The 288,358-nt window shown below is 40.2% G+C and overlaps 3 protein-coding genes, 2 non-coding genes and 2 pseudogenes across 7 annotated transcripts in view; 4 read left to right on the top strand and 3 right to left on the bottom strand.

The window, feature by feature from the left end:
- The first annotated feature begins 40,556 nt into the window (after positions 1-40,556).
- On the top strand, positions 40,557-183,725 carry LGR5 (leucine rich repeat containing G protein-coupled receptor 5). Its single transcript, XM_066368565.1, has 18 exons — positions 40,557-40,912; positions 100,068-100,139; positions 118,929-119,000; positions 128,833-128,904; positions 144,361-144,576; positions 147,062-147,133; positions 150,320-150,388; positions 151,780-151,851; positions 155,647-155,718; positions 156,279-156,347; positions 156,489-156,560; positions 161,659-161,724; positions 162,623-162,694; positions 176,319-176,390; positions 177,175-177,300; positions 178,451-178,596; positions 181,358-181,441; positions 182,623-183,725. The coding sequence occupies exons 1-18, from the start codon at positions 40,701-40,703 to the stop codon at positions 183,708-183,710; spliced, it is 2,724 nt and encodes a 907-aa protein (XP_066224662.1). The 5' UTR covers positions 40,557-40,700; the 3' UTR covers positions 183,711-183,725.
- LOC136393872 (PC4 and SFRS1-interacting protein pseudogene) lies at positions 81,512-82,762 on the top strand (annotated as a pseudogene).
- Positions 84,497-84,603, bottom strand: LOC136395974 (U6 spliceosomal RNA). The gene has a single exon (XR_010749419.1). It is a non-coding gene; the product is annotated as a U6 spliceosomal RNA (small nuclear RNA).
- On the top strand, positions 112,996-113,303 carry LOC136393087 (10 kDa heat shock protein, mitochondrial pseudogene; annotated as a pseudogene).
- Positions 183,726-205,647: 21,922 nt separating the features above from the next.
- On the bottom strand, positions 205,648-279,143 carry ZFC3H1 (zinc finger C3H1-type containing). Of its 3 annotated transcripts, none has more exons than XM_066368563.1 (35): positions 278,230-279,143; positions 272,580-272,996; positions 256,497-256,561; positions 253,157-253,352; positions 252,335-252,558; positions 250,632-250,755; positions 247,552-247,649; positions 245,932-246,141; positions 245,540-245,704; positions 244,471-244,608; positions 243,124-243,245; positions 242,584-242,733; positions 233,061-233,235; positions 232,717-232,848; positions 231,801-232,340; positions 231,607-231,716; positions 229,516-229,647; positions 229,289-229,410; positions 227,467-227,568; positions 227,156-227,275; positions 226,017-226,200; positions 224,262-224,448; positions 222,726-222,914; positions 221,861-222,098; positions 217,302-217,407; positions 217,020-217,218; positions 216,404-216,498; positions 211,585-211,695; positions 211,207-211,311; positions 210,911-211,076; positions 209,625-209,725; positions 207,622-207,723; positions 206,964-207,003; positions 206,654-206,716; positions 205,648-206,523 (listed from the first exon to the last, which is right to left on the bottom strand). In XM_066368563.1, the coding sequence occupies exons 1-35, from the start codon at positions 278,825-278,827 to the stop codon at positions 206,386-206,388; spliced, it is 5,964 nt and encodes a 1,987-aa protein (XP_066224660.1). In that variant the 5' UTR covers positions 278,828-279,143; the 3' UTR covers positions 205,648-206,385. The 3 variants fall into 3 exon arrangements, with proteins under 3 accessions (XP_066224660.1, XP_066224659.1, XP_066224661.1); XM_066368562.1 differs by having other exon boundaries at positions 253,157-253,355; XM_066368564.1 differs by lacking the exon at positions 211,207-211,311 and having other exon boundaries at positions 253,157-253,355.
- Positions 279,144-279,270: 127 nt separating this feature from the next.
- The window catches only part of THAP2 (THAP domain containing 2), a 15,879-nt gene continuing 6,791 nt past the window's right edge, over positions 279,271-288,358 (top strand). Inside the window, exon 1 of the mRNA XM_066368566.1 lies at positions 279,271-279,786. Coding sequence (XP_066224663.1) covers positions 279,716-279,786 — 71 coding nt within the window. The 5' untranslated portion in view covers positions 279,271-279,715. The remainder of the gene's footprint in view (positions 279,787-288,358) is intronic.
- The window catches only part of LOC136396158 (small nucleolar RNA SNORA40), a 127-nt gene continuing 70 nt past the window's right edge, over positions 288,302-288,358 (bottom strand). The window contains exon 1 of the small nucleolar RNA XR_010749565.1: positions 288,302-288,358. This exon is cut by the window's right edge and continues 70 nt beyond it. This is a non-coding gene — a small nucleolar RNA (small nucleolar RNA SNORA40).

Consider the following 288,358-nt stretch of genomic DNA (forward strand, 5'->3'; position numbering starts at 1 on the left):
CCAACCAGGAGCTGTAATGAGACCACAACTCCACGTGGTCAACCATCTGAAATGCTGTTGACAAATCTCCCATTAAAACAGGTTACAAAGCCATCATTAACAAGTCATCAGTCAATCTGCTGAGAGTCATTTCTATATAATTCCTCTCTGAAGGCATGAGGGTCATATAGCTCCATTGTGATGAACTGCTCTGAGAAATCTGAAAAATATTTAAGATGGAGAGTATGACATGGTGTATAATTCCCCACTTGCATTTTTATACTATCAGACTAGCACACATGGTATTCTCATCACTAGCATCAGAAGTTCCATAGATGTATCATAAGTAATATAAGGTTCTATGGTTGCAATTTGCTTAAAAGTCACATCAAAAAGAAATTTCATGGTAGCTGCCTAGTTCCAGGAGTCATTTTTTCTTATTAGAAAACCAAAGCCAGCAATGACATGAGCAGAGCTGACAATCACTGCTTGGAACAAACTCAGAACTAGGATATCACTTGGCTGACTGTTAGTTAATATTTGGGTAGAAATTAATCTAAACCTGACTTGTCCAAGGCATTTTTTAAATTTTTTTTCCAGCAAAAGCCTAATTTTTAAGCTGATATTTAAAGAGAAACTTCCTACTCTCTCTAAAAGTTGAAGAATGTCTAAACACATGGTTAGTTTATTTGTGTGAAATTATAAGACTTTTTAAAAACCGTTTTTTGATGTTGCATGGATTTGAGATAATTTTCTTGAGTCTCTAGTGCTATAATCTGTTTCCTGTGAAACTTAACATGGCCAATTGTCTTATGAGAAAAGCTCAGTTCCATGGATGAACAAAGGCCAAGAACCAAAATGAAATCCAAAGTAAGTACTCATCAGAAAAGAATATTGATTAATAGAGCCTTAATTATTTTAAAATCATCACTGATACAATCTGTTGACTACTTTTTTTTAATTTTTTTTATTTTTTTTTATTCATTTTAGAGAGGAGAGGGAGAGAGAGAGAGAGGAGAGACAGAGAGAGAGAAGAGGGGGAGGAGCTGGAAGCATCAACTCCCATATGTGCCTTGACCAGGCAAGCCCAGGGTTTCAAACCGGCGACCTCAGCATTTCCAGGTCAACGCTTTATCCACTGCGCCTCCACAGGTCAGGCCTGTTGACTACTTTTATAATAGCCACCTATTCACTATTGTATTCTGGGAAATATTGTTAATGCAATTATTCATAAAGTTTTTAAGAACCATAAAAATGACTTTTATGTCAAAATTAATTAAATACAAAGCAAATATTTAATATTGTCATATGTTACATAGGACTTCACGATGACTTTCAGGGTAGCAGTGCTACTGGTTTTCCTCTTATTTCACAGATGTTCTTTGTCGGTGTCCTTTGCTGCGTCCTCCTCAATTTTCTGGTCTCTTAACACTTTATTCAAGCATTGCAACACTCCATCTTCAGACTTCTCTATATACATTGATAACTTCAACTTTCAGGGCTTTAAAGACCATCAGAATGCTGAGAATGTTCAAGTTTGTATCACTAGTTCTAAACTCCAAACTCATATATACAACCACTTACTCAGCATCTCCATTTAGACATCTAATACACATCTCATGATTTACATGTCCAAAATTAAATGCTTGATATCCTAACTTCTCCACCTCCCCACCTATTCCCTTCACAGTCTTCCCTACCTCAGGTAATAGCAACTTGTGGTTGTTCAAGTCAAAAAACCTTAAGGTCATCTTTGAGTCTCCTCTTCCTCACATTCTGCATCCAATCCATCAGAAAATCTTGTTGGCTTCACCTTTAAAATTTAGCCAATGAACTACTACTTGGCAATGGAAAAAGGTATGCACATACACATGTACAAGAATGAGTTTCTAAATATTACTTTGAGCCAAAGAAGTCAGACACAAAAGAGTACTTACAATATAACTCCATTTATGTAAAGTTCAAGAACTGACTGACCTAATTTACAGTAATAGAGATTAGAATAATCATCACCTCTGTGGAGTTGCTAAGGGGATTGACTGAAATGGCACAAAGAAATGATAGGAGAATTAACTTTTCAGATAGAGCGTCAGCCTGGCCTATGGACATCCTGGATTTTATTCCTCATCAGGACACACAGGAGAAGCACCAATCTCCTTCTCCCCCCCCCCCCCAGCCCCTTCTCCCCTTTCTTTCCCTCTTCCCCTCCCACAGTCAATGGCACAATTGGTTCAAGCATGGCCTCAGGTGCTGAGGATAGCTCCATTGGTCCTAGTGCATCAGCTTTAGGTGCTAAAAATAGCTCAGTACTGTAGCATTGGCTCCAGACAGGGTTACGGATCCTGGTCCAGGTTCATGCTGGAGTCTGCCTCACTATCTCCCCTCCTCTCACCAAAAAACAATAATAATGAATAATAATAAAATAAAATCCACCAAACTGTATACTTAATATTTATTCATTTTATTTCATATAAATCATACCTCAAATAAGTATTTGTATGTGTGTAATATATATTGCTGGTGTCTTGAAAGAGTCAAACATTTGAAGTACTGTATTCATTCACAAAAAAACTCTTTGAAAAGGTTAAACATGTGATTCACAGCCCCTTCTCCTTGCTATCTCAATAAAAGCCAAAAACAGAGATGAGGTTATCTAAGAAGACTATGAATTTGACCAATCTATGTACCTTATGCAAGTAAAACCTTACAGTGTTTATTCTTTTTGTGACAATGTTTATTTCATTTAGTATAATGTCCTCAAGGTCCATCCATATTACAACTTGCTGCAGAATTTCCTTCGTTTTTAAGGCTGAATAATATTCTATTATGTGTATACACCATATTTGTTTCTCCATTCACCCATCAGTGGACACTTAGGTTGTTTCTACCTTTTGGCTATTGTGAATATTGCTGCTATGAACATGGGTGTACAAATATCTGTTCCAATCCATACCGTTATTTTTGGGGCATATATACCCAAAAATGGAATTGCTGGATCTTATGGTAATTCTATGTTTAATTTTTTGAGGAACTGTCATATTCTTTTGCAGGGCAGCTCTGCCATTTTACATTCCCATACTCAATGCACAATTTCTCCATATTTGGGTCAACGTATATTATTACTATTTGTTTGTTTGTTTTAGTAATAACCATCCCAATGTATAGTATCTCGTTGTGGTTTTGATTTGCCTTTCCCTAATGATTAATGATGTTGAGCATCTCTTCATGTGCTTTACTGGCCACTTGTATGTTTTATTTGGAGAAATGTCTACTCAGGTTCTTTCCCTTTTTTTTTTTTTTTTTTTTTTCCTGAAGCTGGAAACGGGGAGAGACAGACAGACTCCCGCATGCACCCGACCGGGATCCACCCATCTGCCCACCAGGGGGCAATGCTCTGCCCCTCCGGGGAGTCGCTCTGCCGCGACCAGAGCCACTCTAGCACCTGGGGCAGAGGCCAAGAAGCCATCCCCAGCGCCCCGGCCATCTTTGCTCCAATGGAGCCTCGCTGCGGGAGGGGAAGAGAGAGACAGAGAGGAAGGAGAGGGGGAGGGGTGGAGAGGCAGATGGGCGCCTTTCCTGTGTGCCCTGGCCAGGAATCGAACCCGGGACCTCTGCAAGCCAGGCCGACGCTCTACCACTGAGCCAACCAGCCAGGGCCTTTCCCATTTTTAATTGAGTTATTGGATTGTCAAGTTGTAGGAGTTCTTCAAATATTCTGGATTATCAGTCCCTTATCAGATATATGATTTGCCAATATTTTCTTCCATCTCATGAATTGCCTTTTGATAGTATCCTTTGATGCACAGTAATTTTTAATTTTAGTATAGTCCAACTTACTGGTTTTTTGTCTCCTATGCCTTTGATGTCATATCCAAGAGCTCATCACCAAATTCTACATCATGAGGCTTTTTGCCCTATGTTTTGTTCTAAGAATTTTAGATTTTTAGCAATTACATTTAGGTCTTTGATCCATTTCAAGTTAATTTTTTATATATGCTGCAAGATAAGGGTTTGACTTCATTGTTTTGCATGTGGATACCCAGTTTTCCCAATAGTATTTGTTGAAAAGACTATCCTTTTCCCATTGAATGGTCTTGGCACTCTACTTAAGAAATTTTAACTAACTCACTTTGTAATGAATTCTGATATAAGTATTATATAATAAAATTGTAATTTATTACATGGAATAATAATTCTTCCCTTGATTGGGGTAAATATAAGCAGTACACTTCTGTGAACAAAGCAGAAAATCACTTGCTGCTTCGTGCACTCACTTCTAAAATTATTGGATTCTTAAAGGTATAGCATACTTCATTATATATCAGCTATATCTAATAGATACAGAGAACTTTTGAAGAACATAATAAATTAGGACAAATACTTAAAGAAATATTCTTAAACTTAATACAGAAAAAATAAAATTGACCTGGACTAGGGAGAATAAAGAGTATTAAAAATCAATGGTCCACCCTGGCAGAGGCACAGTGGACAGAGCTTTCTACAGGGTTGCCGAGGTTACTGGTTCCATTCAGGGGTCACTGGTTTGAGCTTCAGTCGGGGCACATATGAGAAGTAATCAATGGGGGCACAACACAAGTGGAACAACAGGTTGATGCTTTTCTCTCGCTCTCCTTTTCCCTCTTTTTCTATCTCTCCCTTTTCCTCTCTGTCAAAAAAAAAAAAAAGTCAATGGTTCTGAATTCCTAGATTATTAGACTCTTAGTTTCTCAAGGTCAGCCCAAGAATTATACTAATTTTGTGTTTTCCTTCTTAAATTTCTCTCGCTTCATCATTCACTCTGTACGGCCAGTAGTCACAGCCATCACAGCCAGGCACATGCAGGTCCCCACTAGATTCAGAGAGATGATAAAGAAACTGCGGAGCCAAAAACTAGTGGGCCATCCCTTTAATTCTAGCCTCGCACCCAGCCGGTGAGTAAAAAACACACTGGGCACCAAAACCCAGTCACACATTCTCCGGTTCCATAACCAGGAGAATCTTCTTCAAGTTTTCCTAGAATCAAAGTCCCCCCCACCAGCCTCAGTCCCCTCTGGTTCACCATCTTCTTCTCTCTGCACAAACTCTGCAAAACATGGCATCCTTCCTCCTCCTCCTCCTCCTCCTTCTTCTTCTTAAAACTTTTTGGCACAAAAACCTCTCCTGGGTTCTCACTCAGGACCTGGACAATTACTAGCCATGCTGGTCCATGGCAGGTGACGCCCGAACAGGGATCTGGATATGAGAAAACTAAACTAAAGGCAGATGACAGAACTCCCCAACTGTGCACAGAGGAAGACAAGATGGCAATGGAGTAGGCAGACGTACCAACTTCCACCAACCAGAACCAAAAACCCCTCCTCCAGCAACATTAGCATAACAAAACCTCTTCCCAAGCAGGAAGGTAATTAACAGTTTCACCTGGCAGCACAATTTACCTAGGCAGTGGCCATTTTTAACAATAAAAGTGAGCAAAGTCAAATAACACAAATTTTACAAACTTATTTGCCCAACACACCACCATACTTTATCTTTATTATCCCCAAAGGTCTCATTAACTTAATCAATCAAAATTCAATACATTTTAGTTGTCAAATTATCTAAAGAGAAATAGCCTTATAGTGCTCATAAAAATAAAGCTATGGTGATGAATCTCAACCCTTATTGGTAATTTTAAATTTCTTCTCAATAGTTCTATGTAACTAGCCAAAAATACAGATAAAAGTAACAGTGACAATAAAAATGGGAGTAGAAGTAGAGGAAGCCACCATTCATTGAATGTTTACAATTGCTAAGAACTTAATATTAAATTTCATTTAGTCCTCAAGATAACATATGAGAAAGGTACTGTTATCATCCCATCCCATTTTAGAGCTGAGGAGATGGAGCTAGAGAGAATTTTATGTCTACTCCTCACAGAGACTAAACGGAAGAGATAGTCTGCCAATCTAAAAAAAACCTGTGCTCTTACCAATTACATCAGTATTTCACAAGCTTTAATCAGCCAGGTACAATATTAACATGGTAGAGAGATTTGTATACAATCTGTTCTTTTGTAAATCCATTACTTATATTTTCTTAAAGTCAACTCTTCTTTTAAAAAAGAGAATTTTCTTTTTAAAGGTACAAGAAAATAAGAAAAATGTCTTTAATGCTACATAAATACCTACCAAGACTCTGAGTAGGAGACCTATTCCCCTCTTTGAAATGATAGATTCAAAGTGTTAAAAAGATGTTATCAGTATAATTAATACCAAGCTAAGACTTTCTTTTAAACTAATCAGAAGATATGAAAGTCAACTCAGAAGCAGTGATTCACCAACATTCTGACTTAGTGCTCTTTAAAGCCTGTGATCGTGTCAACAGACTGAGGAATCGTTTACCGTTTCTTCGTGGTACCTGCCCCTCACCTAGGGAAACAACACATTACTCTCTATTGGGCCTGGGTGTGCTATTTTTTTTAATTAATTTTAATGGGGTGACATTGGTAAATCAGGGTACATATGTTCAGAGAAAACATCTCTAGGTTATTTTGACATTTGATTATGCTGCATTCCCAACGCCCAAAGTCCAATTGTCTTCCGTCACCTTCTGATTTTCTTTGTGCCCCTCCCCTCCTCCAGCCCCCTCCCTCTCCTCTCCCCCATGCTGTAACCCCCACACTCTTGTCCATGTCTCTGAGTCTCATTTTTATGTCCCACCTATGTATAGAATCATAGAGTTCTTAGTTATTTCTGATTTACTTATTTTGCTCAGTATAATGTTATCAAGGTCCATCCATGTTGTTGTAAATCATCCGATGTCATCATTTCTTATGGCTGAGTAGTATTCTATAGTATATATTAACCAAAGCTTTTTAATAGACTCGTCCACTGATGGGCACTTGGGCTGTTTTCAGATCTTCACTATTGTGAACAATGCTGCCATAAACATGGGAGTGCATTTCTTCTTTTCAAACAGTGCTATGGTGTTCTTGGGGTATATTTCTAACAGTGGTATAGCTGGGTCAAAAGGCAGTTCAATTTTTAATTTCTTGAGGAATCTCCATACTGTTTTCCACAGTGGCTGCACCAGTCTGCATTCCCACCAGCAGTGCAGGAGGGTTCCCTTTTCTCCACATCCTCGCCAGCACTTATTCTGTGTTGTTTTGTTGATGAGCGCCATTCTGACTGGTGTGAGGTGATAACTCATTGTGTTTTTAATTTGCATTTCTCTAATGATTAATGGTGTTGAGCATTTTTTCATATGCCTTTGGCCATCTGTATGTCCTCTTTGGAGAAGTGTCTATTCATTACTTTTGCCCATTTTTGGATTGAATTGTTGGTCTTCCTGGTATTAAATTTTACAAGTTCTTTATAAATTTTGGTTATTAATTCCTTATCAGAGGCATTGTCAAATATATTCTCCCATTGTGTAGTTTGTCCTTATATTCTGTTCTTATTCTCTTTAGCTGTGCAGAAGCTTTTTAGTTTGATAAAGTTCCATTTGTTTATCCTGTCTTTTATTTCACTTGCCTATGGAGACAAAGCGGCAAATATATTGCTGAGAGAGGTGTCAGAGAGCTTACTGCTTATGTTTTCTTCTAAGATGCTTATGGTTTCACGACTTACATTTAAGTCTTTTATCCATTTTGAGTTTATTTTTGTGAATGGTGTAAGTTGGTGGTCTAGTTTTATTTTTTTTTGCAGGAAGCTGTCCAATTTTCCCAACACCATTTGTTGAAGAGGCTGTCTTTACTCCAATGTATGCTCTTACCTCCTTTGTCTAATATCAGCTGTCCAATAAAAGTGTGGGTTTATTTCTGGGTTCTCAGTTCTGTTCCATTGATCTATGTGTCTGTTCTTATGCCAGTACCAGGCTGTTTTGAGTAAAATGGCCTTGTACTATAACTTGATATCTGAAAGTGTGATACCTCCCACTTTATTCTTTCTTTTCAAGATTGCTGAGGCTTTTCGTGTTCTCTTTTGGTTCCATATAAATTTTTGGAATATGTGTTCTATATCTTTGAAGTAAGTCATTGGTATTTTAATTGGTATTGCATTGAATTTATAAACTGCGTTAGGTAACATAGACATTTTAATGATGTTTATTCTTCCTAACCATGAGCATGGTATATGCTTACACTTGTTTGTATTGTCCCTGATTTCTTTTTTTTTTTTAATAATTTTATTTTTTTAATGGGGTGACATCAATAAATTAGGATACATATATTCAAAGATAACAAGTCCAGGTTATCTTGTCGTTCAATTATTTTGCATACTGGGTGTGCTATTACACCAATAGCAAGTGAAGCCTCCTACCAAACAAGTACATAAGTGAGGTGTCTGCAGCAAGAAGCTTCTCCTAATCCTGTTTACTATAAACAACAGTTAAGAAAAGATTCTGGTGGAGGGAAGAGATGAGATGACTTGCAAAATCAATTATAAGAGATGATAAATATAGGGGGTCCTCAGGTTATGACACAGTTCCGTTCCTATGACAGTGACATAACCCGAAATTTGGTGCAAGTTGAAACACACCCTAGCCTAAGTCACTTACCTATCCTACTACAGTTGTAAAATTATAATCCAGAACATAAAAATACAACTAATCCACAGAAAAAGGAAAAGGACATAAATATACTGTACTGCACACTGTACTGCATATTCTATGGCCGCACGCAACCAAACTAGTTTGCCCAGTAATCTGTTAAGTATGATGCTAAGGGCAGTGGCGGAAGCACTCACATCTCAATTTTTTTAAGTTTTTATGGGAGTGAGTATCATAAACTCAAAATGTCGTATGTCAAGACTGTTCTAACCCAAGGACCCCCTGTACAGGTAATAAAAGGCTCAGGCCCCTTTAAAAACAAATGGAGTTAAGAATAAAGGTATGATAATGTCTTATTTAATGGATGTATTTAAAAGAAAAATTATATATCTACTGCAGAGGCGGATTAAGGTCGGTTGAGGCCCCGGGCACAGAAGAAAATATTGGGTCCCTTGTCATTAGTAAACAGTGTAAAGTTGGGGTTTTGCAGGGTCCTTCATAAGTCGGGTCCCAAGGTGCACACCCCATGTGCCCACCGTTAAATCTGCGTCTGATCTACTGCAATGATTGTCTATAGGTTTTATAAATTATAAATATATAAAAAACTATACTTCCATCTTCACAAAGTGTCCCAATTATTAACTTCACAAACACCATAGCTTTAATCACTCTAAATATAAAACTGTGTCAAAATTTCGACAAAAAGAAGTTAATTTATTTTAAAAACTTACAGTAGAGCTGAGAATGTCTTTCCTCCAGTCTCACCCAGTTGCAAGACAGAAAAAAAAGTATTACTGCCCCCCATCCCGCCCTCGGGCACCTCACATCTCCACCCACTGAGGGGCACCCCAGTTCTATGGTCACTCTGCCTTTTCTACCTAATGAATATAGCAAGTATATTTCTGAACTTATAAATGAAATTAAGTCTGTTATCCAGAAAACTTTGTAATTCTTGTCTATAAATTGTGTTGTTGAATTTTAACTATGAATAGTAATCAATTTCATTATTAAGTGGCATTTTAAGCAGCCGTATGTGCTGGAGACTTTGTAAAAATAATTTTTTAACAATCTGTTTTTATCAATTTTACTAATATCACATGGACAAACCTAGACTTGTAGGAGGAAAAAGAACAACAAACACTAGCCAATCCTAGAACTTTTTTCTAATAATTAAATAATTGTGATATTCAAGAGCAGAATCAGAAGAATGAATGAAAATAATTCAATTTAACTAAATTTAGAACATGGACAGTTACCTGAAACAGATGAGCCCATGGGGAGTTGGGTACATTTAGCCTAATTAGAAAGTATATTTGGTGCATTACCTGCAGGATAAGTACTTTGGGTGGAAAGGGGAAGGTCGTAAGGGCCGAGGAAGCCCATTCATCCCGGAGACAAAGGTAGAACCTCAACATAGCTACTAGGAGCCTATGACACAGAGCTTTAGCTATAGTAAGAAGATCCTCTTTTCTAAGACCATAAAACATGGCCTAAAGACCTAAGCCTAGTGAAGGCGGTTGCTGTGTCTGGAAGGATGTAGTCTGTAAAGTGTCCTCTAGTGTCCAAAAGCTCTCACTGCATGTTAAAAACTGAAACCTTTCTCAGATCATAAGATCAAGGATCAGTTCTCTCTTACCACAACCTAATACTTGGTAGTCAACCTGATGATTTTTATTTTTTGGGTTTCCACATGGTTTTCCACTTAATCATTTTTATTGAGGTATAATTGACATATTATATTAGTTTCAGGTATAGAATGTAATGATTTTGATGTATGTATTGCAAATTGATCACCATAATTAAGTCTAGTTAACATCTGTTTTTCATTAATTTTTCTATCAGTAGACAAAACAAACAATGTTAATTGAAAGCATCCTGACTGAGCAGCCAAAGGAGACAATATGGCAACTAAGAGTCTGGGGTCTGATAACCTAAGAAAGTAAAACCTTGCATGTTGTTTACTGGCTTTGTGACCATGAATAAATGAATGAAACTTTCTGCTTCTTGGCTAACACATCTATAAAGTAGGGATAATAACTTTATTACCAAATAGGATAATCATAATCCTATGAGATAACAGATATTATTAACTAAATCTGGAGCCAGTCTAACTCAAAATCTTTTTTGTTATATTTTCCTCATTTTTAAAACCATTTTTCAAAAGATTTTATCAATTTTTAGAGAGAGAGAGAGAAAAGGAGAGAAGAGCTGGAAGCATCAATTTGCAATAATTGCATCTCATACATGCCTTGACCAAGCAAGCCCAGGGTTTTGAACCAGGACCTCAGCATTCTAAGTCTATGATTTATGATTTATCCACTGCGCCACCACAGGTCAGACTATAACCATTTTCAGTGTGCTCTTTCTACTCTTAGTTGGCAGAGTTAGGAATGTCTAGAGCTCAGTGTGCCTGACTTCTAGTCCAGGGCCCTTTTAACACATAATTAATCTCATTCTTGTTTTTAACCCATAAAAATCAACACAAATCACACTCCAAATCAGATGGAGCAGAGAAATAGCTGCTTCTCCAACACATTTCCCAGATGTGACTACAATACCACTTTTTGAAGACAATAGATTAACATGAGATTATAATGAAAAGATATCAGGAGAACCATTGAAAAAGCAAAAGATGAGTCCATTTCATACATATTTGAAACATCATTGATCAGATCTTGAGATACAGAAAAATATAGACAAATGGAGAAGCCATTTTAACATGCTCAGTCCCTAACCATTACTAGTCCCATGACCAGTTCTTTAGTTAGGACCTGGCTGTCACTCTGCCTTCTGTTCAATTTACATCCTACTATCTCCTCATCTGGAGTCTGGGGAGTGAGGCACAGAAACCACGTCCATGGTTCGTTCTCAGTCCCCAAGACTTTGTATAGACATTCAGCATAGTTGATTGACTACCCCCTTCTCCTTAAAACAGCTTCTTTTATTAGGCCTTCATAACTTCAATCTCCTGGTCCTCCTTTTACCTTACTGGTCTCCCCTGCTTGCCTCTCTTCCTCCTCCTGATCCCTAAGCACTGGGATGCCTCAGGACTCAGTCCTCAGACTGCTTCTCTAGGGGATCTTATCAAATATAACCTATATAAATTGATGACTTCCAAATTTGTCTCCAGCCCTGACTTCTCCCCTAAGCCAACTGCCTCCTTGATGTCAATATTTGCATATCTGAAGTAACAAGCATAAACCTGAACTCTCGATGACCCTCCCCAGAGAGCTGTCTCCGTGAACGACACCACCATTTACCCTATGACTCAGCCCCCAAATCTGGAGTCTCCTTCTCTTTCTTCCACACCCCATACCCAAACCACTAGCAAATTCTGTTGGATTTACTACCTTCAAAACCCATCCCAAATCCAGTCCCTTCTCACTAACTCTGCAGCTGCCACTCTGATCCCTTCCTTCATCGCCCGTCACCTAGCCAATAGCAGCACTGTAGCTGCCTTGTAACCGATACTCTGCTTACACACTTGTCCGTGAGAGCCAAAAACCATGCTAGAATAGATCATGTCTTTTCCATGGTTAAACCCACCAGTGGCTTTTTATCACATTCAAAATAAAATCCAACACCTTCCAAGCTCTTTGTATATCTGGGTTTACAAGCCCATCTTCTCTCTCTTCCCACACTGCACTGGTCCCCGTGCTGCCACCTGAAAATGCCATACTTGCTTCCAGCTGAGGGCTTTTCCTACACCGTTTCCTCTGCCCCTGCCAAGGGCTCCAACGGTGGCTCTCTCACTCACACAGCTCAAATGTCACCTGTCAGAGACACATTCCTTATTTAATTTCAAATAGAACCCCTATCATTCTGTCCCCTTATGCTGCCCTTTTTCTCAAAGCCTTTGTTATTACCTTCCCTTACATTACAAATGCATTTGTTAAGATTTTTTTTATCTTTTATCTCTTGCATGAGCATATAAGATGGTAAAAACTTTGTTTTGCTTGTTCGGGTTTCCTCAGCCCTTAGCACAGTGCATAACATATTATTAAGTACTCAATAAATATTAGTTCAAGAAATAACTTAGTGCCTCGATATTTTACATCTTAAGTTTTATGCAGTTCCCAGTGTTTTCCAGTTTGGAAACATATATTATACACCAATTAACTGTTCTTAGATATCTCATCACAATTTGAGGTTCTACCTCTTGTATTTTAAGAGCTGTAAGATATCATAGCTTGACCTGTAGTGGTGCAGTGGATATAGTGTCAGACCTTGAATGCTAAGGTTGCCGGTTCGAAACCCTGGGCTTGCCTGGTTAAGGCACATATGGGAATTGATGCTTCCTGCTCCTCCTCTCTCTCTTTCTTTCTATCTCTCTCTCCCCTGTCTCTAAAATAAATAAATTTTTAAAAAACATTTTCTTATTTTTAAAAAATGTTATCATAACTCAGTTGCTGGATGTTAAACTGGTCTGATGATGGAAATTCCCTCTCAGCCCTCTCCAATGTGCCACAATGCCTGAAATGCTATAGCAAGCCTTTATAAAACTGTTTCATTTCTGACAGCTTGCAGTCACCACACTTGAGATCATGTTATAGAGTGGGGATGGGGAGGACAACTGGAGGTCCTAGATAAAATCATTCACTTTCAATAAATATGATTACGATGCCAGAAGATGGGTGTCCCTCCAAGATATCAGCACTGATTGGCTGGTAAGTATGATGGACAGAAGACACCGAAAAAATAATTCTATTGCAGGCCCAAGCCTTAGAACCATTTAATAGAGTGACATAAACATCCCACTGTAATTTAAGATTAAGTCCTGTAGGCATAATAATATGGTCCAATTCAACCATCACATGCATGTTTCCAGATGAGAATATCCTTGAAGGTGCACAGAACAACTCACACTCCACATTATTGGGCTCCATCTTGTCGAATCTCTCATGCCACACTCATGGGTCCACTTACATTTCCTTGAAGAATCACTAACTCAACAGAACATCTCCTGGCTGTAAGCATATCCAACACAAACATGACACAGTCATGTTCAGAATCAGTTCTGTATAAAACACATGAAATACAAATGTCTTTTTAAACACTACATCTATTGAAGTCTGGAGTAATGAAAAATGTATAATTTATCCCTACCACTTCTTCTTTGGAACCATGTGTTTAAAATTGTTATTTGATATAGAAAAGGTAACTGGAAATTACTGAGCCTTTACACCAGATACTTCAAATAGGTTCCTTCATTTGATTTAATTCTTACAACAACAACCGAGTTAGACAGGTATTACCACTGACATTTTATATATGGGGAAACAGGCTTAGAGACATCAAGGGGCTGGCCCTCCAAGCCTTTATATCTCCCTGTAAATGTCAGTTGATCAAACAAAAAAAGAGCCCATGTATCATCTCTGATATTTACACGACTTTATCTTCACTACACCTACCAGTCAAAATAACCATCACTTCTTAGCTAGTCTACTGTTAGTGCCTTCTAACTTACTTCCCTGTTTCCACACTTACTCACTCTGTACTCCAAACCAGCCAAACTAATATTTGTAAAATATAACGATAAAACAAACTGGCTTAAGCACCTCAAAGATTCCTCATTATACTTAAAATATAATAAAAATTATCATACCCTATAGACAAGACTGCCAAGAACTTTACTTCAAGCTCTTCTCGCTTCTTTCTATATATCCATAAGGACCTATTTCTACTCCTGGAACACTCTAAGCTGTACCTACATTAGGGCTCTTCTCCGGAATTCTTCATGCAGAAAAACTTTCATAGAAAGTTCAACTGTCAGGCCCTGGCCGGTTGGCTCAGCGGTAGAACATCTGCCTGGTGTGTGGAAGTCCCAGGTTCAATTCCCAGCCAGGGCACACAGGAAAAGCTCCCATCTGCTTCTCCACCCCTCCCCCTCTCCTTCCTCTCTGTCTCTCTCTTCCTCTCCCACAGCCAAGGCTCCATTGGAGCAAAGTTGGCCTAGGCGCTGAGGATGTCTCCGTGGCCTCTGCCTCAGGTGCTAGAATGGCTCCGGTTGCAGTGGAGTGGGCATGCTGGGTGAATCCTGGTTGGGCACATGTGGGAGTCTGTCTGACTGCCTTCCCGCTTCTCACTTCAGAAAAATACAAAAAGAAAAAAAAGTTCACTGTCGTTCAGCTCTCGGCCGGAGGTTACCTCCTCCGATGGGTCTTTTCTCATGACATTGGGAAGCAGCCCACTCTCACCTCCTTATCACACTACAGTTTTATTTTATGACAGTACTAATTACAAGTTGCTATTTTCTTTTTTTCATTCATTTTTGTTTTTACTTCTTCTCATCTCCTCCCTCTAAAATGCTATTAGATGCCCTGATTGTTAAATTGAGCACTGTAACTCTAGCACCTAAAACAGGGCCTGAGACATTATAAGTACTCAGTAAATGTTAGTTGAGCACTACCTAAACTTAAACTGTGACTTCCAGAGTCAAGATTAAAATTTAGGTGTTCAGCCTCACATACTGTTTACTACATTCTGACTTCAACACGAATTAATCTTGAAATATAATAATTTTTATAATATACTTCTTATTTTATGTATATTGACCTGTATCTACCAAATCCTTTAAATTACAATTATATACTTATCTTTCAAGATCCATTTTACTTTCCCTATGGTGTTTTCATCCCTAATCAAATCTAGACCCTGGCTGGTTGGCTCAGCGGTAGAGCGTCGGCCTGGCGTGCGGGGGACCAGGGTTCGATTCCCGGCCAGGGCACATAGGAGAAGCGCCCATTTGCTTCTCCACCCCCCCTCCTTCCTCTCTGTCTCTCTCTTCCCCTCTCTCTCTTCCCCTCCCACAGCCAAGGCTCCATTGGAGCAAAGATGGCCTGGGCGCTGGGGATGGCTCCTTGACCTCTGCCCCAGGCACTAGAGTGGCACTGGTCGCGGCAGAGCGACGCCCGGAGGGGCAGAGCACCACCCCCTGGTGGGCAGAGCATCGCCCCCTGGTGGGCGTGCCGGGTGGATCCCGGTCGGGCTCATGCGGGAGTCTGACTGTCTCTCCCCATTTCCAGCTTCAGAAAAATACAAAAAAAAAAAAAAAATTAAAAAAAAATTTAATCACTCTTTTATCGGTATTAACATACATCTTTAGTATATTTCATTTTTGAAACTTAGCTTGCCTTGTTGTTTTGTGTAGGAGAGAGAGAGAGGAAGGGAGCAAGATGAGAAGCATCAGCTAGTAGTGTGTCACATTAGTTGTTCATTGATTGCTTCTCATATGTGCCTTGATTGGGGGGGCAGGTGCTCAAGCAGAGCCAGTGACCCCTTGCTCAAGCCAGTGACCTTGGGCTCAAGCTAGCAACCTTGGGATCAGGTCAATGATCCCGTGCTTAAGCTGGCAACACCGTGATCAAGCTGACAACCTCAGGGCTTCAAACCTTGGGACCTCAGTGTCCCAGGTCAATTTTCTATGTACTGTGCCACCAGCAGTCAGGTAGTTTACCTTGTTTTTTACCTGGATCTCTACCTAGACTATAAGTTGTTTGAAGGTAGAGATCATGTCTAATTTTTTATATTTCCCCAAATGCCTATCAGGTTGCTTTGAACTTAGAAGATTTTCAATGAATTTTGGCTGAATTAAGTTATCTTCTCTTCATACAAATATCTTGTTGAGTTTCAAAGATTTAGGGCAGTCATAATACAATAAAAATCGCTCAAGGAGGCAGAACAACCTGTTTATTGACAATAACAATACTTCCAAGAAATATATTGGAATGACCGAGGTTCAAGGCAATATTCCACCCAATCTAGAATGAATTCTATGGAGGAAAAAAATTGCATCTCACTGACTCAGAACCTATAAATATTTTTCAAGTAATATCTACACAGAATGTTGAATTCCAAACAACTTTTGAAAACCACTAATCATTCACATTCTTCCCCAAACGTCACACAGTGTAAAACTGATGGGTCTTTTGTGACCTGATGACATTTGTCTTCATTCCTGAAGACATTATAATGGAAATGTGGTGTTCTATCATCCTGCTACAGTTGGTATAAATCCACCAGATACTTTTTAAAAATATTTTGGGAACACACAGTCATGCAAACCAATATCTGCCTGTCCCAGCAGGGGATAGTAAAAGACTTTACAAACTCCAGATGGGATTTAACAGCTTTAGTAAAATATAAAATGCTCCAAGAGTGCTAAGTCACTTCAGGAACAACTCAAAGCAAATATATTTTATTTCCATTATACATATTTTTCTTTCTTAAAAAAAAAATTAATTTTTTCAATAAAAGTTTGATTGCAGTCCTTGGACATTTAATTTCTCTTAAAATTAAATTATAATTATTTACCCTGTGGATACTATGCATATTGGTATTTGTGGACATATCAAAAACTTTCTAATTTTCCCCAAAACATACGAAGTTCAAATAAGCATTCATTTGATTTCAATATGTTAAATGCCTGTTTCACCAGAAATCCAAACAGTCCAATGTTACCTCCTTTTTTGTTTTGTCATCTCTAACTTTAATCTGGCAACTATGCAGGTGCTGACATTCTGAAAAATATTTTATAAAACAGTAATTGCTAATCATTTCATAAAATATGACCTAGAAACGCATTATTATCTCATTTTATTTTAAACGATTATTTTCTTGGTCTCTGTGGGGAATATAAGATTGTGATCATAAAATAAAGTCGATTTTTCTATTCGAAGTGAGCAGAAGCACCAATAACTTTCCCCCCCTAAAAAAATATCACTTATGCAATTGGATTTCATGTAACAAGCAGTCAGGTTGGGAGTAAAAAGAGACAGGATGTCTACAAATGTTCTTTACTATTGTTTTACTTAGATTAACATTGGAACATGCTTTGCTTTGCTTAACCAAGTCTCAGTAAATGGCTGCAATCCAGTAAAAAAGCAGTTGAAAGTCAACCCAAGATTTAAAATCAGCTTCATTTAATATATTAAGAATATAATCCACAAACAATATGCAACTCAAGAAAAAAAAAAATACATGTTGGTGTGGCCCACACCATGGGTCACAGCCATGTCTGTGAGCAGAGGCTCCTTTCCACTTTCTGAACCACCCACTTTTCTCAGATATGAAACCAATTCAGAGCAATAAGACACTATAGCAAAAGTCAGAGCAGCAAAAGTCAGATACCTATTAATTCATTTGATGGCAATCCCCAAACCAAAGAGGTCAAGGTCATGGATTTGTGCAAATATGGGTTCAAGTAAGTCTCTTCTTGTTCACAGATAGTAGCTTTAATCTCAGAGAGTGACTGTCACAGAAAACAAATCTATCTATGTCCTTCTCCCACTTAAAACTCTTCAGTGGCTCCCCTCTGACCTTAGGAGAAAGTTCAGGCTTCCTCTAATACCATCCAGAGCCCCGTAGGACCCAGGCTTGCTTTCTTCTCCATGGCGTCTCTCAACATTCCTCCTCCCCACCCTCTCAGATGTACGATAACACAGTTCCCCAAGAACATGCTGATCCTTCCATCTGGCACGTTGTCCCCTTATTCTCTCCTGACTTGCTCCCATCCATAGCCCAGACCTCCACTTAGAGGCAGCTCCCCCAGGAAATCCTGTGTCCCCAAAGTCTTGGGAGAGCAGAACATCCTCCTGTGAGCTGCTCCCAGCGGACCTCACTGTATTCACACGGCAGGGTTGTTTGTCTCTGCTGCTGGCCTGTGTTACTTAACCCAAGACTCAGAGATAACTTGAGGTCAATAAATTAGTGGTGGGAGAAGAACTAAAACCCTGTACCTTCCCTTAACCAACACACTACGCGGCCATCCAGGGTGGAGGTGTTAATTCAAACATTATGAGCTTTTATTATGTGAAATGAGATCACTTAATATAGAAATGTATAGCCTAGGACCTGTACTGCATACTATGTGCTCAGTAAATATTAGCCATCATCATCATCATTAACATTAGCATTAGCAGTAACATTAGCATTGTTACTGTTTGTTTAGAGTTCATCTTTTTCAAGACAAAACTTTAGGGATCCTGCCAAATCCAGGATCCTTCCAAACAATGAGATCAACAGAAAGTGATAGTTTTTCAGACTACTTCCCCTCCTTTCTTTCCTCGGAAATCTCTAAGACCAACCTGAATTATGCCTCTGAAACAGTGAAAATGGGGTTGCTCTCAAGCACAATCCCTTTTCACATCCACCCTCCAGCAATTATACCTTGGTGACTGAAGTTCCATTAAAGAGTCTAAAAAAGGATGTGTCACACATCTTTGGTGGTGTTATTCTATCACTTTTAGCATGATATCCATCTTGATCCTTTTGGCTTGACTTAGGCCCATTAGATGTGAGGCCAAGGTAGAGTGAATTTTTACAAAACTCTTTATTTCTTTAGGGATGTGAAACTGAACCTTGGCCCAATGGCAGCAGCATCTATTTAAAAACAATCTGATTTTGTAGAAACGTAGAAGGAAAACAATGAAAACAGGAACTGTCTGCTATTAAATATGTTTCCTGTAACCCAAGCTCAGTAAATTGAGTCTCTTGGTTTTGCTGTTGTTCCACGTCTGGGAGCCCCATTTAAATCAGCAGGGTTTTGTAAGTTCAGATCAATGGCAGGATTTTTGGTTTCACAGAGGAACAAAGCTTTTCAGGAGAAAGAATCAGCCCATGCACAGCAAGTACAGTGTCTTAATTGCAGATATACTTCAGAGCTCTGAAGAATTGCGTTAGTTCATTGAATCTTAGACTCGTTCCTCCACACTGAAAACTAAGTGCACAATTTAACGTATTTGGCATTTTCTTTTTAAGGGTGATCCAAACTTTGAAATGCCTCTTGTATTACAGGTCCAAAGGGCCCTCATGAAAAAATAAAATAAAATCTTTGGTTATCATCTTATTCACAGTAGCAGATTACACTTGCAGTTTATAACTTTCCATTTCCTGAGAGGAAATTTAACATAGTTAGCCATAAAAAAAATGCCAATTTATAAATGACTATAAACGTTTTTAATCAGCTCCCATAATGGAGATTCAGCTTCTTGATTTAGAATTCACAGTTTTATTTTAAATTTATTTTTAAATTATAGGTAAATTTATTTAAAACGGACATCTAAAACTTGACCATTTATCTGGGAAGCAGCAGTAAGTAGACAGTGACTCCAACCAGAACTCCTGGGCATAAGAACAATAGGTCTCACATCATGCATGCATGACTGGGAATCTGGGGAGGCAGAAAGCAAGCAGAGAAGAATTAGACAGGTAATAGAATGGTAGTCAGAGAGAAGGAGAAACAGGATGGCGGTATCATCCTCATCTCCTCATCTATGAACATCTATGTAAAAATTAAAAAGTGCCTTACTTCCATATCTAATCTCAACATTATAGTGCAAGTTTTAGCAATAAAGTAGGAACTCCTCAGCCAACAAGGAATGAACCTCAAAGCATTAGGCACTCTCCACCTCCTCTGTCTTCATTGTCTTAGAAAATCTGTCAAAGCTCCAAGATCTGGGAGAAGACTTTGGACTATGCACAAATTCTGAAACTTGTAGAAACTTCAGAAGGGATCATAGTCTTTCCCTCGATGCTGCCTCTCGCATCCATTCTAGAATGAGGAAGAGGTTATCATGTTCTCCAGCCTACTCTCCTTGCCTCCATGTTCAAAATGCTCAAGGCTTTTACGAGCAGACTTAGCATCCTCATAGTTGAGCTCAGGAATCTACACACTTGGGAGCCATGCACTGTTTTCTGAGTATCATTTTCTTTTTGTCTCTGTTGTGCCAAGAACTTAAGACTCATACTATCTTTCCCTAAATTCCATGAGTATAATTTTGTTTTAACTGTGAGGGGAAAAAATGAATTGGCCATTTTAAATAGTTCAAGCACAGTGATTAACATGCATTTTTCTGAGTTTTCTGAGAATGAAAATAAAAATATTTTAAGTAAAAGAAAAAAATTTCAGAATGTCTAAGGGGGAATGCACAAATAAATAATCCTTCCTGTCTTATGCAGCACTTATTAACATAGACGTCTATAGCTTTCGATGCATCAGTACATAAGTATCCTGAAAGTTTATGCAAATTTTGGATATATACAATTAACATCTTATGTAGACAGGGCCTATGGCTTTTATGAAATTTTAAATGGATAAAAACCTTCACAAAAGTTTTAAGAGAGTTAAATTAACAAGAAGTTCAAAAATCTTTATTTTATTCCATTTTTCAACCATTTAATGCTAAAAAATTTTTGCCAAGTTCAAGCACTTTGCCTCTGAAAATAGAAACAGAGGTTGAAGATTCAGTGTATGTGGACAGCAGTACAATCTGTTCCTCTCCCTGCTTTATAAAGGAGCCCCTATTTAATGAAGTACCATCTTCTTCTAGGAGCTATCTCTATACCTACAGACCTATTTATAGTTCCATTGCCAGATAGACATATAATAATATCTGGTATTTATTGAGCTCCCTATGTACATACCCAGCCCTGTTTGAATCATTTTGTCTCATTTAGTCTTCATAATAATCCCATTAGATTACTACTGTTATTATTCACATTTTATACACGAGACTTAAAAAATTGAGTTCTTGTACAAGGTTATGCAATGAAAAGATGGTATACCATGAATCTAAATCCAGAGAGTCTGACTCCAGAGTCAGCACTCTAAACCAGGGGTCCCCAAACTACGGCCCAGCCCACGGGCCGCATGCGGCCCCCTGAGGCCATTTATCCGGCCCCCGCCGCACTTCCAGAAGGGGCACCTCTTTCATTGGTGGTCAGTGAGAGGAGCATAGTTCCCATTGAAATACTGGTCAGTTTGTTGATTTTAATTTACTTGTTCTTTATTTTAAATATTGTATTTGTTCCCTTTTTTTTTTTTTTTTACTTTAAAATAAGATATGTACAGTGTGCATAGAGATTTGTTCATAGTTTTTTTTATAGTCCGGCCCTCCAATGGTCTGAGGGACAGTGAACTGGCCCCCTGTGTAAAAAGTTTGGGGACCCCTGCCTAAACCATTGTGTATACTGCTCCAGAAGAAATTTTACAACAATGTCATTGAGGAAGCTAAAAATCAAGACAGTATCTGGGGTATTTTTTTTTTAATCCAATACTTTTGAGCTGAGTAGGAGCTTGGACATCATCTTGTCATCCATCTTTACATGAGCAAAGATTAGAGAGATTTCACAGTAGGACTGGAGGAGGAGTAATAGATTGAACAATAATAAAAAAAGGAAATGGAGACAATGTAAATTACTTAAGTAAAATAAAGGAATAAGTACAAGAATATTTATTTTTTTTAATTGTTTAAACTTATTTAGTGATATTTAGAGAGAGGGGAAGGAAGAAAAAGAGAAAGAGAGAAACATCAATCTGTTTCTGTGTGTGCCCTGACCAGGAATTGAACCCGTAACCTCTGCACATCAGGACAGTGCTCGAACCAACCAAGTTACCCAGCCAGGGCTAAAGACATTTATTAAATTTAAGTTCTTTTTCTTTTAAGTACTACTTTTTAAAATCTATCCAGCAGAACATGTGTGTGAGAATGTAAAATGGTACACCCACTCTGGAAAACAATTTGGCAGTTCCTCAAAATGTTAAACACAGATACGACCCAGCAATTCCACTTTTAAGTATAAACTCAAGATAACTGAAAACACATGTTCACATAAAAACTTATACACTAATGTTCATGGCAGCATTATTCATAATACCAACAAGTAGAAACAACAACTCAAATGTTCATCAATTAATAAATAAACAAGATGTGGTGTGTCTATTAAAAAGTGGAATATTATTCAGCAGTAAAAAGCCATGAAACATTAGTACATGTTACAAGATGGATGAAGTTCAAACACAGTATGTTGAGGGAAATAAGGCAGTCACATATTGACCACATATCATATGAGCCCAGTTATCCAAAATATCCAAAGAGGTAAATCTATAGAGACAAGAAAAGTAGTGGTTCCCAGGAGCTAGGGGCAAGGGAGAGTGAAATGAGGAATGAGGAGTGATGGCCAATGGATGGAAGGTTTATTCTGAGGAGAGGGTGATAAAAATATTGTAACATTAGATTATGTGCAATTCTATAAATATACTAAAAATTATTTAATTGTAAATTTTAAACAAGTGAACTTTATGGCATGTAAATTATGTTCCAAAATGACTGATAAAAACTGTTTACAAAAGAGCATGTGCTTCCTATCTTTTCTTTTACCACAAGGAGTGGGCAGAAATGGTAACCGCATTGGTTTCATGCCTGTCTTTCAGCAATACTTGCTCTCTCTTCATCTAAAAGCATTACTCACTGCCAGCAGAGGGAGCTCAAACGACAGCTTTACCCTCTCTTTGCACCCAGGCATGTATTTTGTGAGGACAAGAGGGAAAAAAAAAAAAAAAAAAAAAAAAAAAATATATATATATATATATATATATATTTCTTCAGAAAAGAATATTTTTAGAAAATATTTTCTCTCTAGAGAAAATAAAGGATAGTTGAATTTTAGCCTTACTTATTCTACCAAAAGGGTTGAAAAGTTGATATGAGTAGCTGTCTCTTTAAAACCAACCTACATCGACCACTTACATATCTCAGCTTCTCAGTTTTGTGACAATGACATACCTTCTGAGCCTGTTTCATGGCAGGCTTCAGAATGTGCGTCCATCCCAGTTCTCTACCAACAAGAATCCTAGCTATATCCTCAAAAGAGATCAACAACTATCAAAAGCATAACCAAGCCAATAGTAATGTCGCTTTCTCCCTCTCTGGGGTTATGTAGAGCCAGTCTTAACAGGGGGGGGGGAAAGATCAACTCTCTGACATGTTTCCCAGAGAAAACATGTCTAATTTAAAAAAATGTATACGTGCTTCCTAAAAGTGCAGGCCCCTGTTGCCCCAGCTGTTAGAGTTACAATGGTGCATCAAATGAGAGTAATCAATTTTACACAGATGAAGAAAGATATAATATTTCAAGCCGAGCTTTGGAATTAACTGAATTTATATGCATGTTGTAGTGGAAAGAGCATGGAATGTAATTTCAGAGGATGCAGGGTCAATCCTTACTCCACCACTTACAAGTTCTGTGACGTTGGGCAATTTAGTCAACTTCTCCAAATCTCCAGTTCCCCATATGTAAAATGTAAATGACAATAATATCCACTTCACAGAGAGGTTGTAAACATCAAGTGAGCATGGTCCATGTTCAGGGGCTTCTCCTATGGTTATTTTAAGAATGTACTTCCAAAAATGGAATCAAGTTCCTCAAAATAAACTTCTGTGAAAAAGATAGAAATCATTCTAGAAAATTACATTCTCTTTAATTACACTTTAACATGATTGACCATGTTAATCTATTGAATAAATTGAAATATTTTGGGTAATTGTCTACATCAAAAAAAATCAAATAATTATTAAAACAATTAGTTATAAAGTTTCAACATTGTAGAAGTGCCAAATATTGGTAAAATAGACATGTGACATAAATGGAATGAACAATGAGATCAAGAAATTTAGGAGACTATTAATTTCCAAAGCAAGGGCTATTCCTTGGAAGCAAAATCATTGTTCAATTTAAGAGTATTACAAAAGTACTTCCAACACCTCAGCTTTATCACTTGCCTGTTACATGATTTTAGAAAAGCCCCCTAAACTTTGTAAACTTGCATTTCCTTACTTATAAAATGAAGATAACTGACCCTGCATCCTCTGAAATTACATTCCATGCTCTTTCCATTACAACATGCATATAAATTCAGTTAATTCATAGGTTTATTTTGAAAGGTAAATTTGGCATGTAAACCGCCTTTGCACAGTGTTGGCACAAGCAAGGATTCAACACATGTCAGTTGCTTTTTGTCTCAATATCTAAAAGTATGTCTTAAGACTTTGCATAGAGAATATTTTTGAGTATTTATCTGAGATATTTTCCGATAGATTAGATTATGTCTATGTTTATTTCAAACAGATTAATTGAATTCACTTTGAGTATACTCTGTTCCCATCACTTCATCATAATCGTTCTCGTTAAGATTAGTAATGACCTGCGTGACGCTAGACTCAATAGAGAGTTCTCCCTCTACATCTTAAGTGTATCAGAAGCATGCTTTACTGTTGATCACTCTCCCTTGAAACGTTTTCTTCCCACAGCTGCCAGAACACCACTCTCCTGATGTTCTTCCCGCCTCGCTGGCCGCTCCTTCCTGATCTTTACTACAAATGTTCTCAAACACTGTCCTGTCCTGCAGCAGCCAAGACTTTTAAAAACATGCAATACCTGCCTATTTAGTCAGGGGCCTCTTTTCTCTCAGATTGTCACATAAAAAAATGACAACAGCCAACATAGCAATAGCCATCCAGTATGTGAGAATCAAAATTATACCTAATTTTTTGGTCAGATTGGCAATACATATAACATGTTTTTGGTGTGTTTCAGAATTTTAGTAATTAGTTTATGTGTCCCATGAGATGAAATGGTTGAAGATCACTAGTCTACAGTTGACCTTTAATAGGGCAGTCTTCTGAGTACTTCAGGCTCAGTCCTTGAGTCGCTTCTCTTCTCTGAACTAACTCTCTTAATGATTTCAAAAATTCTTACGGTTTTTAATACCTCCTATATTCTAACAGTTATCAAATTTAAATTTTCAGCCTGGAGTTTTCTTCTGAGCACCAGACATATACATTCAACTGCATCTTCAGTATTTCCATTCAGACACATCCTATGCTCTCAGAATTAATATGTCCAGCTCCAACCTTCTCTTTCCTCCCAAACCTTTTCTTCCCACAATCTTCCCTTCTCAGTTACTGGCAGTTTCAATCCGTACAGCTGCTCAGGTCAAAAACTTTAACTTCTTCCTTGATAGCTCTCTCCTTCTCACAAACTATATCATGGAACCCATCAGCAAATTCTGTCAGCTTTATTTTCAGAGCATATCCAGAATCCATCCCCTGATCCAGCCACTGGTTGTCCCTTCCACTACTACCCTGGCCAAACCATCGCCCGGATTACAATAGCCTTGTCCTCTCACTTAAACCTCTTCATAATCTCTCTCTTCCCCACCTAGCAGAGTCATCTTTTAGATGAAAATTAGACCAAGTTGCTCCTCTGCTCAAACCCTCCAGTGGCGCCCCATCTCACTCAGAGTAAAATCTGAAGTCTTTACAATGACCATCTTGAGGTCCTCCTTCCCTCCTCAGGGCACTCGAGCTGCTGTGGCAGCCTAGCTGTCCCTCCAACATGGCGGGCGGGCTCCTGCCCACTCAGGGCCTTTGCGTTTGCTGTTTCTTCTGCCTGGAAAGCTCCTCCCTGCAGATGCCTGTGTGACCACCATCCTGCTCCCTGCAGGTCTTCCCTCCTGTGTCACCTCTCAGTGAACCCTCCCCGGGACATTCTAATCAGAATTGCATTCATCCTCTCTGCCCTCACACTCCTTACTCCCCTCTCTGCTTCATTTTAGCTATTACCACATGACATTCTACATGTTTCCATTATCTGTTTGCTAATTGTCTGCTTCTCTAGAATGTAAACTCTCTCTGGAAGGTAGAGGGAAAGAATTCATGTGATCTGTTTACCTGCTGAGTCTCCAGGACCAAGACCAGCATCTTGCCCTAGCAGGCACTCAATAACCATTTGTTGAGTAAGTGAAAAGGATAAAGGGATAGTTTTCCTATGCCAAGAATACATGTTAATCAACCTCCTAAATATAATTAAAACCTTAAGGCTTTTGGCACATAAATAGATCAATTTTAAAATTTAAAAACGTGCTTGTGAAACAAAATCTATTATAGCTCACATGATAGTTGGTCCCTTAGAATCCAATACTCTGTGTGTATATATATGTATATATACATATATTTATAATAAATTTATCTATACATACATATACATAAATAAATAGATATAACACACTCGGCAAACACATTCCTTTTATTTCTTAGTGTCTCACTAAGTTTAGTTTATACATCAAACTAAAATTTAAACCACAGCAATATACTGCCCTTTTTCTTTCAAGGATTTCCATTCTTGCTTCTTTGGAGGGATATGTGTAATATGCATTATGCAAAGCAGTACTTTTTTGGAATTATAGTTAATACAGATTATAATTTAAATAAAAAAGTCAAGAAACAGCTCCCATTATTTCATAAGTTTTCAACAGAATGAAAACTATCTATTTCTTCATCCTTGAACCTTCAGCCTAGGTGAGATAGCCAATGGTGAAATAAATTATAAAACATGTGAAATGTCATCAAAATTTTTATTAGCCATATAATTTTGGGAAGAAGAGTTTAGTTTTGGGCTATTGTTTTTACTATCTTCTAGTACTGCAAGAAATTTGCTTCTTACAAAAAGTTATCCTACAGCTCTGGTCAATAAGGTGGCAGAAGAACTACATTCTAGCCAGAGATATTAACTAAAGATATTATCAGAAAAAATGTTTTCTTTTTCTATTCTATATTTGCCGCCTAATGAACCCCTCTTTCTGATACTATTCTGCCATGGACTTTTTTGACATTTATGGTTTCTTTTGTCTTACCCACATCATGTAACATAAACAAAAATTTTACATTTTAAATGTGTTTTAGTGAAAAAAGGTTGCCCATCTCAACAGTTTCTAAGGAAAAAAATTAATTTTAGAAATTATATATATTTTCCATTTACACCTCAGAATAAACTAACTTGTTTATTTTTCTTTGCAAAATGCTCACTTCTTTTAAATTTTTCTCTATTTCCAAAGTCTGTGATATTCACTCTTTCTTTCTATGTAACTAAATACACCTTTTCCTCTGAGAAAGTCTTGCCAGGATTTTACCACATGTTCCGTCCTGAGTTATGAGCACAGGTTCTCAGTGTGAAGGTTGAAAAGCATTTGGAAATGAAATAAAAAGCAAGTTGTCAAATGTTTTCAATTTAATGGGAAAATACGATGTCTTCTGATGTTTCATACATAGACAAACCCTCAGTACAAACCAATACTGGAAATCAACATTCATGTCGATTAACAATTTGACTGTCCACAGTGACTTGACACTGGAATGATCACTCAAGAAATTTGTTTTAACACTGATTTGATCTTACTCTTAAAAGAGTTCAACTAATAAGTATCTAAAAGAAGCTCCCATACTTTATATATCCACCTAACCCCAAGATGGAGATTGCACACATACCATTTATAACACTCAAATCAGCCTTAAACGGAGATGTTAAAACCTAATTTATTAATGCAATTTTAGTTGCTCTATTTACTTTCTCTGCTTGCCATTAGAATAAACCTGCAATCAACAAACTATATATTTGTGTATGTCTGTTTTTAATCAGTGTCTGTCACTACTGTCACTAGACCAGAAGCTCCAGGAGATCAGGGACCATTTTCATTTTACTCACCATTATTTCCTCAGCGCCAAACACAGTGCCAAGCCCATGGTAAGTTCTCAATAAATATTTATTCAACAAACAAATAAATGTCCCTTTTATAGCATTCTCTGTGCCTAGCACAGCTTCAATCTATAATAGTGGTCAATAAATTTATATTAAATTGCATTAAGAAGATAGTCTTGAGGGAAGTGGTTTTGAAATTACAAATTTATTTGTTAAACCACTGAAATAATTGTAAGACATCTGTAACTATTCTGTCAGGCATGTGCTTAATTTGACACAATTTTGTTAAACCCATTACAGTTTCAGTTTCCTTTTTTGTTTACACTCTAAATCTGTAAATATATGTCTTTTCAGCAAAATCTGTATGAGTCATTACAGATGACGTGTTCTAGAATTGTATACCAGTGTCACTCCAATATACTTAATAATAATAAACAAACAAAATTTTTAAAGCTTGTGAGTCAGACTTCTTTCCCTCAAATAAATTATTCCTCCAGCTTTTCCAGATCATTAGAGGGAATGCTTATGTCAAATTTCCACTGATTAGTGATTAGTCTTGGTGCTCAATAAATGTGAAATACTTTTCTACAATCTCTTTCTCCACAATTTTATCAATTTCCACGCTTACATCTACCACTTCTCAATATCAATATCGACTATGACCACCTCATCAACCAAATTCCTAACCAGAAGGACACTTATCCCTGCCCTCTCTCAGTAGCACATGCCTGAGAACCCAGCTGAGTCCTGACCCACTCATACTCAACACATTCAAATCCGGACTCTTCTTCCCCAAATCTGCTCGTATTTAGCATCACCTTTCTCCCAACCAGTCAGATTAGGAACTCCGTGGTAGTCTAGCTCAGTGGTCCCCAACCCCCAGGCCGCGGACTGGTACCGGTCAGTGGGCCATTTGGTACCGGTCCACAGAGAAAGAATAAATAACTTACATTATTTCCATTTTATTTATATTTAAGTCTGAACGATGTTTTATTTTTTTTAAATGACCAGATTCCTTCTGTTACATCCGTCTAAGACTCACTCTTGACGCTTGTCTCGGTCACGTGATACATTTATCCGTCCCACACTAAAGGCCGGTCCGTGAAAATATCTTCTGACATTAAACTGGTTCATGGCCCAAAAAAGGTTGGGGACCACTGGTCTAGCTAGTACATCCCGCACATCATAGTGCACTGAATCAGACCTTTCTGCCACCTTTTCCCTTCAATCAGTCCCCATCCTGCTTCCAGAATAGGCTTCCTAAGACTTTGCTTCTTTCCTACTCATCCATCTACAAAGCACCTGAACTTTAATTCTTCTTCTAACCTTCCATTTTATAGCTTTATCCTTTCACCAGAACTTCCTAAAGGCCCAAAAGTCAACCAAATTGAATTAATAACAATTTCCCAAATAGGTTTCCAGCTTTTCTGCCATCATCCTTTTCCTCAAGGTGTCCCCTGCTCGTAAATGTCTTTCTCCAATGTCAAATTACTACCCATCCTTTAAGACCCATCTCAGATACAACCTGCTCCTTAAAACCTTCCATGATTCCACCAAGATGTATTCCCTCCTGCCTGCAAACTCCTACAGCCTTTTGCATTTCTCCTAAAGAATTTACCAGCCCTGACCAGTTGGCTCAGTGATAGAGCATCCACCCAGCGTGTGGAAGTCCCAGGTTCAATTCCCAGTCAGGGCACACAGGAAAAGCGACTATCTGTTTCTACCTCCCTCTCCTTCCCTCTTCTCTTTTTTTCTCTCTTCCTTTCCACAGCCATGACTTGATTGTTTGAGTGCCTTGGCCCAGGCACTGAGGGTGGCTCAGTGGAGCCTCCACCTCAGGTGCTAAAAATAGCTTGGTTGTGAGCATAGCCCCATATGGGCAGAGCATCGGTCCCAGACAGGGGTTACCAGATGGATCCCGGTCAGGGTGCATGTGAGAGTCTATCTCTATCTCCCCTCCTCTCACTTAAAGAAATAAAATTTAAAATTAAATTAAAGAAAAAAGGAATTTCCCATATCCTATGCTACACTTTAGTATGGTTACTTATTTAAAATTTAAACCTTCCTTGCCTACTTGAGAGGTCACATAGTGTATAAGACATAGTCAAATTTGCTACATATTTAAGGAAGTTTTTCAAATTTTCTAAGCCTTAATTTCATCATTGGAGGATGGGGAAAATAAACTATCAGGAAGACATTAAAACTGGTGTTTACAAAGATGTTTAATGATGAGGAATATTATTTCTCATTATGAATGAAAAATTATCACAATTAGAAAAATACAGACACATTAAAAAGACTGGAAAGAAATAAAATTTTAACAGCTCTTATCTTCAAGTGGTGTGCATGATTTTCGTTGTGTTCTATCCTTTTTTATTTTCCAATGTTTCTACACCTGATTCATAAAACAAAACTTTCTAGAATCCTTCAAAAACTAAATTGTAAACTGATGACACAAAAAGTATTGAGAAAAAGCAGTTTATAATAGGAAATTTTTTTAATTACTAGGGTAATATACAAAGTTCACTACCATCAACAACAACAACAAAAATGTAGGAAGAGACATTTATGTCTTTAAAATGCATCAGATTTCAGCCATAATGGAAAGGATCAAGGAGAATAAGGAACTTCAGAAATTATTTCCCTCAAAATATTTGCTATCATAATTGATTACGACACTGGCACAGGTTCTGAGTTTGGGTTTTTGAGAGCACTGCATCCTGGTCTAACATCGGGAGAGAGCAACACAAACAAAAAAGCCATTGCATCGAGCCTGAGATCAAGAATTTATGTCTGGCTCAAATCAGAGAATCCGCATCAAGAAAGACTTGAAGCTACAAAGGTATATGTTATAGTCAGCACCCTTCATGATTTTGGATACCTCTCAATTACAAACTCAACATATCTAATGTTAAATTTACTATCTTCTTTTCAAAGCCTACTGCTTTTTCAGGGCTTAAGAGCGTGGCTTTGAAGTCCAGTAGACCACATATTCAACATCAGCTCTGCCAGTAATTGGAAAAGTGGACTTTGGAAATGTCATTTAATTGCTCTGAGCTTTATTTTCCTATTTGTAAAGAGAAAAAAAAACCCTACAGGTTGTTGATAGGAATAAATAGTTTTTAAATGTGTTTAAGTCACTTAAAACAGCACCTGGCACAAATAAGGACTTAAAAATGCTAACAATTTTTTGTAGTTAAATAATCACCATCTACCTATTATCCCATGCCAGAAGCAACAGAGACATTATAGCCATTCTGTCCCCAGGAGCTACCACAGTCACTAACTTCTGCCAATTTTGCCCCTGGAAATAACTTAGGAATCTAACACTTCCTTCATGTCTACTGCTACTTAGGATTGTAGTTTTTCTCACCTCTTGCTCAAATCTGCATACTCAAATTAGTGATGACTTCTGACTCCTGTTCTTACCAGTCATCTCTGACTTCTCTAACAGGGCCCCATGCTGACACTAAAGATCTCTTTCCCAAGAATAAAATATGACAATGTCATTCCCCTGCATTAAGATGTTCTGGGGCCTGACTTGTGGTGGCGCAGTGGATAAAGCGTTGACCTAGAAATGCTGAGGTAGCCGGTTCGAAACCCTGGGCTTGCCTGTTCAAGGCACATATGGGAGTTGATGCTTCCAGCTCCTCCCCCCCTTCTCTCTCTCTGTTTCTCCTCTCTCTCTCTGTCTCTCCCTCTCCTCTCTAAAATTAATAAATAAAAATTTTAAAAAACTAAGTAAGCCCTGGCCAGTTGGCTCAGTGGTAGAGCGTCAGCCTGGCGTGCAGAAGTCCCGGGTTCGATTCCCTGCCAGGGCACACAGGAGAAGCGCCCATCTGCTTCTCCACCCCTCCCCCTCTCCTTCCTCTCTGTCTCTCTCTTCCCCTCCCGCAGCCAAGGCTCCATTGGAGCAAAGATGGCCCAGGCGCTGGGGATGGCTCCTTGGCCTCTGCCCCAGGCAACAGAGTGACGCCCCGGAGGGGCAGAGCATCGCCCCCTGGTGGGCAAAGCGTCGCCCCTGGTGGGCGTGCCGGGCGGATCCCGGTCGGGCGCATGCGGGAGTCTGTCTGACTGTCTCTCCCCGTTTCCAGCTTCAGAAAAATACAAAAAAAAATAAAAATAAAAAAAGATGTTCTGGCCCCCTGTAGCACCCAGGATCAAGCAAGCCCAAGCTTAATAACATAGCATACAACACCATATACAATCCCTCTGCCTTAGTGATATCTCTACAGATTCACCCTACGCCAGTCTCCCAAGCCTCACACATGTTCACCCTAATCTAGAACCATGTTAATGATTGCCTTAAAACTGCGTTTTGTCCCCATCTAACTCCTAGGAATGTCCTTCCACTCTCTTTCACTTAACAAACTCCTGCTGAGTCTTCAAGAACTCGCTCTGCTCCAAAAAACATCCCCTCTCCTATGAAGCCTTTCTCTGAGGCAGTCAGTTGCGCCCTCCTTTTACCCTCACAGCACTGTCTCCACCCCTGTGTCCTCATTATCTGTTTTCCCTGTGCCTCTTCTCACCTCCACAGTGAATCACTTGAAAGCAGGTGCCATATTATAACCTAACCGATACATGTAGCTTAGCAAGTAATGTCGCACAGAGTAACCTTTGTGTAGAGTTTATAACTTTGTCTTGATTAACCTGTAACCCCACTTAGATCACTCTAAAATTTATATGGTTTGTTTAATACTATCTTGCAATTTGCTGAAACTATCACAGAAACACCAAGACCTAGTCAGATGTTTATCTATATCCACACGATCCCCGATGTTGATTGTTATAACTATTTTTCAGGCCCATGCACAGGATGTTTCTCAGGACCAGAAGGTGAGCCTGCTGGGGCTGCCTGACAGCTGAGACCTTTGGAGATGGGCTGGAGCATCCTGAAGGAGCCTCCAGTGACTTTCTCATGAACCTTCTCCATCATACCCTCCTTATAATATAAACCTCCACCCAGAGATTTTCTGTCAGTTTTGAACATGTGATATATGTATAACCATGTTTTCTGATGGCCTCTGATGAGCTGGAATATCCCCAGGTATATGTGCAGTATCTGTTTATGCATGGTCTCCCCTGATATACTAGATGTTTTGCTCAGGGACACATTATTCTGGGAACAATCCTTGGTGTGTCCTTGCTTGCTGGCTTACAATACAGGTCCTTTTCATGAACTTATCTCATAGTTGTCTTTGGTTAACAACTACTGAGCATCAGGCTGGTCTACTCTGGTAATAATTCATATTTATCACCATGTTCCCAGTGCTCTGCTTCTATTGCATGTGCAATGGGTGCCTTTGAATACATATATTTTAATTAAAACTGGAAACTGAGGCCTGCTCAATGTGACTCAGACTGTCACGCTAGCAAACGTTCCCAACCAAAGTGACCTCAGAATTTTACAACACATTCCACTTTCATGCAAAACCACAGTAAATGTTCAAAGTGCCCATGTCATTAGCAAACGAAAAAAAAGGGGGAAATGTTGCCTGTTCCAGTTTTCCTATCTCTAGAGAGTTGAATAGACTTTTTAAGAAAAAAAAAAAAACTCTTTAAAGAAGAATAGAAAGTCCTGTTATTGCTATAAAAAAAAAATGGTTAATGCAAGAATCCTGGAACATATTAGCTCTCCTTTAACAGTTTTATAAACTTGGTACAAGTATCTCACCTTGCAAATAAAGAAACTGGGTCTCAAAGATGAAGTTGCTCCAAGTCCTACAGCTTGTAAATGATGGAGCAGAGAGTTGAACCCTGGTCTGTGAGAACCCAGCACTGCACTGTACTGCTATGCCATGTTGCCTTTCTCATAGGTGACCAGGCATCCTCACACCATTCCACCAATTCCCAGAAATCCAGATGGGACGTTAGGGGAAATATGGCAGTGGGAAAACAGAGAGAATGTGAGAAAGAAAAGAAAGAAGAAGAGTGGAGCCTGATCTGTGGTGGTGCAGTGGGTAAAGCAGGAGTCCCCAAACTTTGTACACAGGGGCCAGTTCATTGTACCCTCAGACCATTGGAGGGCCAGACTATAAAAAAAAAAACTATGAACAAATCCCTATGCACACTGCACATATCTTATTTTAAAGTAAAAAAACAAAACGAGAACAATACAATATTTAAAATAAAGAACAAGTAAATTTAAAGCAACAAACTGAACAGTATTTCAATGGGAAATATGGGCCTGCTTTTGGCTGAGATGGTCAATGTACTCCTCTCACTGACCACCAATGAAAGAGGTGCCCCTTCTGGAAGTGCGGCAGGGGTCGGATAAATGGCCTCAGGGGGGCGCATGCAGCCCGTGGGGCCATAGTTTGGGGACCCCTGGGGTAAAGCATCGACCTGGAACGCTGAGGTTGCCGGTTCAAAACCCTGCCCTTGTCTGGTCAAGGCACATATGGGAGTTGATCCTTCCTGCTCCTCCCCCCCCCTTTCTCTCTCTTTCTCTCTCTCCTCTCTAAAATGAATAAATTAAAAAATAATTTTAAAAAAAGAAGAGTGAAGGTTTGTAAGAAGATGAAAGGAATTGTCATTTAGAAAATGTATTTAGAATGTATTTTTTGAAGCTGCAATGAGATTTCTTACTGCAAAGTAGCAATGTATGCAAAAGAAAAAAACTCTATGAAACTTCAAATCAAAATGTTAGTCCTTTTTAAAGAAAAATTAAAACAAACAGGCTCATTTTATTAATCCACAAACCTAACAACACTCAACAAAAGGTTTCTGTAAATTTTAATTGCGGCAATCTGGACAATGTTTTATTATGACTCATTGACTTGAACCACAATGTTTGTGCAATATATTTTGCCCTGCTTTATGAGATTGTAATTGCAGTGAAATGCTACTATGCATACTCAAGTAAAATACACTACAGTTATCAAAATAAAGCATTTTGGGAAATAGCATGCTCTCTATTTGTTTATTTTACTTTATAAATTCTGTATATCCAATACCTCTGGTTTTTCTTTTCTGAAAAATGTTTTTAATTGTTATTTATTATCTAGTGTTTGAGAGAGCTATCTCCTAACACATAGAATATTTTCTATTGGCATTTCACAACATGTGGCCAGAGTAAGAGTCAGGAAGCTCTGCCTTGTCCTCCCCGAAGGGGAACGTGTCCGATGACGGCCGTACACTCACCTGAGCCGACCACTGCTTTTCTCCTCTCTCTGGGTTTTGCTCTTGATGGTACTTTCACCCCTTCCTCACCCAATGAGTTTTAACACTTCTTTTATTTTTATTTTTTGGTCTTTTTTTTCTTCTGAATGTTGTTTATGAGATAAATATTCCAAGGTTTGTTGATGTTTATAGGTCATAATCCCTTTGCCAAAAACATTAGGGTCACAGATGTTGCAGAATGTAGACTTTTGGAGAATTTTAAAAGTACATATTGAGAATGCTATCCCGTCTACTATATAAAACCCCAGTGGAGTCAGGGGATTCACCCTACAATCAAATACATCAACACTTCTGCAGCCAATTGAGTGAATAGAAAAATATGAAATGAAAGATTAAATAAAATCCTATCTGTTTAGTTCTGATTGTATCACCAAATTTGTTTCAAGAAACCTTTCCCTTCTAGAACTCTTAAGATGTCTGAATTGCAGATGAGGGATTGTGGATCTGTACAAATTCTAGAGACAGGCCTGGGGGAAGCAGCTCTGCAAGCAGGAGCCTGGTAGCCGCTCACCGTTTTGGAGCAAGGCTCCTACTCTAAGCCCTGACATTTACATATGAGCGTGTAGATGTGGTAGATGGTTAAAAATTCTAAAAGTGTATTTCTAAAGGCAGCAGATAAAGATCCATCACATTGGACATATGGAAGAGTTTGGATACTAAGGCAATATTTGGCAGAATTAAATAAAGCATGTGAATAAGCAGAAAGATCATTTAATTTCAAGTATTATAATGTTTTTCTCATTAATTTTATATCTAGTTTGAAAAGAAAGCCTACCCATGGTTTACATGTAAGTTTGATTGAACACATGTTCTCAGGAAGCAAGCTTCATGCCAGTAGAACCATGTTCATTATCATACATGAAATAAGACAAGGGGATCAAAATGAGCTAAAGAACTGATAATATCATAAACCATTATCTTTTCTTTTAGCCTGTTTTGGACATATGTATATATATTTAAAGGTTTCTTTTATGTTGGATAATATCAAAGACAGATCCAATTGTTTTTATATAATAGGTTATTTCAAAGTAATGAATTAGTTGAACTATGGTTTCTTGCAAAATAAATAATTCTGAAAGAAAATATATCTTTATTTTTAAATCCTCCTTTCTTCTCAATTAATTAGACTTTGTTGGTAAAAGGAAGTTAAGAAATTCAGTATAAGTCTGATTATATCATGAATGTAAAATGAGCAGGGCAAATAATGGGCTCTATACTCCTTTAAACAAGTTAAATAAGTCTATAATAGCCCACCAGTTGTGTAAACACTATTTCACTATACTTGTAAAAAAAATATTGACTTACCTGTTAACTAAAATTATCCTGGCATGCTTCAACTAAGCTTATTAGTAATTCTTGTGGTGTACATGAATGTTTTTAGATTTGGACTTTTATCAAAGATTAAAGAATTAGGAAATCATCTATTTAGCAAGCCCAGAAAGTAGACATGTATCAGACTGCCCTTTACCAGAATCAATTTTAAGGACTTGTAAACTAAGAGTCTAAGAAGTAAAAAGTGATTTAAATCCTGGCATGAGATATTCCATTACACAACAGCTCATTAACACTGAGATACCTTCCAAAATCATAAATAAGAATATCTCAACACTAAATGAATCTACTTTAGCTTATTAACCTTACTATCACATGTAAGAGGTTCTTTTCCTCTGACATCTCAGTCTATATTGTTGTGAGTAGCTGAGAGAAACTAGAAATATATATAATTAGGGAGGGAAGGATTCAATCTATGCATACTTGTCCCTACTCACATTTTTAAAAGTCATCATTCTTTCTCCAACTGGTTCTACTGCAGTCCAAAAATATAATCATTTCTTTACAAAAATAAATGTGAATTTCTCAATATAATGATAGTAAACCCAAGATCCTATCCAGTTAAGTCTGTGCCAGAATTCCCAAGAGAATTGGAAAGGATACAGAGCTTAAAGTCAGAAGACTTAGGTTATAATATTGGTTTCATCACTGTCATGCTAGTCACTATTAGAAAAACCACTTGCATTTTTATTCTTAAACTTGGGGTAAGAATAATACCTACCTCTTAAGATTGTTATGAAGACCCACTGAGAGCATGTGAATGTGTAAATTGCTCAACCAACGTTGATGGTCATGATCACACAATTTGAGAAATTGATCTTTTAAATTAAATGGCATTTGCCACAAAACAAAGAGTTCACTACTCAGTGGCCTCACTAGAACTGGTGTGTGTGTGTGTGTGTGTGTGTGTGTGTGTGTGTGTGTGCACGCGCGCACGCAGGGAAAAAATCAGCTTCGCTGTGTTCATCTTTATCAGCTAAGGTAAAGTAATTAACATACATGTACTCAGGCAATGAAATCAACATTACTCATAAATGTTCATGCTTTCTGCGCTCGAAGGTGTTCACTGAGCATTCTTGACTGCAAGTGATCACAGCTAAATCTTTCAGATGTTTAAAAGATGACCTTAGGATTTTGCTTCTTTCATTCTAATGCTACTGTTCAGCATCTGGTGAGCTTTCTCCACAAGGCAAAATGGCAGGCACCCTGCGCCCCACATTTCCTTGTTTTTAGAATTCAGGTAACCAGAGGAGAAGGCCTTCTCACTCCAGAGTCCATGACAATCCCTCAAATAGATTCAGATTGTTCTACTTGGATCATATCTATACCTACCCAGGGCTAGGGAGGCAGGTCCAAAAAAGTAATAGCCCTACCAGAACCACCTAAGATTTGGGAAGTATACTGCTCACAAAAACTAGGGGATATTTCAAAATGAATATGAAGTGATAAAAAAGAAAAGAAGCATTTAACTTTTTTTGTATTAAACAAGAACATCATAAAAGCAAAGAAAGTTGTTCAATTATGCAAATGAGATGCAAAACCAACTTTTATTTCATTGGTGAAAATGCACTGTACAAAAGGCTGAAAGCACTGGAGTATCTGCACATATCCTGACCTCCTAATTTTTTTTTTTAAATAATTTTATTTTTTTAATGGGGTGACATCAATAAATCAGGATACATATATTCAAAGATAACAAGTCCAGGTTATCTTGTCGTTCAATTATGTTGCATACCCACCACCCAAAGTCAGATTGTCCTCTGTCACCTTCTATCTTGTTTTCTTTGTGCCCCTCCCCACCCCCTATCCCTCTCCCATTCCCCCCTCCCCCCCGTAACCACCACACTCTTATAAATCTGACCTCCTAATTTTTGTGAGCAGTGTAGTTACCCAAAGTAAAAGTGTACAGTGCTCTTACCAAACAGAGAAGTGTTAAGCATGTAAAAAAATAAAAAGCAATAGATGTTCATTTCATCTGGCTTCCCCCATTTAATTGAATCAGAAATCCCTCTGCTCTATATGAGTTTATTAACAAGCTTCAGTTCCTGAAGAGAAAGGCACCAACACAGGTTGAAAATCTACTCTGCAATATATATATTTAGAACCATGTAGGTGAATAACATCCCCCTTTTAGAGGGAATGAGACTTAGATAGGCTCATTCTGTGCCTCTAAGCAAACAGTCTGAAACTAGCAAAACCTAGATTCAAAACTAGTTTTGCCTGATTCATTTCACAACCAAAGTGCTATGCTCTTTTTTTGGCAACCCTGGAGTCAAAGAAACGGTGGCCAAAAGTCCTTAGATGGTAGACACAATCATATTTGGATGACTGTGTTGATTAATCGGCCAATAAATATTTGTTAATTCCCCACTAGCATGAGCTCATAATGTGAGGCCTGCGGTGAAAGACAACTGGCCTAGTCCCTGCCTCCAAAATCAGCAAGAAAGTTGGCAAAACGATACACATAGGCAATCAGGAACACTTTAGTGCTAAACTATGTGGCGTTTATAACATACCCTTCAGTGAGATTCATTCTATAAGTGTGGCAGGAATGGCTGGGAGAAGCAAAAATAATGTGAGAACAAGCAAAGGAATGGTAGCGGACGTGGGCTGCACAGAGACAGCAAAGGATCGGGCTAGCATCGGGCACTACACTGATATCCAGAAACCAGCGTTAACTCAAAGTTTTCAGCAGCGACTGTCAAATTTTCCCAAACCTCTGGGCCAGAGTTCTTTTATTTGCAAAATGAGGAGAATGGAATCTATAAATCTTAGCTACTCTTTCCCTCCATCTAATCCAGAGAATCACAAATTTACTAATTATGGGATTTGTCCAAGAAAAGAGCATGCTCAGAATACTAAGTTAGATCTAAGAATCTACATTTTTTTAAGTTCCACATGTGATCAACCAGGTTGCAGGATCACTTCTTTTATATGAATTTGGGTAAATATACTTCACACAAAGTGGGGGGAGGGTCTTCCCAACTGTAAAATTCACAAGTTCATATGAGAATGTGATTAGAACAAGCATATTGAAAAAAAATTAAGAGAGACCTTGAAAGCCAAAAGGGCTCTCTGCTTTTGTAAAGCAAGGAGGCATTGTGCCCTGGAGTGGAAATTGTGCATTTTTGGGAGTTGATGTGACAGGCTGGGGCCATCACCTCTTTCTCTCTGGCTTGGAGACCCTGGATTATTCCTCACGGAAGCCTTCTCTCCAAGAAAGTCTTGAGTTCTTCTCCTTTCTCCTGCAGTTTTCTGTAGGACACTGAAGTGTGTAAGAACACGCATTGCAGTGGCCCTCCGCAATGATTCTCGCAGCCAGTAATTCTCACCTGGGTGGAACTGCACTTCCTTAGAGAACCCTGGGAAACTGAGGATGAAAAGGCCTCCAACAAAAGCAAACAGCCATCTGTTCGTCTTTCCTGCATCGTTTTACTAAAGGTGACTTGCAAAGGATCCTAAACCGCTGAGAATACAATCACTTGGACTACTCACTGATGAGTTAGGAAGGCAGCCGCATTGGAGTGCTTGCTGCTCATAAGCTGCATTTATGTAGCCGTTACCCCAGCACTTTGATGTTAGGGCAAAAGCGATAAACACAGTGAGGCGCGAGGTAAGGATGAAAACGACCGCACATCGTCCGCCTGGGGACGCCTTCCTCCTTCTGGATTGGATTTTAGTCTTTTTTTTTTTTTAAGTGCTCCATGTATTTCATCCATTGTTTGAAGTGGGCTTGGAGGAAGCGTGCCGCACGCATCCTTTGGTCCCTGCGCGTCCAGCTGTGTCCCTCTGAAGCAGGTCTCTCGGCTCTCGGATCTGGGTCTCCGGGACGCGGGAAAGAGTGCGGTGGGAGTCCCCTGCGCCTCACGCGGCGCTACGCGCAGGAATCCGCCCCCCGGAGGCCAAGTCGGAGAGCTAAGAAGTCGCCCGCTCCTCGCGCCGCCAGAGCCTCCCAGCCCCGACGCGGGGAAGGAGGGAGGGGACCGGAGGAGGGAAAGTGGGGCCGGGCGGGGGGTGCCTGGGAAGCCGGTCTGCGCTGACGTCACTGGGCGCGCAATTCGGGCTGGAGCGCTTTAAAACACGAGCGTGCGAGCGGAGATGCTGCTCCACACCGAGCAGGCGGCCTGCAGCAGCAACGCTCACCGTCCCTGCAGCTGCTGCCGCCAGGGCCATCCCGGAGGGCCGCGTGGCGGCAGCGGGCACGGGCCGGCCCCGCCGCGGGCGAGAGCGCGGCACCCGGCGCTGCAGACGCCCGCTGGGCCGCACAAGCCCGCGGAGCCGCGCCCGCCGTGCCACGACCCGCGTGAACCCCCGCGCAGCCCGGCGACCGCGTCCCGCTAGCAGAGCCCTGCCCCTGCCCCGGCACCATGGACACCTCCTCGGTCCGCGCGCTCCTGTCCTTGCCCGTCCTGCTGCAGCTGGCGGCCGGGGGCGGCTCGCCCAGACCCGGGGCGCTGCTGCGGGGCTGCCCCGCGCACTGTCAGTGCGAGCTGGACGGCAGAATGCTGCTGCGGGTGGACTGCTCGGACCTGGGGCTCGCGGAGCTGCCCTCCAACCTCAGCGTCTTCACCTCCTACCTGTAAGTGCGTCCCCGCTTCCCTCCGAGACGGGGCCCCGGGGAAAGGGCGGCTACAGCCCGAGACCGGGCCGGGGCTCCGCGGCTCCCGCCTGCTCCGGGGGGGGGGCGGGCGAGTTTGTCCAGGGCGTCGTGGCCCGAAGTGTTCGGGCCCCAGGGAAATGCAGGTGTCTCCGCGGGTAGCACGGCTACATTTTCCGGGTCCACAGAGAAACGGCTCCGTTTCCCGGGAAAGCGCTGGTGCGCCGCAGCCTCCGGCCCGGCTCCGGGCGGGTCACCGGGCGAATCCCTCCGAGTGCGGGCATTTGCAGCAGGGTGGGCGTTTGTGCCCCTGAGCCGGGAACCCCCGGGCCGGCGGCGGTGTTCCCAGCCCAGCCTCACCGCCCCTCGGGTCCTGTCTTGTTCCATGAAGAGGTGGGCTGTAAAAAGTTTCCCCAAAAGAGAACCCCAATTTGCCCAACTCCAATAGAACTTACTCCGCATCCCTTGCACGGTCACGTAATGTAATAATTTTTTTTTTCTCTTTCATCTTTTTTTTTTTAATGATGTGATTAAAATGTGGCAACCACAAACTCCGATTAGAGCTGCCAGAACGTTATCTTTACCTTTGGCTGCCCGAGCCGCCCTTTGAAGTGCCGGCGGCCACGGTGTAATCTTTAACCATCTCCCCCTCCCGGGAGGAGAAGGGAAGTGGGCTGAAGGCGGCGGGGCGGGCGAACAGTGGCGCCGACACCCACGAGGAGACCTGAGGCTCCCTGTCATCCCCTCGAGATCCTCACACCCCTTCTTCCCCCCAACACAACCCCTAAAGCCCCAGCCGCGGAGAGGAGGCAGCGGTTCATTTCATCATTTTGTCTCTGGAAAACCCAGGCCCGGAGGGTAACAGGTGGTTGAGAGGATGAGGTGACTGCGGAGGAACCAAGGCGACTGCTCTCCCTCTCCCTAAGGAGAATCTGGGGCTCAGTTCCTTCGGGCAGGGAGACCAGGGCCGAGGTCACGCTGGAAAAGGAGCACTGTGACTACAAGGTGACGCGCTGAGGTTTTAGGTTGAGCCCACCCAAGCCCACGCAATCTTGATGTTGGCTTCTCTAATGTACTCTGGCAGGAGCTAGTTGGGATGTTTGTGAACTCGTTCTTCCCTCTGTTAGCTCTTTTCTGGAGGGAAGAAACATGAAAAGGCTTGCACAACGCCTTCCACTAAATAGTGACTCTTTCCAGAGACAGACTGAGGAAGAAAAAAGCTTTTTTTTTTTTTTTTTTTTACTACTTGTTTAATATGCATTTGAAGAGATGGACTGTCCTACTAGATTTTGCTGTCAGTAGACGGCAATCCTCTCCTCATCTACCATATTCTAAGTGCTTTTCTTTTCTTGAAAGGATTATAAAATTATCTATTTCCCCACCAGGTTTTCCTTCTATCACGCTCATTGCCTAAGGCAATGGTATTTTTACAATGATAGAAATCTGCTCTCATAAGTGATTATTCTCTAAGAATTCACATTTCCTCCACCTAAACAGCTGTTTGTACTACAGAGTGAAATCCTCATCCCTAATCACTCTGCTTTAACTGCTAAACTCATGTGCTCTCCTGTATAGGGAACTTCTGAGAGCAGTGTGGCAATTTCACTTAAGAGCCTAGAACTATTCTTCACCATTACCAGAAAGAAAAACTATATACAAGAGAAGTGTGCAATTCCCCATACACCTACCTATTAAAATCATTCACTCATTTAAAAACATTCAAGAATACAGAAAACAAATTTATGAATAGTGTCAGGATGCTTTTTTCCCCCACTTGAAAGAATGAACATTTGTTGGGCTTCTGTTACTAAAATTTGGCATGAAATGCTGCTTCAAATCATTTCCCACATACGGCAGAGGCATTTCACTGCATCCTCCATGTGCTCAGGAGACCTGACTGCCACTGTTCACTATCTAGCATTATAGTTAACTCCTGGGAGTGAAAACACCATTAGGAAATTGCCACCTTCTTTTCATCCTATTTGATGACAATCTGTACCCTGGCTTAAGGGGAAATTTTCTAAGTGCCCTATAAAGTATTGAACTCAAAGTATGTGAAAAGCGTCACAGTGAATGCTAAATACTTGCTTCTGATGGTTGACATTTCAGGCGGGCATGAGTGCAAAATGTAGAAATCCATCTGGAAGTAAATAACCAAACTGATGTTCTTCATAACATGTGATTTCAGAATTTGGTCCTCATAGAGGACAAAATGCCAGGGCCCCTGGGATGCCCTTTCCTCATGGGTTGAGGGGTTTGTCAGTTTTTCTGGAGTTTTTTTGTTTTTACAACCATGGGAGATCTGTGCAGACACATTAAGGGTAAATGGTGCCCTCTTTTGGTTACACCTAGATTATCTAACCATTTCTGCCTTCACTTGAGCACTCATAACTTAAAAGAAGAATTTTTATTTACACATATTCAAATAAATGAGCATGTATATTACTGGTTTTGTTATTTTAAGAAATAACTTTCCTTTGCTCTTGAAAGGGAACTTTCACTTACAGCCCCACACCACTGGGGCCCAGCAGTAATTAAGCTTGGATGAGAAAGTTGCAATGTGTAAAGACTCTTGGGTAAAAGGCCAGACTATTATCTTTTTCTGTTTGTAGTAGGTTATCACCATTTATTTGAGTCAAAATGTTATCTCTTAATCTTCCTCTCTTCCCCACAAAAGAACAAGTATTTCCTTTTCTTCAAACAGATTGAGTATGGCAAGTTCCAGCTGTACACATTTGGCAAATAGATTGTACCACAATCTGAGAGCTGACTAGTCAGACTCCTAGGTAAAGGAAGTTTCCTAACTCTCTTCATAGAAGGCTAGAGCTATTTATGTGCAGTTTTATAGTCTCTCTTCCCCCAGAAAAGCTAAATCTTAGGCCAACATTAATAGTAATTCTCCTTTCTTTTTGAACTGCATTGCCCAGTAGATCTGAAATTGGACCACAGAACATAGTGGAAACCCTGGAAAAATCTCAATCTTAATCCTCTCTCTCTCTCCCTCTTCTTCCTTCCCTCCCAGTGGTTATGGACTCTGATTTCACAAAAGGGGGCTAATAAAGCTCATTCAGCAGAAAATAAGGAAAACTCCAAGGTTGAGACATAAAAGCAGATGATAATTGTTGACAATGTTTAATACATCTCAATTTACCAGTAATGATTTATCAGAAATAAAGTAGCACTGATTTCTAATCTTATTGTAGGTAAATTATTTTATTGTACCAAATGTGAATGCTTTGAAAATGCATTCGAATAAGCTCCCCTGTGCTACTTTGATATCTTTCATCCAGTTAATGTGGCATCCAAATAGAAAACTGAGTTCTAATGAACATCTGATATTGTAAATATATGTTCCTTTATTGATCTAGAACAGCCATTTTATTTTTAAATGAGAACTTATTTGTTTATTTGTTTGTTTGTTTGTTTTTGCTGTTAAGGACATGAACATTTCATTCACAAGCAAATTTATGTCACATGAACCAAAAGAACTGAAGAAAGATTTGTGTTTTAGTTTAATGTGTGTAGTTTGGTTACTTTTCCATATGTAACTTTGGAAGAATATTTAATTTTACATGTAATTGGTAAAACTGGTATTAATAAGAATCTATCAAAAACTATAATTAATTACATGAAGTATGGTCCTGGTGTCATACATGCATTTTAAGCATTTAAAATGCAGCTTCAATGTTTAAAAACATTCTTTAGATCTTTGAAACTGGTTTTGTATAGTTCTGCTTCTCTTCAAGCAAAAAGGTATTTTAAATAAAGGAAAATGTTTGTATTTTAACAATGGTTACAAAAGCTTCAACTGTTATAACAGTCTTAAAGTTTATATCGATTTTAAAATTATAGTTTGCTCTATAACTTACTTTAAAAATCATTTTAAAATAAAATGATGCCAATGACTTTTCTCCATCTTAATCAAGTTCTTTCTTTTTCTCCAGGATCCCAGATTATTGTTGTTTTTTTTACTGGTGTTTTTATTACAGTGGCAATTAATGAAACTATTTGACTAAAGTAGTCTGAGTGATTATTTTATTAAGTAGTAACTCTGATTCAAACAATATTTTAGCACAGAATAAATAATTTACCAAATATATTCAAAATATGCATGGCAGAGTTTATGAGATAAGAATGAATTTTTACATACAATTAAACATGATCTTCAGTCTTTTTCCTTCTTATTCATTTTCTTCAAAGTAAAAAAAGTTCTGATAAGCAACAAAAAGTAGCAATCACAAATGAGTTAGAAGATTGGAATCAAAAAATAACCTTTGTAGTTAAATAAAACTATTTTTTGATAATGGAATCATCCCCATGTGGATATATTTAAAGAAGTTCAGAAACACAATACTGGTCTATGATTTGTCATAACTAAATTTTATTAATCTGAGCTATTGGACTGTTTTTAATTTCTAAAACATATAATTGTTAAAATCATAGGAATGATGACCAAGTAAGCAATTGACCCAAAAAAGCTATTGTTTAAAATTAAAGACATTGCAGAATATTTATGCTTTTATAATGGATACCTAGTATCTACTCACTTAATCAAGCATTTTTATGTTTCTTCTATTAAATTCATACATTTAAGTCATTTTAGCTATAAGTGTAAATTAGGTTTCCAATTAATCCAAATCACATGCCATAAGATAGACATGAAAAACAGCAGTGAGCTCTCTATTGAGCAATTCTGTGAAGTAACTTTTTGGGTTGCATTTGGTTATATAAATTTAGAATAATGCTAAATGATATTTTCACTTGCAAACTCCTTACAAGTGGATATTTCTGGTAAATTGAATTCTTCGTGAGAAGGCAAATTTCTCTGAGATTCAAGCTCCTCACTTCTGTAATAATGTTTTTCTTTATAGACTCTCCTAGTAGAGAAGTGCGTCAGACTGGCATTCCACAACTGATATATTACATACCAAAGAAAACAAGCTGATAATCTAGTCCTGTTGCTATTTTTGCTGTACCTTAGTAAAATTTTATTTGTTAAATCTGCTCATGAATTAAAACCCACTAGAACTCTTATTCTCAGATCTGTCAGTTTCCATCCACATTTTTATTCAGTCATTATAGAAACCAACCACATATACAATTTCACCTGTGGAATTCACTGTCTATGGGGAAAGGTGACATTCCACAGCCTATAAGATAGACTTTTTCATAAAACTTTTCATAGTTCAAAATATTTTGTTCTTTATAGGTTACAACCCCATTCCTGAAATCCCTGGCATTTTCTCCTACCTTTCTGGTTAATTTTGTTATTGTTGTTACATTGATTGAGCCCAATAGATATATGTTATTTGAAACGTGTAGGTAGAATATTAGTCATTTGACTTCAGGAAGTTATCTGGTGATAAAGCCAAAAGACTGTTAACAAGGCATTAGCATTAGTAGGGGAACTGTTTAAAAGATGCTTCATAGGCAGGAGTCCTCCTCATAGCCTCATCTATATACTGCTCACAAAAATTAGAGGATATTTCAAAATAAATATGAAGCTATAAAATATCCCCAGATTTTTGTGAGCAGTATATTACCCTTATTCTCAGTGCTTCAGTCTGGTATTAGAGAAGCTGGAATTTATTGTAAGAGCATACAATAGAGCAACCCATGTCCATGAAATCATCTTAAAGTCAGATGGAATAACACTCCAGGATGTGATGTTGGGCTATCTAAATTACCTTGTTATTTTAATAACAACAACAACAATAGGCCCTGGCCACTTGGCTCAATGGTAGAGTATCGGTCCAGAGTGTAGATGTTCCAGGTTTGATTCCCGGTCAGGGCACACAGGAAAAGCGCCCATCCACTTCTCCACCCCTCCTCCTCTCACTTCTCTCTCTCTCTCTCTCTCTCTCTTCTCCTCCCCTCTACTCCTCCCTTCCTGCAGCCAAGGCCCCATTGAAGCAAGTTGGCCCTGGGCACTGAGAATGGATCCATAGCCTCTGCCTCAGGCGCTAAAAAATGGCTCCAGTTGCAATGGAGCAAAGGCCTCAGATGGGCAGAGCATCGCCCTCTAGTGGGCTTGCCAGGTGGATCCTGGTCGGAGAGCATGCAGGAGTTTCTCTGCCTCCCCTCCTCTCACTAAAATTAAAAATAAATAAATAAAACAATAATAATAACAGCTGACATTTATGTTGTTCTTTCTGAGTTCCAGGCATTATGCTGAGTACTCAATCATACATCCCACACCTTATAACACAGGTACTATTTTCATTCCTAACTTAGGAGCCTGTAAACTTATTCCAAGAATATTTCCATTGCTCAAAATATTTTTAGACTTCTTTGAAGTTATCTTAAGGACCAGTTTACCAGAAACACAAGAAAACCAGTCTTTTAATTTATGGTTATGCCTCAAAGTAAATGTAATTGGTGCTGAAATATTTCAGCACATTTCTCTTTTCAGAAACAATTTATGAAGCTCTGGGAAATGTGGTTTTTAATTTTCAAAAAAAAATGAGAATTATATTATATAGCTTAAGGCCAAGATTTTAAGTTTAGTGAAATAACTTTTCACTTTTTCTTGTCTCCAAGTCAAAGATAAATGGTGGTGGTAGCTGCTAGGCATTATAAAGATTGACCAATTGACAGATAACTTCCTAGTCAAGAATAACGCTGTTTTGTTTTGTTTTGTTTTGTTTTTCTGTGACCAGATCTATGTGCCAGGTGAAGTAGTTGCATTCTTTCCAATTATTTTTTGGTTCAGAAAGACACAAACTTTCTTAACAGGTCAATGTTATTTGAGTTTGTATTCACTTTTGTAAGTGATCAGATTAAATGAATTGATGTCATGAAGATCTACATACTGTCATTTATTTGACTTGAAATGGAGAATTATTCCAAAGTTTTATATATAATATATTGTACATATTTCAAATATACACATATATATGCATATACATTCATGCATATAAACATACATATATTTTTTGTGATGGCTAACCTTACATGTATACTTCCTAAAGTCTTCACTAAAAAAAGAACCTGAGAATTTTTTTACTATAGTATATAGATTATGTATATTTAACACTTAAGGCAGTGATGCAAATTTCTTTGTAATTTAGAAATCCAGATAAGTCAGAAAAGGCGCTTTCCTTAACTATTCATTTAATTTTTTTCAGTCCTTCAGTTTTTTTGGTGCTGTAAACCTACATGTTTACAATTTATTATATTACAAACTTATCATGTAAAAGAAATAGGTGGCCAATTAATTATAAATTATATTCAGTATAAATAGCCCCTCATCAAGTAAATATTGATGTTTAAAAAATTTAGGAGACATTGAAACATAATCTCTAAAATTCCTTAAAACAGTACTCTCAAATCTTTTCTATTAACTGATCATTAATAATGTAAAATTGTTCAGCAATTCCTAATTTTCAAGTGTCTCATTTTTTTAATGCATGCATATTATTTTCATATTCATTTTATCCTTTTTGTCTTCAGAAGAAGTTTTGTTCCCTCTTCTAACAAGGACTCTGGTGATCAAGGGGGAAGACAGAGATCTCATGCACACACTAACACACACACCAACACTCCAATTAGAAACAATTTTTTTTGTGCCACTTGCTCCGAGAAAATAATACATAACATTGACATGGCTTGACAGTGGAGAGCCAATCCTTTTGAGGGGAGAGACTGAGCTGGCTGTGTGAAGGCACCTTCGGTTTGGTTGAGAAGCTGAAATGCAGAAGACAATTGTCCTGGCAAAGGGAGCCCAACTCCAGCTGAGAACGCGTGCACTGAGCTGACCTTCCTCGTCAGCCTGCCAGCTGAGATTAAGGTTTCCTCAAGCGGTCCCTTGTTAGCCCAGCCTTTTCCCCAGTGTTGCTCATCTTTCACAACTGGAAGCCAAATGTTTTAAACTGTTACTCAATTTTGCAGCCAAATTCCTTTATTTCCTCCTTCCACCTCCTTTTCTCCCTTACGCACACCCATATACACAGGCACACACTCTGTGATGGCTACCCTTAAATGCATACCTTCCTTCCCAAAGTCTATACTAAGGAGAGGATGTAAGAATTTTTATGGTTTATGAAGAAAAAAATAACTAGTAAATATCTTTGTGCTTTTTTTCTTGAAAACTTGATTAAGTAGAACAGGAACCTCTACAAAAGATATCTATTTGCAAAAATAACCTTCCTTTGATCAAAAAGCCACAAAAGTGTAGTTCTCAAGAAAGTAGAAAACCACACATGATCTCAAGTGGAAAAAATATAAAGAATTTGCTGAATTTTTAACCTTAGCACATAACAAAGATATTATTTTAAACTTGGTTGGTTAATGTGGGCTGTGTTAGAACTTTCATTGTGTTGTGTTTGGGTTTACCCAGTGTTATTTTAATGAGTTTATTGGTTCAACGCACAAAACACCACATGCCACTTGGAAGGTCTTAGGTTATAAATTTTCTTGTGAGGCACTTACTTGAAGGAACTCTGTTATATAATCAATTGGTCTTTAAATCTATCAGCACAAAAATAAGCTTTCACTTTTTGTATGCATATACAGTAAGAATTATTTGGTTATAAAAACCAAATAAAAATTTCCATGGAAAGAGTTACATTCCTTAATCATTTATTTTGAATATATATTGAGACTTTTTCAATAAACATTTTTTTTTATTTATTCATTTTTTATTAGAGAGAGAGGGGAGAGAGAAAGAGAGGGAGAGAGAGAGAGAGAGAACAGGGGGAGGAGCAGGAAACATCAACTCCCATATGTGCCTTGACCAGGCAAGCCCAGGGTTTTGAACCGGCGACCTCAGCATTCCAGATCGACGCTTTATCCACTGCGCCACCACAGGTCAGGCCAATAAACATTTTTTCACAATGAATCTATAGAATTAGTTTGGTGTCTTCTAGTAAAGACGGAGGTAAGAAGTCTATCTCTTTATTCTCTCTTCATCCTTCCAGTTCCTATGGGACCCTTTAGCAGACATGCCTGCATTTGGCGATAGGTATACTCTATTAATGTTATAGTGTCCACTTCCCAATAGAGTAAAGCCAAAAAAAAAAAAAATGGCAAGAGATTTGGCAAGGCTAATTCAGGGAATCTGCCACCCAAGAAACAGTGCAGGCAGAACTGAGAGGCTATGAGACCTCCTTTGGGCATCCTGTCCCCAGATGGTTCACTTCTCCTGTGGCTTTCTTAATCCTTTTCCATCCCTCACTTCTAGATAGCATCTGAGGAAGACTGGAAGGATGCATTTTTCTTATCTCAGACACTTTCTTCCCAGGGGTTCAAACGACAAAGTGAAGGGAAATTTAGAAAGAATAGTCTTTGGGATTAAAATATCAGCCCTGAGTGCACTGAAATTGGGTCTTTGATTTTAACTTGGGGAAGCCACATCACTATTCTTGTGGTGGGAGACCTTAACTCACCACAGCCCCCGTTCCCCGCCAGCTGTTGTTCTCTAGGGCTCAGGGCCACAGAGTGCAGGAGGAAGTTCAAGATCTTTTTTCATTGAGTCTTCAAGCTCGGGTAGCAAAAGGAAATCCTAGTTAAACCAGATTCTCCCAGGGTGTAAGCATATCTCATTTGAAGATCTCAAAAGTTTTAGCAACATGATTAACTGACAGCAAGTATCCACCTTCCACCTTCCAGCTGCCAGCCTTCCAGCTTAAAGTCTATTTCCCCAGGCTCTTATAATCATGAAAAGTGTTGAGTGGATATAGACTGGTCCCAAATGACTATTATGTAGTAATTTGAAGCTCCCTTTGCTTTAGCTGCAAAAACTCCTTGGAACATAGTTAATTGTATATTGGGAAGGAAAGGCAAATTTTGGTAGATTATATTAATTATTATCAAAGCAATTCAGAGTGAGCTAATAACTAACTACATTTAGAGTAAGTTCTACTGTAAAGAACTCAAAGGATAATCTTTTATCCACAAATTACCAGAATGACTAAGCTGTATACCTAAGGTCACATTACACAGTGCAAGACTGAAATTTAATCATAATTGCTAGAGCGTTGCCCTAATTGCCCGAATAAATGGAATTAAAATAACTTAGATGTGTTGTGGAGGTTTTTGATAAGTCAAACTCAATGTCTACCCATGCGTGGGATTTAGAATGGAAAGAACATTGGAAATCATCTAATCCAACATCTTCTTTCATAAATGATGAAAGTCATGCTCATAAGAGGTAAATGACGTTCTCAAAATCACATAGATGGCAAAAATGGAATTGGAACTCAGGTGTCCTAAAAACCCTAGTAGAATGCTCCTTCCTGTCAACTTTTTGCTTTAATGTCAGATACTCACATGAATTCTAAGACTCTATTATTTTCCTAGATGTTTCCAAATATCTTGTTGCTTTTGTATGTTACATATCCTCACATCTAGGTATGAGCCTAAACTTAACCTCAGCACCTTTTTTTGACCCGAACAATCAAACTTAGTTTAAGGAAATAATAATTTCCTAAATTTTTGTTCATAGTGAGTTAACATGCTCATTGTAATTTCAATTTTATTTGTTCCCTTAATTTGACTAAATTTAGGTCTCCTAAATTTCTCTTGTATCTGTTCCCTTTTTCCTCTAGCACTGAAATGCATTAGTTTATGTTCTCACTTCTCTCCCGTAACTGACAGTCTCCTGTCTCAGTTTGCATAGATGCCCAAGACCCACACAATGCTTACCACCCTACTAGTTTGTTTGTCCAAGATGCCAACTGTGGTCAATGTCTTTCTTAGAGTCAATCCTTCAATGGCTTCTTATGTCTTTCATGACACAATTTAACTCCTCAGTGTAACCTACAAAGCCAGCTTCTCTTGCCTCACCCCCAGCTGCAGACTGCTGCCGGTTCCCCCTCCCTAGCCTCTCATGCTCTCCTCTCTCCTGTCATATCAAACTACCTCCTACAATTTCAGTGTTTCATGCCTTCAGGTTCTCACATGTGTTGGTCTCTGCTGGAAATGCCTTTCTTCTTTCCCATCAGTCTTTCTATACTCAATTTGAAAATCACAGAACACTTTCTGTGACCCCTCCCATTTCAGGAAATTGTCTTTGATGCTTCTATGTCATGTGAACCCACTTGTCCCAGCATTTGCCACACTTGATAACCATATTTAATTGACTCCTCTGTTTCTATTACTAGACTACATATCCCTTGAATTATCCATTTTTTTTGGACTGAATCAGAAAGGAGTCTTCCTTGGATTTGGATCAGAACACAGAATCCCTGTGTATTAGTCAAGTTGTTCATTTTTTATATTTTATGTTGCTTTGCTCTCTTGGGGCTTACCTGAACTAAGAGAGACTGTCCCTCCCAGGGCTAGCTAATTCCCAGAGATAACAATGACTCCTTTGCAAGCCAAGCACTTTTCATGTGCAAACCAACCAACCAAAGTCTGCACCCTCGACCACCTTTGCTGGGCTCTTTAAGTGTTGTTACACTCTAGGTCAATATTCCTTGTCCTGATCACCCCAGGGCCAGATATCAAACAATTGGAGACAGCCCTGCACCACACAGTCTGCTGAAATGATTCAAACTAGGTGATTCTAAGCCCGCTTACTCTGTCCATTTCCTCCCACGGAGACCACAATAAAGACTCTTGCCCCTGCTTTTCTCTCCTTCCTTCTGCCGCCTGACAGACACAGGTGCTTCCCCGTGTGGCCCTGCAGACTGAGTTGCCCCTCCTCTTGGGAACTCTAAGTAACAAATCCTTTTCAATAGCCCTTGCCTCCTGATCTATCAGCCATACCATACCTGAATAATATGAAAAGCTACATTTTAAAACACTCTGTGTCCATACATGCCTGTGCCTGAGCAACTTCAAAAGAAGATATGGTCCAGGCACGTCTGAAGGAGAGTCGGCACCGTTTTCTCTCTGGGAGGAACTCGTATGTTTCCCTAAACTCTGTGTAAGACTTGTTCTTTGTCCACACCTAAGATGTAAGGTGTCATTTTTCCGGTCACCAAATATGTAACAGAGTAGACGAGCTGATATAATCTCTGGTATAATCTTATAATTGGTGATAAAGAGGTCATCCAATGTCAATCTGGCAGACTGCATTGTTTTGTTTGTAAACTCCCATGACAGAAAGAAATTTAAATAGTGCTTTTAACACTTTTACCACCAGTTTCTCATTTGCCCTTCATAACAAACAGCAAAATGGTTTATTATTATCCCCACTTTGGGGATAAGAACACTTCTGGACAAAGATTGCAGCCTTATTTTAAATGACCTCGGCAGGTACTCGACCTCAGTTTTCTCATCTGTAAAATGGCAATAATGGCATTTGCCTCACTGTGTTGTTGTGAAGATTGGAAGAACAATGCACATGAAGCACTTTGCGTAGGACCATGTGTCTGGAGCAGACATTTAACATTTGTTGTTATTGTGTTTTTTGATGATGATGTTACGGTTACTTTAACACTAAACCCACACTTTTCAAATACACAGTGTTGGCTCTTATTGTTATTTCCCAAAGTATTTTACAATTGTAAGCATAATTTTTCACTAAACAAGATTTTTTTAATGTTAAAAACAAGTTAGAGAACAACAGAAAGTTGATTTAAAAAAGAAAATAGAGGAAGCAAGAGGAGGCAGCTTCAGCTGAGTAGGGTGTCACCCAGAATCTGTTTAAGTAAAAATATTCTACCTTTCATCTCTGATCCTTGGTATCAAATAGATAAAAGATTCTGAGTATTGAATGAAGTTTTAGATTTTCATCTGGGTGTGTAACATTGTGTAGACACGGCACAAATCTCCAGGGTGGCTGACTACTGAGTAGATGCTTTGTCACAGACTGTGGGCTGGGAGCCCAATGTTAGGAGTCCATTCCTCAGACATGATGTAATGAATGGCCCGCGATTTGTGATCCTAAATTTAAATTGTTTTTGTTCTCTTATTTTTTCATCTCGCCCATCCTCATGATTTTTCCTAACTATATAGGAAAAATTTAGTTTGGTAACTGCTTGGGCTCTTAGATACTCCCATCTCAGCAGCTGTCTTGCTACACATAGCAGCAGGCGAGAGATGATGGATTTAGGGGGATTGAGAAAAAATTTGAGAATCCAGCCTTTTCTCAGAATTAAAGGGATACTCAGGGGAAAAAATGCAAGTTCTTAACACAAAAAAGTGTGTTTGGTTATATTTTTATATTAACTAAAAATAATAATAATTCTACTCTAAGGAACAAACTGACTTAATTAGAGAATAGGTTTGTCTATCTGAAAATACATTTCACAGAGTTGAATTTTCACGAGGAATTTCATTGTAGCTGTCTTTGATAAAGAAGCAGTTGATTCAACACAACAACAGGAAGAATCATGGCAGTCAGTGATGACAACAAGGCTAAAATTGTTGCCTGGAGAAATAATAAGGACCAGGGACTTAAATCTGTGAGGAGAGGGATTCAAAGTTATATAGGGGGTCACAATACTACTTGGACTTGCGTTTGAGCAGAAGGTCTCCAGAATTAGGCCCTGTGGTCCTCAGCAGAGAGGAGAGATGGATGGGTGGTCCTTGGACTTGACAGTATTTGAATCCGGCTGGGTGAGTCCTGTGTCACCATCTCAGCAGATTCTCACACCCCTTTACAGAAGAGGCCAGCTGCATTGGCCACTACCAATAAAAGCAAAAGAGCAGCTCTGAAAAGGGCAAGAGAAATCTCCCCTGTGGCAACACTTTTGTGTCTTACTACATGCGAAAATATGATTGAATTCTCAAGTGCCCACTGAATTATTAAAGTAGGAAGCTGATGTATTTTACCGCCTTAACACCAAAACTGAAGGACTTTCAGGGAGACATCTATTGTGTGTTATCCAGGAGCACAGACTGGAGAAGTGGGACCTATCCACTCAGCTTATATGAGGCAGTTAATAGTCACTAAACCAAAGAGGACCACAGGCAGCAAAAGTTGAATGATTTCAAATTAAGGGTCAGGAGGTCCTCTCTCAGATAAAGCAAATTCTTCAGGTGGAGAGGGAATAAAAGGAAAGTGACAGCCCAGGAGAGACTGTGGCAAATAACAAAAGGATTAGAAAGTGTCAAGAGGGACTCACAGGTGAAGTGAACTGCAGGACAAAGAAGGAGACAAGAGTACAAGCTGCCCAGCAAGACACAGGCCCTGGCTACTGTCTCTGCTTTGGGGTTGGCTCACCCCGTGGGCAGAATTCAGTCCTTCAAGGGGTTTCCACACACACTGACATATACTACACACACACACACACACACACACACACACACACACACACACAAGGGCACAGCGGCATTTACATGTGAAAGAAAAGGAAACTCATTTTAGAAACAACTTCAAAATCTCAAAATACATATATCTACCTACACGAACCATAGGTTAAGGCAACTCATGAGAACTGGGAAGAAATTAACACTATGGTGCAGGAAAACAGAACATTTAGAGGAGATGTGTGTGCTAGAAGATTCTCTATCTTGTCTGCACTTTAGCTCCAACTGGAATCTAATGTTAACCTTCTTGAGACCCTGCTCACACACCAAATGAACTAAATCAGTATCTCCAATGGAAGAATGGAGGCATCCGAATGATTCTTTTCACCCTTCAAGGCAAATGCAATGTGCCATCAAGGTTTGAGAACCTCTAAGCTAGATCTAGCTACCCCACCAACCAGCCATAGAATCTCCAGCAAGATGCCTACAGTTTTTGCATCTGTAGAATAAGAGGTGAGCACATGCTCTGAGATCTCTCCTAATTCTATTGTTCTATGAATCTAGGAGCTTGACGTTTGCAGGTATTGTAACAGGACAGGTGTAGCGAAACAGGAGGTTTCTACACACCCACTCCATTTTGTGCAGCCAGTCTGGAAGCATTGTTTACTCTCCTGCAGTAAGATTACTTAAAATGACTTTATTTGTTTTACAGTTTAGAGGGCCTCTGTAGGTAGCCTCAGGAGCCCATTCATTTCATTAACATTAAATCAACAAGCAGACCTTCTTTCTGCCTCTCTCGAGCAGGATTAATGGATTTTGGCATGATTTGTGCATCTAGCAGCAAAACCCCGTGCTGAGAAAGCTAGCAGGCTTGACTAATTCCCAGCAGTGCTAACTTCATAAACTTACTTTCAGCTTTTAACTCTGACTGAAGATTGAAGTAATGACTTCACGCTGTTACGTTTGAATTCATGATACTCAAGATGTATTAAAAAACCATACAAAAATGATACACTATTTGATAAATTGAATGTATGTGCTTGTGTGTGTGTGCACACGCACACGTGTGTGTATGTATATTTGTGGTTTTACACATTTGAAAATACTCAATTCTGTGTATCTAAAAAATATTCTCTAAAACATTGAGAGAGATCTATGTAATAAATAATGATTGCACTAAATAGAATATTGACAGTTGCATATGGAAAGTGTAAGCATGAGAACCTCTGGCTAGAATATCGTATATATGCTAATAGAGGCCCAGTTTTGTGTGAAGCTGTAACGTAATGAACTGTTGGATATGAATCATTTCCTAAGAAGCAAGATGAGTCTACTCTATGAGACCAGTTATCACCTATTAAGAATCCTACATAGGACTATGCTTGCACTTTTTCCTTCCAGTCTTAAATTCAGTTCAAAATTCAGAGAACTCTGCATGAAGAAGGGAGAGAAAAGGGATAAATACAATATTTCCAACCCATCTGACAAGACTACATAAAAGCTTTTGATCAAAGGGTCTTAAGTACACTTTACTGGTATGACAAACAACATTTTTATCCCTTTATTAGATTTATTTTTCTTCTGAAAACTGCAGTGACCAGGGTATGGTTTGTGAAAGAACGCTGGCAAGGTTGTGTTCTTTGATTCCTAATTAACACCTTCAGTCTCAAAAGAGAACCAACAGAAATACCATAAAATGTTGCAGCTGCATTGTGATTCCGCTTGGTTGGTTTGTTAAAAGTCGGCTGGGCATTGGCAGCTGCAATAAAGGGGCCGCTCAATGGGTGTTTTGTATTGTGCCCACTGAAGTGAAAGAAGGCAACCATTTTATTTTTCAAATGGGCAGCTGCAGAGGGAGATTTAAATGGAGCTAAATACAAGATTTACTGTTAATTTATAGTAAATATATAAAGAAAATATAACCTAACTCTTAGGTTTTTACAGTCACATAACAGACATTTTAGCTAGAAATTCCTAAGGACAATAATTTTGGAGCTTTTTAGCAACTGACTTGGGGAATTTGGCAACAAGGAATAGCATTCATTATTAAAATCAAAATAGCCTTTTTGAAAAAGCTGAGTAAGCCAAAGCTTTAGAAATAGACATTTCCACTTTGAAAGGTAAAGGTATATCTTTCCTGTCTTTGGTAATGGAACTCCCTCCTCCCTCTTTATTGAAACCCTAAAATTTGTTCAGATTGGAATTGAGTAAGATTCCATACACCCCCTACCTCACTTTTTTTTTTCTTTTTTTCTTTTTTTTTTTAAGAGCATGGAGTTGAATTTTGCCTTGGGTAAGGGAATAAAGGAGGCATTTAACTCTGGTCAGATAAATCTCACTCACATTCAAAAATGCAATTAAGGAAATATGTAAATCTAGATGTTTCATCAAATGCTAGCTAAGGGGTTACTAGTTCTTTTCTAACACAATGACTGAACTAAAGAACTTTAGTGTCTGTGTAAGAACCATTGTCCCAGCCGCGGTCCCTGTTGGAAACAGAGTCCGGGCTGGCTGTGGGAAATACCTACGTATTGACACAGGCCTCGTTTCTCAGAGAAAGGGGATGGAAAAGAAAGTATGGCGATTTTACTGTTGCATTCTAATCAGCCATGATCTGCCTAATTTGCTTTGATCAGGAAGATAAACCAATTTTTCTTTGGGCTGGATAAAAAGTAATTAGCAAGCCAAAGCTTTCATATTATTTCAAAAGAGCTAAAGTAAAGAGGATCAGAAATTGTAAGGGTGGGGGTTAAATGCATCTCTTCGGCTCATCTAAGAGCATTGTTAGTTCAGAATAGGACACTGACACAGAAGAGGAACTCCCGTTGGAGATAGTTTCATGGGCTGTGCAACCATTGTAAGTTCTGGGACCCATAATGCTGTGTAACTAAACAGAATCACCAAAAGGTAGTTTACAATCGGTGTCTGTGTCATGTAGCCCTGTTCTTTTGTGGGGACACCTTTACCTTCAGGTGAACAGGTATGATTATTGCCCAGTTTTAGGACATTGTTGGTTGTTAGTTTCAAGTTGTTGGGGTAGTTGGATGTGCTTACTTGAACCCTCAGCCTCTGCTCCCCTCAAGCACCGAGACATACCTGTTTGGGATTCTGCAGTCCTGGGTATACTGGGATAGGATCCGAGATCAAGCTGCAAAAGCTAATCAGGAACCTGACCCCAGAGATGCTTACATTTCACAGCCTGGTTCTCTGGCTTTCGTGCCAGTTGCCAATTTCAATAACGCCGCGTCCTCCGGTCTCGTTTTTTTCCCTAAGCACCCAAACACATGTAGTTATTAGATGAGAAAGGAAGATTTTGGAATATGGGGTTTTGTTTCTTCAAAAAAAGAAATCTATTTAGTGTTAACTTTTTTCTTGTTGATATGACCTTTGCATTACTTCCTTTTCCAAGCTGTTGTACTAGATATGGTATCTGTAACCCCACTGTAAACTTAATTGCTTTTTTGGCTACTAATCTCCTTTGCTGAGTTCTTAGATACCAAAGTGTGCATTTCATGTCAGACACAATGTGTCTTTAAAATAAGTGGATCTTTTCAAAGGATCTCTCTGTGAGGCTGGAGCTCACTAAGTATCAAGGTTATATAGAAACAGTTATTGTAGAATAATTCCAAAAGAAACTAGAAAATATGAGTTTAAGGTGGCTATTCTATCTTGTTTTTTTAATTATTTAAAATATTTTTATTTACCTGTTCTTATGTTTTTCTGCTCTCTTGAGGAAGCTGCAGTCAACAAACATTTAACTCTTTTATCATTGTTTGAAAAGTTCTCAGTAATACAGTGTTCAAGATTGCTAAGTCTGTTTTCATTTTGTTCTTAACTGTCAAAGGTCTAAAAAAGAGGGCAGCTATTAGGACTAAGAATTCAATCTGTGGCTGTGGAGGAGATCTTTAACAGTGTTAGCTTCTCAGTCCTGCATATTCATTCATTCACTCACTTAATTAATGTTTATTGATGGCCTACTCTGTGCTAGAGAACATATATATAGCAGTGCAAATATATATATAGAATATATATATAGAAGATGAACAAAATCCTCGTTTTTGCAGGGAAGACAGACCTTAAGCAAATGCTTATTTAAATTTATATTATTAAGATTATAAAAGGGCTCTGATGGAGAATGGGAGTGCATGGAAAGAGAACCTGCCTGGTCTTGGTGGTCAGGGAAGACTTCCTTTAGGAAGTGACATTTAATCTGAAACTTGGAGGATATTTGGAGCTGGCCAGAAAAGGGAGAGGGAAAGAGGATTTTAGACAGACTTTCCCACTTAAGTCTGTGCACTGTTTGAATTCTCCTCTACGCATTCTGCAGCTGTAATGTACAGGTTGATGCAGAGGACTCCCTGAACCTTGCACCTACTTGGGAGGTAGGTCTTGACACGGTTACCCCTAGGGGGCAGGATCCTCCTTTGAGATCTGACCTATCTGTACTAAGAACTCTCTGAAAGATCTGTATGAACTCTCTGAAAGATCTGTATGGCGAGTGGCCTACAGTTTCCAGTCTCATAAGTGTATCTTCTGCTTTACTAGCTTATAGTTTTACTGGGCATACCAAATTCACTTTCAGTCCTTCTGAAACATAATTATGAACTTATTTGCACCACTAACAATAACCTGAAAAGAAGAGATAGTAATTGTGTTACATGGACCTGTATGTTTTCTCTGGATTCAACAGGGAACCAAGAAGTACAAGGCAAGATTCTCCATTTGTCCTTCACTCACAGTAGACCCTTCCAATGTTTGTTCACAGGGGAAGTTGGTCAGAATTGAGGGTGCACACTTATTCGTTCTTTTAATTACATATAACATTTACTTGATACCAACTATCAGACAGGTTCTAGACTAGTCCCAAGAAACAAGGATGAAATCAAAAAATGGCCTGCGCTCTCTGATGTTCACAATTTAGTTGAGGAAGAGAGACAAGTGAACCAAAGCAGTGTGGCGATTAAGAGCCTCATTCGAGAGCCAGACCCTCTTTGTTGGAATGCTGGCACTGCCCCTTATTACCTTGGGCAAACAGTTTAACTCCTCTGTGGCTTCAGTTTCCTCATCTGTAAAAGAGAACAGTTCTCAGAGGGTTGTTCATAGGGTTGTCACGGGAAAGACTCAGAACATGCCTGGCAGGTAGTAAATCAAGGTGAGGTTAGCTGTTACTATTAATAGAGGTTGGCGTGAAGTTTTATGGAAACAGAGAAGAAAACCAACCAGTCATCCTGGCGTTGAAAGTACTTCTCAGAGAGGGTCGTATTTGTTCTTAAAAGTTGGGGAAGACTTCCCTGTGTGGATAGGGACGTCCTTCAGAATACAGGCCTCACCACGCCAGCAGAGGCACAGGAGTGTGAACGCACATGGAAGGAAATGTTCAGACTTGTGAGACAACGACTGGCCTGGCTGTGAGACAACCAGGAAGAAAGGGAATACGAAGAGCATCTGAACGGCCACAAGAACTCGTGAGAAGAAACTGACAATATGGTGAGGAGACAGTTGCTAAAGTACAACTCAACTCCTGACTGACACCTGCCAAATAAAGTCTCGGGGCCTTGGTCAGGTTTTCCTTCAGATGACTGGGCCCTCCACAGGAGACTAAGGCGCTGATGCCCAGGGTTTTACTCTTGCTCTGCAACTGCTTAATTATATGGCTCAGGGATATCATTTACCCTTTCTGATCTGTTTTGTCATCTGCTAAATGAAAGAATCCATCCAGTGTCTATTTTAGTGCAAATATCAACCTGGATTAACTTTATATACAGCAAGGAATGCTTAATATGCAAATTCCGTGTTGAATGCACAGGCACTGCATGTACACAAACCAGTGGAAAAGTGGAAGTAGAATCAGACTGTAGGCTTCCTCCATAATCAGCTTCTTTCCTCAGGAGTCAGCCAGCTCCAGTTCCTCCTCCTCCCTTACCTAGTGTCCTCCGTTCCGACCGGCCTTAGACTTCACTTCCATTTCTGATTGTAAAACAGGGATCATTTACTTCTTTCTCCACATTCTTTCCCGTCTTCTGAAATAAGAATAAATGAATGAATGCTTTCTTGGTGGCACTCTTAACTCTGCTGTATCTTGAAACTCAACCCCACTCACCTCTGAGCGCCTTCAGTGATCATTGTCTCTGCCGAAAACAGAACCATGACAGATCTACCCCAGGAACTGCGTCTTGTCCGTGCTCATTGCCCAAGTCTCTCCAATTTGGGGCTGTAATCTCAACTCTTGCACCTTTTCTCGTCATAAGCACTGCTGCTGGAATCCACAGGTTAGCTTTATCTAGACCACCAGGCTCCTGATGACCTATGAGTCCTTCTGACTCCACCTTCCCTTCCCTCTTTTTCAAAGTTATCCTCTGTCTGGGATTTCTCTTTTATCTCCTGGGACCTATGGTTTATTCATTCAGCAAGCTTTTACTCAGAGTGTACTATGCAAGGTACTCTGGAAAGACACAAAGATGAAGACAGTATCAGTTCATTTTCTTCTAAAAGTTTGATATCTAAAAGGTATCATTCCATACTGTATTGAATTTGGTACCTAATATGTTACCTGACAAAAAGATTTCTAGCCTGACCAGGCAGTGGCACAGTGGAGAGAGCATCAGAGTGGGATACAGAGAACCCAGGTTTGAAACTCTGAGGTCACCGGCTTGAGCACAGGCTCATCTAGCTTGAGTGCGGACTCACCAGCTTAAGCACAGGGTTTCTGGCTTGAGTGTGGGATCCTAGACGTGACCCATGGTTGCTGTCTTGAGCCCAAAGGTCACTGACTTGAAGCTCAAGGTTGCTAGCTTGAGCCCAAGGTCACAGACTTGAGCAAAGGGTCACTCGCTCTGCTGTAGCCCCCCAGTCAAGGCACATATGAGAAAGCAAACAATGAACAACTAAGGTGCTGCACTGAAGAATTGATGCTTCTTATCTCTCTCTTTTCCTATCTGTCTGTCCCTCTCTCTTTCTTTCTGTCTCTGTCACACACACACAAAAAAAAATTCTATTTAAAGATAGTTAATGTCATAGCATTCTCTATTTTTCCCTCTTTATTTATTTAGTCTATTTATAATCACATTCCCCACTACCTGGCATATATGATTAGTGCATAAGCGTTTGCTATGAATGGAGCAAGGATTCCTCCCACTGTTCCACAATTTCCTCAAACTCTTTCCCCTTCTTTTTCCTCCCTCTCTCTGCCAAAATTCTTGAAAGAGAAGTTATATTCACTGCCACAACTTTATTACCACCCACTCACTCTTTTATTCCTTTTGAAATCAGCCTGCCACCCCCACCATTCAACTAAAATCACTCTCTGTTAAACACCACCAGTGACCTCCTACTGCCAAATCCAAATGGTCTTTTCTCAGCTCTCGGTCTTCCCAGACCACTTTGCAGCGTGAGACTCTGCCAAACACCCCCTCCTTCCACCTTAAGCAGAATGAGTGCTCCACAGTTCCAGCCTCAAAGGCACATGTTTGAGAAGCTCCTAGACCTGATTTTGGCCACAGTCCAAAGCTCAGTTTCCTTATCTATGAAATGGGGCTAATAAAGCCTATTATCTATGTCTGGCACACACATGGTCAGCCTCCTAATTGCTCTCCTTACCTCAATCTCACCCTGCGTGTGAACCGCTGCCAAATTAATCTTTCCAGACTTCATAATGATCATGTCACTTCCCTGTTCAGAAAGCTTCAGCAACACCCGGGGACGGGAGAGCTCCAAATCTATTGCCCTGCACACGATGTCTCCACAGTCAGCTCAAGTCGTGCCTGCTATGGTCCAACAATAAGGAGTCCCACAGGACCGAGAATCTGTAGACAGCTCCCTAGTGTCCGCTTGGCCTCTGGCTAGTTGTCATTTAATATCTCCTTATCTCTAGTGTCTTCACTAGCAAAATCTCTTCAATAGTTTGTAACTGGAGCAAAAATCAGAATTACTCATGTGTTTGTTTTTTTTATTCCATATTCCAAGATATCATCCCAGAGATCCTGATTTGTCAGTTCTGGAAACGAACCTGGGAGTCTGTTTTTGAACAGTGCAACAGGTTATGGGGATCACTGGATCACACAACTGTAGGAATTGGCCAGTGCACAGCAACACAGCTTGCTCTAGGCAGCAAGCTAGAGCAAATTCTGATTACTTATTCTCTTTGCCCAGATTTTAGCAGCAGAAACATTTGGGTTAGAATCTTAGAAGTGTGGTTTTGAGCATCTGTAAAATGTGATAATGATGGCCCTAGCCAGTTGGCTCAGCAGTAGAGCATCAGCCCAGTGTGTGGAAGTACCAGGTTTGATTCCTGGGCAAGGCACACAGGGGAAGTGCCCTTCTACTCCTGCACCCTTCCCCTTCTCCTTTCTCTCTATCTCTCTCTTCCCCTCCCGCAGCCAAGGCTCCATTGGAGCAAAGTTGGCCTGGGTGCTGAGGATGGCTCCACAGCCTCAGCCTCAGGTGCTAGAATATCTCTGATTGCAGCGGAGCAATGCCCCCAATAGGCAGAGCATCGCCCCCTGGTGGGCAATCAGGTGGATCCTGGTCGAGCGCATGCAGAGTCTGTCTGCCTGCCTCCCCCCTGCTTCTCACTTCAGAAAAATACAATAAATAAATAAATAAATAAATAAATAAATAAATAAATAAATAAATAAATGGGACAATGATAATACTTGCTATAGAGGAAGATAAAATTAGACTGAGTCTAGGCCTGACCTGTGGTGGCGCAGTGGATAAAGCATCGACCTGGAAATGCTGAGGTCGCCGGTTCGAAACCCTGGGCTTGCCTGGTCAAGGCACATATGGGAGTTGATGCTTCCAGCTCCTCCCCCCCTTCTCTCTCTCTGTCTCTCCTCTCTCTCTGTCTCTCCCTCTCCAAAATGAATAAAAAAATTAAAAAATAAAAAAAAAAACCATATTAAAAAAAAAATTAGACTGAGTCTACAAAATATTCAGGACAGCATCGAACACATAATAAATGATCAATAAATGTCAACTGTGATGACAGTGATGATTATTTAAGTCCCTCTCTGCAAATCTCTACTTAGCTTCAAAACCAATTTTCATAGTACTAAAGGAAATATTAACATGTTAATCAGTCACTCTAGAGGTTAATATCTCTTGCATTTCTTATTATTTTTCTGTAGGTTTTTAAAATAAATTTTAACATATGAATTATAATGTTGTGTGTGTGTGTGTGTGTGTGTGATATCTCTTCAATACATCAAGTGATCATATAAAAGTTCTTTACAGTCCTTGGCTTTTAAGCCAAAAGAGGTCGGAGGATTTTTTTTTTTTACATAGGTAAGAACAAAGTAATGTTTCAAAGGTAACATTTTTATATAGTGGACTAATGCTAGTTTTAAAAAGACTATTTAAATTATATTTATTGTATCAAAATATGTTATTTTTTACAACATCTACAATTATAATTATTTGCATTATGATCAGTTTCAAGTATCTCAATGAAGACTCTAGAAAGACAGGAACTACCTCTATGTTGTTTACTGTGGAATCCCCTGAGCCTAGCACAGAGCCTGCCATATAGCAAGTGCCAAGGGAATATTTATTGAGTGAGAAGAAGAAAGAGATGGGAGAATGGGAGAACTGGAAACCAAGCATAGAATAAACTTTAAACTACATGTGAAGCATAAAGAAGACAACCTCAACCCACCAAAGCTGACAGTCTAGCGAGGTGTGTGTGACATACTCAGAAGAATGTACCATTCGGCATACTCATTGAGAGTCATAGGAAGATGATGACTGTCCAAAGAGGTTAGCATAAGTAGCAGAGAGGCAGGGCTCGAGACTGATCCAGAAGATGGAGTGAAAGAGAGAGAAAACTGAACATTTAACTTAAGAAAAATCAGGATTGTAGCATAAAAACTACTCAAGTAGAGAGAAGGGAAATAGTCCTGAGTCCTTATTAGAGTAAGTTTCAACAGACTAGATGGTATGAGGATATGTATGTTGTTTGAATAAGGACATTCCATATCTTAATTATTTTTATTCTAATAGTAACATTTAACTTGAAATACTTTGAACAGTAAATATTGGCTTGAGATTTTCATGTTCAGAAAACAGAGTGTAGGTTAGAAAATAAATGCTTTCCTGGGAGGAAGGCTCAGAGTTGGAGATTTGAGTACAGTAGCCCCCCTTATTCATGGACGATATGTTCCAAGATCTCAAACCAAATGCTGTACTTGAAACTACAGATAGTTCCTAACCCTATATAGTTTTCTTCCTATGCATACATATATGTGATAAAGTTGAATTTATAAAGTGGGCAATTCATGGATAGAAGATTTGTTTTTACCATAAATTGTAGCAAACTCAGCATACAATGTTTCTTCCCTTAAGTGGAGAACTGAGCTCATACATGGAGCCCAGTGGGCTGTAAGGGCATTGAATTTTTTAATATTAATTGTGTCATGGATTAGGATAATGCATTTAAAAATTAGTCTAAAGTCAGCAAATAAGCAAAAGTGTAATTTAAAAAATTTCAACTGTTATATATTACATATTACAAATTATATATTTTTATGTAAAATCTGATTATAGTATTAGGGTTGTAGCACATTTAGCCACTAAAAGAAACACCTTATGAGTTCTTGTTGGCATATTGAAACTGCCAACATCATTATTCTTGCGCTTTAAAGCCATTGTTAACTAAAATAAGGGTTACTTGAAGACAAGCACTGCAATACCATGACAGAGAATTGGATAAGCTAGATGGCTACTAAGTGACTAAAGTGACTAAAGGTTGGGAGTGTACTCAGTGTAGAGATATTGGACAAAGGGATATGCATGTTCCCAGCGCGATAGAATGGGACAGTGCGAGATTTCATCACACGTGTCAGAATGGTGCACAACTTAAAACATGAATTGTTAATTTTTAGAATTCCCCACATAATATTTTTGGACCCCGGTTTACTGTGAACTACTAAGACCACAGAAAGTGAAACTAAAGATAAGGGGGTACTTCTATAAAGAAAGTTTCTTGGGGCATGCCCTCAGGATCAAACCTGCAGGGAGAAGGGGAGTGAAGGAGGCAGGATTGACAGAGGGAGAAGTTGAACTGAGACGAGGTTGCAATCAAGTCCTCACATTGGGGTGGTTTTTCAGAATTGTCCCTTCATACCTCACACTGGCCAGTTATTGGATGTAGGTCTCCTCTTTGCAACCCGCTAGATTGTGACCTTGAGCAAGGAGACTCACTCTAATTGCTAAACAAGGTGACTGCACTGGAGCCCTAGCTAGCTGTGGGGATAAGCAGTCCGTCCTCCAGTGAGGCAGCATACTATAAGATCCCCTATACTTCAGTCTGCAAGGAGGGCAGGCAAGGCTGCTATGTTTCTTAGGAAAGTAGTCAAGGTTGAATCATCAAAACAAAGTAGTGCTACTCTAAGAATGGCCCATCCTCAACAAGATCCTGAAAATTACCTCAGGCTTGAGCCTTCCTTCTTCACCATTTCTTTCTCTTCTATTCCATAGGCTCTTTTAACTTTCTAGCCAGTTCCTTTTCATAACCATATAAATATATCTTACCTTATCTTAATCGTATGTATTCAATATATATGTTTGTGCATTTCTACTGTCTCAAAGACTGCTTACATTCTTTGGCTTTCCTCCCACCTGTCTTTTAAACAAAACTGTCTCCTAGGATTCCTCAGGGAGTTATAGAAGAGCCTCAGAATACCACTATACTAGCTCAACTTCATCTCCCAACCAGCTGCATAAACTTCTTCTCTTCCTACATTTGTATTCTCCTGGTCCATTGGGTAAGTCTCCCACCATTCAACACTTGTCAAAAATATATTTCTCAATTTCTCTGTTAGAAACTTAACTCAAAACTAACTTTTCAGGTAACATAAACTGGTTAACCAAAAATGAAAAAATAAGCAATCTCTGGTAATCCACAGCACAGAGGTTATCAAATGGCCACTTCCTAACCACTCAGAAAAATCTAAATAAATAATGTAGTGAAACAACTGCAGCAAAGATGTTTTGTTGGTCTTCCACTCTGAACTCTTGAAAGGCAGTAACTGCACCTGTTCTGTGCTCCTTTCCATTGCACAATGTCTAGCACACTGTTAGAACTCAATAGAATGAGATAATTTTTTATCCAGCCCTGCACCTGGGGAGACTGGCAGGCTGCCACCAACGAGATGGCTGGTGTACAGGAGTGATTCCTGTGCCTTTATTTAGAAGTAGAAAGTCATGAATTAAAGCATCTAGACAGACTGCTTTGAGGATTATCCATTGAATAGAACAGTGTTTTGTTTGTATTTTTTTAGTACAAAATATACAGGTATAATCCTTCCTTATGAATCAAGAAGAGAATTGAAGGAGCAAGACGGATTATGAAATTATGTTACTTCTGTACCATCAATCTTGAAGGGGCTTAACATTCCTTCATTTCATTTTAACAAATATTTTATTTTATGAAATAGAATTTAAATTTTTTTATTTTTTCTTACTAAACTTGCAGTAATTTAGGACTTCTTGCTTGGAAAAAAATTACATGGTATGAAAATGAGGGTATCATGCAGACAAAAATCATCTCGCATTGATTCCTTTAACTGGGAAGATTATGAAGAAATGCAAAGTAAATGTAGCAGATCAGATAAAAAATATCCATTTATTTGGGGAACAAAAAGAAAGTAATACAAGATGTTCTTCATCTATGATTCTTCATGATGATACTATTTTGCGTTTGGGTTACCAGCCAAAAAAACCCAAAATGGATGCTACATGTGATTAATAATTTCCTCTGTTTGCTCTGGCCTTTTATGAGTAGTATCTAAGGAAGATCTGGCAAATTATAAAGAATTGAAAAATTAAAAGGCTTTCTTGGGTATCTAAGTCATTCTCAGATTTTCCAAATTTAAAGAAACGGAAGAGACAGGAACACAACTATGGCTCTTTGGGGAGCTATTATTTAATAAATTAGCAACATGTTCTCCTTGAAAACAAGTGAATGCAACTGATTTGCACATTGCAGTGGATCTGGAGTGATAATGGGAGTTACTAAATAGTCATTTAAGGTAGGGTCTGAATACTTGGAGTATGAGGAAGGCAAAAAGGAAATAATGTAGGCCAGATTTTGTTGTCTTTTTTTTTTTTTAACAAAAATAGCCACCATTTATAATGTGCCAGACTTCCCATATGTGATCTTATTTACTTTTGATATCAAATCAGTGAGATTTGTTTATTCTATTCTAGAAATAACAAATATCATTGAAGTTAAAGAATTGTCCAAGGTCATAAATGTAATAAATTGCAGAGAGAGGGGATTTGAAAAGAAAGCTATTTAATTCCAAAGCTTATGCTTCCCCTAGAACTCCAAGAAGAACTTCCAAATGTGAATGTTGCCAGAGTATCAGCTGTGATGACTATTTTAACTTGCTTTCAGAAGGATGAAGTTTTAATTAATGAAAAGTTACTTTAAAAGGTGGTGAAAGTATTTGTACATTTGTGAGAGAATTATTCAAGATGTCAGTGGTTTGGAAGGTCCTTTGGAAGAATTGGGGACACAATACATGCCAGGGGATTCAATACTGAAGATAGTGGACAGTCCCTATTTGTCTTCATTTTTAACATCTGCATCAGGAATAACTGGCTGTCATTTCAATTGTGTCTCTGATTACCATGATCTCTCTTGGGGTAATCAAAGTGGTTTCATTTGTTTGATTGCTTGCCAGTTAATAGTGTTGCTTCCTAAGGAGAGAGTAATTTGCATGTAACTTCAGTGATAATTAGTAACAACAAAAAACATCTTGGAATGCTGGTAGAGATCAAAGCTGGTATTTTCTGTTGGACCCAAAAAACTAGACTAGCTGATGCCAATTTGACTGTTTGCATGAAAATGACATGGACAGTAATTGTAGTTGCCATCATTCTGAATATTGTGCCCAGTAACCACTTGCTCTGTTCATGGCATTTCCACAAAAATGAACTAGATAGAGATGACCCTCAGGTGAAATCCCTGAGTAGGTATATTTTAACCTCAAGAAAATCTAAGGAAGTATTTTATTGTTTAAGCTTGTATAGCATCACTACATCCAAAGATTTCTCAGAGAGCCTTATCTGAATTTTTTTTAATTTTTATTAATTTTAATTTATTTTAACATGGATTAAAGTGTCCCACTCAACAAAACACCTTCAGCCCCCACCGTGTCCCCCATTACATCCTTTTTGCCCCCCTCCCCCTTCCTCCCTCCCCCCTTCCCTCTGGGATTTGCTGTCCTGTTATCTATGTCTATGTGTTATGAATATATAATTTCACTAATCCTTTCACCTTCTCTGATCCTGTCCCCTTATGCCCCTTCCCTCTGACAGCTGTCCCTCTGCTCCCCGTGACCCTGCCTCTGCCTCTATTCCGATCCTTAGTTCACTTTGTTCATTAGGTTCCACATATAAGTAAGATCATATGATATTTGTCTTTCTCTGTCTGGCTTATTTCACTTACCATAATAATCTCCGGGTCCATCCATGCCATTGCAAAAAGAAAGATTTTCTTCTTTTTCACGACCACATAGTATTCCATTGTGTATATGTGCCACAGCTTTTTAATCTACTTGTCCACTGATGGACACTTGGGCTGTTTCCAGACCTTGGCTATTGTAAACAATACTGCAGTAAACATGGGGATGCATATCTTCTTTTGAAACAATGATTTGGTGTTCTTAGGATATATTCCTAAAAGTGGCTGGGTCAAAAGGCAGTTCCATTTTTAATTTTTTGAGGAAACGCCATACTGTTTTCCAGTGGCTACACAAGTCTGCATTCCCACCAGCAGTGCAGGAGAGTTCCCTTTTCTCCACACCCTTGCCAGCACTTATTGTGTGTTAATTTGTTAATGAGTGTCATTCTGACAGGTGTGAGGTAGTATCTCATTGTGGTTTTAATTTGCATTTCTCTGATGATTAGTGACAGTTGAACATATTTTCATATGCCTATTGGCCATCTGTATGTCCTCTCTGGAGAAGTGTCTATTCAGTTCTTCTGCCCATAATTTAATTTTTTAATTGGATTGTCTTATCTGAATTCTTATTAGTTCACACAGTATTTCTATAAAGTTGAGATAAATGCTTTTGAAAATATTACATAGACCAAAGAACATAATGGAATATTGATGTGAGATAAGCAGATTAATTTTGCTACACATTGTGAAAGTTAAAAATGGCAGTCAAATGTTTTTAATGCTTAGCCTTCATCTGTTTTAACTTGTTCCCATGCCTGAGCGCCAGAAGCTCTGTTGTCAATAATGCGCTAGTAAGTAACGACAGGACTCAAGGCAGGTTCATGCAGTTTGAGCAGGACTACTGGTCCACTTGGAAAAATAAAATAAAATCTCTGTCTTAAACAGGAACAATTGTAAAGTTGTCAGTTGAAGGCTATTATTTGAACTGATTACACTGATAAAAAAATAACAAGTTGTGACAAACAGAAGGGCAAGATTTCAGTAATTCACTAAAGAATGTCTCTACTCAAAGCTTTGTGGCAAAAAAAAAAAAAAATGTCTTGTTTGGGTCACAATTGCCGAGTTGAAATAACAGCCCATGAATACCCTGGAGAAATGACTATGTACCCAAGGTGAATGCTAAAGCCTTCCCCCGTGAATGAGCCTTTTAATCAAGGCATTCTCTCGGCTCTGAAAAAAGTCTTCAGTGGTCCTACCTAAAGATTAATGGGAAAAGCCGAAACTGAGTTGGCCTATTTGCAGAAACAATTTTAAAGATTTACTGATGGTTGACAAACGCCATTTAAGCTTTCAAAGCCAGCCATATGCTTTTGAAAAGGATTTAAAGGAAATCCTCCCACTAAAGAAGACAACTTTGAAGGATCTCTGTGGTAGCTTCTGGTTTTAGGTATGTGGACATGTTGTTAAATTTTCTCTTTCCTGCCTTCCTCCTTCTCCCATATCTTTGCTGCATTTCTAAAACACGTGACTCAGAAGACTGTAAGTCTTCCTCTAATAGATTTCTATGTTCAGAAGGTTCCTATATACTTTTGTCAGGGAAAATTAAACCAACTCTTGCTGGACAACTGTACATACAAAGTATCTTTTGCAATTACCTTTCTATTAATATAGGGACTGTAAATAACCCTCTAATATTGGAAGTTTAGTGTAACATTCAAACATACAATTAATGCTTTTTCAAGGTATTTGGGTTTTCAGATTTTGTCAATATAGAGATCTTTTTAGACTTCTAGAATATCATGGCCACAGATACATTATAAATCAGATTTTAATGAATCATTTCCCTTCCACATTCATATTTTTTTCTTACATTCATTCTTCTGTGCATCTTGCCATTGGTATTTGGCCCAGATACATTTTATTTTCAGCCTGAAGAGTAACACGTTTCCAAAGAGATTACATTCAAAACATTTTAAAATATTATCCAGTCACAACGGGGATTAGAATTGGCCCCACTTAATACTTTGTCATCCTTCTACTTACTTCCGTGCAATCTTGGGATGATTTCGTAACCGGGACGACTCCTCCCATTGTCTTGATCCGCAGGGAGTCGGGTGAGTCACCCTGTGCTGGGCGCAGCGCAGACCCTAGCCGCCCTGGTGCTGCCCCGGCGCTGGCGGGGTCAGGAGCATCACGCTCTGGCCTTGTTTGCCCATTTCCCTGGGTCCCTGACAGTGATCTGACAGAAAGTGACACTGACACAAAGCAGCCCAGAGAGGCGGGAGACGGGGGTGAGGTCAGAGCAGAGAAACAGAAAATCCAGTGAAGTGGAAGCCGAGAGGATAAACACGCAGGCTTCGGGCTGGTTTCTCGGCTCACTGCAATCGCCACTCCTTCCCCAAGCCCGGGAGAAATGCTACCACTGACTGCCTTGGCAACAATCAAAGGCCATGGAGGGAAGGGTCTGGACAGGAGAGCCTCAAATCCCTCTCTGCAGCAGCTGGAAAACCTAGTCGTCACTTTCCTGCTTTTCTTTTTAAAAGAACCTAATGGAAGCTCACCCACAAGCAGAATGCCTGCACACCATGCCTGCAAAGACAGCCTTTCTCGCCTGGAGGGACCCCGAGTGGTCCCTCCTCCAGTTCATTCTCCATGTCATCACCAGGGAAATTGTTCTAGAAATGTCCTTCTAATTCACACATGTTTCTGCCAAAAAATCTTTAGTGACTCCTAGGGGACCCATCCCACCAGCAGTAGCTGAGTAGTGGTACTTGGTCATGGAATCTAAAAAACATCTCATCGCAGGGTGGGGAAGTTACTCCCTTTTCAATTCCCTTTCAACCCTTCCCATTTCATCAATGAGAAAGTCTCAGGGAGGGAGACATTGTCTCCAACACCTACCTCTTCTATACCCACTACACTCCCTTCTTATCAAAGCGCAGATAGGCTTCAGGCTCAGTTTGACCTTGCAGATCTATTAGGAATCTAACTAGAATTTAGTAACGCCATTTGATTTTCCCTGTATATACTTCAACAGTTCCCTCTATTTATGACAGCTGATAAACTGGTTTTCTATTTATAGGTAATAATAAAAAAATTTTATTTTTAATGACCTTACCTAGGTAATTTGAGTTCATATATATCTATATATCTAAAGGTAATCTATATACATACATATATGCAGATATATAAAAGAATATAAAATAATAATTTAGTTACTGTTCTTATATGGCAAAATAAGGAGTAGTTTGGGAAACACAGAGCTTTGAAATAAAATCTAAAGTCCTTACATGGCCTGTGAATCCCACAATAACCTTTCTTCCACCCCTACCTCCTGGCACGCTCAACTCCCACCACTGCTTCATGTATACTTTGTGACGATCACAGCACATGCTGGGCTCCCTGGAGAACATGTGCTGTCCCTGTTGCCTAGATTGTTCTGAGTCTTCTCCATCTAGATTATTCCTATTCCTCCTTCAGGTGTCAGCACTAGGGCTCCCGACAAGGAAGCCACTCTGTCCCATTATTTACCCACCATTCTCATGTTCTCCTTGGTGGAATTAGGGGCCCTTCACTGAGACCTTACAGCATCTCAGTTGCATCTTTATTAGAGTACTTATCACTTCTGTGTCTCTTAAACTGTTTAGCTCTCTTCCTTCTATAACCTCCATGAGAACAGGAATTTGGTTCAGGTCTCTGACACACCTTTCTGGAATACAGTATTTGTTCAATAAGTGTTCTTTTTACCTAGAAGGCAAACAAGCAAGATAACTAATAACCAAAACCTTAATAATAGCGCAAAATATGATATATAAATAATGCAGTTTACATTAATTGACAGGACTGAGGGCTCCACCAAAATAAGAAAACAACACACATGTCCATTAGTTAAATACAGTGTGGTATATCCACACCATGGAATATTATTTGACAATGAAAAGGAATGGAGTACCAAAACACAATACAACACAAGGAAAACTTGTGTGTGAAATGTTCAGAATAGGCAAATCTATAGAGTCAGAAAGTAGATGAGTGCTTGCTCAGGGTTAAGGAGGTGGGCAGGTATTAGTGACTGCTGATGAGCACAGGGTAGTAAAAATGTTCTCAAATCAGACTTTGGTAACAGATAGCTGCACAAGTCTGTGGGTATACTAAAAACCATTGAACTGTACACTTTAAATGAGAGAATTTTATGGTACGTGAATTATATGTCAGTCACGGTTTAAAAAAAAATGAGGGCTTTAAGTCAGAATGCCTGACTTTGAATCCTCCACAATTTACCAGCTAGTAATAATGGACAAGGTATTTAGTTTCTCTGTAACTCAGTTTCTCTTTTGTAAAACAGAAATAATAACAGTGTCCACCACAAATATTTATTGTGAAGATTGAATATGCCTACCACAGTGCCTATGAAACAGTAACCCTCCAAAAATATTAGCTGTCCTTGTTGCAAAAAGAGGATGCAGTATATTCTGAAGCCTGAGGAAAGGCATGACATTCTAATGTAGTTATCATATTAACTGTCTTCATTCCTTCACAGATGTTGATGTGCTTACACCATGTATAATATATACTGCTTGCAAAAAGTGAGGGAATATTTTATCACTTCATATTCATTTTGAAATATCCCCTAATTTTTGTGAATAGTATATTTGGTTAATAAGCCATCCTATACATACTATGGACAATTAAGAATAAAATGCATGTAATACACACAGTATGTTATGATTTAATTCTCAGAGCAACTCTATGAGATAATCCCATTTTATAGACAAGAAAAAATGGATACACTGAATGGGTAACTCGCTCAAGTTTTCATGCTTTCTCTGTGGCAGAATAGAAGACATCTGACCCTTGGCATACACCAAGCTCTCCTATGTGCAAGAGTGCCCACATGTACATACCCAACCAATAAGGTTATCACCCAGGGAGAGAACTGCCTGGTGTAGGTGATGGGCTTCACATTGCTTTGCTTATTTAAACACTTCTTCCGCATCAAACTGTCACAACAGGCCCTCTTGTCTTTTCTAAAGTTTTACAATAAGAAATATTTTTTGAAATGGAAAATAGGCAGAGCCTTTGTCTCGAGAATGCTGTTAAATAAATATAACCTAAGAAAGAATGGGCCTGGGGGGTCTGTACCACAAGGGTGTGATCCTTGTCTCTCAACACCAGCATTATGACGCTATTAAGCATACTGGCTAAGCTAGTGCTTATAACATCTGACTTCAATCACTGTAGTCAGTAGCAAAAAATGTGTTACACATGGCATATGCATACCACAGCACAAGTTGATTGTATGAGGCACATCCTATGATCAAAAAATACAATGCAAAAATAATCTTAAGTGGGGAGCAGAATTCACTTGGAACATCTGGGAACAAACATCATGGTTTCAGGTTAAATTCTTTCTCTCCTGGAGTAGTCAATGAATCCATAGGTCGAAGCTTTGGTCCATGTAAACTATATTATAAATAATTCATATATGAGCATAGTCACATTTGAGTATTTAATTATCACTAAACTTCTACCTTTAGAGAGATTACAATCTAGTCTGAAAGATTTTCACAGAGTCCATGTTTTGGATTTTGCATGCCTGGCACTTTTCATAGATCTGGCACATAGAAGGTGCTAAATAAATGTTGGTTGAGTCAATAAATGAGTGAATGAGTGAGTAAATTATGATTTGGGGGGAAATTATTTAAGATTTTCATAAATTGACATTTATTCAACACATTTTTAAAATCTTTATTATTTGTTGAACAATGAATGGATGGACTTTAAATCAATCAATATAGCAAGCTGAGTTTTCAGAAAGAGACTGAAAAATAAAGTTTTTATTAATTTCTATTGCCCTGTCTGTTTAATTCACTTGAAAGGGTTTTTTAAGATTTGATTTTTTAAAAGAAGAATAAAATTGAGGTGATAACTTGTCATTCTTCATTTTCAGAATATGATTATTCAATTTAACAGGTTGCTGATGTTATCATACAAAACAAATGAAATTATAAAACAGTTGTATATATTTTCAGACTCTGAAGTGATACACTTTGTGCTCCTCTGCAACCATTAAAATGTCAGTGTCATGCCTGACCAGGCAGTGGCACAGTGGATAGACAGTCAGCCTAGGACACTAGGGACCCAGGTTCAAAACCCCAAGGTCACCAGCTTGAGTGCAGGCTAATCTGGCTTGAGTGTGGGCTCACCAGCTTGAGCACGGGGTCGCCGGCTTGAGCGTGAGATCATAGACATGACCCCATGGTCGCTGGCTTGAGCCCATAGGTGGGTGGCTTGAGGCCTAAGTTCGCTGGCTTGAGCCTAAGGTCGCTGGCTTGACCAAGGGGTCACTGACTCAGCTGGAGCCCCTTGTGTCAAGGCACATATGAGAAAGCAATCAATGAGCAACTAAGGTGCCACAACTATGAGTTGATGCTTCTCATCTCTCTTCCTCCCTGCCTATCTGTCCCTGACTGTCTGTCTGTCTCTTTCACTAAAAAAAAAAGAGTGAGCATCATACCCGGCAGATGAGTAATGGCCTCTCTCTTTCGCTGGAAGTCTTCTAACAACTTCACCCTCTTAAAACAGAGTCAAGAAATGTCACAGGGCCCTGAGTGTCAAATATTACTGTACAAATCCCATATACTAAAGCCTCTTTTGAAAGAAGACTTTGACTCTCTTTCACTTCCTATTTGTTTTCTTTTATATATAATCTTTTTTTTTTTTTTTTTTTTTTTTTTTTGTATTTTTCTGAAGCTAGAAACCTAGGAGAGACAGTCAGACAGACTCTCGCATGCGCCCGACCGGGATCCACCTGGCACGCCCACCAGGGGGCAATGCTCTGCCCCTCCGGGGCATCGTTCTGCCGCGACCAGAGCCACTCTAGCGCCTGGGGCAGAGGCCAAGGAGCCATCCCCAGCACCCGGGCCATCTTTGCTCCAATGGAGCCTCAGCTGCGGGAGGGGAAGAGAGAGACAGAGAGGAAGGAGAGGGGGAGGGGTGGAGAAGCAGATGGGCGCTTCTCCTGTGTGCCCCAGCCGGGAATCGAACCCGGAACTTCTGCACGCCAGGCCGACGCTCTACCACTGAGCCAACCAGCCAGGGCCTATATATAATCTTGATGAGCTTGATTATTTAGATTCTGAATGTACGTTGAGTATAAATTGCAATCACATAAAAGCTATACACCAAGAAATATTTCACTCCTTATTGATAACTGCAGGATTTACGAACTGATAACCCAATCATTGCAAAGGAAAAAGAATTCCCAAATCAGACCCCCAAAATAAAACAAATCATGTGCCTTCCTTGGTGTGCAGACAAGGAATCTTACAGATCTCACTCAATAGCTTCAAAAGATGTCTCAGTGCAGGTACTGGTATTTATATAATGGCAGCCATGAATAACCAAGAAAATTTTAAATTCTTTTTAAAAAGGCATTAAAATATAGAATAAATTTTTTAAAGATTTCTATATGAAACTTTAATGTTGAAAAAAGTTTAGTCATTTTAAAGATAAAGTTGAATTTAGATGTGGAAACTATTTTAAAACAGATCTAGTAAATAGGAAGAAATAGTTTTTGCATTTAAGATATGCAAATAAGTGGTTTACTTCCAAACTTTTTTAAAAACTAGATTAGTACAAATATTACAGAGCAACATGTGATACTAGACTCTAGATTATGTCCTTGTTTATGTTCAGTTTCATATGACAATATGTGGGAAAATCAGTCCACATAACTTTAAACCTCTAAGGTTTCTTTTAGATGATGTTAAAAATTATAAACACAGCATGGTACCAGCAGAAAAATAGACACTCAGACCAATGGAACAGAATAGAAAGCCCAGAAATAAAACCACATATATATGGATGGTCAAATAATCTTGATAAAGGGGCCAACAACACACAATGGAGAAAAGAAAGTCTCTTCAATAAATGGCTGGGAAAACTGGAAAGCCACATGCAAAAGAATGAAACTCGACTACAGTTTTCCCCTTGTACTAAAATTAATTCAAAATAAATCAAAGATCTAAATGTAAGACCTGAAACAATAAATTACATAGAAGAAAACATAGGTACTAAACTCATGGACCTTGGCCATAAAGAGAACTTTATGAATTTGACTCCAAAGGCAAGGGAAGTGAAGGCAAAGATAAATGAATGGGACTACATCAGACTAAGAAGCTTTTACACAGCAAGAGAAACTGACAACAAAACAAACAGACAGCCAACTAAAGGGAAGATGATATTTTCAAACAACAGGACATATAAGGGCCTAATATCCAAAATATACAAAGAACTCATAAAACTCAACAACAAACAAGCAAATAATCCAATAAAAAAATGGGAAGAGGACATGAACAGACACTTCTCCCAGGAAGAAATACAGATGGCCAATAGATATATGAAAAGATGCTCATCTTCATTAGCTACTAGAGAAATGCAAATCAAAACTACAATGAGATACCACCTCACACCTGTTAGATTAGCTTTTATCAACAAGACAAGTATCAATAATAACAAGTGTTGGAGAAGCTGTGGAGAAAAAGGAACCCTCATCCACTATTGGTGAAAATGCAAAGTAATACAACCATTATGGAAGAAAGTATGGTTGTTCCTCAAAAAACTAAAAATAGAACTACCATATAACCCAGCAATCCCTCTACTGTGTATATATCCCCAAAACTCAAAAACATTGGTACGTAAAGACACATGCATCCCCATGTTCATTGCAGCATTATTCACAGTGGCCAAGACATGGAAACCCTTCAATAGATGATTGGATAAAGAAGATGTGGTGCATACACACACACACACACACACACACACACACACACACACACATACTATGGAATACTACCAGCCATAAGAAATGATGACATCAGATCATTTACAACAAAATGGATGGATCTTGATAACATTATATGGAGTGAAATAAGTAAATCAGAAAAAACTAAGAATTGCATGATTCCATACATAGGTGGGACATAAAAACAAGACTAAAAGACATGGACAAGAGTATGGTGGTTACAGAGTGGGGAGGGAGGAAAGGGAGGGAGAGGGGGTAGGGGAGGGGCACAAAGAAAACCAGATAGAAGGTGACAGAGGTGAATTATGTCATTCAACATAATTGAATGACAAGATAACCTGGAGATGTTTTCTTTGAACATATGTACCCTGATTTATTAATGTCACCTCATTAAAATTTAAAAAAATAGATGATTGAATAAAGAAGATGTGGTACATATATACTATGGAATACTACTCAGACATAAGAAATGATGACATAGGATCATTTACAACAACAACATGGATGGACCTTGATAACATTATACTGAGTGAAATAAGTAAATCAGAAAAAACTAAGATTCCATACATAGGTGGGACATAAAAATGAGACTCATGGACATGGACAAGAGTGTGGTGGTTACCAGGGGGAAGGGGATAGAGGAGAGGGGGGCTGTGGGGGGAGGGGAGGGGCACAAAGAAAACCAAACAGAAGGTGATGGAAGACAATTTGACTTTGAGTGATGGGTATGCAACATAATGTTGTAAACATAAAGAAACAGAGATATTTTCTCTGAATCTATGTACTCTAATTAATCAATGTCACCCTGTTAAAATTAATTGTCTAAATAAAAGAAAACATCTAGTAAATAGGGAGAAGTAGTTTTTGCATTTAAGATATGCAAATAGGTGGTTTACCTCCAAACTTTTTTAAAAACTAGATTAGTACAAATATTACAGAGCAACATGTGATACTAGACTCTAGATTATGTCCTTGTTTATGTTCAGTTTCATATGACAATATGTGGGAAAATCAGTCCACATAACTTTAAGCTTGTAAGGTTTCTTTTAGATGATGTTAAAAACTATAAACAATGTGGCAACTGACCATCTTACAAGAATGAGGCTGAATTATATAATGTTTGAACTTGGAAAAGGAGGAAAAATACATCATAGCATTGAGTTACTTTAAAGCTTTAATGTTGGCCAAGGGAGATTAAATTGCCTTTGGGGTGTACAGATGCAGAAGATTCCGTTGGTGTGCTTTTCAAAGCACAGACAGATGATATTAGGAAATAAAGCAGGAGGGCTTCTGCTTTAATCTGTCCACATTATTGTTTTGATCTATGACTAATTGGAATTGCAAGAGGGTTCAAGAAGATTCTTACAGCCAGTCTGAGGATAGCAGACATGTAAGTCTCCTAAAAATGCATCTAGGAAGATTGCTTGACCACAAAAGAAAGAACATGTGTAGAATTGTTATAATTTAAGCCTGTTAGTGTGTCTAATTCAAAATTAATATGGAATATGCATAAAATGACCCCCCCAAAAATCCAGTGGTTGCTACCAAGAGAAAAAATAAACTAAAATATACTACACAATCTTCAAAAATAATATATCACTTCCTTTTTTATGTCTTTTAATAAAAGAAAAAGAATTAACACCCAAGAGATTTACTAAATCCCAAGATGATGTCATTTCTCTGTTCAAAATCCTGCTGGGGCTCTCAGAACCTCCGGGAGAGTCTGAGCTTCTCAACATGACATACAAGGCCAGCTTGGTCTGGTTATGGCCCTTGATGCTTTTCTGGCCTTTTGTTGGGTCGTGTTGCAACACAAGCAATTCCCATTCAACTGTGCCAACCTATTTGTAGTTTCCGAAGAATAGCCTGCTCTCTTATGCCCTGGTGCTTTTACGCATGCTGTTCTCCTACCAGAAATGCTCTCCCCTCTTTCACCCCTCTATTTATCTCTCTACAGTTCAGTTTAAGTGGTAGATGCCTCTTAGGACACTGTGATAGTAGAAACATTAGACTATTTAATGTTAGTAGAAAAAACATCCTTTGAAAGTTGGTGGAGGAAGAGACTAATTTCCAACTAGCTAAGGTGTGGGAAAGATTTTACAAAAAGATTGGTCTTATATTGGCTCTCATAGAACTAAGTAACTTTTACCTTTTTTTTGGATGTGAGGGCGATCTGGCTGCGACATCTGTCACCCCATTGATCGCCAGGGTTGATTCGGCAGGTCTGGCTGGCTAGGTGGGTGTCCCCTTCCTCCCTCACTGCTCCGTGTGCGTCCCTCCCGAAGCTGCGCACTCGGTCAAAGAGGACGACCTTCCCCGATAGAAGAGAGGACCGTTCTTCCATCAAGGGTATATGAGTAGCTGCGCTCTCCTGCTAGAACCTCCAAATAAGTCTCAAGAAAATTTTACCATTTTTATCTTACTTAGAAAATGAAGACATTTCCTCCTTGGTTGTTTTATTCCCACCATGGGACCTTGAGAGTTAGCTTGGAGATGCTAATAAGATAGAAAAAAATTCATAAATATGTTCATGATTGAAACACAGTATTCCTCTACTTAGGAAGGTTGTTATCTTTGGACACCAGGTCAAATGGGACTCACATATTAAAGAGAGAATAATAGGACATTGTCACCAGCCAAATCAGTAGGTGAACAGCAAATTACCCAAACCTACCAGTTGGAACTTCCAACCACTCCCACTGAACACCCACCTTAACTTACTGCTCTTCTTTTGACACTAAAAAGAGCTACTAAAATCTCATCTCTTTCAAGATGCCCTCCCCAACTCATGGAAAATGTGTTGACATCTTTTTGGACTTTCAGTATTTAAAGACTTGTTGTTTGGAAATATACATACTTATAAGTGGAATCACTCAATTTGCTCCCAAGCTATCTGTACTCTGGGATTTAAGCAGACTGAGGAAGAATTTATTTACATTGGAGGATGCAGAACCCTCCTATGAAGTATCTAAAATACCCAACTGCCAAATCAGTGTCAAAAGCAGTGGCATTGGTAATGGTGGTGGCATTGGTGATGGTGATACCAATAGGGCACTGGATACTTTTTAGTATTTCCAGGTGGAAAATGCCTGGATTGAACACCTGGGGCATCCTTGACTAATCATTGATAGCATCTTAACACAGCACCACAGCAAGTCAAGGCAAGAAGAAGAAGAAGGAGAAGGAGGAGGAGGAGGATGAGGAGGAGAGGAAGAAGTTATGCACATAAATCATGGCAGCTCAGCAATGGCAGCAGTTGCAATTCGGAGACTTTGAGCTGTGTCTGCAGCAACTTGTGGCGCAGGTGGCTGGTGTGGAGGCAGGCAGTGGAGGTGGGCTACCACGCCGGCAGGCAGGCTGGGACACCCTGAGGCGTCCTCTGGCTCCATCCTTCTGCTGCCCACCACCCCAGCCACCGTCCGTACTGCTACACCTCCTCACTGGCTGTCCCACCCCGAGCCCCTCATGACCCCTCATGAGATAGGACTCTCAATTGCAAACCAGAAGACCTCACTTTCGCCAAGATGAAAGGTTATCCTCCTCAGCCAGCTCCAGTAGATGAAGTTCCTGATGGAGTTGCAAAACCTCCCACAAACAAACTACCCAGTTCCCTTTTTGGAACTCATGATACTGGTTTTTTTTTTAGGCCAAAGGATATATTTCCTTATTCAGAATATAAGAAAAAGTAAGGAAAACCAAATAAACAAAAAGGCTTTAATGAAGGTTTGTGGGAGTTAGACAACAATCTGACAGTGAAGTTTTCAAGTCAACAGGCATCAGCTTAATAATCAAATGCATCATCTGAGGTTGAAGTTGAAGAAAAAGAAACTAGTATTTCAAAGGAATATAATGACTATGAAGAAAAAGCCAGCAATGATGATGGGACTAGAACAATGGACATAACCACTCTGAGAGCAACCAGAAGAGGAAGAAAGAGAAAGGCAGAAAAGCAAGTGGAAGCCCAGGAAGCAGGAGTGGTGACCACAGCAACAGCATCTGCGCATCTCAACGTGAGTCCTACCAGAGGACGGTCTGCAGCTACCGAGGTCGAGAGTCCAAAACAAAGAGGCAGCCCCAAAGTGGTCACGCGGACCTGTCCTTCAGAGAGCAACATGGTCACTGAAGAAGACAAAAGTAAGAAAAGGGGTCAAGAGGAAAAACAACAGTTTAGAAAGGATGAAGAGGGCCAGAAGAAAGAAGGTAAGCTAAGAAAAGAGCCAGACAAAAAATAGAAAGGAAGAAAGAAGTTGAATCAAAAAGGAAAGATTTAGCTAAGATAGGGGTTACCTCAGCCTCTGATTCTGGAGAAGAAGGAGATGATCAAGAAGGTAAAAAGAAGAGAAAAGGGGGAAGAAGCTTCCAGACTGCTCAGGGAGGGAATGTGCTGAAAGGCCGACATGAGAAAGTCGCAACCAATAGAAAATGCAAGCAGGAGGAACAAGTAGAAACTGAGCACCAAACAACATGTGATCTACAGATATAAAAACAGATCTCAGCTTGGGCTTACAGTATTAATCCAGTCACCTAGGAGAACATACACGTAGAGCAAACAAGAGATGAAGATCTTGAGACAGACTCACTGGACTGAATTTCCACCTTGCCCCCATTTGATAGAAGAATGTTCCAGATTCTAAATTGAGGACTTCCTTAATGGCATTATTACTGTTATGAATGTTAAATTTCCTGTAAGATACACACTACATACTAAAGTCAGCAAGCTTTCTGCCAGGCTTCTAATGTAGCTTTATGTATGAAAATTAGAGTAAGCTGAAAAGACAATGATTGTACTATTATTTCATTTGGAAAATATAAAAATTAATTTTGTTGTGCAGCTAGGTGTTAAACTGCTGTAGCTGTCATACCCCAGAGGATGGGGCAGTGTGCCCTTCCCTTGACATTCTGTTGTTGTTTAATTCACACAAAAAAACCTTAATTTTTTTTTAATCCTGAGAGATTAAACATAACCTTGTTAAGAAAACAAAACTGTAACCAAAATTTAAAATTTTTTTTTAATTATGGCGAGTTTTAATCAGTTTGGTATAGATTGGAAAACTAAAGCCATTATACCTAAAACAAGTAGCTACTTGAATAGTTGATATTGTGGTTTCAGCTTAAGGAAAATATGAAAGAACATATAGTAGATTCAACATATGTTCATCTCAAGCTGCAGAAAAGTAATTTAAAAAGCAGAAACCGCCTGCCCTGTGGTGGCGCAGTGGATAAAACGTCGACCTGGAAATGCTGAGGTTGCCGGTTCGAAACCTGGGCTTGCCTGGTCAAGGCACATATGGGAGTTGATGCTTCCAGCTCCTCCCCACCTTCTCTCTCTGTCTCTCTCTCCTCTCTCTCTCCCTCTCTGTCTCTCTCCCTCCCTTTCTCTCTCCTCTCTAAAATGAATTAAAAAAATTAAAAAAAAAAAAAAGCAGAAACCTACAAAGACAAAGAAAGCAGGAGAGACAATTATAATAGACAAGGTGTGTTAAGAAATTTGTTGAAATGATTAGCTGAGAAATGGCACGGGGTAAGTCAAGAAGCAAGCCAATTCCTCTGTGAAATTCTAGAAAGGGGTACTATTGCAGGTCCCAGAGTTGTTGAAAATAGGGAGAGTCATTGAAAGTCTGAATGATAAGCAGTTCAACATCTCCCTTAGCTCACACAGCCAGACAACTGTCTCCTTGCCACTCAAGTACCCACCCCAAATAATAACCCTGGTAGAAGACTAGAAAATTACAGCCTAAAGTGACCCCTAAGGGACTCTGGCCTAAGAGGTGCAAAGGGATGCCTCTGGGAAGTGGTAGTCAGAGGTGGAAGAGGTGTGACATGGGCCAGATGATTTGGGGGTTTTTTTGTGTTTTGGGGGGTTTTTTTGTATTTTTCTGAAGTTGGAAACGGGGAGGCAATCAGACAGACTCCCGCATGCGCCCAACCGGGGTCCACCCAGCAAGCCCACCAGGGGGCGATTGCAACCAGAGCCATTCTAGCGCCTGAAGCAGAGGCCACAGAGCCATCCTCAGTGCCCGGGCCAACTTGGCTCCAATGGAGCCTTGGCTGCGGGAGGGGAAGAGAGAGACAGAGAGGAAGGAGAGGGGGAGGGGTGGAGAAGCAGATGGGCGCTTCTCCTGTGTGCCCTGGCTGGGAATCAAACCCGGAACTCCTGCATGCCAGGCCGACGCTCTACCACTGAGCAAACTGTCCAGGGCTGATTTTGTTTTGTTTTTTAAATAGGAAACGCTTTATGAATTGCATGTCACCTTGCACAGGAGCCATGCTAACTTTCTCTATATCGTCCTAATTTTATAGTGTGTGTGCTACCGAAGCAAGCACTCATTTTGTTTTTGCATTTGTTCTTTTCTTGTAAAGTTTATAGTTTTTTAAACTTTACATATAATAGATTAGTCTGTTGTATATATGTATATATAAGTACAAATATAAATATATACATATATAACCACTTTGACTTAAATTTAATTTTATTTTTTAAAAGTACAATAAAAAAGTAAAAAGTTTTGTATTCATGAAAACACTTTTATAACTATGCACTGTTAGTGGATAAAATCCTTATCACCAATAATTAATTCAACTAGCTTTCCTGAGATTTTTTTTTTTAATAATAGCCTCCTTTCATGACACTAAAGTGCCAAGTACAGAGTTAAGTAGGACTGCCACATATAGCCACACAAGCTGTGACTGCCCCAACCCCAGAGCAGCTGGAGCTGGCAATGTGATGACTTGAGTAAGTTTCCATGAGTGTTTGAGCTCTATTTCTTACTGTTTAATTTGTAGTAAGATTTGTAAACTCACTTCCTCATGGCTAGCACAACTCCTTGCCTTTGTTACTCTTTAAACTTAATCATCAATATGCACTTGTTGAGTTCCCACACATGACTCAGTTCCTTGAACATGATTCATTATAAAGATATAAGTGTGGGCTTTCCTTTTTTGAGGTTTCCCCATTTTTTTCTCCACCATTGTTTCTCAGTTAATAATTATACATTTGATGTAGCGTACACTGACATTTTGAATTTCTGATTCTATATGTAGTCAGACTTGGTCTAAAAGACTCTAAATGTTATACTCTTTTTGCACTTCCTTAAGCTTTGTAACTCATTAACCAATAACAATGAATGATTACTCCTCTGGTTGTTTTTAAAAGTTCATCAGTGACTTATTGGCTTTTGAGGCACTCATAATCATATAAATGAATATTTACTAGGAGGTATTAAAAAGGCAGACAATTGTTTTTATGACAGCAGTAATTTGGGAGATAAATAGATGAATCTTGTTACTGGTAGCTAAAATTACATATTTCTCAAATTAACTCAGCATCTAGTCTTTTCACTGTTGAATGTCTAAGTTTTTAAAATCTCTCTTTCATTGTTGACTCTGCTCCCTCTACTGGAATCTTGGTTAAATTGAATGGAAAAGCAGTTTATCTGAAATTGAATAGTGTCTCTTTAGACTTGGTCTGTCAGCATCAGACTGAAAGGAAGACAAACATTAAGCTGGAAAATTACTTCTGTAGCATACCTGAAAAGTACCACTGCAACAGGGACAAACTGTGCCTCTCACCTTTCCAATGCTACCAGTCTTCGTGAGATTATTTTAGTTTAAAGAAAAAGATATTTAAATCAAACTCTTGGGTAATTGAATTTCATTCGGGGTCTATCTTGTAGCATTTTGTTATTTTGGATCATTATATTTCTGTTTTTACTACTTTGTTTTGAGTTTAAAATGCTTAAAAGCATTGTAAAAATAACAAGAGCTCCTTAAGTGTTTTGTAGGCAATAGAAGAGATCTCAGAATATGTTTTATAAATATTGTGGTCACATTCCCCATACCGCTGAGGTAAGAACAGTAAAGATTCTTCTATTTAATGGGAGAATAAAGTTGACTTAGGTAGAACTTTACATATCTATGCAGCCCACGTACTATTCAATAGCAAAGTAGAATAGAGTCCATGTCCTCTCTTTAATTTTGAAATACAGCCATGTTTCTACATCTTCTATATTCAACTAGACTCTAAGTCAAAGATTAGTTAGTGAGATTTATTTATTGAGTTCTTTTTTTATTTTTTTCCTATTCTCTAATATATTTTTGATAGATTGGCATTCATAGTAGAGTTGTTTTTTGTCATAGCAGAGTTATTTTAAAAAGTAAATTTAGCCAACTGTTTAAAAAGGAAGACACAGTGTTCTTTAATCTGCTTTCTATACTATCCTCTGAGACCCATATAAACATACTTAGTAAAAATAATCCTCCTAGAAATAATAAAGGAAAGGAATAATGTCAGAGAATGTAGCATTCACTCAGCTGGTCGGTCACTCAACAAAAGTATGTATTGATTGTCAGCCATGTGTTAGATGCTGTGCTAAAAGCTGGTGATTACACACCCCTGCCCTGATGGCATTTAAGAAAGGAAGATGGGAAAGTCAATGAAGATGTGACCACAAGCTGGTCTAAGTGGAAAGATTGGTGGTGAGAATTTGGGATGGGGAGTATGGAGGGAAAGAGGTAGGGGGAGGCAGGAAGAAGACCAAGGAATGGTGGGGAAAGACCTATTGTGGGTTGGAAGTCTAAGAGCACTTATCTGAAAAAGCAATAGGTAAGAAGAAAGAGGAGCCAGCCTTTGGAAGCGAGGGTGAGGTGTCGTAGAGTGCTGTGGGCATAGGAAAATGCACAGCAAAGGCCTGAGAAGGGAAAGCCCTTGGGGGGGGTGGGAGAAATTGTGAGGCAGCGCATGTGACCTGTGAGCGAGGGGACAGTGAGTCGGGGTGAGGATGGAGGGTTAGGCAGGAGCCAGATCCGTCAGGGCCTGTCAGCCACACTAAGGCATTCGGATTTCATCCTAAGAGCGAACAGGAATCCTCTGGAGGATTTCAGGCCGTGCTAGGGAATTAGCTGATTCTGTTTTGAAAGCTAGGTTTGGCTGCCACGTGGAGCATCAGCAGAGGGGCCCGGAGTGGAAGCAGGAAGTGGGAGAGCGCTTGGGAGTGAGGAATGAGTGGGATCTAGGCAGGCAGATGTGACAGGAGGAGATGAGAACTGCTGCCTCGGGACGAGGCCGTGTGCCAGGCACTTGACATGCAGCCTCACTAGTCTGCACAGCTCGAGCAAAGCCTGGGAGCAGGAAACCACAGGACAAGCCTCCTCCAAATCCCTTCCCTTGAACAGGAAGTTCATTGGAAATACACTTCTTGTGTCAATCTCAAAGGCAAAACCTCAGGACACATTGGGAGAATCAAAGGCAGTTTGGTGTGACCGGAATATAGACTATTTGGAAAGGTTTAGAGAGAGGTAAACTTAATCCATTGAATTAGGACCAGATCATGGGAACTTCAGCTAACAACCGGTGAAGCCCTTTCCAGTGTCAGACCCTGAGCTACAGGCATGTGCCTACATTGTCTCATTTAATCCTCAACAGGGCAGCATGAAATAAGTGTTACAGTGCAAACTTAGGAAGCTCAGCCACACAAGCATCAAAGTGAAAAGTTCTAACAGCAACATAGTGACAGAACTGTCGTTTGAGACCCTGGCCTCCTTTCCAAATCTGTGACCTATTTCCTTCCCTCATTCCACAGATAGATAACAACATCTAGTCTCCATTCTGCAGATGATGGGCAACCAGCAAAGGCCTTTTGAACCCATGGAAAGGTCCCATAGCCACATCCTGTTAACTGCAAGATGTTTCAGTGTCTTCCTTATTGCACAGGGCAGGGAAAGCAATGAGAATTTCTGCTTGAGTGAAATAAAATATATCTAGTTTCTTTCATGAAAGCTTTTGAAAGATTTTCATTGAAATAGTGCCTTGCAGGTCTTTTCTGGGTAGTTTTTTCATGGAACCATTAAGCACAACCACAGGCCCAGAATTAACTAAGAAAATCACTGACACAGTTCCAGTCACTCCCTGAAATATATAAGCACTCTATCTTATAGCATTTGCTCTGCCTTTCATATTTTCATTGTCCAATAATAAAGTAATGAAATTATCTGTTAAAAGGTATTTTGGTGTGAAAGAGGAGTATGGCATGAAGGTCCCTCTCAATTCCTTCTTTTGAAGAAAAATAAAAACTTTGGAAATGTACTTTGGCAATGTCTGTGCATTTGCCTGCTAGGGCTGTCTTAACAGAGCTCCACAGGCTGGGGGCTTAAATCACAGCCATTTCTCACAGTCTGGATGCTAGCCTTCCAAGATCAAGGCGGCACCAGAGTTGGGGTTTTTTCTGAAGCTTCTCTTCTAGGTTTGTTGGGGGCTGTCTTCTTCCTGTGTCTTCACATGGTCCTCCCTCTGTCCTATGTCCAAATTTCATCTTCTTAGAAGGATACCAATCATATCAGAATAGGGCCCACACTAATGAACTCATTCCTCTTTAAAGACCCTGCCTCCAAATACAATCACATTCTGAATTACTGAGAGTTAGGACTTCAACGCATGAATTTGGAGGGAGAAGGAATACAGTTCAGCCCGTGACAGACTAGAAAAGACCTTGGTTATCACAACTGGGTGGGGAGAGGTGTTACTGGCATCTAGTGGGGAAAGCCAGGGGTGCTGCTCAACACCCTACAATCCCCAGGACAGCCCCACAACAGGTACAGTTTGGCCCAAAATGTCAATAGGGTCAAGGTTGAGAAACCTTGTACTAGTCCCAAAGCCAGTTGATTTGTTTTGCTTTTAAGCAGGAAGAAAAACAGAATGTTACTCAAGTGAACAGCAGTACTGTGAACTACAGCACAGTCTTAGTTAGGACTCTGAAAATATACATGTTCAAATATCTCACACAGAGAAAAAAAAATTTTTTTTCTGGTCTCAAAGCAACTTTTTGGAAATAGATGTAAATTATATTCTGACATTTCTGATTTTCTAAGACAAATTGGGAAGAACTTGTGGGTATAAAAGTGCTTTGGAACCTGTAAAGTTCTATACAAAAAAAAGGAGTTATTTTAAATGGAAAAGAAAGACAATATGAAATATTAGCTCTTTTGTACTTTAGGAACAAAATTAAGATAACCCAAGATGGACTGGGAACGGGGAGAGAATGAAGGCAGAGAGGACCATCAGATCCCATTGCAATTGCTTGATCTCTCCTCTGAGATAAGTGGGAAGCCCAGAGTTTCAACCAGAATTCTGGAATTTGGGGTTAGGGAAGAGACAGGCCAGGGGCTATAGACCCTGGAGCCAAGTGGGACCCAGAAGATGATGCCTAAAGGCTAAGTGAAAGTAAAGCAGATGGTCCAGAGGGGTGGTCCAAACAGGGTCACTCCACAGGGGCTGGCCAAGAGAGAAGAGCAACCAGAGATACCTCCAAGGTGTGAACAGGTTCAGAAAAGTGGAGAGACTTGTCCTGAGGCACCTCCTTATATGTATGGTCCTTCTTAGGAATGAAAAAGGTCAAGCAAGTCTTAAGACCTAAATTTAAGCTACAGAAGCAAAAACTGAAGATTAAATCATGGATTCCATTCTACAGTGTAGCTACAGAGAGATTGATCCCATCAACTTTGGAGTCAGACAGACCTGGTTTAGACCCTGTCTCTGCCACTTACTGCTAGCATCACCCTAGGAAAACTGAAGTTTTATGTGCCTCTGTTTCTTCATCTATAAAATAAGCTGTTGTCTGAACATTCATTAGATTGTGTTGGGATGTGTGTGTGTATATCATAACTGTTAGTTATTATTATTCTAGAAATATTTCAGAGATATAATATTATAGTATATATATAGACATAATACTATAATACTATAGTACTAATGACCATTTAGAAGAGAGTAGAGATAAATAAGACAATGAAAAAAAACCCTATGTTTCTAGCTTGGCTGCTTAAAAGAATGGTAATCATTAATCAAGATGAGGAAACACAAAGGGGAAAGCTGGTTTGAGGAAAAGAGAGAAAATCAGTTCAGTTTGAAATATGTTGCATTTTAGATGACTGATCGATTGACCACATGGAGAAGTTAAAAAAGGAAACTGTTAGAAATACAGATCTGTAGCACAGGTGCAAGTTCAAGGCTAAAAATTGTTCACAGAAAATAGAGAAAGGCAAAAGAGTTAGAACCTAATGGTATTCCTAGCTACTTAAACTTTTCTGATGATTTTTGGTGATTGGATATTTCTCTAGAATGTATAAAGTGCTACACTAGGTTAGGGGTAAAAAATGGTTCCAAATTGGTTGATAGCTTTTGAAATATCTGTACGTATTACACTAAATGATCAAAGACCTATGCATTTTATGACATTATTATTAATTACTATTATTATTATTATTATTATTATTATTTTAGTTCTTATGTCCACATTCCCACATCATGACCAGCCTTGTTGAGTCTGCCTCCCACTGGTAGCTTGTTGCTCTGGATTTCAAAACAAAACAGAAGAAAAAACCCACCAAGATTTTCCATATAAAAAATACTTTTCTTCTGATTAGAACCTTCCCCTCTGCAAAAAGTGCACAAGCATTCATGGCTAACTTCATGGGCTTTTGAGTCTGACTGTTTAAAAAGGGATTGATTTGCTATAGTTATTTTTTCTTTGTTTTGTTTTGTTGTCTGCTTGCCTATTTCTCTATTTTAGGGTGTGTTCTAAGCACATGAGATTTTTAAATAAGTGATCTCCCCACAAATAATGATCTTTATCTCTCCTCTTGTTATTGACATAATATAAATAAGGCAGATGAATACCCAGTCACATTAACTATTTCTATCTATGAGATGAGAATGCTAATGTAATTTTTTTAAATGAGTTTTGCTTTGAAGCTCTGTCTTTTCAAAGCTTCCATTAAAAATTTATTAACAAAGCAAAGAGACCAAAAGAACATAAACCAGTTGTATCTAAAGACTTTTTTAAATTATACTGTAATTTTAAAAAGATTTTTCAAGATAACCATAAGCATCAATTAGCTAATATTTCTCTACTCTTGTTAATGTCTATAACGGTTAAGAGTTTCAATTGGCCCTGGCCGGTTGGCTCAGCGGTAGAGCATCGGCCTGGCGTGCGGGGGACCCGGGTTCGATTCCCGGCCAGGGCACATAGGAGAAGCGCCCATTTGCTTCTCCACTCCCTTCCCCTCCTTCCTCTCTGTCTCTCTCTTCCCCTCCCGCAGCCGAGGCTCCATTGGAGCAAAGATGGCCCGGGCGCTGGGGATGGCTCCTTGGCCTCTGCCCCAGGCGCTAGAGTGGCTCTGGTCATGGCAGAGCGACGCCCCGGAGGGGCAGAGCATCGCCCCCTGGTGGGCAGAGCGTCGCCCCTGGTGGGCGTGCCGGGTGGATCCCAGTCTGGCACATGCAGGGAGTCTGTCTGACTGGCTCTCCCCGTTTCCAGAAAATTTTAAATTAAAAAAAGAAAAAGAGTTTCAATTTGTAAAAACATTAAGAGATTTCATTATAATAATGATGATAACAAAATATGTAGTGCTTACATTATTCCATAAGTAATTTACATATGTTAGCTCAATTATTTTGCACAATTCTATGATGCGGATACTATTATCATCTCCATTTCATAGATTAGGTAACTGAGACACAGAGATGTTAAATAACTTGCTGGAAGTTATTCAGCTCAGAGACAGCAAAGCCAGGACTCAGAACCAGGCTGAATAGCTCCAGAATACACGCTCTTAATGATTACGCTTCTTTCAAAAAGTACCTTTGAAACCTCAGGAAGAATAATAATATGAGGAGAAGAATGAAAGGATTATTGGCTTGTCCTTTACATATCAGTTCTACTTGTTACAAGTAAGTTTTACCTTTAATTGGATTGTCATCATGTAAGACAACATATTCTTCTGTAAAAAAAGGGTATCCTGATGGCCAAAAGTCATATAAGATACTCAACTGTCTTAGAGATGAGGGAAATTAAAATTATAACCACAATGAGTAGCATTATAATCTAACCAAAATGACTAAAATTTAAAAGAAAAAATACTAATTTTGGTGATAACAAATGGAAACAATTGGATGTCAACAATTAGAATTCTTTTATAGTACTAGTGAAAGTATGAATCAGTCAAACCACTTTAGAAAACTATTTGGCAAGATCTAATAGTAAAGTTTAACATATATGCACCAAAACCCAGCAATTCCACTTCTAGATATATACCCAACAGAAATGCACACATATAATTTATTCAACATAAGACATATTTAAGTATGTTTATAGCAGCACTGTTCATAATAACCACACATTGAAAAGAACCCAAATATTCAACCAAACAGTGGAGTGGATAAAGAAATTGTGGTATAATAAAACAATGAGATACCATATTGCACTGAGAAGAAATAAACTATTGATACAAACCACACATTGATAAATCTCATAAACATAATGAACTAGAAAAATAAAACTATGTCCTGTACTACTAAGTGAAAAAAAGTCAACCTGAAAAAAATACACGCTGTATCGTTCTAAGTATGACATTCTGGAAAAGGCTAACTATGAAGACAGTAAAAAGTTCAGTGATTGCCAAGAGGGGTGGTGGGCAAAGAGAGAGATGAATAGACAAAGTGCAGAAGATTTTTATTAAAATTTTTATTTATTTATTCTCTTTTAGAGAGAGAGGAGAGAGAGAAGGGGACGGAGCAGGAAGCATCAACTCCCATATGTCAGAAGATTTTTAGAGTAGTGAAAATATGCCATATGATACTCCAATAGTGGGTATATGTTATTATACATTTACCCAAACCCATAGAATGTATAACACCGAGAGTAAACCCTAAAGAAAACTATAGACTTTGGATGATTATAATGTGTCAATAGTCCATCAGTTGTGAGAAATGGACCACTCTGGTGGGCCATGTTGATAATGGGGAGGGTCTGCATGTGTGGGGAAAAGATTATATGGGAAATCTCTGTGGCTTCCTCTCAGTTTTCCTGTAAACCTAAAACTGATCTAAAAATAAAATCTTAAAATATATATATATGCGTTGTATGATTCCATTTAAATGCAGATCAAAACCAAGAAAAACCTAACATGAAGTACTAGAAGTGAGCAGCCTAGTTCCTTTTGGGGGGAGCAGTGAGTGGAAGGGAACATGAGGGAGCTTCTGAGGTGATGGTTTCTTAGGTACCAGGATGTGTTCACCCTGAAAATTCATTAAGCTGGACAGTTAAGATTTCTTCATTTTTCCCTATATGTTATACTTCAGTAAAAATTAATTTTCAAAGGTACATTATTTTGAAGTGAAAAACAATAACATGAGAAATGTACTTGGAAATAACACTATTCAATCTATCATAAAATGCTACTCAAGCCTGCGCCTTTCCTTTTGAAGTTCACAGCTTATCTTCAGAAGCATATTTGAAAAGTGATCAATTAAAAAGTGCTGGAATGGCTCCAGCCTGGATGCACTGTTAACAAAGGTGCCTGGCAGGAAGCTAAATGCTACTGGATCTCCCAAGACAAGTTTTAAAGGATTGTACTTAGAAGAAATAGGAATTGCACTGAGCTGCTAAAGAAGAAAATATTTGTCTTCAACTGTGGCAGAGATTCAGGAACCATTTTTTGTTGTTGTTTTATTCATTTGTTTAATAGTTACACTATAAGAAACAGCCTCTTCGTTCACTAATTTAGGTCCCAAGTCTCAAAAAGAAAGTGTGACTGGATTTGAAGATGGTAGACTGCAGTCATCCCTCCCACAATTCCATAGACAGGAGAAGAAAGACAGTGTGGCAGGAGAAGGAGGAGAAAAGGAAATGTAGAAGAAAAGAAGAGGAAGAGGAAACAGAAGGAGGAGGAAGCAGAGATGGGAGGAGAGAAGGAGCAGGAGGAAAAGCAGAAGCAGCAGCATAGAGGTGTTGAGCATGGGGGTAGAAAGGGAGCTTTCAGAGACTGAGAATCTCTGGGGAGTCCCTAGGACAGAAAGCAAATAGGGTCTAGTGAAAATAGAAACTGCAACTCCAATTGTGAGCAAACATCATTGTACGAGTGGACACTGCACAAAGTGGGTTTGGCCTCCAAAGTGTTCTATACCAAAAGAGTTATACACCTCACACTTAGAGGTGTGGCCATGTGATGAGAAACTTCTACATGATTCTTTAATGGATAGATCATCTGCTTCACAGGAAGAAGGCAGTAGAAAAGAATTTGAGTTAACATTCTTTGAGTCTCTTCTACATGGCAAGACTTGGCTAGAAGCTGACACCCTCCATCAGTCCTTGAAGGATGAATTAGAATCATTATGCCAAGGTGGTGAAGGGTTGGTGTGCTACACAATGGAGCTTGAATGTAATACTGAATGTGGGTTTCATTTGGAAAGGTTTTAAGTAAGGTGGTGTTTTGGCTAATTCTGAAAGTTTTACACTTCAAACTCATTGCCGTCTGGAAGGTGGGCCTGAAAGGATAAGACTGGGAGAGCCAGCCACAGCCCCGGGAGCAGTGTCAAGTGACTGGGTCAGAGGCGGCGAGGGCCTGCGACAGGAAGAGGTAGAAAGAGAAAAAAAGGGATAGCCAGCAATAAAGAAAAAAGGAGCAAGGCTTGAATCGTTTCCAAGATTTAAGCATTTTTGACTGGAAGATGGTTCTAGTGGCATTAACTAGAAACTGGCTCTACAGGAAAACAGACAGATTTGGAACAGAAAAGAATTATTTCCATTTTGAATGTGGTATGTTCTTATGAGACTGCTAAGTGGACACATCCAGAAGATAATTCATTTTATGATTCTGAACCTTAGGAGAGAGATTAGGACTCGGAATATGGATTTAGAAGGTTATGGGCATCTAAGTGATACTTAAACCCATGAGAGTAAGTAATAGCCGCAAAAGGGGGGGGGGGGGTGTAGAGATTGACAAGCACGAGGCCAAGGGCACAACTCCAGAGAACACTGACATTTAAAAGGTAGATACAAAAAATTCCACAAAGGAGTCTATAAAGCAGAAGGGTTGGGTAAGTATGAAAAGGATCCTGAGAGCATGATGACTTAGAGACAATAGACTATGTTTCCAGAAAGAGCACATCTAATTCAAGAGAGAGGGGTTAGTCGGTCTGCTGAAGGCCCACGGTCAAGGCACATATGGAGAAAGCAATCAGTGAACAACTGAGGTGTTGCAATGAAAAACTGATGATTGATGCTTCTCATCTCTCTCATTCCTGTCTGTCTATCCCTATCTATTCCTCTTTCTGACTCTCTCTCTCTGTCTCTGTAAAAATAAATAAATAATATAAAAAATTTTAAACTAGATAGATAGATAGATAGATAGATAGATAGATAGATAGATAGATAGATAGATAGATAGATAGATATGAGGAAGCCTGCACAGGGAGGTTAATTTTCCCAAGATCATGCAGCTAATGAATGGAGAGGTCTGAATTCAAACCTGCGACACTATACCCTACCAATGCCTGCACTATTTTTGCTGCTCTATTTAAAAAGTGCTCCAGTGGGGACCCTGCAAGTGAATACTCATATAATATATAAGCTTCATATTCAGGTACCTGAAATCTGGTAATAAATATTAAAACAATGTAGAGTGCTAGCAAGATCTGTGGTGGCACAGTGGATAGAGTGTAGACCTGGAATGCTGAGGTCGCCGGTTTGAAACCTTGGGCTTGCCGGGTCAAGACACATGCAACAAGCAAAAACAACTAACAACTAAAGTGAAGCAACTTTTTTTCTTGCTCCCCCACTCCCTCTCTCCTCTCCCTGTAAAATCAATAAACAAAATATTTTTTAATCTTATAAGAAAATAATAATGTGGAGTGCTATGAATCTCAGTGTATAAATGTCCTTGTTCTATTTAGACCTTTCTGCACATAGACAAGATCAATGGTTGTCCCAGTTGAGTTGCATATCACACAGAAATGTATCAGAGGAGAGGAAAGTCGGTGCTCTTCCCGCCAGCTGTCTTAATGCTGAGACTGGTCTGATCCGGTTACCAGTAAACATGCTCTAAAAGCAAACCACCTTGATCCTTTTTAGGACATAAATGGAATATCAATTTTAAAAAGTGAATTGAGAAATATCAAGTCTTTGCAGAGATTAAAGAATCTCTGATAGGAATATAGAAACTGTATTGATTGATTTAATCCATGTCTCTTCAGGGAACTAAACAACTTTACTAATTCAAATAAACTTCCGCACAAAAAAATCAAAAATTCTAGTCAGTTGTATGGCTCACTTATCTGAAAAATGCCAGAAAAAAACCAGATTTTTAAAATGTGGACAATAGAAAATTTTTTTAATCTGCATTTTTGGCATTATTTAGTTTTAGTTTGAGAATATGGCATTAAACTCAGCTATATTATTGTTCACCAACATTAAAATTAATAATTCTGCTTTTTTACCACACTCTAAAACATTTAACAAAATACTTTATTTTTTGTGTACATACTAGTGACTTTTCAAAAATTTTTATGAGCGTTCATTTGACCCAAACCTGAGGACAATTGCTGCGCAGCAAGAGCTAAACTGCTCCCACTAGTAACTTTTTTTTGAGGGGGAGGAATTTTTTTTAATTAATTTTAATGGGGTGACATTAATTAATTAGGGTACATAGATTCAGAGAAAACATCTCTAGGTTATTTTGACTTTTTTTTTTTTTTTTTTTTTGTATATTTCTGAAGCTGGAAATGGGGAGAGACAGTCAGACAGACTCCCGCATGCGCCCGACCGGGATCCACCCGGCACGCCCACCAGGGGCGATGCTCTGCCCCACCGGGGCGTCGCTCTGCCGCGACCAGAACCACTCCAGCGCCTGGGGCAGAGGCCAAGGAGCCATCCCCAGTGCCCAGGTCATCTTTGCTCCAATGGAGCCTTGGCTGCAGGAGGGGAAAAGAGAGACAGAGAGGAAGGGGGGGGGGGGTGGAGAAGCAATGGGCACTTCTCCTATGTGCCCTGGCCGGGAATCGAACCCGGGTCCCCCACATGCCAGGCCGACGCTCTACCGCTGAGCCAACTGGCCAGGGCTATTTTGACATTTGATTATGCTGTATACCCATCACCCAAAGTCAAATTGTCTTCCGTCACCTTCTATCTGGTTTTCTTTGTGCCCCTCCCCTCCCCCAACCCCCTCCCTCTCTTCCCTTTCCCTCCCTCCGGTAACCACCACACTCTTGTCTATGTCCATGAGTCTCATTTTTATGTCCCACCTATGTATGGAATCATACAGTTCTTAGTTTTTTCTGATTTACTTATTTCACTCAGTATAATGTTATCAAGGTCCATCCATTTTGTTGTTGTAAATGATCCTATGTCATCATTTCTTATGTCTAAGTAGTATTCCATAGTGTATATGTGCCACATCTTCTTTATCCAATCATCTATTGAAGGGTTTTTTGGTTGTTTCCATGTCTTGGCCACTGTGAATAATGCTGCAATGAACATGGGGCTGCATGTGTCTTTATGTACCAGTGTTTTTGAGTTTTTTGGGGTATATACCCAGTAGAGGGATTGCTGGGTCATATGGTAGTTCTATTTTTAATTTTTTGAGGAACCACCATATTTTCTTCCATAATGGTTGTACTACTTTACATTCCCACCAACAGTGGATGAAGGTTCCTTTTTTCCACAACCTCTCCAACACTTGTTATTACCTGTCTTGTTGATAATAGCTAATCTAACAGATGTGAGGTGGTATCTCATTATAGTTTTGATTTGCATTTCTTTAATAGCTAATGAAGATGAGCATCTTTTCATATATCTGTATGATAAACCATCAGCTAACATCATATTAAATGGCATAAAACTGAGGACTTTTTCTCTAAAATCAGGAACAAGACAAGGTTGTCCACTCTCTCCACACTTATTCAACGTAGTGCTGAAAGTTCTAGCCAGAGCAATCAGACAAGAGAAAGAAATAAAAGGCATTCATATTGGGAAAGGAGAAATAAAGGTTTCACTTTTTGCAGATGATATGATCCTAGACATCGAAAATCCCAAAGACTCCACAAAAAGACTATTAGAAACAATAAACCAATACAGTAAGGTTGCAGGATACAAAATTAATATACAAAAGTCTATTGCTTTCTTATATGCCAACAATGAAACATCAGAAAATGAACTCCAAAAACTAGTAACTTTTTAAAGACAGAAAGCGAATGATTCCTCAATTCTTAGCCTCATTGATTAAAAGTTATTATTTGATAAAGAAACCAACCTATTGATACTGAAACCAGCTGGTTAGGTGCAATGGATGTGGCCACTTCAATAATAGTAAATATCCAGATTTTTTTTTTTAAGCTCATCGGTGAAATGGCTGAAGGTGGTCAAAGATATAAACTTCCAGTTATAAAATAAATCAGTCCTGATGTACAGCATAGTGACTCTCATTAACGGTACTGTGGTGTGGCCCTGGCTGTTGGCTCGGTGAATAGAGCATTGGCCTAGCAGGCAGACATCCCAGTTCGATTTCCAGTCAGGGCACACGTGAGAAGCAACCATCTGCTTCTCTTCCCCTCCCTCTCCTCCTTCTTTCCCTCTTCCCCTCTCACAGCCAGTGGCTTGGTTGGTGCGAGCATCGGCCTCAGGTGCTGAGGATAACTCGGCTGATTCAAGTGAGCATAAGCATTGGCCCCAGACGGGTTGCCGGGAGGATCGCAGTCAGGACACGGGAGTCTGTCTTTCTGTCTTCCCTCCTCTCACTTAAAAATAAATAAATAAATAAATAAATAAATAAATAAATAATAATAATAATAAGTTGTGTATTTGAAAGTTGCTATGATAGTAAATCTTAAAAGGTCTCATCACAAGAAAAATTTTATAAATATGTGTGATGATAGATGCTAACAAAATACTGTGGTAATTATTTCACAATATATACATATATCAAATTATGTTGTATACTTAATACAATGTTATATGCCAATTAAATCAATTTTAAAAAGAACAACTATGAAGCTCATTGTGTTATCTCAAGATAAATTTTAAGTATGTAGATCTGGTCTGAGAGATTATAATGACATTAGTCTGAATCTTCGGGTTTGAGCAACGATTCTTTTTCTAAGTCAACCTTCAGCTGACTGTTATACAAAGTCTTACTGCGTCTTGATTAGAATCTGTCTAGCAGTCAATCTTGGGGACACGGAGACACAGATGGCATATACCAGTGATGCTGTAGGATTATGTATGACACAGTTAAAAAAAAAACGGAAAAGTAAAAACAGAATAAAATCTAATTACATGGAGTTTCGCTTAAAACAAAAATTGATTGAGTTCTGCCCAAAGTGGCTGTTGTTTCCTGTGCCAGGAACTACTGTGCAGGCCCAGCAGGAAGTGTGCTACAGAGCAGGATCACATTACACCCTTGTTTTATGGTTCATTTCATTTATTTAATGCAATCTGAGAACCTGCAAAAGGAACATGTTAGAAGGAGGGAATAGGCTTTTTGTTTTGTTTTGTTTTGTTTTTTTTAATTTCTTTGAATCAAAACATTTGTTCTTACAAGGTGCTTATAGTCCCAGAGAAACAGGACTGCCAGGGTTGCGTGGTGAAGGCATTTTTCTTTGTCACAAAATTTAAAGCAAGAAAGACACAAAGTTGAGTTATGTCTAGCATTGAGTTATGTCTTTTCTTTGCCGTCCTATTCACATAATTTTGAACATGAAGAATTACAGCCATACCCATGAATGGTCTAAATCATTTTGAATCCGTATAAGCTCCTCCTAGGGTCTCTAACTTGGCAGAGAGCCCATGGTGGAAGGGGGGTGGGGGATAACAATATGTTTAAGATGCAAAATAGCGATTCATTTGTCAAGCAAAATAATGAGTTCATTTGGCTCTACTGCTTGAAAATGTGTGAATTGAACAGCTGGATTTCCTTGTGGTGGCATACGCCACTCCTCACACGCTGTCTGTTTTCCTCTCCAGAGACCTCAGTATGAACAACATCAGTCAGCTGCCCCCGAGTCCTCTGCACAGTCTCCGCTTCCTAGAGGAGCTGTAAGTATGCCTGCAGTCATGATGCGTCCAGTCAACGCTGGACACATTCTTGTGTTTGTCTCTCATACTTACTGTGGGAACCAGATAAAACAAGGAAGAAAAGCTGTCAGCACCAACAATTCTGGCACATGAGGAAGCACTTAGCTGGGGGGTGGGCAGGAAGAATTGCTTATGATTCTGGAAATCAACTTATGAAAGAGTTTACCATAAGGCTAAACAGCACTCGAAGGTGAGGCTAAGCCAAACAAATTAAAATTTTAAAACAAAGACTGTCTAGAAGAGCTGGATGGCTCTTTGGAAATAGTTAAACAGCAGGATATTAAGAGTTTGAATACTGGTTCATGTTTATTAAAATAGTAAGTAAAGCTATAGTCAAAACCAAAACTGCTGCTCGGTTCGGCTTGTGATGGGGAGTCCACATTTCATAGCCCCAAAGCTTGTGTCCTGATCACTTTTAATTACTATTTTCCTACATTTAAATTTTGCTTCCCTCAAAGCTTTAACAGAAAAGCATGAGATCCACAGAGAACATCAAACTGGGCTCTCTCAAACTCACTGTGAAAAAAATAAAATAAAATAAAAAGGAGGAAGCTAAATTGGTTAATGATACACAGAGGAATCTTGATTAGGTCTAGTAATCAGTTTCTAGAAGATGAAAAAGAACTGTTTAAACCAAAAATCTGCATTTAAAAATTCATTTGATCCCCTGAACCTTTGGAGTGATGGGGACTAAGGAAGTGATGTACCATGCATGGTAGTCTTCATGAAGAAAGTTTGGCACCATCAGTTGAATAAATCCTCTGACTTTTGATTAAAGGAATTGTTTAGGCAATAATCTCTTTTAAAAATACTTTTTTTTACATAAATCCTAAAGTCAGAGTCCAATTTGGGAAGTAATTTAAATTGTTGATGCAGCACCGTGGGAGGTGGAAAAAACGTTCCATCACAACCAAATTGCACTACATCGGGGGTTTTTTCCCCAAGAGGGTAATATTCTTAAATTTCTCCCCTTCAGTTTACCTATATTTATTCTGATAGTATTATATTTTTTAAAAATGCTATTGTTTTCATACTCGAATCTGCTAACTATGCCCAGACTGTTATGCAGGCTTTTGCTGAGGAAGGTTCAGCAAGTTTTAATCATTCAGTGAATGAATTTTCACTCTGGGTTGTCTGTGAGCCTCATTTTTCTTCTCTTTTTTCTCTGGCCATTCTCGCATCTAGAATTTAACCTTCATCAGGGTTGGGATCATGTCTGTCTTCATCACAGCTGGTATGCAATGAATAATAAATTTTTGGAATGAAAAAACAAACTAATAAGGAAGCAAAAACATGTAAAAGAAGCTTCTTTAACAAGTTAGCTGCCTTCGAAAAATGTAACAGATTTAGTTGACATTAGCCAATGTTTTCTAAATATTAATTTTAGTAAATTTCAGACATCAGGGTTATTTTCTTATTGACATCCTTCTCATCGCCCCGCCCCCCATAATTAGCACACAATGTTTAGTCCTCTTTGTCCCCATATTTTTGAGGCATGCATTTCCTATCCTCTTCTCTTTCATTTCCTTATAATATGTAATAACAAAAGGACACCTCAACTTCCTACCACAAACTGAATCAATAAATAATTCACTTCCCCAAGGACTTAACTTGATAGAGTTCTTCCCTCAGTGACTCAACTTACTCAAAATAACTTCTCTTTCTTCATAAGGTGAATGTTAATTCTGTTCCAAGGCCAATTTTTCAAAAGGTAATTGAGAAAAACCAGGGGGTGGGGGGGAATGAGGGAAGGAACTACCATTTGAAAATGCTGTTTTTTCTGAATTGTCATTTATATCTCTGGAAACTCCATTATGTATCTTGACCATGGAATCATAGAATTTTAGAAATAGAGGACACCTTTTAAAGACTGTTCATTCCATTTTCTCATTCTGTTATTGGATTTCTCTGCTGATGTAGCCAACTAGCTAAATTTAAAAGTAAGACCACTTTCCATATATAATTCTGTGTTGCATCTAACTGACATTTTCAAGACGTCGTTATTTTTTTAGTGGCAAAAGGGGATAGTATTTACAGAACCTGGAAAAATGATTAACTCTACTTGGTTTATTTCTTTATTCCCAAGGCTAAATTTATGGGTTGCCTTTGTTATGTTGCTAATTGTTTCTATTAGACTTAGCTATGTTTAAGTCTATGTTCTCACCTAGAATTCAAAATCTTCAAAATAATATTACAATAACAATAACTTAGACTGTGAAAAATATTTTACCCATATCATCCCACTTAATCTTCTTAACAACCCCATAAAGTTATATAGTATTATTATTTCCAGTTCACATATTTTTTAAAAAATACTGAAATACAGAAAAAAGAGGAAATTACCCAAGAAATGGAGTCAGAACATATCAGAGCTAAGATTTAAAACCACATTCAAAGCCAGGCTCAGAAAGTAGAAAGAAGGTCAGGAATTGTGTGCTTTTCTTTTCCTCGACAGCATCTAGCACAGTGATTTATGCAATGGAACACTTTAAAACATTTAGACCCTGGCCAGTTGGCTCAGTGCTAGAGCATCAACCCGGTTTGTGGAAGTCCCGGGATCAATTCTTGTCAGGGCACACAGGAGAAGCGCCCATCTGCTTCTCCACCCTTCCCCCTCTCCTTTCTCTCTGTCTCTCTCTTCCCCTCCCACAGCCAAGGCTCCATTGGAGCAAAGTTGGCCACGGCGCTGAGAATGTCTCCATGGCCTCTGCCTCCGGTGCTAGAATGGCTCCAGTTGCAATGGAGCAATGCCCCAGATGGGCAGAGCATCGCCCCCTGGTGGGCATGCCAGGTGAATCCTGGTCAGGCACATGCGGGAGTCTGTCTCTCCGCCTCCTCACTTCTCACTTCAGAAAAATACAATAAATAAATAAATAAAACATGGTTTACACTGAGTTTCATAATGATAATGTATATGTATGTGTTTGTGTATGTGTATATGTGGGGGAATTAAAAAGAGGGAGTCAAACTGCTGTCTACCTAGCAGGTAGCGATTGGATAGCCAGGTTATTCATTCACTAGTATCATATATTGACTATGAGAAAAGTATCATCAGAATTTTCAGGTGTAGAATTTCACCAATTTAGTATTGTTCAACTGGTGCCAAACCTTAATTACTGTTTTTACATCTACATGCGTATAATTAAGCAGAATGTTTCATATAGTATTCTACCTGAACTGATAAATGACCAACCATACAGCTAGATATACATATTTAGATATCTGCCATTTTGTGTGTGTGTGTGTGTCTTTTGTTATGACAATTAAGGCATTGTTTTGAAAGTACTCTTTCATTCAGCTTATTCAGTACATCTCTATGTTTTATTTCTTTATCCATTAGAAAACTGCTACTGACATTGTCAATAATTAGTAAAACTCCCACCCCAAAACTCAATTTTTAAAAATCAATAAATTAATTTTTCAAGTTACTGTTAATAAATTCAAGTTACTAGGTCTTCACCTGAGTGCTAATTACTCAATAGTATATCATTTCCCTAGTTTAATTCATGTAACATGTTTTAAAGCCTGTAGACAGCCACGGTTTGTTCCTCATCCACCACTGGAGCTTAGCAACAGTGCCATAGTTTAAAATCCTCTAAGAATCAACGAAGCCCTAGAGGTACTCCCTGCTTTAATGTTTACAAATATACAGTGTAACCCTGGAGAAAGTGACTATCTGGAGCAAATATCTAGAAAGAATAAAAGTCCTCACAGTTCATTGTCTCCTTCTCCCTCTCCTGACATTCTGGAGCGCTTACTGCCTGTGCAACATGTTTTGGCACATTCAGCTCTCGTTTGTTATTTATTTTTTATAAGTCTACAAGGTGACCAGATATGCACAGGTCAAATGTCCTGCTGGTGCAATGTGATAGCACAGGAGGAGAGCTTTTTTCTTTCACAGGAAAAAAAAAAAAAAAAAGCCACATCTGATCTGTGGGGAGGCAGAAACACAGGACTCCTGTCCTGTCTTGACTCTGCCACTTACTAGCTAATCATCCACTTGACCTCCCTGTGCCTCAAGGAATAACGGTGAAAGCTGCCCTGTGTGTGTTTTAAGGTGTTTCTGAAGATCAAAGGAAGTGATGATGGAAGAACTCTGGTAAACTAATTTGCATATTGAGTTGTATCAGTAAAATAAAAACACTTTCAAGAATCTTGCAAGACCCTGGCCGAGTAGTTCAGTTAGTCGTAGTGTTGTCCCGATACACCAACGCTGTAGATTCCAGTCAGGGCACATACAAGAATCAACCAATAAATGCAGAAATAAGTGGAACAACAAATCAATATTTCTCTCTCTCTAAGATCAATCAAATAAAAAACACAAATTAAAAAAAAGAAGCTGTAACTTCCTTTTCCTCTATTTCATGAGCTTGATTTTGCAGTAATCACAGGTATCCAGACTTGTGAAGGAAAAGCTATTTCCAACTATGAGCTTTAATAGATATAGACCAGTGGTTCTCAACCTTTCTAATGCCGTGACTCTGCAATACAGTTCCTCATGTTGCAGTGACCCCAAACCAAAAAAATAATTTTGGTGGCTACTTCATAACTGTAATTTTGCTACAGTTATGATTCAGAATGTAAATACCTGATATGCATTATGTATTTTCCGATGGCTTTAGGCAACCCCGCCGGGGTCGCGACCCACAGGTTGAGAACCGCTGATATAGACAACCACTACAGATAATTCTTTACCAAATTTTAACATCCTGAGCAATGATTGCATTTCTCTCCAACAGTATCTCCCCCAGGCCTACTCAGGTGTACTAAGGACCTTATGTTAATGTTTGCTATGGGACACATAAAAGATCCTACACTTAGTCTATCAGAGTATGATTCAGATGTTAGGAGCTAAATGTGGCTGATGCCAACATCTACCAGTTCTATTAAACTTAGGTTGATAGTCTGATTAAACCAGAGGCAAAATGAATCACTATCATTTTAAACAGTCTCAGTTCTTTATTTTCAAAGTAGTATTTTAGAATATTCCCAGGTTCTAAAGCTATTGGAATCAAGTACTTAATTTAGGAAAGAAACATAAGAAGCTCTAGGGAAGTCTGTTTCTGAGTTACTATTGTTCCCTGGCCCCATTTGCTCATATTATGGTTGGCCTTGAAGAATCTTTATATAAATAGTAGGTATCACTTATTGCAGATGAGATTTTAATGAGAGATACCACCAAAGTTCCCAAAAGCACAAACTATGCTTGTTACTTCTACTTCCTCATCCTGTTGCTGAAACTGGTGAGAGCTGTCCTGCCTGTCGTTCCAGATTATTTTTTCTGAATATCAAATGAAATGATGATGAAAGAACTTTGGTAAACCATAATTTACATATTGGATTGTGTTGGTAAAATAAAAACACCTTCATGCCCATGAATGATCTTCCTGCCCCTTGGCTTCCACAGTGCTTAATCTCTTGTCTTTACCGACCTGACAACTGATGAAAAATGCTGCTTCTTTGAAACTATTTTTCTCTAATATTATTTCATGGAAGTCATTTTGCTTCTCTTCCAAATGTCCATCGATACAAGATATAGGCATTTAGATATCTGTCCTTGTGTGTATAGCTGTGTGTATATTTATCTGTGTGTATGTATATATGTACATTTATGTATTTAAATACATGTATGCACAGTATACACATATATGTGTGAGCATGAATATATGTGTATTTATGTGTATATATGTGTATGTATAAATTTTGTTATGATAATTAGGACACTATTCTGAAAGTGCCTACCTCTCTGTCTCCTGTTCTTTTCCCCTTTAGCATCCCTTTCGCCTCTACTCCCAAGTCCTGTAAGATGTAGGCATTCCTCAAATTTCTGCACTTAGTTTTATTTAATCCTTTCCCGGTACTTTTTTTTTTTTTTTTCCTAAAATGAGAGCAGAATGGGAACTTGCTCTCTTGGTTCCTGAGATTAACACTAGAGGAGAGAGCAGAGTGGAGAGCCGGGAGAGGCCACGTGGAGGAGGCCAGGAGAAGCAGCCAAGATGGCAGAGTGCTGAAGGAAAAGCCAGTCTGTGCAGAGTTTGTGCAGGGAGAAGGAAGGAGATGGGGAACAGAGGTGAATAAGTCTGGTGAGCTAGAAACCTTTGATTCTAGGAAACTCAGACAAGTCAGCAGCCTTGTGAGCACTGAATGAGTGGGTTCTGGAGCCCAGTGTGTGTTGTACTTGCCCGCCAGGTGCAAGCTAGGATTAAAGATGATGGCCCACCATTGCCTGGCTCCATTGCCTCCCCACCGACTGTCCGAATCCAATGCGAACCTGCATGGGCCAGGCGGCTGTGATGGTAGCCCTGGCTACTGGCTATACAGATAGGAAATTAAATGCCAGATATTTCTATCTTTTTTGAGTACGGCACAGTCAACAAGTTTAGAATGGAAAGAGTATGGCTGGGACAGGGAGTTCCATTAAAGTCATCAAATTACACTGACAGCCACTGCTTAAGACAGGGGTCCCCAAACTTTTTACACAGGGGGCCAGTTCACTGTCCCTCAGACCGTTGAAGGGCCAGACTATAAAAAAAACTATGGCCCTGGCCGGTTGGCTCAGCGGTAGAGCGTTGGCCTAGCGTGCTGAGGACCCGGGTTCGATTCCCAGCCAGGGCACACAGGAGAAGCGCCCATTTGCTTCTCCACCCCTCCGCCGCGCTTTCCTCTCTGTCTCTCTCTTCCCCTCCCGCAGCCAAGGCTCCATTGGAGCAAAGATGGCCCGGGCGCTGGGGATGGCTCCTTGGCCGCTGCCTCAGGCGCTAGAGTGGCTCTGGTCGCAACATGGTGACGCCCAGGATGGGCAGAGCATCGCCCCCTGGTGGGCAGAGCGTCGCCCCTGGTGGACGTGCCGGGTGGATCCCGGTCGGGCGCATGCGGGAGTCTGTCTGACTGTCTCTCCCTGTTTCCAGCTTCAGAAAAATGAAAAAAAAAAAAAAACTATGAACAAATCCCTATGCACACTGCACATATCTTATTTTAAAGTAAAAAAAACAAAACGGGAATAAATACAATATTTAAAATAAAGAACAAGTAAATTTAAATCAACAAACTGACCAGTATTTCAATGGGAACTATGCTCCTCTCACTGACCACCAATGAAAGAGGTGCCCCTTCCGGAAGTGCAGCGGGGGCAGATAAATGGCCTCAGGGGGCCGCATGCGGTCCGCGGGCCGTAGTTTGGGGACCCCTGGCTTAAGAGGAGTTCCTGGGACATGGTTAATACTGAGCAAAGGTTAACTGTTTCGAGGGCAGGCAAAAGGTCTTTTTCTTTTAAATGGACAGAATTTAGCATAATGACTCATTCAATGCCTGTCACTTCGTATATTCAAAAGCAATTGTAGAATTTAATTCCATGATAGCAGATAAATTATCAGAATTTTCTGGAAGCTATTTCCATGGATTTTTTTCAACTGTATATTTGTAAAGCCAGTAGCCACAGCCACCATCACAGCAGCCTGGCCCATGCAAGTTCGAACTGGATTCAGACAGCCGGCAAAGAAACAATGGAGCCAAAAACTGATGGGCCATCATTCCCGATCCTAGCTTGCACCCAGTGGGCAAATAAAAAACACACACTGGGCTCCAAAACCCACCCACATTCAGCGCTCACAAAGCTACCGACCCATCCGAGTTTCCCAGAATCAAAGCTTTCTAGCTCACCAGACCTATTCACCTCTGTTCCCCATCTCCCTCCTTCTCCCTGCACAAACTCCGCACAAACTGGCTTCTCACTCAGCACTCCACCATCTTGGCTGCTTTTCCCGGCCTCCTTCACGTGGCCCCTCTCCGCTCTCCTCTCTGCTCTCTTCTCCAACATTAATCTCAGGAACCAAGAGCCCAGTACTTTTCAATTAATTCATCAACATGTATTTATTGAGCCTCTGGGAACATAAGAGTGAATAGGACTTGCTACGGTTAGTTGGTTCATTCATTTATTCAATCATTCATTCAAGAAATGCCCTTCTGAGGGAGCTTACAGTCTAGTGGGGGAGACAGATAAAAAACAAGGAAGCATGTGTACATGATGTTTGTGACCAGAGTGAGGAAAAACAGAAGCATGGTTAGGTAGAGAATAATTAAGAAGGGATGGCAGGAGGTAAAGGCTCTCTAAGAAGGTGACATTAGGGGGGTGAGGAGGAGTTGGTGGTCCTTAGAGCTGGGGTGGAGTGCTTCTGGCAGGGGGGGTAATGTGAGCTGAGTCCCTGAGATTGGGAAGAATATGACATGTTTGTGGACCTGAAAGAAGATCAGAGTGGCTGGAGCAGGATGAGATTGGAGAAGACCAGATCAAGCAGAACCAATAGACAATTTATAGAATTCAAATAAGAGCAATTGGGAGCTATAGAAGGGATAGATGCAGCTTATTAACACAGTAGGATTTATGATTTTTAAAAATGTCTCTGATTTCTGTATATAGAATATATTAGGGAACTGTGGAAGCAGAGAGACCCAGCTAGGATACAATTGTAGTTGTCTGGGCAGGAAACCCAAAATGTAAACTATCTCTGCTATATAGATGACCCCCAAATCGATATTTCTTGTTCAGATCTTTTTTGTCTTTGCTAGACAGGCCAGTGATCCCCAAAGTGTGGTCCTAGACCAGCAGCCTTATCAGAAATGCAATTTTTGTGCCCCACCCCAACCTAGTGAATCAGAAACTCAGGATTGGACCCAGGAAATTGTTTTTAAAAAAGATCTCCAAGTGTAACCCTGGGCTTGCCTGGTCAAGGCACATATGGGAGTTGATGCTTCCAGCTCCTCCCCCCTTCTCTCTGTCTCTCTCTCCTCTCTCTCCCTCTCTCTCTCCTCTCTAAAAATGAATAAATAAAAAAAATTTAAAAAAAAAAAGATCTCCAAGTGATTTTGATGCATGATAAAGTTGAAGAACCACTATTTTAGGACAGTGGTTGTTGAATTATAAGTGATTCTGAGAATTAGCAGGAGTGCTTGTTAAACCGCAAATTGCTGGGCCCCACAAGAGTTTTCCAGCAGGTTGGGTATGGGAAGGGAGGATGTCAAGAATTTGCATTTATATCGAGCCCTGGCCAGTTGGCTCAGTGGTAGAGCATCGGCCTGGCGTGCAGGAGTCCTGAGTTTGATTCCCGGCCAGGGCACACAGGAGAAGCACCCATCTGCTTCTCCACCCCTCCCCCTCTCCTTCCTCTCTGTCTCTTTCTTCCCCTCACGCAGCCAAGGCTTCACTGGAGCAAAGTTGGCCTGGGCGCTGAAGATGGCTCCATGGCCTCTGCCTCAGGCGCTAGAGTGGCTCTGGATGCAACAGAGCAACGCCCCAGATGGGCAGAGCATCACCCCCTGGTGGGCATGCCGGGTGGATCCCTGTTGGGCGCATGCAGGAGTCTGTCTGACTGCCTCCCCGTTTCCAACTTCAGAAAAAATAATAATAAAATAAAATTTAAAAAAAAGAATTTGCATTTATAGCAAATTCTCAGGTGATGCCAATACTGCTGGCTTAGGGACCACACTTTGAAAATCATCAGCCACCTAACTGACACCTCCACCTTCTCCACCAATACTTTAAAAGTTGACAGCCTAGAACCAATTCATCGGTGCTCTCTCTCAAAAGCTTTTTCTCCTTCCTTTCCTGCTCACCATCAGCATTCTGACTATCCAAACTTGTGATTACTGTGTCTGTCACTCCTTTTTGTGTCTGTCATTCTTTCTGTCCCACTCTCTATATCAGCCAATTTCCAAGTCCCAAAGCTCATCATTCCACATTGTTTTTCCATTTGCTTATTTTATCACCACCTCGTTCAGGCTCTTATTGTCTCTTCTGGATAACTGTTAAAATCTATTAACAATTCACTTCTCCTAATTCTCGCAACAGTTAATGAATGATTCATTGTCTCTGGGGATGGAGACCACGAAAGTCTTTAAGTTTATTCATCAATATTAGACTGTATGAGAACTATTTCACAGTTTCCCCTCTTGAATGGGCATTAGAATCACATGGAGGATTGTTTAAACTACTAATTACCAGGACTCATTCCCAGAGATTCTGATTTAATTGGTCTCATTGGGAACCCAGACATCATTTTTTTAAAGTCTGTGAGGTGGAGGGGCTGAGACCCACTGGGATATATGGAAGCATCACAGCAGAGGAACTCATCAATTGATTGAAGAGAGGCGCTGAAAGGGAGCTCCAAAGGCGAGAGATGACTCTGAGGAAGGTTTTGAGATTAAGTGCCAGGAGACCAATGAGGCACAGTCAATAGAAACAGGAAATTCAAGGCCAACAAGTGGTATTTTGAAGGCAAGAGGATGTCTAGTTCTGGATATACTAAGTGTTAGGTGCCAGCAGGACATCCAACTACAAATGTCAATGACACAGAATGTGAGTCTGGAGCACGATCAGCTTGTTCTGAAGACAGTGATGGAGAATCATTTACAAAGAGGTGATTGTGGAAGGTGCCAGGGTAGCTGAGGCCCTAGAGGGAGGGTATGGGCTCTGAGTTTCCCAGTGTGTTCTCCTCCCATATTAAAATCACCTGGGCTGCTGATTTAAAAGGCAGATTCCCAGATCTTTCCACCAAGAAACTGATTCTCTAAATCTGAGGTGGAGACTGGGGCTCTGAATTTTGTGTGGTTCCTAAGGCAATGGCAATATACACTAAAGTTTAAGCACAACAGGATAGAGGGGAGAAAAGATGTGTGAGGACAAAGACTTGAAGATCATTTATGGTTGGGGGATGAGAATAATTCAAAAAGGTGAGAGCCCTGGCCAGATAGCTTGATTGGTTAAAACATCGTCCCAGAGCACAGAGGCTGCTGGTTCAATCCCCATCAGGACACATATAGGAACAAATCAATGTTCCTGTCTTTCTCTTGCTCTCTCCTTCCCTCTCCCTGAAATCAATAAAATAAACATTTAAAAAGGAAGGAGGGGCTAGCAAGACAAAAAAAGACAACCAGTCAGTGGTGAGAGCCGGAAGATTATACAGGATCTGGAAGCCAGTGGGAGGACTATGAAGAGGAAGCAGTGAGCAACAGTGTTCTATGGATAATAAATGACGCAACCATTTGTGTCCTTGTGTTATTCCTGCTTTAGACCAACCTAAGCTCCAGACCAAGCTAACTTTTAACCAAAGGTATGATTAAAAACCCAAAGTTTAGAACCAAAATGCTATGTTGAATTAAATTCTCATGTGTAAACTTTTCTATGTAAGCTTGAGCAAATAACCTGATCTTTTTTAGGCTCACTTCCCCATCTGTAAAAGGGAAATAAACATGTCACTTGTTTAATATGATTACAATAATTAAATATCACAATTAAAATACTTAACATTATACCTAGGACTTATGAATTGTTTAATAAAAGGTAGATACTGTTTGTATGCCCAGAAGTACTGTGCATGGTACATTGAAAGTGATGAACTGAAATTCAATAAGCAATGATGGAGTATTCTTCAGCTGCTTCTGATCTAGTTAAGTAATGGCCTGGCAGCCAGACCTGAAGCAGCTATAGCATGGTGGCCAACTGTCTTTGGAAACAGGAGCAAATAGTCAATCAATAAATACTGAGTCCCTAGCCAGTTGGCTCAGTGGATAGAGCGTAGGCCCAGCATGTGGACATTCAGGGTTCAATCCTTGGTCAGGGCACACATGAGAAGCAACCATCTGCTTCTCTTCCCCTCCTTCTCCCCCTTCTCTCTCTCTTCCCCTCCTGTAGCCAGTGGTTTGGTTGGTCCCAGCATTGGCCTCAGGTGCTGAGGATGGCTTGGTTGATTTGAGCATCAGCATCAGCCCCAGACAGGGGTTGTTGGGTGAATCCCAGTCAGAACACATGTGGGAGTTTGTCTATCTCCCCTCCTCTCACTTTAAATAAGTATGTAAATAAATAAATAAATATTGATTCAGCTTCTTGCTCTGGACAGGCAGTAAGATTCTTGACCTTAGGATGCTCTAATCAAATCAGGTAGACTCCTTGCAAAAGAGTATAAAATTAGTCTTTATAGACATGGTTATATAGAATATATTCTACAGGAAAGTTGACTGTGGACAGAGATAATTAGGAAGACTTCAGAAAGGAGCTGAAAATTGAACTTCATTAGTCTGTGGTGAAAAATACCGGAAGGTCATACACCCACAAAAGGGCCCCTGTTGGCCTAAAGAGTTGATTTATTCAGTCCAGTGGTCTTAGCCCTTGAATCTTTTTTTTTTTTTTTTCTTCTTTTTCCAAGTGAGAGGAGGGGAGATAGGGAGACAGACTCCAGCATGCACCCCCACCAGGGTTCACCTGGCAACCCCCATCTGGGGCTGATGCTCTGCCCATCTGGGGCCTCTGGAACTGAGCTATATTTAGTGCCTGAGGTGGAGGCTCCATGGAGCCATCCTCATCCCTGGGACCGATACCCTGGAACCAATGGAGCCATGGCGTGGGGACAGGGAGAGAGGGAAGGGAGGGGTGGAGAAGCAGATCGTCGCTTCTCCTGTGTGCCCTGACTGGGAATCAAACAAGGACATCCATATACTGAGGCAACACTCTGTCACTTCACCAACCAGCCAGGGCCTGAATCTTGAAATCTGAATTACTTGTTATCCTATCTCAGAGTGAAGACAGCTCATAAATACACGGTGTAATAAAGATGTTTTCCCTGCTCCCGCTCGTCGGGCAGTGGCCTGAGCAGAGCCAGCAGACCAATCCTGGTGAGAGCCACTGGGAAGGGGCTGGTGGCAGGGCGAACAAGGCTGTGCACTGAGCAGCCTTTTCCCAAGTCCATGTGTCTAGCGGGCGGGTCTGCTGCTCTTTCCTTGCAGCCACTGTCACCAGAGCACAGTATGAACTGTGGCGGCCACTATCATGGCAGAAGAGGCATTTAGAAAGTTTCCCTCCCTCTTTGACTGAATATTAGTTGAAAAAGAGTGCTGCGGAAGCTGTAGACAAAGGAGGCATTATGCTTCCAAGAAAATCTCAAGGAAAAGTATTGCAAGCAACAGTAGTAGCTATTGGGTCTGGCTCCAAAGGAAAGGGTGGAAAGATTCAACCAGTTAGCGTGGAAGTTGGAGATAAAGTTCTTCCAGAATAAGGAGGCAGCAAAGTAGTTCGAGATGACAAGAGATCATTTCTTATTTAGAGATGGTGACAGTCTTGGAAAGTATGTAAACTAAAGTAAGTCACCATTGAAATGGCATCATGTGAAACTGCTCATTCCACTGAAGTTCTGAAATCTTTCATCATGTAAATAATTTCTGTGTCTTTTATAATAAAATAATGATATCCAAAGAAAAAATGGCAAGTAAGATTTTTGGCTGGATTTGACTAATTAAATATGCTTAACTCATTGGGAGGCAGGGAGGGGAGATATTACAGTTTTTGAAATTTTCAATTTCTTGAGGCATATTAGGATGCCCTTTTTCTTCAGTGGGTAGAAAAACAGTTGACAGAATGTCATAATCTTTGTATCAAAGGCTGCTGAGTAGGCTGCTGCAAACCTTAGAAAATGAACTCCAGAGGGTTCAACTTTAAGTATCTGGGCCCTACCTGCTAGCATAGCCCACAGGTGGGCTTGATCAACCACAGCAATGACTTACTGCCGGCAGAGGCAAGATTAGTAGATTACAGCTGACAGATGAGTTTCATCCTATTTGTGTCTAGCTCTTTGATGACTCAGACAGATGCTGGCCTCTGTATGGATAAACCCAAAGCCAAACCTGTAAATGTAGTGGCCCCCAAAACAATAAGAGCACTTAATCAGTTGGGTAGAATCATAAACAGTCTCTCTTCATTGACTATTATATTTGGTTTGACTTTTTTTATTGCGTTGTCATTTGAAAGTCCCTAATTACAATTGTGGTTTTTGCTAACTTTATTTTAGATGAATTTTTTTTCAAATAGGAATATTTTGACACCAGAAGAGAATAAGAAACTTCAGAAATTATATGTTTAAGTGGCAGTTTACAATTATTAGGTGAATTATGACACAGAAGAGTGAAAGGAAATTGAGAAATAGTAACTGAGCCACTGAAATTAATATTGGAAAATCACAGAGAAGGAAAATAGTACCACAAAACTGGAATTAAACAAGGGTCATCCAGATCTTCAGAATGTGAAGGAAGGGAAAACTACTACCATTAAATCTGATATTATCCCTCTAGGTCTCATGTACTTTGGAAAAGTTGGAAAATAAAGCAGTAATTTCTAGGAGCCAGCAAGAATTTTCTAAGTAATCTGAAATGTATTCTTTTAATTCATAAGGCTATCATATTAAAGTTCATTCTGTCGATCATATAAATAGCACTGTTGTTACATTGCTTCCATGCTCCATAAGAAAAGACGACATTGCCTTTAAATGAAATTGGAAAGCAACAATATTTTTTTCTCTTAGATAAAAACTTTTTGAGCTTCGATATTTTTTTTTTTTTTTCATTTTTCTGAAGCTGGAAACAGGGAGAGACAGTCAGACAGACTCCCGCATGCGCCCGACCGGGATCCACCCGGCACACCCACCAGGGGGCGATGCTCTGCCCACCAGGGGGCGACGCTCTGCCCACCAAGGGGTGATGCTCTGCCCACCCTGGGCGTCGCCATGTTGCGACCAGAGCCACTCTAGCGCCTGAGGCAGAGGCCACAGAGCCATCCCCAGCGCCCGGGCCTTCTTTGCTCCAATGGAGCCTTGGCTGCGGGAGGGGAAGACAGAGACAGAGAGGAAAGCGCGGCGGAGGGGTGGAGAAGCAAATGGGCGCTTCTCCTGTGTGCTTCTCCTGTGTGCCCTGGCCGGGAATCGAACCTGGGTCCTCCGCACGCTAGGCCGATGCTCTACCGCTGAGCCAACCGGCCAGGGCTGAGCTTCGATATTTTTATCTACAAAGTATGGATAATAATAATCTCTGATCTACCTCATATAAAGTATGGCAAAGTGCTTTTAAAATGTTAGTGACATTCAATAAAGAAATCTCACAATAAGCAGGAAGAAAAACGCAGGGTGAAGGGATGGGAGGAAGGGTGCAAGAGAAAAGAGTAAGGGTAGGTGGGAAGTGCATGTGTAGCCTATAAACAATTTGAGGGCAGAAAAAAGACTTTAGTGGAAGAACCCTATCTAAAGTAATATTAATAAGTGAAATGAGATCCAGGAAAGTAAAATGACTTGTGTTACGTCTCACAGCACATTCATGGTGAAAAGAAAGAAAACCAAAAAGGAAAGAAAACAAACACAAAATGACGAAGAGTTAGAAGTCAAAAGAATTCTCTCAAGAACTGACCTGGGAGGGCTGGTGGAATTAGCCCGGCCCTCTCGCTTAGCTCTGCAAATGCTTCTCTGCCTTTGGAACTCAGCCAAGGCAGCCCATGTTGGATCATTGTTCCTTGCACAGTAATTTTCCCAAGGGTGCCAATCAGAAAGCAGGGTCAAGCACCCACTTCTGCTCTCAGGGCTCATCCCATTTTATCTACACATACCTCTCTCTCACCAGACCAGTGTCCAGAGAGGAGGAATCACGACCTGCATTTGAATCCTTTGCTCTTGTCTTGCCATTTTAGAAAAGAAGCTAGAAACAAACAAACAAACAAAAAAACACTTTATAGTACTTTACTTTAGGGATCCAAATTACTGTGGCAATTAAAAGAGACAGGCATTCCCTGCCCTGGCCGGTTGGCTCAGTGTTAGAGCGTCGGCCTGGCGTGCAGGAGTCCCGGGTTCGATTCCCGGCCAGGGCACACAAGAGAAGTGCCCATCTGCTTCTCCACCCCTCCCCCTCTCCTTCCTCTCTGTCTCTCTCTTCCCCTCCCGCAGCCAAGGCTCCATTGGAGCAAAGTTGGCCCAGGTGCTGAGGATGGCTCTCTGCCTCAGGCGCTAGAATGGCTCTGGTCACAACAGAGCAATGCCCCAGATGGGCAGAGCATCGCCCCCTGGTGAGCATGCCGGGTGGATCCCAGTCGGGCGCTTGCGGGAGTCTGTCTGACTGCCTCCCCATTTCCAACTTCAGAAAAATAAAAAAATAAAAAAAAAAGACAGGCATTCCCCCAAATACAGTATTTTAGTTGGTTTGGTTTATATAGCACTAAAGCATCTAATTATTTGATTCATTTGAAGGGACTGTGTCTACTTAATGGTTTTTCTGTTCAGTGGCAGTTAAGTCAATAAAACTAATAGTGATGGCACACTATGGGTCTTATATATCGAGCAGGATCTTGTCCATATGATGTAAAACATTTTTTATAAAGTTGTATCTTATTGTAGAAACGAAGATGATGAAAAAGATATCCCCATGCAATAATTTTAGGAACAGATAGAGGGGAAAAAGAGAACTAATATTCTCTCTGCCAATTTGTATAGAGGTCTCTAGGGCCAGAACAGAGTTGCCCGGAGATTTGTTAGTTCACGTTGTCACGGGAAAGATTTCTGTGCAGTTCTCACTATTTGTGTATCTCATTCTAACGTGGGTTTTTTTTTTCTATAGTTTAAAATTACTGAAACTACCTCCCTTGGCAAAGAAATAAGAGGGGAAAGAGAATATGATTTTCTTAAATTGTTGTTTTTGTCAATGAGATAGAGCTTCCATCAGCCTAGCTCATAGCCAATAACACATCATAAATTCCTCTGCTTTAAGACAAACTCCCCTGATAATACAGGTCAGTGGTTCCCCAAATTAGTTCTGTACACAGACTCACAGACTCAGGGACTCTCAAAGTCCTTGCCCAGAAAAGAAAAACAATTCATGTGAAGCGAGTTATATTTCAGGAAATGTAACAGAATGCAATTTAGCCTAACAGTAATTTCAACTAATAAAATAAATAAATAAAAATGTTTTTACGCTCTCCTCATTTCCCAAGTCAGTGTCTTAGAAACCAGCAAGCTGCTTGATACTGGAGCAGCAGTAAGAGTGAAGTCCCCTTTTGGAGGCTAAGTTCCAGAACTTAAAAATGGACTGTTGGCCTGACCTGTGGTGGCACAGTGGATAAAACGTCGACCTGGAAATGCTGAGGTCGCCAGTTCGAAACCCTGGGCTTGCCTGGTCAAGGCACATATGGGAGTTGATGCTTCCTGCTCCTCCCCCCCTTCTCTCCCTGTCTCTCTCTCCTCTCTCTCCCTCTCTGTCTCTCTCTCCTCTCTAAAAATGAATAAATTAAAAAAATAATAAATAAAAAATTTAAAATTTTTTTTAAAATTTTTTTTAAATAAAATAAAAATAAAAATGGACTGTTGAAGTCATGACTGTGACTTCAGCGACATTTTGGCTGCCTCTACACAGTTCCTAGTCAGTCTAGTCTGGTCAGTTCAGCCGCCTGCTATCGCCAACCAAATCTGAGTCTTTCTTAATTAGTAAGCTACTCTATTATGTCACGGTCATACACAATTCACGACTGCAAGATTCTGTATAGTGCTTGGGACACTAATCAAACGCATGTGGGTTATCTATAATGGAACCATACATAGAAAATGTACTCTTTTTTGGCGGCCTACATTTCCTCTTGACCCCAATGGTGTGTCAGGTTGGATTTTTCCTTTCTTCTGCATCAAATCTCCCACTCCTCGCCACCTCCCTCCACACGCTGCGCTACCGCAGCCACTGCCGTGTGAACTCGTCCTTTCTGCTTCCGCTCTTGCCTCTGTTCTCCTCTCGAAAAAGCTCCCATCTTTGTAAAGTATATGATTGTCTAACCATTATGCTGTGCACCTGAAACTATATAATACAGAATAAAATGGAAATGTAAAATATATTTAATTTAAAAAATTAAACCAGAAAAAAAAGTCCCATCAGAAGGATCTTTTTGTTTGTTTGTTTGTTTGTTTGTTTTTGGTATTTTTCTGAAGTGAGAAGCAGGAAGGCAGACTCCCACATGTGCCCATCTGGGATCCACCCAGCATGTCCACTAGGGGGTGATGCTCTACCCACCAGGGGCCGCTGCTCCATTGCAACCAGAGTGATTCTAGCGCCTGAGGCGGAGGCCATGGAGCCATCCTCATCACCCAGGCCAACTTTGCTCCAATGGAGCCTTGGCTGCGGGAGGGGAAGAGAGAGACAGAGAGGAAGGAGAAGGGGAGGGGTGGAGAAGCAGATGGGTGCTTCTCCTGTTTATCCTGGAGGGCTTTTTTAAAACACAGGTCTGATCCCATCACTCCCCTTCTCCAAGTCCTTATTGTGGCCTCCAGAACCCTGCTTGGAATGGCCCTGGACACGCCCCCACCCTACCTGCTGTCGCTCTCCCAGGTGACCGTTTCACTCCAGCCATGCTGGCCTCCTTGCAGTTTCTGAACCATCCCAGGCACACCCCCACCTCACAGCTTTTGCGGTGCTTTTCTCACTCTGTGGATGCCTGCTTGGCTCAGACCTCTGCTGAAATGCCCTCTCAGCAAAGGTTTCTCCCAACCTCTTATCTATAAATAATAGCTCATCACCCTCATAACCCAGGTTGCTGGCTTGAAGCCCAAGGTCGCTGACTTGAGTAAGGAATCACTCAGTCTGCTGCAGCCCCCTGGTCAAGGTACATATAAGAAAGCAATCAATGAACAATGAAGGTGCCTCAACGAAGAATTGATGCTTCTCATCTCTCTCCCTTCCTGTCTGTCTGACCCTCTCTCTGACTCTGTCTCTGTCGGAAAAAAAAAAGAAAAGAAAGAAAGGAAGAAATTTACAGAAACTCTTCACAAACTATAACAAAACAAGGTTTTTTATAGTTGTTTTTGGCATTTGTGGTTCGAACATAACTGTATTGTATTTTTTAACAACTAAATGAATTCCACACGAAGAGAACTATGTATACTCACTCTCTCTCCTCTCCCTTGAAACCCACAGACGTCTTGCCGGAAATGCTTTGACATACATTCCCAAAGGAGCTTTTGCTGGCCTTTACAGTCTCAAAGTTCTGTAAGTAAACTGGGTGTTATTTGTTATATTTCTGACTTCAGTGGCAAATGGATGCCGAGTAACTTGTAAAGGCTGAGTTTCTCTAATAAGCTATTTGGAACCATGGGATAACTCATCTAAATTCAAGTCTACCTGTATTGGTGCCATAGAGCAATATTATATATACCTGGCTGGATTTCTGTGTGAAAAAAAATTTCTCTCTCCTTAATATCTAAAATTGTTTGCCTCGAAATAATCAACTTATCAACTCAAACTTTTAAGAGTATTTTGATTTCCTTTTGTGTTATGAAATTGGGGAGAGTTTCTTGAATCATTTGGATCACCAAGTGAATAAATCACCATGATGCTAATGTAATGAAATCATGGCATCAGGCCATTTGCAAAGTTTGTTTCCTTATGAATAAAGATCGGCAAAAAAATAGCAAGTTTATGTTTTAATTGTGAATAGATGTGAAAAAGCCTAGTGATTGAGAAATGTTAATTCGTTAAGACTTATAAAAGTGAGTTTTCTTATTACTTAATGTTTGATTTCCCAATTTGTTTATCAAAAAAACTTGTAATTATTGACTATCTCCTTCTTCTATTATCCATTGCTTAATTTTCTTTCAGTGTGGAGGGAAAAAAAAGAGGCACCTAGGTAGAAAAAATAGGTAACGCAAGTAGAAAGTCATAGCAGGAGAATTTTATCTCAGTGAAAATAGTCTGATTTTGTCCCCTTTCTTTGAGATAAAAGTTATAAACTCTATAAAGGCATTTGATATATTTCTTCTCAGCAGAAATTACATTTTATTCACCCCAGGGATATACAAGCTATTTAAAAAGCTGTCTTATTTAAATTTAATATTTGTTAAAGGTCAAATTCAACAGTAGAACCATTTTCGGTCTGCTTAGGTGACTAGGTTTGGTTCCCTTGGGCTTGAATTATTTTTGCTGTTAGGCAGAAATATTTTTGAATTGTCATATTGCCAAATCCTAATGTTAATTCATTATGTGGTAGAATTCTGAGTTATAGCACCAACTTCAATACACCTATATCTCTATGAATGCAGCAAAATATTTGGAACCATTTAAAATGCATCACATAAATTAAGTTTGAATAAGATAAATAAGGTGATTTTTTCCTGTGTCAACCTATGTACCACTGAGTATTTTAGATACTCATTAATTTAATTATCCTGAAACTGATCATTTTAATTCACTTAACAAAATATAAATCAGATATACTGAGCTACAGTATATGTTCTTATGTGTGTGTCTGCATGTAAAGTTTATCTCTAGCCATCAAAATTATATGGAAATTCTGCATATATACCATAAACACATATAAATTATATAATATGAATATCTATGAATTAGATATACACAAGATATGATAATTATATAGAATTCTAATTTTATAATTTTGAATTCTCATGTTTGAATTACTCAAGTTTAGTATGAATGTTTTTATAACATTTTATAATTTTTAATTATATATTTCTAATTTTATTATACTACACTAAACATCCATGAAATTGGAGATGTTATCTGTCTTGGCCATTGGTCTATGCCAAACTCCTAGAACAGTACCTATAATCATGGTAGACAATCAAGAAATATTTGTTGAATAAATGACTCAGATCGATGACAAAGAGAGAACAAGGGGTTTCTAGACTTGTCAATGTTTCTTCATTTTGTCTGATGTAGACCTAATGCTCTATGTTTATGAATGCATTATCTGTTGCATTCTAAACAAAAAAAATGTGGGCTTCTATCTGTGGCAGGTTTTATTAACCCAAAGTACTTCTGCAATCATTTTGCTGCTTCCTATGGTGTGTTTTGCCAGAACACTTCAAAGAGCTTTGAATTAATCTGAATTAAAAATGAAAATCATAGGTTATCTCTCAAGTTTGTCATTTTACATGTAACTTTCCACCAGAAAAAAAAAAAATGAATGTAGTGTTTAGTTAGACACTCTCTCAATTTATCTTCTCCTAATTAACCATTGTCTCCTGTCTTTGGTATGTCACGGGTTCAGCAAAGCCTGGTGAGTGTGATACTCAAAGTGGCATTGAACAAATTAGTCCTGGAAATACAATCAGTGATTAATAAGGGTGGTCCATGCCCTAAGGAGTTTATAATCCAGTAGTAGGTTGTGGGATCAAGGTGGTGGACCAAGACAGACAAATAGATGACTTCTAATTTTCCTAGAAAGTGGATCCAGAATTGTGTGTAAGGTACTGTGGAACTACAGAGGCTGGAAAGAATTTAGTCCAGTCTGATTATTAAGTTTCAGGTTCCTGCCTGACTAGGCGGTGGCACAGTGAATAGAGCATCAGACTGGGATGCGGAGAACTCAGGTTCGAAACCCTGAGGTTGCTGGCTTGAGTGCAGGCTCACCAGCTTAAATGCGGGATCGCTGGCTTAAGCGTGGGATCATAGACATGACCTTATGGTCGCTGGCTTGAGCCCAAGGTTGCTGGCTTGAGCAAGGGGTCACTCACTCTGCTGTAACCCCCTAGTCAAGGCACACATGAGAATGCAATCAATGAACAACTAAGGGGCCACAACGAAGAATTGATACTTCTCATCTCTCTCCCTTCCTATCTGTCTTTCCCTAGCTGTCCGTCTCTCTGACCCTGTCTCTATCAAAAAAAAAAAAAAAAAGTTCAGGTTCCTAGGAGAGATATTTTCCCAAAGAGATAACCTATGAGCTGAATCTTGAAACACAAGTAGGAATTGGCCAGTCAAATAAGGTGGCTGACTGAGGGGACAATATGCACTGTTTCTTCTAAGTATTACATGATTTCTAACCACATATTCAGTTGAAAATGCTGTTAGTGCAGTTGAACAAATACCCCAAACATTACAAAACCATTAAAGATATATAACCATGGAAATATAAAACTTCTAAAAAATAATTATCATTAAATTTGCAGGAAAATATGAAACACAGAGCTCTCACTGAATTTTATCAACAAAGGTTGCTTTATAAATATTTTGTATTACGGGCTTTAAAATTTCTGGAGCAAAGTCTGTATTGTGACAGTTCTATAATGATTTACTTATTTAGGGGTGTCCGGTGGCTTTTTTGAAATCTTACTCTTCCAGTATCCAATTTCTCTGAGGGCAGCTTTGTGTCTTTATTTATTTATTTATTTCAGCCTTGATTCCCCATGGCATCTAGTGAGATCTAGTCCTCAGGGCCTCTTGAAGTGCCAGAGACCAGTGTTAGCCTCTGCATATGATGGAATTAATAGAATTTTGAGATAGGATGAATGTTTTCTGTGATATTTTATTCCCATCTTGTCCTGTAAGAGAGAGAATTATTTTGATACTACTCATTGATAAGAAGCACTTATATGTGAGAATATCTATATCATACTTTCTCATTTCTCTACTACAACATCTATAAGTTGTCCTGGCATTTCGTATTTATTTTAATAAGGGTTCTTTTCCTTCTTTTTTTAATAATATATGTGTCATCTATGATACATTTTAACTTATTTGGGTTTTCTTTTTCTTTTTACTTTATTTTTTGTTAGAGAGACAGGAAGGGAGGGGAGGACAGAGATGAGAAGCATCAACTCATAGTTGCTTTACTATAGTTGTTCATTGGTTGCTTCTCATACATGTCTTGACAGAGGGGCAGGGGGGGTGCTCAAGCCAAGCCAGTGACCCCTTGCTCAAGCCAGCAACCTTGGGATCATATCAATGATCCCGTGCTCAAGCTAGCAACCCGGCTCAAGCTGATGACCCTACGCTCAAGCCAACAAGCCTGCACTCAAGCTGGCAACCTTGGGGTTTTGAACCAGGAACTTAGCATCCAGATCAATGCTCTATCTACTGCACCATGTACCACTACCGGTATGGCTTAACTGTTCTAGTGTCTGTCTCGACTTTTACTCTCATTTCCCTGTTCTTACACAGAGTAGCTTTTGATCATGTTAGTTCTCTCACACCAACATTATTTATTAAAAGTAGAGACAAACATCTGACTCATTCAGAAAAATGTCTCCTAGGGTAATCATATCTGAACATAACATCATGTATAAAGTAATATAGATATAGATATAGATATATAGATATAGATATAGATATAGATATAGATATAGATATGTGTATATATATATTACTTCATTATAAATTACTCATTTCTCTTTATAATACAGTTAGAGCAGTACATGATGTTGACATTTTTTGAAATGATGTCTGTAGATAGATTGTATTTTTATGAATTTTTATCTAAGCATGATAGATGAAACATTATTAAATATTTATTATTAATGGGAGAATCGGGTCCAATAGGGCTGAGAACCACAGAGCTAGAGGTAAAATGCTGAACAAGACAGACCTGTCCTTACCTTCATGGAAACTCTCAAATGTCTGATAAAGTCCTAAAGTCATGGGGAGAAAGAAATAACGGATTATATTGTAGTATGGTGAGAAAGATAATATAAAAGTAATTTTGTCTGGGGCCGTGACCAATATACGGAGAGTAAGGAGGGCATATGGTAAGGAGAAAGATAGTAGTAACACAGTCCATCAAGATGGACAATGAAGCCTTGGCTGGTTGGCTCAGCGATAGAGCATCGGCTGGCATGTGGAAGTCCCAGGATCAATTCCTGGGTAGGGCACACAGGAGAACTGACCATCTGCTACTCTACCCCTCCCTCCCTTTCTCTTCCCCTCCTGCAGCCATGGCTCAAATGGTTGGAGCAAGTTTGGCCTCAGGCACTGTGGATAGCACCATGGCCTTGTCTCAGGCACTAAAATAATTCAGTTGCCAAGCATCGGAGCAGCAGCCCCAGATGGGCAGAGCATTGCCCAGTAGGGAGCTTGCTGAAGGGATCCCGTCGGGGAGCATGCGAGAGTCTCTCTGCCTCTCACTTAATTAAAAAAAGGGGGGGGGGATGAACAATGAAGATAGCAACAGCCATCCTTCACTAGGGCTGTTTCATATCCAAACTTGTTACCATGAGCTGTAGAAGCTCACTAATTTTTAAGATTATTATCCCTGTAAATATTGACCTTCATAAAAAATAAGTTAGACCCTGCCTGGGTGGCTTAGTGGATAAAGCGTCATCCCGGCCCCCTGAGGTCGCTGTTTTGATCTCAGGTCAGGGCACCTACAAAAAACAACCAATGAGTACACAACTAAATGGAACTAAGTGAAACAGTGAGTTGATATTTCTCTCTCTCTCTCTCTCTCTCTCTCTCTCAAATCAATAGACAAATTAGAAAGAAAAATAAATTATTGGTTCTGTATTCCAAAACATCCAGACCAGTGGGATTCTGAACCAGGCAATATTCCCAACAAAGGTTCCTTTTCTTGTATAGGCTATTTGGTCAAGGCAAGTGTACCAGCACCAAAGCTACATAGAGGTGATGGGTAAAACTAACCACAGAAGGGTCACAATTAGCCAAAATTTTCTCATTCCCACATAGGCCCAGCATAAAGCATTGATAGTTATTATACTTGATACCTAAACATGGGACAATTAGGCAGAAGGAATACCTAAGGATCAAGCCATCATTTGTTACAAAGTTCCCTTCTGACATATTACTCATCTCATTCTGCTTTACGCACTGTCCATATTCTTATTTAGTCCTGTTGGCTAAAAAGATAACCCAAAACTTGTACTGTTAGAGTAGTGTGGGTAAGTGGTATGGAAGAGTGAATATTTTAAAGCTCCTCAGGGAAAAAAAATTAAGAAACTATGAAGTCATCCTTTGTCTCTGGAGAAAGCATTTCATTTTCTTTTCTTCCCCATATATGAATGAAAAAAAAATGAAGTTCTAAGTAGCTAAACTCATATTCAATTCATGTACATTCTGCTTGTATTCAATGTATTGAATAACAGCGTATTTGCAAAAGAATTCAGCAGCCATGTTGGGAATGCTTCCTGTTTTAATTGCACTCCACGGTGCTATAAACCCTTTAATTGTTTTGTCTCCCACTGGAATAGCTCAAACAAAAATAGAATTTTCTAATTAACTCACCGGAGACTTATAAGGATGTAATGGAGATAACTTGCTCCTGTTTTGTCATTTGAAAGTAATTAAACAAAAGTTCTTTATATAAGGAATGACTAGGACTTAAACTTTTTTTGTAAATTGTATTTTTGGCATTTTACTGGTAGAAGTAGTTGAAAATTAAATTATTGGAAGGTAAGAGTAGCTTTAAAAGTTATCATTAATAAAGTTGTTTAAGTTTCATTTTCTGAAGCCAGATGTATAAAGCTACTGAGAAATTTTGCAACTATTCAATGAAGGAAAACCATCTAAATATCTACTATCCTCTACTCCAATTTTACAATATTTTAAGAAGACCATATTTTAATAGTTTCAGGGTTTGGTTAGCAAAGCATAGAACAATTCAATACACTATACCAATAATATACTACTTACAAAGTTTAGACATTAAGTTTATTATCTGTATTTTATCATTTAAATTCATCACACAATAATGAATGACTTAGAATATATTTCTATAAAGTTAAAATTATATAATATATTTAAACTGCTTGGAAAAGTCTTAAATAGCATATAAATGTAAAGTTTTAATGTTTGAGTAAAGTATGCAAAATATAGAATTCAAGTTACAATTTTCATGACTCCCTAACTGGTCAGTGAAGTGTGAGATCTTCCTGAAACTTGACTTTGTTTGTAAGGAATTAATAAATTATAAGACTCTTGATTTATGAAATTTTATGGTTCACTTCAAGTTTAATATAATTAAGTTATTTGAGTAAAACTATTGGAATACAGGTCACGCAATTATATTCCTTAAAAAACAGAATCTCAGGCCCTGGCCGGTTGGCTCAGCGGTAGAGAGTCGGCCTGGCGTGCGGGGGTACCAGGGTTCGATTCCCGGCCAGGGCACATAGGAGAAGCGCCCATTTGCTTCTCTACCCCCTCCCCCTCCTTCCTCTATGTCTCTCTCTTCCCCTCCCGCAGCCAAGGCTCCATTGGAGCAGAGATGGCCCGGGCGCTGGGGATGGCTTCTTGGCCTCTGCCCCAGGCGCTAGAGTGCCTCTGGTCGCGCCCTGGAAGGGGCAGAGCATCGCCCCCTGGTGGGCAGAGCGTCGCTCCCTGGTGGGCGTGCCGGGTGGATCCCGGTCAGGCGCATGCGGGAGTCTGTCTGACTGTCTCTCCCCGTTTCCAGCTTCAGAAAAATACAAAAAAAAAAAAAAAAAACAGAATCTCAGCCATGGTGAGAAAAGCATAAATTTTATGACCTCCAGATATTTTTCACATCTTATTTGTATATGACCTCATATTTGCATATGTGAAAGTATAATAAACAACTTTATATTTCAATCCTCAAACATCTTATTAATCAGATATTATTCTAATCCCATGAAATATCAAGAGTCAGGGAAGTTAAATGATTTGTTTATCAAGACTTAAAACTTAGGGACTATCTTCAAGTTCAATGTAGCCTCAAGTTCATGTGAAAATATTCTATCTGAAACACTTAGCATAGCATACAGTGGTTCTCAGTGTGTGGTGCCTTGCTCAGCAACAAGGACATCACTTAGGAGTTTGTTAAAAATGCAAATCTCTGGCCCCTACCCCGACCTATTGAACCAAAAACTTTAGGGGTGGAGTTCAGCAAACTGTGACTTAAGTAACCTTTCAATGGATTCTGCTGAACACTAAAGTTTGAGAACCACTGGCATAGATTTTGTTGTTGCTGCTGCTATTATTGTTGCTGCTGATGATTTTATTTTCCCAATTAAAATGTTACCATTCAGTACAGTCTCACTCTATTTACTAGGTTTGAGAAAGGGCCAGTTCACAGAAAAAGGGCCAATCTTTGTTGAATGCTTACTCTGCAGCAGATACTGTTCTATAATATGCTTTCTCTCATTGGATGGTTACAATGCGCCCTGGGGGGTATTATTACTGGTCACTGAGACAGGGAGCAATTGAGTAATCAGCCTCAAGTCACACTGCTAGTGACAAGAAAGAGATGTTCAGATTCAAGAACCCATGCTCCATGGGTATGACCCATACCTTAGTCATACAACCTGAGAATGTGCACATTCAGCAAATACTCCTCAAAGTTAGACATAAGTGGAGCTGAATCCCAGCTAGTCGTCTAATGGAAAGAAACTTCGATTGTGGGGATGAGGGAAGTAGGCAACTTGTATCTGACATCCAAATATAAGTTTGTGACCTAATAAGCAAAAAATTTTCTTTAAAATATTTACTTTCCTAAAATAGTCTTATACCTCTGACAGAGTGGTTGCAAAATTATTGTGTTATTTTATGAATATGGTAGCAAAATATAAAGAATCTAATGGGAATTCTTTCCATACTATTTTCCCACTAGCAATGAGATATATTTTTGTGACAGAGACAGAGAGAGTCAGAGAGAGGAACAGATAGGAACAGACAGACAGGAAGGGAGAGAGATGAGAAGGATCAGCTCTTTATTGCAGCACCTTAGTTGTTTATTGATTGCTTTCTCATATGTGCCTTGACCAGGGAGCTACAGCAGACTGAGTGACCCCTTGCTCGAGCTAGCGACCTTGGGCTCAAGCTGGTGAGCTTTGCTCAAACCAGATGAGCCAGCGCTCAAGCTGGCAACCTCGGGGTCTCAAACCTGGGTCCTCCGCGTCCCAGTCGAACGCTCTATCCACTGCACCACCTCCTGGTCAGGCAGCAATAATATACTTTTATTGCATCGTTGCCAGGTGTTTTCATTAGGTAGTTAGTCCCCATGTTCTGAAAAGAATTGTTGAACTTAAGTGAGAAAAAGTGCAAGTACTTCACAAAAAGAATGTAATTTATATCAAAGTATGACCATGAATAAGAAGGAAGAAGATATTTAATAGCCTCCTACTTACCCTTATTTCCATTTTGTCTAAGTTATATAGTCCTTATTCATAAAAATCTATATAGTCACCAAAGTAATTCTTTAAAAACATAAATAAAATTACATCATTTCCCAATTAAACCCTTCAAACAGAGTTTCTCATCACACTTAAAAAAAAATGTTGCCTGACCAGGTGGTGGTGCAGTGGATAGAGCATCAGACTGGGATGCAGAAGACCCAGGTTCAAGACCCTGAGGTCGCCAGCTTGAGCTTAGGCTCATCTGGTTTGAGCAAGAGCTCACCAGCTTGGACCCAAGGTCACTGGCTCAAGCAAAGGGTTACTTGGTCTGCTGAAGGCCCACGTCAAGGCACATATGAGAAAGCAATCAATGAACAACTAAGGTGTCGCAACGCAAAATGGAAAACTAATGATTGGTGCTTCTCATCTCTCTGTCCCTGTCTATCCCTCTCTCTGACTCTCTCTCTCTGTCAAAAAAAAAAAATGTTATCATGGCCAGCAAGTCCTCCATGAGATGACCTCAGGTTCTCTCTCCCAATCTCTTGCTCTCACTCATTTCTCCTTAATCACAACCAATCCTTTGCTGCTCCTTTAGCAAGTAAAGCAAGTTCCAACCTCAGGACCTTTGTACTTGCTCTTCCCACTTCCTCAGTAGCTCCTCCCAGATATTCACATGTTTTGCCTTGGTCTCTATTCAAATATCAGCTCCTAAGAGAAACCTTCCATGACCACCTTTAAAGTAAAAGTCTCACTCTTTGTTACCATTTATCCCAACTCCACATTTTGTTTTTTATTCATAGTACTTATCACCTGTCTCATGTTATATACTCATTCATTAATTTTAATTATCTATTGGTCCTATGGGAATCTAAACTCCCTAAGAGCCAAAGGTTTGTCTTAGGCTCTCCTGTTTATCTGACACCTAGAAAAGTGCCCAACACTGCTATAGTCAGTTACTGTTAATTGTTAACTTTCTTTAATACATTTTTATTTGTTTTAATGTGCAGTATGCTGCAGAATAATCACCTAAGGCAGGTACCCATGGAAGCTCTACAGAATCTGCGAAGCCTTCAATCCCTGTAAGTATAGTTGAAATTGTAACATGTTCTCAAGTTCAATTTGAGAAAGAGCACTTAACCCTTTCAGTAGTGCAGGGGTCGGGAACCTTTTTGGCTGAGAGAGCCATGAACGCCACATATTTTAAAATGTAATTCCGGCCTGACCAGGCGGTGGCACAGTAGATAGAGCGTTGGACTGGGATGCGGAAGGACCCAGGTTCGAGACCCCGAGGTCACCAGCTTGAGTGAGAGCTCATCTGGCTTGAGCAAAAAAAAGCTCACCAGCTTGGACCCAAGGTCACTGTCTCGAGCAAGGGGTCACTTGGTCTGCTGAAGGCCCGCGGTCAAGGCACATATGAGAAAGCAATCAATGAACAACTAAGGCACCGCAACGAAAAACTGATGATTGATGCTTCTCATCTCTCTCCGTTCCTGTCTGTCTGTCCCTATCTATCATTCTCTCTGACTCTCTCTCTCTGTTCCTGTAAAACAAACAAACAAACAAAAAAAAACCTGGGCTTGTCTGGCCGAAGCACATATGGGAGTTGATGCTTCCTGCTCCTCCCCCATATTCCCTCTCTCTCTCTCTCTCTCTCTCTCTCAATCCTCTCTAAAATAAATAAATAAATGAAATCTTAAAATGTAATTCCGTGAGAGGCATACAACAACCAGTGTACGTTATGCATTATCCAATAAAAATTTGGTGTTGTCCCAGAAGACAGCTGTGATTGGCTCCAGGCACCCGCAACCATAAACATGATCAGTAGAAAATGAATGGATTGTAATAGATGAGAATGTTTTATATTTTTAACGTTATTATTTTTTTTATTAAAGATTTGTCTGCGAGCTAGATGCAGCCATCAAAAGAGCCACATCTGGCTCACGAGCCATAGTTTCCCGACCCCTGGAGTAGCGAGGTTTCTGTTAACCCTTTGAGTGAGGACATACATGAATGTTAATACTACTCAAAGAGTTAAATGTCCACATGACCATTTCAGTAAATAAGTCATGAAAGACAATTTTCATTAGAGTAGCAGTTCTTCACATCCTCATTAAACAGTATGTGTGGGAGGGACTAGTGTTGGAGCTTTGGGTTTCAGGACAGAGACTTACTCATAACACTCTGGTCAAAAGCCTCTTCTACATGCTCCCAGGACATACCTGTACTTCCAGGATCTTGTCCTATATTCCTCCACCATTTGAAGTTCCTGAATCCGTATCAGGAATATTACTTTCTCCTTTTATCTAGAAAAATGGGTGTCACAATCTAGACATTTTGACATCTTCAATTTATCCTGTTTGTCATTTTTTTTTTAGATAATTTGAGCTGCCTTATAATGAAATTTGCTGAGTTAAAGAAAGAGTTCATTTTTTAAGTTCTGCACGTACATCAGGGATTCTCAAATCAATAAGCTAAGATCTAATAGTATATCTTAAAGCTTTACCGCACGGTGTTACAAACCAAGAGCTTCCCCATCACCACACACAGACATACAACCAATCCCACAGATACACACACCCCCCTCAGATTCACACATCACACAGACATGCACAGACACACACACCACATAGAGACACTGACACACAAACATCCACAGCAGTGGTATTGGTGTTCCCCTACTCTGAATCCACAAACTTTTCATCAGGAGTTTCCACCCTCCACTAATTAAAAACCTCTGAGTAAATAAAAATTAGTTATCAGATGTTTTGGACCTTGAATTGTAAACAATTGTTTATAGTGACTATTTGACAAGACTATGCCACCAGTATTTGGTCAGCAAATCTCTATTCATCAGCACGTGTAAGTGTTTACAATGTATTGCATGATTTCCAATATACACGTGTGTAATATACGTTCTCAACTTACTCACACGGGAGGTCCTCATCTGTCAAACAAAATACTGGCTTTTGGTCTAGAATGATGAGGGAGATAAATGCATAAGAAAGCCAAATAAATACTGCAGACTCAATTAAAATCATTGTAAAAAGCCCACCAGTTAATAATTATACATCGTTTGCTTAATGCCTTTTATTGAGGTGACACGAGAGAAGGAGGAACGTGAGATCTAGAGATGATACTTTCTTCCTTTGATCTTTTTTTTTTAAATGAAAGCAAATCTGTGCTTGAGACCATTTTAAGCTTTTCACTCCAGTCAAACAAAGTGACTTCCTAGGTTTTCACCATCCTATAGATAAACAAGCCCACAAGGGTCCCTTTGTGGCATGGGACAGGCCTGTTGCATTTTCAGGAGCTCCTTAATGACATAACAGTATCACTCCTCCTTTGTTGCACAGCCTTTTCCTGAAGGAGAGAAGCAGGCAGAGAAGCCAACCGCTCTCCAGTTGGGTTGTCTGTGGAAGGGCACGGGGTCTAGTGGCTGAATGGAAAGCGAGATAATAGCGGTGGCCAATAGGAACTTTAAACAGCTGTGAGGCAGGCAGAAGATAGAAGGATAAGAGTTTGTAACCAAAAGCCACTATCAGCTGAAAGAAGATCACAACCAGAACACACACAGAAGTGAACTCTTTGAGGAAAAGAAAACCATGAATCTTTTGTTCGCTCGAACTGGGTGGTGCCTCTCTGATAAAGGTGTTCAGATTTAGTTTCTTACCGTCTAGATATTTACTATTCACCAGGTGTCTCTTGCATTGGGTTTCTGGTTCACAAAAACAATTACCTTTGAAACTTTATAACTATGTGTTCCCTGTAAAAAAGCCAAGGGTTAACTTTCTAGTATGACGCTTATCACATCCAAACGGAGGCATCTAGATAGACATTTGGCCCGCAGGGCATGCCGGATCCTATCGGCTGCTATGTCTTGTTTGTCTGGGGTCCCTTCACCCAGCGCGGACAGACCTGTGTGAGGTGCTGAACGTTGGCAGACTATGCTGCCATGCCCTTTTTCTCACTGACATTTTCTTAAGCTGATTTGATACAAAAATTAAGATTTGACAAAAAAGCATAGACTTAACTACCAACCACACAGACACCAAATGGTACCAACGAAAGGAGCCCCTTACCCAGTGTGCAGGTTTGGGCAACAGTGAGCCCCTTTAAAATTTTACTATTGTTCCAGATTCCAGGTGTTTAATAGTATTTCTCCTGCTTCCTTTAAGCATTACTTTTGAGTCTACCGGTCATTCCAAACGTGCCATACGTAAGCTTTCATGCTACTTCCAGATCAGTGTGAGTAAGGAGGAGGGTGAGACTCATCTCATCCATGCTGCCAACACCTGGGAGACCTCTATTCAGTTACCCAGCTTTTCTGGGACTGCAGCAACCCTTGTACCTTCACCCTTTATCTAATAGCTCCTCTTATTTTCTCTTTTCCCTGAATTCACTCTATTTTTCTCGCCATTATTATTTTCCTTGTATTACACATGCACTCTCTAAGGGGCATTGCCACCCTGCTCCGGGCAGTGAGTGCATCACCCCTAACTACTTACCGGGCTTTGTATCTTCTGAAGGAGGGCTTCTCAGCCCCGGCTGCACAGGAGAATCATCTGGAGTATCCCCAAGCTGAGGCTGCACCCCAGAACAATTCAATGCAAATGTTAGTGTTTTCTGACTGGTGTAATTACATAGTTGAACTCTTCTTAAATAAAGATTGGGAAAACTAGTGTCCTAAGCATTCTTTCAGATGATATGTAGATAGTTCCTGAACTCTTTTTTTTTTTTTTTTTAAGGGAGAGGCCGGAGGCAGGGAGGCAGAAACAGACTGCCGCATGCTCCTCAATGGGGATCCGCCCTGCAAGGTCCCTATGGGGCGATACTCTGCCTATCTGGGGCCGCTGCTTCCTTGCTCAGCAACTGAGTTATTTCCAGGGCAAAATCGCTCCAACCGTTTGAACCATGTCTGCGGGAGGGGAGGGGTGAGAGAGAGAGAGAGAGAGAGAGAAGTGGGAGGGAGAGGGGGGTGGAGAAGCAGATGCTCGCTTCTCCTGTATGCCATGACCAGGAATCGAATCCAGGACTCTCTACAGCTGAGCAAACTGGCCAGGGTCCTGAACTGTTTTTAAACAGGAAATAATAACAAAATTCACACTTTGCCATTCAGTATGAACTTGAAGTGTACTTAGAATATGAACTGAAAGTCAGGATTGCCTTGTTTGTGTTTAATTGAAACAGCTCTGCCTATTAATTCTACTGACAACCTGCGGCAGGTAAAGTTAGGCCACTTGCTATATTACCGGATATTCAAATATCGGCCAACAGCATCAGCACTTCCTAAGATATGCAGAACCTTGAGCCTCATCTCTGTCTCACTTAATTAGAAGTTTGTTTTAACAAAATTCTCAGGTGACTTGTATAGCCAATGCATTTGAAAAATCAAATGTTTTAGTGTTCTGTGATACTAATTATGTGGCCTACAGACCAAAAATGATTGAGAACTACTGAACTAGATCATTGGTATACTTTGCTCCACTCATATAGACTTGGTTTCATTGAGTACAGTTTAAGAAACTTGATATATTGAAATTGGTAACACTGCTGTGAGGAAGAAACAGATTGTACTCATGTTTCAAGAGATGTAATTTTCCATTTATTCCGCATAAACAAAAGATATTTTTGCTTTGTGCATAATGAAAACAGATCTGTTAACTCTCTCCTGATGCTTACGAATTGCTCAGCTAAAAACTCAGAGGGCAAGCCCATGTGCTAGAGCCCAGTATCCTCGAGCCAGCCTTGTATAATGTGCACATTTGGCTTCTGACATGGATATGACTGCCCGTCACCAACTGGATTTTTTGTAATGTAATCAAATGTAACTTAATTTCCTTTCTGTTTTTTGGAAGGGAATAGGAAATGTAATCAGAATTCACAGCGAGTTGTATTTCACCAAGAAACTTTCGGCATTATAGTCGTTTCAGGACGAGGGTCCAATTACAGTGATTGAATGGAAACTCAGAATTTAACCTTTCCATACCCTCACACCTTGTATTAATAGTTAAGAAACTGAGCTATAAAAAAATTTTTGCTTCATGTTCTGATAGTCATTAGTGATGTTTAAGCATGTCATTGATGAAGTTCAAGACGGTCAAAGAAAATGACATATCCCATTAACCAGAGTATCATTCAATGCTTGTTGGTTTTTATTCCAAGTCTACACTGCCAAAGGTAATTGGGGAGTATGCACAATCACAAAAATAATAGTTTGGTAGATAGAGAATGAAAGGAGAACAAAGCATATCTTCAGTACTATCTCTATGCTCCAATTAGCTAATATTCACCTTCAGAGTATAGGATTACCATTTAAAATCTAAGAAGAAGGTATAATTTCCACCTGGAATATGATCTGCCCATGCTTCTTATTATGATTCTGGTTTCAGGGCTACAGACTCCACCCCTTGACCTGTGAACTGTCAGTCACTTCACCCAGACTCTTTATAATAAGGTATTGCTGATAATAGTCCAAAAAGAGTAAGCAAGAGGGATGGGTGAGGAGGAAGCGGAGGGACACACAGCGCTGAACAGAAAGTAAAGCAAGCCTAGAACCAGCAGTGGTTTTCTCCCTGTAATATCCAGACGCCTATTGGGTTTCCAACCCAGGATAAAGACTGGAAAGGAAGTAACAGAAGACAAAGAGGTGTGAACAGACAAAAAGAAAGCAAGTGAGGTAGCCAAGAGGATAATTTAAAAGATCAAAGGGTTTTTGGTTTTTTCGGTTTTTTCGGGGGTTTTTAAGTGAGAGAGACAGAGAGAGAGACAGACAGAGACAGACAGGAAGGGAGAGAGATGAGAAGTATCAATTCTTTATTGCAGCTCCTTAGTTCATTGATTGCTTTCTCATATGTGCCTTGACGGGAGGCTCCAGCAGAGCGAGTGACCCCTTGTTCAAGCCAGCGACCTTGGACTCACACCAGCAACCTTGGGCTTCAAGCCAGAGACCTTTGGGCTCAAGCCAACGACCATGTAGTGATGTCCTTGATCCCACACTCAAGCCCGTGACCCTGTGCTCAAACCGAATGAGCCTGCGCTCAAGCCAGTGACCTAGGGCTTCAAACCTGGGTCTTCAGCATCCCAGGCCGATGTTCTAGCCACTGCACAACTGCCTGGTCATGGTTAAGAGTGGTTGTTCTTTTTAAAAAAAAAAAAAAAAAAGGAATGGTGTTAGTACTAGAGACATTATTCCATCCACTGAAATCCTCTCCAGAAAGAAAAATTACAAGCCTGCTTAATAAAAATACACCACAATTTTACTTTGTTTTGTTTTTATCGAAGTAGTGCCAGCCTTTTTTGTGGGATAGAAGTGGACTTAGAAGTTCTGGCAGTCAAGGGTTTTGTCTGTCACACTGAGTTCACTTCATAGAACCAAGCACAAACCAGCACCCGGTGAGCTGTTATGAGGAGGAGGAGTTTGGCCTTGTCCCCAACCTCATTTAAACATTAGAAGAAAGTTATTTTCAGACGCAAAGCCCTTTCTACGCAATGTTTACAAGAAACAAGTTCAAATTAGAGCGTTGTCCTCAGAATCACATATGAAAAAAATGTAAATACTTCCTACAAGAGCTCATGCATGAAAGATCCCTATATCAGGTTATCTGCCAGCGCTATGATAAATCACACTCACGGCAGTCAGAGTGAACAGACAAATACCTAAAAGAGAACATGGATGTTGTGGACGGAGAAGTAAAATAAACTTCTTTTAGCCTGGTGAGGTGAAATGAAGGTTAACTTCGGAAAGTAGATTAAACTCTTTGTAAAAGCTAAGGGGTGGCAGCTATGGGAAGGCACATTGTGAATGGGGCAGTGTTTCCCCCTTTTCAGGATAGATGGGATCTGTGATGAATTGTGAAAAGGCACAACAAAAAGCAGTAGAGTATGGGAACATTGCAAGAATAAACTCAAAATGTGGAGCTGATTAAACCGCACGGTTATAAGAGCTGCAGCCAGGCCCTGGCTGGTGACTCAGTGCATAGAGTGTTGTCCTGGAGCACAGAGGTTACAGGTTCAATCCCCTGTCAGGGCACATATGAAAAGCAACCAGTGAGTGCACAACTAATGGAACAACTAAGTGAAACAACAAATTGATGCTTCTCTCTCTCTCTCTCTCTCTCTCTCTCTCTCTCTCCCCCCCCCCTCAAATCAACAAGGGGAAAAATTCTAAGTAAAAAAATAAAAGCTGCAACCACCGATATTTATTAAGCACTTTTCCCTGCATCATCCCACTTCATCCTTGCAGCGACCTTAGTGATGAGGAAGCAAAAAGCTCAGAGAGGTTAATTGAGCATCTCAAGGTCACAAAGCTTGTAACGGAGTCAGGCTAATGAGTCTGGAACAGGGGTCCCCAAACTTTTTACACAGGGGGCCAGTGCACTGTCCCTCAGACCGTTGGAGGGCTAGACTATTAAAAAAAACTATGAACAAATCCCTATCCACACCGCGCATATCTTATTTTAAAGTAAAACAAAAAGGAAACAAATACAATATTTAAAATAAAGAACAAATAAATTTAAATCAACAAACTGACCAGTATTACTATGGGCCTGCTTTTGGCTAATGAGATGGTCAATGTCCGGTTCCATATTTGTCACTGCTAGCCGTAACAAGTGATATGATGCATTTCCAGAGCCGTGATGCATGTGTCCCGCGTCACCAGAAGTAGTACTGTACGTGAGCAACACTGCTCTCACTGACCACCAATGAAAGACGTGCCCCTTCCAGAAGTGTGGTGGGAGCGGATAAATGGCCTCAGGGGGCCACATGTGGCCCGTGGGCTGTAGTTTGGGGACCCCTGGTCTGGAATAAGAATTCTGGTGTTTCTGGCTCCAAGATGTGCCCATTTTCCCACTGCACTATGTCACCTCCCCCAGGATAGATGGGGTCTGTGATGAATTCTCCCCTCAAGGGAGAACAGGCACACAGAATGCACTGATGCCAGGGAGAAGAAGGTGCTGAAGGAATCACGTGCTCCTCCAAACAGGCTTGGGAAGGTTTGCAGAAAGACAAGTTGTGTGCTTCAGAACAGAAATAAATACATTGAAGAAGAGAAGGCAACAATATTTTTTATAGTATGGCCTGGTTAGTGTTTTGCTTTTTTAGTGTTTCCCTCTGCATTTGGTTGTTTGATTCCTCATTACCTCTAAGGCAGAACTTGACTCCGCTTTCCTGATGAAGAAACTATAAGTGAGAAAGGGTATATTGTCTCCGTTGCAAAGGTAAAAGTTAACAAAGACAAGAGGGACAGGTATTTCAGACAAAGGGAACTGCATGTGCGAAATCTTGTGGAGTAGGGATTGGGGGGGAGGGAAGCTGACACATGAAGAAACAGAAGGAAGGTCACTGTGGTTGAAGCAGGAGGAGTGAGGTGGGGAGAAGTGAACAAAGAGCCTAGTGAGGCAGGTGCAGCCCAGTTCCCGGGAAAGCCATTAAGAACATGTCAAGAATGTTAGTCTTTATTGTAAAAGCAGTGGGAACCCACTGGAGGGCTTTAGGCAGGAAAAGGCAGGGTCAGATCTGGATTACCGAAACTATCTAAGAGAGAAAGGAAAACTTGGTCAGGATGCAGCAGTGGAGATGAAGCAAGACAGATGGATTTGGGAAATATTTAGATGGAATTACTAGTATTTTGGTAATGAATTAGCTATGAAGAATGAAAAAAGAAGAGATGTGAAGGATGATTCCTGAGTGGTTTATGTAAGCATATGATTAATGAAGCCTATCGCTGAGATAGGAAACACTGGTAGAGGACTACATCTGGGAAGGGTGGGGAAAAGATAATGACTTTGGTCTTAAACAGGTTTGAAGAGGAAAGACTAAGTAGAGGTAACACATAGACAGCTTGAAATCCAGACCTGGACTTGAAATGAAAGTGAAATTTAAGTTAGGTCCTCCTACCATGCATTTCCCTTCGCCTAACACTTCATTGGAATGATCTGGTTATCTGGCTACCCTGTAGAAAACACATCCCATAAAGGTTGGGACCATGTCTGCCTGGCTTACGGCTAGATCTCTCACAGCAGGGACAGCACCTAGGCAAAGAAAGCACTCAAGAAATACCTGCCGAATTAAATGAAGCCTTCATCTCTCAGTGATGTTCCAAACTGTTGCTTAGGACCAGCTAGTCTCCCCCAGTTTGACTGAAGCCTGGATTCTCTGATCTCCAGGCGGCACACTTATCTCAGCACCCTGGCTTTTGCTACCTGCCCTTCCTGAGATGAGAGTTGAATCCTAGCGGTTTCTTCAAGGAGTTTGGGGTTGATCCATCTACAAGAATTAACTTTCCCATTGTCTTAGCTAAGGACTTTCTACTTTGAGAATAAGGTTCAGGACATAATATTAAGTCTTAGAGGGTTGATGGCTGAAGGCCCAGAAGTATTGTGGGAAGGACGTGACTGAGACAGAGAAATAAGAGAGAAGTTCGGCTAGTAAGGTGGATGGAAAGATGTGAATCAGAATGGGAAGTTTAGGTGAAAGGAATGGTCATGTGGAAGAACTGACTCCTAACAGGGGAATGACCTAAAATACAATCTCAGGGAGGCTAATCTGGCAGCAGCCTACAGGATTAATTGAAGAGATAAGAGATCAAAGGCAAAAGGACCAGCTCAGAGGCTGTTGCTGTAACACAGGTGTGAAGAGATAAGAGCCTGAACTAGACAGTGGAAATGGAGAGTCTCCGAGATGAAGATAAATGGAGAGCCCTGGTGAATGATTGGCTGGAAAGCAATGGAAGATTCAAAACTGACCCCCAGCTTTCCAACGCTGGTGGTACCTGGGAAGCTACCGGTGCCCCTGACGAAAAGATCTTTGTTTTCTATGGAGAAAAATGAAACTGAAGAAGTTCATGCTCATGTTACTTTGATTATCTATGTTATAAAATTCACAGCAGTGGTGACCTCTGAGAACTGAACAACTTCATGTAAAGTGACTTTAAAATAAGTTTCTCTCAGGACTCTTGCACTCCCCAGTGACGCCAGAGAGACAGAGGTTCGGTTCAGCTGGGACTTCATCTGACTGTTGATCAAGCCAGCTGACTAGTCTCAAAATTACTGCACTTCAGCGAACCTGCTGACTTAATCTCTCCCCAAACTGGAAAAGTGGGAAGAAACTTTTTTACCTTTTCAGAGATAAGTCTAAAGCAATAATTTATCTTCCTGGTTTACATTATGTTTACCAACAAATAATACAGAAAAATACTAGAAAAAACAAAAGCAGAAATCCCCACATAAGCATTCATGATGTTTATATATATTCATATGCTTAATATCTTCCTAGGAGGTGGGTGGGAAATTTCATTAAAATTTCACATTGTGTCCATTTCATAAATATTTTTTTAAAAAAAAAACAATACTAACAACAAAAGTGACTCATAATATAATGAAGAATTTATATATATCAATATGAATTCAATTTGTAAGAATTCATATAGGTAAAATTCTATTCTAATAGTATTATTATACTGATCTTCTGACTCTAATGATCCATTGGTTCCAATGCAATAACATTTCACCGTAGCGAAGACTTAAGGTACCTTGTGGAATTGTATTATACACAGGCTTAGAACTACATGATTTTATTTCATAGCAAGAAGAATAATAACTGAAATGCTTTTCTTCCCAAAGGTTTTATAAAGGGACTAAATCACTGGGGTTTTTTGACTGTTACTGAATTGTTCAAAATGGTCTCACAAAATATACAAATGTCTGTATAAGAGAGTTGGTTATTTCTTTAAAACTTACAAAGAAAAATGTTTATCTAAATATAAAATAGCGATGTCAGTCAGGAAGATGCCATGATGCAAAATTTAAAAGAACCCTCATTTATTAAAAAGAACCTTCATAAGCTATTATACCTGCAGCTGCAACATTCTTCACACCTTTGCTTTTTTCCTCTAGTCATTCATGTTAATAATTGACATTATTACAGTCATCTCAGATATGAAACCAGCCAAGATCAATGGCTTATCTTTTGACTAATGCTTTCTTCCTTATAGTTATGGCTCATCAAAGACATTCAAACAAAGATATAGGTTTGTGTGATCCATTGGCAAGGTATCATATAAAAGATATATGTAAAGGATTCTTTTTCTAGAACAACAATAGCAAGAATGAGGTCATAGATTTTCTAATCCCCACAATAATGCCATTTAGAAATCAAAAAATTCTGTCAGTGGTGTGGAGCAGGTTGGCAAAATATTTCTCTTAAAAAAAGAAATTTGTACAATTAACCCTTTACACATGAAAACATTATGGAAAAAATTTCAGATGGAAAGTGAAAAAAAGAAATGAGCACTTCTTTTTTTGTCATTGCCTGACATAAAAGATTGATTTTTTTTCTTTTTTTAAATTTTGACAGAGACAGAGAGAGAGTCAGAAAGAGGGACAGATAAAGACAGACAGACAGGAAGGGAGAGAGATGAGAAGGCATCAATTCTTCGTTGTGGCACCTCAGTTGTTCATTGATTACTCTCTCATATGTGCCTTGGTGGGTGGGGGCAGGAGGCTACAGCAGAACGAATGACCTCTTGCTCAAGCAAGCAACTTTGGCCTCAAGCCAGCAACCTTGGGCTTCAAGCCAGCAACCTTTGGGTTCAAGCCAGCAACCATAGGGTCATGTCTATGATCCTACGCTCAAGCCAACGACCCTGCGCTCAAGCTGTATGAGCCCTCGCTCAAGCCAGCAACCCTGGGGTTTCGAACCTGGGTCCTCTGCATCCCAGTCTGATGCTCTATCCACTGCACCACCACCTGGTCAGGTACTAATATTTTTTTTTATATCTGTTACCTTCCTAGCTCTTTATTACATAGGCTACATTGATATTAAAGAACTACATTCACAGCAAACATACAGTCATGTTTTATTTTTAGTTTATATAATACTGGGTAACATTTGTCCTTTTTCTTACATGGGCTCCATCCACCCAGTTGCCAAGAATGGACCATCGAGTCACCATAGCTTCCTTGCCTCCCACTCCGGCCATATCAGGAGAGTCCTATGTTCTGTTAGGGAAGGCTCATGGACTTAGTGCCCTTATATCAGACTCTCCTCTCCACTTCCATCTTCTTTCAGGCACTCATCTTTTCTCACCCTGATACCTCCTGCTGCCTTGCCCCGTTCTTTCCCAGTTCCTCCTGTACACTGCTCTCGTGGTGACCTTTCTACAGCCAGTCCCACTGTCCAAGTGTTTCATTTTGCAGCGTATAACTGCCTGCAGGTTTTTATGCATCTAGCACATTATTGATGGATACTTAAACTCCAAGATTATATTGCTGAGAACTTTCTCTGAGAATGTGACATCTATCACATGTCACTACTTCTCCTTTGCCTTTAGAAAGAAGATGGTATATTCAGTAATGTATCAGGAATGAAACGCTCACACACACACACACACACACACACACACACAATGATAATACTAAAGACTGAAAAATAAGAGTGACTTCTTTTAAGTCTACTTGCGGACTATTCTTATTTCTGTATGAGAGATGAAAGAAGTAGTCTGAATTTCTCAGAACTAAAATGCACTGACAACCTAGCATTTATTTTAACTAACTTTTGATGAAGGCAAAAAAATTGTGTTTACCTTTTTTTCTCTGAATTATTTTGATGGTCAAAAGACAAAAACACAAACTGTTAACCACCTTCAAGTAATGTTGATTTAAAATCATCAAGGTACATTATAACTAACAAAGCTTCATTGTATTATTTTCTTTAATTATAAGCAATCCCTATAAGATAGAGTAGTGTTGTCCCCATTTTACTGATGTGAAAGTAGAGTTCTATTGACTTGGCCATGGTCACAAAGTGATAATACTGACTTGAAACCAAGATTCCTCATCCAAAATCTCTGCACTAATTTACAGGTTCTGAGCTGGCTACACACACACACACCTTGTGATTTGCATGAAATGGAAATGATAACAAGGAAACACCTTTAAAAAAATGGAACTGTATAATGTAGTTTTGTTGCTCCTGATAATGTTATAGAACCACATTTTTGTGCGTTTTTTATGTTCTGTGCAGTGTTGTTTTTCTTATACCCCACTGCTTAATTATTGTATTTTCCAAGCATATGAATAGGAAATGTCCAACTTCCCCAAAAGACCAGACTGATATAATTGTGAGTCCTTTGTTTACTCACAGAATAGGCACCAGTTGTGCCCTGCCAGCTGCTTTGTCTACAGTCTTAACCTTGTTCTGTAAGAGCCACCTGTATGACTGGCTGGATAATTAATCCCATACTCCGGGTTAGTCTGAGGATCATCTGTTAAGATTAAGTCAGAAAAAAAAAAAAAAGATTAAGTCAGATATTGCCTCTGAATGTGAACGACATACCTCTCTCTGAATTAGCTTTGAACCACTGAGGCGGGGTGGACATGGACTTCAAAACACTGTAGTTAGAGGGAGTATCATTTATTGGGAGCTTCTTATATGAAAAGAAATGTTTTAGTGCTGCACTCAGGATACCCAAGTATTGGGTTTGGGATTATTAGTACTCAAGTGTTAGGACTGTGAAAAATTACCCTGTCTTACTCATTGCATTTCCGACAGCAAATGCTCCAAGATTACAATGTAGAGGGCAAATTACATCCTTTTTCTGAGGTGGGGGGAAGTGATTCATAAAAGACATCTATCCAGAGAAATGGGCTTTTTAACATCAGAAACTAATCAAAGGTCACTTCCAAATCCAGCAGAAACTTTGGTAGTACCTTAAATATCAAAGGAGACAAGTCTAGGACTGAATGCTGAGAGAACCTTTTCCATAAAGGTACCCCCGGTTTTGCACTCCACTTTAAGGATAGTCATTTTCAGGACTCTTAGAAGCCACCAGATGTTTCAATGCATAAGCCACTGGCAACAGATGATATGTCAGCTAAAATGCGAAGTTCATATTATTTAAATAAAGTCTTCATTCTTTAATCAGTACTTCAGTCATTAAAGAGAGTTTACAGATTTGCTTTATTTCTCGTCAAACAATAACAATCACCTCCTCTTCCCCTGATGAAACGTCACCATATCTGAACATGGGCTAAGCATGTTGTGGCTGGAGAAGGGGGAAGAGACGGTTTGAGTTTTTCTAAACATTTCCAGCTCCACTTGTTGACAGAACCTTGTGATATTTAGAAGCTGTGCTTCTGCTGCCTGCAGTAATAATTGTTCCACAGCAAAATTTAATTGTGAGTGGACTATGACACTGAATGCTTAAAATTATTCCAAGTGACCGTATCTCCACTACTATAAAAACTTGGCCCACTCAGTCAGACATAGGAGCCAGAGGACAGGTGAAGCAACATTTGTGACCGAACGAGAAGAAGCCGCTTTCCATAGAGATTAGCTCCTTACCACAGAGAATTCTATTTCTAAATTGTTTAAATTTGGTGTGCAGGGGATTATTTTCTGATCCTGGTGTGCTTGCTACATAGGTTTAGTTTTAAATGCTTCCTAAAATATTTTTCAAAATCCACTCTTGATTTCCTAATCCCTCTCAATATATGGACTGTTTTAAATGCAACTCTTCTTTTTTTTTTTCTTTTTTTTTAAATCCTAGCTTTGAAAAATGCAAACAGATGTGTGCACCTTCAGAACAGACTGGGGAAAAAAGTGCGTGAGGGTTACTGGAGGCATAGCTGAGTGATGGTGGTTCCACCGTTCCTGGACCTTACAGAGAATTTTAATTATTTCTCTGTCTGGTCACTCCAATAAGAAAAGATACGGCATTGTAATTATAGCCACTGTTTGTGTTGGATTGGGGGAAATAAATATATTGCCCTCCCTTTACTGGCTCTGAAGTTGCAACAGCTCATGTTAACCAGACCTATATTTAGGTGTCTTTTCCCATTTAAAAAAAAAATGATGTGTGGAAAAAAAGAAGTAAAGGATAGGAATGCTGTTAATTTTATTATTCGTTTAAAATGACAGGAAAAACAAACATCTGTCCAATGCCAATGATCAGGATGAACAAGAAATCCAGCAGTTTTGGGGCTTCCCAGCCCTGTACTAAAAAAAAAGGGAGAGGCCCCTTTCCCCTCTCTAACAACCTTTAAAAATTACTCTGTCCCTTTCAAATACTAAAACAATCTTTTGCCAAAGCTTTATGAACAAATTAGTAGATTATTATGTTCGGTATGTTCAAAACAATCCAGGGAACAAACACAAAGGCATGTATTTGGCTTGGGGTGGAGGGAGGGGAGAAGGTGTCTTTCTCTTGGTGTCGGAAAGGAAAACTAGAAGGTCCTCACCTGAAACTTTATACCTCAGGTGAGGCCACTTCTGTGCATGAAAGCACGCTGCTCACAAGCCTGGAGAATCATAGCACCATGGAACTTTACCACAAAGGGGACCTCAGAAGCAGTGGCTCTACTCTTGAGTGAAGAAGAGAGCTTACCAAGAGAGCAAAACGTTCCAGGCATCAGGAGATCATGAGGCCCCGGGCCCTGTTTTACTATGTTAATCAGCATAGGCAGAGACTTCTTGCGAGGCCCATCTTTGCCTGGGCTTTGCCCTCATGTCCATATCTCTCCTGCTTTCTTCCCCAGGCGGCTAGATGCCAACCACATCAGCTACGTCCCCCCCAGCTGTTTCAGTGGCCTGCATTCCCTGAGGCACCTGTGGCTGGATGACAACGCTCTGACGGAAATCCCTGTCCAGGCCTTCAGAAGTTTATCAGCACTGCAGGCCATGACCTTGGCCCTGAACAAAATACACCACATACCAGACCATGCCTTTGGAAACCTCTCCAGCTTGGTAGTTCTGTAAGTTCTATTGATTTTTTCCCCCCTCTTTCCCTTTCAACAGTTTCTAAATTCACTGGAAGACCTTGGCCTTAAAGTGCTGGCCCTTCAGACCTTGAATAGGGACATTTTAAGGATAGAAAACTCCCCGAATCCCTCCCCAAAATGACTCCTAAGTGTTCTAATTGTATAAAAGAATGAAACATTTATGGAACACTTGCTAAGTGCCAAGGACTGCTGAGCATTCAAAGGTAATAAAATATGACCTCTGCCCATTGTATATTGTACAAGTAATCACCACACTGTACAATTAGTTTAGGGACTGAAGGTAGTAAAAATGCCTCATTTCTGATGATAAGTTATAATTCAGGTCAAATTGAACTGTGCCTTTCTTATTATTTAATAAGTGTTTCTTGAACCCCTACCAAGGAAAGAGAAGCAAGAATTAACCCAACAGTGAGCTCTGCTTGCATATGGCTTTCCTCTCCCACCCCCACCCTGCATAGGTCTAGGTTTCTTTATTTTAGTAAACCAAAATGATTCTCAAGTTCAAAAAATAATCATTCTTCTTTAAGAGTGTGGCAATATGCTCCATGGGTATAATATGTCAATCGATGCTGATAGAGGAAAATAGCAGCTGCTAGCAAGGCTGTAAGATCAGTTCCTGCAGGAACTTTGAGCAAGGCCTCTTCTGTACCACTTTCCCCTTCACTCCACGCACCCCCATCCTCAGCCCCCACCCCACCGCTGCCTTCGGTCATCCCCCTTCACCTGACTGTGTGTCTGTCTCTTGCACTGTACTAAATACTACTTTGAAAGCAGGCCAGCACCTTACCCATCTTTTCAGGTTCCCCTCAGCCCCCTTTCTCCCTGTGTTGCATGTAGAAGATCTTCAATAAATGTTACAGATTTCTCACATGAACCCAGAGTATTTATTAGAATAAAAATCTTACTCTGAAGGAATAATAAAATTTTGGTGACATCAACAAATCCTAAACTGGATTTCACATACAAAGATGATGCTATGGACGTACCAGAAGCTGGATAGGTGCTTTCATTGTTCTTCCACTAGAGCAGCGATAGTCAATCTTTGTCACCTCATAGCACACAAAAACTAATTACTAAAATTCTGCGGCACACCAAAATATGTACACATTTTCTGCCAATCTAACCAGAAAAAAAGGTATAGTTTTGATTCATTCACACAGGACAGCTGTTGTGATGGCTGTTGTCATTTTTCCACTTGACAGTCTAAGGGGAAAGAAGCCAGTGCCCCTGACTAAATAGTTAGGTATTGTATGTTTTAAATTTTTTTGAGGCACATCAGCATACCACAGCACACGAGTTGAAAATCACTACACTAAAGGGAATAGATTTACAGAGATCCAACTATTCTTTTTTATTCTGTCCTCCTTAAATTTATTTTCCAAAAATATCTTCGGAACTTGGTCCAGTTTTCAGTTATGCAAGTTGCTCTTCCTGGTTTTGACCTAACTGACTGACTAGCCAATGCTAATACTTATATACACTAATACTGTGTCAAAATAACTAATCTCCTTGGCAGCTGAAAAATCTGATCACCATTTTCTGTAGTCAAAAGTGCTGTTTTCAGTTAACCTGTGGCTCCACCCTGGTAATGTAGCCATTATAAGCCATCAGCTTCAATAGAGAACATGCTTAGTACACCCAGAACCTTCCTCCATCCTCCATTGGTTGATGACAGTCAGCATCTCTGCTTACCACTCTGCATCCCAAAGCCATGTTAAATAACCCAGGTTGGGAACTATGCAGAACAACCGCACTGAACAACCTGAATTGACTTTTATCAGTCATGTTGCTCATATTATAATACAATCCCTGATATTTCCAATCCAAAGGTAAAACTGTGACTGCCTATTAAATTCTATAGTATAAGATTATCTATGGTAAGAGTGAATTGAGCATATAAACTTTAAAAAAGAAAAAATGTTAGACAGCCTGACTGGTGGGGGCACAGTGGATAGAGCATCAACCTGGGACACTGAGGTCCCTCCCAGTTTTGAAACCCCAAGGTCGCAGGCTTGAGTGCAGGCTCATACTGCTTGAGCGTAGGCTCATTCAGCTTGAGTGAGGGTTGCCAGCTTGAACATGGGATCCCCATGATCATAGACATGATCCCATGGTCACTGGCTTGAGCCCAAAGGTCTCTCTGGCTTGAGCAAAGGGACACTGGCTCAGCTGTAGCCACCCTCCTCCCCCAACAAGGCCATATGAGAAGCAATCAATGAACAACTAAAGTGACACAACTACAAGTTGGTGCTTCTCATCTCTTTCCTTTTGTATCTCCCTTCCTCTTTCTCTGTTTCTCTCGTGCGTTTAAAAAAAAAAATGTTATCCAAAACATTTCTTATATATAATTAGTGAATTCTTTAGTAGAAATGTATTCGAATTTGAGCAATCGTATGTTGAGCCTAAGTGTCTATGTGCAGTGTGCCTTGGTGACGGTGTCTGTAATGTTCTCTTGCAGGCATCTCCATAACAATAGAATCCACTCTCTGGGAAAGAAATGCTTTGATGGGCTCCATAGCCTAGAGACTTTGTGAGTTGACCTTTTATTTGTTTCCCTTTTTTCAGTGTTTTCATGAGTATTCTGAAGGCATCAAAATAGCCTTAAAGTCAGACCCACTGTTGGGTTTGGTTCAGTGACTGAGCTTTAAACAGACAAGCACAGTGGCTTCATTTTACACACAAACACAAAGCTAAACAGTAAAACTAAGATTTTATTTTAATCTAACAAGAACGATCACTTAGAATCATGATGAGCCAAAGGAGATGCTCTCCCCTGAGCAGGGATTGTTTGCTTAGGAATGCATATTCTCTGTCAAGGGTCAATTCTCCACTGTCACTCAGGCTCACTCAGCACTGAAGGAGAGGGTGTAGGGGAGGCTCCAATTCGAGATGAGCAGCTGTCTCATTAGGAAACAGCAAGGGTTCATGCTAAAAGCAAACATAAAGACTAAAAAGTAATGGCAGCTACCATGGATTGAATATATCTATAGTCAAATATTGCACTGAGCATTTTGCATCCTTTGTTTCAGTTCATTCTACAGCCATCTTAGGAGAGCAGCTATTACTATATCTCATCTTTGGTCTAGTGCTGTTAAGTATTTTACCAACATTACATAGCTAATTGATACCAGAACTGGGATTTGCTTTCTTCTGTAGTTTGACTCTGAAATCCATGCTTACTGCTATAGTCTAATTCCAAAGAATAGGCCAAAAATTTAATTTTGAGTTGTTACTTATAATAAAAATAGAGCCCAGCCAGCTGACCATAGCCTAGAGTGTGTCCTGGGCCACTTAGAGAAGGGCTTCTTATGCGCCACACCCTGGCCAAGCCTTTTCCCAAGGGCAAGGCTGATCCTCCTTGCCCTGGTGAGCAGGAGAGATGTCATGAAGGTGGGAGGACGGGGCAGTGAGGGTTCTGAGTGTGCTGGGAGAGGAGGTGATTCCAGCTGGGTCCCCACCCCAAACCCTCATGTTTTTAATACTCAAGAACAATAACCCACACAGGGCCACTGGATCTATACTGCCAGCTCTCACCAGGATTGCAGAAGGACATGACCAAAGATCACTTCTCCTAGGGCCTTGGGGTCCAGAATTCATTTGCATTCAGAGCTTAGCAATTTGCACATGGTCAATTAACTTCTAACCCTGTCTGGGTCCACTAATTTCCTTCCAGACCATCTATTGTTGGTAGTCTTCTTGAGGCAAATCAGCACTAAGTCACTCTGTGTTTTCTCTTAGGAAGAAGGAATCACTTATAAGGAGATGCCAAAGATGAACTTATCCAGGCAGGACTTTGTTGTCAACTTAATGCCATAGGCAAGCAGTTTCCATCTTGAAAAATTAGGACTTCTCTCTTATGTACACAGGGCTGGGCTGGGGATCTTAGCAATGGAAAGCACCTTCCAGTCCTTTTCAACTTAACGGAAATAAAAACAAGATGGCCTTGGATGGGTATTTCCATAACTGATCTTTCCTTGTTTTCCCCATGTGTGAGGTGAGGATCCAGGATGGCCTGTAAATACCAAAGAATAAAACATTTTGGGAGAAACTCATGTGTGTCTTGTTGTCCCCCCTCTCCTCACCTTGCCCACGGCTACAGAGGATCAGTAAATTGGTTACTCCCAACCTCTTCCTTTCTCTCACTAGAAATCCAAGTAATTTATAAAGGCCTGATTCTTTTTTTAATCAAAACAGAGCATCTGGAGAGATTTACAAACAGGAAGAAAATTTATGTCCACAAAAGACACAAGTTTCCTGCCTGCAGGATAGCTTAAGGATGGTTTGTGTCAGACAAGTAAGAATCTTGATTCAAGTTTAACTCAGTTAAATTATCTCTCTCTTAAAATTAAATAGCAATTCTCCACAGAGAAAGATCTAACCACATCTGATTGCCTAACCAAAAGGTTTTTCTGTGTCATCTGGGAAATCTGCCATTCCCAGAGACCAGGAGGCAATTACTTTTTCATACAAAGATATCTATCAGCCCTGGCCGGTTGGCTCAGTGGTAGAGTGTCGGCCTGGCGTGCAGAAGTCCCGGGTTTGATTCCCGGCCAGGGCACACAGGAGAAGCGCCCATCTGCTTCTCCACCCCTCCCCTCTCCTTCCTCTCTGTCTCTCTCTTTCCCTCCTGCAGCCGAGGCTCCATTGGAGCAAAGATGGCCTGGGCGCTGGGGATGGCTCCTTGGCCTCTGCCCCAGGCGCTAGAGTGGCTCTGGTCGCAACAGAGCGATGCCCCGGAGGGGCAGAGCATCGCCCCCTGGTGGGCGTGCCAGGTGGATCCCGGTCGGGCGCATGCGGGAGTCTGTCTGACTGTCTCTCCCCGTTTCCAGCTTCAAAAAAATACAATAAATAAATAAATAAATAAATAAGTAGGTAAATAAATACATAAATAAATAAATAAAAAGATATAGCTATCAGGTGGAGTAAATGTTTAAAGCTCTTGTGAGTAACAGAATCGAAAAGACATTTTTATCATAACAAATAGAGAAATTGATGATTTGAGATCATTTGGCTGGTCCATCCTTATGCACAAAGGATAATACACAGCTTTGCCTCATGTCCAAGGAAAACATCATTCTTCTGATCTGAATCATCATTTGTGTCCCTGAGAAATTCTAGACCTAACATCTGAGAGCTTCCTGGATGTACAGACCGCTCCAGAAACAGGTGGTCATCCTGGACTGCAGGCTCTGAGGGGTACGGGCACTCCACAGGACTCAGGGACACAGCAACTCTCCAAGATGTCCTCTCAGGCGAGACTCTAAAAAGCAGAGGGGAAAAGAGGATGAAGGAGGGAGGAAGAAAGGGCACGTGACGTGATTCAGGAATCCAGAACAGTGCGCCTACAGCCAGGCAGCTCTGTTGAGCTGGGTTCAAGTGAAGAGCCACATTAGCGAGCTGCCAACACCTGGCCAAGTATCCCTCCTGCTTGGGCATTAGCGCCACTCTGTGTCCCCTCCCTGTTTTGAAATGTACCTGTGCTACTGAGCCTTGACTCTGAAATTTCTCATGATCACTCTAATGACCATTGTAATACAGATACTGGTGGAATGATGGTGATCAGCAAGCCAAGCAAATCTCTCTCCACAGGAGAAAGAAGGAGAATTTTCATCAGTGATACAGGTCCATTGAAATAGCATGGGAATGTTCCTTGTAAATGTAGTATATAAATGAATCTATAAATGAAAAGCTGAAAATACTATTTATTTATTTTCAGAGATCTAAATTATAATAACCTTGATGAATTCCCCACTGCGATCAGGACACTCTCCAACCTTAAAGAACTGTAAGTATTTAGGACAGATTTAATGGAAAGTCTCTATTTGTCATGAATTTATTTTAAAATATGTTTGATGGTTGTACAAAATGTGACTTACTAGAAAAAATGTTTAATTCCTACAAATGACAGTTAAGTGCAAATGTTTAATTCCTATAAATGACAGTTAAGTACACTTGAAATATGCTTTCATTGATTCTATCACCAGGAAACATCGGATAATCCTTTTAAATTTATAATGGATTTCTCTAATATATGTATATTAGAAAAAATATATACATATTTCTCTAAGCCGTGCTTCTTTCCTAACACATATTTCCCCAACATTTATATACTTTATAAATTTGTACAGAACTATAATGGAATTCAGTTATTTGCTGAGCATTTTGAAAAACATTTCTAAGTTGCAGAGGCCTGTGCCATCTAGAACAAAATGTTTGTGCCCAGAGCAGTGCTAGATGCTTCCGCTTACGTTATTTCACATTCTTTACATAATTCATGAATCTTATTTAATTTTTTTAAAAAACACAATTTTACTAAAGTACAACTAACTTTCAGCTATTAGGTTGCGTATATTTTCTTTTATATACTTTAATCAGTTTTTCACGGTGCCTAAAAATAACCTATGGAAGCAATGTTCTAACGTGCGGAAAGGAAAACCAGCATAGAGCCCATTTTCCTGGCACAGAAGTAAGACGCACAGTTAAAATGGAGGTAGGCAGCAGGGCTCGTTTAGGAGGTTCTGCTTCAGGAAAACCCATTTTGTGGCCCAAGCCTAGCTGGAAAGTCATCATCATGTCCATGGCTAGGCAGACCAAAGCTGCCGATCATCTATTCCAGTCACAGCCCCACAGAGATCCTGAAGATTTCTGCCACTCTGCCGTTCAGACGTGAACATCAACAGACGAGAATCAATTTATTACAGCCTCACCGAGCACCTTCTTTCAATCAGGATATTTTGTCCTCATAAGGGGATTACTTAAATCTCTACTTCACTGCAGTTGAAGTCAATTTCCTCTTCTCCTAGCTTCAGATGGGATCAGGAGTGGTCATAAACTCTCCAAAGATGGCTCCCTCTGTCTCACATTGTTATACAGTGCTATATAGGATATGAACGGATTAATATTCTTGTTATAGCAACACATTGTGTTTCCATAAAGCACAGTTATTATTTTCAGATTCTTTATTTCTTTTTCAAGATGAGACCTTATGATTTCTTTTTCTCCTAGAGAGTGAGTGAGGGCGCATAAGTTTCCTCATAAACCGCATAAAGGAATTTAACCTTATCCTCTGGTCACTAAAGGTGCTGGGTATTATTGCCACAGGGAGAGGGGGTGAGAACTATTAAACAATTTACCCCAAATATTATTTTCTATAAAATGTTTTTCTTCTCTTTCTAGAGGATTTCATAGCAACAATATCAAGTCAATACCCGAGAAAGCATTTGTAGGCAACCCTTCTCTTATTACAATGTAAGTAGTGACCATAGTTCTTTTTTATTTTTCCATCCTGAAATAAAGCATGCATTTCTCTTTTAAATATAATACAATGAAATCTCTATATTTGCCCAAGTTTTTTCTCAGTCAATGTAAGACTCTATACAGAGCAATATATCAAGAGATGTTTTTCCAGGTTTTAGCTGAATTTTGAAATAATATAAAATATTCTTTTTTTTCTAGGACCTTCAATATGCATTGCGTTATGCTTTGTATCCTCAGTTGCCTTGTCTCACTTCACAATAATCTTATGAAATGCTTTGCTTCTCTCTCTTTTCTAAGGAACAAAACTAATTTTTGAAGTATCAATGTCAAGGTCACCTAGTCATTCAGAACATGTATCTAAATATACTAGAAATAGAAATTATTACACAAAAAATAAGAGACCTCTGCAACAATGGACTGCAGCCTGAATTGGTGACGGGGAATGGGAACCCTGTTTCATGCTGTGTCTATATCCTTTCATTGTCACACTCAAGCGTTGAGTTACGTTTATACAGTTACATGCTATGTTGTAATTCTAGAAATATGCATATGTTTTAGAAGGGTGTATATGATGATGATTTATGTACAGTAAAAGCATAAAATAGAATTATAGCTATAATGTATAATTAAGTCTATGTTTCACATTTAGCACAAACATAAGTTTGATCATATGTAGCTGTATAGGAAGACAAAAAATATGTTGGTATTAGGCTGGCTCTTAGTCAAAAGACACCTGGCAGATTTGGGATGTAGGATTGGACTGAGGTCATGAGAGAGGGCTTGAATATGGAGGAAGAGAGTAAGGACAATGAACAGCTAAGGTGCCACAAAGAAGAACTGATGCTTCTCATCTCTCTCCCTTCCTGTCTCTTCCTCTGTGTCCCTCTCTCTGACTCTGTCACACACAAAAAGAAAAAAGAGAGAGAGCAAGTAAAGACAACTCTTGCACATGACTCTAGGGGCACTTCTTGGCAGATATTCGTCCTGTGCCAGCTTGATTGAGAGGCTTTCTGGAACTGTGTAGCATTTGTCACAAATGAACTGTAGTCCCAATTAGCCCTAAGAACTGAGCGGGGGGGGGGGGGGGGGGGAAGGGAGTACCACTCATCATTCCTGAAATTTTCTGACATTATGTTGGAAAATTGTTTCAAAGTTTATTGCCAATAAACATTAGTCCTCATTAGAGATACTCACGTAGTAAGAGGGTGGCAAATTGCATTGCTTTTGCTTCTTTTTCCTTGAAGGCACAAGACTGGTTTTGTTTGTTTGTTTGCTTATTAAATTAGAGACAGGGAGGCAGAGAAACAGACTCCTGCGTGTGCCCTGACCAGGATCCACCCGGCAAGCCCTCTACTGGGGATGCTCTGCCCACCTGGGGCCGTTGCTTTGTTGCTTGGCAACCGTGCTATTTTAGTGTCTGAGGCAAGGCCATGGTGCTATCTTCAGTAGCCAGGGCCAACTCGATCAAAATGAGCCATGGCTGCAGGAAAGGAAGAGAAAGGAAGAAAGAGTGCGAGAGACAGAAGCGAGAAGGGGAGGGGTGGAGAAGCAGATGGGCGCTTCTCCTGTGTGCCCTGGCCGGGAATCAAACCTGGGACTTCCATACACTGGGCCAAAGCTCTACTGCTGAGCCAACAAGCTAGGGCTGGGACCAGTTTTTTTAAAACCACTTTTTGATATATTAATACTGCTTGAGGAGGACTGATAGCCCCCAAATTTATTAGTGTTTCTATCCAGTACTTAATATTGACTAACTCCCCCTGAAATTCTCCTCTCCTGTTTCTGCCTCTGTCTCCATCTTTAGTCATTGCTGCCCCCATGCAGGCCACACCCCATTCCCACTTTCTGTGAAGGCAAAGACTTCTGGTGGCCATTGGCTACTCAGGCTTCTTTCTACTTCTATAGTCCCCATCCTATGCATAACTTCTCCTCCAAGCTGCCCATCCGCCTCTCTGCTAGTCATTACCTCTAGATTTTTATCTGTCTAAGGCTCATCTCCCTGCCTCTACTAATGGCAGGGTCATCTCTCTTGAAACACAGCATCTATAGTGTCACTCTCTTGCTGTAAAACATAAAGAGATTCAGGATCGTCCATTTACATTAAATGCGAACTCCTTACCCTGACCTCCACAGCCTTCCACGTGGCCTAAGTCAACCCTCCTGATCAGTTTCCCAAAGCTTTATTCAATTACCCTATGCCATAACCCAGAACAGCTAAGCTAAATTCATAGAATGAATCCTTTTCTTTATTTCCTTTCCTCCTATGTTTCTATCCCCTCACTATGCTTACTGACATTTTCTGTTCTAGGGCCCATTTCAAAGGACATGTCCATGAAGGTTTTCCTGACCTCGTGAGAGAACTCCCTTCCGAGAACCCCACAGCTCCTTATTTGCATTTGTCCTACTTCTCGGCCTATGGATCCAAGCATGTGTCTCCCATCTGCCCAGTGTACATACATAGGAACATACAAGCATATAGTGTAAACAGTAGACAAAGGATAATGTAACACTATGAAGAAAACTCCAGTTTTTAATTCTAAAACCTATATTCCAGCTCCAGCTCTTTCTCTTACAGATCATTTAATCCAAGGGAAACAAAGAGGTCAGAGGGCAGAAGTGCAAAGGGGACTTAGGTTTGTCAGATGACAGCTATGTCCCAGGCACAGTGCCAGATGGGACACATACATTAGTTCTTTCACTGCACACACAAACCCTAAAACTAAGTTTTATTTTCTCAGTTTAACAAATTAGAAAATTGAAGCTCTGGGAAGTAATGAACTTGCCAAAGTACCTGAGTCTCAGTTTCTTCCTCCAAAAATAAGAAAAATAGTATTTAAGTGTCTACACCATAGATCTTAAGTTGTCGGGTGAATCAGTTGAAATGCTTTGTCAACTAGAAGGTGATATAATCTGATTTATTTGTTTTATCCCAACTGATTCCAAGCTTCTTTAGGGTAGGGACATTTTATCATTCTTCTTCAAACTCCCAGTATTTAGCATAAATGCCAGGCACATAGTTACATGACAGCCTCCTTCATGGCTCAGTCTCTCAACCCCTGCAGTACCTACCCTCATGCTTTGAGCGTAGTAGACACCAATAAATATTTGTTGAATTGCATTGAACTAGAAGGATGTCTCAGCTCAGAACTATTTTTGTGGCCCTATTGACCAGGCAGTGCAAATACCATTACATTGAAAACATCTGTAAAACAAAATATTTTTAAGCTCTAATAATGTCTTGCCTTTTAGAGCAATAATTAATTCCAAAAAATTATGACATTATTACAAAAAAATTGCTCATTTACTCTCAAATAATTTGAGGAGGCCTTTTTGTTTGTTATGATAAGATTTGACCAGAGAGTATAGTCTTCATGTAGATATATAGAGCTTCATCTTTCTTTAATTAATATGCTTGCCAGCACCTTGAATTCCCTTCTTGCCATTCAATGGATGTTGGATCCACAGATGTTGAGGCACAGGAAGATTTTTAAGTCATAACTACATTCAGTTCACGTGCTTTTCTCCTTAGTGACTATCACTTATATCTGCTTTGCTGTCAGAAATTTTCAGTCTTATATGGTATGGATTTCTTACCAAAAGCCTCATGATATGAGTTCAAATACTTTTAAGGTCTGTCTGAAACCATGTAATCAGGAATGCTATGTAATATAGTATAATCAGAATTCCATAAATACATTTAATGTACTTGCTGGAAATTTGAACAGGTATTCACTTGCCATTCAAGTTTTATAGTAAGACATTGGTGTTTGGATTTTTTTTTTTCAGACATTTCTACGACAACCCCATCCAACTTGTTGGAAGGTCTGCTTTTCAACATTTACCTGAACTAAGAACACTGTAAGTTTGTCTCTTACATATCACTTTCCCCTTGTAGGGTTACTGTAAAAACCAAATGAATATTGGCCCTGGCCGGTTGACTCAGTGGTAGAGCGTCAGCCTGGTGTGCAGGAGTCCCGGGTTCGATTCCCGGCCAGGGCACACAGGAGAAGCGCCCATCTGCTTCGTCACCCCTCCCCCTCTCCTTCCTCTCTGTCTCTCTCTTCCCCTCCCGCAGCCAAGGCTCCACTGGAGCAAAGTTGGCCCGGGCACTGAGGATGGCTCTGTGGCCTCTGCCTCAGGCGCTAGAATGGCTCTGGTTGCAACAGAGCGACACCCCAGATGGGCAGAGCATCACCCCCTGGTCGGCATGCCGGGTGGATCCCGGTTGGGCGCATGTGGGAGTCTGTCTGACTGCCTCCCCGTTTCCAACTTCAGAAAAATAAAAAAATAAAAATAAAAAAAAAAAAGGAAAAAAAACCCAAATGAATATTATAAGTTGAAGTGCTTTGAAAATGGGAATAAAGACTACCCTTTTCTAGAATCTTCTTCCAATAACATTCATATCCCCCTCCTTCTAGGACTTTGAATGGTGCCTCACAAATAACTGAGTTTCCTGATTTAACTGGAACCGGGAGCCTGGAGAGTCTGTGAGTACTTGAGAAGGCTCTTGACTTTGACCAAAACAGGCACTGCTTTTAAAGCCTGACCGATCTGAATGTCAGTGAATCCAAATCTGTCACTGTGAGATGCCTGAATAAAGGAATTACGTCTGGCTTGTGTTTCAACAGGACTTTAACTGGAGCGCAGATCTCATCTCTTCCGCAAACCGTGTGTGATCAGTTACCTAATCTCCAAATGCTGTGCGTATCAGTAAGGCAATAATGTTGTGTAAACAGGCAACTTCCATTTAGGGATGAAGTGGCAGGCATTATTTCAATAATCCTTTCAAAGGGAAGAAACTTCCTTTCTTGCCTGTATCCAGGAGGTCAGGCCTCCGTTGCCCACTTTGGGCTAATGACGTGGCTCTCTGATAGGACCCTTTGCTTCCAAACCCCAAACAGTCTCCCAACTGGCACACATTTCCTTCCAAAAAATAGACAAGCCCCAATAACTGCATTTCCCCCTCTACAGGCTTTGCAGAGCAGAAAAAAAATAACAAAATGGATTTAAAAACCCACTATGGATGCCAAAATAAAAAATTAAGCTATCAGATCCACACTAACCTTAATAAAGGCAACCAACCACTCTTCCGATATCGTTGTGGGTGCCATGTTCTAATGTTTCATCTAATACTTAAACTGTTCGCATATGTTATTTCCGTTGGCTTGGAGCTTTTTTTCTCTGCCTTTCTCATGTTTTATGCAACTCAAAGAGCTTTGTTTTGGCCTGCCATTTTCACCTCAACTCCCATTCAGCCCTATTATCGACCTCTCAAGTGTTGTTGGGACTTAATGAAAGGACTCTTCACTTCTTGCCATGACTCTGTTCTCATGCAGTAGACATCTGCAGCAGTTAAATGCCTGTCATTCCACCATGGGCTGTCCCAAACAGCAGAACTACACGCAGCACTACAAACACTAAGTGGGAAGACGGGAACGTCTGCCGTGGCGGCCGCCTCCCCTACCGCAGCTTCTGCGTCGCTGCAGACCACAGCTGCTCAGTGACCGGGGTAGCAGCGGCCCCACGTGCGAGCCGTGGAGTCAGGCACTCCTGTGTGAAGGCGAGGGACAGAGCTAGTCTCCTTTTCTTCACCCCACATTGCCCTAGCAGGTGTCGATATAGATGAGAAAACAGAATTAGGGAAGTTAAGTGCATTTGTCAAAGTTCACACTGCAAGAAAGTATCAGAGTCCAAATTTTAAATACAGGCAGTTTGATGGAATAACTAGGCAGAAGTCCATGTACAGCAAGTGGTGAAAATCTTGGGTCCATCTTGGAATTCTGCCTACCACACCCAGCACAGGTGTGATTATCCTCGTTTCTTGAAGAAACTGGCTCAATAACATGACTAGGATTTAACATCCCATACTTAATAAGTAGAGAGCCAGTATTTAAATTGCAGCTGTCTCCACTATGTCACCCAGGTCTAAAACTGCGTAAATGGAAGCTGACAGATAAAGTGGTTAAAAATGAAAGCTCTGGGGTCTGTTTTTCTGGTCCAACTCCAGTCTCTCTATGTCCCAGCACAGTATCTTGAGCATATTATTCATTTCTTCTCAGTTTTGTTTCCTAGTCTATAAAATAGAAGTGTAATTCCTTTCTTCAGAGGACATCATGAAAACTAAATGAGTTACTACATGTCAAATACTTATACCAGCACCGGGAACACGGCAGACTTTCAGGCAACGTTAACTTATTTTTCTTTTTTATTTCTTTATTTTTTTAGTGAGAGTTGGGGAGGCAGAGAGACAGACTCCCACATGTGCCCCTACCAGGATCCACTGGCAAGCCCACCAGGGGACAATACTCTGTCCATCTGGGACTGTTGTACCGTTGCAACCAGAGCCATTTTTTAGCACCTGAGGTGGAGGCCATAGGGCCAACTTGCTTGAGCCAGTCGAGCCATGGCCTTGGGAAGGGAAGAGAGAGAGAGAGGCAGAGAGAGAGATAAAAATAAGGGAGGATGGAGAAGCAAATGGTCACTTCTCCTGTGTGCTCTGACCAGGAATCGAGCCTAAGACATCCATATGCTGGGCTGACGCTTTATCAATGAGCCAACTGGTCAGGGCCAGGCAATGTTAACTCTTTATTTTTTAAGTTTTTTTTTAAAGATTTTATTTATTCACTTTAAAGAGGAGAGAGAGAGAGAAAGAGACAGGGAGAGAGAAGGGGGTAAGAGCAGGAAGCATCAACTTCCACATGTGCCTTGACCAGGCAAACCCAGGGTTTCAAACTGGAGACCTCAGCATTCCAGGTCAATGCTTTATCCACTGCACCACCACAGGTCAGGCCAACATTAACTCTTAACATCTTGTTTCTCACTCACTTTACACCAGTATTCTTTCCTCAAGGTGAAACTAAAAAGGCCTAGAAAAAACACAAATACATTAGTGGCAATATCTTTCCATTTTCAAAGCACTTCAGCCTACAATATTGGTCAGTTCTCCACACAGCTCTGCAAGATCAGCAAAGTAGGTATCTTCTCATTTAAAGAGAACTGAGAAACATGTCAGTGCTTTGGCCAATGTCTGAACCAAGTATAATTGGTTGAAGCTGAGAATGGAACGTCTCCTTTAGGTTCTGAAAGAAGAGATCTGAGAACTCCCTCTTAGGCTGAATCATCCACTGCGTACTCATTACATGAGGAAATTTCACTGTACATGAGTGGTTTTTCCCTCAAGTTGCTTCACCTCTATGGGAATTACTTGGTTATGTGTGGCTTTCCCCATTTACTAGCTTGTGATGTTAGGCAAGTCATTTCACATTATATGGGGATAATAATAGTGTCTCCCTCTAAAGTGATCACAAGGACGAAATGAAATAGTTCAAATAGCCTGACCAGGCGGTGGCGCAGTGGATAGAGCGTCAGACTGGGATGCAGAAGACCCAGGTTCGAGACCCCGAGGTTGCCAGTTTGAGCGCAGGCTCATCTGGCTTGAGCAAAAAGCTCGCTAGCTTGGATCCAAGGTCGCTGGCTCAAGCAAGGGGTTACTCAGTCTGCTGAAGGCCCATAGTCAAGGCACATATGAGAACGCAATCAATGAACAACTAAGGTGTTGCAATGCGCAACGAAAAACTAATGATTGATGCTTCTCATCTCTCCGTTCCTGTCTGTCTGTCCCTGTCTATCCCTCACTCTGACTCTCTCTCTGTCTCTGTAAAAAAATTTAAAAAAAAATAGTTCAAATAAAGCTGTAAACATTGAACCTATATATAAGAAGTGCTTGATCAATGTTAACCATGAAAATCATTAGGTAGAAGAAGTTAGGTAGGAAGTAATACTGAGTCTTTATGTAGAAGAAGGTATTATGTACCCTCTACTAAGAAGTACACAGGGCCCTGGCCGGTTGGCTCAGTGGTAGAGTGTCAGCCTGGTGTGCAGGAGTCCCGGGTTCAATTCCCAGCCAGGGCACACAGGAGGAACACCCATCTGCTTCTCCACCCCCCTCCTTCCTCTCTGTCTCTCTCTTCCCCTCCCGCAGCCAGGGCTCCATTGGAGCAAAGTCAGCCCAGGCACTGAGGATGGCTCTGTGGCCTCTGCCTCAGGCGCTAGAATGGCTCTGGTTGCAACAGAGCGATGCCCCAGATGGGCGGAGCATCGCCCTCTGGTGGGCATGCTGGGTGGATCCCGGTCGGGCGCATGCGGGAGTCTAACTGCCTCCCCGTTTCCAACTTCAGAAAAATACAAAAAAAATAAAATAAAATAAAGAAGTACACAGGAAGGATTTGTCCCCTAGAAGTCTGTGGAAATGAGTGAACCAAATTACTATCAGCTTTGATATGTGTGTCCATTTTATTTCACTCACTTTCCAAAATTACATACCATATTGTTAATCAGGTATATTATGTTTAGGTGGGAAGTATGGTTTTATTATTTTGTTTATTTGGTTTGGTCTTTGAAACATCTAGTATAACCTACAAATTTGTGTTTGTAAATAGCTTTATCTGAGCTATTCATGTCCAGTAAATTAATTGTATTTCTATACAAATTCCATTTACTCAAAAAAATGTAGAATAAAGTGATCAATTAAAGAATAAAATAACTTAAAAGCCTCTTAGAAAACAGTATTGATTTTTCTAGTTGTGTAGTGGTGATCTGGTTTTAAGAATTAAAATCAGCCTGACCAGGTGGTGGCGCAGTGGATAGAGCGTCGGACTGGGATGCATAGGACCCAGGTTCGAGACCCTGAGGTCACCAGCTTGAGCACGGGCTCATCTGGTTTGAGCAAAATCCCACCAGCTTGAACCCAAGGTCACTGGCTCCAGCAAGGGGTTACTTGGTCTGCTGAAAACCCGCGGTCAAGGCACATATGAGAAAGCAATCAATGAACAACTAAGGTGTTGCAACACGCAATGAAAAACTAATGATTGATGCTTCTCATCTCTCTCATCTCTCTCCGTTCCTGTCTGTCTATCCCTCTCTCTGCCTCACTCTCTGTCTCTGTAAAAAATAAAAGATTTTTTAAAAAAGAATTAAAATCAGGCATGAAAATGTGTTAGTTGATTAGCTGATAACTTCTAAAACATGAGACAAGATTTTATATATGTATATTTGATTTAAATAATTTGCTTAATGAATTCATTTATATTTTGTGATGATCTACAATGTTCTAGCTGTTATTTTACTAAAGTAAGTACAAATCAAATTAAATAATTGTACCTCTGTTTCTAAGAGCTGCCATATATATGTAAAATTTTATCTACCAGCTTTTTTTTTAAGCTTTCTGCAAATTACCATAGCTTGTTTTAGATTAGTTATATTATACTCTAAATATATCCAGATGTTTTTGTTATTCTGTAATTTGTTGAGTTTTGGCTGAAGACTTTCTTAGACTCTCCCCATCCCTTATAGTGATTGATTTCAAAGTTAGTGCTATGTTTTGAATTGTTGTTGGGCTTTTATTTTAGTTGATTAGAAAAGAACCAACAATGATTCTTTTAACTGTGGAAACATAGCAGCTCTTAGAAACAGAGGCACAATTATTTAATTTGATTTGTACTCATTTCAGTAAGCTAATAGCTAGAACACTGTAGATCATCACTAACAAAATATAAATGAATTCATTAAGTAAATTATTTAAATCAATTAAAGACATATAACAGTTACATTTTAGTAAACATTTGAATCTACTGCTTAATCCAATAATCCCAGTGACTACCTGCTCCATGTCAAGACTGGAGAAATGTTCCATGTCGGCCTTCAGGAGATATATCAGTTTGGAGGTTAAAGGGGAGCAAAGCATGTTTCCTTACAATTAATATGTAACAGATTTTCCCTTTTGTACCTTTCATTTTTCAGAGATCTGTCTTACAACCTCCTGGAAGATTTACCCAGTTTTTCAGCCTGCCAAAAGCTTCAGAAAATGTATGTCTACAAAGTCTCTAAGTCACCTAGCAAAAAATAAGAGCCCAACCTCACATTTCCAGAAATCATTGGTTCGCCTACGCTGTGGCTCGTGGGGAAGGCATTTGATGAGTTCCCTTCTTGCACACATAAGCGTGACTGTATGGGATGGCTATAAAGTTGGAAAATACAGATAATATTTTTTCACCATGCACTGTATGATAAATAAACCATTTATTATTTCCTTTCCCCCCACCCCCTGAACTTGTTGTAATACTGTAGGTTTGGTTGAGCTTTAAAATTTTGCTAAACTTATATATCCAATAAGTCTTGTTCTTTTGTAATATCAGGTACATTTGTTTCACAATAGTCATCCTTAGGAGCAGGTGCCACTGACTCTACTTACACACAAAACATTGTAGAATTCCTCTCTTAAAATTGCCTCCTCTATAAAACATCAGCCTTATTGCTTTATAGTCATACTTTGGTTTTAAAGAGTATTAACCATTGATGCTTTCCTACTTAATTTTTCTCTGAATGCCTTTGGGCAATTAAAAGAGAAAAAAAATAACCCATTTTGAAACTCCTGAAGACCCTCACATATAAGAAAGGCTCAGGAGGCAGAGCCAGGAGAGGCATCCTCAGAGTGTTTGAAAGTAGGTGGCATTTGGAATGTCGTTTTATAGTCACCCAAAAGAACTACTAGCTGCTTTGGAGGAGAGACAAACAATCCTTAAGTGTATAAATTATACTGGTCTTTTTTTTAAACAAAACAAAAAAATTTATAAAGGTCACTTGATAGTCACATTCCATGTGTTTCTTTGAGTGAGGGCAGGTAATCCCTCTGTAAAAGTTCTCTGAAGACTAATCTTTGAAACCAGTGACTCTGAAATGAATCTTTGGAACTCTGTCGTTTCAGAGATCTGCGGCACAATGAAATCGATGAAGTCAAGACCGACACTTTCCGGCAGCTGCTTAGCCTCCGATCTCTGTGAGTACTGCCTCCCAGCACCTTCCCCATCACAGAGCACTTTCTTTTGTGGGTCTTCCCTTAATATTTTCTCGTCAGTATATATGCATATTGTTGGGGCTTCATGAAAATTTGCTACAGAAAGGCAAATGTTTTGCTCATGGCCATTTCCAGAAACAAATGTTCAAAAGTCATAAATTTGCAGTCTGCTGCAGAGAAAGAAGAAGGAGGCCATGCTGCTGAGCAGCGGACAGAACTGACAGGACGGGCTTCTGGTTCCAGGCCTGCAGTTGTCAGGGCTTGTTTTGCATTACAAGAAAAACAAATGACCACACGATTCTTCCTGCCTATTTTTCTTTTGGTGGTTAAGCAGCTTTTCAAAGTGCATCTCAAAGTGTTTAAGAATTACCTAAGGGGCAGGGTGACTGTAAGAAATGCAGATTCCAGGTTTTCCACTGCCTCCTGACTTAGAATCTCTGGAGTGGGACCTGAAAATCTGCATTTTTACAAGTACACTAAGATTTGAGCACAACTGTATTCAAAACTGCTTCTGTTGCTCAGCCAACTAAGAATTGTATATATACTGCTCACAAAAATTAAGAGATATTTCAAAATGAATATGAAGTGATAAAAAACATTTGATTTATTTATTTTTATTAAACAAGAACATCAGAAAAGCACATGACAAGTTTAAAAAGTTGTTTGATTATGGAAATGAGATGCAAAACCAACTTTTATTTCATTGGTGAAAATGCACTATACAAAAGGCTGAAAGTCAGCCCTGGCCTGTTGGCTCAGCAGTAGAGCGTTAGCCTGGCGTGCGGAAGTCCCGGGTTCGATTCCCAGCCAGGGCACACAGGAGAAGCACCCATCTGTTTCTCTACCCCTCCCCCTCTCCTTTCTCTCTATCTCTCTTTCCCTCCAGCAGCCAAGGCTCCATTGGAGCAAAGTTGACCTGGGCACTGAGGATGGCTCCATGGCCTCCGCCTCAGGCGCTAGAATGGCCCTGATTGCGGCAGAGCAACGCCCCAGATGGGCCAAGCATCGCCCCCGGTGGGCATGCCGGGTGGATCCCGATTGGGTGCATGCAAGAGTCTGTCTGTCTGCTTCCCGCCTGCTTCTCACTTTGGAAAAATAAAAAATAAAAATAAAAAGGAAAAAGGCTGAAAGTACTGGAGTATCTGCACGTTCCCTGATCCCCTAATTTTTATGAGCAGTGTATTTAATTCCATTTTATGATTGAAAACCCCCTCTATTAACCATAAGTTAAAAAAGAAACCTTCATAACATTTTTTTTTTGGTGACAGTTTAACATTTCCAGCCTGAAACCGGATTTCATTGTAATTTTGATGAATGATGACAATATGCAATGTTTAAACTATGGTACACCGGTATACCGTTAAAAACCTTTTGCTTCCTAAAGTTTTTCATAATACTTAGAGGCTATACCTTCATAAAATACTACCATTCCTCAAAACATTTTAAATTCACCTTTAAGAATCTCCTTCCAAAACTTTACTTTAAAAACCATCTTGTTCTTAATTTAGTTGTGTTGCCTTTTCCTTACTTTTGATCTAAATCAGTTTGTGAAGTTCTTTTTTTTTGTAAACGTAAAATAAAAATATATTACTTACTTTTATTTCTACTTTATTCACCAGGTTGAACCTCTTGGTTTGCATGATTTTGTAGGGTTTTCTGGGTCAAGTGACTAGCAAACCATTTTCAGAAGTCAACCCTGGCTGCTTTGGAGAAGAACCTTACTCTACATATAAGTGGCAGTCTGACCTAACCTTGAATTCATGTCTCCTGACTTTGAACCTGGTGTTCTGTCCATGTATACCATGGTAGTTAGTTCTCTGTGATGCACTGATATTGTCTTCACAGGCAGCATGTAATCAAATGGGTCACATAAAATTAGCAGTGGTCTCAAACTTTGCTGACTTAAGTCTTTGTCCATTTTTAGAACCAAAATCAGATGTATTAATATCTTTTGGCTCGACTATGTTTAAATAATTTTCTTTAATTTAAATACATATTTCTCAGACTGCTGACAATATGACTGAGAATATAAGAAATCTTCCCAGGAATATGCTCCTTTGGAATTTTTTACCTAAATTGACAGTCTCTGGGGGTTTTATAATCTTTTTTGTTGTTGTTGTTGTTGTTGTTTTGGGGGTTTTTTTGGGTTTTTTTGGGGGGGGGGTTGTATTTTTCTGAAGCCGGAAATGGGGAGGCAGCCAGACAGACCCCCGCATGCGCCCTACTGGGATCCACCCGGCACGCCCACCAGGGGGCGACGCTCCGCCCATCCGGGGCATCGCTCTGTCGCAACCAGAGCCACTCCAGCGCCCGGGGCAGAGGCCAAGGAGCCATCCCGAGCCGAGCGCCCGGGCCATCCCTTGCTCCAATGGAACCTCGGCTGCGGGAGGGGAAAAGAGAGACAGAGAGGAAGGAGAGGGGGAGGGGCGGAGAAGCAGATGGGTGCCTCTCCTGTGCGCCCTGGCCGGAATCGAACCCAGGACCTCCGCACGCCAGGCCGACGCTCCACCACCGAGCCAACCGGCCAGGGCTGGGCTTTATAATCTTTGAGAAACCTGAATTAACGTTAGTTCCAATATGCTCACAAACCAGAACACTTTACAAGGAGTACTTAGAGCCGGTGAGGGCTGTGAGCCATTCCCACCTGGGATCTGGCAGAGCTGTGCAGAGGAGGACTCACCACATGCTGGACAAAAATAGTGCACATTGAACATAAGTAGTGCTTCAGGGGAGCCCGAAAAGGTGCTCCACCCAGGGATTCAAGACTTACCAGAAGCCTTGAAATTGACATTTTCCTTTAGAATTCTTTCCCTTTACTTGCATCTCTTCCACAAACATTGTGCACAAAACTGTACATTGGAAGTGAGAGACTGTTCAGAGATGTAGAATCTAGCCTTTGTTCCAAGAAGTGTACCATTTAGCAGGGAGATATAAAACTTACTCTCAAGCAACTATGCTGTATATTAGAATTTGGAATAGAGGCAGCCTCAAATGTATGGTTAACACCTTGCTCCTTGGAGTCAGACAGAGCTGGAGTTTAGGTTGTGACTATACTGCTTAATAGGAGTTGACAAGCTATTTAACTTCTCTAAGACTTGGTTTCTTCATCTGTCACATCAGGGTAGCAATACCTGTAAGTATTATTCTACATAACTGCATTCATGACATAGTTATGTAAATGAATTAACACAGTTTTTGATACCTAGTAATTGATAAGTGTTAGCTTTTATAATTATATATATTTATATATTTTAAAAGGGTTTCAGTTCCCCCTCTGCTCTTAATAAGTGATTGCATTTTTTTATTTACTCATTTTAGAGAAGAGAGAGAAAGAGAGAGAGAAAGAAAGGAGGAGCAGGAAGCATCAACTCCCATATGTGCCTTGACCAGGCAAGTGTAGGGTTTTGAACCTGCAACCTCAGCATTCCAGGCCGATGCTTTATCCCCTGTGCCACCACAGGTCAGGCCTAAGTGACTGCATTTTACATTGATGAAGAACCATTTGTAAAATTGTGAAGTGGAGAAAGTTCAGGATGTATGGGGAAGTGGCCAGTCTCAGTTTGTCCAGAATCTGGGACCTGTGTGGCGATGTCTTGAAATATAAGATAACTCTGAAAGGGTCAATTAAGGTGAAGCTTGAAGAGTTTTGAGTGATAAACTGAGGAATCTATCTTTAAATAAACAGGTGTGGGCAGGTAGAGAAGGATGGTGTGTTGTTTAAAAAGAAAGTTCTGGAGCAAAACATCCCAATTTCACTGTTTACTGCTGCATGACAATGGGCAAATTATATAATGTCCCTGTCTCAGTTTCCTCGTGTGTAATAACATAACCAATGTCATAGGATTATTATAAGCATTACAAGATATTCCATGTTCATTAGTAGCTGAGAGCCTAAGTAAATGGAAGTTGTTGTTGTTAGTATTAATTATTATTATTATTATTATCATTATAGAACTGAATAGTTGATTTACAAGTAGCGAAAGCAAAAGACATTTTTTCAGTGTTATTTTATAATTAAAATGGCATGGCAATAAATTTTGAGTAAGATAGCCATTAAATGTGACCATTTATATTTGGCCAGAGGCCTTTTTATTTTATTTATTTATTTATTTATTTATTTATTTACAGAGACAGAGAGTGAGTCAGAGAGGGATAGACAGGGACAGACAGACAGGAATGGAGAAAGATGAGAAGCATCAATCATTAGTTTTTCCATTGCGCGTTGCAACACCTTAGTTGTTCATTGATTGGTTTCTCATATGTGCCTTGACCGTGGGCCTTCAGCAGACTGAGTAACCCCTTGCTTGAGCCAGCGACCTTGGGTCCAAGCTGGAGAGCTTTGCTCAAACCAGATGAGTCTGCACTCAAGCTGGCGACCTCGGGGTCTCGAACCTGGGTCCTTCCCCATCCCAGTCCGACGCTCTATCCACTGCGCCACCTCCTGGTCAGGCTAAATGTGACCATTTAAACTTCTTTCCCAACCCCCAAAGATTTGTTTTTTCTCCAAGTTTCTGACCATTTATGCAGTCAAGTTCTGGCTAGAGGTGACTGACCTTAAGAGTTTCTGTATAAAGTGGCCTGTGCAGGTGCAATTCACATATACAGACATGCCATTGGCAGCTGGTAGTTTGTGCTGTATCAATATACTATATGTAGCAAATATGTTCTTGAAAAGTTAGGTGTACATTAGTTTATATAAATTGAGTATTTTAAGCAAAAAAGGACAAATTTTACTCTAGAGAAATGCTGTCATTAATTTATTTTTAAAATATAAAAGAGGCCTGACCAGGTGATGGTGCAGTGGATAGAGTATCAGCCTGGGACACAGAGGACCCAGGTTCAAAACTCCAAGGTCGCTGGCTTGAGCATGGGCTCACCAGCCTGAGTGCAGGGTTGCTGGCTTGAGCGTGGGATCATAAACATGACCCCATGATTGTTGGCTTGAACCCAAAGGTCACTAGCTTGAAGCCCAAAGTCTCTGGCTTGAGTAAGGGGTCACTGGCTCAGCTGGAGGCCCCCCCTCCATCAAGACACATAGGAAAAAGCAATCAATCAACAACTAAGGTGCTACAGTGAAGAATTGATGCTTCTCATCTCTCTCCCTTCCTGTCCATCAGTCCCTGTCTTTCTGTCTCTCTCTCTTTCTCTCACTAAGAATAAGTAAATAAAATAAAATGTAAAAGAGACCACTATCTCATTTATCATCTTTCTAAATTCAAACATTCATTAATTTGGGTGGGCAAAAGACTAAATAAATTCTCTCTACTAAATAGCACAAAAGAGAGGGCTACCAAAAGGCAGGGTTCATCTTGCTTTTTTTCTTTTTAGCTTTTGCAGAAAATCTACAAGTATTTCAACCTGCCATTATTCATTTCAGTGTATCAGTTTGCTGTTGGTGTAAACATTGGATGAATAATAAATAGGCATGTCACTTCCCTAGAAAAACTCGAAGAGCCAGCGTGCTCATCTTGGATAAGTACAGACGGGGGGATGCCTGACCAGGCAGTGGTGCAGTGGTGCAGTGGATAGAGCATAGGACTGGGACGATGAGGACCCAGATTCGAAACCCCAAGGTCACTGGCTTGAACACAGGCTCACCAGCTTGAGTGCGAGGTCACTGGCTTGAGCGTGGGATCCTAGACATGATCCTGTGGTCACTGGCTTGAGCCCAAGGTCGCTGGCTTGAGCAAGGGTCACTCACTCTGCTGCAGCCTCCCTACCCCCTGGTCAGGGCACATGTGAGAAAGCAATTGGTGAACAACTAAGGAGACTAAGGAGCCACAACGAAGAATTGATGCTTCTCATGTCTCTCCCTTCCTGTCTGTCTGTCCCTATCTGTCCCTCTCTCTATGTCACATACATACACAAAAACTAAAGAATCAGATGTGTGGTCAGGGTTAGGAAGATGACAAGTGTGATCAGCTGAGTGAGGTAGGGAGACTGGATGGATCAGGGAAGCGCTCTCTAAGCAGGTAGCATTTGAACTGAGACCTGGAGTATAAGTCAGACTTTTTATTTTATTTTATTTTTTTGTATCTTACAGATTTTTATTTCTAATAAAGTAAATATTAATTTTAAATATCCCACATAAAAAGCTCTTTAGGGAGTCTTTTATTTTCCTCCAGACAAAAAGGGTCTTGAGACCAAAAAGTGAGAAAATTACTGTGGTTTATCTCCAGCCATGGTTGGTCCATTTTTTGCTCTGACCTCATGGGTGCCATGGTGATAGAGCTACGACCACCCCTCTGTCAGCCTCCAGCTGGAGGCTGATTTGTGGGGACCTGTTGGAACTTGGAGTAGCTTTTCTTTCTTTCTTTTTTTAAGTTTGGGTTTTTTCACTCTTTTTTTATTTACCTTTTCTTTTTCATTTATTGTCTCTTTTTTCATTTTTCTTTTTTTCTCACTTTTTCTTTCTTCTCAATTTTTCTTTTCTTTGTTCTAGTCTCATTTTTTAATATTTTCTTTACTTTGGTTTTCTTTGGACGGTAATGTTTTTGTTGTTGAATTTGTTGGGATGACATTGGTTAACAAGATTACACAGGTTTCAGGTGCACATTTCTACCATCATCTGCCTGCTACGTTGAGTACTCACCACCCCAGGTTCTTTGTTCTTTCTCTCACTTTTTCTTTAGAATTGTTTTAGTTGGGATAGTTAGTATTGATATAGTTACTATAGTTAGCATTGTTCGTTAGTATTGTTAGTTCGCGTTGTTAGTATAGTTAGTATAATCAGCATTGGTATAGTTAGCGTCCTTTATTAGCATTTAGCATCGTTAGTATTAGTTACCATAGTTTGTTCAGTTAGTATTGTTTATTAGCATAGTTAGCAATCATTGATATTATTTTCACTTAGTATAGTTAGCAAGTCACCATGTCAAATGAACTTGCAGCCATCTCTGCCTACAAGGAGCCCTACATTGGCCATTACGAGCTACTGAACATCATTGGCGAGGGAACCTTGGCCAAGGTGAGGCGGGTTCAGCACATTCTGACTGGAACAGAGGTGGCCATTGAAGTTATTAATTGGCAGAGATCCTAGGGTTGAATCATCCAAGTATCATCAAATTATTGCAGGTGATTGCCACCCAGGAATCATTACTGCTCTTTCTGGAGCATGTGAGGGGAAGGGACTGGTCTGAATGTCTGGAGGCCCACAGTCGCAGGACTGAGGAGGAGACTCAAGCCATGTCCTGGCAACTATTGTCAGAATTTCAGTGCTGCCACCAAAGGGGCATCATCACAGGGACCTGAAGCCAGAAAATATACGGAGAGATGCTGAGCTGAATGTCAAACTTGCAGACTTTGACCTCAGTAGTGAATTTACGGGCCATAAGCTGTGGTACTGTCTCAGGTCACCCCAGATCCCCTCCAGCGCCAAACATATGGTGACCCTGGGGTGGGTGTATGGAGCCTGGGGACAGTTCTTTACAGGAAGGTGATGGGGACCATGCTGTTTGTGGGGGAGGAATTTGGGGAACAAACCGCAGATACTGAACGAGCTCTTTCATACACCATGCTGTATGTCTACAGAAGGTCAAAACTTTTTTTAAAAATGAATGACCCTTGACCCCACCAAAAAGGAATCTCAGAAGATAGAATGAAAGATCCATGGCTCAACATGGGCCAAGTGTAGGAACTTAGGCCTTACAGTGAGTCGCCCTGTGATGACATGGAACCCCAGGAAACAGAAATCAAGAAGGACCTGGCATTCGAGCAGAATGAGATCCAGGAGTCAGAAACAGGAAGAAAATAACAACAGTGATGGGCACACTTCTGATCTCAAGTACCACAGAAACCAAGGTGAAGGGCCACACCTCAGGGTACAGCCCTGCCCCTCCCCTGACTCCAACACCTGCAGTCCTTCCTCAACCCGAGAGGTTCAGCCATCAAGGTAGAAGACCAAAGAGCCTGCCAGCCAGGCTAAAATCAAAGATGACCATTCCCCCAGACAGCCTGGAGTCAAAGACCAGCACCCCAAGCCCAGCCTAACCCTCCAACATGGCCCTGGGAGCTCCCCCCTTACCCACAGCAGCTCCACTCTGAGATGGTGGAGCCTCAGAGGGACCAACAGCAAAAACTCCCCCTACACTGAGCAGCCTAATGGTGAAAGCCCAGCCTCTCCCTCCAGCTAGAGCCAGGACCCGCAGGGAGTGGCAAGAAGGGTCTCCAGGTTCCTATTCAAACTCATGTGCTGCCTGACCACTGGTGGCGCAGTGGATAAAGTGTCGACCTGGGAACACTGAGGTTGCCGGTTCAAAACCCTGCACTTGTCTGGTCAAGGCATATATATGGGAGTTGATGCTTCCTGCTCCTCCCCCCTTTCTCTCTCTCTCTCTCTCTCTCCCTCTCTCTCTCCCTCCCTCCCTCCTCTCTAAAATGAATAAATAAAAATAAAAAATAAAAAAGAACTCATGTGCTGTGGGCTGTCCACTAACAAACAGCATCACAAAAAGACAAGACTCAAGCCAATATGATTTTTAACTTGTGGACGGCCAAGGCAAGGCCATAGTCAAAGTCTGTGAGGGAGGTCAAGCCGCACTCCCTGCATTTTAAAAATGCCAAACTTGAAGGGCTGAGGTCCAGGAAGGCTGGCCTCGTGGTGCAGGAGACCAGCCAGGGGCTGGAGGCAATCAGCTGCGGGTGAGAGCCCTGCCGGAAGTGCCCGCTGTGTGCGCATGGGTCTCTGGGTGGGAGGACTCAGTCCAGTGGACAGTGGAGGTGCGCAAACTGTCGCAGCATCCTCTGCACGGGTTCACATCAGGAGCAGAAAGCACAGCATCTCTGTGGCCCTTAGAAGCATCTTCTCCAAAATACTTGCTGAGTTTGGAGGATGGCCAGGGGCCCCCTGAGGTTCAGGAGGAAAGGCAGACCTCTTTGCACGTCTACCTCTCGGCCCCCACCTGAATGAAACTTGAGAGACTGGCCTGTTTTTCCTGTCCAGTCCTTCCCCTCCCCTACTCATCGTCCTTTACTCCCATATTTGTGGGGGTTCTAATTAAAGTATTTAGTTCTTCCAACTTTCGTAGTCAACTTGATGCTCCGGAGAAATGTCCTGGAGACTCTGTTTTCATCCTCCCTGCACAGAACGGGGACTGTGCATCCTCCGGTGTGAGAAGCGCGTCGTGATGTAGTGTACTTGGACTTGAGACAGAACACCCAACAGCGAGGAATGCGGTGACGCAGGAAAAAAGGCCAGCACCCAGAATACCGGGCCGGTTCCGGTTCCGGACACCAGGGTGAAGCAGGCAAGGGTCTCCGTTCTCCTGCAGCTGAAAGCCTGTGTGCCCTGTGACATCAGCAGGAATCGTCTCCCCTGCCTCTTGGCTTTGCTCACTTCCTGCAGCTGGTGTCATTCTCAGTGGGCTTTCCCTTTATTAAGTCCGACTTTTAAAGTGCTGGAGGAAAAATGTTCCAGGCAGAGGGAACAGCACAGGTCAAGAAAAGAGTTCAAGTGGGAAAGAATTTCATATTTTTCATGGTGCCCGCAGCTTAGTGAGCTAGAGTGAGAACAGCAGGAGCTGTGGCTGCCGTCGAAGGGCAGAGCTGTGTGCCGTGGGAACGAGTGTGGATTTTATTCTGAGAACAATGGTCAACCCTAGTAAATAGTGGAGAATGTCCTTCCTCTGCACACATTTTTTTTTTTTAAGCTGGAAACGGGGAGAGACAGTCAGACAGACTCCCGCATGTGCCCGACCGGGATCCACCCGGCACGCCCACCAGGGGCAACGCTCTGCCCACCAGGGGGCGATGCTCTGCCCCTCCAGGGCATTGCTCTGCCGTGACCAGAGCCACTCTAGCGCCTGGGGCAGAGGCCAAGGAGCCATCCCCAGCGCCCGGGCCATCTTTGCTCCAATGGAGCCTTGGCTGCGGGAGGAGAAGAGAGAGACAGAGAGGAAGGAGGGGGGGTGGAGAAGCAAATGGGCGCCTCTCCTATGTGCCCTGGCCGGGAATCGAACCCGGGTCCCCCACACGCCAGGCCGATGCTCTACCTCTGAGCCAACCGGCCAGGGCCCTCTGCACACATTTTTGTTTATCTCTACATATTTCAAGATTCACCAGGCAGGGTAGATTTTCTTATATTTGAGAGCCAATGAAGAATATGATGGCCCTGGCCGGTTGGCTCAGTGGTAGAGCATCGACCTGGCGTGCAGGAGTCCCGGGTTCGAATCCCCGCCAGGGCACACAGGAGAGGCACCCATCTGCTTCTCCACCCCTCCCCCTCTCCTTCCTCTCTGTCTCTCTCTTCCCCTCCTACAGCAGAGGCTCCATTGGAGCAAAGATGGCCTGGGCGCTGAGGATGGCTCTGTGGCCTCTGCCTCAAGCGCTAGAATGGCTCTGGATGCAACAGAGCAACACCCCAGATGGGCAGAGCATCGCTCCCTGGTGGGCATGCCGGGTGGATCCCGGTCGGGCGCATGCGGGAGTCTGTCTGACTGCCTCCCCATTTCCAGCTTCGGCAAAATGAAAAAAAAAAATAGATTATAAGTAAGAAACCGTATGTGTTTTTCCCACTTTAGTCCTTACCATACCAGTTCCCTGAACATGTAGAAATGAAAATCAAAACATTCATTTCAAAAAGGGAAAGATCTACCTGCCTCTGGTTCTTACATCACTGACTAGCTGATCTTGACCTTTTCACTGAGGAACATGCGGTGTTCCTTTGATTCACCTGTCATCTTTCCCTGTGATCTCAACCACATAGACTGATGTGTGACTCTTACCAGTTTGTACATTAAGTGGTCCCTTTCCCTCCTTGCCCTGATCTTTCCATTTCTGGGTTCTTTGTGGGCTGGGAACTACCTTCCCCTGATGTCAGCATGCAAGGGAAAAAATGACTTTGCCCTAGGGCAGTGGTCGGCAAACTCATTAGTCAACAGAGCCAAATATCAACAGTACAACGATTGAAATTTCTTTTCTTTTCTTTTCTTTTTTTTTTTTTTTACAGAGACAGTGAGTCAGAGAGAGGGATAGACAGGGACAGACAGACAGGAATGGAGAAAGATGAGAAGCATCAATCATTAGTTTTTCCTTGCGCGTTGCGACACCTTGGTTGTTCATTGATTGCTTTCTCATATGTGCCTTGACCGTGGGCCTTCAGCAGACCAAGTGACCCCTTGCTGGAGCCAGTGACCTTGGGCCCAAGCCGGTGAGCTTTTGCTCAAACCAGATGAGCCCGCGCTCAAACTGGCGACCTTGGGGTCTCGAACCTGGGTCCTCTGCATCCCAGTCCAACTCTCTATCCACTGCGCCACCTCCTGGTCAGGCAAGAGCCAAATTTCTTAAACATAAACTACATAGGTAAGTACATTATCATTAACTTAATTAGGGTACTCCTAAGCCGGCCTTTGTGCCTGCATGTAGTATTTTGTGGAAGAGCCACACTCAAGGGGCCGAAGAGCCACATGTGGCTCTCGAGCCCTGGTTTGCCAACCAGGGACCTAGGGCCATACAACTCAGTGTCTGCCGCCCCTGAGTCTGCCCGGACCTCCTTGAGAGCCTTCCAAGAAAGTCTGCACATAAGCCCTGGGTGGCCGCGTCCAGCTGACTCCACAGGGCTATAACTTGGCAGTGCAGGGCCACAGTGGGTCGGAAGGATGGGTCTAATGGATCTTTTCCCTCGGTGGGACTACACTGATCTGGTGTGAGGGGAAAAAATGGTTCTTGTCCTATAGTCACACAACTTAGTTTTTTCCTGTTGGTCTCTAACATCCCAAATCCATTCAAACCTCCTTAAGAGCCCTCCACAAAAGTCTGCACTGTGAGCCCAGGGTGAAAGCAGCCAGCAGATTCCTCCTCAGAGCAAGAGCAAGAGCTTGGTATTGCTGGGCCGGAGGGACTCAGCAGTGTGGGATTAGTGCACTCCCCCAGGCTGATGCCATATGGAAGGGCGTGCTCGACCCAGGAACAATGGTGTCTGTGTGTGCTATGGGTGAAGGACTCAGCTAACGGGACCTTGGCAGCTGTCCCTTTAGCCTTCACCCCAAAGCCACACCACCCTCTGAGCCACCCTCCCTCTGCCAGAGCCCATGGTGAGTGGCTGTGAAAAAAATTTTGTGCACTGGCCCTTTAAAAGAGCCCCCAGGTTTCTAGCAGATTCCTGTCTCCCCCTGGCAGACAAAATCTCCATTGTTATGTGGGATCCTCTTTCCAACTCTGGTGCCCTAGGCTGGGGAGCTGGGAATGGGGTTGATACTCATTCTTTTTTTTTTTTTTTTTTTTTAGTAAGAGGAAGGCAGGCAGAGACAGATTCCCGCATGGGCCCTGACTGGGATCCACCCGGCAAGCCACTAGGGGGCAATGCTCTGCCCATCTGGGGCCCTTGCTCCCTTGTAACCAGAGCCATTTTTTAGTGCCTGAGGTGGAGGCCATGGAGCCATACTCAGTGCCCAGGGCCAACTTGTTCCAATGGAGCCATGCCTGCAGAAGGGGGAGAGAGAGACAGAGAGACAGAGAGAAGGGGAGGGGGAAGGGTGGAGAAGCAGATAGGTGCTTCTCCTGTGTGTCCTGAGTGGGAATCAAGCCCAAGACATCTATATGCTGGGCTGATGCTGTACCACTGAGCCAACCAACCAGGGCCAAGACTCTTTATTAAGGGGCGACCATTGCAGCTGAGATATCCCTCCAGAATCTTAGCTGCCACCCTAGGAGTGGGGCCAAGCCTTTTCACTTCTTTCCCTTCCTACCAGTCTCAATGGGGCTTCTTCCGTAAATCCTTGATGATAAGACTTTGGTTCAGCTAGCCTTCAGTTGGTTATTCAGGATGATTATTCTATAACAGGGGTCCCCAAACTACGGCCCACAGGCCACATGCGGCCCCCTGAGGCCATTTATCTAGCCCCCCGCTGCATTTCCGGAAGGGGCACCTCTTTCATTGGTGGTCAGTGAGAGGAGCACAGTTCCCATTGAAATACTGATCAGTTTGTTGATTTAAATTTACTTGTTCTTTATTTTAAATATTGTATTTGTTCCCATTTTGTTTTTTTTACTTTAAAATAAGGGCCAGAGATATTTTATAACTTAAAATGTACTTGCTTGTGAGAGCAAGATCCTCAGGGAGTTTCTATCTCTTCCCATTCCCCTACCCCAACTTATCTTAGAGATACCCTAATGAAATTTTACAACCACATTAAGGTCAACTTTTTAGCAGGAAGAGAGTAAAATCTAAAATAGCCACCTGAATAATTTTTCTTGACTGATTTAAACAAGGTTGCTTTAAAGTTCTCTGCTTAGCCTGACCTGTGGTGGCGCAGTGGATAAAGCGTCGACCTGGAATGCTGAGGTTGCCGGTTCAAAACCCTGGGCTTGCCCAGTCAAGGCACATATGGGAGTTGAAGCTTCCTGCTCCTCCCCCCTTCTCTCTCTCTCTCTCTCTCTCTCTCTCTCTCTCTCCTCTAAAATGAATAAATAAATAAAAATTTTAAAGTTCTCTGCTTAATCATTTTATAATATTAATCTCCTTATCTGAATGATGATTTGATAAGTTAATTGTTCCAGTCCTGAACAAAAATTAAATTTTGTTAGAAGAATGAATGTATATGGTAAAACTTCACGTGGTCATTTTTGTTTTATATATATATATAATCTTTTCACTTTTTCTTTTAAATAGGAATTTAGCTTGGAACAAAATTGCCATTATTCACCCCAATGCATTCTCTACTTTGCCATCTCTAAGAAAGCTGTGAGTATTTTATTCCTGTTCACTTGTTTATGGCAGATCTTTTCATAATTAGAGACCATCTAAGCCCACAGTGCGCAGATGGCCCAGCCCGCAGTGTTCTCCACACTAGAGCGATATCAGACCTGAGAGAAGCCCCCTATCCCACAAGGCCATGTGGGCCATTATGTGGCTAATTGAAGTTCTGGGTGACAGCTGGTTCTGGTTATTGAGGTGAAATTTTCCATTTTTGCTGAGTGAGCAGGTGGAATGGAGTAGGATGTCAATTCCATTCTAAAGGACTTTCAGTTTATAGTTGGCCACTTTGACTAATGGAAGCCCTTTCTGTCCCTTTTCCCCCATGCTCTCCACCTCTTGTTCTTTCCTCTCTCCATCGCCCGTGTCTACTGGAGAAAGAAGGAATTGGTCAGACAGACGTTAAGGGGAGAAGGAGAGGAATAAGACCCCAACATTTTTCCCCTCACCCCTAAATTAATCCAGTCAGCATCACTTTTCAAATTAGATGTAGCATCTGCCACTTCATTTTAGATATCTCCCCCCAGCAAAATTAAGCTGAATATAGAAATTCCAATTTGGATGAGATTAAAACACTTCTCCCCTGCAATTCTGATTGTAAATAGAAAAGGTATCAGAAGCTAAAGCCAAAATAGTTACTTTTACCATTATGAGTGAGGACCATGCTTAGAAGTTTTTATGGAAGAATTTAATAATCGTTAGGTTGCTTTTTTAACATAAACATTTTATGCTAACACAGACTAAAAGCCAATTGTTGTTTGATGTTTTGCAGGGACCTATCGTCCAACCTCCTGTCGTCTTTTCCTGTAACTGGGTTACATGGTTTAACTCACTTAAAATTAACAGGAAATCATGCCTTACAGAGCTTGATATCATCTGAAAACTTTCCAGAACTCAAGTGAGTTTGTCATTAAAGCTAATAAGATACATTTGTGGTCATGTGAAATAACAGACGTGTTGTAGTGGTTTTCAAAATTTATGAGGTCATGGGATTCTTTTGAATTGCATTTCATGCCCTCAGGTCCGCTGTGCCTGAGGCATTGTTAGGACAAGTCCCAAAGTGGGAGACTAGATCTTCCTGACTACATTTCGTTCTTCTTAAAGATGCCTCCTGGAATCATTGAGTTCATGGAGTTTGAAAACCATTGATCCATGGGATATAAACCAGGACATGTAATTAAATGTTAGAACATTATTGTACTCCTGTTTACATTTTTTAATTCATCTAGCTTGTATATATGTTCTAATAAAATGTACTAAATTAATATTTGCTTGAGGAAGTAATGCTCTTTAATATTTGTTATGCTTGTTATTGATTTTTTTAAAAATCCCTTGAGAGTTGATGCTTCCAGCTCCTCCCCCCTGTCTCTCTCTATGTCTCTCTCTCTCCCTCTCTCTCTCCTCTCTAAAATGAGTAAATAAAATAAAAATTAAAAAAAAAAATACACTTAAAAAAAAAATAAAAAAAATAAAAAATCCCTTGAAAGAATATATACACATATATATTTCTTAATAAAAGTACTTTTACACACTTTTAAAACCATACCCCCCAAAAAGAGTTTGGAAAGTGGAAGAGGAAAAAAATTCTAAAAATATCCCCTAAACAACTTTTTCTGTTATTTCCTTCCAGACTTTGTTTCCAATGTATTTCTGATTGTTAGACTCATCATATGTATACAAACTTTTATGTTTTCATCACTTAAGATTTTGTCATACCATAAGCACTTTCTAATAGTGCTAAATTTTTCCTAGCAGTCATTTTTTAACCTTTTTATTGTGAGAATTTTCAAACACAAAGGTAGAGAAAATTGTATCCTCATTACTCAACCTCAGCAATTATTAACATTCATAGCAATAATTTTCAATAACTCCATTATTATTATAAATAGCACTGTGATAAACATTTTTATGCACATAGTTATTATTTTATATTACTTATTAAAGCTAAAACACAAAGGCAGAATTATTGAGTGAAAAAAGATGAACATCTTATCTAACAATTTACTTGATTAAGCATATATTTTTTCTTTGGTTTTGTTCATTTGTAGGGTTATAGAAATGCCTTACGCTTACCAGTGCTGTGCATTTGGAGTGTGTGAGAATGTCTATAAAATTTCTAATCAATGGAATAAAGGTGACAACAGCAGTACAGATGATCTTCATAAGAAAGATGCAGGAATGTTTCAAGTTCAAGGTAAGACCAGCTGTTCTGGTGATGAAACTGTGTCTGGATGGGTCTTGAAAAGTCATCAAACAGATCATCTGAACTCCAGACACTTCCCTATGTAACCATCCCAGCAAGTTGGGAATCCATCCCACTTTTTTTTTTTTTTTTTTTTTTTTTTTTTGTATTCTTCTGAAGCTGGAAACGGGGAGGCAGTCAGACAGACTCCCGCATGCGCCCTACCGGGATCCACCCGGCATCGCCCCCTGCAGACTCCCGCATGCGCCCGACCGGGATACACCCGGCACGCCCACCAGGGGGCGATGCTCTGCCCATTCGGGGCGTCGCTCTGTCGCCTGGGGCAGAGGCCATGGAGCCATCCCCAGCGCCCCCGGGCCATCCTTGCTCCAATGGAACCTTGGCTGTGGGAGGGGAAGAGAGAGACAGAGAGGAAGGAGAGGGGGAGGGGTGGAGAAGCAGGTGGGCGCCTCTCCTGTGTGCCCTGGCCAGGAATCAAACCTGGGACTTCTGCACGTCAGGCTGACGCTCTACCACTGAGCCAACCGGCCAGGGCTCCATCCCACTTTTTAAAGACTCCCAGAGAAAGAAAAAGTTCCTTGGGCATTCATTCTAAAACTTCATCTTTTCTGCAAGTGAACCTTTAATTCTTATATTTATTAGTTCTTCCTTAGCATATATTGTATAAATATGGGGTAATATTGATATAGCTAAACTTTAAAAAGGGGCCTCATCTCTGTGGATGCCTTTCTCAACATGCTTCCAGGCTCTTTTCTCCAGAAGATAGAATCCATTTTCACTTAGGTAGAGGATATAAGCATTTTAGATGCCTCCTTGTTTCAGCAGAAGGGATTATGAAACCAACTTCTTATCTAACTAATTCCAAAACATTCTCCCCTCCCACCCCCCCCACCCCCCCCCCCCACTCCCCCACAGAAGTATCTGTCAGGAAGGTAAAATGAGATAATGTCTGTAAAGCACTTGGCTTTCCCTGAAGTAAGGCCTTACTTAAATAGACAACAATGCACCTCCAACCACACCTGTGGTAACAAAGAGATGCTCTGGGCAGCCCGACTTTCCTTTCCCTGCCAACTCTGCATGTTTGCACACAGTCTAAACAGACTGGCTTTTCTTCCTTTGGGTTTTAATAATTGTTGATTCCCAAGCCAGTGTGATTCATTTCCTCCTGCCTACATACCAGTTTAAGGTGCTGATATTTTGGCACTTGGTTTTTTTGTTTTAGGCCACAGTGTGTGTCTTGCACTTGCTCTTGCTTTGGTTTTTGCTCTTAAAAAATAAAGTAAAACAATTAGAGTGCCTACTATGTGCCAGGCACTGTGCTAGGCCCTACACAATAAGAGACACAGGTTCTTCATGGAGTTCATTTTCAGGGACAGTGATTCTCAACACTGGGCCTCATGTTGGAATCATGTGGACGCTTTTATTTATTTATTATTTTCTTTTATAGGGACAGAGAGAGAGAGTCAGAGAGAGGGATAGATAAGGACAGACAGACAGGAACGGAGAGAGATGAGAAGCATCAATCATCAGTTTTTCGTTGTGACACCTTAGTTGTTCATTGATTGCTTTCTCACATGTGCCTTGACCACGGGCCTTCAACAGACCCAGTAACCCCTTGCTCAAGCCAGCGACCTTGGGTCCAAGGTGGTGAGCTTTTCTTTTTTTTTTTTTTTTTTTTTTTTTTTTTTTTGCTCAAGCCAGATGAGCTCACGCTCAAGCTGGCGACCTTGGGGTCTCGAACCTGGGTCCTTCCCATCCCAGTCCAATGCTCTATCCACTGCGCCACCACCTGGTCAGGCCACATGGATGCTTTTAAAAAATACTCATCCCCAAACCCCACACCAGATCAATTAAATCAGCATCTTCAGGAAAGTGGTTTTTTTTGTTATTTGTTTTTTTTATTTTTTTTAATTTCTGAAGCTGGAAACGGGGAGAGACAGTCAGACAGACTCCCGCATGTGCCCGACCGGGATCCACCCGGCACGCCCACCAGGGGCGATGCTCTGCCCCTCTGGGGCGTCGCTCTGCCGCGACCAGAGCCACTCTAGCGCCTGGGGCAGAGGCCAAGGAGCCATCCCCAGCGCCCGGGCCATCTTTGCTCCAATGGAGCCTTGGCTGCGGGAGGGGAAGAGAGAGACAGAGAGGAAGGGGGGGGTGGAGAAGCAAATGGGCGCTTCTCCTATGTGCCCTGGCTGGGAATCGAACCCGGGTCCCCCGCACGCCAGGCCGACGCTCTACCGCTGAGCCAACCGGCCAGGGCCAGGAAAGTGTTTTAGATCACAGAACTCCTGTTTCACAGATACCTAAACCAATCACCATCAGAGAACACCTCTCAGAACATTTGCACTACCGCTATCTAAGTGTTAGAAAAATGGATAAAATGATTCTTCCACCAGAGAGGACCGCAGCCTCTTTCTAATTTAGGTCAGTGCAATTTGGGGCCATCATAAGCTCCAGAGAACAAGACCAGAATGAGAGAGCTTAAGCGTTATGACCAGGAGTCCGAGGGTACTTTCCTTTCCCCCAGTGTGGCTGGAATACTGTAGCATAGACTAGCTTGAGTACAACATCCAAACACAACTCGATAGTAGACTTGCAAGAAAGCCAGAACCCAGAAAAGAGCAGGACGTCTGACCTTTCATTCCCTTTGTAACACTGCGTGTTTGAAGGCAGTCCAGGACTCTCTCCCCTGGCCTTTGGTCCCCTGAAAAGAGAGACAGATTAATCATTCTAGGGGTTCTCACTTCTGCAGATGAGCGTGACCTTGAAGATTTCCTGCTTGACTTCGAAGAAGACCTGAAAGTCCTTCACTCGGTGCAGTGCTCACCTTCCCCAGGTGAGAGAGACCCCCGCACTGCCTCAGCGATAGTCCCCAGCTTTGACTCTGAGGCCATCAGTGACGTGAGAATACACTTCAAAGCAAAATCTGTGCCACCTCTGTGGCTCCTCAACATCCCTCCCCATGGGGACCTTTAACATACAAATATTCATTCACTGGAGTTGGTCTCCACTCATAAATTCAATTTTTTGTGGGAAACTTTTGATTCAGGTTAATGGAAACTCTAGCTAGAAGCATATGTAATTTTTAAAATATTAGCAATTGAGCCTGAACTAGTATGCAACAGTCTTGCTTACTGTCATCACTGATTTTTAAAAGTGGTTTCTTTTAAGTCTTCCCTAAATAGCTATTTGGTTAAAGCAAATAATAGTTTATACATATAAGCAAAAACAATCTGTATATATGGACTTCATAAATCGTCCCGTTCCCTGAAACAATATGGGCCAGTTGGGGGAAAAAGACAGCTGGAAAGGTTCATGGGTTTTTTTCCAACAATTAAAATGTACCTTGCTCTCAAACATCAAATGCCATTCTAAACCTAAGACAAGATTTTCAAAAAAACATGCCTTCATACTATCCATACTTCCTCTTCTAATATTAGGGGGTGCTTCCCTGGGATTCTCTTTCTCTGCTTACGGAACCTTTTTGAAGCATTCTGGGGGGGGAGGAAAGAAGAGAAAGAAAGGAAAGGAGGGAGGGAGGGAGGGAGGGAGGGAGGGAGGGAGGGAGGGAGGAAGGAAGGAAAGAAGGGAAGGAAGGAAGGAAGGAAGGAAGGAAGGAAGGAAGGAAGGAAGGAAGGAAGGAAGGAAGGAAGGAAGGAAGGAAAGGGAGGGAGGGAGGGAGGGAGGGAGAGAGAGAGAGAGAGAGAGAGAGAGAGAGAGAAAAGCCCAGGAGACCTGGCTTTTTACGTGGTGCCAGCACTGCTGTATATGGGGACCTCCATCAAGTGATTTAAATTCCCCACCTCCATGTCTCTGTGTATAGCTTGGAACCATGAGCCCCTGCTGTGCTAACCCCACCAGTGGCTGAGAAAGTGGAGTGTGCCACAGGGGAAATGTGTTACTGTAGCTATTATTAGCCACTCTCATTTGGTGTCCTGATAAGAGAAACAAAGGTAATTTGGCAAAACTCGCAGGCCATCATTTGATACCCAGTCTTTTTCTTCCTTGGACTAATAGGCCCCTTCAAACTCTGCGAATACCTCTTCGGTAGCTGGCTGATCAGAATTGGAGTGTGGACCATTGCAGTGTTGGCCCTTACTTGTAACGCCTTGGTGACTTCAACAGTGTTTCGGGCCCCTCTGTACATTTCCTCCATAAAACTGCTCGTCGGGCTGATCGCCGCAGTGAACATGCTCTCGGGGGTCCCCAGCGCGGTGCTGGCTGGCGTGGACGCGTTCACTTTCGGCAGCTTTGCACGGCACGGCGCGTGGTGGGAGCAGGGGGTCGGCTGCCAAGTCGTCGGGTTTTTGTCCATTTTTGCTTCGGAGTCGTCTGTGTTCCTGTTGACTCTGGCAGCTCTGGAGCGCGGATTCTCAGTGAAGTGCTCTGCAAAATTTGAAATGAAAACTCCTCTTCCCAGCCTGAAAGCCGTCATTCTGCTGTGCGCGGCGCTGGCCCTGACCATCGCCACGGTGCCCCTGCTGGGCGGCAGCGAGTACAGCGCCTCCCCGCTCTGCCTGCCGCTGCCCTTCGGGGAGCCCAGCACCACCGGCTACATGGTCGCTCTCGTCCTGCTCAACTCCCTGTGCTTCCTCGTGATGACCATTGCCTACACCAAGCTCTACTGCAGCCTGGAAAAGGGGGACCTGGAGAGCATGTGGGACTGTTCCATGGTGAAGCACGTTGCTCTCCTGCTCTTCACCAACTGTATTCTCTACTGTCCCGTGGCTTTCTTGTCCTTCTCCTCGTTACTGAACCTCACCTTCATCAGCCCAGAGGTCATTAAGTTTATCCTCCTGGTGATTGGCCCACTTCCCGCATGTCTCAACCCCCTTCTCTACATCCTCTTCAATCCCCATTTTAAGGAGGATCTGGGGAGCCTGGGAAAGCGAGCCCACTTCTGGACAAGATCAAAACACCCAAGCCTGGCGTCCATTAACTCTGAGGATCTAGAGAAACAGTCCTGTGACTCAACCCAAGCCTTGGTGACGTTCACCAGTGCCAGCATAGCCTACGACCTGCCTCCCAATTCCGGGTCACCGGCAGCTTATCCAATGACCGAGAGCTGTCATCTTTCATCTGTGGCATTTGTCCCATGTCTCTAATATGTGGGAGAGAAATTTTTCAAAAATTGAAAACCCCAAAATGTGAGATTGAGTATAAGAGCAGTAACTAAAAAGAGCTTAGTTGAAACTTGATTTTTTTTAAATCTCTCAGTGTGAAAAAGCTGAGAAGCTGGTGAGACTGGGAAGTGAAAGATAAGGCTGTCTAAATGCTGCTTGTGTAATTTGTTCAGCAAAGAGATATAGCAGTCACACTATTTAGGTAAGCCCAGATTTAAAAAAAAAATAGCTGCTTGAAATATTCCAAAAAGATTAACGATTTCAATTGAATGCTTTTTAAACTCACAGTCTAACCAGGGCAGGAGGTAAAGGGGTGGATTCTTGCTCACAAAAGGAGTTTGAAACCACAAAACCCCTTAAAAGATGGTTGGAGGTATTAGGAAAATAAGAGTTTTAAATAGCCAACAGTACCAAGTAAAGGTGTGACCAATAGGTTTTTATTCTAATGACCATGTGGAGATGTTTTAGTTCTCCTTTGCCCTTCTTCAGAAAGGATCCTTCCATATCACAAACCTCCCCCCACCCCATGAATGGCTAATATAAGACATTACTAAGTTACTCATATTCACATCACTTTTAGAAATGCCAGGTTTTACTTATCAGCACTAGATGGTTGCATCCTCAGCGGAATAAAACTTCTTACAAATATATTGAAAGGAAAATGAACTTAAATTCTTAAATTGTCATGAAGGCCATCCTCTACAGGCAAGGTTTGCCTTGTCAAGTTCGTTTTTAATACTCTGGTGCCCAAAACTCAGAAGAAAAGTCCATTGCCGGCAATGGGCATACCTAGTAAACATGGACAGCGACCTGAAATTTTTTTTTCTTTCTCCTGGGTGAGTGTACAATTTTCGCAGGAGGTTTTATCAGTTGATACAAACTGATGTACATCTTAAGGTAATGATCAAATGCAGATAGGATGTAAATGAAATCCGCTGACATAATTGCTCACACATGTATCTCGAGTAGCTCTAACAACGATGTCTGAAATCACTTTGGACTCAACAGAGACCTGATAACATACTATCCTGTTTATTTAGCTTAGTGTCAGCTGTGTTGTCTTTGGATCAACCCATTTGCTGTCAGGAACATGACTTCTGTGCTTATTCTATATTTAATACGTGTGTTAGAAATTTAAGAGGCAAAATTATTAAATACTAAAGGTTAAAGGATTAATTCATAACTTTATTATACTATATTAGCTCCCATACATCCAAAGCAAAAAAACTGTTAGGTAGATTTATTTTTATATAAGCATGTTTATTTTGATCAGATGTTTTAACTTGGAATTGAAAAAAGTACATTTATGAGATGTTTTATAAGATGTGTAAATATAGAATTGTATTTATTACTATAGTAAAGATTCAGTAACACAAAGGACCATGATAATAAACCATGTACAGTGGTATATTCTTCCATATATATTGTTTCTCTGCCCATTTTCTTTCAATTCATTAACTGTATGTATATAATATCTGTAAATGTAAAGTACTTGTAAATATATTCCAAACTTGCTTTTCTATTGAGTACAAAATAAAGAAATTTGTAATAAAATGCGTGATTATAAAACAAAATATTTTAAAACATTTTATTGATTCCATAGGCAGATATATGGTCTCCTAAATGTTTTTTATTTTTGATATGTAAGTACATTTGCTATCTAAGTATTCACATTTCAATATGTTAGATATTGTGGACTTACCTTAAGTAGTATATCTTTCATAAGAACAAAACAAAATATCTTTACCGCATCCTGGACTGTTTTAACTGTGATTGACAAACCATTTTGACATACAAATGACTTGGTGAAGTTTATGTAAATAACAAATCAATCTTAAAGTTATTTAATATGAACATGACTTCTATTTCTTTAAAGGAATCATATTACTACAGATGATGTATTATAGAATTGTACTCTTGAAACCTATATAATTTTATTAACCAATGTCACCCCAATAAATTCAATGAAAATTTTAAGAAATATGTTATATGACCAAGTCAAGGTCAAAGCATAAGGACATGCAATTTCCAGAGCACAAAGAAACACAATGTTCCCCTTCAGTTTCTATTCCCCCAAAATGTAAGATATGAAATGATTTTTTAAAACACATTGGGCCAGACCCTCCCAGATTCACTGGTGACTCCTGATCACTCTTTACAGCTTATAAAATGAAACCATCAAGTACTAGCTGGAGGCCCAGCATTATAATAAATAAGATCAACCCATATCTACTGAGGACCCTCAGGGTACCTAGCACTAAGTTTCCCAGCCATCCATCAGATATAACCACATGCTTCAACCTAACCTAGTTAACAGGCATCCAAAGGCATCCTCCTGTACAGTCCATGCTTGGTTTGTGTTCAGCTGAAACAACGGCTAACCCAGTCTCGCTCCTCTTATCTAACTCCACTCAGCTTGGGCAGTGGATACAAAACTTGTCTCCAGAGCAATAGATTTCAGTCTTTCCTTTCCATATACTTGCCTTTGGGTGTTCAAACTTAGGAACATGTCCTGGAAGTCCACCCCCTCTCTCCCTTTTAAGAAAGACAAGTCGGCCCTGGCCGGTTGGCTCACCGGTAGAACGTCAGCCTGACTTGCGGGGGACCCGGGTTCGATTCCCGGCCAGGGCACATAGGAGAAGCGCCCATTTGCTTCTCCACCCCCCCCCCTTCCTCTCTGTCTTTCTCTTCCCCTCCCGCAGCCAAGGCTCCATTGGAGCAAAGATGGCCCAGGCTCTGGGGATGGCTCCTTGGCCTCTGCCCCAGGCGCTAGAGTGACTCTGGTCGCGGCAGAGCGATGGCCCGGAGGGGCAGAGCATCGCCCCCTGGTGGGCAGAGCGTCGCCCCTGGTGGGCGTGCTGGGTGGATCCCGGTCCGGCGCATGCGGGAGTCTGTCTGACTGTCTCTCCCCATTTCCAGCTTCAGAAAAATACAAAAAAAAAAAAAAAGAAAGAAAAGACAAGTCAGTGATGATATAATATTTATAAGGAAAAAATCAAATCCACTCAAATTGATTTTAATAAATTTTTTTGTAATTTTATTTATTGATTATACAGAAAGAAGGGGGGCTGGAGCAAGAAGTATCAGCTCATAGTTGCTTCACTTTAGCTGTTCGTTGACTGCTTGTCGTATGTGCTTTGACCAGACAAGCCCAGGATTTCGAATCCACGACCTCAGCATTCCAGGTCAACGCTTTATCTACTGGAACACTACAGGTCAGACTCATATTTCTTTAAAAAACCCCAAACTCTGCTACTTTATTAGAAAAATCTAGTTATGATATACCTCACACCAAACACTGCTCTATTGTCTGCTACATACTCTCCACTCTAAGACAGTCAATCAGAGTGGCTCAAATTACATCCTAAAATAAATAAATCTACTGTGAGGAGAAAATATAATAATAAACGTCTGGCAGACTAAAGAACAGCAAAAATAAGAAAAAAATCAAAGGAACATAAAACTGGTGGACTAGCCTAGAGTAAGTGGTTAACAATTTTTTATGCATTCAAAAATGGATTCATTCGCCTGACCAGGCAGTGGCACAGTGGATAGAGCATCAGACTGGGATGCGGAAGACCCAGGTTCGAGACCCCAAGGTTGCCAGCTTGAGCGTGGGCTCATCTGGTTTGAGCAAAAATTCACCAGCTTGGACCCAAGGTCGCTGGCTCAAGCAAGGGGTTACTCAGTCTGCTGAAGGTCCGCGGTCAAGGCACGTGTGAGAAAGCAATCAATGAACAACTAAGATGTCACAATGTGCAACAAAAAACTAATGATTGATGCTTCTCATCTCTCCGTTCCTGTCTGTCTGTCCCTGTCTATCCCTCACTCTGACTCTCTCTCTGTCTCTGTAAAAAAAAAGAAAAAAATAATGGATTCATTCAGTCGACTCAGATTGTGTGCCTACTCTGGGCAGTGTTCTGTGAACATGGGGTAACAAAGTCTGGAATTAGCATTGCAGAGGATGAGAGATAGATAATAAGCAAATATAAACAAGGAAGGAAATGAAATTGAATGCCATAACAGTGATAGGCATATAAATCTAGATATAAAGATCAGGAGAGTTCTCTCTAGAAAGGCATCTTTTTTTAGATTTTTTTCATTGATTGATTTTTAGAGAGAGGAGAGAGAAAGAAAGGGGAGGGGGGAGCAGGAAGCATCAACTCATAGTTGATTCTCACATGTGCCTTGACCAGGCAAGCCTGGGGTTTTGATCTGGGGACCTCAGCATTCTAGGTCACCACTTTATCCTCTGCGCACCTTTTGAACTAAGATCTTACTCAAGAAGGAGATAGATACCTTTGCTTTATCGTTCAACCAGTTACATCAATAAAACTCACCATTTTTAGTCCCTCTATTCATGTCAACTACAACAAACTGTTTTGAATGACATCTTAATATAAAAATATATTAAGAAGTTGTTATGACAGATATTTTTTCTCACAAGTGTTGCTGGAAAAAAACATTCTTATACAAAGCAGAATACATCTTTTCATTTTGTTTTAACTGAAAATAGAAAAACATGGTAAATGTAAAGAATAGTAAAAGGTAATAAAATTAGCAACACCCTGTTCATTTAGAACCAGAAAAGCTCTAACATCTGAAAAAATAACGTCTTTCTTTTTCATTAATCTTATTTCATGTAACTTGGGGGGCCCATTAGCTTAGATGGGGTCACTGTGATCATTCTAGCTCCACTCATGTTCTTCAGAATTCGAAAATTTTACTTTACAGTTTAACTATATCAGTAAAAGAGACTTTCTCTCCAAGTCAGTGTAACACCAATAATTTTCTCTCTTAGGCTACAGAGACCCTACAGTAAGTTAGGTTATAGTAGTGTTTCTTTGTAAGTAAAGTGGTCAGGGGCTCTGTAACCACTGCGGTTTCAATGTTTTTTTGTGAACATTCTTGAAGATGCTGAACTCAGATTGTACGCTGACTCATTCCTCTCACACACAAGCTATAGCATGTCTGACCCTTTAAGCCAACTGGGTAAGATGATAACAAAGCTTTAGTTTGTCTGGATTCAGAAACTGGTGGAAAACAGATGTGATGCACCAGGAAGCATTGTGGAATATGGGTTTTCCAACTCCAGTCACATTAGAACACGGCTTTCTATTCTGGTTACTACACTTTAAATGGGACATTAAAAAGACACAACTCCATGAGGATGGTGAATCTAAGGAAATGGGACCGATAACTCACCAAAAAATAATTTTTAAAAAAGTTTCCCCTGAAGAAAAAAATGTCTAAGGGAAAACATTTATTTTAATAATTGAAATTTTCTAAGTGCTTTCTCCCATCCAAGTACTAACCAGGCCCAACCCTGCTTAGCTTCCAAGATCAGACGAGATCAGGCGCGTTCAGAGTGGTATGGCCATAGACCTAAGTGCTTTCTAAGTACCAGCTCATAGCAGGCCAAAAAGTAAAATGGTTAAGCCCAAGGGTTTGCTGCCAGACAGACCTGCATTCAAATTCTAGTTTTATTACTACCTCTCTATCTACTACCCACACAGTCTCAACTTTCTCCTAAAATACCACCAGTCTCACAGGGTTGCGAATATTGATAACTAAGTATGCATAGAGTTTTCTCATAGCATTTGAAACACAGCAAATACTTAATAAATGGTTATTGTCTTTTTTCCCTTTCTCAAAAACCCTATGACACTGAGCAAAGCAGGACTTGCCATTTTGCGATGAAGAAATTAAGAGTGAAAGTGATAAGTGATCCCTAAGGTCAAAGATGAGGTCAAACTCAAGTTTTACTCTTTTTCTTAAACTCGTAAGGCCCTTCATTTGCCTCTGTAACTTGTTTCCTGAGCCAATTTCTTCTACAACTCACTTCTTCTACTTCTGTGACTTTGTGCACAAACTTGCTCTTACATAAAACAAAACTTGGTTCTTATTTAATAGAAGTTGAAAGGCAGCATAAAGCAAGCTGAATTACTCTGTCAGTGAACAAGAACCAGTTGGTGAATGACTCAGGGAGATGCAGAGCTTCTTCTAAGCAGGATTTAGTCATCAGATGTCTTGGATACCAAAGGAAGTCCATTCCAGTGAGTGAGATACTACATCAAATTATGGCTAACTTCTCAATTATTAATGTTTTAAATGAATTATTGTGGTAGTCTTCTCGGATGGTGTGATACTGTGATTGATAATAAGAAACACATATTTGGTCTTGGTCCCCCATCTGTGCACAGAGCTCCTATAACTCTAACTTTTCCAAGTGATGACAGCCAGGAAGGTGTCTCTTGTCATGTTAATGAGATGGATTTTGGGAAGTCCCTAGGTCACCTAACGATTGCCAGGGGAACCAATTTTCAATCCCACCCACCCCAACCCACCCATCCTACCCCACCCCCAACCTCCAGGAAAGGGAAAGGGACTGGAGATTGAATTTAGTCACCAATGGCCAATGAGTTTATCATTCATGCTTATGTAATGAAGCCTCCATAAAAACTAAAGGATGGTGTTCAGAGAGCTTCTGGGTTGGTGACCATGTGGAAATGTGGGGAGTCACATGCTTGGAGAGAGCACGGAGCCCACTTCCCTTCCCCATACTTGCCCTATGCATCTCCTTTATCTGGTTGTTTCTGAGTTATATCCTTTTATAATAAACTGATGATCTAGTAAGTAAAATGTTTATGAGTTCTGCAAGCCACTCGAGAAAATTAATTGAACCCAAGGAAGGGATCTTTGGAATATCCCACCTATAGCCAGTTTGTCAGATGCACAGATAACAACCTGGGACTTGCAATTAGCATCTGAAGAGGTGGCTAACACATCGCACGCATTGAAATTAGTGTCAGAATTGTAGAAGAAATTTTCGAGGTTTAGTAAATTGCTGGGCAAGGCAGTAAACTCTTTTTGTTTTGTATTTTTCTGAAGTGAGAAGTGGAGAGTCAGAGAGACAGGCTCCCATATGTGCCCAACCGGGATCCACCCAGCAAGCACACTAGGAGCGATGCTCCATCTGGGGTGTTGCTCTGCTGCAACCAGAGCCATTCTAGCGCCTGAGGCGGAGGCCATGGAGCCATCCTCAGTGCCCAGGGCAACTTTGCTCCAATGGAGACTTGGCTGCAGGAGGGGAAGAGAGAGACAGAGAGAAAGGAGAGGGGGAAGGGTGGAAAAGCAGATGGGCGCTTCTCCTGTGTGCCCTGACCAGGAATCGAACCCAGGACTTCTACACACCGGGCCAACACTCTACAACTCAGCCAACCGGTCAGGGCCAAGGCAGTAAACTCTTAAATCAACATCCTGAAACCTAGAGTGCATAGCTGTGTGTCATGAGCGATGAGCCTTCAGTCAGTGATGATGAAAGACAAAGGCTTGGAAACCCCCTTCTTAGATACCTCAACAACTGCCTCTGAGTCTTCCCTAAAGTCACTGATGAAACAATATCAACTCTCTAAGGTTATAGTGTTACCGGCAGTGTTGGTGGTGAAATTGGACCCTGGACCTTAGTTTGGCAATAAAAGAATTCAGAGCCCAAAACTCAAATTATAAGAAAGTTACAGAGGTAGTAGAAGTGAGCCAACTGGGCTGCTTGGACTCAGGGAACAAGTTACAGAGGCAGAATAAGGGCCCCCCTGGAGCTTAGGAGAAAGAGAGGTGAAGGTACACCTGAGAGGAGGAAGGGAAAGGGAAAGGCACAGGCGTGCTCCCCAGAGGAAGAGCATGGTGGGTCCTTGTCTTGACGGTTTTAAAGGCTGGGAGTTTAGGGGAGGATCTCAATAAAACATTCATCAACTTTATGCTAATGAACCAAAATGAGATTTATTCCCCTGACTTCATGCATCCTTGGGGGTGGTTGGCACAAATGGCACTAGTTGAATTTCTGCTGTCTCCCTGAGAAGGGTGATAAGCTATTTACTTTCTGGTTGGGTAAAAGTATAAAACCATTTATTCTCAAGTGTCTTCAGTTAGGGAAGATAGGATTTGTGATTTACTAGACGGCTCTAAACGGCTTGGCCACTTAACTCTCTGTCTCAGTTCCCCTATTCCACTTGTCCTGGCTTACTAGCCTGTCTCAATAGCAGGTTTAAAGTTTGTTCTTTCTGTTGCTATCTCTCTCCAAGTAGTGAGAGGAGCAGGTAAAAGCTAGGGAAGCCAAAGAGTCATAGCACAAAGTCACAGAATGTACCAGCCCAAAGAGCATGGATAGCCAAGTTGATGTGCCACTTGCCAATTTTTCTCTTCAGCTGTTTCAAGTCCTTATACATCTTTCTTTCACTTCGCTTTTTTGTCTTTTTTCTTTTTTCCCCCTATTTTCAATCCCAGGCTGTACATATTAGAATACTGAGGTAACATATTCAGTGACTGCGGTTAGGTAGGCCCCCTGATCATAGAAGAGTGAAGAGTAATTGGAAGGACACACATGGCAATAAGAAGAAAAAGTCTCAAGGAAACATAGGGACAGTAAAACTGACCTCAGGACCTTTGCGTGGTGTTGGAGAACTGGAAGGCTTCATCCTAGCTCTAAAGATGGAGTGTTCTTGATGCTCCTTCGATTCTTGGACCGCTCACCACTAAAGTGACAGTTTTTCTTTGTTTTTGCTCCAACCACTGCTATTACTACCAATTGACGATCTCTATTCTGTAACTTTTCTCTAACGCATAGCTTTGTTTATTTAGAACTTGGTATTATTCATGACCTCAGCCCACTGTCTCCTCAAAGGGACCTCACCTCCCCAAGATTTCACTTTAGGACCCTCACTACTATCACTTTGCCTTTTTCTGTAGCTTCCACTCCAACTCTAGGAGGGAAAGAATTGGACTCGTCATTGTCCCTGTGGAGCAGAGCTTTGAGGACTAGACCATCTCAGGTCACTGCCCAGACAATTGATAGGCTAGCTCTTGGTCACATGACCCTTCTGATTCAATTAATGATGGTGGTGATAGGTGGAAGTAAAAATCACATGGTCAAAACCTTCACCATATATGCTTAAGGAACCAGCCAGGGTCTCCTCACTCTCCAGGTATCCAGAGGACAGGATCTTTTATTTTTTTTGTTTTTTGGGGGGGTTTTATGTGGGTTTTTTTTTTTTTTTGGTTTGTTTTTTGTATTTTTCTGAAGTTGGAAACGGGGAGGCAGTCAGACAGACTCCCGCATGCACCCGACCGGGATCCACCCGGCATGCCCACCAGGGGGCGATGCTCTGCCCATCTGGGGCGTTGCTCTGTTGCTACCATTTTTATGTGTTTTGTTTGGTTTTTTTTGGTTTGTTTTGTTTTTTGTATTTTTCTGAAGTTGGAAACGGGGAGGTAGTCAGACAGACTCCCGCATGCATCCGACCGGGATCCACCCGGCATGCCCACCAGGGGGCGATGCTCTGCCCATCTGGGGCGTTGCTCTGTTGCTACCAGAGCCATTCTAACACCTGAGACAGAGGCCATGAAGCCATCCTCAGTGCCCGGGGCCAACTTTGCTCTAATGGAGCCTCCGCTGCGGGAGAGGAAGAGACAGACAGAGAGGAAGGAGAGGGGGAGGGGTGGAGAAGCAGATGGGCGCTTCTCCTGTGTGCCCTGGCCGGGAGTTGAACCCGGGACTCCTGCACGCCAGGCCGACGCTCTACCACTGAGCCAACCGGCCAGGGAGGACAGGATCTTTTAGAAGAATCTGAGGGCTCTTGATTGACCTGTTCTGTAAACATGCATAATTTTTATTTTCTGTACTGAGGGAGACAGATTGGAGGTACTCACCCAGCCCGCATATGCCCCATATTTACAATCACTTCCCAGCCTCCCAACCCCTCTTAAATTCTCCTTGGCTCAAGCCAGATCAATCAGATGCTCTTTCCAAAAGATTTGGAATTAGGACACTAAGTCTAAGTTAGATGATGATGGGATGGGTGCTTGAACTGTAAGGTCGCACAGAATTTTGAGAAGCCAACCAACAACATCCCATGTACATTTAAGTTTGGGGAAGCAGAAATAGCCACTCTGCAGAGAAAAAGTAAACTTAGAGCAAGCAGAAAGAAGAGGAGGTAGGTGGCCCCATGAAAGATAGGCTTTCTGGAAAGTTCTATTTCCTGGGTGGCCTGGTCATGCTTTTTGTCTTGTTCTTAGAGATAGATGTTGATAATGTTGTTTGCTGTATTCTCTCAACTAACCCCTTTTTTCACTTGAGTTAGTATGAAGGGCTTTTTGTTGAAGTTGTCGTCCCTCACAAATAAGCCCTCTCCAACAAAAATGCCTACCCCTGCCGTCCAAAATGTTTTTTGGGGTTGTTTGTTTGTTTTTTAATTTTTTACAGAGACAGAGAGTGAGTCAGAGTGAGGGATAGACAGGGACAGACAGACAGGAATGAAAAGAGATGAGAAGCATCAATCATTAGTTTTTCATTGCGCGTTGCAACACCTTAGTCGTTCATTGATTGCTTTCTCATATGTGCCTTGACCACGGGCCTTCAGCAGACCGAGTAACCCCTTGCTGGAGCCAGCGACCTTGGGTTCAAGCTGGTGGGCTTTTGCTCAAACCAGATGAGCCCGCGCTCAAGTTGGCCACCTCGGGGTCTCGAACCTGGGTCCTCTGCATCCCAGCCTGATGCTCTATCCACTGCGCCACCGCCTGGTCAGGCCAAAATGTTTTGTTGTTTTTTTTTTAATTTTTTATTTATTCATTTTAGAGAGGAGAGGGAGAGACAGAGAGAGAGAAGGGGGGGGGAGGAGCTGGAAGCATCAACTCCCATATGTGCCCTGACCAGGCAAGCCCAGGGTTTCGAACCGGCAACTTCAGCATTTCCAGGTCGACGTTTTATCCACTGCGCCACCACAGGTTAGGCCCAAAATGTTTTTAAATACAGGTACAGCTGTATTATTTCCCCTAAGCACACGGCTAAGATCTTTCTCCCTCCCCCAGGTTCTACTGGAAAATGGGGAAATATAGCAATGAGCCTCCCACCCCTCCAAAGGTCACCATCTTCTCCATTTATTATAGTTACTTACTGGTTTATCATACTAATTACTTTAACTACCACAGACCTCAACTCATAGGTGTATATTGCCATAAAGCAGCAGAGAACAGAATCAAATGTAACCACCTTGAGGGAAGAAAACACCTGAGTTCTAAATTTTATGAAGACATGTTGCTTATCCTCCCTCATAGGCAAAGTCAGTGAGAGGATGGATGCTGCCAGGAGTCTGACTGTACAGAGCTCCCCCCACATGGAAGGAAAAACCAGGAGGGCAGAATATGATTTCTCCTCAGACCTTACACAATGTTTTCTTCTTTAAATTCAATCCTTTTGACTTAACCAGTAGGGCTGTGAGCAACCAGAATATGGCTGTCCTCTCAGGAGAGGATATCAGCTGGGTATCTAAGCAGTCTTTTTTATTTAGTGAGATATCGAGAGAGAGAGGACAGGCAGGGACAAATAGGCAGAAAGGGAGAGAGATGAGAAGCATCAATTTGTTGCAGCATTTTAGTTGTTCATTGATTGCTTTCTCATACGTGCTTTGATGGGGGGGGGGTCTCCAGCTGAGCCAGTGATCCCTTGCTCAAGCCAGTGACCTTGGGCTCAAGCTAGCAACCTTGGACTTCAAGCCAGTGACCCTGGGGTCATGTCTATGATCCCACACTCAGGCCAACGAACCTACGCTCAAGCCAGAGACCTCGGGGTTTCAAACTTGGGTACTCAGCAACCCAGGTCAATGCTCTATCCACTGCACCACCAGTTGGTCAGGCAGGTAACTAAAGTCTTAATCCCATCTGCACAAAGTCCCCCCGCTCCCATCCCCCACACCTCTGACACACAGCAATCACAGTCCCTTGGAGAAACCTTTCTAGATCCACTGGGAACAGGAGATGTGATCACCAGAAGACTCTGTGATGCCATGTTTTCCCAAAGACCTTGCTTAGTGCCAGTGCAGTCTGTATAAAAACGTATTCATCTGTGGACACAGCCTTTATAAACCTCAGTAATCTGCCAGGGCTAAAATACTACATTGCTTAGGGTTCAAACCTCATATTGGATTTGAAGGGTTCCAATAACAAGCACCTTTTCTCTTAGCCTCAGTTCTAAAGAAGTGAGAAATAAAATAATAATAACAGGTATGATCAATCTGTCACCTTTTCCAATAATAAAGTTAACCTTGCAGACTGTGGCTTAAGTATCTCGGCACGTGAGCTTTCCAGAGTTAGCCATATTCTTAACCATATTCTTTTTCTTTTTCTTTTTTTTTTCTTTTTTTGGTTTTTTTGTTTGTTTTTGTTTTTTTTTACAGAGACAGAGAGAGAGAGGGATAGATAGGGACAGACAGACAGGAATGGAGAGAGATGAGAAGCATCAATTATCAGTTTTTCGTTGCGACACTTTAGTTGTTCATTGATTGCTTTCTCATATGTGCCTTGACTGTGGGCCTTCAGCAGACCGAGTAACCAGCAACTTTGGGTCCAAGCTGGTGAGCTTTACTCACACCAGATGAGCCCACGCTCAAGCTGGCAACCTCAGGGTCTTGAACCTGGGTCCTTCCGCATCCCAGTCTGATGCTCTATCCACTGTGCCACCGCCTGGTCAGGCAACCATATTCTTTTTCTAAGACACAGCATTGGAAGCCATGCCCTCCCCACATGGAGGCCAGGTTCTCTATAGTTACTCACTCCGTAGGGCAGCAGAATTGATGGTTCCTAGTTTCAAATTTTTAAAAAAGAAAATAGAGATTGGTTACCCTAGCAGGACAGAAGCCTCTCCCAGATTTACCAATAAGCTCTATTCTTCCCATTCCCTTGAGAGAAGTCACTGAGTGGGCTGAAAGGCCAGGACAGTAACCACAATGGAGCTTCCTCTATTGAAAAGGAAGCATTAATTAAGACTGAGGAATACTTTCTTTTATTGCTAATAGCTATTTCTTGTTAAATATATTTTAAGTAGTTGCATGTCTGGAAAAGCCAGCTCACTGTAATAATCAACCTTTATCAGAGACTTGATCAGTCCAGGCAGTATTAGGTGCTTTAATACCTCATTTAATTAGCAGACAAGCCTGAGATCGAGTCCTGTCATCATCCCCACCTTGTAGATGAAAAAGCCATAGCACAAAGTTTCGACCAGATGGTTTGATCGTGCACCTAGTGAACAGTGAAGCTGGGTCTCAGAGGCATTTCTTTGAGCAATTACACTAGTGATTTTCAAAGTGTGATCCTTATGAAATTGTTAGAAATTTACATTCTCAGGCTTCACTCCAGACCTAGTGAATCAAAACTTTGGAGATGAAGCCCAGCGGTGTGTGTTTTAACCAACCAGGGGATTCTGATGCAAGCTCAAGTTTGAGAAGGACTTCGTTCTACTGCCCACCAGAGCTTGGTCTTAAGCAGAAATTGAGTTATCACCCCTGGGAGAAGGGAGACTAGGACACAAAAGGGAGAAGAAAAAGAAGCTGAGTATAGAAAAAAGCAGAGTTGTGGGGGCAGACAGGATAAAATTAATTTTGAATTAAAGAAAAATGGGTTTAAAGGTTGGCTAAAGCATTGACTAGGAGAAATACTTATAGCACTCTGTAGACATCTCCATCCTTTGTTTACAGTTGCCTACTAAGTGTTTGTGTGGGATACATTTAGATTAATTCAATTATTGAGTTTACATGCATTGAGCGGTTACTTTGAGGAGCATTATAACATAGTGGTTGAACACTGTGATTTGATTCGGAGGCCAGGTAGGTGATCTAGGTTCAAATCCCAGGTCTAACCCTTCACAGCGGTGTGACTGGGAGTTTCTTCACTCCCCTTCCTTAGGGTGCTTATTTACAAAACGGTGTTAATAAAATACCCACAGTATACTGCATCTGTCAACCAAGTTCATTTTCCAATCAACTGCAAAAATCAGGAGTAAAATGGGACATGAAGATGTATTAATTATAGGAAAGGTTTCATTTTCATTGAAGGGATTTGCAGTTCCTGTGTGTCTGATACTTATCTGATTAACTCCTCAAATTTTCAATCTCCATTAGAAAGAGATCTTGCTTGACATTTTGGTTAAAACTTGCTAACCATTAAGAGGTTTATTACAAGCAACAATAAGGAAGTGGTCCGCACACACAAAAAAGAAGAAAACCTTGTACTTTTTACCCAAGGCTTCTGTCTTAACAAGAGCAAAATTGTTCCTCTGTGGTATGGAGGGAACTTGGAACTGAAGTAGACCGAAAGTCATTGTTCCTGGTTAACATAACTTTATTTTCCAACAGAAAAATGAGAGTTGATATGTTGCTTTGTTATAATTAGAAAAAGATTGTGTAGCTGGTTTTACCTGCCACAATCTCTAGAATATTGTTTTCCCTCTACCTTTGTAATGAAAAAAAAAAAGGTTAAATATTCTTCATATATGACTGAAGGTCTTTATCCCAACCAAAATTCAGTGGAGAGGGACAATAGTATTTCTGCACAATTTTTTCAATTTTAATCATTGGATAACAGGATGTAAAGTGGGTGGGGTTGGTTACATTGCTGGTTCAGTAAGAAGACGGAAGAGATAAACAGAGCTAAGTGGGCAGCATCACCTGAAGCAGGATGCAGTCTTTCAAAAGGTGAGCAGCAAAGTGATGGAAGGTTATTTCACTACCTAAAGTTCTATTTAGAAGAGGGAGATTTTCATAGTTCACTATTAAAAAATTCCTTTAGAGATTAGAACAAGCTAAGTTCAAACTATTGACCTCATCCTATATTGTTTACTTTTTGATGGTGGTGTGGCAGATGTTTAGCTGTTCCTAAATACGTATTCTGCCCGTCATTCTTGATTTTTTGCTGTCCACATAGGCACCCAAGATAAAGACTACACTTCTCAGCTTCCCTTGCAGTGGCCAACTGTCCATGTTTTGAACAATGGGACAAAATCAGATGTGGTGATGTTTAGGTTGTTGGAAATACTTTTAAGAGGAAGGTTTGTCCTTGTTTTACCTTCCTGCTAAATGGAATGTAAACAAAATTGGGACTGGAAAAGCCATCCTGAATCATCAGCATCACCACCCACAGAGAACTGTTACACAATTTAGAAAAAGACCCGCTCTCCCCATAAAACTTGAGGTCCAGCTAGTCCCTTTGTGTGAATTTATAAAAGGTCCCCTCCCTCCAATCCAACTCAACCGGGGCCCTAGGCTGCTTGATATATCAATACTACCAATCATGGGCTTAATTTCAGTCCCTACTTCAGCTTTTTGCACATGCACAGGATCTGAACAGCAGAACCATTTGGCAGCACTCCCGAGAATGGAGGTCACACACCACAGAGCAACATGACAGGCAGTTCCTGAGTCTCATCATCATGGAGTGCCATAGCAGTCAGCACTGGTCCACCGACTTGGTTTTATTTTTTTTAGCGAGACAGACAAGAGGTGAGAAGCATCAATTCTTCATTGCAGCACCTTAGTTGTTCATGGATTGCTTTTTCATATGTGCCTTGACTGGAGGACTCCAGCTGAACAAGTGACCCCTTGCTCAAGCCAGCAACCTTGGGCTTCAAGCCAGCAACCATGTGGTCATGTCTATGATTTCACGCTCAAGCTGGCAACCCTGCACTTAGGCTGGTGAGCCCGTGCTCTAGCGGATGAACCCACGCTCAAGCAGTAGACCTCAGGGTTTTGAACCTGGGTCCTCTGTGTCCCAGTCTGAAGCTCTATCCACTGTGCAACCACCTGGCCAGACCCGACTTGGATTTTTAAGTGAAAAAAAAATTCTTTTTTTCTTTGTATTCTACTTAGTACTCCATGAATCCTGAGTTTTCTGGTCTGACTGGTGGCAACAGGTAATGTTCCCAGTTTTGTATGGGCCCCTAGTACTGTTCTCTGTAATCCTTTTTTTTTTTTTTTTTTTTTTTTTTTGGTATTTTTCTGAAGTTGGAAACCGGGAGGCAGTCAGACAGACTCCTGCATGTACCCGACCGGGATCCACCCGGCATGCCCACCAGGGGGGCGATGCTCTGCCTATCTGGGGCATTGCTCTGTTGCAACCAGAGCCATTCTAGTGCCTGAGGCAGAGGCCATGGAGCCACCCTCAGCACCCGGGCCAACTTTGCTCCAATGGAGCCTTGGCTGCGGGAGGGGAAGAGAGACAGAGTAAGGAAAGGGGGAGGGGTGGAGAAGCAGATGGGAGCTTCTCCTGTGTGCCCTGGCCGGGAATCGAACCCGGGACTCCTGCACACCAGGCCGACGCTCTACCACTGAGCCAACCGGCCAGGGCATACGTGAAAGAAAATTCTATTTTAAGACATTATTTTTATTTTTGTCAGTCCTAAGACGGCTCACTTAACATACTTGGAAGCCCTGGATTTTACTGTTGGCTATTTTGACTCATAACTCTCCTTGCCCCACACACTAGACTGCATAGGTTTTATGAGTACCTCATTAATCAGTCACCCACAGTACATACCAACTATTCTCTGCTCTACATCCTATGATTTTTATCTTTACACCACTGGGATCAGAGCTTCTACAAGGCTGGGCCTCATTATAGTAAAATCTTCATAGGTTTCCTTTTGACTTTAAGACCATTTGCTAATGGAGTTTTACCTGTTAATTTGGAGAGTAACACCAGGAGTGGTCCACTGAATTTAGATGGCAGTGTTCTGTTGTTTCTTGGTTTTTTGTTTGTTTGTTTGTTTTTTACAGAGACAGAGAGAGGGATAGATAGGGACAGACAGGAACAGAGAGAGATGAGAAGCATCAATCATCAGTTTTTCATTGCGACACCTTAATTGTTCATTGATTGCTTTCTCATATGTGCCTTGACTGGGGGGCCACAGCTGACCGAGTAACCCCTTGCTTGAGCCAGCAACCCTGGGTCCAAGCTGGTGAGTTTTGCTCAAACCAGATGAGCCTGTGCTCAACCTGGCAACCTCGGGGTCTCGAACCTGGGTCCTCCTCATCCCAGTCTGACGCTCTATCCACTGCCCCACCACCTGGTCAGGCCTGTTGTGTTTCTTAATTAGAGACTGCAGACAGCAGCTAACTCACATACCAAATGATGGTAATGAGACCATGCCCAGAAAAAACAAACTACCATTTTGTAGCAACTCTTTACCCTCAAAATTTTAGACAATGATATGAAACCCAAACTATTACTTATTTTTCAAAAATAATTTCTACTATATGATCTCTCAACACCTCTGAGGTAAGTGCATATATTTTTTTTGTAGAGGTGGAAACAAGACAAGGAGCAATAAAATGGCCTGTCATGATCACACAGCTAGTTAGAGGAGCTAAATCTAATATCCAGATCTTTTAGATATATGCTTTTTTCATTACTTACTGGTTCACACTCCTTTTAGTTCCTGAAACTATTTCTTTGTAGCTCCATTTCAGCCAGCATGTAGTGCCAACCCCATCCACAGGCAGTCTCGGTTTTACTGTAGGATGTGCCAAATTGTTTGTTTTGATCCTGGCAGAGGATGCCCTGATTATCTGCACTAATGTAAACAGTTCCCAGTCCTCTATCACTCTTCCTAATTGGTCACGTCCCTTAGGCTGTTGGCTATCATTCTCTTTCATAAGGCTTACCTCACTAGGTAAAGAACACATGCAAGATTTAATCTGCTTAATCGACCCAAAAGCACTGTAAACCCGTCTTTGATTCTGAATTGATAATCTTTAAGCTTTCAAATTACCAAGTAAAGGGCAAATGAAATATATTCTTTTAGAGCAGCTATGCAAATCGTTTTTAAAAAAGCCTGGATTCAGGCTTTTTTAAAATTCATAAAATATGGCCCCTGGAGAGTCATATTCACTTATATTTTGGGTGGCCTCCAAAATTTATTAGTCTTGCGGAGAAGTAAAATATTTGTTGTTCTGTGCTATTTGTGATACAATTAACTCATATATTCTTAACATTCTATTCACTATCTTCTATGCAGTAGGTTGTATTTTCACAATTGAGGAAAATATCCAGACCCATCAGCACTCACCAGTCACATCACTTAAGACCAACAGAGAATCACCTCAGATATTATGAATCTTCTTTTTTTTCTTTTTTTTTTTTTTTTACAGAGACAGAAAGAGTCAGAGAGAGGGATAGACAGGGACAGAGACAGACGGGAACAGAGATGAGAAGCATCAATCATTAGTTTTTCGTTGCACATTGCAACACCTTAGTTGTTCATTGATTGCTTTCTCATATGCACCTTGACCATGGGCCTTCAGCAGACTGAGTAACCCCTCGCTTGAGCCAGGGACCTTGGGTCCAACCTGGTGAGCTTTTTGCTCAAACCAGATGAGCCCGCGCTCAAGCTGGCGACCTCGGGGTCTTGAACCTGGGTCCTCAGCATCCCAGTCCGATGCTCTATCCACTGCGCCACCGCCTGGACAGGCTGAATCTTCTTTCTTGATGAAACCAGGAAGCACTATTCCTTTTAATCTCATAGAAATTGTTTTGCTCCCCAACTGAAATATTTTATTCCTTGCATTACTGAAATCCCTGTTAAAAATCTGCTAGTATTGGGCTAAAATGTGTCATTTGGAAATCAGTTTAAAACATTGAAGACTTGGTCATCTCCAGTCTACAGATAGAAAAACAGCCATGACTTTTAAAGATCGTATTGAAATATAACTTTGTAACCTTGACTAGAACTGAAACAAGGCTCTGCAGAAGTTGTAGGTGCTAGTAAATGTTGAAAGTAGCATTTCACTCATGCATTCCAATGTAGGGAGAAAAAAGACACAGTAGAAACAATCAGATTGCTACTAATAATCCCAGTCAGACTCTCCACCTCAAGGCTGTTTAAACTGAGCCTGATATGATTAACTCCTACTTAGTCATGCTCATGTGGACTTGCAAGCTCCACATGCCCCAGAAGTCTCTCTTCTGGACAGATGCAGCTATGCAGTTTTGTATGTCTTACCTGTCATAATGTTGAACACTGTCAGTTGTGAATGAAATTAGCAAAAAGCCAAAGAAGCTTTAGGGAAGTTTTTTGGGGGTTTTTTAACGTACAGATTTCTAAACGTGCAAAACCCTTCTACAATATTCATGTGTAAGAGGCAAAGCATTTTTTAAAATAGTATTACAAGCATCAATTTTTACTCCTCCTATTTTATGTCAGGTAATAACCCACTTTAATCCAGGAAGACTTTCCTAACCTCCAACCCAAATTTGGAGCTCCTCTGGAGATGCTCCCTTGGCAGAGACCTATTTATTCATCTTTGTCTTGAGAGTGTCTAGGAGAGCTCAAAATGATTCTGAAATGAAAAAATGTCCACTGTGGGAACTCTGAAAATGTGTTAAGTCCCTGCTGTGAAGGCCACTAAATGAAAAGTGGAGGTAAGTCCTATACCCATTTTCCCTTCTGTGAAAGACAAACACTGCTTTCTTTCATTTGCCTAAAGATGTCAGGGAAGACAAAAACTGAAAACCCCATTTCACATTATTAAAGACATCTCAATCAAGTACTGCTCAATAAATACTGCACAGCCATTACTGAGGAAGGCTTCAAGAGCAGTGGTGGAAGATCGGAATGAGGGCAGGTGGGGCAGCATGGCCTGAGGGCAGCTCTTCACTGCCCCCCCCCCAAAAAAAAACCACACAACTAAGAAAACCTATAGAAAGTGAGGAATGGTGGTATATGGAATAGAGCACCCTCCAAAGAAATAAATAAATTCTTTTTTCAATTCAGCCTTACCATCTACATTAATAAGTACCACAGCTTGGAAAAATAAAGATATGGATTGTAAAATCATGAGGACAAAATAGAAACAATGTCAAAAATGTTTCTTAGAAGTCTGCCTTTTCTTAAATAGCTCTTGTTCCAAAACACTCTGTATAATCACTGTTAATTTGTACTGAGGGGCATAATCCTCAAACCTGAAAGGTCACTAAAATTGTATTTCCCCATTCTTCCCTCACACGAATGTTAACACACCGATATGAAAGCAGACGTAAGGAAATTATAACTTATCTGTGAACATGAGACAGCTTTAAGCAAGAATATTGGCCCTGCTTTGTATTATAGCCACATGTTCCCACTTTCTCAACAACCTTGAAAAATAAATATTTGAACTACAATCTTCAATAAAGTTCCTCTACATTTGTTGTCAGTCTTAATCACCTTTTGCTTGTCTGCTTAGTGCTTTTAGCTCTTAGATGTTGCACCTGGAGATTCTAGCCTGCTTTATGATGTAGGTTTATATGCCCTTTAATTGAAAGCAAACCGCCTTAGATAATCCAGTGACAACAACATTACAAGGTCCACTTTCCGTTAAAAAAGCAAATAGAAATATTAGGTTGTTCTCTAAAATGAAGAAAACACATAAAAATACACTACAATCTGCCTTTATCAGAGGTAAAGGCCAGTCTAAAATGCCTCTTTTGTGCTTTTTCTACCCCCCTGGTGGGAGTGGGGGAGTGTGAGGAACTGTAGTTCTCAATGACTAATCTTTTCTCACTATATGGTATTTCTCTGCCCAAAGGAAGACTTTAGTCATACAGTATGTTAAATACTGTATTCATGCTACTACAATAACTATATAAACTTTAAACCCCTAGTTTTAAGATTATAATTATTACTTGTATTTCATTTAAAAAAACAAAACATGTAACATAAACCTCACTTCTAATCAGTGTTTGCTATTTTTCAGTGTATGTTAAATTGAGTTTGCAAAAAGGAAGAAGAGGTGACATAAGTGGTGTCTTGGCCCTGGCCAGCTGGCTCAGTGGTAGAACAATGGCCTGGAGTGTGGATGTAGCAGGTTCAATTCTAAGTCAGAGCACATAGGAGAAGCGACCATCTGCTTCTCCACCCGTCCCCTTCCCCCATCTCTCTCTCTCTCTCTCTCTCTTATCCTTCACACAGCCATGGCTCGACTGGTTCAAGCACATCAGCCCCAGGTGCTGAGGATGGCTCCACAGAGCCTCTGCCTCAGGCACTAAAAATAGCTCAGTAGCAAGCATGGCCCCAGATGGGGTTTGCAGAGTGGAACCTGGTCAGGGCACATGCAGGAGAGTCTGTCTCTCTTATCTCCCTTCCTCTCACTTGAAAAAAAAGTAGCAAATAATAAAAAGATGTAACTTTAAGGAGATATAATTTCTATAAAATAGCTTCAGGATTTTAAGTAGCAATACAACAACTGATTGAAAAAGAAATAACAATTAACATATACTAAGGGTTCTGTCTGAAAAACTATGTACAACATGTGAATGGTGACCCCTAGAGTTGTTACAGTGCACAGCTTGCAGGGCTGACTGAGAGTTGAAGATACCAATGAAAGTATTTTTTCAAAAAGGAACTAAAGTGGCCCTGGCCGGTTGACTCAGCGGTAGAGCATCGGCCTGGCGTGCGGGGGACCCGGGTTCGATTCCCAGCCAGGGTACATAGGAGAAGCGCCCATTTGCTTCTCCACCCCCCCCCTTCCTCTCTGTCTCTCTCTTCCCCTCCCGCAGCCAAGGCTCCATTGGAGCAAAGATGGCCCGGGCGCTGGGGATGGCTCCTTGGCCTCTGTCCCAGGTGCTGGAGTGCCTCTGGTCGCGGCAGAGCGATGCCCCGGAGGGGCAGAGCATCACCCCCTGGTGGGCAGATCTTCGCCCCTGGTGGGTGTGCCGGGTGGATCCCGGTCGGGCACATGCGGGAGTCTGTCTGACTGTCTCTCCCCGTTTCCAGCTTCAGAAAAATACCAAAAAAATAAATAAATAAATAAAAAGAATAATGAGTTTAATGGTACTAAAAACCTATCTGTTCACTGTCCTCCAAACAGAACAGGAACATCTTCTCGTAAATTAAAAAGCCACTGGAATGTATTTTTATGGGAAAGTAGGTTCAAAATAAGGTATTGATATAGTTATAGTGAATGTGCCTATCTCCTACTTCTACCCTTTACCACTAGGGAGTGAAAAGTGAATAAAGACAGCAACATTTTAAACAAAATTAACTTATATTAAAAATATTTTGTTTATAAACAATTTTAATACTACAAAGTAGTACTTCAATACAAAGCAGTTCAAATATTAACTGTTCTTTAAACTGTTAAACTTTATTATAAATTAAATTTTCTTTACAAAAAAATTGCACATAATATTTGACCACTCTTAGGTTCTGATGCACTGGCATTTGCAATAGTTTCTTTAATCTTCAAGTTAAACAGTCTCGGCAAGGAGTCCAGAACGTAGAAAGGGCAATAAACAACCCTGCTTTGCATTCAAGTGCAACTAGCAGACTTGTGGCCATGGCAGTTACACTTTCCTTAAGATGGACTGCTTAAGTTTAAATCCTGAAAATGAAGATCTCAAAAGGTTTAAAAAGGAAGAACTAAAAGAGACTGCCTGCTTTTTACTGTAAACACAGCCTTGGAAATTAAATCCCAAACAAGAATCTCTCAGGCATCAGAGTGTCAAGTGAATCAGGACTAGCACAACATAAAGGGGAAGGGGAAAGTAAAAAATAAAAACAAAAATAAAGCAAAATTAAAATATGTCAGTCACTTTGAGGAACTATACTTACGTACATGATGTTATGAGAATCTGGCAGGGCCTAGAGGCAGACCAAACAGGAAGTTCATTTATCCAACCGAAGAGGGTCGTGTTCATTGCTTCCAATTTTGAGGACAGGATATAGTAGGGAACTTGATATGATCGGTAACACTTGTCTGCATTACACAGACTTTAGCCAGGGATCAGCCTAATCTTGAAGGATCATTCAAATAATTTTGGCAATTATTATAAGGACTTAGAACTGACTGCGCACCAGTGTTCAGTGATTCTTGCTTTCTGTTTTGTAACTGTTTAAATTTAAGAGCTCATTTAGGCTGACTCCAATCTCTTGGCACTTGGAAACTAGTTTTCTCAGGTTATCAGTTTTACCTCCTTCTGAAGCTTCAAACAAGAGTTGCTGTAAAAGACAGGGAAGCACAAAAGTAAGACTTAGCTAGACTGTGAGCATTACCACATCAATGGACATGGCACATGCAGAAAATTTATAGGAAAACTTCGAGATGTAATAAAAGAAAAAAAAGCATTACATCTTTCCACAGTGATGCACAAAGAGGTAACTTCTGTAAGGCTCTCTGATATAAACGGTGGACCTATAAGATAGATATACACACAATTCTGTCAGGAAACGTGATGAAAACACCTTTATAATCCTAACTATTTGAATGATTATTTCATAACATTCAATACAAAATAATTATATTGGCTTTGAGAATTTCCAAACATTTAAAGTTCTTGGAATGTTAACTTCTATGCTTTATTCCTTTTAAAATGAGAAGTTAACAGAAGGGGCAGAATAGCTTTTAAGAAAAAGTGACCCATCTGATAGTCATGGCTTACCTCTTTTTGTCCCTTTAAAACAATCTCAGCAGCAATGGCTCTAAGAAAAAAAAAGGGAACATAGAAAAGGGGAAAAAAATTATATATCTTTGAACAAAATGATACTACCACTGGCAGAATACTGACTGTGGGAATCTGAGTACAAAACTTCCTGAAAGTAACAGGCTAAACTTCCAAGGAGGGTAACCTATAGTGAAAAGAAAAATTCAACAGTATCAACTTTACAAGAATAAAGCAGACCAGTTTTTTGAACATAAATAACGTTCAAGAAAAATATTCATAATTACTAGTAAAAAATACTTGGCACTACACCTTTAAAAGAAAGAGTACATCACACTACAAGTGGGAGAAACACCCAAATTTCAAAAGGGATGGTCTTAAAATGTATATAAACAAACTAATGTGTTTGATAACAGCATTGCTATCTAAATGTTCTCCTCAATAAAAATTCTAACTCTATCCATTTTGCTTTTCAAAGCAATTTTTGAGTACTTCCTCACTCTCAGTATAAAACCTCAGCAAGTGCCAAAAACAAATCTGAATTAGTCCAGGAAAAAAGAAGGAAAAATAATGATGTCATTTAAGATTTACCTGTCTGGAGCAACCCTTACAAATAAAAACAATAGCTATAAAAACATGTACATGATTGTTGCATTACATTTTCCAGGTGGCCAGGCATGTTGGGATATTATATGTAAACATCTTGGCTTGAAGTTTCAGAATCTGAACATTACTTTCTTCCCATTCATGATGAAGTAGCCTGCAAAGTATATTCAAGAAAATGAACAAAGCATTGCAAGTGTAAGGAACCCCAAATGTGCTCCACAAGCAGGATGTTTGATGAGGTATAATTTTAGGTCAGTTAAATTCCATCAAGGCTATTCAGCAAGTATTTGTAGAATCTACCTTACAAAAATTACCCCGGGACAGGAACATGCAAACTAGCAAGAAGTCCAGTCAAGACCCATGCCATCTTCAACAAACTAAAATAAGGTCCCTGTAGTCTTATAAAATATTAAAGCAGTCTCTCCAAATTACACTCTGTGTGCCCCTTCCCCCAAATTTTCTAAAATAATGACTTGATATCTTAATGTAATTTCCTAATATTTTTCTCTTTATTAAACAGAATACATTTAATCATGAATTTCTTGAATTAAAATGTAAGTACAGACACTAATTATTAAGTTCTCTATTCTGAAAAAAGGACAAGGGAACAAAAAGTATCAAATACAGAAGTGGAGCTTTACCAGGACAACTATCAAACTACCTATATTCCAAAATGCCTATAACAGAAAGAAAAAGCCACATTTTCTACTTCACATGTTTTACTAAGGTGATATTCCATAATACAAATTTCTGTAAATGTTCCCATAGATTAGCATGCTTTCTAAGAATTCTTATTCTAAAATCCTATGGCTATTTTTCTCACAGCCTTAGGCCTTTAAATGTTTTTCAATCTTTAATACCATTTTTCCACAAACATGCTAAGTGGAATGTAAATACTTTTAAACACAAAGGAATATTTGATAAATATTTTAGGTACCTTATGATTGAGCCATAAAACAAACTTAGAAACACTTAAGACACACTGATGCAGTTAGATGACTGCACAAGCAGAAACCAAAGCATTAGCATATAGAGAAGCTTTTTGAATTCAAGAGTAAAATCTTCAAAGGTAAAATAAGATTTCTCTATCAGAGAAGAGAAACTACAAAGAAATGCTTAAAGGTCTCCATTTAAGTGAATGTATGAAATCACTAGATAAATGTATCTCAAATGCAGTTCAGGAATTTGCATTGGATTCCTGGTGCACACTAACAATAGTATATTTGGGACCAAATGACCTATCTGGAAAAAAGTCATAGTAACCATAATATACACAGGGATAAGCAAAAGTAGGTTTACAGTTGTTTGTATGGAAAAAGACATACAGGTTATGATTATAATGATTATGATTATATTAATATGTAGTATTTATATATACAAATATAGATAAGAATAAACTCTGTGTTTTACATACTCACAAATATAAACCTACTTTTACTCACCCCTGTATATAGTTGGCTACTATCTCTATAACACTTCAAAATCTCTTTGTGGGCTCACCAGTTTCAGAGTGAGCTCGCCTACTTGAACGTGGGATCACAGACATGACCTCATGGTCGCTGGCTTGAGCAAGAAGTCACTGGCTCAGCTGGAACCCCCCCCCCGTCAAGGCACATGTGAGAAGGCAATCAATGAACTAAGGTGCTGCAACTATGAGCAGATGTTTCTCATCTCTCTCTCTTGCTGACTGTCTATCCCTGTCTGTCCCTCTAATAAAATAAATAAGTAAATAAGTAAATAAAATCTCTTAAGTAATGTTTCTTTGCCATTTAAAACACACTTAGTGCTTATAATACATGTGCTAAGAACAGATGGTATGTGCTTAGGAAACACAGATGAACTTAACTGAATTATACACCCCCTTATAGCCTGCACAGTTTTCTAAAGCAATCAGATTTTTATACTGTCTTTTACATGAATAGTTATCTATTGCATTAAAGTCATATTTATCAATGAAGCAGTGGAAGAACAGACTGTTCTTATCAAGTTTAATAATTTTATGCAAAAAACCTATACTATTGGGCTGAAAACCAAAAGAATTTTAGTTTTTCTTACCTCAGTGCAAGTCCAGAATTAGTTGGCATAATTGTGCAAAACCGTTCCAAGGTTTTAGAATGCTGGGTCTTTGGAACACAGCTCAAATAAAAGTAAATAACCTGCGAAGGTTGAGGGAAAAGGTAAAATAAACGCAACAAGATGTGAAATCCAATTACCTATGTATTTCTATAAGAAAACCCAAATAGCCTTTAAGACATGAATGTATAAATTATAATAATGTATGATGCTGTGAGTTACAGTTCCTATCATTAATTTTATCAGTGATTTTTCAAATATAAATTAGGAAATGAGGTCTAGTGATATAGTCATAGACTGAGAACACTGACAAGAAACCAGAAGTTTGGGTTTTCATTCCTGAGTCTACCTTTACTTTCTGTATAGCCGGGTAGGTGAAAGGGCTAATAATACCTGATACATCTTGCTCATGGAATGCCTGTGTGTAAATGACTTAATGTCCACAAAGTGGTTTGAAATCCTGGGATAAAGAATGTCATAGAAGTACAAAGCATAATAACAGGTTATTCCAAGTAGCAAAAAAACCACCCTACCAAAAAAATAAATAAAATGTGTATGTTTAGTTTACATTGAGCCTTTAGTCTATATTTAGCTTATATTACACTGAATAAAATGGGTCTCTGAATACTTTTTTTTTTAACAAACCTTTCATTGCTTATAAGAAGAAAACCTTATAATAAATATATCATAGTCCGATTCTACTCTTAAAATTCTAAACAGCATCTGATTTCAGTTTTATGCCCTATGACTAGCTCTATTTTCTTGATAAAATATTAACAAAAAGAGCAGCTACACTGTGCAAGCTCATTCTTATTAAAGAATTTTTCATTCAGTAAAATTTTCAACTTTTCAAGCAAATCATTACAGATATAATTACAACTACTTCTTTTAATCTTTCTCCTTTAACATGTATTAAACTTAGTATCTCTTCAAGTTTGCTTCAGCGTTAAATTTTCTTAAAATATACCATAATCAATATGTATATTTTATCTTAACTAAACCTTAAAGGGTTCTTCCCAGGGTTGGAAGAGATTAAGTAGTAAACATGATCAAGAATAACAGTATCACTGAATTGTACATTTAAAACTTATATACTATTAACTAATGTCACGCAATAAATTTAATTAAAAAAGAGAGAAGAATAATAAATGCTAGGAAAGTGATCCTAGGAAAAGTTCTCTTGATACAAAACTGGAGTTTTGCTGTCATTTTAAAGTCTCCTTCTTTTGTGCAAACATCTAAAGAAAAAAAAAGCTTTAAATTCTTACCCTATTATGAAATTCATAGTTGGACCAGTAATCAGCACTGCTAAAAGGAATGGGATATCGGGCAGGGACTGTAACCAAACATCTATTCACTAAATCAGTAAACAATCTGAATTCTTGGACTTTGTTTCTGGATCCAGCAGCTTTATTATTGGCAAAGACAAGATAACTGCCAAAAGAAAAATATTATAATTTAGAATAAGCCAGTAAATTCTTTCACCAAAAAAAAACAATTACCCCTTTACCCACCATATCCCCTTATTCCAAACACCATTCTTATTAAGAGGAACTAAACTTACTCCATCCAAATCTTCTGCACTATATCAGATCTCATGGCCACCCCTAATGCTGCCTCATATGCCTCCACTGTCTCTTTAATACTTGATTGAAGAGGATGACAAAGGCTGTTTAAAAAATGAAGGAAAACATTGTATGTCTACAGCTCAATTCTACTAGGTAAAGGAATGAAAAAGTATATTTTAAACATTACAGGTGTTATTACAATGGAATCCTTCTTTTGATCTTTCTTCTTTAATAATGTATAAACCTTAGCATCCCTTCAATTTTGCTTCAATGAGTTTAACATCAGGTTAATTTTAACACAGTATAATTCAATAATAAATAATAAATGCAAGCCTAGCATGTGATATTTCTCTCCACAGCAGATAATATCTCACCAGTAAATCAGCCACAAATAAGGAACCTGGTGGTTAAACATCTCATCATCAAAATTCCCTTTATATAAATGGGCTGGAATGTCAAGTGGTCCTGGGATATTTAAGAGATACCTGGAAGAAAACAAACTTTAAAATTATGCCTATGCACACATGAACTACTAATATTTTAAATTTTTTTTAATCCTCAATTTCAATTTATATTTCCTTAAAATATTTTTATAAGGCAATGAGACTTAATTTTTACATGTCTACCATACTGCTCTGTTCACATCTATAATATCACATATTTATTACCTTGTATCTACATGAGTAACTCCTTTCCTAAAATTAATTTTTTTATTTTATTTCTAAAACTAAACCACAATCACCTAATTAAACCTAATTAAAAATAAAGAATTACCACTCAGTCTACCAAATATCTAAAGTTTTCCCAAAATTTTCTTGTAAAAAAAGGTCTTTAATTACAAAACTTGGTCCTGGTTGGTTAGCTCAGTTGTTAGCAGGTCATCCTGAAATGCTAAGGCTGTGGGTTCAGTCCCTGGTCAAGGCACATATGGGAAGCAACCAATGAATGTACAACTAAGCGGAACAAAAATTGACTGCTTCTCTCTTTCTCTCCCTTCTTCTCTGTCTTTCTAAAAAATTAATCAATAAAAAAGGGTTACAAAACTTAATATCTAAAAACAATCTCTCTCTCCCATTCAAACACACACATACCATTATAGTTTTAATCTTAGACATGATATCAAAGTATACTCTATAACATATTTGCTCATCAGGCACAGGTTCAAGATCAAATAACACTGGGAACCCTAAAAACTATAACCTTCTCTTGAAAAGCCACAATAAGTATTAGAATAGTAAAGGCTCTAAAAAGTCAATTAGTAAAGAAATCTATTTGACATTGACTAATTCAAGTCTTCCCCCAATATATATGAACTAATGTGCATAATATTTATCAATGTCTTCAGGAACCATGGTTTTAAAGGAAATATACTGATCTCAACAACGACACACTAGTATAACTGTTTACCTTGGATTTAAAGATTATATCAAGGGGCTAAGTTTAACGGACTAAAGAGGCTGTATGAATGTTATGGGGGTGGGAGAAATATCATAAGAAAGGGAAGAAATGGGGGTATCTAGAAGTCAGCTTATCACCCCAATTTGGCCATAACTAGCTTAATCACTTACCTTCTAAGGATATTAGTTTTCTCAACTGAAAACTGAGGTAAGAGATAACTTCAAATCTAAACCACATAAGACTATCCCTAAGCTAACTTTAGTAGATCAAATAAAATCCCCAAGTTAACTGTTACAGTTATCTACTAATCTTCAAATTGATTGAAACACATGAAATTACCCCATCTAGCTGTCTTTATGCTAAATGTTACAAAGAAAAGGAAATGATAAAATCAAACTCTAGGTAAACATTAGAGTTTTAAGACTTTTGCTTTATAATTACTTTTGTGAAATTAATAAGACTGAATCTGTTGACAGCAGTGACTTCTGTTAATAAACTTTGTAAATATATATAAATTTAAAAAACTATATCAATATCACCTGAGTAGGCAGTGGTGCAGTGGATAGAGCGTCAGACTGAGATGCGGAGGACCCAGGTTCGAAACCCCGAGGTTGCCAGCTTGAGTGTAGGGTCATCAGGTTTGAGCAAGGCTTACCAGCTTGAACCCAAGGTCACTGGCTTGAGCAAGAGGTCATTCTGTCTGCTGTAGCCCTCCCCCACCTCCAGTCAAGGCACATATGAGAAAGTAATCAATGAACAACTAAGGTGCTACAACAAAGTATTGATGCTTCTCATCTCTCTCCCTTCCTGTCTGTCTGTCCCTATCTGTCCCTCTCTCTCCCTGTCACAAAAACAAACAAACAACTATATCAATATCAATAAGTATGACAATGCCCAAAATCATCTCACTCACTGCCAGTCACCTGTTATTTGACTCAAAAAAGATTTCCTAAATTAAAAGAAATGCACTCTGTGTAAATAAGGACTTCAGAATTACTTTAAAAAACTATGCAGAGAATATCTTTTTATTGTAACCCTCAATGAATTATAGCTATTCCCATAAAAAAATTAATAAAAATGACTAACAATGAGAAATTTACTTGGAGACAACCCATTTTCAAATTTTTATTGACACTTATTTATTCTGCTTCATTAGCTGACATCAAGACAATTTGAAGATCTTTGATCAGTCACTACAGCAAAAACTGATCTTTGTAACCTAAACCAATTAATCTCCATGCCCAAGGAAAAACCAGAACAAGCAAGCATGTAAAAAGTTTGATTCAGTTTTGGATTTATGCTGTGCTGGAGGAGTATGAAATGTTTTAGCAATTTAATTTAAACAGGAAGAAAGTCAGCATGGGAAAGCTGAACAATCTCTACATTCCTTATAGAATAGTTTAATTCTTTTCTATTAATTTGCATTTTAAAATATTCTAAGCTATTAATCTATATATAGCACAGCAGAAAGAATTTTAGGAAGAGTACTGAAATCACTATCAATAACTGGCTACTATAACAGGACAAATGTAAAGACTCAAGTCTTGGAAAGAACAGTGGCCCAAAACATTTTTGCCCAATCTCCAGTAATACTGCCATTCTCACAAAACATTCTACAGTGGATGAACCAGTGACTTATCAAAATGTGGGCTGTCTTTGAAAATATGGGTATTTATTTATTCATTTTAGAGAGGAGGGGAGAGAGAGACGGAAAGAAGAGGGGGAGGAGTAAGAAGCATCAGCTCCCAAAAGTGCTTTGACCGGGCGAGAGACCTCAGCATGCCAGGTCAACGTGTTATCCACTACACCACCACATGTCAGGATTGAAAATGTTTTTATATAATATGGCTATACTGGGGTTAGACAGAGGGAGCACTTAAAAAAAAAATTTTTTAAGCACTATTTTGCATATAAAACCCAAGATTTTATCATCACTCTTCAATATTTTCCACAAGAAACTTTTCAAGGAGATATCCAGTTTATGCTTCTCTCTGTTCTTCCTAACATAAAATTACAAAGTATGTCATGATAAAATAGTTTGCTTTGGATGCTATTTAGAATCAGCAAACTACACCTGTTTTTATAAATAAGTTTTTATTGAAATACAGAGATGCTCATTCATTTATACATTGTCTATGGCTGCTTTCTTATCACAACAGCATAGCTGAATATTAGTAACAGACCATATGGCTTACAAGCCTAAAATATTTACTGACTCTCAAGAAAAAACTTTTCTGGCCCTGGCCGGGTTGCTCAGTGGGTAAAGCACTGACCCAGTACACTAGAGGTCAAATAAATACACAACTAAATGGAACTAAGTGAAACAGCAAGACAATGTTTCTCTCTCTCTCTGTCAAATCAATGAAAAAAAAATTTTTTTAAAGAAAGAAAAATGTTTTCTGACCACTACAGAGAGATAAGAAAGGACGAGAACTTGAAAAAAAAAAATTCTTCATGATAAAAAAAAAAAAAGAAATCATTCTTCATGATCTGTTGTGACCTCTTATTGCTGTTAGAAAAAGAACTCACGCCCTGACCAGGCGGTGGCGCAGTGGATAGAGCGTCAGACTGGGATGTGGAAGGACCCAGGTTCGAGACCCCGAGGTCGCCAGCTTGAGCATGGGCTCATCTGGTTTAAGCAAAAAAGCTCACCAGCTTGGACCCAAGCTCGCTGGCTCGAGCAAGGGGTTACTTGGTCTGCTGAAGGCCCACGGTCAAGGCACATATGAGAAAGCAATCAATGAACAACTAAGGTGTCACAACGCGCAACGAAAAACTGATGATTGATGCTTCTCATCTCTCTCTGTTCCTATCTGTCTGTCCTTGACTATCCCTCTCTCTGACTCTCTCTCTGTCTCTGTAAAAAATAAAAAAAATAAAGAAAAAGAACTCAGAGTGCCTGACCAGGCGGTGGCAGGGTGGATAGAGCATCAGACTGGGATGAGGAAGACCCAGGTTCGAGACCCCGAGGTCGCCAGCTTGAGCGTGGGCTCATCTGGTTTGAGCAAAAATTCACCAGCTTGGACCCAAGGTCGCTGGCTCCAGCAAGGGGTTACTCGGTCTGCTGAAGGCCCACGGTCAAGGCACATATGAGAAAGCAATCAATGAACAACTAAGGTGTCGCAATGCACAATGAAAAAAACTAATGATTGATGCTTCTCATCTCTCTCCGTTCCTGTCTGTCTGTCCCTGTCTATCCCTCACTCTGACTCTCTGTCTTTGTAAAAAAATAAAATAAAATAAAATAAATAAAAATAATTAAAAAAAAAAAGAACTCAGAGTAAAACAAAAGTAGCAAATACAGAGTTCTACATAAGTTACTGACAAAGTGATAGTTGAGAAGAGAATCCTATAAAGCTTCTTACTCAATGACATTTCAGGCTAGAGCAATTCTCTTTAGAATTAAAAAAAGGTATAGGACAAATTATTTACATCTACTTTAGATTACCAATCAAATAAATTAAAACTCATTTTTCAAAAAAAATCACTATTATCTCAAGATAATTCATCACTATAGTATTATGTGCTAAAATTAACAATAACAATAAATTAAAAGTAGAATGAGTTACCATGGTGTTAATATAAGCCTTCATTAGTGTCTTTAAAGAATATGAAGCATTTTATATCTTTCCATTTCTATTATCCCACTCTGCCTTCAGAAGTTTAAGACAGTGTTCAAGTATTTTTTTAAAAATCAGTCTAAAACATCGTCAATCCACACAAAAATATTTTTAATCTTTCCACTGAACTATACTATCTCTCATTCCTCTGCAAATCAAGAGTTCTACAACTTACCGAAACAGATCCAAGGTATTATACTCCTCAAACCCAGGTTTAAAGAAGGATGAAATAAATTTCCGCAAAAGTGGAAGAAGATTATCCCCTCGATCCTATTTTAAAAAGAGGAAGGAGGAATACACATTAAGCTAATAATGTTTAATTATAATCTTTCAAGGGAGGAAAACCCCTAAAAAATTTCTTGAATAGGTGGGGGTAGAAATAACTTCTATATTCTCAATTTCCAAATTAAACTCAACTAGCCATTAACAGCTTGACATCCAATACATAACAGCCTCAAGTTGCAGCCACCAATCACCTATTAAACTTTATTACATGTTTGGCACTGTGCTAGGTGTTAGGGCTCCAAATATAAAGAAGACATGGTCCTTGTCCTCAAGTTGTTCTTAACATAGTATGTAAAGCAGCTATAAACAAAATTACAAAACAATTTAATAAGTGTAATGGTTATGCACACACAGTATTATATAGCAGAGAGAGAAGGAATACCTAACAGTTTGCAAGGGAAAAGGACCAGGAAAAGGTTCCTGGAAAGGCTGATGCTTGAAACATGGAAGAAGTTGTGAAATATAAAAACACCGTATTTAAACATTTCACGTCATTTAATTTTTACCTGCAAGATGAAGAATTTGCATGTATGATAAAAAACCTCTGCGTTTTGAGGATTTTTTTCAAATGCAGTAAGCCACACTGCCCTGGCTCTGTCGTGCTGATTTGTTTGAAAATATAAAGCAACAAGGGCTTCCAACAACTGGCAGTTCATGGGACAAGACTCCAATAGACATTTACAAAGTTCTACTGCAGCCTCAAACCTTAACAAGAAAAAAACATGTCTATATATATTTTAAAAATCAGCCTTTAATACAAGGTTAACTGCTTGTCAATTACGTTTTACCTCTCTAGCAGCTGCTGCAGAGTAATCATGTTCGTGTAAAGTGGAACACAGACCTCGACTCTTTCCTCAACTGTAAGGCTCTCATCTGTGCAAGCTTTCACCGCATCTATCCAAAAATATCACAATAACATCAATCAAACATAAACTGAAATTATTTGACTGTTTTTAGAACTCTGAAAGAGCAATAGGAGAAGACGGCCTATCCCTTTGTTTGATCACCATCTTATACTGAACTCCTGGCTTTTATCCAAAGGAGGTATTTCAGATATCACCAAACTGCTAAAATTCAATCTCTTACCCTCACTTTCCTGGTATAAATAAAACCACCAATATGAGCTCTTGTGGACACTTATTTAGGATAAGTGTCCCTGCATTCATCCTAAATCCCTTAAAATTGATCAAAAAAAAAAAAAAGAAAAGGAAACTTCAGCCCTGGCTGGTTTGCTCAGTGGTAGAGCATTGGCCAGCATGTGGTTGTCCCAGGTTCAATTCCCCATCAGGGTATACAAGAAAAGTGCCCATCTGCTTCCTCCCCCCCCCCCCCCCCACTTCTCTCTCTGTCTCTCTCTCTTCTCCTACCCTCCTGCAGCCATGGCTCAAGTGGAGTGAGTTGGTCCCGAGAGCTGAGGATGGCTCCATGGCCTCCACTTCAGGTGCTAAAAAATGGCACAGGCTGCAACACAGCAATAACCCAGAAGGACAGAGCATTGTCCCCTAGTGGCCTGGCTAGGGAGATCCTGGTTGGGGCACATGCAAGAGTCTGTCTCTGCCTCCCCTCTTCTCACTAAAATAAAAAATAAAAAAAAAATAAAGAACGAATTACCTTTTCATCTTTTTCTTGACCTACTTCAAAAGAGCCCTTGATTGCTATCAAACAGCCATTTAAAAATGTCTCCTCCTAAACTAAATTCTTTCCTTACTCCTTCAAAATACACTTTCCCCTTGTAAAGAATCCTTTAGTTGAACAGGCTATTTCAGAGAGAATGGTACCATGTTTTACCTTGCATAACTGTCACCATTTCCTCCTTTCCCAATGGTAGTATGACTCCTATATTTGCAGAGTTTAAAAGTGAATGCCATTCTGAAACTGCACATTTGAAATTCATGTACAGAATCATAACTAAACAAATCTAAAAGTCTATCTCTACATTCATTTTTTCATTTTTTTAGCTTTTTTTTTTTTTTTTGTATTTTTCTGAGGTTGGAAACGGGGAGGCAGTCAGACTCCCACATGCGCCCGACCGGGATCCACCTGGCATGCCCACCAGGGGGCGATGCTCTGCCCATCTGGGGCGTCATCGCTCTGCCGCAATCAGAGCCATTCTAGTGCCTGAGGCAGAGGCCACAGAGCCATCCTCAAGCCCGGGCCAATTTTGCTCCAATGGAGCCTTGGCTGTGGGAGGGGAAGAGAGAGACAGAGAGGAAGGAGAGGGGGAGGGATGGAGAAGCAGATGGGCGCTTTTCCTGTGTGCCCTGGCCAGGAATCGAACCCGGGACTCCCGCACGCCAGGCCGACGCTCTACCACTGAGCCAACAGGCCAGGGCCTTTTTAGTTAGCTTTTGATAATGTTCTTCCTCTTCTTTTTAATTTCTTCTTGCTTCTGCTTCCAAGAAATTATTTCTATTTCCTCTTGGTCTCATTCACTGACTCTATTTTCCCTTTTACTCCTTACTGCTATACTTTTTTTTTAAGATTTTATTTATGGCCTAACCTGTGGTGGCACAGTGGATAAAGCATCAACCTGGAATGCTGAGGTCACCAGTTCAAGACCCCAGGCTTGCGTGGTCAAAGCACACACAAGAAGCAAGGTGATGCTTCCCATTCCCTGCCCCCCCATCCTTTCTCTCCCTCTCCTCTCTCTAAAATCAATAAATGAAATCTAAAAACAATAAATAAAAATTAAAAGATTTTATTTATTGATTTTAGGGGGAGGAGAGAAAAGGGTGGGGGGAGGAGCGGGAAGCATCAACTCATAGTAGTTGCTTCTCATATGTGCCTTGACCAGGCAGGCCCAGGGTTTTGAACCGGCGACCTCAGTATTCCAGGTTGATGCCCCATCCACTGCGCCACCACAGGTCAGGTCTTTCTGCAATACTTGTAAATCTCCATTTCCTCAAAAGAAATATCTCATAGCTTCAACTACTGAATAATTTACTGCAAGAGTACATTAAAAACTGCAAAGCACTTTGTAATACAGTAACTTCTATGTTAATAACTTTCAAATCCATTTCTCTATCTGTAATTGTCCACTTAAGGTCCACTTCCTTATTTCCGTCTGCCAACAGGCATTTCCAATTGAATGACCAATTACCATTCATAAATACCACTCCTACTACCAAAATCAGTCTTCCCAATTTACCAGTCTTCTATTAATATACTTTCCTTTTCCCAGTCTCAAGATCTGATATTCATCTTTGACTGTTTCTTCTCTTCTCCCACAACATTTAATCTGCCTCAACTTCTCTATGTGCTAACTTCAAATGACCCAGGTTACTTTTTTTGTGCCTCAGTTATAGCAATGAGTCTCTGGTTGGTTTTCCTACCTGTGGTATCATTTCTCTTGAGCACATTTTTTTCTTTCTTAAAAAACCTCTATTGCCGGCCCTGGCCAGTTGGTTCAGCTGTAAAGCGTCAGCCCAGAGTGTGGAAGTCCCGGGTTCAATTCCCAGTCAGGGCACACAGGAGAAGCACCCACCTACTTCTCCACCCTTCCCCCTCTCCTCCTTCTCTGTCTCTCTCTATCCCTCCCGCAGCCAAGGCTCCATTGGAGCAAAGTTGGCCCAAGCACTGAGGATGGCTCCATGGCCTCCACCTCAGGTGCTAGAATGGCTCCAGTTGCAGCAGAGCAATACCCCAGATGAGCAGAGCATCGCCCCCTGGTGGGCATGCAGGGTGGATCCTGGTTGGGCGCATGCAGGAGTCTGTCTCCCCCCATTCTCACTTCGGAAAAATACAAAATAAACAAACAAAAAAAACCCTCTATTGCCATCAAGTCTAGAAAATGTATAAGGTCTACCGGAAAGTTCTGTCCGTTTCTATCACAAGTTTCGACACGTAAGCACGTTTATTTGGCGCATGTATGCCTCTATTTTTATCACTTAATGTATACATACTGACGTAGCAAATTAACTAAAACAAAGTTGATTCACGTTAGTCTTATGTGTGAAGTGATAGTATACCCATGGCTACTGATAAAGTTCATTTACGCCACTGTAATTTTTACGAATTTCAACAAGGAAGAAATGCTACAGAAGCATGTCTGTCGCATCCACCATATTCCCTGGACTTAGCACCCTCCGACTATCACTTGTTTTTGTCCTTACAAAATTTTTTGAAGGGCAAAAAATTCAAAAATGAAGAAGATATCAAACAAGCACTGGTTCAATTTTTCGCATCAAAAGATAAAACATTTTTCAAAAATGGGATATACAAATTGCCCTCATGCTGGCAAGAAATCATTAATAATAATGGCAATTATATTATTTAATAAAGTTTATTGACGGAGAAAAATTTGCATTTTGTTTTATTCCAAAAATGGACAGAACTTTCCGGTAGACCTTATATTATCCTACTTACTAAAGTTAATTCCTATTATTCTCCAGCACAAAACTCTCACTTGAATAAGGACTCTCTCCTCTTCTAATCTCCCTTTAAATTCAATGTGCCAATTCCTATCCACTTCTTGCTTTTTGTTTACTTAGCTCCCTTCACAGGAATGGTCTTCTTTTCTTTCCTTACTTCACTGGTTTATTCAATAAACATTTGTTAAGCACTTAGTACACAAACAGGCATCATAGGCCCTTGGAAAATATAAAGGTAAGACAAGAGTCCTATCTTTGAAGAGGCCCATCGTATCACATCATAGTTGAGCTTCAAAATCCAGCTTCAAGTCCTAATTCTTCTACAAAGACTTCCTTGATCATGGCAAACTACAATCTCTTCCCTTTGGGTGAATGGCCTGTACCACATAACTGTATCAATCACAGATCTGAATCTCTTCTATAAGCATAAAATTTAGATTACATATACATACTGATACACAGTTATCCGGCCTCAGCTGTTAATAATTATGTCAACTGCATAGATTTTATCTTTTGACTAGGCTATATTCTTCTTAGTAGGAAGGATAGGCTTCATACTTCATATGTGTTCCACAGCAGATATATTATTTAATATATAGTAATCAAATCCACTGATTGATTGATCAAATATTAATTACTCGTAAAAACAAGAAAAAGCCTTTAATCTTCACCTTGATGGACTGCTTTCAAGAAAGAATTACTTGATTCTGTGATTCAATCATCTCATTAAACTTACATAATCTACTTATCTAGTTCACGTCCTTTGCCATAATGAGAAAAACTAAGTATGTAGTATAATACAGTTCCTAGCTTTACAGATGCCAATGCCCATCTTTTCTGAGTCAATTCTTAAATCTTTTAAACATTTATATAATAAAGGCTGAAAACTACAACTTGCAGTGTTCCACTTAATTATGAAGAATCATAATAAGGGATAAAGTTGATATTCTAAATAATTTATAAACATTTACACTTACCTTCAAAAACTGCTAACAACATATCAGGATTAGTCTTTACATCCTGAACTGTTTGCCATGGCATTATAAATGGTTCTGTGTTAACAATTCTTGAAGGATTGGCATTAGATGGATCATAAAATTTTGAAGGGAGACCACTGAATTCAATAAGATGTATGTAGGCCAGCCATGCCAAACATCGATCACGTGTTTTAAGGTACTCAGCTATTATTCCATCATTAGCCGATTTCAATGCATTCTAGATAAATAAAAAGATAATATGAAAGTGTTTCTTTAAAATAATGTCTCCTATTCCTAAGATTCAAATGTAAAGGCAACAAAGAATAAAACAGTTGTATTTCTTAGATTCCTAAATACCTAAATTAAAATCTGAAAGTCATCAACTCTTTAAATCAAAAACTAGAGATATATCAATACCAAATTAATAATTTTTACTATGCTAAGGTTCTTGACATACTTAATGAAAAAAAATTAAATCTGAACATTTTAAGTGTCTTGTTATTCAAAATCTAGTAAGATAAAAATAGTAAAAATAAACAAAGCTCCACACTCATATAGAAGATTTTCATGATGAACTAATTTATTTTACCTTATTGTTTAAATACTGAAGTTTATTTTGATGGGTACTAGACATAAATTATTTCATTTAAACCTCATAAACACTCTAAAAAAGGTATTATTCCCTGTAAGCAAATGAGAAAACAATCATAAATTTACTCAACTTCATACAACGTACTAGTAAGTGGCAAAACAAGGATTCAAATCTAAAGCTTGTGTTCTCATCATAGAACAATGCTACCTATAATGTTTTAGACCTTTAAAAATTCTCTACAAAGTGTAATTAAATGCTACAACAACTATTTACCTGCAAAAGTGCAAGTGCACTTTGGGATCTTCCAGTAAATATGTGCAGTTGAACTCTAAACAAAAGAGCCTCTAAAAGTTGAAAGGACAGAATATCTGATGCTTCCCGCTTGGTTGCTCCCATCAGAAACTCCACCATTCTCTCACATACGTAATCCTTTTCTTCAAAGGTGCTTTCTAGGTGTAGAAACTGCCCACGGGGGTTTTATACAATTAATCTGGCTTCATAAGAATAAACTGTAAAACTATAGATTTTTCACATTTCATTAAGAAACTGTCTCATATTAAATCTTCAACTTCTGCAAAAAGGATAATTATAAATATACATAAACTCATCTTTTAGTACTATAACCTAGACTTCCCCTTCTACCACAAGTTGGAAAGTAAAATCAAATGAAAACTAAAACAGTACTGATGTATTCTCAGGATTACCACTGAAACAATTCCATCTTTTCTTTTCTTGAATCAACAGGTAAATGACAGCAAGAACATAATGGATCTCCAAAAACTAACATGTTTATGATGACATACAACTTGCATTGCTTAGGTGTGTGACTCTATAAAAATTGTGAATGGCATTTATATTAGAACTATGTGGCAAAATAAATAATTAAAAAGACAATCAAGAAATTAAAAGGCCCTTTAAAGAACAAATGACTTTAAAGGAAAACATTACACCCTAAAAATGTGTGCTGATCAATAACATTCACTTTGGTATAAGGCTCAAAGTAAAAAATCAAGCATATTTCACTGTCCACATCTATTCAGTACTTGTGTTACGCAAGTAAGAGTGGCAGGTTCATTCAATAAGGGATACCATGTTATCCAAATCTATTTGCTCTGAATTTCAGTTAGCAAGAAAATGATAGATCTGAGAGTAATAAATTTATCTGAAAGTTTATCTGAATCTAAAAGCTTCTAAGTTCAGCTAGTAAAAGTTCAGATATTAATGGATATTTATTTTACAAGTGGATTAAATATAATTTTAAGTTTAAACCTAGGTGGAAACATCCCATTCTCTTAGAGAATGAGGAAGAACCTATTTTTTTCACATCTTTGTATCTTACTTAGCAAGGTTCAATATTAGTATAAATTACAGATTAAGAATATTTCCGCAAGTAATGAGAACAGATAATATACTATTTTTGGCATTAATGAAAATGTTACACATGCAAAAGAAATTTAAAAGAAAAAATGTTACAGGTGCTTTGCACAAAATTCCCTTAACTTTGCCCAAATTAAGTACACTTAAGAATAGGTGAGTATGAAATGTTTTAAAAAAATTTTTTTTCCTTACCAACAAAGTTAACAACAACCAAAAAATCACCTCTTCACTAAATATTTTCTTCTCATTTAGTCTAAATTAATCCTGACCCAGAGAAGTGGTTTTGCGGTTACTGGATACTGAAAGTAAAGGTATTATATCTATATGCAAATAAAGCAGATGATGTTAATTAAGCTACATATCAATATTTAAGATGATCCAAAGAGTTATGAATATACACACATGCACACACAGGTTATCTTTTCTACTCACAGTCCAAAAACTCTGATAATCAGGAGCATATTCAACAGCTGTCTCACACATTTCCTGCACCTCCTCCTTGGTTCCTCTTTTAGAAAACAATCTGAGGTAATGGCACCAAAGTTCTGGGTTGTCTTTGTTGTTTTCCAAAGCCCGAGCCAGGACATTTAAGGCAGAATCCAAGGACTCTGAGCATAGCCTACACGTTTAAAAGAAAAGCAGGAACATTTTTTTTAATGTTTGAAATACTTTTAAACTGGGCTAGTCTACTGAGTTAATTTTTAAATTCCATTTTCTATTAGAACCTTCCAAGAATCTAGGGTCACCTATGACAAAGAGAGATAGAAAGAAAGGTCCTGATTTCCCACAAACCCAACATTTCCTAAGTGGATGCTCAGTTAGCATTTACCAGATAAAACCACTGTTATAAAACCACTAATTTATCAACTTCAAAATGTGCTCTATGTCCATATTCGGCAATAACTTTTATGATTTACACTGATCTGGGAATGAGAAAAGTTAAACAATTCTTCCTCAAGGCCAGCTACTGCCAGTACAAAATATCAAAGCTGTCAATATAACAGTTCTTTTCAATGATCAAAAGCTTGCTATCTCCCGGAGAAGATAACTGTCTCTCATGATCCTATTCATAAAATAATGTTAAGTTCTTTGGCCTTCATTCAGTAAATGAGTCAGAAAACACTCTAACTTATCCCATTAACATGGAAGTTAAATAAGAACCATATTCAGGTATGTAAGGTTTATTAGCATTGTGCAATGCTGCTTTATTAAAAAAGCTTTTATACAAAGTTTTAAGAGATGATCAGAATAGCATGTAAAAAAAAACAATTACTGTAATTTTAAAATTACAATAATAAAAGATTATTCCTGGCAATAAAAGATTATTTCCAGGAAACCTATCAATAAGTAAGAATTACAAAATGCATTTATGAAAGAGGAACTGTCATTTGTGAAATAAATTACTATTTATCTTATTTGCATACATGTAATATAATACCACATGCAGGGAAAAAAGGCAATTCATCAGCATTTAGAGGATCTTAGACAAGCTTTAAATCTCCAAATGAAAATTAACAAAAAATATGTAACTTGTTCCACTATTTGACTTCTTAAAAATCCAATCAATAATTAGCCTGACCACACAGTGGTGCAGTGGAATCAGAGTAAGACTGGGATGCAGAGGACCCAGGAAACCCTGAGGTTACCGGCTTGAACGCAGGCTCAACCGGCCTGAACCCAAGGTCGCTGGCTTGAGCAAGGGGTCACTTGCTCTGCGGGAGTCCCCCGGTCAAGGCACATATGAGAAAGCAATCAATGAACAACTAAGGAGCCACAACGAAGAATTGATGCTTCTCATCTCTCTCCCTTCCTGTCTGTCTGCCCCTATCTGTCCCTTTTTTCTCTCTCTCACTGTCTGTCACAAAATAATAATAATAATAATTATTAATCCTTACACTAATCAGAATTTACTGGTTCTTACTAATCCTACTTTGAAATAGGACACTACTAGAGTTAAAAAACTATAGGTAATTTTTTTACCTATACACTGAAAAATGCACACAACTCCAGGTCTAATCTTACATATTTTTAAACAGCTTTTAAACAATAAAGTGCTTCTTGTTCTGTCAAAAAACAAAGGCTCCATTGATAATAAGAAGGAAACATGATTATCACAGAAGAAATAAACCTCAAACACAAAAAATATAAATGTGCAACAATTTACACAAAGATTAGAAGGGGACCTACCCTTCATTTTGATTCAAGTACTTGTATGCAAGTTTGAGCCAAAGTTGTACATGAGAAGGATTTTCAAGCACACTTGCTTCTAAATTAGCAATGTCATCAGTCTCACTTGTAAAGTATCTGACATCATCTGGAGTCACAACTGTATCCAAAGCTGGAACTTTTATTTGGTTCTCTGGCTGAAAGGCTGTAAAAAGGTATTAGCTTCATAGAGTCTCTTACCAGCAGATGCAAGAAACAACAACCGGCTTCATCTTTAAATCATCTAAAAATCTAAAGATTCTAATGGCATGCAGTAGCTCATAGCTGTAAGGTAAAACAATCTTATAATTTATTGTACAAAACAGGACCATTCTAAGAGTGAAAGGATGTGTTATTAAAAATTATACCAGGACAACAAGTATAAATTAGGACTTTGTTGGGCCAAAAACAAGTACGGCCTCCCTCTTTTAAAGTAACTGCCGAGAAGACAAGATGGCGCTGGAGTAGGCGGACGTACCAATTTTCACCTCCCAGAACCAAAGTGGATTACAAACTAATTTTAGAACTATTATCTGGAAAAACCAACTTTGGACTAAACTAAGAGGACTCTTCAACCAAGAAACACTGAAGAAACCACACCAAGACTGGTAAAGTAAGTGCCATCACCTGATAATTCACATTCATTAAATTGTAAGAGAAAGTTATAATTTATAATGATGATTTATTCCACTATCTCTAAATTAGAGGGCAAATGTTACATTCATGTAAATAAGCACAAGAGCATACACCTATCAGGTATTTACTTGTTTAGTATCCAAAAATACTAAACAAATTATGTAAACTTGAAATTATAATGCAAGATGTGCTTGAGAATAAGACACTGATTCATGCGTACTCTGTTCATTCATTTATTTATTCATTTTCTGACTCTACTTACTGCATGTCAGAAAACAGGCTCAGAGCTTTCATGATTACTAAAAAGTAATCCTTGCATTTACTGGACCATGAATACAATATGTCCTACAATTTAAGGGGCAGTCCTGCAAAACGAAGAACCAATTAATTGCCTTAAATGCCAAGTAGCATAATTGTTTTTAAAAAAAGATTAGTAAAATGGAGCGCCACAACTTAATGATTCTGGATCTTAAATTCCTTCTTACCATACTTGATTGGTCCTACAGATTGTTCCTCATCACTACTGAAACTATTCTCTGAAACAGGTTTTCTCCAAAACTTTGGCTTCCACTTTCTTTTATCTTTATAGGTTGTAAATGGAGGTGCTGAAGTAGACAGGAGAAGACTGTTAGTAGATACACCCAGTTTATGGTTCTGAAGACTACCCAAATAATAATCAAAAAAACCTAAATTTATTCTGTTGTGTTAGAAATGACATAATGATATAATGACAAAAAATTTGCTGTCCTAAAAAAACTACAACGTCTTTTTGTGAAAGAGAAACAGATATACTCACTATGGCCTTTACTTTCGTTGATATTGCTAACAAGAAGAACAGCCATCTGGTCCATTGACATTCGATCTTTGTTTACTCCAAAAAGTTTCTCAACATATTTTTCTGAAATAGAGCAATGCTATCTTCACAAAAAGTATAAAAAACATGGGTTAATTAAAGAGTATGAAGTGAAGAATAGTTTAAGAATTTAAAAGAAGTATATGGTAGTAGTCAAAAACACCTATGACCTTCTAGAGGGCAAGACCCACATTATCTTAATAATTATGGCAAATCTTACCACATCATGTACGCCAGTTTGGGTTGAAAAAAGTGTATTTCCTGAAATAAACTAAGTAAGTGAAAAAGTCCCGAATTGGGACTGACTGAATTCAGCAACTTTATAATTACTCTGGGTTGTGATAACATTAAATTTAATAAACACCAATTCCTTTACTTCCAGAAGACCTGTAGTTTAAGGTTTAACTGGCACTAAATCTGGAGAAAAGCATAACAATATCTACTCAAAATGTCTGACTATAATCTATGCTTTATACCAGCAGTTCTCAACCTGTGGGTCACGACAGGTTGTAGGCAACCCCTCTGTTTTGGTCGTTCGACACCCGCCGGGGTCGTGACCCACAGGTTGAGAACCGCTGCTTTATTCAGTGTCTAAGTCCTTTTTATTTCATTGCAGAACATACAACTACAGACAACTTCCAACTCTCTTTATTTTTAAACAAAATAATAAAAATAGGAGTCTACTTTAAAATCATTACTGAAATTTCTTTTTTTTTTTTAGAATTTTCTTTTTTATTTTTATTTTATTTATTCATTTTTAGAGAGGAGAAAAAGAGGGAGAGAGGGAGAGAGAGAGAGAGAGAGAGAGAAGAGAGAGACACAGAGAGAGAGAGAAGGGGGGAGGAGCTGGAAGCATCAACTCCCATATGTGCCTTGACCAGGCAAGCCCAGGGTTTCGAACCAGCGACCTCAGCATTTCCAGGTCGACGCTTTATCCACTGCGCCACCACAGGTCAGGCCATTAATGAAATTTCTATACAAATGTTTAGATAGTCTTCTAAGTAAACTTACTGTTTAGATGACCTCTGTCCTAAGCACTTTCTGTAATGATGGAAATGTCTTATATCTGCACTTACCATCATTATGGCTATTGAACTATTGAGCTCAATAGTGGTTACTGAGAACTTGAAATGTGTCTATTGTGACTTGAGGGATATTTTATTTTACTTTTTTCTTTAGTGAGAGGAGGGGAGGCAAAGAGACAGACTCCTGAATTCAACCTGACCAGGATCCATCCCCCCAGGGAGCCCACTAAGAGGTGATGCTCTGCCCACCTGGGGCCCTTGTTCCATTGCTCAGCAACTGAGCCATTTTTACCAGCTGAGGTGGAGGCCACAGAGCTATCCTCAGTGCCTGAGGCCAACTAGCTCAAACCAATCGAGCCATGGCTGCAGGAAGAGAAGAGAAAGAGAGAGAGAGAGAGAGAGAGAGAGAGAGAAGCAAGAGGGGGAGGGGTGAAGAAGCAGATGGTCACTTCTCTTGTGTGCCCTGACCAGGAATCCAACCCAAGACATCCACACACTGGGCCAACGTTCTACCACTGAGCCAAATGGCCAGGCCTGAGGGAGTATATTTAAATTAATTTAAATTTTTATAGCAACATATGGCTACTGACTCCTGTATTGGACAAAGCAGATCTAGATAAAGTGTCAAGCTGAAGATATCAAATTATTATAGCAATTAAAAGTCAACAACTGAACATTAAATTTTTAAATTGCCTAAATTCAAATTTTCACTCGGGGAACAAGAAGAGGTCTTTAAAAACCTGCTGCAGCAGCAATTTCTTCATCAGTGCTTCTCTCTGAACAACCAATCAGAGACAGGTTGTATGACAAAATATCCTGGAATAGCTGTTTTCGGCTAAGCGTATAGTCTTGTGTATGCTGCCTAAAATAAAATGGCAACACAGAAAAGATAATCATGTACATATCAAAGCTCAATAACCAAGAATGTTTTTTATATTATAAAATGTTCAAAATTAAAACTACTCACCACTGACAATCATCATCATTACATGTTCCTGTTAAATCAAAACGGCAGAAACACTGATCCGGTTCAATCATATTACTATACGATACTGAGCTTATGGGAAGTTTTTCCTTGGTTCGATAGTACGGACTAAATCTAAGAAGAGAAGTGGACATGTTAGGCTCCAATAAAAATATCCCAGAAAAGTAAGAAAATTTTCATTTTTCCTTCCCAGTTGAAATTTCTATACTTTGAGCATACTATTTATCCAATTACCTAATAGCAAATTTAACTCCAGAATACAACCAGAATATCAAATGGTAAGAAAAAACTACTTTTATACCCAGAACTAAAAATCCTGAAATAGGGAGATGTTGAGGGGAATATGGGGGGGGGGGGGGGGTGCATGGGGCAAAACTAGAATCTATGTAAACACAATAAATTAAAATAAATAATAAAAACAAAAAATCCTGAAATAGAAAATAAAATATCCTTTATTTTTATTTATTAATTTTTCCATTGATTTGAGAACGAGAGAGAGGTGAGAAGGGGGAGCGAGAGGGAGAGAAGGAGGGAGGGAAAGAGAGAGAAAGAGAGAGAAAGGGAGAGAGAGAGGGAGAAAGGGAGAGAGGGACAGGGAGAAAGGGAAGGAGGGAGGAAGAGAGGGGGGAGAGAATGAAGGAGAGAGAGGGAGGGAGGGAGAGAGGGAGGGAGGGAGAGAGGGAGGGAGGAAGAGAGGGAGGAAGGGAGAGAGGGAGAAACATTAACTCATTGTTCCACTTAGCTGTTCCATGTAGCTGCGCATTCATTGGCTGCCTCTCACACATGCCCTGCCTGGGGATCAAACCTGCAACCTTGGCACACCAGGACAACACTCCATCCACAGAGCCATCCAGCCAGGGCCAAAATAACCTGTATTTTAAAAGTAGTGTTTTCACACCATATATCTGTATGATACTGGTATTTCTTACGTATGTTAACAGCCAAAAAATAAGCTAAGGAAAAAGTCTATACTACCTGTTAGGTGCTTTACAATATTATTGTTTAATCATACCCATTTAAGTCTCACAACATCCTGTAAGTCTAAAAACAAAGACAGTCCTGGTCAGGTAACTCAGTTGGTTAGAGCACTGTCCTGATTTGCCAAGATTTGCCAAGGTTACAGGTTTGATTCCCAGTCAGAAGACATACAAGAATCAACAAATTGTTGTTAACATTCAGAGTTTCATGAAGAGGAGCCGCAAAGGAATGAGACAGAAACAACAATACTGCAAATGGAGAACCCCAATCTAAGAATTGAGATGCCTTGGAGAGATCAGTTATCGAATTTATTAAGCAGAAATATGTCATCTTTGTAAGAACAAGTAGAATACAGTGTACAATTTTATTACTTAGTTTTGCAAAACTGATTAGATTTCTCTTGCCCTTTCTGAGACTAAAACACCATGTGCTGTCTGATTCCTGGCCTACAGAAAGCTCTGGTTGAGCCAAACACTCACGTCCTTGGGCCTTCCTTGAACATGACTGCTTTCAGTCACGAGTGCTTGGCCTCGACCTTGACTTCCTCAGGATGGGAACAGAAAGTCACTCGGTGCTTTCGCTTTCCCCCAACACTATTAAATGCATAAATAAGTGGAACAACAAATCAATGTTTTTCTCTCTAAAAATCAACAAACAAGAATTTAAAAAATAAAAACAAAGACAACCTCTCACAAAGTTAAACACCCAAGAATACCTAAGTCAATTTTATGAGAGTTAGCCAATGTATTCCTTATACAGGGTAATAGTAAAATTAAAAAACAAAAATCTAGGGCTCTCACAGGACTCAGGTTATTTTTTCTTAAAATTTCTAACAGGTAGTAAACCAAAATTCACAATTCTATCAGTAGCCAGAAATTAGAATTTGATAAGAACTAATAAACCTAAGTATGACCGCAACCTTACTTCCTGATATGGTTTGTGTTATGACAAGACACTTAATTTTCCCTAAAAGAACAAGTTCATTTTTCAATAACCATAATTCAATTTTTTTCATTATGATCAAATATTAGAAGTTAAGATATCAAAAACAGGAGCAATCCTAGAACTCAAGCACATCAAATCTTTCTTTTATACCTGTAGGATTTAAAAACCAGAAGAGGGCTGTGGTAGGGACTGAAAGGACATGGCTTCACTTCTGCTGTTTTACTCTGTGCTGTCACAAAATCTATATCCACAGAAATCTCCTGTAAAAGAAAACAGTAATTTTATAAGGCATATAAGGCTATGGTATATTCTACATTGATAAAGACTATGAAATGTTCAGTTACCTGACCACACAAAACCTTTCCTGTAACGCCAGTGGTGGTTTTTAAAATCAGTTGTTTTAAGCTGTCAGCTTTTGAATATAATTTTTGCAATTCACCAATTTTTAACCCTAGAAAAAGTTCTGGTTTTTCTACTGTGTTCTTAGATTTGTTTACACATTCTTTGTTAGGTGTATCAGTGTGCTTAAGGTTAGGTTTAGTGAATGAGTTGGATTCTAAGAAGGATCTTCTTCGTTCTCTGTTTGACCCAGACAAAATTTCATCATCGACATCATTTTCCTCAGTGTCCAGACTTAATTTATCTTGAGTCAGATCATGAAGTGAGGGCTGAGGTAAAGAAAATTCAGGTTCCTCTTCTATAACTGGAGTGATACTTTGCTGTTCCTTTGCTTTAAGGGCCCGAGCTTCTTTCAGTTTCTGAATTTTCAGGGCATATTCATATTCTAGCTTTTGTAATCGTCTTTTTTCCATAGCAATTAGTTCTGCTGAATGCTTTCTTGGACTTGATACTGGAGAATTGTCCAGTCTCATTATTTTGTTTGGCTGGGGGGAAAAGAAATGATATAAATATTTTATATTGCTATGATTTTATAAACAACTTTTGTTAAGGTAATTGTGCTATCCCTACAAGATACAATGCCAACATTAAAAAACTAAATCAATAATGAGAATAAGACAGTTTTACAACTCTCCAACAGTTGTGTTAATCTATGATCTACAAAAAAACAAAAAAAAAAAGTCAAGACAAAATAAACAAACAAGGTTCCAAAAACATGGATGTCATTTGAAAACCAAAGCTTTAATCTTTCTCTGAATACGCAGGGAAGAAGTTGAGTTATTTTACATATCTCTTACCCTCAAAAACTGTCATAAAAACCTTCTGCTTTTCAAAATTGAAATATTTCTACAAACAACTTACTCCAAGGCGATCTTGTTCCAGTTTCCGTTTTCCTATTTCTTTACTAGCCACTGCCTTTGCCCGAGCTAGCTCTTCTCCATACTTTAGAGTCAAAGCTTTTTTAACTGTAACACGTTGTTGCACTTTATGAATCTGAAAAAATAGGGTAATTCTGAAAATATGAATGTAAACCTTAGAAGAGGAAATAAATTCTTTTCAACACCACAACTTAAGGATTCAACTGAAAATAGAAATATCCTAATATTATATCTCAAGGGAGAATATAATTTTATTAAAAATTTGGCCCATAAAAACGTGTAGTAAAGATGACACTACAATATTTTCATTTAAAAAAAGAACATTACTTGTTCCTGAAGCTTCTTCAAAAACACTTTGTTGACATTGAGAATTTTCTCTGTTGCTTGAAGCTGTTCTGTAAGTTTCACAATCTTTGTTTCAGCATTTCGAACAGATTCTTTCTTCTTAGCTTCTTGCTGTACTAGATTCTTTAAAACAGATTCATCTTTCATCAAGAGAATCCTAATTGAAAAGTAACAAAATCCTCATTAATGTTTTTCTAAACTAGCAGACTAACACAATCAGAATCAAAACTTACACAGAAGCAGCTCATTTTTAAGAAAATATATTTACAATATATAGGTAAGATTTTTTTAAATGAATATTTTCATACTCATCAATCACACAGGTATTCAAATGGATACTGTTACATTCTATAAAAGTAAATATGAGTGTGATCTTTTTCTAAAAAAAAAAATTACTTAACTCTCAGTAATATGAATTACAGTTGAAAAGTTAATAGTGAATGTTTAATGTTGGCTGAACCTGACCCTACACGACTTTTGAGAAATGAGAACTTAAAATAAAAAACTGCTCTGTTCAGCTTCACTTATAAAGCTGATAAACACACAAATAAACACCTAATAAATATAATAAAGCATATTTAATTAACTTATACATCTCTAACTCATTTTATCTAGAGCAAGGCAAGAAAGGGGAAGTCTAAATTTTAAACAATACTACTCAGATATAACAAATGATATATTGCCATTTATGACAATATGGATGAACCTTAAGAACAATATAGTAGGTAAAATAAGTAAATCAGAAAAAGCTAAGAACTGTATGATTTCACACACAGATGGGATAGAAATCTGAGACTAACAGACAGAGACAAAAGTGAAGTGGTTACCAGAGGAAGGAGGGGAGGGGAGTAAAGAGGGACAAATACATAATGATAGAAATAATTTGACTTGTGATGGGCACACAATGCAATCAACAGTTCAAATGTGATCTAGATGTCACCTGAAACCTATCTACTCTTATTGATCAAAGTCACCCCCATTAAATTTAATTTCTAAATTAAAAGTAAATAAACAATATAGAGATGTAAAGTTTAGAACTGAAAAATAAAAAGGACAAAAGGCAAATTTATAAACTGTCATCTTTTCAACTACTAAATATTATGGTTTAAAAAAAAATGAAGCATCCGTCCTGGCCGGTTGGCTCAGTGGTAGAGCATCGGCCTGGTGTGTAGAAGTCCTGGATTCGATTCCCGGCCAGGGCACACAGGAGAAGCACCCATCTGCTTCTCCACCCCTCCCCCTCTCCCTCCTCCCTGTCTCTCTCTTCCCCTCTCGCAGCCGAGGCTCCATTGGAGCAAAGATGGCCTGGGCGCTGGGGATGGCTCCTTGGCCTCTTCCCCAGGCGCTGGAGTGGCTCTGGTCGCAACAGAGCATCGCCCCTGGTGGGCGTGCCAGGTGGATCCCGGTCGGGAGCATGCGGGAGTCTGTCTGACTGTCTCTCCCTGTTTCCAGCTTCAGAAAAATACAAAAATAAAAAAATAATAAAAAAATGAAGCATCCTTCCTACAAAGATACCATATTTCAAGTTATAAGAACCTACATCTAGTGAATCATAGGGCCCTGGCCAGTTGGCTCAATGGAATGTTGGCCCAGCATGTGGATGTCCTGGGTTCAATGTTCAGGCAGAAGAAGTAACCATCTGCTTCTCTACTCTATCCCCCTTCTCTCCCCCCACCTTGCAGCCATGGGTCAATGGTTCGAGCGAGTTGGCCCAGGTGCCGAGGCTGGTTCCATGGACTCCCTTCAGGTGTTAAAAATAGCTCAACTGCCGAGCAACGGAGCAGGCCCAGATGGGCAGAGCATCATTACCTATAAGGGGCTTGCCCAGTGGATGGCAGTAAGGGTGCATATGGAAGTCTGTCTCTGCCTCCCTTCCTCTCACTTAAAAAAAAAAATAGTATGAATCATAAAGACATTATGATAGAAAGGACAGGAAGTGAAAGACAAAGAATTTTTTAAAACTTTTTCATTTGTTAAGAAAGTTTAATTAAAGAAATACAATCTAAATAAATTTAACTTAATCTTATTTTTAAAACAAACATACTACTCATTAATAATTTTAGAAATTTATGGTCATTACAATATTTCATCTATAAAAAGCTCATATTTCAGATCTCTAATATCAGTATGTCTCTCAACATTACTATCATAGTTCAGCTGGCAACATCTTTTCTTTCTTGGTAATGTTTAAAATAATGGCACATCCTAGAATAAAATACCAACAGCACAAATATCAGTCAAAACTGAAGACACATTTGTAACAGCTGTTTTAAATGTATTCTTTTGTCCAGCATACTCAATTGCCAATGTTTTTTTTTTATTATTCAGTAAGAGAAGGGGAAGTAGAGAGACAGACTCCTACATGCATCCCTACTGGGATCCACCCAGCAAACCCACTGGGGGTGATGCTCTGCCCATCTGGGGCTGCCTCTCCATTGCTCAGCAACCAAGCTCTTAGTGCCTGAGGTGGAAGCCATGGAGCCATACTCAGTGCCCAGAGCCAACTCACTCCAATCAAGCCATGGCTGCAGGAAGAAGGGGACAGAGAAAGAATCGAGATGGGGAGGGGTGGGAAAGTACACGGGCACTTCTGTGTGTCCTGATGGGGAATCAAACCTGGGACGTCTACATGCTGGTCGACTCTCTACCACTGAGCACCAGCTGGGGCCTGTCTTGTTCATAAATCAAGAACAGGACATACTTAATATAAAAGTACCTATTTAATATAAAAAACTTCATAGTTACTATCTCCTTGAGATGTTACCTTATAAAAACACTCCAAATTACATTTTTTGTGTGTTTTAAAAACTAAAAAATACTAAGGTAGCTGTAATGTTAGAAATTAGGCTGTAAATTTCCACCTTTTTCCTTAATTAACTATCAATAAACAAATTTTTGAAGCTTGTTTTAAAAACCATTAAATTGTTTTTATGTTATGTTAATGATTTTCCAAAATTGAGTTAATTCATCACTTATTCACTATCAAGATTTAAACTTTAAGAACTTTTTAGTAAGCCTGGCCTGTGGTGGTGCCATGGATAGAGTGTCGACCTATAATTCTGAGGTCACTGGCTGTAAACCCTGGTTTGCCTGGTGAAGACACATACAACAAGCAACCAATGAACAGCTAGAGCAGTGGTTCTCAAACTTTTTTTTTTTTACAGAGACAGAGAGTGAGTCAGAGAGAAGGATAGACAGGGACAGGCAGGAACGAAGAGAGATGAGAAGCATCAATCATTAGTTTTTCATTGCGCGTTGCAACACCTTAGTTTAGTTGTTCATTGTTTGCTTTCTCGTGTGCCTTGACCGCGGGCCTTCAGCAGACCACGTAACCCCTTGCTGGAGCCAGCGACCTTGGTTTCAAGCTGGTGAGCTTTTGCTCAAACCAGATGAGCCCGCGCTCAAGCTGGTGACCTCGGGGTCTCGAACCTGGGTCTTCTGCATCCCAGTCCGACGCTCTATCCACTGCGCCACTGCCTGGTCAGGCGGTTCTCAAACTTTTTGAAGCCAGGGCACATTTAAAATCCTACAAATAATTGTAGGTGCACTATATTCAAATTTCTGAGAAATATGTTATAATAATTAAGTCAAATATTAAAGAAAAAAAATATAAAGTCCAAGTGTGCTTTTATGGTAATTAAATGAAATAATTACAACAAAATTAAATTTATTCTGACATTAAAAAACATTTTTGTTACATCTTTTGAGTTATGCTTTTTAGAATTCTTAAAAAAGAGGGGTTAAGAAATTTAAAAACGACAAAAAAATTTATATATATATAAATTCTTAGTTAAGATTTAGTACATTCAGCAGGTCCCAGCACAAACTTAAGTTTTTTCATTCTTGTGTTTATGAGAAACATGAGCCTGACCAGGCGGTGGCACAGTGGATAGAGCGTCGGACTGGGATGCGGAAGACCCAGGTTCGAGACCCCAAGGTCGCTGGCTCAAGCAAGGGGTTGCTCGGTCTGCTGAAGGCCCACGGTAAAGGCACATATGAGAAAGCAATCAATGAACAACTAAGGTGTTGCAACGAAAAACTGATGATTGATGCTTCTCATCTCTCTCCGTTCCTGTCTGTCTGTCCCTATCTAAACCTCTCTCTGACTTTCTCTGTCCCTGTAAAAAAAAAAAAAAAAAAAAAAAAGAAACATGAGCCTGATGTGTCCTAGCAATTTCTTCAATGTTTGGGCATATATTTGAAAGGCAAACTCTCATTTCCTCATCAATACATTGAAGAATTCCTCTCTTTTTAGTCTTAATTGTGTTGAGTGCAGAAAACCCCCACCATACATATCATCTTAACTTTACACCAAAGGATAGAAGACACTTGCCTCCAGTCTTTCCAGGGAACATGGGGGGTAGTGTAAACAATCCAGCACCACAGCTTAACAGCCTTTGCAACCTAATCAGGCAAGTGAGGTGGGGGGTTGGGCAGACTGTCAGCTTACAGCCAATTCCCCACACCTCTGTCCCCCAAAAATGTAAACTCCAAAAACCTGTTGGTTTTTTGGTCCCCAACAAGCACATATTTCTCTGGAATACCATAGGGCGCACCTGGAAATCTTCTAGGGCATACCAGTGTGCCCTGGCACACACTTTGAGAACCATTGAGCTAGAGTGAAGCAACTATTTCTCACCCTCCCCCAAAATCAATAAATAAAATCTCTAAAAAAAAAGGAATTGGTTAGTTAGTTACAAAAACAGGACAGGGAAAGTCTTACCATCTTTGCACAAAACCTCCACCTTATATTGGTGAACCTAAAAGGGTACTAGCAGAACAAAGCTCAGAAATGTTGATGTTATCTAAAACCATTTTGTACTTCATCAATTAATGATGTCAGGATGTTTGGAATGGAAAAAACTTGTATCTATAAAATGACGTATTTCTATCAAATATATGCTAGTGGCCCTCATCACACACAAAAAAAATTTGTAACTCTGTCTGGAAATGTTAACTAGACTTACTGCAGTGATCATTTCACAATACATATAAATATCATCATCTTGTACACTTTAAAAACTATGTTACAGGCCGATGACACCAGTCGTCCTTCACCATATTGCGGTTCATTTTTCACGGTCTCACTGTATCATGAATTTTTAAATTGTATGTATCTAATTTTGTATTGTGGATGTTTCGCTGTATCACAGGATTTTGCAGTATATAGGCTTGTTTTTTTTTTTTATGAGGTTTTACTGGGGTTCAGGCAGGGCTGGGCAGGGGCCATGTCAGGGGTAGGGCCTGCACACCCAGGCAGCACTTGTCTCCAGGGCTGGGGTGGGAGCCCAGGGCAGAGTGCTACAGGCCAGGGGTCTGGTCCGGCTCTTGACAGCAAAACAACCACTGAATGAAAGGTCTGTCTGCCTAGCTCTAAATTACTGCAGTCAGGGAAACGTCAGGGGATGACTACACTGGGCACAGAGGGCGCTGAAGAGCTTTAAACCCGGGGTGCACTGGGACTGGGGAATCCAAGGGGCCAGACAGGACCACCATGGGAATGAAGGAAAGAAAAGGAGAAAGACAGTTGTTCCATGGAGGCTCAGGGAGGGCCCGCTGTCCCCTAGGCCCCAGCGTGCTCCAAGCTCCCAACTTCCGGACCTGCACCCCTACTTGTTACCCCACATGGCCATCTTTGTGTACACCAGCGTTCGGAGAAAGCCGCTGGACTTCATGTAGGCAGAGATCTTCTTCAGGCCCTATTCCCAGGTAACAAAGTCCTTCAGGTTCGGGAACGCATCCAGGCATGTGGGCTCAAATATGCGGTGCTGGTCTAGTATGTTGTAAGCCAGAAAATCCACATAGGTGAGCTTGTCCCCTGCAAACCATGACCTCTTCCCTAGAAACTGTGAAAACTGCTTCATCTTGTCAGGGAGCCCCTTCAAGTAGTCAGGCTTCAGTTTCTCCTAGGTCAGGGCCCAGATTATAATTTAACACAACCTATGTTCATTAGACTCTCCTGGGTATCACCTCCAGTCTGTGACAGGCAGTTGGGAACGCAAAGGGAAACACCGCACTATCCCTGGACCGTCCCCACTCATCTCCAAACAGCCTCCTGTGGGCCAGACCACAGAGTGCTGGGAGAACCGGGCAGGGCCCTGGACTCAGACGTCAGGCAGAATGAAAGAGCATCTATAGGTATTTTTATATATTTATTATTTTAATTATTTCTGAAGTAAAATAAGCATTTTCTAGCCTAAAAAATTGAAAACAGTATTTTTTAAAATAAAAATATTAAAACATTAAAAAATATTAAATCTAAATATAAAATACGTAGCATACAGCAGATAAGTAGACAAAGACTCGTATGTCTGGAAAACGCAGCTACAGCTGCTTCTGCTTGAGCTAGTTTCACCATGTGAGATTATACACGGCACACTATTGACTAATGGATGGGAGGCGACCAACCAGAGCATAGGAAGTATCTCTTTTTTTTTTTTTTGGTATTTTTCTGAAGTTGGAAAAGGGGAGACAGACAGACTCCTGCATGCGCCCGACCGGGATCCACCCGGCATGCCCACCAGAGGGCAATGCTCTGCCCACCTGGGGCGTCGCTCTGCAGTGACCAGAGCCATTCTAGCGCCTGAGGCAGAGGCCATGGAGCCATCCTCAGAGCGCCCAGGCCAACTTTGCTCCAATGGAGCCTCAGCTGCGGGAGGGGAAGAGAGAGACAGAGAGGAAGGAGAGGGGGAGGGCTAGAGAAGCAGATGGACTCTTCTCCAGTGTGCCCTGGCCAGGAATTGAACCCAGTACTCCTGCATGCCAGGCCGACGCTCTACCACTGGCCAGGGCAGCATAGAAAGTATTTATAAGAGTGTGGGGAAGATTTATAAAGCCATAAAATATAAATAATAAAATAAATATAAGGTCGCTACTTCGCAGATTTTCGCCTCTAGCCGGGGGTTTTGGAATCTAATCCCCATGACAAATAAAAGACCACTGTACTCCAATAAAGTAACCTCAAAATACAGTGTGTCTGTAAAGTCATGGTGCACTTTTGACCGGTCACAGGAAAGCAACAAAAGACAATAAAAATGTGAAATTAGGCCCTGGCCGGTTGGCTCAGCGGTAGAGCGTCGGCCTAGCGTGCGGAGGACCCAGGTTCGATTCCCGGCCAGGGCACACAGGAGAAGCGCCCATTTGCTTCTCCACCCCTCTGCTGCGCTTTCCTCTCTGTCTCTCTCTTCCCCTCCCGTAGCCAAGGCTCCATTGGAGCAAAGATGGCCCGGGCGCTGGGGATGGCTCTGTGGCCTCTGCCTCAGGCGCTAGAGTGGCTCTGGTCGCAACATGGCGACGCCCAGGATGGGCAGAGCATCGCCCCCTGGTGGGCAGAGCGTCGCCCCTGGTGGGCGTGCCGGGTGGATCCAGGTCGGGCACATGCGGGAGTCTGACTGTCTCTCCGTTTCCAGCTTCAGAAAAAAAAAAAAAAAAAAAAAGAAATGTGAAATCTGCACTAAATAAAAGGAAAACCCTCCCAGTTTCTGTAGGATGATGTGGCAGCATGTGCGTATGCGCAGATGATGATGTAACACCGTATATACAACGGAGCAGCCCATGACCATGCCAGTTGAGATGTGGACGGTACACAGCAAAGTTCAGTGTGTTCTGTGGCTCGCTAAATTCGAATCCGTGACCAAAGTGCAACATGAATATCGGCACGTTTATAATAAAGCGCCACCACATAGGAATAACATTACTCGGTGGGATAAGCAGTTAAAGGAAACCTGCAGTTTGGTGGAGAAACCCCGTTCTCGTAGGCCATCAGTCAGTGACAAGTCTATAGAGGCTATACGGGATAGCTACCTAAGGAATCCTAAAAAATCTGTGTGTGAGCCCACATCGAACTGCACTGAATAGGTATGAAACTGGGAGAGTTTTCCTTTTATTTGGTGCAGATTTCACATTTCTATCGTCTTTTGTTGCTTTCCTGTGACCGGTCAAAAGTACACCATGACTTTACGGACACATTGTACGCCAATGAATTCAAATAAAGTCTATCATTCATCTTGTGAGGTTTTACACATGTTCTCAAAATTCTGAAACACTAATTAAACACAGTAATTTTGCAAAACATGCAAGAAATTTATGATCCTTAACTTTATATTAACACTTTATAATAACCTCGTATTTGACCAGGTGTCTTATTGAACAGCCTAGGTCACCTAGGTCCATGATGGTAAACCTTTTTATAAAAACCGCTCACTTTTTTTTTTTACAGAGGCAGAGATGGACAGACAGACAGGGACAGAGAGAGATGAGAAGCATCAATCGTCAGTTTCTCGTTGCCCGTTGCGACTTCTTAGTTGTTCATTGATTGCTTTCTCACATGTGCCTTGACCACGGGCCTTCAGCAGACCGAGTAACCCCCTGCTGGAGCCAGCAACCTTGGGTCTAAGCTGGTGAGCTCTTTGCTCAAGCCAGATGAGCCCGCGCTCAAGCTGGCAACCTCGGGGTCTCGAACCTGGGTCCTTCCGCATCCCAGTCCGATGCTCTATCCACTGCGCCACCACCTGGTCAGGCAAAAAACCGCTCACTTTTGCAGTGCTGGTCAACCTGGTCCCTCCCGCCCACTAGTGGGCAGTCCAGCTTTCATGGTGGGCCAATCACCACGCCATTTTGTTGCTCCGCTACTGCCCACTAGTGGGCAGGAGGGACCAGGTTGACCAGCATTGCAAAAGTGGGCAAGTTTTTGTTTTTGGGTTTTTTTTGTATTTTTCTGAAGCTAGAAACGGGGAGAGACAGACAGACTCCCGCATGCGCCCGACCAGGATCCACCCGGCACATCCACCAGGGGCTACGCTCTGCCCACCAGGGGGCGATGCTCTGCCCCTCCGGGGTGTCACTCTGCCGCGACCAGAGCCACTGTAGCGCCTGGGGCAGAGGCCAAGCAGCCATCCCCAGCACCCGGGCCATCTTTGCTCCAATGGAGCCTCGGCTGCGGGAGGGGAAGAGAGAGACAGAGAGGAAGGAGAGGGGGAGGGGTGGAGAAGCAGATGGGCGCTTCTCCTGTGTGCCCTGGCCAGGAATCGAACCCAGGACTTCTACATGCCAGGCCGATGCTCTACCACTGAGCCAACCGACCAGGGCCAAAAGTGGGCAGTTTTTATAAAAAGGTTCGCCATCACGGGCCTGGGTAATGAGTGTTTCCAACAATCAAGTCCACCTTTAACAATAAAAATATGCCTCTAAAGAAGATATTTCAAAAATTATGCCAGAAGTTTTAAAGAAAATTCCAAGTAAAGAGATTTATAAATGTTTTTAAGCATAAATAAGCTATGTATAAATAGAATGGAGAAACTACTTTGAAGTCTTGGTATTTTTATTTAAACAGTAATATTATTTATGTAAATGTATAATCCACCAAAATAATAACCTTATAAAGTTCTAAAGTATAAAAGAATTCCTAATCATATAGTGTACTTAGTATTAACATACACCACAAAAAGACATGCCTCACATAATAACATTAGATACATACAGTATTTAAACAGATAATGAGGCTCACCTATGTTTTTTAAGTTTTGCTTCTGCATCTGAAACCTGCTTAGTAACCATTGCTATTCTGCCAATCCCATCAATTTCCACATCAGAGTTTGCTGGGGATGATGAATTTGTCTTCAGCTGATCTGTTTTAATCAAACGCTGCTTTTCCCGACTAAAATAAACCAAAGAATAAATTAAAATTATTTTTCTTGAAGATATATTTTATTTCATAGCATAAAGTAAAAATATTAATCATATTGGCTAATAATCATGATGATGATCACTATGCATGACACAGGTTGGCTTTCAAAGCTGACAGTGTAGCTCTCCTTTACATTGGCTTTTCTCCATGTCTAAAGCTGTTTTGCTCTCAGAGCATCACTGTATTCAAGTCTGTCGAGGATCATCTGGCTGCCCCTCCTGTGTGAACAAAAACATTAACCCTGCATCTCGAATAAAATCATCCCTATTCATTACCCAATGCCAGTAACTGTATACAGGCTTAGTTAAGTACTGAAAACAACAACATACCTTCAAAGCTAATTACATTAATACCACTTACTTGGCAATCTCTTCCTTTAACAATCGATATTCAATCTTTTTTTCTTCAGGCAAAGCTTCAGGTGTTCGCATGGGATCATTTTCTTTTTCAGATTTTGGAGGTACTTTTGGTTTTGAAGCTTGCTAGAAAACATTTGAAGTCAACCAGATTAATAGCTTTCATTTATCCCACACTAAGATGTATATTTTACATTATAGTTTTGGGGTAACACAGGCTAATGACATACAATTTCCAGATATACAACATTAAAATTTGACATGTGCATACTCTATTGCATGATCACCAAAATCTAGTTTCCTTCTGTTACCACATATATTTACCCTCCATGACCCACTTTGCCTGCCCCTGCATGGTTGTTAACCACCAAATTAATTATAGAATCTACTCAAGACCTACAGTTTCAAAATAATTGACCTGAATCATCACAACTGTTACAGTAGTAATAGGAATAAAAGTTCCACTTATCATACACCTTATACAAAGTTCTAATAATACAAATACTTAAAATATATCCACATTTAATATATTAAAAATCAATACCGCCTGACCAGGCGGTGGCGCAGTGGATAGAGCGTTGGACTGGGATGCAGAGGACCCAGGTTCGAGACCCCGAGGTCGCCAGCTTGAGTGCTGGCTCATCTGGTTTGAGCAAAAGCCCACCAGCTTGAACCCAAGGTCACTGGCTCCAGCAAGAGGTTGCTCAGTCTGCTTAAGGCCCGCGGTCAAGGCACATATGAGAGAGCAATCAATGAACAACTGGGGTGTTGCCACGCGCAATGAAAAACTAATGATTGATGCTTCTCGTCTCTCTCTGTTCCTGTCTGTTTGTCCCTGTCTGTCCCTCTCTCTGACTCACTCTCTGTCTCTGTAAAAAATAAATAAATAAATAAAAGTAAAAAAAAAATCAATACCACTAAGAAGTCTAATTTTCAGGAATAAACTTTAATAATTGTCAATAAATTATCCTTTTTGTGTGTGTGTGAGCGAGAGTAGGAGAGACACAGATACAGAATCCCAAATGCACCCCAACAGCAATCCACCTGGCAACCTCCGTCTGGGGTCAATGCTCTTGCCCATCTGGGGCCATACTCACAACCGAGCTATTTTTAGCGCCTAAGGTAGAGACTTCATGGAGCCATCCTCTGTGTCCCTAGTGATGTGCTCAAATGAATTGCACCATGACTGTGGGAGGCGGGGGGGGGGGGGAGGAGCAGATGGTCTCCTCTCCTATGTGCCCTAACTGGGAATCGAACTTGGGACTTCCACACGCTGGGTTGACGCTCTACCACTGAACCAACCAGCCAGAGCCATATCATCCTTCTTTTAATCTTTCATTATTACACTCACCTCAGCAGTTCGTCTTGCTTCTTTAATCATGGACTCCAATCCACCAAAAACACTATGTGTTGACTTGGAAGCTTCGCCATCAGATTCACTGTCATCTGAATCATTCAGTGTTACAACCACTGATTTATGCTTTGGAAGCTGCAAAGACAATATATTTGTTACTCTTGATGACAAAATTATCTCTGTTCTTTTTTTTGGCTCTACCACAATTAGCTGCATGGCCTTGAACAAGTCACTTAACCTCTTTAAATTTCAATGCATAAAAATAATGGGCTCCAACATGAATCTATGGCTCCTTCTATTTATATTGCATAATTAACTTTGTCCCACTCTAGCATAGCGATACTGGTTATACGCCAAAAACATACAACATTCTCTATTCTCAGTCTTTAAATACACTACTATGATCACCTTCATTAAGTTTTTATTATCTCCAACTCTCTATAAAGAACCATCTTAAATTAAACCTTCCAACCAAGGTAAAAATTAATACTTCTAAATAATTATTAAAAATTTTTTACTTTTGCAGTTATAAATAGAGGTAACTGGCCAAAGCTGGTTCATCCAACAAAGGCAAGATTTCAGTTTGGCTTTGCCCCATTTATTTTACTTTGAAACCATTAGAAAACAAGGTAGAAAAAAAAAAATCATTTCAAACTGCTTAATAAACATTATAAATTCTTACATTACAGTATAGTCATTAATTAGAAAAATGTGAGCAAAGTACAAACAAAGATAGGGGAGATAAAAATATACACTTTGCTAAAATAAACTCTAGAATCGACAGAAAAATCTGAATGAACTGATTTATATTAAAAAAATTGAGGAAAGGGCAGAGGAAAGCATACCACTGATGAAAATAATGCTTCCCACAAAACATTATCATAAACTCTACCATTTTTCAAGTGAAGAAGTTGCTCCCATTTCACTAATAAAATTTGCATTTACATATGAATATATATGTGTACATAAATAAACAAGGTGGTAAGGAACAAGACAGTGACATTGCACACAAATTTCTCATTGGCTGTTTGAATAACAGTAGAATACAGATTTTGTTTGTGTTTACCGAGATCACAGTCCTTGGAAGACGAGGTCCTCGGTGAAACTTTGGATTCTGTATCCTTGGCTGAGATACTGTATTAATACTGACTATTGAAAGATTGCTTCTTGGCACAGGCTGTGAATTGTTCAGAGCTGGAGGTGAAGGTGGGTCACTATTACTGGATGTTTCCTAAATATGGAAGAGAGAGATGTGAAACATTTTTAAAAAAAGAAGAAACTTCTGTCATGTTTAAAAATCTTGAGCAAATTAGTACCAGACAATCCCTATTTTAAAAGTCCAGTGAATTTCATAAAAAAAAAAAAAAGTCCAGTGAATTTCAAATAAGCAGAGAAGAGTTTTAGGTAAATTCAAGCTCATGAGCACCACCTAGCGGTTCAGGTATCTATCTATATTACCTCTGGCTTAAAAGCTCTCTTATTTGCTAGAGATTTAAGTAGTTCTTCTCGAAGCAGCATTTCTTCCTCCTCCTCCTCATCTGCAAAAGGTGGTTTTGGAGGCTGTTCTGGATCTTCAGGTGGGAGAGGCGGTAAAGGTGGTACAGGAGGTAGAGGTTCAAGAGAAACACACAAGCCTTCCACATAAGGCTGGCTCAAGACTGGCAAAGACTAATTATTTTTAAAAAAAGAAGAAGAATTACAATGCAAATTTTACCAATTCCAAATGTTTATCTGTGAAGCACCATTAAATTAGAAAAAGGTAAGCTTTAGGCCCTGGCAGGCTGGCTCAGTTGTAGAGCGTCAGCCTGGTGTGCAGGAGTCCCGGGTTCGATTCCCGGCCAGGGCACACAGGAGAAGCGCCCATCTGCTTCTCCACCCCTCCCCCTCTCCTATCTCTCTGTCTCTCTCTTCCCCTCCCGCAGCCAAGGCTCCACTGGAGCAAGGTTGGCCCAGGCGCTGAGGATGGCTCTATGGCTTCTGCCTCAGGCGCTAGAATGGCTCTGGTTGCAACAGAGCAACACCCCAGATGGGCAGAGCATCACCCCCTGGTGGGCATGCCGGGTGGATCCCGGCCAGGCGCATGCGGGAGTCTGTCTGACTGCCTCCCCGTTTCCAACTTCAGAAAAATACAAAAAAAAAAAAAAAAAGAAAAAGGTAAGCTTTACATTATTTTAGCTGTAAACATAAGTATAAATATATTGTAAATCTCAAAAAACTATCCCAGAATTCAATATTCAGCCACAAAGAGTATAATTTGTACAATAAAAATAAAATCAGAAACATCTAAAACATTTAATTTGTGAACTTCAAGATAATTATACAAACATCTCCATGGCCATTCTTGTATTTAGCAATTTTAAAGATATAAAAATCAGATCTTATAAGGTCTATTTCTCTAGATGACTACCTAAAAACAAGTAGAGATATTTAAAAATAGTATTTAAGTAAAAATAAAAAATTAGGAACAGGAATTCTGGAAAATACGTAGTTCAAGAGTATTTTAAGAAATAAGTGTTAGGAAGACTCACTACTGTCCTCTTAAATCCTTGTGAAATGGCTTGTTAGAGTATACAAAGAAAAATAATTTTACCCAAATTCCTGAGTTTAGATATATTTTTGTTTCAAAGACCTTCCTCTTGGCATTTAAAACAGTATTCGGAGGAAAGAAAAATGTTTTCTCTCTCACTCCGTTCTAATAGTTCCCTCATCTTAAACTGTTTAGGAGGACATCAAATGTATACCTAGGAACTAGGAAATGGCAAGATTCCCTCTAATCTAGTGATGAAGATCCAGTTTGTTCTCTAGCTTCTCTCAATCTAGAAATAATTTGACTTCATGATTCCCTCACATTCTTCTCTTTTCTTTTAAAAACAAAAAACAAAAAAAACCCTGCCTGCCAGTAAATAATCAACTGCTTAGTCCACAGATTTCATATCTATTAATTTTGGTAAAAAATGCTTTCTTTAAAGCTGTCTTCAAAACTAACCTTTCATTAATTATATGCCAGTTTTTCAAAATAAATTAGAAATGACACAAAGCAACAAAATTTTCTTAGAAATAATATCAATTCTCACTTACAGTAACCTGAGGTGGTGGAGGCAAAGAAATAGACGGTGCTGAAGAAAAATAACTCAATGAACATTCAGTAAAGAATGGTGGTTGCACTGGTGAAGGAGCTGAAAAAAATTTAAGAGTTTAATGACAGAAATGCTTCAATATGAATAAATTAAATTTATGGTATGTTTAGAGAAATGCAAATGCAGTTAGGTAGAGTGTAAATTAAAATTTATTAGTCTCTAATAAAATTTTTAATTTCCAAGAGCCCACCTCCACCTACTTATGTCCTCATGTCATCATAGAGCCATTTATCCACTTAAGCTGACATTAGTCTCTCAAAACTCTTCACTTTGTTATTTTCACCTAATAACGATAACAGGGAATACAGCAGGAGAGGCTAACAATGTATTTTTTACAAATATACCTTTTAAGGAATAAAACAAAAAATTCCCGAATCTGCCAAAGTGCCCAAACTAAATGAAAACAGTGATGTGGTGACTCCATTCTTCCCTTCATATGGAACAAAGAATGTGAAGAAATTGACTGCTTTGTGGAAAGTCAAAAGGACTAGCCTGACCAATGTTGGAGCAGGAGATAGAGCATCAATCTAAATCGCTGAGGACTCAAATTCGAAACCCCGAGGTTGCTGGCTTGAGCACAGGCTCACCAGCTTGAGTGTGGTGTCACTGGCTTAAGCATGAGATCGTAGAGATGATCTCATGGTCGCTGGCTTGAACAAGAGGTCACTGGCTTGGCTGGAGTCCCATGCCCCATCAAGGCAAGTAGGAGAAGCAATCAATGAACAACTAAAGTGAAGCAAATATGAGTTGATGTTTCTCATCTCTCTCTCTTCCTGTCTTATCCATCTCTCTTGCTGAAAAGCAAATAGGACTAGAAATGAAAAGAATTACCTACTGCATTTAAACAATAATGTGTAGATTTTTCTATTTTAATAATTCTGAAATTGTTATTGATGTATCTCAATTAAATCCTTAGTAATTTTTCCTTGGTAGCAAATAAAAATAAATATGCATTTCTACTTTCAGGGGTTTCTTAAGACTCCGTAAAATATGGCAGATTCAGACTACTCTTGCTATCCAGTAATTATATAACTGGATATAATATATTCTTCTTTGTACCAGTTGTCTCACAGTCAGTATGGACATCACCCACATGACTTATATGAGGTTGACTTTGTGGCCTGAATGATATCATCTGAATATACACTGGCCTTTAGAACATTTTACTTCTTAAAAATATAAGTACCTGTAATGAATATAGAAAAAAGTTAAATTCTGACAAAGACTAGAGCATACATACTATTTCACTTACAAAATTATTTTAAAAGTATAGATCACATTACTTTTGTAAAAATACAGAGTATTAATATTGTCAACACTCAGGAACTACTATGAATCATCTCTTAAGAACCTAGAAATAAGATAATCAAAGACTGACCAGCCTGACCAGGCGGTTGCGCAGTGGATAGAGCGTCGAACTGGGATGCAGAAGGACCCAGGTTGGAGACCCCAAGGTCACCAGCTTGAGTGCAGGCTCATCTGGTTTGAGCAAAAGCTCACCAGCTTGGACCCAAGGTCACTGGCTCGAGCAAGGGGTTACTCGGTCTGCTGAAGGCCCACGGTCAAGGCACATATGAGAAAGCAATAATGAACAACTAAGGTGTCACAATGCGCAACGAAAAACTAATAATTGATTCTTCTCATCTCTCCGTTCCTGTCTGTCTGTCCCTGTCTATCCCTCTCTCTGTCTCTGTAAAAAAAAAAAAGTTAAATTATGAAATCAAAACATCAGGTAAGGCCATGGCCGGTTGGCTCAGTGGATAGAGCGTTGGCCCAGCATGTGGAAGTCCTGGGTTCAATCCCTAGTCAGGGCAAAGATGAGAAGCAACCATCTTCTCTCCTCCTTCCTCTCTCCCTTTTCTTTCTCTCTTCTTCTCTCATAGCCAGTGGGTCGACTGCTCTGAGCGATAGCCCTGGGCACTGAGGATAGATAGCTCAGCTGGTCCGAGCATCAGCCTCAGATGCTGAAGATAGCTCAGCTTATTTGAGCACCGGCCCCAGACAGGAGTTGCCAGGTCCCTCCTCTCACTTAAAAAAAAAAAAAAAATTAGGTAAATTATCAACCATAAGCCTAAAAACAATAAACATTACCCAAATCACAGATTTTACCTTATCTGTGGTCTAAAGTAGGATTCTAGTTTGATCTGATCTCACAATGTAACCACAGGGAGAAATACTGATCATATGGTCTTTTAATTAAGTATTCCAGTTTTGAATGCCAACTGCATTCAGTTGTCTGTCTCAGTCTCATGTGTTTTAATTAGTGAGAATCGGTATCTCACTGCCAATCACCCCTGAGTACCAACTAAAGCAAGTCTCTAGCTCTCCAGATTAGCATACAACGTAGACTATGCACTCTAATTGAGGTATAAAACCTGACCAGGTCTAACCAATCTTTCCTGAGATGCCACTAGTATCACCTTCCATCTCCAAATTCCTACAAAGTCCCATCGCTGGAAGGAGGAAAAAGGAACCCTAAAAGAAACACTTGGAAATAAAAGTTAATATTACACATTTGAGATTTGCTCTCAAAATATTTACAACATGAAATAATGCCTGTAGTTGAACAATCCACTAACAAACTTCATGGTCATTACAGATTTCTTTCAAGATTATGAGTAGCACCTGACCAGGCGGTGGTGCAGTGGATAGAGCGTTAGACTAGGATGCAGAGGACCCAGGTTCGAGACCCCGAGGTCGCCAGCTTGAGTGCGGGCTCATCTGGTTTGAGCAAAGCTCACCAGCTTGGACCCAAGGTCGCTGGCTCAAGCAAGGGGTTACTTGGTCTGCTGAAGGCCCACGGTCAAGGCACATATGAGAAAGCAATCAATGAACAACTAAGGTGTCACAACAAAAAACTAATGATTGATGCTTCTCATCTCTCTCTGTTACTGTCTGTCTGTCCTTATCTATCCCTCTCTCTGTCCCTATTAAAAAAAAAAAAAATTATGGGTAGCTGCATAACCATTTTCTTTTTAATAATTATGAATACGCAAATGTTTTAAGAGTTTTAGCTCATACCTGGAGAATTGGTTTCACTATCTGTATCCATAGCGACTTCTTCATAGTTATCATACTGATAAATGCCTCCTCCACTATCAGTAGGTTGTTTATCTAAGGACCGTCTCAGGTCAGGATCTGAAGACTAATTATACAGGATGGTTAGTTTCATAGCATTCTCTTAGTCTATTCTTAGACTAAAGATTATAAAACAATTAATAGTTCTATTCTAGGAAAGAGTATCAAAACTCCTGATGATCCTGATTTGGGAAATTCAATATACATGACAGGTACTTGATAACTGTCAGGTAAAATATGAAAGTTAGCAAGGACTATTGATACAGATAAAATCTTTCATAGTTAGCTGAATTACTAAATAATAACCTTCTCCTATACAAAATAAGATTACACCAAAATCTTGAATACTTCTGGCTTTTATTTAAAAAACTAGATAAATTCACGTTTTATGTCATCAAAACTATATTTATATTATTTGGAAAAATTCAGTAACATTTTAGTTATAAATTACTAATAGCTGAAAACTAGAAACTCCTGATCAATGTGTTTGCATGTTTTCTCTTTTAACTTCTTACAACAATTCACTCACAGAGGTAGTTTACAACTAAAAACTAGCAAAACCTATACAGATGGGTATAAGAGTAATGTGTAAATATAATATTTTCCTGTAAAAGACTATCAAAATGTTTTTTAGAAGTTCAAGGTATGAATTTTAATTCTTCGCTTAAGCAAACACTCCTAAATCCCTAGAATTAAAGAGTTCTTACTTTTAATACCCCTCTATTCTTCATTAGGACATTCACAAGTGTCGTCTCAAAGCTTAGAATTCTGAAAATTATCACTGATAATAGCACTACATCAATATTAAATTTCCAATATATTTCTTGACACCATCCATAAAAGACAATGAGTCACTCAAGTTATTACCAGTGATTTATACATACTAAAGGCTCACAAATGCTCGATAACTAAATAGCCACTAAGGCTATTACAATATGATGATTTAACTTTCTTTAAAATAGTCTATAACAATTAATCATGACACACTTCTAGTTCTATATTAAAATAATGAAAAATTAATGAAATTGGCCCTAGCTGGTTGGCTCTGTGGTAGAGCATCAGCCCAGTGTATAGATGTCCTGGGTTCAATTCTCAGTCAGGGCACAGAGGAGAAGCAACTATCTGCTTCTCCACCCTTCCCTTCCCCTTCCCTGTCTCTGTCTCTCTCTTTCTCCTCCTCCCACAGCCATGGGTGGATTGATTCGAGCACACTGGCCCTGGGCACTGAGGATGGCTCTATGGAACCTCTGCCTCTGGCACTAAAAACAACTCGGTTGTGATCATGGCCCAAGATAGGCAAGGCATTGACCCCAGACAGGGGTTGCCAGGTGGATCCTGGCTAGGATGCATGCAGGAGTCTATCTCTCCTCTCCCATTTGAAAAAGGGGGGGGAAAAGAGAGAGAAATGGAGAAATAAAGAGAGAAAGGGAGAAAAAAAAAGAAAGAAAATTCTGTCCCATATTTAGGTAACAGCATTTTTAGAGTACGTCCTGACTACAATTTAGTAATCCTACTTTCTTCTAACTAGAATATAATAAAAAAGCTAAATGTAGTATTTGCTAACCATGATTCTAGTTGACCAGTTATGAAACAAGCTGACACTTAAATTTGAGTAATGTTTGATTTTATATTTTTGCACGCCTTACTTTACTTCTTGACCGCCTCTTTCCACCAACTAATTTCATGAATCGATTGTATTGCTCTTCTTGATTTGAGAGATCTCGAATTTTTCTGATTTCTTCCTCTCTTTTCCTTCTCTCTTCTTCTTCAGCTTGTTTCCGCAGATCCTCTTCTTTCTGTCTTTCCTGTTCTTTTTGTTGTTGTAGTTTCTTCCATGCTTTTGTCTGCTGTTTCCTCAATGCTTGTTTAGCTTTAAATGAAAAATTTGAAAACATCAGAATCTGTTAGTGTTACAATTTTCTAAAAAATAAATATAAATAAAAACAGCTGGCCCTGGCTGATTGGCTCAGTGGTAGAGCACTGGCAAGATGTGTGGATGTCCTGGGTTAGATTCTCAGTCAGGGCACACAGGAGAAGCAATTATCTGCTTCTCCACCCTGCCCCCTCCCCCTACTCTCTCTCTTCTCCCACAGTCATGGCCTGAATGGTTTTGAGCACACTGGCCCGGGGCACTGAGGTCGGCTCCATGGAGCCTCCATCTCAGGAGCTAAAAATAGCTCAGTTGCGAGGATGGCCCCAGACGGGTGTTGCTAGATGGAACTCAGTTGGGGAATATAGGGGAGTCTATCTCCCCTCTTCACACTTGGAAAAGAAGGAAAAAAAAGAGCTTTAAAAAGTATTTTTATTATCATTAAGTCATATATATAGTTGTTCCTCAGTTATGTTTACATAAGACTGCCATCCATTTAAGGCCCTAGGATTATCCACATTCAAAACCTTCTGAATTAAATCTACACACTATACTGATACATGAAATCAATTTAAAAAACTTAACAAAAAATAATCACCTGTAGTGCTAACTTTTTTGGCCGAATGTGTTTTTGTACTTGTTTTAACTTTTTGCTGTACAGTTTTCGTCTTAGTCAACTTTTCTTTGCTTTCTTTCATCACCTGCTGTTCTTTTTGTTGCCATTTTTTACTGGCTGACTGGAGAGCCAAAAGACGAAGTTGTAATTCAGATAGCTCCTCTTCATCTTCACCAAGCTTCTTTAACAACAGAAATAGTTACATTTTTAATTATGTGACCTTAAATATTGCACCAAGTCAAATCTTTTATATAATCAAAAGTTACAGTTAGTTCTAAGGCAAATAATTAAATGGCAAACATAAATAAGGAAACTAGATGATTTACCATAGCCCAAGACCCTAATTCAGTCCCCTTAATCAAAAGAGAATATGAAGCTGTTTTTACATATGTGCCTCAAGTTGGAGAGAAAGGGTACAACAAGCCTTGATGGGAGGGTGGGGCTACAGCAGAGTGAGTGACCCCTTGCTCAAGCCAGCGACCTTGGGCTCAAGTCAGCGACGATGGGGTCATGTCTATGATCTCACGCTCAAGCTAGCAACCTTGGGCTCATCAAACTGGTGAACCTTGCTCAAACCAGATAAGCCAGATGAGCCTGCGCTCAAACCAGTGACCTCAGGGTTTTGAACCTGGGAATCTGGGTCCTCTGCATCCCAGTCCAACGCTTTATCCACTGCATCACTGCCTGGTCAGGCATCACTATATTCTTCATGCTTAAGAATTAAATAATTTAATTGGATTTTAGAAAAAAAATGTAATAACAATTTACCTATAAAAAAAAGTTATTAGGCCTGACCAGGCAGTGGCAAGGTGGACTGGGATGCAGAGGACCCAGGTTCGAAACCCCGAGGTCGCCAGCTTGAGCGCGGGCTCATCTGGTTTGAGCAAGGCTGGCTCACCAGCTTGAGCCCAAGTTTGCTGGCTTGAGCAAGAGGTCATTCACTCTGCTGTAGCCACCCCCACCCCCACCCCCGTCAAGGCACATATGAGGAAGCAATCAATGAACAACTAAGGTGCCGCAATGAAGAACTAATGCTTCTCATCTCTCTCTCCCTTCCTGTCTGTCTGTCCCTCTCTCTATCTCTCTCTGTCTCTGTCACATAAAAAAAGGAAAGAAAACAGTGGCTCTTAACCCTACTGGTTTCACCCATTACAAATTCCTAATTGAACTACCATTACATATTTCAGTACTTCAGTTTATCCAAACCAGGATATAGTTGCCCTTTCCACTATTGGAAACTATATGTAACAAATGAATTTAAAACTATCTTGATTCTTGCCTGACTAGGTAGTGATACAATGGATGAAGTTGTCAACCTGGGATGCAGAGACCCAAGTTTGAAACTCTGAGGTCGCTGGCTTGAGTGCAGGCTCAACAGTTTGAGGGCAGGGTCACTGGCTTGAGCGTGGGATCATAGACATGACCCCATGGTCACTGGCTTGAGCCAAAGGTTACTACTGGCTTGAAGCCCAAGGTCGCTGGCTTGAGTAAAGGGTCGTTTGCTCTGCAGTAACCCCCCGGTTAAGGCACATTATGAGAAAGTAATTGATGAACTAAGGTGCCACAACAAAGAATTTATGCTTCTCATCTCTCTGTCCCTCTTTTTATGCTTCCTGTCTGTCCCTCTTTCTCTCACAAGAAAAACAAAAACGAAGAAACAAAAAAAAAACCATTGTGATTCTTTTTTGATTCTAAGTCACTTAAACATACCAAATTCTACTGCTTGGTAGTGAAGTTCTAGAACCATACTGTCCAATATAGTAGCAATTAGCCCCATGTGGCTACTTATATTTAAATAACTAAAATTGAATACAGTATTTAGTTCCTTAGCCACACTAATAATTTCAAGGGCTTAAGAGCCACACATGTGGTTAAAAGCTACCATACTGAAGAATAAAGATATAGGACATTTCCATTATTGCAGAAAATTTTATTAGATTTTAGACAGTACTGATCCAGAGAATTTAACTAAAATAAGCTATCATCACTGCTTCACTGAGACCTCAAAGTCTTTGATTACATTTTGCAACTATTCCTTTTGGAATAAAAGAGACCACTAATTCTATCATGCAACTACATGCTATTTAAAGCAGCTTCTTGATCAGCAAGAAGGGCACTGAACCTCATTCAACTCCTTGCTCTGACACCCAAGTCCTATGTAACTATAGGCAAGTCACTTAACCCAGCCATATAAATCTTAACTTGCCTTTAAAACAGATGATGTCAACCTACTTTATAGAGTTATTGTGAAGATATTTTTTAAAAACATATACACATGCATCTACGTGTGTGTGTATGTGTGTACCTTTATATTACCATTCTTAAATTTCAGAACCATCTCTTTCCTAAAGCTCCTAGGCTCTTTGCATCATTACCATATAATCATAAAAACTAGCTGAAATCTTTAATGAATTTTTTTTTTTTTTTTTTTTTTACAGAGACAGTGAGTCAGAGAGAAGGATAAATAGGGACAGACAGGAACGGAGAGATGAGAAGCATCAATCATTAGTTTTTCGTTGCATGTTGCAACACTTTAGTTGTTCATTGATTGCTTTCTCTTATGTGCCTTGACCGCGGGCCTTCAGCAGACCAAGTAACCCCTTGATGGAGCCAGCGACCTTGGGTTCAAGCTGGCGACCTCGGGGTCTCGAACCTGGGTCTTCGGTATGCCAGTCCGATGCTCTATCCACTGAGCCACCGCCTGGTCAGGCTAACTAGCTGAAATCTTAATGGAATAAATTGCCGCTATTTCAAATCTCTAATCCAACAAAGAAAAGGTTGGGTTAATATGTATCTACCAAGCATCAAGCATAGTGTTTGATGCCTCTGTATTTTATCCTGTGGAAGCTCATAACAGCCCAAAGAACAAGTGATGTTAAACTCATTTTGTAAAGAGGAAAAACAGAGGCAAGCAAAGGCTAAATAAATAGCTTACACAAGATCTGTCACTAAGAGGAGTAAGGAGAACTGGATACAAGGTCAAGGTTTGTCTAACTCTGAAGCCTTCCCACATAGGATCGTTCCCCCTACCCCAATTGAAAAAAAAAAACCTGAATGAAAATTAAGTTTCAAAAACAAAAAGATCATCTAAGGATATAATGCTTCAATTAAGCACAACTTAACTGAACCCAGTGGAAAAATACTCCAAGATGTCTCTCCAGATTTTCTTATCTTTAAAGCTTATGTCCAAATAAAGACATAGCAATGATGAAAGAAAATTAGTGGGAAGCAAGACAGAATATCCCTTTCAAAAGAACAGACTAAAAGCAGTATAACAATCAGACTTAAGAGTGCTATCTAATACCATAAAGCAGTATCTTACCTTTTCGGATAAAATATCTGAGGCACTAAGTCTTCTTGTTAAATTTTGTTCTTTATCTTCTAATCCTTTAAAATAAAACAACATACTTTGAATACTCTAAAAGATTGCTACAATGAACTTAAAATATGTTTTATACTAATTATTTTTAAAGGGTCTCATTTTCTCTCGAAAGCAAAAAGAAGGCTGTTAGAGAAAAATGAAAATTGGACCGAACTCATATCAGCCTCATTTCTAAAAGTTACAAGGCAAGTGATTAAAAATATTAAATAAGCAAAGCTTCATTACCAAATAGATAATACACACTGATAAAATATGATTATTCAGACTTTAAGATGAAATGAATTCAACATTCAGAGACTGTATTGACTAATGCATTTAAAGAAATGGTTCTCGGCCCTGGCCGGTTGGCTCAGTGGTAGAGCGTCGGCCCAGCGTGCGGAAGACCCGGGTTCAGTTCCCGGCCAGGGCACACAGGAGAAGCGCCCATCTGCTTCTCCACCCCTCCCCCTCTCCTTCCTCCCTGTCTCTCTCTTCCCCTCCTGCAGCGAGGCTCCATTGGAGCAAAGATAGCCCGGGCGCTGGGGATGGCTCCTTGGCCTCTGCCCCAGGCGCTAGAGTGGCTCTGGTCACAACAGAGCGACACCCTGGAGGGGCAGAGTATCGCCCCCTGGTGGGCAGAGCATCGCCCCCTGGTGGGCGTGCCAGGTGGATCCCGGTTGGGCGCATGCGGGAGTCTGTCTGACTGTCTCTCCCCATTTCCAGCTCCAGAAAATTAATTAATTAATTAATTAACTAACTAATTAAAAAATTTTTAAAAAAGAAATGGTTCTCTATTTATCTAGATAAGCAACAACAGAAGTAGATTAAGTATCAACAAAATTAAATCCATCTATACATTTTCCCAGAATTCCAGCCTGGGGACCCAGATTTCTGATGAAGGTATTTACAAAATCTTATTTATACATCATCTAATCTATGACTGCTCAACAAATCACACAATAATTACAATACATTTACAACAGCACTGACATATACTTTTGTAGCTAAAATAGAAAAGTTAAAAACCAAGAGAATCTTTCCTCAAGATTACAGAACTTGCCTGACCAGGCGGTGGCGCAGTGGATAGAGCGTCGGACTGGGATGTGGAGGACCCAGGTTCGAGACCCCGAGGTCACCAGCTTGAGCGCGGGCTCATCTGGTTTGAACAAAGCTCGCCAGCTTAGACCCAAGGTCGCTGGCTTGAGCAAGGGATTACTCAGCCTGCTGAAGGCCCACGGTCAAGGCACATATGAGAAAGCAATCAATGAACAACTAAGGTGTCGCAACGAAAAACTGATGATTGATGCTTCTTATCTCTCTCAGTTCCCGTCTGTCCCTATCTATCCCTCTCTGTCTCTGTTTAAAAAGAAAAAGATTACAGAACTGAAGTCTAAACTCCAAAACAAGTTTTCCTCCTATAATACCATATGTCAGTGTTCCTAACTTGATTGCTTAAGGCCTATTAGTAAAAGAATAGGCAGTTTATTCAATAATTAAAGAAATTACTAATCAAGTAACCTAGACAAAGTAAACAGAAGGCATTCACCAAATTTTTTATCAGGTCAGTTCTGTTGTGAGGCTTGTTTTGGAAATGTGAATTTGTTGCAACATGATTGATATAAAAAGTAATTTGAGGCCCTGGCCGATTGGCTCAGTGGTAGAGTGTTGGCCTGGCGTGCAGGAGTCCTGGGTTCGATTCCCGGCCAGGGCACACAGAAGAAGCGCCCATCTGCTTCTCCACCCCTCCTTCCTCTCTGTCTCTCTCTTCCCCTCCCGCAGCCAAGGCTCCATTGGAGCAAAGTTGGCCCGGGCACTGAGGATGGCTCTTTGGCCTCTGCCTCAGGCACTAGAATGGCTCTGGTTGCAACAGAGCGACGCCCCAGATGGGCAGAGCATCGCCCCCTGGTGGGCGTGCCGGGTAGATGCCGGTCGGGCACATGCAGGAGTCTGTCTGACTGCCTCCCCGTTTCCAACTCCAGAAAATAAATAAATAAATAAAAAGTAATTTGAGCATAACACAAATCTCATGTTTGCTTATGTACAATCTGTTCCCAAGAAACACTAAGAGAATCCAGAAAACTACCCTGGGGTGATCTGAGCCATGTAGGCATACATAAACCTCACACACTTTGGGCATCTACTGACTACTTCAGTTTACTGTGTATGTTATCAGCCACACTCATCCACCCATGGTGTTACGGCTTTTGTCCAGTTTCAGATAACCTGGCTTGCTCTACTTTATAATTCATAAGTTGAAAATCTTCTGTGGTTACAAGGGGGAGGGGGATGTAGGGAAAAGAACTGGGGGGATGAGTGGGGAGAAGGGTATAAAGAGAAACGAATATAAGGTGACTGAAAAACGATTTGACTTTGGGTCAAACATAATCAACAGTTCAAATGCTACAGAAATATTTACCTGAAACCTATGTAGTCTTATTGATCAATATCACCAAGTTAAATTTAATTTTCTAAATAAAATTTTAAAAAAGAAAAAAATCTTCCACTTCTATGAACACACTTTAGGTCTTTTTCAAGGTAAAGTGACATTTACTGAGGTCCTTTTCAAGAAAAAGTGACATTTATTATAATATTTCAAGCATTTTTTTACCCACGTAAAATGTAAAACTGCACAATTTTTATTAGGTTCATAACTTTTTCCTGTGTCATTGACAAAGTTTTTGAATGTTGTTTTCTAATTCTATTTTGTCCATAAATCCTGTGGGGTTTTTTGTTTGTTTGTTTTTTTGTATTTTTCTGAAGCAAGAAACGGGGAGAGACAGACAGACAGACTCCCGCATGCGCCCGACCGGGATCCACCCGGCACGCCCACCAGGGGCGAGGCTCTGCCCACCAGGGGGCGATGCTCTGCCCCTCCAGGGCGTCGCTCTGCTGCCAGCACCAGAACCATTCTAGCGCCTGGGGCAGAGGCCAAGGAGCCATCCCCAGCGCCCAGGCTATCTTTGCTCCAATGGAGCCTTGGCTGCAGGAGGGGAAGAGAGAGACAGAGAGGAAAGGGGGGGGGGGGTGGAGAAGCAAATGGGCGCTTCTCCTATGTGCCCTGGCTGGGAATCGAACCCGGGTCCCCCGCACGCCAGGCCAACACTCTACCGCTGAGCGAACCGGCCAGGGCAATCCTGTGGTTTTTATTGTGTAATTCTGCAGTGGAGTGATTTTTAGAAATGCATGTCACATTATAGCAAAACTGATTATACCTCAAAGAACACTAGAATAGTAATAATTATTAAACAAAAATGAACTAATAAAAAGTAAAGACAGACTTCCAGTAATAAATGTAGAAAGCACTAAACTTTTCTCCTACATGTGAAACCTATTAGTTGATGAGGATCTATCTTGTCTATAACAGGTAAGCAGCACCTCCCTTTAGGGTAGCATAGAGGTAACTACCCATTAAGCTAGCAGGTAGCTTATGAACAAAATGCTACCTTAAAAAGAAGCACAAACCAGCACCCTGGCTGGTTAGCTCAGTGGTAGGACATCAGCCCGGCATGTGGAAGTCCAGGTTCAATTTCCAGTCAGGGATCACAGGAGAAGTGCCTATCTGCTTCTCCACCTTTCCCCCTCACCTTTCTCTCTCTCTCTTTCCCTCCCGCAGCCAAGGCTCCATTGGAGCAAAGTTGGCCCGGGGCGCTGAGGATGGCTCTGTGGCCTCTGCCTCAGGAACTAGAATGGCTGTTTGCAGCGGAGCAACCCCCCAGATGGGCAGAGAGCATCGCCCCCAGGTGGGCATGCCAGGTGGATCCCAGTGGGGCACATGTGGGAGTCTTTCTGTCTGCCTCCCCCTGCTTCTCACTTCAGAAAAATACAAAAAAAAAAAAAAGGGCAGCACAAACCATAAATTTCAGACTATAAACCTAACTTTACACAAGGATTATAAAGGCAAGTTATTGTTTAATTGACCAAACATATAGTTAGTCAATCTTCTACCAATGTAATGTGTCTCTACAATAAAATTATTTCAATTCTTAATACTTCCAAAAGGAAAACTGGTCATGTGCTGTCATGCAGTATTTTAAAATTTATTACATGGTATCCTAAACTGAGCTAGAGACAGTCATCAGGATACATGTGGTAGTTAAAATCATAATAATTGAAAACACCTCTGGAAGCAAAACACTGAGGACATAAACAGGTTACAAAGTAAAAGTAATAAAAAAAAAAGTACCATAAGAACATTTAAGAAATTCTAGATGTGTATGGTATCACAGAAACTCCAAAATTTCAAGATTTGTGAGAAAAACATCATTGAATATAGATCTGTCTATTTCCTACAGAATATTTCTAACATGTAGTCAGAGTGATCCTTTGAGAATATAAAACAAATTATGCCAGTCCTTTGCTCAAGAACCTGTAATATCCCCCATTTCAGAATAAAAACCAAAGTTCTTACAAGGCTTTATGGTCTACACCTATCATCTTTGACCTCTTCTCTCCCATTATCATCCCCTTCATGCCCTCTTCTTTAGTGGCACAGAACTCCCTATTATTCCCCAAAATGCCAGGCACCATTCTACATTAAGGTCATTAATCTAATTTAGTGATATGGTGTGCTGCAAGTGGCACACTAGTGCGCCACAAGAATTTTTTTTTTTTTTGTACTTTTCTGAAGCTGGAAACGGGGAGAGACAGTCAGACAGACTCCTGCATGCACCTGACCTGGATCCACCCGGCACGCCCACCAGGGGCGAGGCTCTGCCCACCAGGGGGCGATGCTATGCCCATCCGGGGCGTCGCTCTGCAGCGACCAGAGCCACTCTAGCGCCTGGGGCAGAGGCCAAGGAGCCATCCCCAGCGCCCGGGCCATCTTTGCTCCAATGGAGCCTTGGCTGCGGGAGGGGAAGAGAGGAAGGAGGGGGTGGGGGTGGAGAAGCAGATGGGCGCTTCTCCTGTGTGCCCTGGCCGGGAATCGAACCCGGGTCCCCCGCACGCCAGGCCAACGCTCTACCGCTGAGCCAACCGGCCAGGGCCATGCGCCACAAGAATTTTTAAAGCACGCAATACCTGACTAGGTAGTTAGGGGCACTGATCTCTTTTCTCTTAGACCAGGGGTCTCAAACTCACGGCCTGCTGAACAATTTTGTGCGGCCCGCAGACTAATCCACGAAGTTCAAAATATTTTGGATAAAATTAAGTAAGCCCGTGGATTAGTCTGCGGGCCGCACAAAATTGTTCGGCGGGCCGCATGCGGCCCGACCCCTGCCTTAGACTGTCAAATTTAAAAATGACAACAGCCACCTAACCAGGCGGTGGTACTGTGGATAGAGCGTCAGACTGGGATGCAGAGGACCCAGGTTCAAAACTTCGAGGTCGCCGGCTTGAGTGCAAACTCACCAGCTTGAGCACGGGGTCGCTGGATTGAGCATGGGATCATAGACATGACCCCATGGTTGCTGGCTTAAGCAAGGGGTCACTCGCTCTGCTGTAGGCCCCTGGTCAAGGCACATGAGAAAGCAATCACTGAACAACTAGAGGAGCCGCAACGAAGAACTGATGCTTCTCATCTCTCTCCATTGCTGCCTGTCTGTCCCTATCTATCCATCTCTCTGACTCCGTTTGTCACACACACACACACAAAAATGACAACAGCCAACACAATAGCCATCCAATGTGAATCAAAATTATATCTATATTATGTGTGTGAAATGGGTAAACAAACAATTTTTTTGGTGTGCCACAGAATTTCAGTAGTTTACATGTGCCATGAGATGAAAAAGGTTGAAAATTGCTAGTTCAGTGATTCTCAAACTTTAGCAGGTACTAGAATCAACAGGAAGGCTTATTAAATACAAATTGCTGGGCACCATTTTCAGAGTTTTCAATTCACTAGATCTGGGGTAGGACCTGAGAGTCTGCATTTCTATCAAGTTCCCAGATAATACTGGTATAAGGACCACAGTTATAAAATCATTGCTCTAGCAACTTTAATACTGCAACCTGTCCCTGCCACCTCAATCTTACTTACCCTGCTATAGCTATTTTCTTTCTATAACTGTTATGTACTGTCTCTCTTTCTAAAATGCAAGCCCATGAAGGCATAAAGTGCTCTATTTTTGAATGAATGAAAGAATGAAATGAAAAATGAACTTCACAATTAGCTGACAGTAACTTTGCCTTGAATAGTTTTCATCTTTTATTAGGAGTAGAAAAGTGGACTGCATTGTATTAAGAAAGTATGAGAGCCTGACCTGTGGTGGCGCAGTGGATAAAGCATCGACCTGGAAATGCTGAGGTCGCCGGTTCGAAACCCTGAGCTTGCCTGGTCAAGGCACATATGGGAGTTGATGCTTCCTGCTCCTCCCCACCTTCTCTCTCTGTCTCTCTCCCTTTCTCTCTCCTCTCTAAAATGAATAAATAAAATTTAAAAAAAGAAAAAGAAAGTATGAGAGCCTGACCAGGCGGTGGTATAGTGGATAGAGTGTCAGACAAGGATGCGGAGGACCTAGGTTTGAGACCCCGGGGTTGCCAGCTTGAGCGCGGGCTCATCTGGCTTGAGCAAAAGCTCACCAGCTTGGACTCAAGGTCGCTGGCTCGAGCAAGGGGTTACTCAGTCTGCTGAAGGCCTGTGATCAAGGCACATATGAGAAAGCAATCAATGAACAACTAAGTTGTCAAAACGAAAAACTGATGATTGATGCTTCTCATCTCTCTCTCTGTGCCTGTTTGTCTGTTCCTATCTATCCCTCTTTTTGACTCTCTCTCTGTCCCTGTATAAAAAAATAAAATAAAATAAAAATATGAGAGATAAGAGTTGGCACACACCCTTTCCAGAAGTCTGGTTGAAAGACAAGCTAAGGAAGAAAACAAAGGGCAGGAGAGAATGTCTAAATTTTGGGATGGGCCCTGGCCGGTTGGCTTAGCGGTAGAGCATCGGCCTAGCGTGCGGAGGACCCGGGTTCGATTCCCGGCCAGGGCACACAGGAGAAGCACCCATTTGCTTCTCCACCCCTCCGCCGTGCTTTCCTCTCTGTCTCTCTCTTCCCCTCCCGCAGCCAAGGCTCCATTGGAGCAAAGATGGCCCGGGCACTGGGGATGGCTCTGTGGCCTCTGCCTCAGGCGCTAGAGTGGCTCTGGTCGCAACATGGTGACGCCCAGGATGGGCAGAGCATCGCCCCCTGGTGGGCAGAGCGTCGCCCCTGGTGGGCGTGCTGGGTGGATCCCGGTCGGGCGCATGCAGGAGTCTGTCTGACTGTCTCTCCCTGTTTCCAGCTTCAGAAAAATGAAATAAATAAATAAATAAATAAATAAATAAATAAAAAATAAATAAATTTTGGGATGGAACGTTCTAATATGTTTACAATAAAAACCCATTAAGTGAAAGTGGTTCAAGTTGAACTAAAATAAACAGATGGAGCAAGGTGCCAGATAAGTGGGAAAAGAAGTAAGAGCCAGAAATACAGGTTAAAATAAAGTGGCCATAAACAAGAAGAGGGTCACTACTTCCTCCGAATGGAGGGAACGAACTGAAAATTAGTATGGATTTAAGTTTACAGTCAGAAAGTGAGAAGGTAGGACCCTGGCCAATTGGCTCGTCGGCCCAGCGTGTGGAAGTCCCAGGTTCAATTTCCAACCAGGACACACAGGAGAAGCAATCATCTGCTTCTCTACCCTTCCCCCTCTCCTTTCTCTATCTCTCTCTCTCTTCCCCTCCCACAGCCAAGGCTCCATTGAAGCAAAGTTGGCCCCAGGCCCTGAGGATGGCTCCATGGCCTCTGCTTCAGGCACTAGAAAGGCTCAGGTTGCAACGGAGCAAGGCCCCAGATGGGCACAGCATCGCCCCCTGGTGGGCATGCCGGGTGGATCCCAGTTGGGCGTATGTGGGAGTCTGTCTCTCTGCCTCCCTGCTTCTCACTTCAGAAAAATACAAAAATAAAAATTTTTTTAAAGGAAAATGAGAAGGTGGAGGTTCAGTGAGGTCACCTAAAATAAGAGGCAAGCTCACAGGCTGACAATAGAGATAAAGGTTGAGTAAAAGCCTGAGAAATGATGATGAAAGTTTGGAAGAATTGTTGAGAGAAATGGGAGAAAAAAAGCAGCTGATCAATAATTTAAAGATTTGATTGCAGAGCTGAGAATCTTGCTAAAGACTGGAGAAGAAAATGCATAAGTAGAAACACTATAACTTATTAATTCACATAAATGTTATTCTTTTTGGTTTTCCTTCAACACCTCTTTACACTGCTACCAGTTACTCTTCTAAAACAGACTTCATCTAATCACTGTCTTGTTTAAAAATATCTGACTGTCCATCTGATACTTAAAGAAAATCTAAATTCTTTAGCAAGACATTCAAAGCCATTCATAAGCCAATCTCACCTATCCTTTCATAAATTCTTTCCAACCACTCCCAAAAATATACCACAGAGTCAATATTGCACTCATAATGCAAGCACAGTATTAAATTGAAGAGAGAAAAAAAATGTCCCTAAGAATGTATAACCAAAATCAGTTACCACTCAGGTTTGCAAGCAAATTTATACTATATGGATGGCCTTGAAAATCTCAAATAGACAGTGGTGCCAGATACTCAGGTGTCTAGCAGCAGCAAAAGCAAAACCTCTCTGAAGCATCCACCCCTTTGTGTCAGGCCTCAAAAAGTTCACACCAAAAAAATTCAAAGAAAACCAAGCACCTCACTTAAAAAACAAACAAAAGAAATAATCATTAAGTGTTCAAAAAAGGAAAGTATCAAAAACAAGAACCCAGGCCCTGGCTCAGTGGTAGAGCGCTGGCCCAGCATGTCAATGTCCCAGGTTCAATTCCCGGTCAGAGCACACAGGAGAAGCACCCATCTGTTTCTCCATCCCTGCCCCTCATGCCCCCCCCCTCCTGCAGTCATGACTCAACTGGAATGAGTTGGTCCTGACACTGATGATGGCTCCATGGCCTCTGCCTCAGGTGCTAAAAAGAGCTCGGTTGCTGAGCAACAGAGCAACACCCTCAATGGGCAGAGCATTGCCCCCTAGTCGGCTTGCTGGGTGGATCCTGGTTGGGACTCATGCAAGAGTCTGTCTCTGCCTCCCCTCCTCTCACTGCATTAAAAAAAAAAAAAAAAAGAACCAGCAGAGATTGAAAAGATCAGAAATCAGACTCATAAAAACCTCAGATACAGGAAATCAGCAGGCAAAGCAGTGAAATAAACCAAACCTATAATGGCATTCTCCCTCTCAGGAGAATGCTCACCTTGCCTTTCTTAACCCCACAGGTGTGCATCTACTAAACTCTAAGGGTCCTCCCAACACTTGCAACCAGGGGAGCACAGGGTAGTAGCAACAGCTTGTCCCAGGCAACCCCCTGAACCTGTCTCCAAGACCCCCTTTTCTCTCACTTTCCAGTTAGCTAAAAGCAGCCGTGCGGTGGCTTTCTTTCCTATAACATTTCTGGAGAACAAGGCTCTCTCCTGTTGCTTCTTCTATCCTAAGCCTTCGCTTGTTTCATTCTCTCCAGTTTAATAAACATACTCTCAAAATAAAACAAAAAACCTATGGTTAATATAGTTAAAGAAATAAAGATTCATTTGAAAAAAAATAAGGAGAAAAAAACTAAAAATAATGAGCCAAGTGATTTGAAAACCAAATAAAAATAAAAAACTAAAATAAAACCTGTAACTGAAATTTAAAACTCAATAGGTGGGCATAAGGCTGGTCAGGCAGACACAAATAAAAAAAGAATCAGTAAACTGAAAGATCTAGCAAATGAAATTTCCTAGAATGCAGCAGTTATAAAAACATGGAAACTTGCCTGACCTGTGGTGGCGCAGTGGATAAAAGCGTCGACCTGGAAATGCTGAGGTCGCCGGTTCGAAACCCTGCGCTTGCCTGGTCAAGGCACATATAGGAGTTGAAGCTTCCAGCTCCTCCTCCTTCTCTCTCTCTGTTTCTCTCCCTCCCTCTCTCTCTCCTCTCTAAAAATGAATAAATTAAAATAAAATAAAAAATTTTAAAAAAAAAACCTTAAAAAAAAACAAACATGGAAACTTAAGAGAAATTAAGGAAAATGGAAGAGAAAGTGAGATAATTTAACATAATATACATCTATACAGTGTTTCAAAAAAGAGACTAGGACAGTAGTTCAAGAGATGACAATTTTTCAGAATCAATAAAAACAAAAGGCACAACATATCCCAAACTGGATAAAGAAAACTACAATCAACACATCATAATTAAACAACAGAATACCAAAGATAAAAACAGGATCATTCATTTTTTTTTTTTTAATTTTTTTTTTTTATTCATTTTAGAGAGGACAGGGAGAGACAGAGAGAGGAGAGACAGAGAGAGAGAAGGAGGAGGAGCTGGAAGCATCAACTCCCATATGTGCCTTGACCAGGCAAGCCCAGGGTTTCGAACCGGCGACCTCAGCATTTCCAGGCCGACGCTTTATCCACTGTGCCACCACAGGTCAGGCCAAAAACAGGATCATTAAAGCAACCAGAGAAAGAAGACAGATTACCTTCAAAATAGAAATTATTAAGATAGCTGACTTTTCTTTTTAGATTTTATTTATTCATTTTAGAGAGAAGAGACAGAGAAAGAGACAGAGAGAGAGAGAGAGAAGGGGGGAGGAGCAGAATGCATCAACTCCCATATGTACCTTGACCAGGCAAGCCTGGGGTTTTGAACTGGCGACCTCAGCATTCCAGGTCAACGCTTTACCCACTGCGCCACCACAGGTCAGGCAAGATAGCTGACTTTTCAAAACCAACAATGGAAGCCAAAAAATATATTCAATATGTTGAAACTACAATTAACCAATCTAGAATTCTAAATCTAGGAAAACCTAAGGCAAGCAGAAACAAGTTTTCCATCCAGTAAGCACACATTAAAGGAAATTTTTTTTAATCTGTTTTAAGCATGTGACTCTACACACAGAAGGAAGAGTGAGCCAAGAAACTGTTAAACAGATGGGCAAAAGCTAGACAAATACTAGTCCTTGCATATCACGGAGATGGTAAAGACCTTGATTACCATATTTCCCAATGGATAAGAAGCACCTTTTTCCAAAAAATCTGGGGTCTAAAAACTGGGTGTGCCTTATACAGTGGTTGTAGATTTTTTTTACTTGCATTTCCTGTTTTTTCACACAGATGAGGAGTTGTATGAAATTTTATGATGAGTAAAACTTGAATTCAATACCTTTATGTAACACATTTTATTTTCAAATTTTGGGCCCCAAAATTAAGGTGCGTCTTATACATGGGGAATGCAGTAATTTCAAACATTGATAAGAATTCATGGTACAACTCCTAGAGCAACCAATATGAGAACAGGAATTTAGTAACTAACTCCTAAACTAGTAAAAGAAGAGTAGCCTGACCCAGTGGTGGCAGAGCAGATAGAGCATCAACCTGGGACACTGAGGACCCAGGTTCGAAACCCCAAGGTCTCTGGCTTGGTTGCCAGCTTGATCATGGGTTCACCAGCTTGAGCAGAGAGTCGCCAGCTTGAGTATGGGATCACAGACATGACACCTTGGTCTCTGGCTTGAGCAAGGGTTGGTGAGGCTGAGCAAGGGCTGACTGGCTCAGCTGGAGCCCCCAGTCAAGACACAGTATGAAAAGGTAATCAATGAACAACTAAAAGTGCTGCAACTATGAATTGATGCTTCTCGTCTCTCTCCCTTCCTGTCTGTCTCTATCTGCCTCTCTCTATCTCTCTCTCATGCTAAAAAATAAATAACATGGAAAAAAAGATTATACAAAAACAATCAACAGTCAAGAAAGAAAAAAGGAACAGAAGGAAAAAAATCCAAATTATCAGTAATCATGAAGAAGTATAGATGAACTATATATGTTCTAGTTAAAAGACAAAAACTGTCAGACTACAAATAAAATCCAGCTCTACACCATGTACAAGTGACATCAGAGACACAAGGATATAGAAAGACTGAAAGAATAAAAAATAATCTACAAGCCATATATACTTACCAAAAGAAAGATGGTAGTACTATTAATATAGATAAAATAGTTTTTTAGGCAAAACCATTACTAGAGATAAAGAAGGTTATTACATAATACAGAGAATGAGTCAATTCCCCAGCCTCAAAATAATTAAAGCAAAAACTGGAAACCGTTATCATAGTGGCAGATTTTAATAAACCTCTCAATAATTGATAGATCAAGCAGATCGAAAAATGATGAGCCTGACCAGGCAGCGGAGCAGTGGATAGAGCGTCAGACTGGGATGCGGAGGACCCTGGTTCGAGACCCCGAGGTTGCCAGCTTGAGCACAGGCTCATCTGGTTTGAGCAAAGCTCACCAGCTTGGACCCAAGGTTGCTGGCTCCAGCAAGGGGTTACTCGGTCTGCTGCAGCCCCATGGTCAAGGCACATATGAGAAAGCAATCAATGAACAACTAAGGTGCCACAACAAAAAACTAATGATTGATGCCTCTCATCTCTCTTCGTTCCTGTATGTCTGTCCCTATCTATCCCTCTCTGACTCTGTCTCTGTAAAAAAAAAAAAAAAAAGAAGATATGAACAACATAAAAATCTTGATCTAACAATTTATGTTTCTTTAAAACATATACAGAACAGTTCCAAAATTGATCAGATGCTAAACAATAAAGCAAGTCTATACAAATATTTCAAAAGAATGGTAGTATATAGATCTCATTTTCTCACAATATACTAACTGACTTAGAAATCAGTAACAAAAACGTAGCTAGAAAACCTGCATGTTTGGAAGATAAGAAACACATTCCCAAATAGCCTACAGTTTACAGAAAAGAATATTAGAAAATATTTACAACTGAAATTTAAAAATTTACACATCACAAACTGAGATGCATAAAGAAGAAATTTCACAGCCCAAGATGACCTTAATAGGAGAGAGCTGAACACTCATGAGTTTTAAAAGCTATGGACTTATTTCTGGGAAATTTTTGAAGGTGGAAGGTTCAATTAATACATGCTACAGATAATTTTTAAAAGGTAAGAGATTCTTAAGAACAATTTCTTTTAATTTTTTTATTTTAGAGAGAGAAAAACATCAATTTGTTGTTCCACTTATTTTTTTTTTTTTTTTTTATTCATTTATTCACTTTAGAGAGGAGAGAGAGAAGGGAGGAGGAGCTGGAAGCATCAACTCCCATATGTGCCTTGACCGGGCAAGCCCAGGGTTTCGAACCGGCGACCTCAGCATTTCCAGGTCGACGCTTTATGCACTGCGCCACCTGTTCCACTTATTTATGCACTCAGTGGTCGATTCTTTTATGTTCAATCTCCGGTCAGAGCACATCCAAGAATCAACCACTGCCCTGGCTGGATAGCATGGTCCCAAAGCACAGAGGCTGCCAGTTCAATACCCAGTCAGAGCACATTCAGTAGTAGATCAATGTTCCTGTCTCTCTCCCTCTCTTCCTCTCTCTTAAAATAAAAATAAAATTTAACCACTCAATGCATAAATAAGTGGAAAAACAAATTGATCTTTCCCTCTCTCTCTCTCTCTCTCAAAAAAAGTGAGGGGAAAATAAAGACATTTTTAAAAAAGTAATTTTTTATAAACTTGACAACTTACAGGAAATGGACACATTACTAGAAAAATATAGTTCACCTAAACTGCCTTAACCAGAAATAGAAAGCATGAACAGTCAGTAGTTTAAAACCTTCCCAGAAAAAAACTCCATCCAGGCCCAAACTCTGTAAACAAGATTTACCAAATAGTCCAGGAATGATTCCAATCTTGAACTATTTCAGAAAATAAAGAGGAAACCACTCCCCAATTCATTTTTAGCATCACAACCTTATTCTAAAACTTGGCAAACAAAAGGGGAGTAAAAAACTACAGGCTTTGATCCCAAATTAAAAATGCTAAACAAAGCATTAGCAAATCTTTTTTAAGGTTTTATATTGCCCCCAACTACAAGAACTCAAATGTCCCTCGACTGGGAAAAGAAGAAATAAACTGTAGCATAAGCAGACAATAGAACACTCAGCAATAAAAAATAACAAGCTACTATATCTATATGTACAAACCACATAGATGAACCTCAAATACCCTATGCTGAGAGAAAGCTAAAATCAAAAGGCAATGTAGGGAATGGTTCCATTTATATGACATTCTTGAAAAGACAAACTATAAGGACAGTACAGAGATCAGTAGTTACCAGGTGGACTAAGGGTTTGGGAAATAAGGGACGTACTGCAAAGTGACATGGAGGAATCCATACAGGGGTCGTCAAAGTTTTTATAAAAACCGCCCACTTTTGCAGTGCCGGTAGACCTGGTCCCTACCGCCCACTAGCGGGCGTTCCAGCTTTCATGATGGGCCAATCGCGGCGCTGTTTGGTTGCACGGTAGGGACCAGGTTGACCAGCACTGCAAAAGTGGGCGGTTTTTATAAAAACTTTGACAACCCCTGCGAGGCTGGGAATGGTTATTCAACTGCCTGCATTTGTCAAAATTCAAAAACTACAGTTAGAAAGGATAAATTTTACTGTATATAAATTATATCATTATAAAAAGAAAAATTAACAAACCAAATCCATGATGTATAAAAACAATTTATCATGAAATAACTATTTATTCCAAGTACACAAGGGTAGTTTAACACTACAAAATCAAATAATAAAATCCACCACACTAATAAAAATTAGGTGCATGCTCTTCTCAATAATGAAGAAAAAAGATTTGATAAACTTCAACTTCCATTTCATGCTAGCAATCTGAAAACATGCAAAAGAGTCAAGTATAAAAACAAAACAAAGCAAAAAACCTTTTCCTTTACCCGACAAGGAATACCTACAAAAACAAACACCATGTTTACTGGTAAATGTCAAAAGCACTGCCTTTAGACTTGAGTAGACAGCTTGGTTGTTTAGTGTCAACTCAATGCACAGAGGCTGCCGGTTCAATCCCTGGTCAGGGCACATATAGAAATAGATTGATGTTTCTGTCTCTCCATTTTCTCTCTCTAAAGTCAGTAAATTTAAAAAAAATTTAAGAAACATTCCTTTGAAGTTAGGGAACAAAGGTACCCATGTTACTTAATATTAAAAACTGTATTATAAATTCTGACCTCTTTCTCAAAAAAAAAAACAGGAAAGAAAATCAACTTAAAAAGAAGTTCTGGCCTGACTAGGTATGTGGTGGTGCAGTGGATAGAGCAATGACCTGGGATGCTGCGGACCCAGGTTGGAAACCCCAGGTCACAGGATTGAGCACGGGCTGATCCAGCTTAAGGGCTCATGAGCTTGAGCGCAGGGTTGCTGGCTTGAGCGTGGGATTATAGACATGACCCCATGGTTGCTGGCTTGAGCCCAGAGGTCACTGGCTTGAAGCCCAAAGTCGCTGTCTTGAGCAGGGGCTCACTGGCTCAGCTAGAGCCCACTGGACAAGGAACAAATGAGAGAGCAATCAATAAATAACTAAGTGCCACAACTATGAGTTGATGCTTCTCATCTCTCTCCCTTCCTGGGTGTCCCTCCATCTCTCTCTCTCTCTCTCTCTCTCTCTCTTAAAAAAAAAAGTTCTGGCCCTGGCCGGTTGGCTCAGTGGTAGAGCGTCGGCCTGGCGCGCAGGGGTCCCGGGTTCGATTCCCGGCCAGGGCACACAGGAGAGGAGCCCATCTGCTTCTCCACCCCTCCCCCTCTCCTTCTTCTCTGTCTCTCTCTTCCCCTCCCACAGCCGAGGCTCCATTGGAGCAAAGATGGCCCCGGCGGCGCTGGGGATGGCTCCTTGGCCTCTGCCCCAGGCGCTAGCGTGGCTCTGGTAGCAACAGAGCGTCGCCCCCTGGTGGGCCTGCCGGGTGGATCCCGGTTGGGCGCATGCGGGAGTCTGACTGTCTCTCCCCGTTTCTAGCTTCAGAAAAATACAACAACAACAACAAAAAAGTTCTGACTAGCATTGAAAGGCCAAAAAAATAAAAATAAGAGCATGAAACAAACATCAATGACTGTCTGTGTAGAAAGTGCAAAAGAATTCACAGATAAATTAGAATCATTTCAATGAAGCACACCACCAAAATAGGTAGTTACCCCTATAGAGAAAGAAGAATCTCACTACTTAATTGAAGTATTTAATTCCATTACCTTGACTGGATTCAGTAGTGTCATATTTCTGGGAAATCTGTTTTGTTCCATCTTTAACTTTTTTCAACCGGTTCTTATCTCCCGGTAAAGTCAATTTTTGCCTGAGTGGTTTTAATTCAAATGCCTGAAAAGTTTTTATCTGTGTTTTCTCCTCAGGAGCTACTTCTTTACTTGAGTCCTTTATAATACTGACATTATCAGTGCTTGTTTGGTCCTCAGAGTTCAATGTTTTAGGCTCTTCCTGCACATTCTCTTCTTTGCTACTCAAAGCTAGTTTTTCATCCTTACTGATGCACTCTAGTTCCAACTGTATTTGCTTATACTTCAAAAGCAAATCTTCAAAAGTTTCTTCCCCACAGTTCTCACTTTTTGATGAATAATTTTGTTTTCTTGATGGAGATCTTCCAAAACTTTTGGCTGTACAGCATATTAAGGAAACCAGTTTCCAAAAATTTTCCAGTTAATTGAACAAAAACACATTAAGTTACAGATGAATTGTCTGCCCTTTTTATCAAGAAAGATTAAGTGATGTTTTTAAATTACTAAATTCCACTTAACATATATACTGCTAATGACCACTTTCATTCTGTGCCCATATTTCAAATTTAACAAATATCCATATAAGATAGTCCACTTACAAAATCACTAGTGTAAGTTACTACCCGTAGTATCCTCAGGTACATCCAGTATTCCACTTGGTTAGGTTATAACATCCTTTTTTCTGTTGGTAACAGGAAAGATGCTGTTAAAGATTCTTTTCTGAAGGAAGAAACTGAATGGTTTGTCACAGATGTGGATCATTTACACTTCAGATAATCAGGAGGAAAGTTGCTTCTTTTTAATTAGTTTCTTCTCATGTCTCAAATTTTAAAAGATAAAAAATGAACACTGACAATTATTAAGACTGGTTTATAAGAAACATTTGCTTAAAAACCTAATATATAACAATCTTAGAACTCATCAAGTATACTAACATAGGCATAATTAAGACAATGAAGTTATATAATAAAAAATAAAACTAAACCTATTATTTTTGTTATTTTCTTCTCTAACACATAATAAACACAGTATACCTTCTTTTCTGGAAATGGCTACAAAACTCCATACTACAAATTTTATTCAAAATAATTGATACATGAGAATTATTACACATCATTTTCTAGCCTACAAATTAACAAGAGAAAGATAAGCACAAGCACTTTACCTGGTTTTAACACAATGTATCATTTACAGATCATTTGAATTGGCCAGAATATATAATACCATTACCGTTCCCAAATGTTCCCTTTCTGTTTAATAACTTACAGAACAAGCAACTTGCAAAGATTTTAAACATCCAAATAACCAATTCAAGAATGGGAATCACCACCAAATACTCTGAAAACTAAACAAGCATTACAACTGAAAGAAAAACAGTTCTGGCAAAACTGTTTTGGTAAATCTTTGGTTCTCTGATCTCTTCAGAGCCAAGTTTCTTTTTTTTTTTTATAAATAAATTTTTATTTTAATGGGGTGACATCAATAAATCAGGGTACATATATTCAAAGAAAACATTTCCGGAGAGCCAAGTTTCTTAAAAGAACACTTGTCTCTCATTAGCCATCTTACTCTTCAATGAAATGGAATCTGGCTTCTGCTGGCTGAGTTTATCTCCCTATAGCATTGGACACTGAAAACCATTTCTCTCTTGGCTTTCATAACTCTACTCTCCCATGTTTCCCTACTTTTTTCTTCAAGTCTTCATAACTCCTCCCTCTCCAACTCCAGCAATAATGGTACTTTCCAGTGTTACTCTATTTATCCTCTTTCTTTTTTATTTTGAATGTTCTAATGTAGTGTTTTTCAATCACCGGTCCATGGACTGGCTGCCAGAAATTTCATGCCAGCCTGCGAAAGAGTTCACCACGCTGATTTTGTATGAAGATTATAGAACCAATGATTTTAGTTGAATTCAGTTAATGCTCAGGCTGGTTTCTGCCTCAGTGGTCTCTGAAATAAATCTCCTATTTTTTACTGGTCCCCAAGTGTAAAAAGATTAAAAACCTCTGTTCTAATGCACTCCCATAGTTTTACATACTATGCTTGGCCTGGTAATAAAGACATTTGGAGTTCTCCGAAAAGCCATCCCCCATACTGCTGCTAGACTAATCTAGAATACAAATCTGGCCAGATCACTTCCCTTTTTTGTATCTCATCAAAAATAAGAGTCCAAAATCCTTATAATGGCATATAATGCCTTCATGACTTGACCTGTATTTCCTTTCCAATCTCACCTTCTCCCTGTTCATCACAACTTATGTATACTTTTGTGTATAGGTTTTTCTGTTCTTCAAATTGATGCCAATTCAAATGTGACCTCTTCTGTGAAGCCAGAGAATTATTTGTTCCCCCTACCTCACCATTATGTATTCTTTATACATCAATTCTGTGGTTATCTGCATTTACATCTCACTTTTCAATAGAGCTATTTAAAGGCATAATCTCAGTAATTAAACAAAATAAACAGCATGACCTTGGAAACACTTATAAAGGGAAAAGACTCAATACACTTCATAAAAAATAAAATAATTAAAGGACAGAAAAATAAGAAAAAAATAATTGAGTTATGACTTTCACTGACTAATCTCCAAGACTAAATGAAATCTACTTCTGTCTATACAGGACAGCTAAAAACAAACACTTGAAGAATTTAATTTTAAGCTGGTTAGGATGCAAGTTTCAACTGAAACCTGGTTTAAAAAAATGACTATCTGCCTTTACAAATGCAGGTAAAAATAAAGACTTTACCCTGACCAGTGGTTGTGCAGTGAATAGAGCATCAACCTGGGGCGCTGAGGTCCAAGGTTCAAAATCCCGAGGTTGTTGGCTTGAGTGTGGGCTCATCTAGCTTGAGTTCAGGCTCACCGGCTTGAGTGTGGGGTTGCTAGCTTGAGCCCAAGGCCACTGACTTAAGTAAGGGGTCACTGGCTCGACCTGAGCCACCAACCCCACCCCTTCAATGCACATATGAGAAGCAATCAACCAACAACTAAAGTGATGCAACTACAAGTTGATATTTCTCCCTTCTCCCCTTTCCTGTCTCTGTCTCTCTTGCTAAAATAAATGAATGAATGAATAAGAGACACTGGCCTAATATTTTAGCTTTCATCAAAATGGAAAGTTTAAAACAGTAGTCATCCAAAGGAGACATATGCTAAGACTGACTGACAAAGTGTCCATCACTAAGAAAAACTAAAAATGAATGAGAATGAAAACAAGTATTGCAATAAAATTTGGTTTGTTCTATTTCTTTTAAGCTATACCTAGCATGCCTTAATTATTACAGAGAAAAACGTGAAAAAAAAAGACATCGACCACCTACACTGATGCTATTTCACTTCTGGATTATGGAAATAAGCACAGAAAAAATACCTCCATTTCTTAATGCAATATTTGTAAAATAAAAATGTCTCATAATCAACAATGGAAATAAGAATTAAACTTGACTATAGTCTTGGTCTTAAAGGAACATGAATCAGTAAAATTTCATATCACAATAGTGTCTGGGAACTAAGTTTTCCTTCACAATTTTATTTTTTTTTTTACAGAGAAAGAGTCAGAGAGAGGGTCAGATAGGGACAGACAGGAAGGGAGAGAGATAAGAAGCATCAATTCTTTGTTGTGGCACCTTAGTTGTTCATTGATTGCTTTCTTATATGTGCTTTGATGGGGGGAAGGCTACAGCAGAGCGAGTGACCCCTTGCTCAAGCCAGCGACCTTGGGGTTTCGAACCTAGGTCCTCTGAGTCCCAGTCCGACGCTCTATCCACTGCACCACTGCCTGGTCAGATTCCTTCACAAATTCTTATACAGAATACTACCTCTACAATGAATTAATGATATTTCATAAGAAAAGCAATGAGCACAGGATCAAAACAATCATCCTTTTCTTAAATGCAGCATCTGTGAAAAGAAAAACAGCAAGACAGCTCTTTTCTGATAACTACAGAAATCAGACTTGATATCTTACAATATTTTTTCTACCTCACATGCCTGTTTATTAGTAAAAACTTATGAACTTAACAATAAAGGTATATGGCAGAGGCCAAATTGGTACTTAATGAATGGACCGAAGGAAAGCAAAGGAAGAAGGTACACAAACCCTTCTCTAATACAGAATTTAAGAGAACACCTTTGAGCTCCCATAAATACGTTTTACATTATCTCAATATGAACTTTTAACATTAAACTAATTACTTGTCTCTTCAACACAAATTACAAGTTTAATCCTTTCTATTCTTAAAAAATATACATGTGTGGTTAAATACCTTTCTGTTTTTAGATTCAGAATTGATAATGAACAAATCCTTAGTTAATAAGCATCTTTCAAAGATTTTCTAACTTTACTGAAAGAAGATCCTCTGTCATTTTAGAAGTTAAATACCTACATGATGTCCTCTGAAACAATCTTGGAATGCTCCTAACCCTACTTTTGGTTGCACAGATAAGTTTTTACAAGGCACTAGCACCAGAAGCTGCTACTTCTTACCTATATCTGTATTTCTTGTCCCTTTTATGTCATGACATCTGAGAAACCTTATGGTTCTAAGTAGTCTATAAAAACAATATTGACAGTCTTTCAAACAAATGTCATTATCTGTAAGTTTCATATATAATGAATGTATTAAAAAGTCATTATACCATGGAAATTACAACCAGTAATAAAAGTGCTTAGTAAACTACTTTTATGCAATTATCATGGAATAAGTCAAGACAGAGTTCTACCAACCCATCACAAAATAGCAAAACTTTAGATGATTGATTCTTCACTATAAATCCTGAGTAAACTCAGGAATGTTAACGATAACTAAGAATAAGGTTAGAAAAAACAAGTCAGGTACTTTGCTACATTCCTTCTCAACCTCTCCACAATCTCCACCCTCCCATTTACCCCCTTCGTGCCTTCCCATATGTTAAAATTAAAATGCTGTTAAGTTGATCGTTCTCTTTCTGACCTACATCTGTCAGCACTAAGTTATAAAGTGTCCAATATCCAAAAAGTGAACATAACAAACACAGGCTTTAAGGAGGTAAAGTTTCCTAAGAAGATGTATGAAATTAAAACCTCTGAATTAACAGTTGGTGAAGAGAATATACGGGCACCAATATATAAGAATAAATCAAGAAAAGTAAAAACAAAATTACTAAAACTGTAAGATTATGCAGAAAGAAACTTCATAATTTACAATGTCAACGTGTAACATGCCAAAAGAACAGTATTCCCCAAATGGCTTCTATTTTCCTTCTCCCTCTAACAATCCCAGTTAACCGCTAGTTCCTGTACCAGCAAACACATGCTAGTGAAATTTGGGCTTCTGATGTACTCTTACACATCTGGTTTCAGACTGTCTTAGATCTCACTAGCTTGGCCCCAAACCATGGCAAAGCAACGTCAAAAAGCAATATATATCCAATAAAACAATGCTTAAAGACACTACAGCGTGACCCATGGGGATTACCAAAGAACAATTTACTGTTAAGTATACTGACACAGTAACAAATAAGCGGCTCTGATGGTTCAGAGAAGTTACTCATCTCACAGACCTAGTAATGACGCTACAGGGAAATTTAGTGACAGACACACCCAGGGCCGACCGCCACGTTAAGGATACAACTCTTCCGAGGTGGAGAAGGCTCACGCCAGCTCTGGCTGCTGTTGAATCCGGATCCCGCTCCTCCTCCCAGAGGTGGTCTGCCCACGGGCTTGCCTCCTCGCTCACCCCCTCCACGCCCCCGACTCCAGCGACTCCCACCCCGGTAAGGCCTGCTTCGAAAGCGGAAACGGTCCAAGGCGATGTGGCTCCGTTCCCAGAAGGACGGCCGGGGGCTGCTTTCGGACAGGGAGCTGGGAGGCATCCGCACGGAGGGCTGGTGAGACCGGAAAGGCTCTTTGGGTCGGTAGCTGCTGTGTCCCCTGAGGTGGCCCCGCTCCGACGTGCGCCGCGAGCGTGAGAAATTCCTCAGCTGCTGCTGAGAAGAGGACGACGACGACGACGAGCCACCGCCTCCGCCGGATCCCCCGCCTCGGGCCGGGTGAGGAGGCCTTCGCCGCGGATACGGTAACAACCCGCAGCCGCTGCTGCTGCTGCTGCTCCGGCTCCGTATCTGGCTGTTATTATCGTCATCGCTGATTTCCCCATCTTCTAGCTCCCCTTCTTCCTTGGGCGACAGGCCACTGGAAGCCGGGGCTGGAGTGTCCGCGGTCGCCATCCGAGAAGTAGCGTCTTCCGCACAATCTCACTACTCCGTCCGGGGAACCGCCCGACGCCTGCGTTTCTCCTTGGTTCCCTTCTGTTCTAACGGACCTGGGGTGTGCGGCCTTACCCTATTCGGACACCTAGCGGACTCTGCTCCCCAACTTCCCGGCACCCCAGTCCCTTCTGCCCAGACCGTCGCAACCTAATTCCCTACCCTAGCGCCCCCTTGCTCCGCCGCGAACAGGGTTCTTCCGCCTCGCGAGAAAGGGGCTCTGGAAGTGGCTCTGTCCGCGACGTCACTTCCAGCGGCACGCAGGAAACGAGGCTCTCAATTCCCGCGATAATTACTTAGGACACGCGATTCTCAGTGGGAGTTGTAGTTTTTCTTTCCGCTCTTCGGGTGTGTCATTCCAGTCTACAGCTCACACCCACCTCACACTCTGGGTTTGGTTATGTGGGTGCGTGGTAGGGTTGGAGGGCCTGTTTTTAACCTGGGCCTCGACACAGTGTCATAGTAATGGGGCGTGGGAGGGTAGGCAATACCGGTTCTTTTTGAATTGCTCTAAGGAAGGTTGCTAAAGAGACGCAGTAGTCCCGCTCCCTTTTGTGGGCCAGGGAGGGGTCGGGTTGTGTCCGCCATGTTTGTGAAGGCAAAAGAAGGCGACTGGAGCTCCGAGACTGACGGCTCTGCTGGCTCAAGTCCGCCATATTAATAAAGAGAAAGGGAAGGTTGACCCCTGCGTGCCGACATACACAAACACACCCCCTCTTCCCACCTGCTCCTACGCCTCGGCTCTGTGGGCCTCTCCGCTAGCTCACCTGCCCAGTCTGCCCGCAGGAAGCGTAGCAGACAGCGCCTCAGAACGGGCTAACGACCACGCCGAATGAGGGGGAAGGGGACATGCCGACCAATTGCGCCGCGGCGGGCTGCGCCACTACCTACAACAAGCATATTAACATCAGCTTCCACAGGTAACCTGGGCAGGGAGTGGGGGGTGACACGGAAACGCGAGCTGCTAGATGGAGTATTGCTTGTGGAAAAGGAACAGGAGAATTCTGCTAATTCTATTAACTATACTAGGTGGTAGCAGGGAAGCATTATATTTTCCCTTTGTGTGTTTCTCAAATCTGTCCAATTTTTTCTCCCTTCGAAGATTTACTCACTTTATAAAAGAAACCCCGGTTCTGAATGATCACTCCTTGTAAAAGTGACAGGGGGATACCGTAATTTCTTCTCTTATTCCTGTGTATTATACCGGTCTTGACAATTAATGACACCATAAGAGATCTTCAAGTTGGCATTCACCTTAAAAGCCTACTGTGTTTCAAAATCAGGAGAAACTTATTACTAGCTGAATTGAAAAGGGAAGCATTTAGATTTCTAAGAGTCACCTACGGTAACTGCGGAGGAATTGAGTCATCACTGATGATAATAATGGAATTAAACGTTGTTAATGAAAATGAGCAGATAAGCTTTCTATTCTTTTTTTTTTTTTTTTTTTTTTTTTTTTTTGTACTTTTCCGAAGCTGGAAACGGGGAGAGACAGACAGACAGACCCCCGCATGCGCCCGCCCGGGATCCACCCGGCACGCCCACCAGGGGCGACGCTCTGCCCACCAGGGGGCGATGCTCTGCCCCTGGGGGGGGGTCGCTCTGCCCACCAGGGGGCGATGCTCTGCCCCTGGGGGGGGGGGGGGTCGCTCTGCCGTGACCAGAGCCACTCCAGCGCCTGGGGCAGAGGCCAAGGAGCCATCCCCAGCGCCGGGGCCATCCCCGCTCCAATGGAGCCTCGGCTGCGAGAGGGGAAAAGAGAGAGAGGAAGGAGGGCGGAGGGGTGGAGAAGCAAATGGGCGCCTCTCCCATGTGCCCTGGCCGGGAACCGAACCCGGGTCCCCTGCACGCCAGGCCAACATTCTACCGCTGAGCCAACCGGCCAGGGCCTAAGCTTTCTATTCTTAATAGAACAGAGTAATAAAAAAAAAGAACCTAGGTTTTGTTTTCCCTTCCTTTGCTGTAAGAGCAATCAAAATTTCTTAGTTCTCTCAAGTGAGAACTTTTGAAAGTACCTTAAAGACAAGAAATACAATAAGTAAATATTTACCTGCTCTGCAAGTACCTGCCATGTGGCTGAAGAAAAGAAGCATTAAAAAAGTTAAGTGCAAACAATTTCTGTACCTCACAACTTAATACAATCTTAGAATGCAAAAAATGATATCCTTGACCTTTAACCTACCTCATAACAACTAAATGTACCCTCTTATTAAAAGTTGCCACTTACAAAAAACCTTTGTGATGTTTTTTCTGTTTTCAATTACTTCACACAAATATAGTGCTTTATTCATTCGTCCATCAAATGTGTGCCGAGTTCTTATTTGCCTGACGTGCTAGGGATCCACTTCTTATATTCCTGGAGTTTAGAGTGTAATGAGAAAGAAAGACAAACACAATTATAGGTAAGTGCCACAGAAAAGATATTCAGGGAGACCAAACTTAGCCTGATAAAGTCAAAGAACACTTCCCAAAGGATGTGAAATTTCAAGTGAGACCAACTGGTGACATAGATTTGGTCCTGTATGCACCTTTAAACGTTTTCTATTTTATCCAGTTAGTACATGAGAAGCCAAGGAGGGTCTTAAAAGAATGGCATGATTAAATGTGCATATTAAAAAGTCCTCTGGCTGAAGTGTTAGAATAGTGTTGACCAGCGATGGCGCAGTAGGTCAAGTGTCCACCTGGAATGTTGAGGTCGCCAGTTCAAAACCCTGGGCTCATTTGGTCAAGGAACATGGGAGTTGATGCTTCCTGCTCCTCCCCTTTTTTTTTTCTCTCTCTCTCTCCCTCTCTCTCTTTCTTTCTCTCTCCTCTCTCTAAAATGAATAAACAAAAAAATCTAAAGAAAAATAGTGTAATTGAAAGTGCTAGTAAAGCATCATCAAGAGATGAATTTGATGAACAAGAAGCTTATTGAAGAAGGTTCATTTACCTATGGTTTCTTTTTCAGGGAACTTCTGCTATAGTGTCAGCTGAACTAAACAATGTATTTCTTTGCTGGCACAACCAGCACTAGAGTAGAAGAGGTGATAGTTGATAGAGAAAAAAACAGGAGCCTGTCATAAAACAAGGATGAGTCCACCCAGTGGCCTGGCCTACCCATGGTCGGCAAACTCATTAGTCAACAGAGCCAAATATCAACAGTACAACGATTGAAATTTCTTTTGAGAGCCAAATTTTTTAAACTTAAGCTATAGAGATTGGTACATTCCTTATTGAGGTAGCGCCCATACATGGTATTTTGTGGAAGAGGCACACTAAAGGGGCCAAAGAGCTGCATGTGGCTCGTGAGCCGCAGTTTGCCGACCAGGGGTAGACTACAGTGGAACTGACAGTAGAGATGGAAAGTAGTGGACAGATTTGAGAAATATTTGAGGAAAAGCTATTTGATAATTTGATTTGGAAGATGAGGGAAAGGGACAAATCAAGGAACCAATAATATTGTTTAAGAGATGCACTGTGGTACAATAGCATGCATACTTCCTTTCCATATTTGACCATTTGCCTCCTATGAAAGTAACATTTTTACGTGCAACCCAAAAATATAGGTCATAAAATAACATAATAAAAATACATTTCTACTTTCTAAATACAAAAAATATTAACCAACTCCTCTCCTAAGTCATTGGTATAGACTTCTTTATTCCCATTTACTCCTTGAAATACTCTATACTTTTGAGTTATTTGACACTTATTTTGTGTTTTTCACTTACTTCTGTGGCCTATCTCCTCTACCAGCCAGCCCCTCTCTTCTACCCCTGACCTAGGTCTTCCCTTTCTTAAAAAGATTTCAACTCTCCCTGTTATCTCAGTTCACATTTACTTGTTGATGCTTCCCAAGTCAATTTTCTACAGTCCCTATCTCTGATGAGTTCATAGTATTTCCCTGGACACTCAGTTTAGTTCCTCAGAGTCATATTAAAACTATACTAATGTATTTGCCCTTCCCCCAAACCTAATCCATTTCCCATATTCCCTTTCTCAGTAAATGAAAATATCATCTACCCTGAAACTGGGAGGTCATCCTTCCTTGACTTCTCACCATTCACTCTTTTTTTCAAATTTCTTTATGAATTATAGAGGAGAGAAAGAGAACAAGAAAGGGGGGGCGGGGGGTGAGAAGCAGTTGCTTCTCTATGTGCCTTGACTCAGCAAGCCCAGGCTCTGAAATGGCAACATCAGCATTCCAGGTCAACGCCTTATTCACTGCCACCACGGGTCAGGCTCACCATTCCCACTTGATTTGATTATTACAACAGCCTCATAACTAGTTTACTGCTTCCATTCATTCATTCATTTACTCCTTACCTCTCTAATTAATAATGTGTTGCTAAATGTTTAAGAACAGAATCTCCAGGGCAGGGGGAAAGCCCTGATTCATAGTATTTGCCATAATTTAATGACAAATACTTCTGCCCTGGCTGGTTTCAAGCTACCAACATGACATCATTGATCATAAAGTTGGGAAGAAATGTGCAGTACCACACTATTCTATATAGCATTTATACCATACATATATAACAACCATAAATACTTTTAAGAATATAGATAATAGCCCTGGCCAGATAGTTCGGTTGGTTAGAATATTGTCCTGATATGCAAAGGTTGCGGGCACATACAGGAATAGATCAATGTTTCTGTCTCCTTTCTCTCTCTAAAATCAATAAGTAAACTTTTTAAAAGATTATAGATATACTAAAATAATTAGAAAGTAATGAGTTTTTATTGATAGTATTTTTTAAATTTATTGTAAATTTACATAATTTAATTTTTAATAATGGTTGTGTTTACCAGCCAGCTAAAACATTTTCTGTTAACAATCAGCTCTCTGAATTAGGCTTTTTAAATTTTTTTTATTTTTCTGAAGTTGGAAACGGGGAGGCAGACTCCCACATGCGCCCGACCGGGATCCACCCGGCATGCCCACCAGGGGGTGATGCTCTGCCCATCTGGGGCATTGCTCTGTTGCAACCAGAGCCATTCTAGCGCCTGAGGCAGAGGCCATAGAGCCATCCTCAGCGCAGGGGCCAACTTTGCTCCAGTGGAGCCTTGGCTGTGGGAGGGGAAGAGAGAGATAGAGGAAGAAGAGGGGAAGGGGTGGAGAAGCAGATGGGCACTTCTCCTGTGTGCCCTGGCCGGGAATCGAACCCGGGACTCCTGCACACCAGGCCAATGTTCTACCACTGAGCCAACCAGCCAGGGCTTGAATTAGGCTTTTTAATGGCTTACCAATGCCATTTTGGATAAAGTTCAAATTACACTTTAACTTAGAAGGCCCTCTGGCATCATTTCATGTCATAACACTCTTCACTATTCCTAGCCTAGTTCCCCTAGCTAATTCCTACTATCCTAAAGCCTCCCAACTAGATTAGCTGTTATGGTTTTATGGTTCCATTTGATCTTGTACTTGCCCTTTTATAACACTCAGAACACTTGTAATTACTTTTATAATAACAAATATCATGTATTTAGTATTTACCATATACTGTGCACTGGGCTAACCATTTACTCCCATTGTCTCATTTAATCCCTAGTACCACATTAGATACTGTTACAGATGGTATTGTTACTGATTATTAGGCTAAGGCCTAAAAAGGTTGCTTAACTTCCCTAAAGTTACCCAGCTGTTATGTAAAGGTACCAGGATTAACATGCTGGTTTAACCAGAGAAAGTATTCTCAGATACTTTTCTACTGCATCAAGCTTTTCGATCCTCAATCTTCTCATTACAGAATACCCTTTCAGGGGTCCCCAAACTTTTTACACAGAGGGCCAGTTCACTGTCCCTCAGACCGTTGGAGGGCCGCCACATACAGTGCTCCTCTCACTGACCACCAATGAAAGAGGTGGCCCTTCCGGAAGTGTGGTGGGGGGCCGGATAAATGGCCTCAGGGGGCTGCCCGCGGGCCGTAGTTTGGGGACGCCTGCTAGATACCATAAAAGGAGGTCAGTTGTTTTTACCACTATGTGTTCATTGCTTGGGACAGTGCCTAGGATAGTGCTTGGAATGTAAGAGGCAGTCAGCCATATTTTAAAGACCCAAGCAAAATAGCACTGGTTAAAATACTGAGTGATTTTTTTTCCAAAACCTCTAATGTTTCTGAACACCTGGTTCTGTTATGTTGTAGACCAGTGTAGTCAACTTGGTCCCTACCACCCACTACTGGGCGTTCCAGCTTTCATGGTGGGCAGTAGCGGAGCAACCAAAGTATAAATAAAAAGATAGATTTAACTATAGTAAGTTGTTTTATAAAGATTTATTCTGCCAAACTTAGCAAAAATCCGATATAAAGTACTTGGTAAGTAATTATTATTATATGCTTTAACTTGCTGTAACTCTGCTTTATAAATTTTATAAAGTAAAGTTACTTCCCTACTTTATAAATCACCATTACTGTGGAACCAGTGGGCGGTTAGGAAATTTTACTACCAACAGAGATACAAAAATGGGCAGTAGGTATAAAAAGGTTGACTACCCCTGTTGTAGACAAACATATATCCCTCTGTTACCACCACATTATTTCTTAAATATTTACAGGATGGTTTATTATTATTTAAATTCAACTATGGGCTATATCTGCCACCCTTTGAATATACCAAGAAAAACGCAAACAACACATGCAAAACATAATTATGGTTGATGCTGTATAAAAGCATTATCCAAAATCAAATAGAAAATTGTTGATTATTCTTATTCTACTAAAGATTATTTAGTAATGCTAAACTAACCCCATTCGTTAACTTATTCATTGATTCACTCAGAGAAGTTCATTGAATGCTTACATAACAGGATAAAGTAGTGAAAAACAATTCCTAACCATGAAAAACAATCTAGTAGTAAAGATAGAAAAGCAAGCAATTAGAATACAGTGATGTTAGTTTAATATTATAAAGGAACATCTATCGTAGTCTTCCAATCATGAAAAATTTCTTTAGGAAGATGGGATTTCTAAACTGAGTCTTGAAAGGAGAAAATAAAATTTGGTCAAGTTAAGGTTCAGTTCAAAGCCTTGGTTTCATAATTGGGGGCTAGTTTTTAAAAGAGCTTAAAAAGGTTAAATATCTGAAAGACAGTTCATATGTCTGAAAAATCTTATACAAATGATAATACAATGATAGTATTTATTTGTTCTGAGTCTTTATTGAGGACGCAACGAGAAGAAATTCACAAGAATATGTTTAGTGCTCATAAACCAAAGCTTGATTTTTTTTTTCCTAGTTTAGGGCACAGGAAATTTTTTTTTTTTAATTTTTCTCTCTTTTTTTTTTTTTTCATTTTTAGAGAGGAGAGAGAGAGAGGAGAGAGAGACAGAGAGAGAGAAGAGGGAGGAGCTGGAAGCATCAACTCCCATATGTGCCTTGACCAGGCAAGCCCAGGGTTTCGAACCGGCGACCTCAGCATTTCCAGGTCGACGCTTTATCCACTGCGCCACCACAGGTCAGGCCAGGAAATATTTTTAAACCATTAAATTTTGGAACAGATCTTTGAAATAAGAATACATTTTATTAAAAGTTGAAGGGTGGCCCAGGCCGGTTGGCTCAGTGGTAGCGCATCTGCCTGGCGTGCAGGAGTCCCAGGTTCGATTCCTGGCCAGGGCACACAGGAAAAGCGCCCATCTGCTTCTCCATCCCTCCCCCTCTCCTTCCTCTCTGTCTCTCTCTTCCTCTCCCGCAGCCGAGGCTCCATTGGAACAAAGTTGACTCCCCGCGCTGAGGATGGCTCTATGGCCTCTGCCTCAGACGCTAGAATGGCTCTGGACGCAACAGAGCGACGCCCCAGAGGGGCAAAGCATCGCCCCCTGGTGGGCATGCCGGGTGGATCCCGGTCGGGCGCATGTCTGACTGCCTCCCGGTTTCCAACTTCAGAAAAATACAAAAAAGAAAAGTTGAGGGGTGACCCTGGCCAGTTGGCTCAGTGATAGAGCATTATCGGCCCAGTGTGTGGAGGTCCCAGGTTTGACTCCCAGGCAGGGCACACAGGAGAAGTGACCATCTGCTTCTCCACCCCTCCCCCCCCCCCCTTTCTGTACCTCTCCTCCTGCAGCCATGGAGTTGACCAAGCGGTCTGAGCAGTTGGCCCCAGGTGCTGAGGATGGCTTCATGGCCTCTGTCTCACGCACTAAAATGGCTCAGTTGCAAACAACAGAGCTATACCCCATATGGTCAGCACAGCACCCCCCCAGTGGGCTTGCCAGGTGGATCCTGGTTGGGTTGCATGCAGGAGTCTGTCTCTGCCTCCCTGCCTCTCACATAATAAAAATAAAAAAGTTGAGGTATAAGCAGAGTAAATAAATTAATAATAAAGAATGAAATAGAACCAACTAAAAAAAGGGGGGGAGGGGAGGGACACAAAGAAAACCAGATAGAAGGTGACAGAAGACAATTTAACTTTGGGGGAGGGGTATACAGCACAATCAAATGTCAAAATAATCTAGAGATGTTTTCTCTCAACATATGTACCCTGATTTATCAATGTCACTGCATTAAATTTAATAAATTTTTAAAAAAAGAAATAGAACCAACTTACATATATGAAAACATGAACTGTACAGTGACATACCAATGTTAATGTCTACAGAGTATGTGTAGGGTTGAGGGGATAGGGATAGGAGACTAGAGGGTGTTTGTTTCCCAGTGAATCTGGGCTTTCATCTCTTAGTGCCCCTTGCTGCTGGTAATTATAGCAAACCTCAGATACTTGATTAGCCAAAGCTGTTGTTACCTTGTGAGGCTTCAGTTGGGGGCTTCTGAGCCACATGATCTAACATAAATTCTTTAAATTTATGTTAAAGTAGAGTTCTTTAAAACTCTACTCAGTTCATAATAAAAGGATAAGGTAGTCAAACTAAAGAAGAGTTGAACTCAAAATTGATACATGTGAATGTTGATTCTTATTTATTCAAGTCAGGCAACACAGTTACCACTAAAATTTTTAGATAGTACCTTATGTTATTTTCTCTTCGTTAACTGGGTATATATTAGTATATTTTATATTTGAGATAAATATGAAAGGGAAAACATTACTGCTGGGCTTGTAAGCAGCATTTTGCTTTTTGTTTTAATTATGATTTCTACAGTACTACATAGCTTAAGAGTTCATTTTGTAAAAATAAATGCTATTTGGCCCTGGCCAGGTGGCTCAGTGGATAAAGTGTCTACCTGATGTGCCAAAGGTCATGTGTTCGACCCCAGTCAGTACACATAGGAAAAGAAATCAATTAATACACAACTAGATAGAACAGCTAAAGTGAAACAAGGAATTGATGCTTCTCTCTCTCCCTCCCTTCCTTCATCCTCTCCTGTTTTTCTTCCTTTGTCTCAAATTAATGGGAAAAAATTAAATTATATGCTATTTAACTACACAGAAGTAATACAGTGCGTTATTAATTTACATATTACATATTATTTTAATTAAGCAAATTTTTTTTCTTTTATCATGTTCCTTCTTATATGTATCAAAACTCATACTGCACCATGAGTTCTGGGTTGCAA

Source organism: Saccopteryx leptura, chromosome 2, assembly GCF_036850995.1.
Source record: "Saccopteryx leptura isolate mSacLep1 chromosome 2, mSacLep1_pri_phased_curated, whole genome shotgun sequence".
NCBI classification, from domain to species: domain Eukaryota; kingdom Metazoa; phylum Chordata; class Mammalia; order Chiroptera; family Emballonuridae; genus Saccopteryx; species Saccopteryx leptura.

Coding starts and splice junctions, on each gene's coding strand:
- LGR5 (XM_066368565.1), top strand. CDS start 40,701: ATGGACACCTCCTCGGTCCGCGCGCTCCTGTCCTTGCCCGTCCTGCTG. Junction 40,913..100,067: donor AGCGTCTTCACCTCCTACCT/GTAAGTGCGTCC, acceptor TTTCCTCTCCAG/AGACCTCAGTATGAACAACA. Junction 161,725..162,622: donor TGCCAAAAGCTTCAGAAAAT/GTATGTCTACAA, acceptor CTGTCGTTTCAG/AGATCTGCGGCACAATGAAA.
- ZFC3H1 (XM_066368562.1), bottom strand. CDS start 278,827: ATGGCGACCGCGGACACTCCAGCCCCGGCTTCCAGTGGCCTGTCGCCC. Junction 207,004..207,621: donor TGCCTGGCCACCTGGAAAAT/GTAATGCAACAA, acceptor TTTTTTTCTTAG/AGCCATTGCTGCTGAGATTG. Junction 206,524..206,653: donor GTGCATCACTGTGGAAAGAT/GTAATGCTTTTT, acceptor TGTCTTTTACAG/CAACTCTTGTTTGAAGCTTC.